A 265,724-nucleotide genomic window follows, 5' to 3' on the forward strand; every position below is an offset into this window, starting at 1 on the left:
GATCCTCCTCCATCACCCCACCAGCGAGCGCCAGCCCACCCTGCCCGTCCCCGGGGACTCATTCCTCGGGCATCCCCGGCGCCCGCCGTGCCGGGGGCTATGGGGGCTATTTCGGGGTGAGAGCCGGTCCCAGGAGAGCACCGGGCCCTGGCACAGGGGCGGGGGGAGCGAGGTCCCAGGCTTCGCCCCCGTCTGTTAGCAACTGGAAACAATAGTCCTTCTGCAAACAGAAGCTGCGTCGTGATAACCCGGCAGGTCTGAGGCATCCGGAGAGGCAGGAAGGAGCCCAGCAGAAGGAAATATTAAATAGAGCAATATAAACACGGCGGCGGGAGCGAGCTCCGCCCTGGCGCGGCCCCGTTGAAAGGGGTTGCCGCGGGGTGGGGTGCGCAGAGTATCGGCGGGATGGAGAAGAGCAGCTACGCCATGGCCAAGTTTGGTCTGGAAGCCAAGGAGGCGATACCCAAGCGGGACTGCGGTTTTTACGTGAAGTATATCTTCCTCTTCACCTCCCTCATCCAATTCCTCATCATCCTGGGGCTGGTGCTGTTCATGGTGTACGGCAACGCGCAGGCGGGCACCGACACGCACCTCCGGCTGCTGGAGGAGCAGCTGCAGGATCGTTACAACAAGATCATCACCCTCAGCGGGAGGAACATGAACCTGACGCGCACCCTCAACGCCACCCTCAAGGAGAAGCAAGGGCTGCAGGTCCTCGCCCAGAAGGTGCAACGGGACCTGGATAAGTGCAACAGCACCCAGGCCCCCAACCCCATCCCCAAGGTGAGCCCCCCCCGCCGCTGCCTCCCCGGGTGCTGCTGCAAGGAGCCGGGACCTCGCTTCAGCCCCGCAAGCTTCAGCGGGGACGGACAAGAGGGTGCGGGGGGGGGCAGAGCCCACCGGTGATGCCGACGTGCCCCCCGCAGCCCCGGGGGGGGAGTTTCTCCTCTCAGCCCTGGCAGCCCCCGGCCGAGGGGGTTCCAATCTCGCAGCCCCCCCCATCCTCCCCAGCCCCGGCACTCTCACCACCACCCGGGAGGGGGCGAGGCGATGGTGGGGGGGTCCTTGCGAGACGCTCTGATCCCCCTCTTCTTCCTCCCTCCCCCTCAGCTGCAGGAGATGATGAAGATCATCTTCTACCAGAAGACGAAGCTGGACGAGTGCCACATGACCATCAGCCTCATCAACGCCAGCTGCAGTGGTAAGGGACCCCCCCAGCTGCACCCCCTCCCCGGGCACCCCCCTCCCAGCCCCCTGGGGACCCCCAGCACCCCTCGGGGACCCACCACAGCCTGTGCTGGGGGTCTGCCCCATCCCCGGGCCAGGCAGGGGTGTCACCCCGAGATGCAGGGTGGGAGCTGGGGGAGGGGGGGGGGGGAACCACGCACCCCAACTCTGCGTTGTACCCCCCCGCCCCGTGCAGCCGAGAAGGCGCTGCTGCGGAGCAAGCTGGACCAGACAGCCCTGGCCAAGAAGGAGCTGGAGGACAACTGCCACAAATCGGGCGCCATGCTGACCAAAGCCACGCAGGAGCAGGAGAGCTGCCAGCGGGACCTGCTCACCACCAAGACCGTCTGCGAGTCCACCAAAACCAACCTGGAGCTGCTGAAGCACGAGTGCAGTACCTTGAGGTCCGACATGAGCTACTCCTTCCAGCGCATCAAGGACATGCTGAGCCCGTACAGCTGCAGCACCGTCCACGAGCAGCTCAACCGGTTGACGCAGCGGACGGAGGGGCTTTTCCTCTGGCAGCAGGATCGGGAGACCAAGTACGTGGGGAAAAGCGTCTGCGACATGAACGTGCTCCAGTGCCGCATCAACTGCTCCAGGGAGAAGCAGGACTTGGAGAAACGGCTGCAGGATATCGAGAAACAGGTCAAGAGCGGCCAGGAGGAGAAGAAGAAGCTGTCGGCGGAGAAGGAGCAGCTTGGCAAGGAGTTGGAGGAGAAGAGCAAAGCGGCTGCGCAGGCTGGGTACTTCAAGGACCAGCTCAACATCTGCATGGGCACCAAGGTGAGGGAGCTGCTGGGGCAGGGGCACGTCCCCGGGCATCCTCCGTGGCCGTGCTGGGAGCACACGAGGCTGAGCACGTCCATCTTTTGCACGTGCAACGTTGCACGTACGTCTTTCTTTTGCACACGCACTTCTGCAAAACCACCTTCGCGCATTTCCTTTTGCACGCGCGCTTCTGCCCACGCATCTCTTGCACACGCGCTTCTGCACGGCCGCGGGTGCACCCCGGGCAGGGACAAGCCGCCGCAGCACCCTCGGGCCCCCTTCGCCCAGGGGTGCCGTGTCACGCGGGGCAGCAGCGCCAGCGCTGACCTCCACCACCCGCTCCCCTCCGCAGATGGACACCTTCTTCGACATCACGGGTTCGCGGGTGCTGGCGAGCGGCGGGCGGCCGGGACCCTTCGCCAGCACGGGCTCCTACGCGGATGCTCTGAGGAACCAGGGCATCTTCGGGAATATGGGTGAGTCCTGGGCAGGGGGGGAGGCTTGTTTTGGGAACACCCCCACACACCCTGTCACTGTGGGGGCCACCATCCCACCCGGCTCATGCCCCGCTGCTCCGTCCCACCAGGCAAAATCAACACGGAGGAGATCCAGCGCTCGGTGCAGAAGATCATGGAGCAGTACACGTCCACCCTGAAGAACCCCAGGTGAGGGGGGCCGGTGCGGGACCCCGCTGGGCTGGGACGGGGTGGGGGGGGCAGAAGGGGCCAGGGGCGAGCGGTGCTGGGTGCGGGGGCCTGATCCTGCTCTCTCCACAGCGGCTAGCGGCCAAGCGGCGCACGGAAAACGGCGGCGAGGGGCTCAAGGACAAGCCCAGGAGGTGCTTCCCGCGGCACGGATGGCAAACCCCAACGGCAGCGAGTGGCCGGCACCTCCTCGGGGTGGGGGGGGGGGTGGGGGGCCACCGGCGCGGTGGGGGCCAGAGCCACCCTCCCCTGTCCCCTTCCCCGAGCCCCCGCGCTCGTCCCCTCCCGCATGCTTGCCTTCCCCCAACATGTACCCGAACGCTTGGAGACGGGGCGGTTGGCAGCTGTAAATACAGTCGGCCCTGAGCACCAACACAGCTCGCTGCACGTGTGCCTGGATGTCTGGGGGGGGGGGGGTGGCACAGAGGTCACGGACGGGATGGGGAGCGGGAACAGCACATCCTGGCTTCATGTGTCCCTTTGGGGGGGGCTGCAATCGCCCCCCCACCAGGAAACCCAGCCCCGGCTGCGCAGGGTAAACTCCGGCCCTCGGCTCTCCCCGCTCACTAGTGGGAAGCGCGCGAGGCCGAGCGAGCGGGAAGCCCTTGGCCACCGAGCCCCGGCAGCTCCGTCCCGTCACCGAGCCCCATCCTGCCACCGAGCCCCCTCGGCACGCCGGGGCGTGGGGCCGGGGCGCAGCGGCAGGCACAGGACAGGCCGAACGCGGTGATTAATCGCTGGCTGCCGCTCGTTGATTTATGGCCACGCTTCCCACTCCTTCCTGTTGAAACAGCCTTTCCTGCCTGCCGGGCTGCCTGCACGCCATCCCCAGCCAGCGCCGCGCCAGCAGCACGCAGAGTTCCCAGCACGTCCCCATCCCCATCCCCAGATCCCGTTTGGGTCCCCTCAGGCGCATCCCTCCCGGGATACAGGCAGCCATGTGCTCCCCCCCGCCACCGCCTCCGCTGCCTGCGGATGGGGATGGGGACGGTGCCGGGTGCCCCTGTCCCTGCCCAGCCCCAGGGTGGGATCAGGGTGACGGAGGGGCTCCTCCAGCTGGGGAGCCGGGGGGATTTCCTGGAGCTCCACTATAAAGAGTCTCGGAGCACCAGGCGCTTCCGGAGCCTGGGAGCCCCGGCCGGGGGGGTGGGAGAGCAGGGGAGCCCCCCGGGGAGCCCCCCCCTTTGGGGGTGCAGAGCCCAAAGCTGCCAGGTGGGTGCAAGAGCCAGGGGGGCAGATCCTGTGGCTCTCCAGGCTGGCGCTGTGCCCCGGGGGTCCCCAAGACCCCCACGCTGTGTCCCTGGGACCGGGGTCTGCACTCAGGGCACGGGGCTGGGCCCCGCGGGGACGCTGAGCCCCGCATCGCCCGCGCCATGGCGCGGAGGGGGCTGCCCCAGGGGGGAAGCCCTGGGGTGGCTTTTCCCTTCCAGCCGCTCCAGCTCCATGTTTGTCCTCCCGGCCAGGAAACAGGGCCTCTCCGGTGGGTTTTTCCATGCGGGGGCTCGGGACACGCTCACACCAGCCAGGAAAACACCGCGGCCCGGCACAGGGATGCCGAGCCCCGCGGCACCGGGGAGGGGGAAGGACGCCAGAGCCACCGAAGGCACCATGGTTTAATACCGGCACAGAGCCAGGAGCTCCCCTCCCCACGGTCCTCGACGCCGGTGGCACTGCTGTACGGCTCCGATAACGAGCGAACGTCACAAACACCCGTCTGGCCGCGGGCAGGGACGGGCTGATACCGAGGGAGGGTCGGTGGCCCAGGGACACAATCTGCGGAGGCAGGATGGCATCTCGTGAGCCCACTCGTTCCCGAACCGTGCAAACCCAAACCCTCCGGCTCCTGCGTGCGCGTGTGCCCGCGAAACGTCATCACTGGGGCGACCCCGAGGCGGGGGGGGGGACACACGGGACAGTGAGACCCCCAAGACCCCCCCCCCCCAACCCACCGACTCATTTCTGAACGTTGCTGAGCACGTCCTGCGCCTGCTCAGGGATGAGCGACCCCCGCCTACGGGGAGGGGCACATTGGGTGATAAAAAGGGGAAACACGAGTTTTCGGTGCGCGCCCGCCACCCGAGGACTACAACTACAAGCAGAGAACGTCGCTGGATCCAAGGGTGGGGACATCTTTCTTCCTTTTCTCTCTTTTTCTCTTTCTCTCCGCCACTCTCTCTGTTTCTAACTTCATTTTCGGCACGTTGGGGTAATGCCGTCACAAGTTTTGCTAAGCCGTTACCTTCTGTAGTTCCGCTAAGTTTTAAGTATCATTATAACTTTTGCCAAGCCTCCATCTTTTGTAGTTCCGCTGAGTTTTAAGTAAATTTGTGATTTGTTTGAACCTCTGGAGTAATTCTCGTTACTCCCGATGACCGCACAGAGAATTATAAGGTTAACCTCGCTCACCGAGTGGGACGGGACAACCGCAGCCGGGAGACTCTCCCCGTCGCTCCCCTCACTTGCCAACGCAGAAGTCCCTGAAGATGATGTCGAGGACATCCTCGGCGCCCACGTGGCCGGTGATCCGACCCAGGTGCCGCCGTGCCAACCGCAGCCGCTCGGCCGCCAGCCCCAGGTCCCGCCGGCGCTCCCGGTCGTAGCGTGCCAGCGCCGCCACGCAGTCACCAAGGTGGAGGCTGTGCCGGCTCTGCGTCAGGCTGGGCGAACCTGCCAGGGGGTCTCCACACCTGGGGAAAGGGGGGGGTGGGTGGAGAAAGCAGTCTGGAGCACACCCCCACACGCCCCCCAAGCCGGGATGGGGTGGCCGGTGTCCCCCCCCCCGCCGCCGTGCCTCCCCCACTCACAGCTGCGCCAGCTGCCGCGCCAGCAGCTCCAGGAGGTGGTCGAGCCCCTCGCCCGTCCGGCAGGAGAGGAGGGTGGCGGGGGGCAGGGGGTCCCCCCGGGCGCAGGCGTCGCGCAGGGTCCCCCCGCCCCCCTGCAGCAGGTCAGCCTTGTTGAGCACCAGGATGCAGGGGGGGGCAGCGGGGGGCAGCAGGGACCCCAGGGCAGCCCCCAGCCCGGCCGGCTCGGCGGGCACCGCCGCGGCATCCAGCACGGCCAGCACCAGGTCCGCTTGCCGCAGCCTGGGGCGGGGGGAGGCGGGAGGATAGGACAAGGGGCCACATCCTGCCACCTCCCAGCTCTTCCAGCCCCCGCGGTGGGGGGTACCCCCAGCCCGGCCCCCCCCCCCAGCCTCACCGGTCCCGTGCACGGCTGACCCCCTCCTGCTCGACAGGGTCGGTGGCATCGCGGAGCCCGGCCGTGTCGCTCAGCACCAGGGGGTAACCGCCGATGTTCAGGGCCACCTCCACCACGTCCCGCGTCGTCCCCGCCACCGGTGACACGATGGCTGCCGGACGCTGGCCTGGGGGGGGGTGTGACACGACACAGGGGATGATGCCAGGGACCCCCCTGCGCTCATGGCATCGGGGACAACGGCTGCTGTCCCTGGGGAGGGGGAACCTCATCTGGGCTGCAAGCAGCCCCCCCCCGCACCCCACTCACACAGCAGGTTGAGCAGGCTGCTCTTGCCCACGTTGGGGGGGCCAGCGATGACGGCGCGGACCCCCCCACGGAGCAGCTCCCCACGGCGCCCGTCCTGCAGGTGGGAACCGATCTCCTGCTCCAGCGCCCGCACGGTGGCATCCACTGCGGGGAGAGAGCAGGGGCGTGGGAGGGGGGGCAGCAGGGATGGGGTGTCCCAGCCCCCCCCCCCCGCCACCCTGCCAGCCCTCACCTTGGGACAAGACCTCTTCCTCCACGTTGTCATCCTCGCTGAAGTCGATGTAGGCTTCAAGGTGGGCGAGAGCCTAGGGGCCAGGGGGTGTGGGGGGGTGTCAGCAGGGACAGCCCACCCGCGTGTCCCCGAGCCACCACGCACCGGCGGAGGAACGCAGGCGGCCGGACCCGAGCCCGCGCCCCGACACCCCTAACCTGGGTGAGGGTGTCGCTCCAGCGCTGGTAGAGCCGGCCCAGCTCGCCCTCCATCTGCCGCAGCGCCTGCCGCCGCTGGGCCTCTGTCTCCGCCCGGATCAGGTCCCCCAGCCCCTCGGCCGCCGTCAGGTCCAGCTTCCCGCGGCGGAAGGCTCGGCGCGTGAACTCCCCGGGCTCGGCGGGACGCAGCCCGGGCAGCCCCCCTGCCGGCCCCGGGGTGAGGTCCCTCCCCGAGCTGGGGGCACCCTCCGGCAGCACCCCAGGGGGCAAGACCCGAAGGAAGGGGGGCAGGAGGGACGGGGGGAGCCTCACCCAGCGCCCGCAGCACCCCGCTCACCACCGCGGGCCCGCCGTGCAGGTGCAGCTCGGCGCAGTCCTCCCCGGTGAAGCTGTGGGGACCTGTAGAGCCGGGGCACGGTTTGGATGGGCACCGGCCGAGCCCACCGCCGCGAGCTCCCCCTCGCTCAGCCGGATCCGGCGCACCCCATCCCTTCCCCTCCCGTGGCAGCGTGCGCGGCTCCGACCCCCGGGGGCTTTTGGGGGGCTTAGGAGAGACCCCCCACTAGCAGCTGTGCCGCAGTCGTATAGGATCGGTGCAAAGGGGCCAGCGTTGAGCCAGCACCGTGCCCGCTGGCATCCACGCTCAGCCGGCTTCGTGGTGCCGGCGAAGCCGAGAGGGGCTCGGCGCTGCCTGTGCCGGGGGCACCCAGACCCGATGCCGACCCCACCTGGGAACCAGACGACGAGGCCGCGGTCCAGGGGCTCGGCAGTGGTGGGGTCGCGGATGCGCCGCAGGGCCAGGACGCGGGGTGGGGGCAGCTCGGGGCGCCCGGTGAGGCTCCGCAGGGCCCCGCGGCTGCCCGGCCCGCTGGTGCGGATGACGGCCACCCCGCACCGCCCGTGTCCCGAGGAGACGGCGAAGATGGTGTCCCCCCGCGCCACGGAGCACAGGCGCTGCGCCCACCTGCGATGGGGCAGGCAGCCCGGAGAGGGGGTGTGCGGGGGGGGGGGGTGTCCCCTATCCACACCCTCCCCCCAGATGGGGCACAGAGGGTTTAGGGATGTGCAACCCCCCATTCACCCCCCCGGGACCCCTCCCCACGCACCCCACACACCCAAGGGGGCTCCCACCGGGCCCCGGGGTGCAGACCCCTCCCTGAGCCCCCCCAAAAGCCGGGGTGCAGCCCTTCTTTCTGCACTCCCCCACCCCCGGTTGCACCCCTCCCCGCGCACCGGGGCAGCAGGCAGCGTGCAGGGGTGCACCCCCTCTCCCCCCCGCAGCCCCCCCATCCCAGAGGTGCAGCCCTCGCCGTGCACACCCCCTCCCCATGCCCACCCCTCGGCTTTGGGGTGCATCCCTACCCCGCACACCCCCAAAGGCTCCAGGGTGCACCCCCCCATGAGGTGCTCCCCCTCCCCACGCACCACCGCTACACCAGGGTACCTCCACCCCCAAGCGCACCCGCTCCCGTGCACCCCCTCCCCAGGGTCCCCCCTACCCCGGGGCTCCCCCACCCCGGGGGAACCCCCACCCCGAGGTGCCCCCACCTGCGGCCCGCCGCGCTCAGCGCCCGCCGCAGCGCCATGTCTGCCCGGCGCACACCTCCCGCCTGCCCGCACCCCGCGGCGCCCTCAGTTCAGCCACCTCTCCCCGCCCACCCGCGCGCGTCGATTGGCCAACAAGCCGACGAGGGGCGGGCTTCATGCCTGAGATCTCATTTTTGATTGGCCAACAGCCCAGGCATGACTCCGCGCCGCCTGAGGCTGTACAGGAGCCGATTGCTTCCGCCCGGCGCGGGGCACGGCGCTGCCCGGGGGTCCCTGCCCGTTCCCGCGGAGGTCCCTGCCCGTCACCTCCCGCCCCCCCCCCCCGCTCCCTGCCCGTCCCCGCCGGCTAGGCAGGACTGCTGAGCTGCAGCCCCCCCACCCCGATCGCCCTGAGGCACTGCACCCCCGCTCGTCCCCCGGGTTCTGCCCCCGCGGGGTGCAGGGTGTGGGGTGCAGCGGGGCCCCCCCGGGGGTCCCCCAGGTATTGCGGTGCAGCTCTGCGGGTGCGGGACCGGGCGGCAGCCAGACACCCGCGACCCCCGGCTGCACCCTAAAAATAACCCCCAGCACCACAGGACCCTGAGCTGGGGGGTCCCCATGTCCGGAGCGTGGGGGGGCAGCACCCGTGTCCCCCCATGACAGAGCCCACCCCTACCAGCCCCTCTGCACCCACTGGTGTCCCCGTCCCTCGGGGGTGGGGGTTCCCTTGGCCCCCACCCTGACACAGGCTGTCCAGCAGCGCTTGGGCTTTTCAGGGACCCCTGCTCACCCTGGGGGGGTCCCCGCGCTGGGCACCCCCACGTCCCGAGACAGCTGAGCCCCGGCTCTGCACCCAGCCACCATGGAGCTGCTCTTCCCCCAGGGAACCCCCCCATGTCCCGGGGGTCTCACCCCCCCAGCGGGGGCTGGGGCTGACCTCCGGGCTGTGGGGTGGGGGTTCCCACAAGCCGCCCCCACCGTGTGCGCCGGGAGGGACCCGCAGCCGCCCGCGGCCCCGCCGCTCCGTGAACCATAGAAATTTTCCCCGAGCAGCATCACGGCGCGGTACCCGCTCCCCGTCCCGCTCCCCGACCCTGCGCGGGGCTGGGGGACCCCGTCCCCCTCCCCAACCCATCCCCTCCTGCCCAGGGCCCAAGGCTTTGGGGGGACACACACACGCACAACCAGACGGTGCACAGAGACTGGGGTGCAGGCAGGACGGACGATGTGGTCCCCCCTGCTCTGGGGGTCTCCCCCTTTGTGGTCCCCGAATTCTCAGCTCAGTTTGCAGCGGGTTTGGCTCGGCCGGGGCCTGGGGAGGGCTGTGGGCCGCTGCGGTGGCGGGGGGGGGGACAGGGGGGACAGCCATGCAGACAAAGGCGCTGGAGCAGGGAGGAGCGAGCAGCAGCATGGCCGGGATGCTGGCCAGGATGCTGGCAGGGATGCAGGCAGGGATGCTGGCAGGGATGCAGGCAGGGATGCAGGCAGGGATGCTGGAATCCCCACGATGCTGGAGACCCGTCGATGTCACCTCCTGTGCTAAATCCCCGCAGACACCCCCAAACCCCCCGCCGTGCCCCCTCCCCCGCCATGCTCTGTGGCCAGGGCCGAGGGACGGGAACCCGGAGCAGACGCAGCAGAACGTCGCTCTGGGGCTGAGGGGGGGGGGGTGTCCTCCCCGGGGGGCTTCAGGGTCACCGCGCGCGCAGCCCTGCACCCCCCTGCGATGGCCCGGGGCAGACCCCAGGTGACCCGGCCAGCCCGGCCCCCTCCCCACCCTGGGGTGCAGGAGCCTCTCTTTGTGCCCCCCCCTCGCCTCCCAGCTCCGAGTGGCTCAGCCCCCCCCGGCATCCGGACACACGGGGGGTCCCAGGAGGATCCAGCGGGGGTTTGGGCTCTGCCAGACCCCCTGGGCGGGGGGGGGGGGGGGGGGCACCCCGTGCCTGGCCAAGATGGGGCCTGTGGCCAGGCCTGGCCTGGGAGATGTGCCAGCCGGTGCCCCCCCCTCCAGCTGCCGGGACAGAGCTGCCGGAGGAGGGGACGGCTCCTTGTGGCACCGTTCAGCAGCGCTGGCACCCGGCCCCTGCCCCAAAATAGCCGCCGGGTGCGCGGGGGGGGGGGGGGGGGGGGGCGAGGGGGACTTGGCACAGGGGTGCCCCCCCACCCCCACGCCTGTGCTGCCGGGGGGGGCTCACGGGGTGCCCTGGCCGGGCTGTGCTGGGCCCCAGGACCCTCCGGCCCTGGGGGGGGGGTAGGTGGGGGTCCCCCCGAGGGAGCAGGGCTGAGTTATGGGGTGGGGGGCAGAGGAGGGCTCCCGAAAGGTCAGGGAGGCAGCGTGCGGCCCCGGTCGGGTTACCGGGCTGCCCCCCCCCCCCGCCCGCCCCGGGCGCTCCAGGGAACAGCCTGACCCGCGGGGCTGGGCACCGGGCCGGGGGGGCCGGGGGGGGCCGGGGGGGCCCGGAGAGCCGAGGGGGATGGGGGGGTGCGGCGTAGCCCCGGGGCAGGGGGTGTCTGGGGACGTGGGGCAGCCCCGGGGGGGTCTCGGGGGCAGCTCTGGGGGCGGGCAGGGCAGGGGGGGTTTGGAGGTGCGGGGGGGGGGGGGGGGATGATGCCGGGGCAAGGCCGGCAGCCGGGATGCTCCGTACCCCCGGGCGGGGGGGGGGGGGGGGAACCGCCGCCCCGCTCCCCGCAGGACCACCCCACGGGGCGCGGCCGGACACGCGTGGCCGGTGCGGCCGGCGCTGGGGAGACGGCGGCCAACCAGACAATTAAAGGGGCCGGGAGCGCCGCGCTCCGCTCCGCCGCCTTTGTCCCTCCTCCCGCCCGGCGGCGGCGGCGGCGGCGGCTCGGGAGGCACCGGCGGCCCCGAGCCCGGAGCCACGGCTGTCCCCATGCACCGGCCCCCGCCGCCGAGCCGCCGCCGAGCCCCGCACCATGCCCGAGCCGCCGGTGGCAGCGCAGGACGGCGACCGGCCCCGGCGGGCCCCGGGCGGCGAGGAGCGAGCGGAACCGGCGGCCCCGACCGGCGTCCTGGGTAAGGTGGCACCGGGCGGGAGCGGAGCGGCCCCCGCCGCCGGGGTCAGGGCTGCGGGCGGCGGCTGCGGGGCGGGGGGGGGGGGACACACGGACGGACCGGGGGGGGGGGGGAACGGGCAGCTCCCTGCGGCTCGCTGCGGATGTCGGCGGGGCTCGGCCGGGATGCGGCTCCCCGGGGACGGGGGGGGGGTGTCGGTGCCCCCGGTAGGGCTCTGAGCACCCTCCGGGAGAGTCTGGGCCCCCCCCCAGGACAGCTCCGTGCCCCGCCCCACACCCCCCCGGGGGTCCCGTTCCTGCACCCCCCGGGGGTCTGTGGTCCTCCAGAGATTGGGGCTATGCGTGTGTGTCCCCCCTCCCCCCGGGACTCGTCCGTGCCCCCCCCCCCGGCTGGGGCCCACGCACAGGTCTGTGTCCCCGAGGATGTACCAGGGACCTACCCGGCACCGGGCCCGCCCCCCCCCCGTGTCACCTCTGGCCACGCAGCCCCCCAGGAGGGTCTGTTTGCCCCCCCAGGACAGGCCCCTGACCCCCCCCAGACCGGCCCTGTGCCCCCCAGGACAGAGCTGGGCAGCGGGTGCAAGATGGGAGCTTTGAGTTGGGGTCCCCCAGCTGGGGTTGGGGGGGGTCCCCCCCCTCCCCGTAGCCCCGGGAGCAGGTGACATCCCCACGGCCGTGACCGTGGCCGGGTTGGGGTCCCCAGGGCGAGGCAGCGCGGGCAGGGCCTGCTGCCCCACCGTGCCACGCCTGCCCCCCTGCCATGCAGGCAGGACTCCTGCCTGCGAGAGGGTGACCCACTTTATGTCCCCCCCCGGGACGCGGCCGCCCGTGGCAGGCGGCATCGCCGCTCCCCCAAACGCCTCCTTCCCCGGCGGCCGCGGGCTCCGCTCGGCGGTGGGGCAGTGGCGTGCCCGTCCCCGGCACGCTGCAGCTCCCGTGACCTTATCCCGGAGAGCCAAGGTGAGCGGCACGGCCCCGGCACGCCGGGGGAGCTGGTGGCCGTGGGGACGCAGGTCTCGGGCGTGGGCTGGGATGGCGTGGGGCTGCATCCCCGCGTTCTGCCGGTGGACCCCTCGTCTCGGTTTGGTGATGGCACCGGGGGCCGGGAGGGGGCTGGGGGCCGCTCTCACTGGCAGCGGGGCGAGAAGGACCCCATGGCCGGAGCGGGGTGAAGGCAGGGTCCGGCCCCCCATGCCCAGCCAGGCTGGGGGGGGGAAGGCGGCGCTGGGGACCCCTCTGCGGCTCGGCCACGTCTTTTCCCGTGACCTTGGGCAGGAAAAACCCTCCTGCACCCGGAGCCGAGGACTCGGGGTGGGCACCCACACCACATACCCCCCCCGGCATCGCCCCGGTTTGCACGCTGGCGCACACGCGTGTGCAGGCTTCGCCGGCTGCCTCTGCCGCTGCCCGGCCGTGCCCGTCGGCTGGGCCCCCCCCGCTGTGCCCCCACCCTGGTGCCCACGCCGCCGGCTGGGTTACACCGCTCCTGACAGGGCGTAAATAATTCAGGGTGGGTGAGCTCACCCTGCCGGCGTCGGCGAACTGCCCGGCGAGCGCGGCCGAGCCACCGCTGCCGGCACCACGCACCCACCCCGGCACCCCAGTAGCGCTGGGCCCGAGATGCAGGATGTGTCCCAGCTGCAGGATCGGCCCCGCTCCGGGGGTTACTGGCTGGCAGCCTGGCGCCGTCCCCGGCTTTCGCCCACGGTGCCAGGACAGGGCGGCCTTTCAGAGCCCGGCGCAGCGGCCCCTTCCTGACGGCGACTCGGGCAATGAGTTTGTCAGGTCTCAGCCCGGCTGGTGGGGGGGGGGCCTGCTCTGCTCCCCCAGCCCAGGGGGGGTCCAGGTGTGCCCGGAGCTGGGGTGCATCCCCTGGGATGAGCTGCCGGGCCAGGTCTGGCATTTCCTGTTTTTCGGGGCCAGCAGGTCCCCAGTGGGAGCAGCATTTCCGGAGCCCCAGGACCTTCCCAGCCCTGGGGCAGGCAGAGAGGCTGTGACGTCCGTCCCCTGGGCATCGGTCCACCCACCCCATCCTGGTCCTGCCGCCCTGGCTTAGGAGGGGAAACCGAGGCAGGGAGGTAGCTGGGCACGCTGCCGGCGTGGGGCAGGGAGAAATGGGGTCCCGTGGGGGGACCCCTCAGCACAATGAGGGACCCTTGTCCTGCCCGTCCTGCCAGCTCTGGGCAGCGTTTTGGGATGTGCCCGGTCCCCATCCACCCCGAGAGGCGCGATGGGGACGCTGGGCACAGGGACTGCGCGTTCCCACGGCGTGGGCACCCCGCAGCAGGACAGGGGCCGTGTCCCCGCGCGGGACCCCGCCGGGTGGTGACAAGGGGACCCTGGGGACCGTCCCCATCCCGCCTCCCCGCAGCGGCGCGGGGCCTCCCCGGGTTTCCATGGATACCGGCTGCTTTTTCGCTCTCCCCATTTTTCCTGCGGTTTCCCATCTCCCGGAGCCACAGCCCTGCCGGATCCCCCGCCGAGGGGCTGCGGGCAGAGGTGAGCGGCTGGGGGGGGGGGGTGCTGCAGGGGGGGACCCCGCGGCATCCCACAGCATCCCGCAGCAGCCGGCACCCCAGGATTGCCAGGACGTACCGCCGGCTCCTCCCCGGCAGCTGTCGGGGCCTTTTTGGGCACCCTGAGCTGCCGGAGGAGAAACCCGAGCCAGGGCCAGCGTCACCACGAGCGAGCAGGGCCGTGACCTGCCGCCATGGCCGCTGCTGGGGACGGCCACCACCGGGGACGTGCCGGGGGTCCCCGCACCCATCCCACGCATCGGCGGCTGAGTCGGGGCTGCTTCGGGGTCTGGTTCCCAGGGCTGTGGAGATTCCCCGCGGGGTCCCGTGGCTGCTCACCCCCTCCCTCCCTCCCTCCCTCTGGCAGATAAGCTCTTTGGGAAGCGGCTGCTCCAGGCCGGGCGCTACATCATGTCCCACAAGGCCTGGATGAAGACGGTGCCCACGGAGAACTGCGACGTGCTCATGACCTTCCCGGGTAGGGAGATGCCCCGGGGTACCCAGGGCGGGGGCCGGGGCCGATGGTGCCGGTGCGGAGCACCGGGACGGCGGCACGGAGCTGCAGCGGGGATGGGGGATGTGGGGAGGGATGGGGGAGCGGGGTGGGCCGTGCGGGGAGACGGGGACACCCTGATCCCTGCCGCGGTGCTGACCGGTGCCGTGCAGACACCACCGACGACCACACGCTGCTCTGGCTCCTGAACCACATCCGCCTCGGCATCCCCGAGCTCATTGTCCAGGTCCGGCACCACAAGCACACCCGCGTCTACGCCTTCTTCGTCACCGCCACCTATGAGAGGTAGGGTCCCGGCCGCATCCCCAGCCCCCGCCGTGTCCCCCGCCACGTCCCCAGCCGCGTCGCCTCTCCCTGCAGTTTGCTGCGTGGGGCTGATGAGATCGGGCTGCGGAAGCCGGTGAAAGCCGAATTTGGCGGAGGCATGCGGAGCTTCTCCTGCGAGGAGGATTACATCTACGAGAACATCGAGAACGAGCTTTACTTCTTCACCTCTCAGGTGGGATGCGGAGGGATGCGGGGACCTGGGGCAGGGAAGGCAGGCCCTCTCCCCCTCCCCAGGGGAAGAAGGGGATCAGGGACCCCAGACCAGCTGGGGACTGATCCAGCCATCCCCCAAGCTGGGGACAAGGCAGGTCCAGGGAGGGGACAGGACAGGGACAAGGGCTGGGGAGGTGGTTGTGGCAGGAGAGGGGCTGGGGACCGTCACCCCGGGCTCAACCCTGCTGCGGTGCCGCAGGAACGGCAAAACATCATCAGGTACTGGCTGGAGAACCTGCGTGCCAAGCAGGGCGAGTCGCTGCACAACATCCACTTCCTCGAGGGACAGCCCATCAGTGAGTACGGCACGGCGCGGCACGGCGCGGCACAGCACCACCACCCCACTGCCCCGCTCCCTCTGCCCAGCCCGTGCCCAAGCCCGTGCCGTGGTGGCCCTGGAGGACACAAGCCCGGCCAGGGTCCCCCGTCACCGCGTGTCCCCATCCCCAGGGCCGTGTACCGGACGGGGCGGTGGGCGCGCCGTGCTGCGGCTGGGCAGTGCCGGGGGTGGGCGCAGAGCCCTGACATGCCACGGTCACCCCAAACCCGTTCTTCCCACCATCCCTGCCCCAAACCCCGCCGTGCCAGGGCTGTCTGTGGGGACACGCGTGGGGACGCTGGGACGGGCCGGCAGTGTCCCCGCAGCCCGTCCCTCACCCCGTGTCCCGCGGCGCAGTCCCGGAGCTGGCGGCCCGCGGCGTCATCCAGCAGGTCTTCCCGCTGCACGAGCAGAGGATCCTCAAGCGGCTCATGAAGTCCTGGGTGCAGGCGGTCTGCGAGGCTCAGCCGCTCGGTAAGGTGCTGGGATGGGGGGGGGGGTGCATGAGAGGGGGGGGTCTGGGGGTCCCAGCCCTGCTCACGCCCTCCCCCCTCGGCCCCCGCAGATGAGATCTGCGACTACTTTGGGGTGAAAATCGCCATGTACTTCGCCTGGCTGGGTTTCTACACCTCCGCCATGGTGTACCCCGCCGTCTTTGGCTCCATCCTCTACACCTTCACCGAGAGCGACCAGGTGAGAGGGGCCGGGAAATGGGGTAAACCCCCACGTGGGGGGGCCGTGGAGGGGGGGGGGGTCCCGTCCCTCCTTGCTCCGGGTTTTTAATGCTGTCATCGCTGCGGGGCTGGGAGGCTCCCAAGCCCACGGTGGTGGGGCCAGGGCAGCGCCGCGCGGCTCCCCAGGGCCGGGAGGGGGGTGTCGGGGATGGGAGGGGACCGACCCCGGTGCAGTTGGTGCCGTCCGTCCCGCAGACCAGCCAGGACATCTGCTGCGTGGTCTTCGCCATCTTCAACGTCATCTGGGCCACCCTCTTCCTCGAGGAGTGGAAGCGCCGCGGGGCCGAGTTCGCCTACAAGTGGGGGACGTTGGATACCCCGGCTGAATCCATCGAGGAACCCCGGCCCCAGTTCAGGGTGAGCCCTGGGGGGGAGCAGTTCCCATGCCTGGAGGGGGTCCCTGGGACTGGGTCCGACTGAGCACCAGCCCTGCCCCGACCCCGAGGAGCCACCCAGGCTCAGTGCAGAGAACCGGCGCCTTCGTGACACCCCTGCACCCCGAGGGGGTCCACGCTGGGTCCCACCAGCACTGGGGTCACAGTGGGATCCCGTGGGGCTCCCCACTGCGGGGAGGGTCACACGCTGCTGCTCCCCCCTTCCCCCCCCCCCCCCCCCAGGGCATTAAGAGAATCAGCCCCGTGACCAGCGCGGAGGAGTTTTACTACCCGCCATGGAAACGCCTGCTCTTCCAGTGCCTGGTCAGCCTCCCCGTCTGCCTCGCCTGCCTCTCCTTCGTCTTCCTCCTCATGCTGGGCTGCTTCCAGCTCCAGGTGGGTCCTCACGCCCCCCCCGCCGGGCTGCCAGCCCCCCCCCCCCGCCCACGCTGGCCCTGTCCCCATCCCTGTCCCTGTCCCCGCAGGAGTTTGTGCTGAGCATCCAGGAGCTGCCCCGCATCATCCGTTTCCTCCCCAAAATCGTCCTGGCCGTCATCGTCACCGCCTGCGACGAGGTTTACAAGAAGATCGCGTACTGGCTGAATGACATGGGTGCGTGGGGGTGGCACCCGGGGGTGCTCCTGGCAGGGCTGGGTGCTGGGCCCCCCCGCCGAGCCCCCCCTGAACCCCCCTCCTCTGCTTTGCAGAGAACTATCGCCTGCAGAGTGCCTACGAGAAACACCTCATCATCAAAATCGTCCTGGTGAGGGGGGACGGGCAGCCCTGGGGGGACACGGAGGGGCTTGGGGGGGGTCCCAGCGGCCGCCCTGTGCTCACTGCTCCCCCCCCCCCCCCCCCCCCAGTTTCAGTTTGTAAATTCATACCTGAGTCTTTTCTACATCGGTTTCTACCTCAAAGACATGGAGCGGCTGAAGGAGGTAAGGGGCTGTGCCCGGGGGCGGCGGGGCTGGCCTGAGCCCCCCCCCGGTGCCGCCCAGACGGACGGACGGACGGATGTCCTGCCATCATCCCCCCCCTGACCCCGCACCCTCCCGGGGGGGCCGGTGTCCCCACATGCCCCCGCCGCAGTCCCTGGCTGCTGCGCTCCTGGCCGGAGGCTGCGCCGGGTGCCCAGCTCCCGCTCACGGTGTCTCTCTGTCTGTCTGTCCGTCTGTCTGTTCTTCTGTCCCTTCCACAGCTCCTGCTCATCTTCTCTCTCTCCCAAAGCCTCGTGCGTCAGCTCAAAGAGGCTCTCCTTCCCTTCATCCTCCTCCACCTCCATCTCTCTCTCATCTTCCTTAAGGGCCTCCTGGGCTTTTGCTGGAGACTGGGAGTATCCAAAGTAGGAGGGGAGGGGACACACGACACCGGGCATCCCCCTGCACCCCACCCCGGGACCCCCACTACCCCCAGGAGGGAGACGGGTGTCCCCAGCCCTGGCTCTGCCCCGGCTGGTGGTGGCACATGCGACCCCAGCACCGCTGAGGTCCCATCCCAGCAGCTGTCACCGATGGGGGGGTCACGGGATGGAGGGGGGGACACGGGGCTTGGGTGTCCCGCTCTGCCAGCACGGCCACGGGCAGGCGATGGGGATGCAGGGACACAGACACACACCCCCACCAGGTGATGTCATCTGCGTCCCCCCCGGTGACAGCGCGTGGTCCGTGTCCCCGTGCAGATGCTGGCCACGCTGCTCATCACCCGCCAGTTCCTGCAGAACGTCAGGGAGGTGTCGCAGCCCCACCTGTACCGGCGGCTGCGCCGGGGGGACCTCAGCCTCCAGAGCCTCCGCCAGCTCGCCCACGCCATCCTCCGCCTGCTCGCCCCCCGCCGCCACCCCCCGGCCCCCCCCGAGGGGTTGCGGGGGGAGAAGAAGTGTCTGAATGGGGGCTGCGGGGTGCCGGAGGAAGAGGAGGAGGAGGAAGAGCGGCACGAGTCGGACTCGGAGGAGGAGAGCGCCCTGGATTGTGGGTTGAAGCTGAAGAAGGTGAGCTTCATCGAGAAGGCGGAGCGGCGCGGCGGGGAGCCCGGCGGCCCCGAGGATGAGAGCTTCCTTGAGGAGGGCAGCCCCACCATGGTGGAGAAGGGCATGGACCCCGCGTCCGTCTTTGAGCTGTGCGAGGATGAGGAGGAGGCCGAAGGTCCCCCCGGCAGCCCGATCAAGGCGGCGGAGCCAGCAGTGGTCCCGCGGGCCGGCCGGAGGAGGCGGGCGGCTGAGAGCCGGGAGGAGGAGGATGGTGAGGAGGAAGGGCGGAAGCGCAACCGATCATCGTGGATCGACCCACCGGAGGAGGACTACTCCACACAGCTAACGCAGGCGGAGGTGGAGAGCTGCATGAAGAAGTACGAGGTGAGCGGCCCCGGAGGGAGCGCGGGGCTGGTGGCGTGCGGTGTACCCCCCCCCAGCCCCACTGCAATACACTCCTCTTCCTCCCCTTCCTCCCCAGGACACCTTCCAGGACTACCAGGAGATGTTCATCCAGTTCGGCTACGTGGTGCTCTTCTCCTCCGCCTTCCCTCTGGCTGCCATGTGCGCCCTGGTGAACAACGTCATCGAGATCCGGAGCGACGCCTTCAAGCTGTGCACGGGGCTCCAGCGTCCCTTCGGCCAGCGCGTCGAGAGCATCGGGCAGTGGCAGGTGGGTTGGGGACGGTGGGGGATCCGGCGGGGGGCCCGGCTGGCCGGGGGCTCATCCCCGGCACCGTCGCTCTTGCAGAAGGTGATGGAGGCCATGGGCGTCCTGGCCATCGTGGTCAACTGCTACCTGATCGCGCAGTGCGGGCAGCTCCAGCGCCTCTTCCCCTGGCTCAGCCCCGAGGGAGCCATCATCTCCGTGGTGGTGCTGGAGGTACGCTGCTCGTGCCCAGGGCTTGCACCCGCTGCCCGCTCCGCGACTGTCTGTTATTGTAGGGTCTCCCGGTGCGTGACAAGGTGTCGTCTTGGCTCAGCCAGCCAAGGGCTCCCGCAGACCTTCCCCTCCAGGGACGGGGGCCCAGCCCCAAACCTCCTGCTGCCACCCCAGGCAGCTCCTTTCAGGCAGCGGGTGCTGCCAGGCGATGCCACGGGGCCCAGGGTCCCCCAGGCCGTTATCGTAGGGTCTCTCTGACCCTCCCCCATCCCTTGCGGGGTGCGTTTTGGGAGGGGAAGGCGGTGCCCACGGGGATACCCATCCGGACCCACGTTCCCCCCGCAGCACTTCGCCCTGTTCCTGAAGTACGTCATCCAAGTGGCCATCCCCGACATCCCCGCCTGGGTGGCCGAGGAGATGGCCAAGCTGGAGTACCAGCGCCGCGAGGCCTTCAAGGTAGGCGATGCCGCGGTGGGACCCTCCTCGGGGCTGAGCACGGAGCCGCGACGCCCCGTCCGTGGGGCCGGTGGGCTCCCCAGAGCGTCCCGGGGCTGACGTGCTTCCCCGTCGACAGAAGCACGAGCGGCAGGCGCAGCACCACTTCCAGCAGCAGCAGCGGCGCAAGCGGGAGGAGGAGGAGCGGCAGCGGCACGCCGAGTACCAGGCCCGCAAGGAGCGCGAGTCCAGCCGTGACGAGGCCAAGCCCGAGGCTGCCGGGCAGGACCCAGCTCACGAGAAGAGCCAGAGCAAAGGGAAGGGCTCCGGGGGTTCCTCGCACGGCTCCGACAAGCCCAAGCGACCCAGCTCGCTCCTGGCCACCAACAACGTGATGAAGCTGAAGCAGATCATCCCTTTGCAGGGCAAGTTCCTCTCCGGGGGGGCTGGGGCTGGCAGCACGGCCGCCGCCAGGTCCCCCCAGTCGCCCACTGGCAGCGAGAACAAGTTCCCCGGCTTCCTCAGCTTCAAGTTCCTGAAATCCCCCGAGACTAAGCGGGACGTGGGGACCGAGAAGGTCCAGTCGCCCACCAAGCCATTCAATCCCGGCAAGCTCTTCAACTTCGGCAAGTCCGAAGGGGCTGGGGGCAACGGTGCCGCAGCCACTGCCTCTCCCCAGCCCCGTCCTGGCCCCTCGGCGGACACGGGCGAGCGGCCAGTCTCCAGCAAGTCCCATCTCAACGGGGTGCCAGAGGAGGGAGGCCGAGAAGAGCCGGAGAGCCGGGCAGAGGAGGAGAGCGGGGGCTATAAACTCTAACCAGACCTTTTGGGGGAGCAGGAGCGAGCGAGGCTGCCCGCTCCCCTCTTCAGGCAGCCGTGGACATCGTCACCCTCTCGTCACCCCTTGCTGTCCCCCGCTGCAGGGAGCGCAGGGCTGAGCCCACCGGCTGCCGGCGCCTCGCGCTGCACCGTCCCCCTCTGCCGTGTCCCCTCGTGTCCCTCCAGCCCCTCCGTCGGGGTCCTGGGCCCAGCTCGGGTCTGGCCGCATCCTGCACCAGGGCCACTGGAGCAAAGCGCCGTTGGTGCGAGCAGCAGCGGGGTCTGGCCACGGCTTCGGCTGGAGCATCCCGACAGGTTTCCCTCCTGTGCCCCTCCACGCGCTCGCGGGTGGGAGATGCCCTGGTGTGGCTCCGTGCCGGGAGCCTGGGGGTCCCGGCCGCCAACGCCGCACCCACCGCTCCAGCTTGAGGAGACACGGGAGCTCGGTGCTGCCAGATCCACCAGGACCGGCCCGCCGGGCTTGGCACCACATCTCTGATCACGGAGGGACAAGACTGCGGCACCCGCAGGAGCGGTGGCGAGAGGAGCCCGATTCACCCGTGCCTACAGCCTCTGCCGTACAGCCATCGCCCGGGGTCCCGCCGACACCGGGGCCGTGCCCTGCTCCGTCCCGCTCCTGGCAGCCTCCGTGTGGATTCCTTCCCAGCACCGGGCCGTTTTCCTGCCCAAAACCCGGATGGCCGGGAGGGAGGGGGGTGAGCGTCAAGCAACAGCCACCTGGATTCCCATGCATGGGCAGCATTTCTTGCACTAAAACCGAAACAAAACCCAACGCAAGTGACTCTTTCTCCCCTTCTTCATCTGACGGCTCGAGGCGGCGGAGGCGAGAGCTGGCACCGGTGCTGCCGTCAGCAGAGCCCGGCCGGGTGTGGGCAGCGGCCCCAGCGACTGCAATGTGAGCCGGGACAGTCCCTTCCCCTCTCCGCTTTCTTATTTTGTGGAATTATTTCGCAATAAGGGCACACAGGGAGCCCGGGAGAAGGACCGGGGCTTGGGGTGGGGGGGTGTTAAAACACGAGCTCTCTGCAAAGGGCAGGGTGGGGGGGGTGGGAGCAGCTTCGCTTCTGCCGGAGCGATGGTTTTGCCGTCGCTGGGTCTAGTCTTAGTGCTTTAAGAGCCGCCATCCTCGCTCCGGCTGTGCGGGGAAGGGGCTGTGATACAGCTGCTCCTCGCTTTTCAACGGCTCTGCTCGGTGCTGCTTCGCTTTAGGGGCCAAGATGGGGCGGTGACACCCCACTGCGGTGCCCTGGCTGGGGCCATCCAGCCTCACCGGCTCCCTCCTGCCCCTCGCCACCAGCTCTGCTCTCCGCCCGCCAGTCACCGACCGTTTCCAAAGCGAGCAGGGGAGAGGCGGGGGGCTGCCGGGAGGACGCCCCGTCACTGTGCCTGGCCCAGGCCCGGGTGGTCAGGCGGGGGCTGCACACCCCTCTCTCCCCAAGGCCTGGGCTGTAGAAAACGTCAGGTTGTTTTGGGTTTTTTTTCGCCCCCCACCCTGTCTCTGTCCATACATCATGTAATTATTTTTTTTTTTTAGTCTTTGAATCAAGCCATTTTATACAGCAATAAGGGCAGGAGAGGGCAAAGGCTCTATCTGCTGCTCCGCTCACCCGCGCCGCCTGCGTGGGAGCCGACGGTCCGGGCGCAGGCAGGGAGATGCTCTCTGGGGCCAAGGGCACCGTCCTCCCCTGCCAGGGTGGGACAAGATCCCCGTGTCAGCTGGGGACAGCCGAGCTTTGCCATCCCCAGGACCAGGGCTGGCTCCCCGCAGACAGCCAGGGAGCTCGGGCAGAGCCCTCTCCGCACGGCGCAGGGGGCTGCTGGTCCCCCCTCGCCCTCGCACACCAGCCCTGCCCTCTCCTGGGTGCGAGCAGCAGAGGATGGAGGAGAGATTTCTAGGGCGAAGCCAGGGAAAAGGGAGCGCTGGGAAACCGGGGCACACAGGCCCTCAGAAACCCAGTGAGCCCAGCACCGCCACGGCCGTGCCCCGGAGCAGCAGCGCGTTAAATAATGGCAGGAGGAAAGACCCCAGTCCGGCTGGGGGGTACCAGGTAACCCAAAACACCCACCCCTGCCTTGGCTCGGCACCCTGCCGCACCGCTGCCTGCGGAGCCCGAAGCTCAGCGCACGCCTGGCTGCTCTGCCTGCACGCACCCCCAGATCGGGCAGGAATGCGGGCAGGGGCGCAGAGCGCTCTCCCTTTCTCCATTTCATTTAGTTTCTCTGCTTGGGTTTGGCTGGTTGGGGCCAGCTCTCGTCTCTGCCGCTCCTGAACACACGCCGGTCTTAAAAGGAGTTTGTTTTATCCCATTTCCCTCCTGAGAGTAACAGTCCTGGGAACATCTACCCCTGCACAACTTGCCGGAGGAGAGGGCAGGGTCCCGCTGCTGCCAGGACCCCACAGTCTGGGGCATTTTTAAACATTTCTCTATACAAAGTATTTCTACAAGCAGCCGCCTGTCTGGTATCTCACTCTTCCAGGCAGTTACTGGACAAAGGAGGGAAGATTTAGGTTGTTTTCATTTCATTTTGTTTTGTTTTTTCCCTTGCTGTGTTTTATTTCTTTGGAAATTAAAGGAAATGAAGGGGGTTATTTATTTCTTTTTAATTTATTTTGTCATATTTTTGTAAAACCTGCAGAAATGCAATAAAAAAAAATATATTTCAACAAGCCTGAGGCATGGGCTAAATTATTGCCCGCAGTGGCTTCCATGGCGCATCTGCTCAGGGGAGAAGTCTCGGGTCTCCTGTCCCCGGGGAAGGGGACGTTAGGGACGCTGTCACCCACCCTTCATGGTCCTCGAACCCAGGGCAAAGACACCAGGACAAGCCCCACCGGCACGGTTCGATGCCAAATGCTCTCCAGCAGCCGCACCGCAGCTCTCGCACGTATCGTCAGGTAGAGGAAGAATGAAGAAAGTTAGAATCCTCTAAATTCTGCAAATTTATTATACACAGTATCAAACACGGAACAGTTTAAAAATAAATGCCAAAAAAAAAAAAAAATCCAATGGCCATGACATCACTCCATGAGGGCAGCCCTTCTGCCAACACGCAGCTTTCAAGGAAAAAACCACCTTCTCCCAGCCCCACAAGACAGTATTTTTGCAAAAGAGGAAAATTCAAGTTGCGGAGACAGGTTGGAAGTTAACACAGACTCACAAGCTCGACGCTGCATTGCAAAAACCAGCCTGGGATCGCGCGTGCTGAACGCACCGGAGGAGTTAAAAGCAGCTGCAGACGACAGAAAGTGCTGAGCCGCTCTCGGACACTCAGCCGCGACGTGCGGCTGGCCAAGGATAGGGCGGTTTAACTAAAAATACCCGATAAAGCCCATTAATGGCACACTGTGCGCTGATTAATGAGAAATGAATGCATTTGGAAATCAGCACAACTGTAGCACAGACAACACGGTGACTCAGCTCTGACCATCCATTCGGATTTCGTGCTATTTCTTACAGTAAGTGATTAGTCACCCTGCGTCCCTCCATCCCCAAGAGCCATCATCGCTCCCCAGCCCTCACATGCCGCTTACCAAGCCGGGGAGAGTATTTGACCTGTTTGATATCCTGCATCTCAAAAAAAAAAAACCAAACCAAACCAAACCCCCACAGCACCATTCCAAGGATCACCACGCTGCGATTCACCGAAGAGCGAACAGGGACGAGTCGTTCCAGAGATGTTTATGGAGCTGGCAGCAATAAGGCAAAGTGAAATATTACTGCTGGTCGCTAGCTAAATAAAGTTTGCTTCGGTGACGAAGGCAAGGAAATTAGAAGCAGAGTTATAGGAAAAGCAGCACTAATTGCCGTCCTCGTTGTGCACAAAGCATGAGAGCGGCCGGCGACCTGTGGAAAACCTCGTCCCCAACCGCAGTGCGTGGAGCGGCAAATGCCAAAACACGGGCGCCGCTCACCCTGCCTCACCCAACTGATTCAGCCAGACACCTCCCATACGAAAATAAAAAATAAACCCTGATTTGAAATCGGGTCAAGTTTTAACAGTGCTGCCCTTCGATCTCGCCAGCCGAATACTTACTTCCAGGTTTACATCAGCAAAGCTTGGAACTCTACCACAAAGGTTAAACCACCCAGACTCCTCAAAAAACATTAAGACTGCCAATAAGACGTTTTTAATTCCTAGAACAACCCAATTCTAAAATGGCACATGTAGGGAGCCTTAGGTCTTCGTATTTGGGGACACGCTAGGAAAGTTTTGCCTTTAAAAACAGAATCTCAGTGTTAAAGAGAATTTGAAAAGCTGGCATTTCATTCCCTTGTTTCAGTTACCGAGATGTTCTTCCCCACAGGCCAGGTTCAGCCTTTTCAGTATCTAGAAGATGGGGTTTTCCCCCCATAGTTAAATAAAGATGAGGTTCTAGAAGTCCCGTCTCCTCCCTGACATTACACTCTCCAGACGACAGACATCTTTTACGTAAAAATACAACGCAGCTGCCAGTGCCATGTGTTTGAGGACGAGCTCTGCAAGCCGATGCTGTGACAGCAAGTCACTTCGTGTAGGCTGGACACAACCCCTGGACCCGTAAGTAAGGGCACAGCCAGTCCACCTGGATATCCTGCTGACTCAGCCTTTTTGGGTGATTACTAACAGCAACCGTCCCAAATCAGCCGGCAGACGAGACCTCGGGGCTGCACCCTCCGCTGTCAGGGCCCAGTTGTTGTGAACCAGCAGCAGAGAAACCCGAAAGCGCAGTCAGCACAACACGAAGGTCAGGCTGGGCTTAACCGAAGCCATGACGCAATACCCGCTTCTGGGCACTGCTCCCAAAAAATACCCTTAGCTGCTCCCAGGTAAATGCAAACCTCCCCGTCTTCAAAGAAAAGGGATTTCCCACTCTCGGTTACACATTTTAAAAAAAAAAAAAAAACCAAAAAAACCCACAAAAGCTGACACGGAGAGGGATCAGCTGGAACCCCTCCGGTCACGATCAGCGTGCTGCACAAGTCCTCTGCTGCCAGACTGATGTCATTAATCCAGGAAAACAAATTTGTTTTCTTATTATAGATACACAGGTCTTTTTAAAAATCTGTAAAACAAAAAAATGAAGCTAGTGGTATACAAACAAGCTGGAAAACAGTAAGTGGTAACACAGCTGATAGCTGCAGGCTTAGAAAAAATCCAAGACTCCTGCTTAGGCTTTGCCCTCAAGGCCAGTGTCAAGGAGCTCACCAAAAAAAAATAAAGCTCTAAAGTTACACCAGTTATAATTGCCTAGCATAGAGTGAAAATTTTAAGACTAATGTCCAGCATGTTCAAAATTTGCCTCAAAAGGAAACAGTCCAAACACCGACAACCGCACTGCTGCATAAGGCACGCACTGGAGAGGGAAGGAAACCCGTTTTCCAGCCGATCCTACTCCAACCTTCGCAGCCTTCCCCGCACGGGGACATCGGGACAGCCCCAAACAACTGCGCGCACGGGGAGTTCACCAGCAGCTCGGCACGTTCACCAGGAGGGCAGGGAACAGCGGTCGGGTTCAGCACGTCCTTTGGATCTGTCACAACCCGGCTCCCGACAGGCACGGGGACGTGCATCCCAGGCATCCACACCAGGAAACCAGTACGCTGCCGGTGCTTCGTGTCTTGCTAAGAAAACAAGTCTTTTTTTTTTAAAAAAATCACATCTAACATATCTAAATGATTCTAAAAACCTGTCATCTTACAGTGACATGCATCCAAATGCATCATCTAAATGAAATACACCATAAAACTTCTGCCCACCTTCAATACCCCCCGGTAAAGGCTGCCGCAGCCTCAGGCAGCTGGGGAGCCCAGCAGCTCCCTCCCTCCCCTCCTGGTTTGGATCTCCATCCTGCAGCTCGCTGTTCTTTGTAGCAAAATGCTGTTTCAGAGTTTGTCAAAAAACTTCAGCACATGCTTGCAAACTCCCTAAGTTTTGCTAACGGTCCTCCGCAGCTTGCCAGCCTCGTACAAAACCAAACCTTCCAGCTGTGGGTTCTGCTGCATTTTGCACTTCCCTGGGTTTATCGCCTGGAAGGGATCCCAGGTCACCTCCACCTTCCTGCTCAAAGCACAGGCGATACCGAATGCAGAGCGGGTTGCTCAGGGCATCATTCACTACAGTCTCGAAAAAAAAAACTTCCAAGGACAGAAACAGGAAACACCTTGAAAGCTGAACATGCCAATATTACCTGACTGAACATACTCTGACCCGGCAAGCCCCAGGAACCAACCGTCAACGCAAACACACACAGATGTCGCTGCTCAGACGCAGTTACCCGTCCCCCCCAGCTGTGAATTCACAGAACATGTTAAGGTATCTTTTCTTTCAACATTTTCCCACCCCTAACTCTTATGTGAGTAGTTTTTTTGACTATTTGTCCCCTAAAAAAAAAAAAGTGATCATACAGTATCAAGAACTAACCTAAACAAAACTTTAGTTTCCCTGCACATCAGTCACTAGTGTATTTTTATGTTAGAAAAAGGCAGTGCCTAACTTTTTCATATTCTAAACGTACCCAGCATACATCTAATTGCTCGCGTGGGGCACAAGCTCCAGCACTGTTTAATACAGGACAGACGCCCGCAAACAGGACAGGCTGCTCCTAGACGGACTCATCATTCCCCAATAGCAAGAAAGATGTTTCTGCTGCTTTGACTTTTGAGAAAAGATGCACTATTCAACTAAAAAACCCAAAATTCTGATCTCTGACAAGTATCTCAAGTTTTCATTAAAAAACCTAAACCTTTAGTATAGATCGGCAACAGAAACAATAAAAATATCACTATGCAGACACGTACAAAAACCCCTGAGGGTCACTAAATCTCAGTCACGTCGTAACAAGAGTTGCAAGTCAGAGGAACTAGGTATGGTACAAACAGCACGGTCAGCAAAACCCCAGGGTTTGGTTTTTTAAAACCTTTTGTTGTTGTTGTTTTCAATGCACTAAGGCACCAGGAAATCACAGTTAGGCAAATAGGATCTTCCGTGCAACGTTAAACCCGCTACACTTACCACGTATTACACAGGCGTGAATTTAGGATCGAAGTTGCAACAGCTTGAGGAGAGCGCTCTTGAGCCAGCAGTGGCACGGGAAACGAGCTGGAGAAGGAAGGAGGACAGGAGCTCTCGCCTCAGATCGGACGGGATGCATCAGAAATCCATTGCGCTCATACGCAACCATCAACAACAAATAAAAATCCACCAACCAGTGACACAAAGCCACGTCCCTTTGAAGACTCGTTTCTCCATCACTTCAGAACTACTTAAAAAAAGGCAACTTTAACCTCCTAAAAATAGCGGAAATATTTCAAAGGCTCCCAAAATCAAGAAGATAATTTTTAAAATACACGGAGGGAACAAAGACGGGGGTTTACAACAGGAAGGAACTGCCAACTCTCTTTAATAGTACATCACTCTGTCTAGCAGAGAAGTCAGCAAAGCTCAAACCTTGCCATATCAATCAAGAATTATACAGCATTTTACAACTTTAAAGCACTGTACAAACATTACTGCAAGGCTGCAGCTCTCAAGCTTTGCTAAACACACAAATTGGTCACACTTTACCACCAGCTGCACGTCCGTTTCCTCTTTTGGTATCTCTCAGCTCTTCAAAGGATTCTTCAGTTTCAGATAATCCCTGCGAGGCCGGATGCTACCACAGCATCTGCAGTCAACGCCTTGCGCTTTGCACAAAAGCACTTTTTGACAGCGTAACTCTGGGAGGAGTCCCCTTGCAATCGCCAGGAAATCACATGGAAACCCAAGTATATTTTATCTTCACCAACACAGTTGGCATTTTCAATGACATTCCAGTAATTTGGAGGTTACTGCCATAGCAAAAAGGTAACGGGTTTGGTTTTTTGTTTGTTTTTGAGGCAGATACAAAGTTCTAAACTACTCGGTATGAAGTTAAATTCACTCACTGCATCAGAAACTCGGTGCCTAAGGTACATTTAAAAACGCAACGTGAGCTGCGCCCTGCTCTTCCTAAGGTTCTGCCTTACAACATACGGTCGTCAGCAACAGTTTTCTCTCCCTTCGCCCCCAAACCTGAACGTTTGACGTCCCCCGGTCAGACAGGGACACCACGGAAGGGGACAGCAGAAACCCTCAAAGCTGGCGGCCACCGCAGCTACTCAGAACCAAGGCTTATCCAGGATCTCTAGAAAAACATTCATGCGATTTCTTGAATTGGTGTTTAGGATTTGTGAACGAGGAAAAAACACAGCTATAAATGCAACGATTTAAACTAACACAGTGTGAAGTCAGCTTCTTACGTTAAAGCAGACAAGACATCATTACTAAGCTACACCTTTCCTGTCCCCTTCAGGTGACGATGCTCATTTCCTTTTAGTCTCTGCACTTCTGAATCCACCTAGACGACTTACAGGTCTCCATTTTGGCTCCTAGTGAAGAGTCAGCGAAGGGTTACAGGCAACAGGCACTGAACTGTCACAGTCCAAAAGAGATCGGTCTTCATCAGAGACCATGGAAGCTCACATTTTGATCAACTCCGAGTCCTGGGCTCCATTCCAGACACGCCGATATTGCAGGAAAATACAACGTACCATTATTCAGAGCCGGCAGCTGAGACAAAGAACTAGATCTAGTTGCTGAGGTGCTTCCAGACTCATCCAGCCAGGCGCTGCCCGCAGGGTGCCTACCCAACTCCATTCCGTCAGCTGTTGCTTAAATACACTGTTGATCAAATACTCAGAAGACTATCCTTTTATTCCGACGGAGAAGTTGCACATATCAGTCCATTCAAGACCAAGAGACGGTTAGAATTTAAGGACAACAAAAGCAACACACCTTTCACTTGAATTCTCCATGACCACTGATGCATGAGATAATGTACGCTGCCAAATGACCGTGGTCCTTACAGGACAGACCAAAAGAATACAACTGATATATCAAGTTGACAACACGGTTGCTAAGATCAACATAACCCTAAATGACACCCATGATTTATGATTTTTTTTTTTTTTTTTTTTTTTAGTGCAGTGCCAGTTTCAGAATATTTGAGAAAAATAGCAAGGCCCCACACTTATGGCTGGACTGGGCACGTCCAAAGAAGAGTTAGCCACTTGTACTACGTCAACGGGTACATGAATCGGAAAGCCTATAACCACTGAAGGGTTCTGTAATAACCCATGTCTTCTACCCAGGCTCCCGTAGCTAGATTGGGTTGATTTAGGTAACAGATTCAACAAAACCTGTGAAAGTGACAGTGTATATTTTTAGAAAGGAGGAACTAAGGTTATACTACATCATTTACTGAATTGTTCCACCATCGCTCTGTAGGTTTTACGGCATAAATAAAAAATGGAGAGGGGGGGAAAAAAAAAATAAATACATTGGCTCCTATGAAGTCAGAAGTGGTTTGGGCTGCATAGTGGAGGGGTGAGAGATGGGGGCAAAATTTACACACTTTGAGACAAAACAGGAAGCGCCTGCAAAGTAGTAGAGGAGAAAGGCAAGAGTTTAAGTGTCCTCGTTCATATCCTGGCTGTCTGTCCGAGCGATTTTCCGTGGTGGTGCCGAATTCTCACCTTCTATTTCCACTTGCTCTTGATCTCTCTTCTTTGCTGCATTCTGTTGGGACAGAGAAAGTCAGAGTGAATCTCTCCAAAGCCTTAGATTCTGGCAGGAGCTAGCGTCGGCAGAACAAGATTTCATTTGTAAAAGTTTTGAGATGGCATGTAGTGCTGCGATCACCTGACACACAGAACAGACACCGAAGAGGGTTTTGGCCAAAGCTGAAAGGTGCTCCTTCTAGATCGTTCCTCAAATTTGAGGGTGGGACTAAACCACCAATCATTGATCTCAGCACTTCTTATTTATAGATCTCAAATACTGCATAAACATGAGTAAGATGCTCTTTCCCACTGCTCTGAGTCAGTCCCTGAACTTACCAAAATCTCCCAAAGCCTTCTGTCACATACAAATAGTGCCTCTTCAGCTTCAGTTCTTTACAATTCTACCTCTCCACGTTCTCCCGCAACCTCTGCTCTGCCCACTCGCTGCTTCGACATCTCCGCTCCTAAGTCATCACCTTGTTCTGAGTACTCCCAGCCCAGGTATCCCAGCTTCCACGCCTCAAACGCTAGCTAGAGTATACCAATTTGGGCGTTCCTCATACAAGAGCTCAGATGTTGTACCCAAAGTACTCACACAGCCTCATTAGCACATTCCTGTTCTGCACAAGCACATCCGTCTTCCCCCTAACAGTTCTGGGAGGTAAGAGCAGCTTTGCCCTGGCTGTAAAGTAGACACTGAGGCACAGGGAGACCAATTTCCCAAGGTCACAAAGGAAAACCACAGTCAGTGGGAGATGTAACTGCAGTCTCCCAAGTTCTAGAATAAACACTGAGTTAGTGTCCCTTAAATTGAAAGGGAAGAAAAAGTTGGTGGTTGTTCTGTCAGTTGGGGGCGTTTTTGGTGGTTTTGGTGTTTGTTCTTTTTTTTAAAGTCTTGTGCAGAGACAGAGGTTCCTTACATTATCTTTTGCTGAAGTGCAGTTCGCACTTTCTTTTAATTAAATCTTCAATATTTTGATTGCGATCAATATTCAGCTCAATTAACCCGAGTCAGCAAATCAAGACAAAATGTTAATATTAAGAAAACAAAACCATACCTTTTTGTCCCACTGCTGATGTAAATAACGCAAAAGTATATTTGTCTTTTCTGTTACTATGACTGCCAAAAAAAACAAAACAAAACAAAAAAACCATACTGAGATCATTTTAAAGATGACTTTTAAAATGCTGCAGTAATCACCACATTACTTCACATACTAAGCATGGTCCTTTTTAATAAAAGAGCAGTATGTAGGAACAGCGATCACTTAATAAGGATAGAGGAAAAGCACAAAAACTAGACATACACTGCTAATCACCGTGGTGACAGTTCAATCACATCACCCGATCTGAACTTTAAAATAACAGAGATTATGTATACGCCAGATTTTTAATATTAGAACAGAATAAAGTTATAAAAACACAAAACTTCAGCAGGGCAGACTTACTCTGTTCAGAAGGATATTCTCTCGTGGGAAGATATACCGACGGTCTTCTATTCTATAGAAGAATTAGAACAGTTACAGAAGGAAGACAGTAAAAAGGTGATTTTTAACCCGAGCACAGCTAAACCAACCAAAAGGCTCTCATTAATGCAGGCTACAAATGCACTGTGATATTCTGCCTTGTTACGTGACACTGTGCGGCTACAGCTTTTAAAAACACACATATAAAGAAGGAAGTCCATTTTTCCATGTTTTTCAGGGCATAAGACTACTATTAAAGAATGTGTATATATAAAGAAAGCACCACAGATGTGGTTTGGCCGATGAGAGGACACATTCCTCACCAAAGCAAGCAGGAAGCTTTCCTCGCCAATCTCAGCTCATGAACTACCAGCTGTGATCATATGTGTTTTTTAAGAAACAAAATACTCATTTCAAGTTTATTTCACTCTAGCATCCTTTGAGCCACGCCAAAAACCCCCACCTTCCCCCAGAGCACTAGGATGTGGCAATACTTACTGATGCTTTACATACAGAGTCCGCATGGAATCTGCTGAAGTTGCTTTTGTTGTAGACTGGTAATCCTTTCAAAAAATCTGCCTAAAAAGACACAGAATACAAAGAAAGAAGTAGGTGAGGAATGAAAGAGTGATATTCTGGTTGCTGTTTGCTTTGTGGTGATTCTTGAAGGAGTCGCTCAGGTCATTAAGACAAACAACTGCAGGAATTGAAGGACGCTGCCAGGTCCCAGATAGCGAGATGGTTGTTGGATACTGAAACCACCACGGATATAGCAGACCAGAATCCACAGCGATTTACCAGCACAAATCACGACATCACACGAGAAACTTTGCCACAGCTACGCTGATGTCTGAAGTCCTTGAATATGACACCGTATCGAACCAGTTGCTCTTTTGTTGTCCCAATTAACATTCTTTGTCACAGACCAAGGCTGGTTCCACAGAGCAATAGAAGCCTCAAAAAGCTCATTCTTTATCACACATTTATCAGCCTGGTCCAACTTTTTTTTTTTTTTTTTTTTGTTGAAGGATCACACCCCTACATGCATCAAGGCTATTGGTACATCAAAAAAAAAAAAAAAAAATCCCAAGTTTTGATGGAAGTGGTTAGATCACCACTCACAACAAAACAGGCCAGCAAAGCTATTTGCTAAACAGCCGCAGGAACCCCACAGAGCCCCCTCAGTTTAATTAAGTCATAGCAGCATGAAACAGGAATTTCCTTTCTCCAAAGCAAAAAAGGAGGGCGGGAGGAGAACATTATGGGGTCAGGAGAAAACCGAGCTTGAGTGTGTTGGAGCCTCTCTACAGAAGCTCTCACAGCAGAGACAAAGGAAGATGCCCAGCAATGTCTTTAAATAAAGAGAAAATGGGTAATAAATGTCAGATGTACCTGTGCGATAAGCAGAGGAGAGAGAGGCCCCAAGACGATCCCTTCTAAGTCGTTAGACCAGCTACCTGTATCATAATGATACTTCCTTAAAGACTCAAAGTCTGTTATACTGAACACTAAAGGATTCTACTCCGGGACATACATCACCTTGTTTATAAGCAATTTGAAAAGGACAGTGAAGCAGCAGATGAGAAGACATGTAATTTCAGTGTTAGAAGCAACAAATAAATGGACACTACTGCTACAAAACTGCTAGATCGGAAGGCATTGTTTTCATTTAAATAGAAGCCATTATTTTTATTAACGCTGCATCTTTAATTCAAAACAAAGAGCTATAATTAGCCAAACCAGAAAATATTATTCATACTTTTGTTCTTAAAAAGAACTCTACTGACATTCTAGTTTCCACATTCAAGCCTTCCCATACGCCCGTTTTACAAATAATCTTGTTAAAATACCGGACTTGGGTTCAAACAGCAAATTTCAAATTTCTCTTGCCTGTTTTAACCCCCACAGGACCCACGCTGTTTCCCTGTGCCTTCACTGCCCTCGGTCGCGAGTTCTCCAGGACAGAGTCCATCGCTCGCTCGCCTGTGTAATGTCCACACCACGGCTGAGCTCAGGAATTAAGGCAGGATCTTCCGGCTCTGCTATAACAGAAGTCCTGGGTTTTGGACTGTGTCCTGCTCTCAGCTCACCACTTCCCACGCCTGCCCCAATGGATTTCTCTGTTCATCTGTTCTCACCGACATCCACAGTCAGTACCTTGTATGCTACCCGAGGACTCCCAGGCTGAAAAGGATGGGGAACCCTTTAACAACTTTAACTGACACAGCCAGACAGAGTTTTCTCCACATAGCCCAGATTTAAGAATTACTAATTATATTACTCTGTTTAGAAGGACTGAGGAGCTTTAAAAATATCCCATTACATTTCAAAGCATCTCACCTTCCCATTGCATTAAATTTGCAGGTTTTTTATGACAAAGTAACCTGCTCTGCTACACCAGCCTAATCCAGAGAGAGACAGACGTGTCCTTGATTTCTTTTATGGCAGGAAAAGCCTGACAACTACTTGGTTTTATTACCACTTATAAGAATGGAAAATAACTGCTCTTATTTAGGCGCAGACAACTTCAAGTATCTCTTCAATAAGCTGCAGCTCACCCCAAGTTCCTCACGCTAGGCTATTCCCTCCTTTCCAGCCAGGGATTTGCTCTGCCAGAGCCCACGTTTCCCTGGAAAGGGGCTGGATAAGCAGCATCACAGCTCTCACCAGGGATTCTGCAGTCTTTTAAAGGACTTTTACAGCAGAGTGAGTTATGCCCAGTAAGCTACAAAAATACTGTTAAAATTATCAGTCAAAATGCAATTTAAATGGTCAATGTGGGGTTCCCCCCCCCTTCTACAATATAAAGCACTAAAGCAGGATATATACCAGCTAAGCGCAGATTTAGCAAGCAGGAAGGTTACTAAACTCACACAACACCTGGAGACCTCAGCTCTAACAGCCACGAGCGTCCCTGGCCCTCGGCCACCCCTTTCCTTCCCTCAGGCCAGCAGTCGCTGGGCAGACCAGCTCCAGCACCGCCGGCAGCGCCCACTGCCCGGCCGTAACTTAGAGCAGAACAGGGACACTAAACTGACTGAGAAGGCGAGAAGGACGTTTCTCCAACCTAAGCTCCAGGCAGCACGTTGAGGACTCATCACCAGTTCAATTGAAAAGTCTGGTTGTCAGTGACACACATTATCCCTCCGATCATGATAATCCTGCTACATACACGCACATTTCAGCAGCTCTGTGCTGATACGATCTCAGAGATCACCGAAAAGGCCCCCTCGAGGGAGTTGCCTGGAGTCGTATTCCTGGATATTCAGAATTAGACAATACTCCAAGTGCAATGATCCTTATCTGCTCCAAGGGCACCAGGGAAATAAGCCCTAGTAGGTCGCTGCCGTGTTTACACACCTATGGCACAAGGTGCACCGAGTCATACCTCCCGTGTGATGCCACATGAGGAAACATTCCCCCTGCGTGCCTTCTGCCACTCTTTAACCAAGGAAAGCGCGCCCCGGCCAAGCGAGCGAAGCTGATGCAGCGTCCTGTGTGGAAGTGAAAAACCAGCCCCTGAACCGAGCAGATGCCTCATTTCCTTGGGGAAAGGCAAACTCAAAAAAAACCCAAACAAACAAAAAAAAAAACCCCAAAAACCCAAACCCAACAAAACAAATGTGATTAAGCAACCTCAGAAGACAACACTGGTTCCTTCTATGATTTGGGAAGTGAGGTAGAGATAAGACGCATCTACTTTTCCTGTGTCAACAAGGGGGCTCAGCTTCCTAGGAAGATGATAGTCCTCATCTAAAAGCAGAAAGGTGAAAAAAAAATAATATATATATATACACACACGTGCCCCATTCTCGGCCTTTGAAAGGAACTGCAGTAGCAACTGTCAGCTACACGAGGCCCAGCACAGACACGCTGAAAGCGGGGCTCTGTCCTAGCACGGTGCACGCACATGTGGACGTGGGTTAGAGGAAAACCACTAACACAGGCTTGGGAACAGCCACCTAAGCCCTCAGCCATGGTACGCCTGTACACGGAGACCGCAGGGACACCACTCTTTTTCCTTTAGTTATAGAGCTTGTGGAGGGGCAGAAAGAAAACCCTCTTTCTCCAAAAATTGTTGTGTCGCTACAAAGGGAGGGAGGGAGACTGGAAGCCTCTTGGTTTTGACAGCCGCTGCTGAACGCTCAGGCACCAGACCGAGTGCCTGTTGCTGCGCAGGGGACACAGAAAGGACTGAAGAACCTCCGCAGCCCCCAGCCCCCTTAGTGCACCCCCAGCCCTTGGGGACAGGGGAGCTCCCCGCACCTCGGAGGTGGTCCAACTTCCCCCTTCTGCTCCTCAGCCTGGGGGGCGGAGGAAACACCCCGCACCCTGGCAGTGCCCCGGCTGCTCTCAGTCCCCCATCCCTGAGGGTGGGGAAAACCGCACACCCCGGGGGAGCCCCTGCCCTCCTTTGAGCCTTTCAGCCGTGGCGGGGAATAGCCCATACCCTGAAGTACCACAGCCCTCCCGCCCCCAGTCACTGGAAGGGGGGGAACCCCCCCAAGCCTCAGGTGCCCCAGCCCCCCTCACCCTCCCCACCCCAAGAGACGGGGTGCATCCCCAGCTGAGGGTGTCCCTACGCTCCTTCTCCGCCCAGCCCTGGGGGTGGGGAGCCCCGCCATCTTGGGGTGCCACAGCCCTCCGCCTCTCGGGGCGTGGGACACCCCCGGCTCGGGGCGTAGCAACCCCCGCACCCCCCCGTCGCTAGGGACGCGCAACACCCCCGGCCTGGGGCGCCCCGGCCCCCCCCCCCCCGCACGCCCCCGTCCCAGAGGGCGGAGGCACTCCCCACCTCAGGGTGCGCAGCCCTCGGCCGGGGCCCCCGCAGCCGCGCCGCCCTCCCACCTCCGCCGAGGCCCCGGGCGGGGACGCCGGAGGGTGCGGGCTCTGCAGGGCCGGAGGCGGCCGCGGGCCTCTTTCCTCCCCGGGCTGGGTGGGGCGGCGGGGCGCGGCCGGCGGGGCAGGAGCGGCGGGACCCCGCTCCCCTCACCGGGCCGGGGCGGGGGGGGGGGCCGCCATTTCGGGGGGGGGGGGGCGCGAGGCACCTACCATCTTCACCGCCGCCAGCCGTGAGGAGCCGCCCCTCCCCCGCCACCGCGCCTCAACCCACCCACTACCGCCACCGCCCGCCCCGCGCCTTCCTATTGGCCCGCGCCGCGCTACTCTCGCTTTCTATTGGACGCTAAGCCCGCCACTCAACGCGGCGCCGAGGAGCGTAGGGTTAGGTTGAGGCAGGAAATGCCCGCTCGGAAGGCCCGCGGAGGGGTGTATGTGTGAGAGCGCAGGGCAGAAAGACCCGGATGTGGCGGCGGCCGCGGGGCACGCTGGGAGATGTAGTCCGTGCCCCGTTCCCCTCGGCCCTCGTTAATGAAGGCGCTGTTAATTACACGGCAGGAACAAAGCAGTGAATTAGCAGCGCCGGGGGAACAGCGGCCAGGAGAAGTCAATTCCTCCAGCCCGGGGCTGCAGCTGAAAAGCAGGACCCCGTTCCTGAAGCACCTCAGGGGGACGGCGCAGCGGAATGGGCAGAGATGCCGCTGACAGGGCCGGCGTAAATTAAACATTTAGTTCCCCCCACCCTCAGCCCTAATTCGCACTCGTGCCACCCTTCCAAGGACGCCCTAGCAGCCGTGACCCCGCAAACAAGCCAGCTTTCCTCCCCACCTCCCCGTTAATTTCGCATTAACAATTAGCGCAGGAAGTTCAAGGCGAGTTGCCGGGGTTTAATCACAGCTCGTGTTTTCACAAGTTTATCTTTGCATGGCACATACGAAGTAGCAATACTTTTACAATTTAAAAAGCCATTAAACAAAGCCCTCGGAGGCCGCCCTCAAGCCTGCGCGATTCCTCGCACGCTCCCGACACGAGAGGGACGGTCTCCCTCAGCACAGACGCTCAGGCCGGGTCGCTCCAAAGCCGCGGCAGCTCCAGGGCTCCATTTTGGCTCTCCCCGCACCAGATCCACCTCCCGGGCAGAGCCCTCAGTGCGTCAGAGACTTCCTGCCCTTCAGCATACGCCGGAGGATAACCTCGATGCCGGCCGGCGTGCTGATGCGCTTGATCCAGCCGTGGGTCCGTTTGCGCTTGCGGTTGTTCGGTTGATATTCGTTCCCACGTGCTTTTGTACGGATCTGTTGGTGGTTCCAGGAAGACACCACGCTGGGGCAGACGGCTGCGGGCTTGAAGGAGAGATGGCTTCTGAGAGGCAGCTCCAGGGAACCCGAGAGGACCGAGGCTGCTCGGAGCTGGAAAGGATGGGCTGCAGCTTGCTGGAATAAAAGCAATCTTTGGGGAAAAAAAAAATAAAAATAGATAAGCAAAAAGTGAAAGGCCGGTGCCGCCGCTGACAGGAAAATAAAGAGCTTCTTTGCAGCACTGAGGGACAGGGCTGACCTTGTCACGTCCCTCCCCTGCTGTCCACCCTGGGGGGTGACCTGACCACGCCACGCCACGCCACGCCACGCCACGCCACGCCACGCCACGCCCTGCCCTGCCCGCCCCGGGAGCCGGCGGCCGCCGTTACCTGCCGCCAAGAGCCCGCGGCCAGAGCCGGCCCAGCCCCGCCATGGCCCTCAGCCCGTCCTGACCACACCGCCCTCCCAACAACGCCGCTTCCTATTGGCTCCCTCCGCCCGGCCAATCGCGGGTGGCGGGGGACACGCATGCGCAATGGACGGGGAGTACGAACGCCGCCACTGGCCGCAAGGGCCGATGGGGTTTGTAGTCCTGGGAGGGGCGAGCCGCCGCGCTGTTACCATGGCAACGGCCGCGGAGTGCGGCCTGGGCCCCCCAGGTTTGGGAAGCGCCAAGGCCTCCTGCGGCGGGGGAGGGGGGGGCCTCGTCCCTGTCACAAGCCACTAACAGAGCAAAAGCCACCTCTAAAGACTGATTTATTCCTCACCAGGATGGTTCTGCTAGTGCCAGCCCCGGTGTTTGGGGACCCAGAACCAAGGCCAGGCCCAAGGCCCTGCCACCACAGCCGGCCCGCGCCGCCACCTTCCCTGCCCGGCCTCCTCGCCCATGAGGGGTGTGCACCGATTGCCCCCAAAACTGTCACCACTGCCCCCAAAACTGTCACGACAAGCAGTGTGGTGCTTCCATTTTTGGAAGCCTTGCTGGGCACCATGATGGGCCAGGCAGAGGGTCCACTGGTGCTGGGACCAGCACTGGACTCCCTGATTGCCTTTGACCTCTAACGTATATGCACGTAGATAGAGCAGCAGCACGTAGGATGTGCCAAGGTACCTACAGAGAGGTTCAGCCTCTGCCTGTTCCTAAGTGAATGTGATTATCTGTGTTTCACAGAGCAGGAAAATGAGGTGCAGGAGGGGGAGGAGGAGGAGAAGAAGAGCCAGCTGGGAGGTCAGAGGGTGAGTCACTGGTAACTCCAGCATCCTAGCTGTCTGCTCTGATCGTCAAACAGATCCTTCAGATTGCTTTGCTGGAGCCAAGCCCGGCCATATCGCCAAGAACAGGCACCAGCTCTGGGGTTTTTCTGCACTGGTTTGGTGTGTTCCCACCAGATCAGCCCATCGGGGTGAGGGGAAGCGATTCCAGCCCTCCCAAACTCACAGCTGTGAAAATAAACCCAGGAGACGTTCGTGATGGTACGTTTGTCCTCCCATCCCAGCCCCTGGGGTCTGCATGTTCACGCTTTGGATGCATGGTCACCCGTGCTGAGCTCCCACACGCTCGTGGCACTGACACACTTGCGGCCTCTGGGAAGCCACAAATACCAGAATGGTGAGAAAAAGCTAAAAAGTGGGGGGAAAAAAAAAAAAAGGAATTCGGTAACACATCCCATTGGAAGGGGCAAAAAAACCCCAGGGTGAGTCCCCCCCAGCTCCCCCAGCTCCTGGCAGGCTCCCCATGGGCGGGCAGCGGGGCTGCGCTGGGTCTTGCTTTGACTGGCAAGTCTCCTTGTCTGTCACACCGAGAGCCCTCCTCTTTAGGAGGGATTTAAGGGGCTTTCTATGGCTATAGACTACAAGGACAAATAGCACCCCCAAACCCCAGAGCTCAGTTATGAAGCTGCTCATGGGGAAAAGATGGAAGGAAAGATTTCGGTCTAAAGCAAGATGAGCTGAGCTGAAGGTATTGCTCCATCTTTCCCACCAAACAGGCAAAAAAAATGTAATCGGAGGAGCTGAAAAGCTGAGCAGCCTGCCAGCGCTGGCACCCTGCATCCTGCACAGGCTCCCGCCGCCTCGGGCATCTCTTCCTCTCCCCCTTTGCCTCCTGCAAGATTAAGCCTTTCATTTGCAATCTCGACTCCTGACAACCCTTGTCAATAAATGAGGTGAGCATCCTCTTCTGTCTCTCTCTCTCTCTCTTTGTGCGGAGGACTCGGAGCACAAGCTGTGATCTAGGGCAGGAAGGTGCTGTGCACGGGGAGCAAAATGGCCAAAGGATGTGGGTTTTGGGTTGGTTTTTTTTTTCAAAGCTGACGACGGGAAGGGATTTGACAGGAGTTAGATGGGACTGCGGGGACAGAAGGGGAGACGGTAGCCTCGCAGCGGCACGGCATTGCTTCTGCTTAAATAGCCCTGTTATATCGAGCATGCTTTGAGCGCGGGGTTAGAAAAAGCTGCCCAGCAATAAAACTTAAGGGACAGCTTCTGTTGTGATGCAATTGCAGTAAATGATTGCTGGCTCTGACCGAAGACCTGCTGTTGCTATGTGCGTGTCAAATCTGCTTGGATTTTCGGTTGGAGATCGAGGGGGCACCTGCACGCATCGCTGCCCAGCGGAGGGGGCAGGGTTTTCTTCTTCTCCTGCCTCCTTGCAATGGTTTCTTCCAGCCTGCTGCTGGAGGAATCCAACTGGCTTTTCTGCGGCTATGCAGTGGGAGCAGGGGCAGATTTTCCCCTTGGAAATCCAGGAGGTTTGGGAATCAGAGGAGGTTAAGCGGGATTTCGGTCACGGAGGTCAGGCACAGGTTACTCCGCTGTGCATTGCATAATCTTTTGTTTCTCAAGGTCTTCTTCCTTCCTAAAGAGAGACGTGTGGCAGGCAGCCAGCCACGGCTCCGGGCTGCCGTATGTCTTGCAGACACTCAGCTTTCCCTGCCGTGCCGTTTCTTGACCGAACGCGATTTGTCTGTGTCCTGCGGGGCCCTCGGCGAAGTCCTGCTGCCCGCCGATGGGGACCGGTCCATCCCTGCATCCCTGCCTGTGCTGAGGATTCAGGGCTGCCTCCTCGGTTTTCTATTTGTACGACTGATAAAGCCTTCCTGACTATTTACTGTCCTGATAAAGCTGCTGTAATTACATCAGGATGGGGAAGCCAGGCGTAACAGAATAAATCCAGGTGCTTGCCACCAGCTGAAGTGGCTTTTTCACATTCCCCCAGAGGGAACTTTACTTTGCGGGACCACGACTATGCGGCATAAACATTTTCTTGCGTGTATCTGAGATCGGTGCTTAAACAGTCGTTCTCTTTATGTGTTTCTCAACGCTGCAGTTTCTCCACGTTGCAGAGAGTGAATGACTGAGGGAGGCTGGGAAGAGCATAATAATATTTGCCCATTCCTCAGGAGTGTCGTGTGTCATCATTAATACTCGTGAGCCCCGGAGGGAAGGGATTAGAGCTGAACAAATTATTATGGCAGGTCGGATTCTGGTTGCAGCACTTCTCACGCTCCTCTCTGGCACCTCTCCTCTGAGGATTTGCAAGGAATTAGCAGATATCAAGTCCCTGCTACTCCCCGTGAGGGTCCGGCACTCTGTGCTGGAGGGGGACGGAGGTGCTGAGCGGTGATGGGAGTTGCAGGGTTATGGGGAGGCTCATGGCCGTGGGCTCCAGCGCTGACTCCCGCTCGTGCTGCTCCTGTGATAAACGATGCTCTCGGCTCGCTTTTTGGGATAAAATGTTTACCAGGACTTCTCTCGGCGGGGACGGGCTCACGGCTGCCCTGGGGGCTGTCACGGAGAAATGCACTCTCCTTTCTCCTGCCCATAATCCAAGGTCTCCGCAGCAGGGACAAGACAGGAGGGGGATATTTTTGTCATTCCCAGCACTCTGGACATTTGGGACATCAGCTGTCCCCAGCAAGCCAGAGGGGATGGGACCCCCGGGGGGAGGCAGGACCAGGAGGCTGTTGGGGGCAGGGGACACGCTCTTCTCTGCAGGGATGGCAAGGGAAGAGCCAGCGTGGCTAGCCCATCCCAGCGCGGCCGTTAAGCGTGCACACGCTGTGCTGTCGTGCCCCTGGGGCAGATGTGGTGTGAGTGCTGCCCTGATACACCACCCCATGGGCTGTACGTCAGCGCCATGGGCTATTTGTCAGCCCCACGGGCTCTGTGTCAGCCCCGTGTGGCTGCCTGTCACGTTATCCCATCAGGCTTTCTGCCCTCCACCCTGCCACATCACATCTCGTCCCATTTTTCTCCAGCTGTGACATGGTGCCGTCAAGTTGTATAAAATCTGAGGCGCTGCAGCCCAAAGTAGGTCAGTAAGTTGTTTTTCCCCCAGCCAGGCTGTTCGTTGCAGTGGTGAAGCCAGGGGACTCTCCATGGGTGCTCTGGGATGAGGTCTGGACCTGGGCAATAAATCCTCCTCCCAGGATTAATCCCCAGCATCCTTGAGCATCCCCTCTCTGCTGGGAGCAGTTTCCTGGGGGCAGCTGTGATTTGGGGGGGGGGGGGGGGGGCAGGACGTGGGTATCAACTCGGGGCGATGCCGTCCATCTTCCCAAGCCCGCACCCCGTCCTCGGCTTCGTGGGACACGGGGGGGGGGGGACGGCGGCAGGTTCACGCCGCGCCTGACTCATTGTTGTGCCTGGCCTTATGTAACCGGTGCCGAAATCTCGCTCTCTGCCGGGGGCGGCGATGGAAGGTAGCCGGGATGGAGGATGGAGGGGGAGAAGAAGCTCATCGCCATGGTTACCAGCATCTTTGCAAAGTTCTTTGCATCCATCTGGTTTCATTTTCAGCCCTTTTCATCTCACGGAGGGAACATCCCTTGATGTTTCTGGCTGCATCAGCCGCGGCAGACGGCGTGGTGGGTTAGAGGAGGCGCGTGGGAGGTGGGAGACGGGCGCGCTTTGCCTCCCAGCCCCTGAGACGAAGCCTGACATCGAGTTGAGTCGCTTAACCTCCTGTCCCCCCCATTTCCCACTTGGCCACTGAACGGCTCGGCTGGGATGTGCTTTCTGATGAGATTTGGGTGGCGTTTTCCGGGTCTGATACCCAGCAGGTATCAGGACCATGAGCTCCAGCCTGGGCGTATCCAAGCGGAGGCATCTGCCCTCCGAACAGTCCCTCTCTCTGCAGCGGGATCCAGGCTCGTACCCAGAGCTGATGAGGCTGGAGGGTGGCTGCGTGGCCCGAGCCTGGGCTCCTGGATCCGCCTGCAGCGCTCCCGACTGCCAGAGCCTTCCAGCAAATCAATTCTGGAAATGAACAGGATGGACTGATTGAGTTAATCCTGAGAAGTTAATCAATGTCAAGGCGGTTTGGCCAGAAGTCCTGTTTATAATCCATACAGAGATCATTACTACCTTGTGAAATGGAGGCGCAGCGTAAAGCCAGGCTTTATGGAAATCAGAGGCAGAAGCGTGTCCAGCTCCCACAGGCTGAGCCTGGGGGAACCGTACCCGGTGCAAGTGCAGGATGGGGCCTGCCAGCTGCGGGCAGCGCTTGCGGAGAGCTCGCAGTCGTACTCGTGGGGACCAAGAGGCTCGGGGTCCGCCTGGTTTCCCCTCTGCCCCCGGGTTTTCCGCCTGCCCCATCTCTGTTCAGCGTGAGCAGCTCAGAGCTGCTCGGGGATCGAGAGCAGCCCAAGTGGTGGCATGTCCGTCCCAGTGCGAAGGCAGCTGGGCATCTTCCAGCCAGGGCTCCGGCCAGTCTGGTGCCCAGCTCCTCGGGCTCATCACTGATCTGGAAGCATGGCTCAGCAGAGCAGACCAGTCCCCTTGCCAGTGAGGTCTGGATTTGGCATCTCCTTCCCAGGGCTCTGAGACCTCCTGTTCTTGCTGATCAGCTTTGGATGGGTCCCTTCCCAGAGGAGCGAAGGGAGCCCGGCGGGTGACGCAGCTGTTCGACGTGTGCTCGGCCAGCCTGCGGGGAGCAGGAGGATGCTGGAAAACTCTCGGTGCAGCTGGATCCTGCATGGATGATGTACGCGTGTCCAGAAAAGAGATCGCCAATGAGAGCCCAGGCACCAAACCACGGAGAGCTGGGACTGCCGTGTCCTGCGTTGGGGGAGCCCCCGCGGAGCTCCCCAGCCTGCCGCGAGGAGAACGAGCACCGGGGACCGGCTTTGCTGCATTTCCAGTCCCTACAATTTAGCACCCAGAGACTTACATGGCATTTGAGTGGGCGTCAGGCCACTGTCCCCGGCAGAGCTGGGCAAGAATCAAACGCTGGCTGCCGTCCCGAGAGCTGGCAATGCTCCCCGGATAAGCCACTCCAGCTTTGCCAAGGGAACCGTTACCCGGATCGCCTGCTTGGAGCAAACAGGCTGGTTTTTCCTGGGGAAACCCACGAGCGGTGTGTTGGGCTGGGACCGGAGCCCCTTTGCTCCTTGCCGGCCGGCAGCTCTCGGCAGAGCCTGTCCGGTCCCCGGGAGCTCACAGGGGCCAGGCTGGGCATGTTGGCGTCTGTGGGGGTCTCTGCCGAGCACACAGTGTTGGCTTCCCTAAATGTAGTGAACGATAAAAGCTGCAGCGAAGGAGGCCTGCGCTCCCAGCCTGCCTCCATCCCTTGCTTTGTTTTGCACGCTCTGCCAGCAAAGCGCCCGTAATCCTGCCGGGTGCACTTGAAGGGGTTGTTCAGGGAGCTTGGGGGGCTGCTCCTGACAGCGTCGCTGGGATTTAGATGTATAATTCTGCTCCGGAACGTGCTTTTCCTTCCCCTCCGCAGGGGTCACGGTCGGTACCCGCAGCCGCCGCTCGGGGGGCTCCTCCTGCAGGGACAGCCCCTCTGCGCAGCGCCCGCTCCGGCTCTCTTTGCCCATCGGCATCAATAATTCACCGTGTTTGGCTTCATCAATAATAAATGCGCATCAGGCTGCCAGCCAGGGGAGGCAGGGACCTCCCCAGCCCCCTCCGCCCCACCGGGACGGCGTCGGGCTCCGGTGCCAGCACCGATGCCCCCGGTGCCTTTCCCACCTCGCATCCTCCTTTGCTTGGGTCTGGCTTCGCTCTTGGCCAGGCTCGGTGGTCCCCACATTCGCAGCCCCCTCCCAAAGCCACCCGAGTGCATCTGGAAGAGGAAATGTCAAGGAATGAGCCTTGGGGAGAACAAGGACAGTGCCGTGTCCGTCCCCCCCCAGCCCTCGTGGTGCCAGGTGGGGATATGGGGAGGGGGTTTCCCGCCCCCCCCAGTGGATGCTGGGCCACTGCATACCTCCCCGGTTCTCCTGCCGTATTGTGTTCACCCTTGGTTTGCGGAGGGACTGTAATTAAAACCTTCATCTCCAGTCCCGGTAATTTCCATCTCTCACCGTTTGTATCAGTGGTTTAGACTGGAGATAAATATATATTTAATTGGTATAAATAATGCATTTTCATAGCTGAATCTTTCCTTAGCCCCGTATTTGGTGCAAGAAATAGCATTTTCATTTCAAAGAGGCTTTTCTTTGCATGTACCTTCCCTCGGCCAGAGCAGATCCCCTCTCGGAGGCCCGCGGCCGCGTGCCGGGGACCGCGTGGGTTTGCAGCCGCTCCAGTTCACCTCTGCCAGGCCGGCGTACGTCGCGCTGGCTTGGCGACGTGGCCCAGACAAAGCTGGACGGGGAATGCTGGGTCTGTCTTTGAAACAGAAGCCCGTTTGCAGCTGACCGGGGAGGGCCGTGCGTTTGGGGAGCACCACGTTCACCCCCCGATGCATCCCCGGAGGCACGTTCTACCCTGTGGGGGCTGGCAGCAAAGCAGGGGGGGACAGGGCTGTCCCCGGTCCCCTGTGCCGCAGCCAGGACCCCCGGCAGGTCTCTGCTGGGTGCTGGAGCTCGTGACTAACCTCCCTTTTCCTGCCCCCCACCCCCCCTTGCCTTCATTGCAGGGAGCATAATGCTGAACAGCATCACCGAGGGGCTCCTCTGCTGCCTGATGGGCAAGACGACGAACGCCGTGGGGCCGCTGGACAGCGTTGACTCCAGCAACGGCTACAGCTTCATGGAGGTGAAGCCGGGGAGGATCCTGCGGGTCAGGCACAGCATGCCCAACCGTCCGGCACCGGAGGGGCCCGAGGAGACCCAGCCCGGGGGGCCGGAGCGCGGCACGGTGCACTGCAAGCGCAAGATCACCGTCTACCGCAACGGGCAGCTGGTGATCGAGAACCTGGGGGATGCCGTCCGCTCCGACATCCTGCATTGCCAGAACAACTCGGGGGAACCCAACAGCACCGTGGAGCTGGAGCTCTCCGACCTGGCTGGCCAAACTCCCGCCCAGGGTCCTGCCGGCACGCCGGGATGCGGCACGCCGGGATGCGGCACGCGGGAGGCGGCCGCTGCCCCCGGCAAGCGTCGGAAGCGTAAACCCAAGAAAGTCGTCAACATCGACTGCAAGAAGCAGATCACGAGCTGCAAAGGGACGCACAGCGACGTGGTCCTCTTCTTCATCCACGGCGTGGGCGGCTCGCTGGACATCTGGAAGGAGCAGCTGGACTTCTTTACCAAGCTGGGCTACGAAGTGGTGGCTCCTGACCTGGCCGGCCACGGCTGCAGCTCAGCTCCCCAAATCGCTGCTGCGTACACCTTCTACGCGCTGGCGGAGGACATGAGGGCCGTCTTCAAGCGCTACGCGAAGAAGAGGAATATCTTAATAGGACACTCGTACGGGTAAGGGACTGGGGGGGTCCCAGGAGGGAAGGGATGGATTCACACACACCCCCATCCTCTCCTTGGCAGCAAACGCCCAACAAATCCTGCTCTTCGGGGGCTGAGAAGCAGAGGAGGGGTGTGGGGTTTCCCGTTTTGGGTTTATCCCTCAGCTCTGATCTCCTACATCCTCTTGGTGTGCGTCCCTGGCTCCAGCTAATCCCAGAGCCCGTCCTCCAGCGGGGAAGCTGGCAGAGCACGCCCTATAAATAGAGTAAGCCTGAGAAAGTCAATTAGATGGAGACTAAGCAGTGCAGAGAGCGGCCCTGGGAGGAGAGGGAGCCGGAGCCGGGCTCCGCGCTGGGCAGGATTAGATGAGAAGGACGAGGCTGGTCCAGGCTGGCGGGCACCCAGGCAGGTCCCAGCACCCTGCTTTGGTCTGCGCAGGAGTGAAACCCCGAGCTCAGCCCCTCTGCCCGGGCTCTGTGGAGCTGTGGGGTTTGACTGGGGTTCCCCTGCCCCAGAAAGGGGGAGCACGGGTCAAACGAAGGGGGGGTAGCCTGGGGTCCAGCCATGGATCCTTGGGGTGCAGCATCCGCCGGTGCCCCGGGATCACGCGTGGCCCCCGTGCCCACCGTCTCTCTCTCCCCGCAGGGTGTCCTTCTGCACCTTCCTCGCCCACGAGTACCCAGACCTAGTCCATAAAGTGATCATGATCAATGGAGGGGGCCCGACAGCGCTGGAGCCCAGCCTCTGCTCCATCTTCAACATGCCCACCTGCGTGCTGCACTGCCTCTCCCCGTGCCTGGCATGGAGCTTCCTCAAGTGAGTGGCCGTCCCGGCACCGCGACACTGGGGAGGGGTGTCCCCGGCCACCGCGGGGACCCCCAGCGCAGTCAGGGACACCCCCGAGGCACCACGCTGGGCTAACCCGCTGCCTGTGCCGGCTCCCTCCCGCAGGGCTGGCTTCGCTCGCCAGGGTGCCAAAGAAAAGCAGCTGCTGAAGGAAGGCAACGCCTTCAACGTGTCCTCCTTCGTGCTGCGCGCCATGATGAGCGGGCAGTACTGGCCGGAGGGTGACGAGGTTTACCACGCGGAGCTGGCTGTGCCCGTCCTCCTGGTCCACGGCATGCACGACAAGTTCGTCCCGGTGGAGGAGGATCAGCGAATGGCCGAGGTAGGGGGGTGCACGGGGCTGGGGGGTGGGCGAGGGCTGGGGTCTGCCTGCCCAGCACATGGCGATGCGAGCAGGGGGCTCGTCCCGGCGCTGACGCCTGTTGCTGCCACCATCTCCCTCCAGATCCTGCTGATCGCCTTCCTGAAGGTGATCGACGAGGGCAGCCACATGGTGATGATGGAGTGTCCCGAGACGGTGAACACGCTGCTCCACGAGTTCGTCCTGTGGGAGCCCGAGACGCCAGCTGGGGACGGGCAAGGGGAGAAGAAATAAGGCGGCAGGACGCGGTGACCGGGCTGCTCCGATGGGAGAGATGTTTTGGAGCGGAGAGGGGTTTGCGAGAGCGGAGGGGTGCGGTGAAGGCTGCCCTCGCCGGGAGCTCAGCCCATTTTCTTTCCCGGCCGCATCGGAGGCTGGTGGCGGAGCACGGAGGCTCCCCCGGGCAGGGGCGCGCGGGGCCGGCAGTGGGAACGTGGCAGAGCCGGTCCCCGTCCCCTCGGGGATGGCACGGCAGTCGTTGGAACGTCTTCATCCTGTTTCTTTGTAGTATTATTTTCTTCACACAGTGACCTCCCCGGGGACAGAAAGGAGGCGGCTGCGGGGAGACTGGTCCTACCTGCAGCAAAACAGGAAGAACTCGGAGGGGTTCCACAGGGAGAGCGCGTCGGCTCCGGCACCTTCCCGGCCAGGGCTGGAGGAGCTGAGCTGGGATTGCTCTAAGGCGAAGCCAAAGGCTCCTCGGCCTCAGCAGCAGGATTTGCCTCTCTGAGCCTCGCAGCGCCTCGCTCGCAGGGTCGGGAGCACAGGACCCCCGTTATTGCCAGCAGCCGTGCACGCAGCGTCCAGCAGCTCCTGCCTGGCGCTGACGAGGGTCTGCCTGCACGGCTCGTCTCTGCCTGCACGGCTCGTCTCTGCCCGCACGGCTTGTCTCTGCCAAGCCAGGAGATGAGGATGAAGATGAGGAGATGGCCTGCTCCTGTGGGCACGGCCAGAAGGACCGTCAGCTCCCCTCTCCGTGGTGGGACTGGCATGGCTACCGTGGGGAGGACAATGCCAAACCTGAGCTCTCCTGTGGTCCCCGGTGCCACCATCCGTGCAGTCACGTCCCCAACCACCATCACTTTAGGTACCGCAGCACTGGCTTCTGCAGAGCCCTCTGCTTCCCTCCTGCTGCCGCGTCCTCCAGACGCTCGGAGCCATCGCCGCCACGCAGCGACTCCCGCAGCGTCCAACCCGCTCACCCTTCCTGGCTTCCAGCTCCTCCACAACTCCTGGCCCCACCGCCCGCTCCCGCCCCACATCCCCGCCAGGATCGCACCCGTCCCTCGTGCTCCGGGGGACCACCAATACGCCATCCCATCGCCACCGTGTCCATCCTTGCCGACAGCTCCTGTACGGATCCGGGGGGGTCTCAGAGCAACGTGGGAGCGACGAAGCAAACCACGACCATGCGATCGCAACGGACAACAGCTCGTTACCTGCCGACGCCGTTCTGTACGTAACCCACCGGTCCCATCACCTCCTCCCCTCTGCGCTTCACATCCCGCTGCCAGGAGCCAGGCAGGACCAAGAAGGTACACGAGAAGCGTCAAACGGGGACCTGGGTGCCGTCGCGAGGTCTGGGGGCTCCCGGCCGCACCGGGACGGGTGGGAGCCCGAGCGAACCGGGAGGACGCTGCGCTCATCACGGCTGCTCTCCGGCCCTGTACCCGCACGCTGGGGATGGCCCCAGCTCCCCCGCAACCCCAAAGAGCGGAGCTGCTCCCTGCTTTGTTTCCCTCTTATTTCCCCCCATCTAAACCAAAGAACCAACCAGTCCCACGGAAACCTCACCCTTGGCCCATGTCCCACCGAACCCCCACTTTGCCCCGACCGGGGCTGGCGCCGCACCGAGGCACCCCAGTTTGGCTGGAGGGGCTCCTGGCCGGGCAGGGCTGCTCCCACCGGAGCTGGCACCCCCCTGCAACACGCTTTCCCCAAGGCTGTGCCCATCTTTCTCCCCAAACCAAGCGATGCAGAGGAGGAAGGGCCCTTTGGAGCCGGCCCTGGGGTGACCATGGGGACCCCAGCGTGACAGCGGGGACCCCATGTGATGAGTGTCCCCAAGCGGGTCCCCTCCACCCCAGCACCGGGGCAGAGCTGCCCCTCTGCCAGCGCCTGCCCCTGCCCACTGCTGCCGCGACCTGTCTCATAATGAGAATTTTAACGACCCTGGACTCAGCTGGTTTCCACGAGCCTTCCCCCGCGACACCCCTCCCACCCCATCCTGGTCAGAGGACACCCCGCAGCACGGCCGGGCTCTGCGACGAGGGGACCCAGAAATACAGCTGTACCCCAAAAACGCGGCTCTGCCCCCCCGCCCCGCCACAACCCCCCCCTCGCCCCCCGCAGCCAGCTCCAGGCGACTGTCGGTGCCTGGCTGCGGGCCACGGCTTTTCAACCTCTGTTTGCCATGGAGTCTGTGCCGCTCGTATCCACATCGCTTGCGCTAAGGCCAAGGCAAACCGCGCACCGTAACCCCGCCGCTGAGCCACGCGCCGTGTTAGTGCCATTTCATACAGTAAAGCCGTGTTATATTCTCAGTCGCGTCCGACTCGATGATGGAGAGGGATGCGCCGGGCACGGGGCGGGGGGCTGGCCTAGGAACACGGCAGAGCGGGGAAGGGAAGCCAGAAATCACACGCAGCTTGGATTTCTTAGCAACAACAACAACAACAAAAAAAAGGAAAAAAAAGAAAAAGGAAAAAATAAAGGAGACCTGCAATGATTTATTTATCACCCTTTAGGAAAATAGAAAAATAGAAAAATTTTCGCCAGTGATCACGACATAAAACCCGCGCCCAGAGCGCAGCCACCTCCAGGGACAGGGCAGAGGGAAGGTGCAGGCACGGGGTGCGCCCCAGCACCCCAGGGTGCTCAGCGCCCGCCCTGGATGTCCGCCGGCCGGAGCTGCCGCTCACCCTCGGCCAGGAAGATGCGCATGGCCCTGTGCAGCATATGGACGCCCAGGCTCCGGCGCCGCTCTGCCGGCCAGCTCGCCGCCACGCCGTAGCAGTTCCCCTTCCTCTGGTTGGTGATGGTCTGCAGCCCTGCGGGGATGGGGTCAGCACCCACCGCCTGCCCCCCACCAGCACCCACAGCCCTGCGGGGACGGGGGCAGCACCCACTGCCTGCCCCCCACCAGCACCCACAGCCCTGCGGGGATGGGGTCAGCACCCACCGCCTGCCCCCCACCAGCACCCACAGCCCTACGGGGATGGGGTCAGCACCCACTGCCTGCCCCCCACCAGCACCCACAGCCCTGCGGGGACGGGGGCAGCACCCACTGCCTGCCGCCCACCAGCACCCACAGCCCTGCGGGGACGGGGGCAGCCCCGTGTCCCCCACCAGCACCCGCTCCCAGGCAGCTTCTCCTGCAGGAGATGGGGGTTTGGGGGATCGTGTCCAGACCCTGCGCTAGCAACCGGGGACCCCAAAGTCCCCGTGTGCCCCAGGATGGGCTGCACCCCCTCTCTGTGTGTGCGTCCCCCGCCCCGAGTCCTGCACAGGGTGGGAGAGAGGGATGCGGGGAGTCGAAACGGCAGCAGAACCGATGCCGGGAGCAGGGGCAGGGGACCAGGGCAGCGCCACGTCCCCTCCGCGGCCCCGCTCACCCAGAGCCTCCACGAGGCAGCCCTCCCGCGTGTACGCCTCTGCCGGGACGGTGCTCTGGAAGCAGTGCACGGAGATCACGCCCTGCCCGCTCGCCCAGATCTCCAGGATGCGCCGCACCTTGGGGCAGCCCTGCGGGACAGCAGGTACCGTCACCGTGGCCTCGAGCCCCCCCGCCCCGGCGCAGCCCCCCACGCCCATCCCACCTTCTGCGTCCCGGCGCGGTGCTGGCTCAGTGCCTCGGCGAGGTGGCAGTACGGCCGGGCACGCGTCCCCTTGCCCACGTAGAAGATGGCTTTGACGAAGGTCCTGAAGCACTTGGCCGGGCTCAGGCGGTGGGAGCGAAGCGGCAGGTTCTGGGTGGTCCTGGGGGTGCAAACCCCCAGTTTTGGGGCTCGATGCCTCCCGGGGGGTCCCTGCTCAGACCCCCCCTGGCCCAGGGGACACGCAGGGCAGTGGCGCAGCCCTACCTGGGGTCGAGGAGGAGGTAGTTGAAGCTGGACTTGACCAGCCCCTCTCGCCAACGCCGGCTCCGGTTGGGGCGGTCAAACTGCCCGGCCAGCGCCAGCTCGTCCTGGGCACAGTCGGGGACGTGGCCGGTCCGCAGCGCAGCCGCCAGCTCGGGGCTGTGCCCTGGGGCGACCGCGTCGGCATCGGGGAGCTCCGTCAGCCCCACGCCGGCACCGCGGGGACTGGCCAGCCGGGTGGGGGGGATCCCCGGGACTCACCTGCCGGCCTCCTCCGGGGTCCCCTCACCAGCTCCTCCAGCCGCCGCAGGTAGAGCCGCCTGGTGAGCTCCGTGACGGGCCCCGGGTCATCCCCCAACGCCCGCAGCCGCCGGCGCAGAGCTTCATCCGAGAGGGGCCACGGCGGCGTGGTGCACGCTCGCCCATCCTGGACCGCGGCATCCTCAGGGCTGGTGGTGGCCTCCGTGCCGGGGCCGTGCCGCTCGGCGGGTGCCCGACCCCGCTCCTCCTCCTCCAGGTGCTCCCCAGCGTGGCGGTGGGTGCTGCGGCCGGCAGGCGAGAGCGGCACAGCCGGGCTCCCCGGCTCCACCATGGCGCTGCCCAGCTGCCGTGGGACCGGGGGGCGGCTGAAACTCCCGTGGGGCCACGGGGGCTGGCGCGTCCCCAAGGGCGAGGGGTCCTGCCACCCAGAGCAACCCTCCGGCACCCTGGGGTCGGGGCTGCTGGCGGCACGGGGGGAACCCCAAGCGTCTGAGGGGGAGTCCTGGGGGTGGCCGTGGTCCCCAGGGACCAGCAGGACTGTGGGGCTGGAGCCAGGGGAGCTGCTGGTCCCCAGGGGGGAGCCGGGCTGGCTGGGGGCTCTGGGGAAGATCTCGGTGTCATCCAAAGAGGCCGTCCCCACTCTGTCCCCACCGGACACATCCTCGCCCCCCGGGGTGACGCAGTGCCCCGAGGTGGTGGCAGGGTCCCTGGGGACACCCCGGGGTGCTCTGAGCCTGGGGGGCCTCCGGGGCGTCTCCGGCATCTCGTCAAAGAGGGAGGAGGAAGAGGAGGCGCCGAGCCGTGCCGCAGAGGCCTGGAGGCGGCTTTTGGTCCTGGGGGTGACGTGGTGGTACCTGGGGGGCTCCTGGCCCTGGGGGGTGACACCCCCCGCAGCGAGACTGGCTGGGCAGCAAAGGGGTCCTGGGGTGCAGGGGGGGGAGCCCTGGAGGCTGCACCCCTGGAGCCGGGAAAGCAGCTCCCCTCCGTCGCCCACATCTGAGCCGTCCTCACAGCAAGGGGCTGCCCTGGAGCCCCCCCAGGAATCCTCACCCTGCCCCGTATTTGGGGGGCTGGCGGGGGGCAGCTCCCAGGCAGCGGCTCCAGCTGGGGAGGGGGCTTTGCCCGGCCCCCCGGCTGCCCTGGGCTGGGGGGAGCGGCGGTGCTGAGCCCCCGGGCACCCCCCGACCTCGCTGGGCTCCAGGGTCTCCACGGCACTGACGAAGCGCTCGCTGGCACCGCTGCTGTCCCCAAGGCTGCTGCGGTCACAGCCCCCGGCCCCCACCTCGAGTACCGTCGTCCCCAGGTTGGGGACGTCACCCCCCAGCCCTGCCCGGCCCACTGGTGGTCCCTGGGGGACACCGGGACGGTGCTGAGCCGCAGCGCCCGGGATGTCGCCGTCCCCAGGGCTCCAGCACGCTACGGAGCAGTTGCTCAGGTCACCGCAGAGCAGGGGAGCCCTTGGGGACACCCCGCGTGCCCCCGGGACCCTGCTGTAGCACCGGGGCTGGGGGGAGCTCGGGGACCCCCCAGGACCAAACTCCTGCTGTGGAGAGGGGCCGGGGCTGTCCCCAGCGCTGGGCTCGGGGAGACCCCCGGGGGGACCCCCCGTCCTTCCCCTCGCGGGCTGGGGTCCCTCCCCGAGCTCATCCCCGGCCGAGAGCAGCGTGCTGGAGGCGAGGGGCTGCGGGGGGAGAGCTGAGCCCCCGGGGTCTGCGGGGGGCCATGGGGCGAGGGAGGGCATGGAGAGGGACGGAGGCTCTGGGGGACAGCCCCACCAGCGCAGGGGCTCCCCTGAACCGCAGCCGCCCCCCAGCTCCGGCCCCTCCAACAGGGACCTGCGGGTGCTGCTCAGGGGTCCCCCCTCAGCGCCGTCCCCGGGGGAGACGCTGCCCTGGGTGCCGTCCTCGGTCAGGAAGGACGGGGAGCGCCTGGGCCCCCCCGGATCTGCAGGCAGAGGCAGGAGTCAGTGTTCGGCCCAAAGTGGGGGGGGCTGGATCAGCCCCCCGACACCCATCCGGGCTGAGGGGGCACCCCGGACACCTCACCCTTCGCAGGGGGCCAGCCCCAGGCGTGCCCCAAGTCCCGCAGGACCGGCACTCGGCCGCCGTTACCCAGCACCGGGTCGCCGTCTCGTTTCCCGCGCTGCAGGGAAGGGACACCGCTGTCACCGGTGCCACGGGGTGCCACGGCCCCGCCAGGGCCAGGACCCCCCAGCGCAGGCAGCATCCCCAAGGTGCTGTCCCCGTCCCCAAAGCTGTCCCCGCTAACCTGGTCTCGGGGTTCCGGGGCTCCCCTTTTCTCCGGCAGGAGCTCGAGGCACCTGCGGCACCCCCGGGACGCGGCGACGCGCCGCGACGCCTCCTCGGCGTACCTGGAGCGGGGCGCGGGGAGCGGGTCGGGGTGACACCGGTGCCACCGGCCCCGCAGCTGGGTGCTCTGGCATCACGGGGGGGTCACGCTGCGTGGCTCCGGCCGATACCCGACGTTGGGGTCCCCGCCGTGGCCCAGCGGCGGCCCCGGGCAGCGCCCAGCGCCCACCCGCTCTCTGCCGGCGGCCGGATGGATGGGGGTGACCCCCTCCGGGAGCAGCAGGTTGGGGACACCCCCCCCGCTCCAGCAGGACCCGCACCCCCCCGGCTCAGCCCCGGTGCTGGGCTGTGTCCCACCCCCCCGGGTCGGGGCCACACGCTGGGGCACCCAAAGCGGGACCCCGCCAGCACGAGGCCTCCCCTGTGCCACCGCCCCCCCCCCCCCCCCCGGTCCCTGCAGGACCCCCCACGCGTGCTGCACCCCCCCACAGCCCCGCTGCAGCGCCAGGGCCCCCCCCGGGGCACCGCACACCGGTACCGGTACCCCCAGCACGCCCCGACCCCCCGCCCGGTCCAACGCCCGTGCAAAGCCCCCCCCGGCCGGTGCCGGTGCCAGCACCCCCCCCCCGGGGCACCGTGACCCCCCCCCCTCCCCTCCCCTCCCCTCCCCTCCCCCCCCCCCCCCATGTCCCCTTACGGCTCGCGCCGCCCCGCGCCGCTCATACCGCCCCGCGCACGCGCACTGCGCCCCGCCCGTTCGAACCCCCGCGCACGGCCACACCGCCGCTCATTGGCTGGCGAGGCGGCCAATAGGAGCTGGCCGTAGGCATCCACGCCCACCCCCCCCCGCGCGCCAGATGTGCTCACAGCTGGAGGGGCGGGGCTGCCCCGCCCATTGCCCCGCCCCGGCATTGCCCAGTGCTCCCAGTGCTCCCAGTAACCGGCACCAGTGCTCCCAGTGCCACCCAGTAACCGGCACCAGTGCTCCCAGTAACCGGCACCAGTGCTCCCAGCAACCGGCATTGCCCAGTGCTCCCAGTAACCGGCACCAGTGCTCCCAGCAACCGGCATTGCCCAGTGCTCCCAGCAACCGGCATTGCCCAGTGCTCCCAGCAACCGGCACCAGTGCTCCCAGTAACCGGCATTGCCCAGTGCTCCCAGTAACCGGCACCAGTGCTCCCAGTAACCGGCATTGCCCAGTGCTCCCAGTAACCGGCACCAGTGCTCCCAGTAACCGGCATTGCCCAGTGCTCCCAGTAACCGGCACCAGTGCTCCCAGTAACCGGCATTGCCCAGTGCTCCCAGTAACCGGCACCAGTGCTCCCAGTAACCGGCATTGCCCAGTGCTCCCAGTAACCAGCACCAGTGCTCCCAGTAACCAGCACCAGTGCTCCCAGTAACCGGCATTGCCCAGTGCTCCCAGTAACTGGCACCAGTGCTCCCAGTAACCGGCACCAGTGCTCCCAGTAACCGGCATTGCCCAGTGCTCCCAGTAACCGGCACCAGTGCTCCCAGTGCCACCCAGCACCTCCCATCAGGGCTCCCAGTGCCCTGCACCAGCATCACCCAGTGCCTCCCAGTAACTGGCACCAGTGCTCCCAGTGCCACCCAGTAACCAGCACCAGTGCTCCCAGTAACTGGCATTGCCCAGTGCTCCCAGTAACTGGCACCAGTGCTCCCAGTGCCACCCAGTAACCGGCACCAGTGCTCCCAGTAACCGGCACCAGTGCTCCCAGTAACCGGCATTGCCCAGTGCTCTCAGTAACCGGCACCAGTGCTCCCAGTGCCACCCAGCACCTCCCATCAGGGCTCCCAGTGCCCTGCACCAGCATCACCCAGTGCCTCCCAGTAACTGGCACCAGTGCTCCCAGTGCCACCCAGTAACCGGCACCAGTGCTCCCAGTAACCGGCATTGCCCAGTGCTCCCAGTAACCGGCACCAGTGCTCCCAGTGCCACCCAGCACCTCCCATCAGGGCTCCCAGTGCCCTGCACCAGCATCACCCAGTGCCTCCCAGTAACCGGCACCAGTGCTCCCAGTGCCACCCAGTAACCGGCACCAGTGCTCCCAGTAACCGGCATTGCCCAGTGCTCCCAGTGCTCCCAGTAACCGGCACCAGTGCTCCCAGTGCCACCCAGCACCTCCCATCAGGGCTCCCAGTGCCCTGCACCAGCATCACCCAGTGCCTCCCAGTAACCGGCACCAGCACCTCCCCTCACCCCGCCCCCCAGGCACCCAGCCGCCCCTCGGGGTCCCCAGCCAGCACCACGGGGCACAGGACCCCCCATGGCCGGGGGCGGGGGAGAAGCAGGGGGCCGGGGGGGGACCACGCCACCCCCCCTCCCCACCCCCCCAGGTTCCCGATCCCGCCGCAGGAGCCGCAGCACCAGCACGACGCGCGCTCAGGAAACCGCGTCTCTCTTTCCGCCATCGCAGGTACCACCGCACGGCCGCCCTCCGCCGATCCCCCCCCTCCATCCGCCATCGGTGGCTCTCGGCCAGCCACCCCCCCCCGCCCCGGCTCAGACGGTGGCCTCGATCTCGGGGGGCTCGTCCTCCTCCAGCAGGCTGTACGCCGCGTGGGTCTGGAAGGGTCGCTGCAGCGGGTGCGCCAGCAGCTTGGCCATGCAGTTGTGCAGCTCCACGGCCGGCCCCGTCAGCGACACCTCGTACTTGTAGTTGGTGCCTTTGGTGTCCAGGCTGCTGAAGAAGGCGTACATCTCCTGGGGGGACGGGCAGGGTGGGTGACGCAGCCCCCAGTCACGGCGGTTGGAGTTGGGGGGGGGGGAATGACACCCCGTCCCGCGTTTACCTTCCAACTCGTCTCGTCGTCCTTCTCCTCCGCCCCGTTGTGGATGTACACCACGTCGAAGAAGAAGTAGGGGCACTGCAGCATCTTCTGCAGGACGAGAAGCCAGAAACGGTACCGGGAGGCTCTTCCACACGCCGGGATGGACCCGGCGCCACCGAGCTCGCCCGGGGACGGGCACGGGGAGGGGGACGACACACACACCCCCCCATCCCCACCTTCATGTGCTCCGACATGGAGAACTGGGGCTGGCAGCCCGGGCGGCCAAACACCAGGATAGTCCGGACCACGTAGGGCGGTGGGATGGTCTGCACGTTCTCCGTCACCGGCAGCTCGATCTTCTGCTGGCTGCGCCGGGAGGACGGAAGGGGCTCAGGGATCCCCGGGGAGGGGGCTCCCCCCCTCCTCGTTAAAACTTACCGACAGTCTGACAGCTCCGGGCTGGCGCTGGGAAAGCAGCACCCGCCCCGGGAGCTGCGCGGGTTAAAGGCTCGCAGCGTTTTTACAGCGAAGAAGAAAATTCGTAGCCAGGTGGGAACCCCCCGACGCCCCCCCCCCCCCTCCGTACCCCCCCCCGGCCGTACTCACATCAGGTTGAAGAGCCCTTCCAGATCTGCAGCCCCAGGTAAGGACGGATCCTGGCACACAGCGCCCTGCCCGCCCCGGCGACATCCCACACCCAGAGCCGAGGGATGGGCCGGGATGGGGAGAAAACGCCCAACCCCGGGTGTTTGGTGGGTCTGGAGGGGGTGGCGTTAAAGCCTGCCTCGGGGGGTTCAGGGGCCCGGTCCGACCCTCCAGCCTCAAACGCCGACACCGCTCTGTGCCGCGGCCGGCTCGGCTGTGCCAGGGATGCCAGCAAGGCTGTGGATCTGCTGCCATCTGCAGGCAACGGGCCCGGAGGGTCCCCGCTTACGTTTGAGGGACCTGGTTTGCACCCAAGGGACCCCATTTGCACCCAAGGGACCCCGCGGGGTCCTGCCCCCCCCCCCCATCCCAGCCCCACAGGCGGCGGGATACTGAACGACTTGCAGACGACGGTCTCCAGGTCGTAGAGGCAGCTGCAGACCTCGCGGGGGTCCGAGGTGAACCCTGAGAGCTGAGAGGAGCCGGGGTGAGGGGGGCGCGGAGCCGTCCCCGTCCCCGTCCCTGTGCCCACGGCCCCGCTCACCCACGTGGCGTCGTTGTTCACCACCACCAGCGCGAACTCGTGGCACTTGTCGATCTTGTGCTTCGTCCTCACGAACATCTCGATCATCTTCTGGGAGATGTTCAGCGCGTTGGTCTTGGACCTGCCACGGGGACCGGCGCTCAGCGGGGACCAGCGTTTCCCCGGTCCCTGTGCTGGGTGGGGACCGCAGAGCCGGGGTCCCCGGGGGTCCTGGGGCCAGCCGGGAGCAGCCCCCAACTCTCACCCATTAAAGGACTCCAGTTTGGGCAGAGCCATCTCCTCCGCCAGGTCCAGGCAAATGATCTGCCGGAGACAACCACGGCTGAGCCGCCCGCAGCCCCTCACCCCGGCGTCGGGGCTGCGCCGCCCTCCCTGCGGACACTCACCACCTTCTCGGGGCAGTTCACCCGCGGCGTCTTGACCTGGACCTCGGTGGGGGGCGCGGGGCCGGGCCAGGCGGTGCCGTCGGGCGCAGCCGTACCCTGTGGGCTGTCGTCGGCGCTGGCCGCCTCGCCCTCCCCCTCGCTGCGGTTGCCCACGCTGGCCTGGGCGCTCAGCGCCCGGTCCTCAGCCCCCTCGGGGTTGGAGCGGGTCCTGGGCCGCGGCTCTGTCGCCTTCTCCTCCTCCTCCTCGGCGGCGCTGCCCGGCTCTGACGTGTCCATCACGCAGCCACGCTCCATGGCAGCTCCGGCGGTGCTGGGGGCCGATGCCAGCTGCAATGGGGTGTCGGCGCTGCTGCAGCCCTGCGCCCCATGGACCCCCCACTCCGGGCACCCCTTGCTCCTGTGCCCCCTGCCCCATGCACCCCCCTCTCCGGGCACCCCCCTCTCCCGTAGCCCCTAGCCCGATGCACCCCCCACTCCGGGCACCCCTTGCTCCCGTACCCCCTGCCCCATGCACCCCCTCTCCGCGCACCCCCCTCTCCCGTACCCCCTGCCCCATGCACCCCCTCTCCGGGCACCCCCCTCTCCCGTACCCCCTGCCCCATGCACCCCCTCTCCGGGCACCCCCCTCTCCCGTACCCCCTGCCCCATGCACCCCCTCTCCGGGCACCCCCCTCTCCCGTACCCCCTGCCCCACGCCCCCCCCCCCCCCGCTTCCTTCCTCCCACCCCCCTGCACCGCTGACCCCAGCCCGGGCCCCCCCTGCCCCACGCACCCCCTCACCCCGCGCCCCCCGCCCCATACCCCCCCGCACCCCCCGCACCGTGCCCCCGCTGCCCACGCACCCCCGGCCCACGCACCCCCACGCACCCCCGGCCCTGCCACCCTCTCCCCACCCCCCCCGGCGCGCGCTCACCCAGTCCCGGCCGCACGAGCCCCGCCCGGTCCCGCGCGGAAGCGGCGTCGCGCGGGGGCTGCTGGGATTTGTAGTTCCCCGCGGCCCCGCCGGGCACGTGCGGGCAGGATGGCCACCCCGACACCCCGAATGCCCCTGCACGGCACCCCAAACACCCGCCCACCGCCCCCGGCACCCTAAGCACCCATATACACCCTCCCGCACCCGCGCGCCGCCCCCCGCCCCCCAAACGTCCACCCACACCCCCTGCGCCCGTGCGGCGCCCCCCGCCCCCCAAACATCCGTGCGCACCCCGCCGCACCCCGGAACCGCCTCCTTCACCCTGAGCACCCACCCACACCCTGCTGCACCCACGCACCGTCCCTCCGCGCCCCAAACACCCACGCTCTGTCCCAGCCCCCCGAACACCCAGGCGGCACCCCGCAGCACCCACGCACTGCCCCCCCCCCCCCCGCACCCTCGATACCTCTGCAGCACCCCTTTGCACCCCAAACACCACCCTCCAGCACCTAAACGCCCGACACCCTGCCCACAGCACCCCCGGGCCGGCTGCCTCCTGGCCCCGCGCGCCCCAGCGCCCCGCGCAATGTCCCCCAGCGCCCCAAACGCTCGTGCGCACCCCTGCACCCCTCCGCGGTCCGGGTGCTCCCTCCCTTCCCCAAGCTCGGGGCGATGCTCCAGGGTGCAAACCCTGGGTGCGTCCTCCCAGCCGGGTGCGAGGGAGCCCCGGGCACGCGGGGAGGGCGCGGCGTGGGGTCGGGGTGCCGTGGGGCAGAGCGGGCAGGGACGGCGCAGCGTAACGGTTAAGCGCGGGAGGCCGCGCCGGGGCTGCCGAGGAAGAGGAAATCTCGGCAGGAACCAGGACTGGGGAAGGCCCAGGGCAGGGGCCGGCGGCGCAGCCGGGACGCGGCCGGGACGCGGCTGGAGTCCCGACCGTGGAACCGGGCCGAGCCGCAGGACGGGCGCTGGCTGGCGCAGGGCGGCGCGGGCGAGAGGCGGCCGGGATGGAGAAGGCAAGTGGGGCGTCCCGTGGGATGGGCGCTGCCGGGGCCGGTCCCGCGTGGCCAGGGGCCTCCTCGTGCCCCCCGCGGGCGTCCCCCGGCTGCGGGCGTCCCCGGTCCCGGTGCCAGGCTCTGGTACGCGATGGTGCGGCAGCGCCAGGTCCGGCCCGGCTCCGGAGAGAGGGGCGAGGCGCTGGGGCCGGTGGCCAAACCTCGTCCCCAGCCTGGCAAACCCCGGCGGGTGTCACCCCTCTGCCCCTGGTGCCGGGCTGGGCAGACACCCCCGGTCCCCGCAGCTCCCACCGGGCGAGCGGGAGGACGAGGATGAGAAGAAGGATGAGGAAGAGGACGAGGACGATGATGAGGACATGGCGGGGGACGCCGAGGGCATCCTGCGCTTCGAGGAGTGCGTTGCCGAGCTGCTGGCGACAGAGTCCCGGCTGCGCCAGAGAGCCGAGCAGCTGCAGCACCGCACGGGCAGGTACCGGCAGGCGGCGGCCGCAGGGCACCGGGGGCTGCCACCACCCGCGTCCCTCCATCTCTGGCCTTCGCTGCCCCGCAGGGAGGATGAGGAGGGCTGGAAGGGCACCACCAGCCTCCCCGCTGCCAGCCCGCAGTCCCGGCGCTTCGACGGCACGCTGGAAGGTGGGTGCACTGTGCCGTGCCGCGCCGTGCCGCGCTGTGTCGCGCCGTGCCGGCAGCTCGCTGCCTGCTGCAGGGACCTGACCCCGGCCGTCTCCCTCTCCCCAGCCCACGGCCCCGACCTCTTTGCGGACCTGCAGCACGCCGTGAGCTCGCTGGAACGCACCGTCTTCTCCCGGCACCGGCAGGCACCGGCGCAGCCCGTGCCCAGCGAGGAGTGGGCACGGGCGGCCAAGGTGAGCCACGCCGGCGTGGGCAGCCCAGACGCCGAGGGGATGGGCACCGGCTGACCGTTCCCGTATCCCCAGAGCCTGGAGGAGCTGGACCAGACCCCAGGCTGGGCTGGGAGGGCGACGTGCCGGGGCCCAGAGGAGGGAGCGGGCGAGGGGCTGCCGGCAGAAGAGGCGGCGGTGGCGGCGGCGGCGGCAAGGAACGCGGCGTTGCGTGCGGCCCTGGGGCGCCGGGACGAGGAGCTGAGCAGGGCCACAGCCTCGCTGCGGGCGCTGTGGGGGGAGCGCGACCGGCTGCAGTGGAAGGTGGGTGCGGGGGGGGCACAGCAAGGGGGGGTGGGGGGGGGCACTGCTCTGGTGCACCCACCCCCCAGAGTGCCACCGGAGCGGCCCCCGGGTCTCAGCCCGGTGCTCGGCACAGGTCCAGGACCTGCGGGATGCTCTGTCCAGGCTGGAGGAGCCGGGGGGCTCTGGCAGCGACACCCCTGGGCTCGGCAGCCCCCCGGGGCAGGGGGAGCCCCGACTGCCCCAGGTGAGTGTGTGGCGGGGGCTGCGGCACGGAGGGGCTCAGCGGGTGGGATCCTGCCCCGGCACCGGGCTCCGCCTGTCCCCTCTGCAGGACCTGCCCCAGTGCGGCGATGGCGCTCAGCCCCACGGCGCTCAGCCCCACGGCCCCGTCTCCCCCCCACCCTCCGAGGGTGCCGCCCAGCAGCAGGAGCAGCGGGTGCAGCAGCTGCAGGGGTGAGTCGTGTCCCACCCCCCCCCCCCCGTCCCAGCCCCAGGGGCTGCGGAGCCCTCGCTGGCGGGGAAACTGAGGCAGGCACGGCGCCGGGCCCCGGCTGTGCGGTTAACGGCGGTTGCCGGCGGTGCCCAGGCGCCTGGGGAGGCTGCAGGAGGTGAACCGGGAGCTGGCGGCCGCGCTGCAGGAGTGCAAGAGCGATGCGGAGCGGCTCAGCATGGTGCTGGGCCAGCACGAGTCCCGCAGCACCGCCCTGCGCCTGGCCCTGCGCTGCAGGTGGGGACGGGGACGGGGACAGGCACGGGGGGGTCGGGGGGGGGGACACAGCCTGCGCTGCCACGCTGAGCCCCTCTCCCTGCAGCGAGCGCTGCGGGGGGGCCTACGCCGCCCTCCTCGACCTGATGCGGGCGAAGCTGGGCAGGGAGGAGGATGGTGCCCGTGGCGGTGAGTGCCAGGCCGGGGGGGGGGGCCGCAGGCGGTGGGGGTGCTGGGGGGATGCTGGGGGGGATGCGGGAGGGATGCGGGAGGGATGCTGGCGGGGTATCAGGGGGATGCTGGGGAGATGCAGGAGGGATGCGGGAGGGATGCAGCGGGACGCGGGAGGGATGCTGGCGGGGTATCAGGAGGGTGCTGGGGGGATGCAGGGAGGATGCAGGCAGGTATCAAGGGGGTGCAGGGAAGGCGCTGGGAGGGCGCTGGGCAGATGCTTACGGCTATCAGGGGGATGCAGGAAGGACGTTGGGGATCCCTGGTCCCCAGCACAGCCCCCGTGGGCACACACGGGACAAGGACCCTGCCCGAATGCTGCCTGCCCCGTGCCTAGAAGCCGCAGGGGAGCAGAGCCCAGGGCGTGGATGGGGGTCCAGCCCCACGCCGACGGAGGGGCCGCAGCTCCTGGGCCGAGCAGAGCCGGACGGCCAGGAGGAGAGCGGGGACAGCGGCTCCCCCAGGCTGCAGAGGTACCGGGGCGTTGGGGGGTGCGATGCTGAGCCGTCCCCGGGACGGCACCGTGCCTCCCGTGCGCAGCCCATCCGCATCCCCGTCCCCGCAGCATCCCGGCACCCCACGGGATGGAGGAGGGGGCCCTGCGCGAGCACATTCGCCGGCTGCGTGCGGAGCAGGCGGCCGTGGAGGCGTCCCTGCACGACGCCCCGGCACCCACCAGCACCTACCGCAGCGAGGATGCCCGAGCCCGGGCTGAGCGGGTGCTGCGGGAGGCCAGGGCTCTCCTGCCCGGCTGGAGGCGGCCGGAGAAAGCAGAGCTGCTGCAGGACTTGGCGATGCTCAAGGTGAGATGTGGGGGGAGACGCCCGGGTCCCTCCCCAGCTCTCCGCAGGCTCCAGGCTTTGAGCAGAGCAGCTGGGAGAGGTGCAGGGGGGGATGCACGGCAGGAAGAACCAGGGGACTGGGGCCGTGCCTCAGTTTCCCCCAGCCGGCGGTGACACCGCTGCCCTGCCAGGAGGCCATGGCCGACCTGAAGACGCGGCTGCAGCTGGCGGAGAGGGAGAAGCGGGGCCTGGAGGTGCTGGCGGCCGGGCAGGGGCCACGGGAGGCTGCGCTGCGCCTGGTGCTCCAGCATCTGGAGCGGGAGCGGAACGGGGGGCCCGGCTGCTCCCCCAGCCCCCCCGGCAGCTCCAGCAGCAGCGAGGAGGTAAGGACCGCTCTCACCTCCCCACGGGGACCCTCCCCAGGGCTGGGGGTCTCCCCGGGGCCGGGGGACCCACACCCAGCCTCTGTAGGATGCCCAAACCAGCCGGGTGGGAGCAGCGGTTCCCCGGCACCCTCCGGACCCAGAGAGGATGGGGGAAGAGCTGCTACGTGCCCTGGCCCGGTAAGAGACCTCCCCGGCGTGCCGCAGCCCTGCCCCGGGCAGCCGTGCCGGCGCTGGGCGGTGCGCGAGGCTGGCTGCCATGCGGGTGTCCCCAGGGTGGAGGAGCTGCGCGCCCAGGCGCGGGCCCTGGTGCTGTCCCTGGAGCAGAGCGGTGCCGCCAGCCGCGCGCAGCAGGCGCAGTGCGTCGCCGTCACCGCAGACTTCTTCCACGCTCACAGGTGGGCAGGAGGTGCCCGCTTCCCCGCTGGGTGGGCGGTGGGTGCCACGTCCCCCCGCACGCCCCGAAAACACGGTGCCTTCCTGCGTGTCCTGCACGCACATCCCCCCCGCATGCCCCTGACGCACGGTCCCTCCCTGCACACCCCAAAACCACGGTCCCTTCCTTCCTACCCCAACCTGCGGTCCCTTCCTGCACCCCCCAAAAGCACAGTCCCTTCTTGCACACCCCACAACCACGGTCCCATCTCGCACACCCTCGGCGCGCGGTCTCTTCCTGCACATCCCAAACCCACTCTCCCTCCCCACCCCGGTGCACAGTCCCTCCTGCCCGCACGGTCCCCTCGGTCCCTTCGGTGCCGCGTCCCGGCTGGGATGCTGAGCGCGGTGGTGCCCGCAGCGCGCTGGCCCTGGCGTACCGCGGTGCCCGGCGGAAGCAGGCAGCCCAGCTGCGGCGGCTGGAGGTGCAGGCAGGAGCCCTGCGCAGGCAGCATGCCCGGCAGGCGCAGGCGCTGGCCCGCAGGCTGCGGACCCTGGAGCAGGGGACGGCTGGCAGCGAGACCAGTATCTAGGGACCCCCCCCCAACACCCCCAAGACCGCTCCGTGCCGGGAGGTGCCTGCTGTATCCCCAGGGAGAATAAACCACTGATGCTCGTGGCTCAGCCAGCCCCACCGTGGTTTGGGTTTGGGGGGGGCTTTGGGCTCGGGGAGGGGGGGGGGGGCTCAGGCAGCCGGACCCCCAGCTCGGCTCATCCCAGCGGGGCCGGGAACAAAGGCCATCCCCTCCCCGCCACCCCCGCTATCTCCCGGCGCAGATGAAGCCATTTTGTTATCCCTGACGTGGGATCAAAGGTGACGGCGGTGGCCGTGGCGGCCGGGGCCCATGCATATTCAGGAGGGAAGAGGAGCAGTGACCCCGCGCCGGGGGCATCCTCACCGGCGCGGGGGGGGCCGGCAGCGGGGCTCTGCCGGGGGGGGGCTTCTGCAGGGAGCGGGGGGCTCAATCCGGCAGCCCAAACGCTGGTGTGATGGGGCACCGGGCTGAGCGTGGGTCTCCGTGGGAGGATGTGCAGGGCTGTGGGGCGGCTCCGACACAGTGTAGGGTGGAAGGGAAACTGAGGCACGGAGTTATATATAGGCTAAAATGAGGCCTGCATGTCCCCGGAGAGATCCTGCAGCAGAGTTCAAGGCTCAGTGGATCAATATCCAGAGCTGCGGTGATGGAGAGGGCAGAGAGGGATGGAGGCTGCAGGGCAGGGCTGTGGGGCTGTGGGGCTGTGGGGCTGCGGGATGTGGGGCTGTGGGGCTGTGGGGCTGTGGGGCTGCGGGATGTGGGGCTGCGGGGCTGCAGGATGTGGGGCTGCGGGGCTGTGGGGCTGTGGGATGTGGGGCTGTGGGGCTGTGGGGCTGCGGGATGTGGGGCTGCGGGGCTGCAGGATGTGGGGCTGCGGGGCTGTGGGGCTGTGGGATGTGGGGCTGTGGGGCTGTGGGGCTGCGGGATGTGGGGCTGTGGGGCTGCAGGATGTGGGGCTGTGGGGCTGTGGGGCTGCGGGGATGTGGGGTTGCGGGGATGTGGGGCTGTGGGGCTGCGGGATGTGGGGCTGTGGGGCTGTGGGGCTGTGGGGCTGCGGGATGTGGGGCTGTGGGGCTGCGGGATGTGGGGCTGTGGGGCTGTGGGGCTGTGGGGCTGCGGGGATGTGGGGCTGTGGGATGTGGGGCTGCGGGATGTGGGGCTGTGGGGCTGCGGGATGTGGGGCTGTGGGATGTGGGGCTGCGGGATGTGGGGCTGTGGGGCTGCGGGGATGCAGGTTGCCCCCCCCGAGCTGCCTGTGCCCTCCACCCCCGTCACCTCACTGCCCGCCGGGAGCCCTCCAAACTGGGGCAGCCCCGAGCCGCGGCGGTGGCGGGGACGGATCGAAGGAGAACTTCCCCGGCCCCGGGGAGCCCCCCCGCCATGACACAGGAGCAGCAGTGCCACGGAGCCGCGTGCCCGCCATGGAGGGGCGAGTCCCCGCACCCAGATAGCGGAGGGGGGGCTGCCTGCGCTGCCTGCTCCCAGCCCCTCTCCCTGCCTGCACCCCTCGTTCCTGGCTCCGGCGGGGACCGTGGCTCGGCTCGGTCCAGCCCGGGTCGTGGGGGGGTCCCGGGGGCCGGTGGCGGTGGCGTGGAGGGGCTGACCCGCAGGTTGAAGGTCAGGGCTCTGCGCTCAGACCCCTTTTCAGATTCAAATGGGCTCCTGGGGGCTTTGTGCGGGGTCAGGCTCCACCGAGAGCCGCGTGAAAGGGCCGGGGCGGCCGGGAAGGCTCCAACCCAGGTGGGACCCACCGCCACCCCCACCCCGGCCGGAGGCATCCCCCCCACTGCGCCCTGCTGACCCCAAGGCCGGACCGGGTCCCCCCAGGGGCACTGGCGGAGACGGGCTGCCCGAGGCTGCGGCATCCCCACCATGCCGGCGGCTGCGGGGACTCGGGGCAGGCTGAGGTGGCCTCGGCTCCCCGTTCCTGCCACCACGCCGGGCCCAGGCGCGGTGCTCACCTTGGCACACGCCGAGCCGCTGCCAAGGACAGAGCGTGCCATGAGCTAGGAGCGGAGCCCAGGAGCTGGGCTGCTGGCACGGCACGGCACGGCACGGCACGGTGCAGCATGGCCCAGCGTTACATGGTGCAGCCCGGCACGGTGCAGCTCAGCACAGCATGGCACGGCACAGCATGGCACGGCATGGCACGGCGCAGCACGGCAGCTGAGGGTGGCAGGACCCCCCTGCTTTGCCCACAGCTCACCCCCAGATGCCCCCAGAAACCTGCAGCTCCCCAGGGAGGGCTCCACGTGCCAGTTCATGATTTGCGAGATGCCGCCATTCTGGCCCGCTCCCTGCCTCAGTTTCCCCTCTGTGGAGCAGCGTGGGCTGCTGCGAAGCCGCGGGACCGCAGCAAACCCCCCCCGCACCGTTGGCTAGCGGGGCTCAGTGTGGGACCGCACCCCGTTCCCTGGGAGAGCGGGTGCCGGGGGGCTGCGAAACACCATCCGGGGGGGGGACGGGGGGGACAGGCTGCGCTGGGGGGGGGCACAGGGAGAACCCGGGAGCAACGGGAGCAGGGAGGGCACGTGGTTCATGGCCCCCCCTGGGGACGGAGCGTCCGGCCGTGCCTGGGTGGGGGCCGCAGCCGGGATCTGATATCCCGGGAATGCAGGGCAGGGAGCGGCCCTTCCCGGCGGGAAGGGGGGAGCCGGGGGGCGATGGGCAGCGGGTCTCCCTCAGCCTCTCTGCAGGGCTGGGGGCAAAACCGCGGCATCGGGGGCAAAACCGCCGCTCCGCAGGCTGGCCGGGGGGGAGTGAGAGCCCGTGCGTGTGCAGTGACCCCCTCCGCCATTTGCACACGCGTGTGCGCCCCCATATGTGGGGCCGTGTGTCCCATGCACACGCGTGTGCGCTCAACGGAGGCACGTTTTGCTGCACGGGCGCGTGATGGGTCCTCCCTGTGCCGTGCTGGCGCGTGTGCCCTAGGGCGGCAGTGGGGCACAGGGCCGCGCCGTGGGGCAGCCGTGGGGCGCAGGAGTGCGGCGCAACCCTGCCCAGGGAGCCGAGGGGCCGTGCACGGCACAGGCGGCCCCGGCCTCCCTTTGTCCTTCGCCTGCCGCGGCACGGCCACGGTTCAGCCCGGCAAGGTCACGCGCTCCCGCGGCTGCTGCCGGAGGGTCAGGACCCCCCCCCGGGCCGTGAGGGCCCCTTTGCCCCCCCACGGCTCCGGAGCAGCCCGCGCCTGCCCTCGCCGCCCACGGCACGCACACACATGCCCACACGCCCACGGGCAGGATCCGGCCTCAGGAATGCAGCGACGAGGAGCCCGGTCGGGGCTCGGTGCCTTCGGCCTCGTGGCAAACCGGGGCCGGAGGCTCCGCAAGCTGCTGCGGTGCAGAGCGGGGCCAGATCCTGCCCGACGGCTGAAACTTGGGGGATTGACCTAAACTGCCCCTATTGGGCCCATGCGGGGCCGTGCGGGGGGGGACAGGCGGACAGATGGACGGGCTGGTGTGTCAGCCCCCAGGAAGCTGCCGGCAGCTCCCACGAGGGTGGGGAGAGGGCACGGCTGCCCTGCCGCCCGGCGGGGGGCTAACCGGGATGCCGGTAATCGGGTCAGGGCTGGTGGCACCGGCACCCGGCTCTCCGGCGGCGCAGCCACCCGGCCCTGCCCCTGCGCGTTTTGGCAAGGGTTGCTCAATCCCCCTCCAGCCCAACGGCTGCGGGCGAGCGGGTGGACGCCGCTGCCACCCATCCCATCCCCGCACTGGATCCGGGTCCGACACCGAGCCCAGAAACCTCCCTGAGCCCGGCAGGCGCCTCTGCCATGCCAGACCCTTCCCGGGGGCGTCGGGGCGGCACGAAACGCGCCGGCAGCTCCCGGCTCCCGGGGGCCCTTTTGTGCGGCAGAGTCAGCGGAGCAGCGAGAGGAAGGAGGAATTCCTCCGGAGATCAAACGCCTTTGCCAACTGGACACCGACGTCAAAACAAACCCAGCTCCCACCGCGGGGCTGGGAGCCGCGCGGGGGAGAAGATCCAATTTCCTCCTTTGTTCCTGGATTATTATTTTTTGCAGGGGGCGAGGAGGCGGGGGAGCGGCAGGGAAAGGGCCATAAATCACGGCCTGACAGAAGAGAAAGGAGGAGCGGGGCCGGCTGCAGGTGGGGGTGACTCCCCCTGCCCGGACCGGGACCCCCCCCCCGAGCCCAGCCCCTTCCCAGCCGGCTCTGCCGGGTGTTGCTCCCTCACCGCGGCAGCCCTGCGGCATCGGCCCCTCGCCGGGCACCTCGGCCTGGCCGCGTTAGCAGGTACCCGGTGAGCAGAGATCCCTCCAGACAGGAGGAAATGGAGGTTTTATTTATGGCCAGAGCCGTAATCCATCCACCTCTGCTGCGCCCCGGCTCCGGGCTTGGGGCTTGGCTGGTTTGGTTTTTTTTTATATCCAACCCGCTTTGCTTCGCCTTTGCCTTAGCCCTGCTGCAGACGCCGGCCCCGGTGCGTGGGTTGGGAACGCCGAGGACGGTGGCACGAGGCGCCGCGAAGGTCCCGGCGGCGCTTGGTCCAAGCCCGGCCCTGCGGCGTGGGCATCGCCGGCCGCTCCGCTCGGCAGCAGCATCCTCGCCTGGCCCAAGCTGGGACCGCGACGTGGGACCCCCCGTGGGTGCAGCCCTGCCCCGAGGGCACCCCGGGGGGGGGTGGGGGGCACGGGGGCGCATGGGGGGCACCCAGCCCCCGCCTGCATCCCGAATCCACACCCCGCCCGCCGGACTTTGCCCCCGAAGTCAAGGTGAAAGGCACGCTGCTGGGTGACACCGGGGCCGCGGTGGCATGGCCGGGAGGAGAGTTTGGCCCCTGGGTGAAAGGCGAAGGCAGGGCTCTATCGCAGGGCTGCTCCCAGGTCAAGCACCTTTCCGCACAGTTTATTTCTTCGTTAATGATTAACGGGGAGGCAGCAGGCGGGTGGTGCGCACCCGCAGCCCGCACCCCAGCCCACCCCTTCTCGCAGGGCCGGCCGATGAGCTCGTACGGGTCCGACTCGATTAACCGCATTACAAACGGATTTTACGGGGCTGCAGGCAGCCGGTCCCCGGGTCACGTCCAGCCCTTCGGCCCCGACCCGGGGGCTGCGCAGAGCGACGGCACCCAGGGGACCCCGCGCGCCCCCCTGGGACGCGGCCCCGGCCCTCGTGCTCCGCACGAGACGGGGAGCCGTGGCCTCGTGCCGCTTGCCGTAATTAAAGGTCCCGCTGGGGCTGTCGGCGAGAGGAGGGGATTGCCAACGCCGGCGCCTTGGCCATGGGCCAGGCGTGGGGAATCGCTTCCCATCCTCCCGCCGCGGCCCCCGCAGCTCCGAACGGCGCGGCACGGCACCGCAACCCGGTGGTGCGGCTGGCTGGACCCGGTCCCCGTCCCCGAGGGGACTCCGGTGCTCGCCGGTGAAGCCGCCCGTCGCCGCGCCCCGCAGCTTTTGAGGTCGCTTGCTGGGAGCGTGACGAGGACCGTGGCCGGAACCGCGGCCATGGCGGCGCGTGGCCCTGCGCACCGGGCTCCCGGTGCGGCCCCGGGCGGTGCGGAGCGCCGAACGCTCCCGGTGCCGGCGAAAGGCCCCGGTGCCCAAAGGGCATCGGCCGGGCCACCTCCAGCCGCCTCCGCTGGCCAAACCGCCTGCTCCATCGCGGCTGCCGGGCCGTGCCATCGCCCTGCCCGCGCCCTGCCCGCACCGGGGCCGTGCCCGGCTCCGCCACAACCGGCACCACCGGCCCACGGAGCCGCCCGGCCCCTCGCCGTGCCCAGCCTCGGCCACCCTGCCCTGCCCGGTGCGGTGGGGCCGCCTGCCCCGCTCCCCCCCCCGGTCCCCCCCACCCCACCCCCGGCTCGGCTCGGCCCGGCCCGGCCCGGCCCGGGCGGGGGGCGGCGGGGGGCGGCCCGGTGCGGCGGCGGGGGCCGGGGCCGGGGCAGGACCCGGCGGCGAGCGGAAGGGGAGGAGGACGGGGAGGAGCATCCAGGGCGGCCACCGCGGCAGCGGCTGAACTTTGCTCTTTCGCGGGAGGCGGGGAGAGCCCCGGGGCTCGGCGGAGCGGGTCCCGCCGGACCCGGACCCGGACCGGGCTGCATGCAGCGGCGGCGGCGGCGGGGCCCGTAGGGGCGAGGGCGGGCCGGGGCAGCGCCGCCGCCTCCTCCTCCTCCTCCTCCTCCTCCTCCTTCCTTGCCGGTGCCGCGGAGCGGAGGAGCCACCGGGGGCGGGCAGCGGCGGCCCCCGCATGCGGCCGAGCCCCGGGGCGGCCGCCGCGCCCGGAGCCTCCGCGCCCCGCGGGGGGATGCGCCCCGCCGCGCCCCGCTCCCGCCGCCGCAAAGTTTCCGCGGGGCCCCCCCGTTAACGGGGGGGAGGGGGAGGAGGGGGAGAGCGCTGGGATTGGGGGGGGGGGAGGGAGGGAGGGAACAAAAAAAAAAAAAAAAAATCCCAACCAAAAAAAAAAAACCCAACATAAAAATCCCAAAGCGGCTGCCACCCCCCAAAAAACTTGCTTAACTCGTTCCGGGAGGCGCCGGGCGCCGCGTACCGGGCGCCGCTCCATGCCGCGGCGGGGCCGGTGCTGAGCCCCGGGGCCGCGGAGCCATGGCCATGGTGGCCGGCGGCTGGGGCGAGCCCAACGGCGGCGGCGGCGGCGGTGGCGGGGAGGAGGCGGCGGAGTCCCCGGCGGGCGGTGGCAGCGACGCGGAGCACGGCGAGGAGGAGCGGGCCGGGGCGCCGGTGGACTGCGTGGTGTGCGGGGACAAGTCCAGCGGGAAGCACTACGGGGTCTTCACCTGCGAGGGCTGCAAGAGCTTCTTCAAGCGCAGCATCCGCAGGAACCTCTGCTACACCTGCAGGTAGGGGCTGGGGGACCGGCGGGGGGGGGGGGGGGGGGCTCGGCGGGGGCCCCCGGGGGTGGCAGAGCCCTGGCACGCTTGCGGCTCCCCGGCGGCGCCCGGTGCAGGGTCCCCAGCGTGGCTTCGCGCCGGCCCCGCCGCAGCGCTAACGGGGGGCCCCTCGTGCAGCCGCACGGGATCCCCCCATCCCCCCCCTTTGCTCTGTACCCCACATAAGCAGCCCCTCCGCCCGGGGCGTCCCGAGCTCCCGGAGGGATGGATGCCCCGGCTGCCTCGTCCCCTGGGCCATGGGGCACAGCCGGTGTCCGGGTCCTCGTCATCGCCCGGCTCCGCTCCGGCATTAATTGCCGTTCCAGGCTGATGCCTGCAAACGCACCGTGGCCGTGAGTCACTTCGGTCACGGCCGCTCTACCCAGAGAACGCACCAGTGCGGCAGCGAGTATAATTTTAACCGGAGGTGTCAACGGCCCGGCGTGCTGCGGGCGCCGATCCGGTGAGATGCCGGGGAGAGGGGCCACAGCCCCTGCTGACCCCCGCGCTCGGGCCGGCGCTGCCGCGGATCTGGGCCCGGCGGTGGGACCGGGATACGACCCCTGCGAAGTTTGGAGCTGCAAATAACTCTGGAGTTTCTGTTGGGCTCGAAAGGAGCGTCGGGCGGGCTGGCTCGTATGGGGAACCCCTGGGCCCGGGCTGTTCCCGGGGGGGGTAAATCCGTGTGTAGGGGCTCGCTCGCAGGTCTGGATCCACGTGCAAGTGCTTCCGGCGGCGTTTGCTAAACCAGAGAGGGTGCTGCGAGGATGGCACCCACATCCCAGCCATGGGCACCGCGCAGCCGGGCTGGGAGCGGGGCACCCCACCTCTGCACCCCGCTTTCTCCCTGCCCGAGGGGGGCCGGCTGCTTCGAGCTTCATCTTGTGGTGCTGAGACACCGCGGGAAGGGAAGGGAAGGGAAGGGGCAGCGCTGCTCCTGCGGCGGGAGCTGTCTCCAAGCCGCCTTGCTCTCGTTTGGGCGGCCTAGATTCGTCCTCCCCCGTGCACAGCATCTCCTCTCCCGGCAGCTCCCGGCACCGGCGCTGCCGGGTCCCGGCTGACGTCAGCTGAGCCGCTCGTGGCCGCGGAGCTGCGGGCGCGGGGCAGGGTTCGGTTCCCGTTACCCCGGTCCTGCAGCATCCTCCCCGTTGCCTGCCGGGGGATGCAGCGTGTGCGGATGCAGCGTGCGCATCGCCCCCCGGCCCTGCCTCAGTTTCCCCATCTGATCAGCAGACTCAGCCGAGCGGCTGCTCAGGATTAATGATTTGAAGATGGGGAGTAAATATGGCTTGTGAGAAATTCCGGTTTCCTGGAACAAAGGAAAGGCCAAATCAGGGCTCCCCGGGAGAGGGACGGACTCTGCGTCCCAGATGCCGCTTAGGTGCGGGAGTGATGGAGGGGCCGCTCCTGGCCTACGAGCATCCGAGCTTTTATCCTGCGCTTGTCACTGGTATCTGGGCACCTACTTCAGGTGTTTTGGGGAGGTTTTCCCCCCTCCTTGCCCTGGGAAGCGATTCGGTGCAATAGGAAAATGTTGGTTTTCCAAGTAGGGAGTAAGTGTTGGAGGGGCCGGGAACAATGCTCCCCCGGCAGCCCTGGCATCTGCTTTGTTCAAGGAGTCAAAAGCAGCATCAAGCCAGGATTGCTCTAATTTGAATATTAAAAGTGAGTTGGATTCAGTTTAGTTCTTGCACTAAATAATTACATGTTCTAATTACATAATTAGCACAGTATACGCCTTTTGTATTCTCACGGTTTCCCAGGTCGCTGCAGCCTATCAGTTGGGAAACTCGCTCTGAGCCGCTGGCGGGAGCCGAGATGATTTTTGGGTTTTCCTGGTGCTGGGGACGGTGCCCCGAGGCCGCGGTGAGGGTCAGCCGGGCCCTCGCCGGGAGGTTCGGCCGCGGGGCTGGGAGCTTTGCCCCCGCCGTGGCGCAGGCAGCTGATGAAGATGTAATCTGACATTTTGATTAGCTATCACTTCTCCGCTGGAATAACTTTTTATCAGCAACACGTTTTAAAATGTGCTAAGCGCAGTGGTGATGTTCGGGGTGAATTAATTCCGGTTTGAGCGCGGCGGGAATCCCTGCCTGTCTCGCCTCTGGAGTCGTGTAGGGATGAGGAGATTCATGTCAGGATTCCCAGGCAGAGCCGAGCTGCTGCCGGACGCCGCCGTGCCCCGGCCCTGCCTGTACTTTCCTGGCTGCTGCTTTATATACCTTCATTTATCGCCGTTTTGCTGATAACCCCCTTTCCTCCCCGTTTGCCGCGACAGCCTTTGGGTGGGACGCCAGCGCCCGCGTCGCTCGGCCGCGCGGGGACCCGAGAGCAGGAGCGCCCCACGGGAATCGGGGCTGGGGGGGGGAGTTTGGACGCTAACGATGCCGTTCGGGAACGTCTTCCCCCAGTCTGTCCAGTGTGTCGCTCCCCGCAGAGAGCGGAGGTCGGCGGCTGGCTTTGGCGATGGCCGGTGCCCGGCCGCGGGATGCGGGACCCATGTGCCGGGGCAGGGTGGGGGGGGTACGACCCCCTTGCAGGCTCCGAGGTTGCTCGGGATGGAAGTGGGGTGGGGCGGGGGGAGCATCCCTGCGGCCGGGGCTGGGGGCACGCGCGTCGCATCGGGGTTTTGCTTTGCCGCGCTCGCAGGGTCCGGTCGAGGCCAGAGCGGAGCACGGAGGATGCGGGGCCGTGCCACCGCCATGGGGGACGCCTGCAAGCGCTCGATGCCCGAGGGGCCGCGGGGGCAGCCCCGGCCTGGTAGGAAATAGTTGAAATTCCACGCGCGTCTCGGAGGGGGGGAGGCCGGGGGCTGCTTCGCCGCTTCCCTCCCCGCGTGCCGCGCCACGGGGTATCGCTCCCCGGCACCCATCCTTACGTGTCCCCGAGGACGGGAGCCCTGGGGGTCTCTCCAGGTTTCCTACAGCCCCGGGCATGGCTGGCAAGACGAACTGGCAGCCCCTGCCGTAGGAAATCGCGGTTTCCATAGCATCTCAGTGCCGCCTGGGAGCGCCTGTGTCTGCACGCCGGGGGCCGGCGTGGCATGGCCGCGGCCGGCGCGGTGAGGGCCGCGCTCGGAGGCGAAGGGCTTTGCCTGGGGGCGGCGGGGAGGTGGGTGACGGAGCAGCTCGACAGGGCGTGGGGACCCCCCGGTGCCCGGCGGCGTTACGACGTTCCTCCCCAGCACCTCATCTGCCCGGTCCTGCCCGCAGGTCCAACCGCGACTGCCAGATCGACCAGCACCACCGCAACCAATGCCAGTACTGCCGCCTGAAGAAGTGCTTCCGCGTGGGGATGAGGAAGGAAGGTAACGCCAACGCCGCGGGGACGGGGATGGTTCCCGAGGGGTCCCGACGAATCCCACCGCTGCAACGTGCGGCTGCTGCAGCGCCGGCCGAGGGCTCCTGGTGCTGCCGGGTGCTCTCCCACCTCTCCGGGAACCCTGTTTGCATCAAAACCCCCCAGTTTCCCCCTCCCCCCCCCCTTTTTTTTTTTCTTCCCCACCTTGAATTGCCCTCGGTGCGGCAGCGCAGGTGGTGTTTGTTTGGAAAAGCTGGAGCCTTGGGCTGATAAGGTGACACACCTGGAGCCGGGACAGCCCCGGTGCCCCAGGCACGGTGGAGGTCAGCTGGGACGTGTTCCCGGTGCAGCCAGAGCCGTGCAAATCCCCGGGCTGCTTTCCGCTTGCTCCCCATCGCCGCGGGGCTGCGAACCCCAAATGCTTCCCAGGCTGCTGCACACGGGACGAGGGGTTCAGCCCAAAGGAAGAGCCGGGATCTCGAATCTCCGCGGCAGGATGGGGTCGCGTCAAGGCGCGTGCGGGGACGGAGACGCCGGGGCTCGGCACGGGCTCTGCCGTGGTGCCGGGGCTGCTCAGCGGCAGGTGGCATTAATGCGAGGAGCAAGGGGGAAGGATACTGGAAGCAGGACAGTAATTCCCTCCTTTCCAGAGGAGTCGAGATGGCATTATTGCCACTTAGCATGATTTAGAGCGCTCATTTAAGTGGCTCATGAACAGCCCATAAATTAATTACTAGGGACTGAGCAAATAGTGGGCGCTAATGGGAGAGGGGGGGAGCTGAAAAATGGCTTTCCCTGAATGCAATTAGGAGGGGGAGTGCCCCAGGGTTAACGACGCTTCCAAGATGGACGTTTTATTTGCAAATAAATGATTGCTGCCATGCGATGACCTTGGGTAGCAATCGCCCTGCTCCGCTGCAGCCAGCGCAGGGGGGCCGCGGTGCCGGCGGGGCACCCAGTCTGCCACGGCACGGCCGGAGCCGCAGCCGCTCCTGCGCCGGGTCCTTGCAGAGGAGGAGGTGGCACGGACGTTGTCCCAGCCCGGCTGCTGGTCGGAGGCCGTGGCGAGCTGCGGCGCCGGTAGCCTGGGAGCTGCTGGTGAATCACTGGGATGCTAAATAGATTAGTGTAGCTCTCGCAGGCGGCTCGCCGGCGGGCGCAGCGGGTGGCACGCACCACCTCCCTCTCCCCGAGCGCCTGAAAGCCGCCCATTGTTCCTTGGGGTGGCAGGATCCGTCCCTGCCGGGGATGCCGGGCGGGGAGGGGGACCATCCCCATCTTTCCTCACCCTGCACGGGGCAGAGGGAACCCCGCGTACCCCCCGGGAGCGGGATGGGGGATGCAGCAGGGTGCAGAAGCAAGCAGACACCTCCTCTCCTTCCCCCCCCCCCGCAGCCGTGCAGCGGGGCCGGATCCCCCCCACCCACTCCAGCACCAGCCCCAACACCATGCCCAGCGGGGAATACTTCAACGGGCAGCCGGTGTCGGAGCTCATCTCGCAGCTGCTGCGGGCTGAGCCCTACCCCGCCGCCCGCTACGGCTCGCAGTACGCGCAGCAGGGCAGCATCATGGGCATCGACAACATCTGCGAGCTGGCCGCCCGCCTCCTCTTCAGCACGGTGGAATGGGCCCGGAACATCCCCTTCTTCCCCGAGCTGCCCGTCTCTGACCAAGTAGCCCTGCTACGGCTCAGCTGGAGCGAGCTCTTCGTCCTCAACGCGGCGCAGTCGGCGTTGCCGCTGCACATGGCCCCGCTGCTGGCCGCTGCCGGCTTCCACGCCTCCCCCATGTCGGCCGACCGTGTCGTCTCCTTCATGGACCAGATCCGCATCTTCCAGGATCAGGTGGAGAAGCTCAACCGGCTCCAGGTGGACTCAGCTGAGTACAGCTGCCTCAAAGCCATCGCGCTCTTCACGCCGGGTAGGTCGGTGCTGCGACCGGGCTCTGTCCCCATCCCTGCCCCGTGGAGCTGCGAGCCCCTGGGGAGTATCTGCGCCCCCCGTTTCCTTTGGGGTTTGGGGTGCAGAGAGCATCCTGTGGCTCTCGGGGGGGTGGCAGAGGGTCCTCGTGATCCTTGCAGCATCCCAGCTCGTCCATCTGGGCGCAGGGCTGAGCTTCCCCGGGGTGACAGCAATGACACCTGCAGTGACACAGCTACCCCCCGTGCACGGGAGGGGTTTGGGGAGCCCTTTCCCTCGGTCCATCCGTGCTCCTCTCGTGCTGCAGAGGCGCCTGCTCCTTGCAGGCAGGGACGAGCCCGCAGCAGCGCTTTGCAGCCGGAGCGATCCACGCCGGGGTCTGGCACTGCTGCGGCCGGCTGCATCCCTGATCCGGGCGGGAGCGTGGCCACAGCAGCTGGTGGGGGAGAGGGGCTGGGGGGCTCGCTGGGGTTATCGGGGGGCTCCAACCGCTGACCCTTCTCCATCCCATCCCTCTGGCAGATGCCTGCGGGCTCTCGGACCCGGCGCACGTGGAGAGCTTGCAGGAGAAGGCGCAGGTGGCCCTGACCGAGTACGTGCGCTCGCAGTACCCCTCGCAGCCCCAGCGCTTTGGCCGGCTCCTGCTACGGCTGCCGGCTCTCCGGGCCGTGCCGGCCGCCCTCATCTCCCAGCTCTTCTTCATGAGGCTGGTGGGGAAGACGCCCATCGAAACACTAATCAGGGACATGCTGCTGTCCGGGAGCACCTTCAACTGGCCCTACGGGACGGGGCAGTAGGGGACGGAGCCTCTCCCCCCCACCCCGCTGCCGGGGATGCCCCGGGGAACCCCAGCAGCCGGACCCAGATTCCCTCCAGCGCCCTGAGTCGGTGCCGTCCCTGGGGGGCCCCCGAACTGCGCCGGCCCCCAGCCCCGCAGCTGTCTCGTAGCTCCTCCGTCTGCCGCAGCTCCCCCCGAAAGCAGCGGGGTCACGGCGTTGTCCTCCTAAACCCAAAGGTACTGGCTGTGCCGCCGCTGTCGGACACCGAACTCTTCTGTACCCCTGTGAAACGGAGCTCCCTGGGCCCCCCCCGGAGCGTCCCCGGGGCTGGTCCCTCGCTCTGCCCGTGTCGCAGCCAGGCCGGAGCCCGGGGAGGGGGACGTCGTCCTCTGGCTGCCCCTCCGAATCTGAATTTCAGATGACAGGAGGCGATGGGAGGTGGGACTGGCCGGGCTGGGGTGCAAGGGGGCTGCTGGGTGTGCAGAGCCATCGTCTGGGGGGGGTCGTGCTGCAGGGGTCCCCTGCCTCTGCCCCCCCCCCCCCCCACTCCTGGCAATCCTGGAAAAAGGGTCCGTCTAAAGCCCCTCTGTGCCCTGCCCGGGGGCTGCCCCTGCCCGGCTGGGCCGTATCCAGCCTCGAGGACTGGTGTGCTGAGCTTGGAGCAGCCCCTTTTTTTGGGGACCGGGCTTGTCCGTGCCCCATCCCAGCCCCCTCCCTGCACTTTCCACTGAAGCATCTCCACTATTGGGGCACGGGGGGGGGGGTACAGGGGAGGGGATGGGGGGGTACCCATGCACCATGCAGGGTGCAAACCAAACAGTCCTTTTTGGGTGCTGCACAGCACCCAGCCCTTCTCCCCTGGGTTCATTCCCTGCTGCCTTGCTCGGTGCTTTGCCCCCCCTGCCCCGGGCCGGATCCAGCACCCACCCCATCCCCACACTGCGGGGGAGATGGGTGCCAGCACCCCCCTCCCCACGCTCGCTATGTTCCTGTGCCTCATTAATTTTTTTTTTTTTTTAAGCCAGGTTTGGGGAAGAAAAATCTGGCTGGAAAGGGGTGATGCTGCTGGGGGGGGGGGGGGTGGTAGTGTGGGGGGGGTGTTTGTCCTTGTCCCCAGGGCTGACGCGTGCTGGAGGAAGGGACATGTGGCGGGGCAGAGCCACTTTGGAGGGATGGGGGATCCCCCCCCCCGCCCCCAGGCTCTGCTTCTCAGGGGTATCCACCGTGCAAACAGACGGAGGCAGGATTAGCCGGGGATTTGTCATTTAGATTGATTCACTGAAAATATAATCCTTGTTCAATGATACTAAACAAATTAACTGAAGTCAATAAAAGATGTTTCTTACAACGCCGGGGATCTACTGTGAGAGGGAGAAAGGGACTTATCCTGCAGCAAAGCCGAACCCCCCCCCAGGGTGAGGGGGAGATGTAGCAGAGTGGGGGAACAGCATCCCAAAAATTAAGCCCCCCCCCCCCAAGACACCTAAAATTGGCTGGGTTTTGGGGATCGGGGGGCGGGGGGGGCTCTGTGTGATGTTCTTCCATGCCGGAGGCCCTCGGGAATCACTCCTGCTGCCCGCGCTGCTGGGGAGGAACTGGCTCAGCGGCACGGAGGGGAGCGGGAGCCAGCACAGAGGTTTGTATCTGCTCTTTGGGGAGAAAAGGGGGGGCTTCAGGGTTCCCCCCCCGGGGTGGGGGGTGTTGGGGGGGGGGGTGTCCTCCCATCATGAAGGGGCTGGGAGTGGGGTGCTGTGTTTGCCCTGTATGGCTGGGATGCTGGTGTGGCTGGGCAGCACCAGTGGCTGGACCAGTCTTGGGGGGCAGGGGGGGTGTCCGGGCAGTGTGGGGGCTGCTGCAGCCTGGGGGGGGCTGCCCGGGGGCCACAGCTGCTCCCTACGCAGGGGTGGGGGTGCAGGATCCATGCAGCACCCATCGCACTCAGGCAATGCTGGGGCCGTGCCGGGACAGCCCCGTGTCCAGCCTGGGCCCCCCCCCCCAAGGTACCGCTCCCGCGCACGGCCCCGCTGCAGCCCCTTCGCTGATTTAAAATCAATAGATACAGTTTATTTAAAAAAAAAAAAAAAATATACACAGTTTCAGCCAGTTCCTTAGAAATATCACACCTGCCCAGGGCTGCTCACCCAGGGGCTCGGGGGGGGGGGGTGCAGGGCTCTGCCCCCCCACATGCCCGGCCGAGGGGTGCTGTGTCCCATCCAGCCCGGGCAGCGCATCCCTGCTGGCAAAGGGCTGCGGGCACGCTTTGGTACCCCGACGCTGGCAGAGGAAGCGGGGGGCTGCAGCCCCTCCCCAAACACATTTACAGCAGCGGGAGGGGACGCGCAGCCCCCGCTGTGCAGGACAGGAAGGCACGGGGGGGCATGGGGGGGGGCCTCGCTCCAGCAGCCCCCTCCAGCCCCACGCCCTTGGCACCAACAGCGCAGGGTGGTTTTGAATCTTGGGGTTGGGGTTTTTATACAACCAAAGGTACAAAATGCACCAAAGTCTCTGAGGGGATGGGTGGGGAGCAGGGACCCCCCCCCCAGTGCCCAATCCTGGGCGGGGGGGGGGAATGGGACAGGCTACCCCCGCACCTTGTCGTAGTCGCTCACCATCCTCTTGATGTGGAAGAGTTTGTTGCGCAGGGTTTTGGTTTCCAGCTTCTTCGTCTGGTAGTCGGGGCTCTGAAAGGCAGCGCAGGACCGGCCTCAGCTGCGCCGGCTGTGCGGAGGGGCTGCAGCCGGGGGCGGGGGGGCACGGCTTCCACCTCCCCCCTCAGCTGCACCGCACCAGCCCTGCTTCAGCTGGAAACCGAGACCGGCCGCGCTCCGCACACTCACCCGCTTTAGGTCCTTCAGCCTGTTGTACTCCTCTGCGACATCCTGCAGAGGGAACGGGCGGGGGGGGGAGTGTCACAACCAGCGGGCACCACGGCTGGGGGCCACGAGGGTGGGGGCCACATGGGGACGCGCAGTGACCTGCACCCCACGGCATCCCTGCTGTCCTATAGCATCCCTGACACCCCACAGCATCCTGAGGCCCCGCAGCCTCCATCCCTGACACCCCACAGCATCCTGATGCCCCGCAGCCTCCATCCCCGACACCCCACAGCATCCTGATGCCCCGCAGCCTCCATCCCTGACACCCCACAGCATCCTGAGGCCCCGCAGCCTCCATCCCTGACACCCCACAGCATCCTGAGGCCCCGCAGCCTCCATCCCTGACACCCGACAGCATCCTGAGGCCCCGCAGCCTCCATCCCTGACACCCCACAGCATCCTGAGGCCCCGCAGCCTCCATCCCTGACACCCCACAGCATCCTGAGGCCCCGCAGCCTCCATCCCCGAGGCCCCACCACGTCCCAGTGGCATCCCTGCGGACCCCGGAGAGCCCTGACCTGGTACTGCGGACTGTCCTCAGAGATGCTGTCGAGCTGTTTATTGAGCTGGTTGAGGCGATCGTTGACGCCGTCCATCTCGGCGCAGAGCTGCTTGTAGCGCTTCAGGTCCGTGTCGAACTCCTGCTTGTACTTCTGGCGGGTGCTGTCGGAGGTGATGGGGGGGTACAGGCTGCGGGAGAGGGGCAGGGTCAGGCTCTGCGGGGGCAGCTCTGGGTGCGGGAGGGGGGGTCCCGGGATCCCCCCCCCGCCCCTCACCTGGCCCACTGGTCCTGGTCCCGCTCGTCGCCGGACTCCACGGCCGTGGTGTAGTCGGTCTCGTACTGCGACTCGTCCAGCTCTGGGTTGCGCCGGCGCCGGCGTCCACGGCGGGTGGGGGGCTTGGTGGGCTGCTCCCGCACCTTCTCCTCCGCAGGGCTGGGGCTGACCACCCGGTCCGGCTGGTCACTACGAGGGATGTGGGGACATCAGCCAGCTCGGGATGGGTGTCCCAGTCCCCCCCCCCCGAGCCCTTCCGTCCCCTGCCCAGCCACTCACCCCCGGCTGCTGTAGGTCCCGGAGGGGTAGTACCCGTTCTGGGGGGTGTAGCTGTAGGAGGGTGGGCTGTAGGGTGGCGCGGCGATGGGGCTCGTCGGCTTCTCCGAGTAGGCGAGCGTGGCCGTCTCGTCCTGCACGCTGGCCCCGTCCGCCACGTTCTTCACCTGGAGCGGGGAGAGGCGCTCAGCCGTGTGCCGGGACGGCGCGGGTGCGTGCCACGGGATGGTGGGGACACTCGGCTGCCCTCGAGTGGGTCCCCGGGCACACGGGGACACACTGGTCTGCGTCCCCCGGGGCTGGAGAAACCCTGGAGCAGCCGCGGCAATCCTGCCTGGGGTGCCGGCAGGGGACAGGCAGGGGGACGAGCCCTGGCAGAGCTGCCCTGGGGCGTCCCGCACGGCTATGGACAGCGGGGGTGGGGGGCAAGGGATGGGGGAGCCCCCGCAGAGCAGCGTTTGGGGAGGGGGGAAGGCTGCAGGACGTGCCCCCGAGAACGGCCCGCGGACCCCAGCGCCGCAGCCGGTGATGTCACCCTGCGCGGAGCCACCATTGGCGGGGGGGTCCCATCGGGAGACTGGCACAGAGGGACGTACAGCTGGGGGGGGGGCGGTCCTGGCACCCCGCTCTGCACCCCCAGGGTGATACCCCCAGGCTTTGCAGGGGCTGCACGCTCGCCCCCCCCAGACCCTCACTGCTCAGCAGGGCCAGGGCTCCTCGAGGAGGACGTGGGGCGTCCGTCTGTCCCTCCCCCCCTTCCTTCCTGGCCTTTGTGGGTTGTTTGTGCCGGAAGCCGGTCCCTGCCGGGATGGCGGCCCTGGGGACGTCAGCTGCGAGCTCCGGCCCGGTGAAGCCGCTTCCTCCAGCGTTTCCCCCCCCCCCGCTAATGAAGACGCCGTTAATTGGGGGTCGCTCCCGGCCCTGCTCTGCCTGACCAGGGCCACCATGTGAGACAGCCACCGGTGGCCACCAGCGCGGGGACAGCCACGTCGCCGTGCCACGCCAGGACGGAGGCAGCGGCACCCGGTGTCTCACGCCCACTCGAAGGTCACCCGTTTATCTCGATCACAACCATAAACAGGGAACGAGACGTCCTGGGAGGGTTTCACACTCCAGTACCTCCCCACCGAGCGGGGACATGTCACCAGTGGGGACGGTGGCACCCGGCAGAGCGGGGATCCCCCCCAAGGGGCAGGCGAGGGGCAGCCTGGGTGCACGGGGTTCTGCCCCCCAGGCGGCCCGACACCCAGCGAGCCAGGAAATGCTTTGCAAGGGAGGGACGTTGAACAAAAATAAATAAACCAGAACAAAGGTATTTCTGCAAAATGCAAATAAATATGAGACCCAGGCACAGAGCAAGGCGTGGGGACACAGGCACAGAGCGGAGCCGAGCCTTCCGGGGCTTGGGAGCAACTGTTGTGCTCCACTCTGGGTTTGCATCGAAGGTTTGGGCTAAACGTGATAAACGTCCCCGCTCCGGGTGCTGGGGGGGGAGCCCAGCGCCTGAGACCCCCTGGGCTGCCCTGCTCTCACAGGGATGGGGATAAGGACGGGATGGGGACGGTGACAGGGGTGCAGCCCCTGCCCACACAGCCCCTCCTTGGCTGGGGCACGGCAGCACCCCAAGAGCCGGGCGGATTTCAAAGGCTCCTGCAGACTTCCCGCACCCTCCCCAGACACCGGCTCCCACGGAGACACCGGCTCCGAGAGCTGCAGAGCGAGGACAGGACGGGGCACGTCCCGGCACGCAGCGGGGCCAGGCTGGGACCGGCATCTCCCCGGGGCCACAGCGGGGGGCTCGCCAGCATCCCCCACCCAAGGGACACAGGCTCATTCGAAGCCCAAACGGTGACGGTTTGGTTGCTGCAAAGCCCCCGGCTCCCTTTGCGGCAGCGCCGTGGGGTGGCACGGCCCCACGGAGCCGAGTTAATCATTGCCGAGACCGAAACCAAATGGCGTTGACGAGCAGCGTCCCATGGCCGGCGTGCCGGAGCGCAGGGCAAGCAAAGGGGAGAGGACCCGGAGCCTCGGCGCTCCTGGCGCCCGGCCCATCTGATCCCACCCTGTTTGTCTTTCAGGGAGTTTAAGCCCAGCTCACCCAGCCCAGCACCCTGTGCAAAGCCGCACGGTGCCAGGGAACGGTACCGGCTGGGAAAAAACACAGCACCCAAACGGGGTGACAGGGAGGGACCCGGCAAGCACCGGGCACAGCGTCGCACCGGTGGCGATAACACCGCGCCCCGGGAGCTGCCTGCTGCGGTGTACAAACACCCCGGGACCGGGCACCACAAGCTGCAGAGAAAGAGGGGTCTGGCACAAAGCCCTGGCTGGATTTGGCCCAGCCCCAGCGCCGGGAGCAGCGCCGGGGTCCCCACGCAGCCCCCCTGCTCGCCCCGGCACATCCGGACCCAGCGCTGCCTCGGGCACGTTCAGCCCCTCTGATAAAGGACAGGCAGGGAGGATGCTCGGGGGTGGGGGGGAGGCGGGGAAGACACCCCCCCCCCCAGCCCAGGTACCCACCAGCACCCCCAGCCCACCCTCAGACTCACCCACTCCTCCACGTTGGGACCCTCCTGGACCACCGGCACCTTGTCCCAGTAGATGTTCGGTTTCCCGTACTTCCAGATCTTGCTCCGCGTCTTGTGAGCGAAGAAGCAGATGAGGCAGAGCAGAATGACGATGAGGAACCCGCAGACGATCGCCACGGCCTGGAGGGGCAGAGGGAGGGGGGGGGTGTCTCAGGGTGGGGGTCCCACAGGGCTACAAGGACCTCATCCCGGGGGCCCTGCACCTCCCTGGGGCTGCGCAGCAATTGCTCCCCTCACCCCAAAGGCTCCTGATGTTGGACCCCCCACCACGGCGGGAGCAGCGGGGCAGGGCCCCCCCCCCGTGCCCGGGCAGCCGGGATGGAGCCCGTCAGGGGTTCGAGAGCTTTTGGGGCCAGCTCGAGCAATGGGGGGGGACGGATTTTCCCATGGGGACAGCACAAATTTGAGACTCGGGGAGCAGCAGGGAGCTGGCACCCTCCAGCATCTCCATGCAGCACCCCGACCCCGCTGCCGGCTCTGCCACGGGCCAGCTCCCGCACCGCGACGCTGGGTCCCTGCAGCTGCACTGAAATCGGGGCCGGGCGAGGACGGATTAGGCCACGCTCGGCCTTTGCATGGAGCAAGAGCAGCACGGGCGCCGCGGCTCCCCCCCGCCCCGCTCAGGGCGCAGGAATGCGGCACGGCCAGCCTGGCCGGATGGGAACCGGCAGCGCCAGTCCCAGCCCATGTGCCACGCAGGATCCCCGCCGGCCCCAGCCGAAACCGGGGCTGATGGACTTTGTTTTGAAGGTTCTCGCTGCTCCACTGACCCGCCGGGTTCCCGAGCTGGGCCAGCAGCATCGTGGGTGCTTGGGGAGAGCTGGCACCCAGCTGGCACCCTGGCCCTGCACCCATCCTGGCACGTGCAGCCGGCCCCCGCCCCAACCTTCTTCATATACTTTTACGACCAGGGAGACCAAAGTACCAGATACTGGGGCTGTGCCGGGACGACAGCCCGTCCCCTCCCCGAAACTCCTCGGCGCAGGCAGCCGGCTCGTCCCGGTTCCTCCCGCAGCCCCGGCTCACCCCGGCAAACAGCCAGGCTGGGATCCGGCACCCAGAGCCACCCCCTGCCCTCCGCGGCCCCAAAACGGTGACCGATACCACCAGAAACATTAAAGACGAAGGGGAAAACCCCGGCTGGCCGGGGACCCATCCCAAGGGCAGGGACGCGCGGTCACTGATGCTGTCCCTCCCGCGCTGCCCTTGCTCAGCACCACGCTTGCAGCGGAGCCAGGGGCGTGCGTTGCCGGTTTGGCTCAAAGGGGGGGGGGTCTGGCCAGAGCTGGGGTGCACCCTCACCTCCTGGGGGTCCACGGTGCAGTAGTGGTAGAGGTACTGGTTCAGGTAGGTGTTGCTGCACATGGTCAGCAAGGGGTTGTAGTAGTAGCTGCCGGTCATCTGCGCCTGGGGGTTGACCCCCATGATGTAGACGATGGAGGCGATGAGCATGACGAAGGCCAGCACGGCGCAGACCACGATGACCACCAGGTAGAAGCGACGGGAGCGGGAGCCGCTCGATTTGCTGACGCTGGCGACGAAGAACCCCAGCTGGGCCAGGAAGCAGAGCACGGCCATGGCGATCATGAAGCCGTTGGCCGCCCGCGGGTTGGTGACCCCGCCATAGTAGCCCCCGTAACCGTAACCGTAGTTCAACCCACTGCCGTAGTAGCCGGAGCCGTAGAAGCTCCCCAGCCCGTTGCCGTACATCCCCCCGAAGCCGTAGGTGTACTCCCAGGCCAGGGTGGAGGCCACGCAGGCGAAGATGGCGATGCAGAGCAGGATGATCACGGCCTCCAGGATCCGCACCACGCCGGGTGGCGAGGTCCACTTGTAGAAGTGCTGCGGCACGTCCTCGATGTAGTAGGAGCCCGGCGGGGGCGAGCGGGCGCCGTAGTTGTAGCCGTAATCGCCTGTTGGTGGGCCGTAACCAGTGGGGGGGCCGTAACCAGTGGGGGGGCCGTAGCCCGTGGGGGGGCCGTAGCCCGTGGGGGGGCCGTCGTAGGACTTCTTGCTGAACATGGTGGCGGTGGGGTCCGGCACGGGCGGGCGGCAATGGGGAGCCTGGCAGGGAGATGGACGGAGCCGTCGGAGCTGGTCCCGCACCGGGAGGTGCCGGCACCGGTGCTGCGGCTGTGCGAGGCGGCACTGCCGGGTTCCTACGTCTCCGCATGCCTGGCGAGGACTTTGGTCACCAGCTCGATGGAACCACCAACAGCCGCCCACCCGTGCCCAACACCGCGCCAAGCAGAGTCACCGCCACTCATGGGGAAACTGAGGCACGGGGAAGAGAAGTGACTCACCGAGCATCTCCCAGCAAAAGCTGCCAGGTCACACCACAGCCCTGCCCCACGCACGAGCCCCCGCCACGCCGGCCCCGGCCCCCCCCCGACCGCGGCCGCCAGACACCACCTGAATGAATTGGATTGTTTAAATTCTAATTAAACCAGAAAACCTCTTACCCAAGGCTAGCGCTAACCCCGAGGGTTCCTCCGTAAGCAGATCTGGCTGGATTAAAAAAAAAAAAAATAATAATAGAGGGCACATTAGGAACCCCAGTGAAAAGTGGCAAATGGGTTTTCAAGAGTTTGGGTTTTTTTCAAACTCGATGCAGAGACCCCCCAGGCCCAGAGATCCCCCCCAGTGTGAAGACCCCCCCCCCCCCCCCCGGCCGCAGCGGGGAGCGACACGGGGGAAACCTGAACCCTGGTGGGAAACCCAACGCGGCCGCCTGCTCCCGGGGTGCTGGGGCTCAGCGGGCAGGATCAGGCCCCTTGGGTGTGTTGGGGGGGGGCTGGCACCCCTCGACCCGCAGCAGCGGTGGGCACGGGGGTGCTGGGGTGCAGCCGCCATCCAGGAGGTGCCCCCGGGGGTCAGGGCCAGCACTTCCCCGGGGTGTCCCGACGCCCCCGCAAACCCCCAAACCCCCCGATCCCAACCGGATTAACCCCCGGGGCCGCGGTCTGACACCCCCCCCCCCCCCCACCGGGGACCCCCCGTCGGGGCACGGCAGCGGCGGGGACCCCTCTCGGGGGGAGGTCCGGAGCCGTAACCGGGGCGCGGAGATCCGGAGCAGCCCGGGGCCGGCGGGAACGACGCGGGACCGGGGGGCTCCGGGGGTCCCTTCCCCGCCGGGGGTGGGCACCGGGCGGGCAGAGCGGCCCCCGGCCCCGCTCCCCCGGGAGAAGCCACCGCCTCTCGCCTTCCACCTGCCGGGGCTGCGGCCCCGGGAACCCCGCGGCCGGGGGGGACCCCGGTACCGGTGGGGACCCCGGTGCGCGCAGGGGCGGCGGGGAAGGACGGACCCCCCCCCCGTGCGCGACGGGGACCCCGGTGCACCCTCCCGTACCGGGAGCTCCCTCGCCCCCCGGTGCCGGTGCCGGTGCCGGGGGGGTCCGGTCCGGCCGCGGAGCCACTCACCTGCCCGCGCCTCCGCCTCTTTGTTCACCTTAAAATGGCAGCCGGGATCGGCGGCACGGCGGCGGCCGGGCGCTGCTGGAGACCGGCCCCGGCCCGGCCCCGGTTTCCGCCTCCGGGGAGGGGTGGGATGGCCGGGAGGGGCGGGGGGGAAGCCCCGGGAGCCGCCCCCGCTCCCGCCGCCGGGTCTCAGCGCCGCAGCCCGGGCGGCTCCGTCCCGGCGGTTCCGGGGGGAGTTGGTTACATTGGCCGGGGTGACAGAAGGGGGAGCCCGGAGCGGGGGGAGCACCCCCGGCTGGGGCCGCGCAGCCCCCGGGGTCCCTCAGGGCTTTGGGGTCCCTCAGGGCCTTGTCCTGAGCACGGGAGGGTCCCACGGGCGCTGGGGACACACACACGCGTTGGCCAGCTGCCCCCAGCCCCTCTGGGTGCCCCAGGATGCGCTTTGAGACCCCCCAAACATCACCGTGTTTTATTAAAACCAGTTCTGGCCGCTCCTGCAGCTGCACCCGCTGTCTGGGGGGGGTGGGGTGGGGGGGGGTGCTCTCCCCAACTGACACGGGGTGAGGTGGGGGCACAGCCAGGACCCGGCTCCCACGCAGGGACAGGCAGCACCCACCCGGGGCAGCTCCGGGGGGAGCCGGGGGCCACGAGGCTCCCTGGGGTACGGAGCACCCAGAGGACCCCAAAACCAGCAGCACGAGGAGCCTGTGGGTTTGCCCACCGTACCCGCGTGGGTGCAATGGCTGGGTGGGCACCGGGTGCCTCCCTGCAGCATCAGCACCCCCTCCCCAGCACCCAGCCCCCGGGGTCCCCCCTGGGGTCATCATCCCACGGCATCGGTGCCGGCCGGTGCGCGGGCTCAGAAGTAGACGGCGCTGTCGTGGGCGTCGCGGTCGTACTCCTGGATCCGCGCCTTGATGTGCGTCAGCTTCTTCTTCAGGTATTCGCAGCGCTGCTGCTTCTCCACGAGAGCCAAATCCTGCCGGCCGGACCGTGCTCAGCTGGGAGGAACCCGGCACCGGGGTCCTGTGGTGCCCTGGGGACCCCCCCAAGCATTGGGGAAGGGGGAGAGGCACCACGCGGAGGCCGTGGGCCAGCAGCCCCCCAGCTCGGGGAGCAGATCCTGACCCCTTCCCTTTCTCACCCTCTTCTTCCTCACGTACTTGTGCCAGACATGGGCCACCCTGCTCCCACCCTGTGGGGCTGAAAGACACATCCCGGAGCCCCCGGGGGCTCAGCCTGGCCCTGACGAGGCAGCGGGAGCTAACGAGCCTGGGGGGCTCGAGGGCAGCCAGCCTTCCTCCAGCGCTGCACGGCGAAAACCTCGCCCAGGGCGTAGCCGAGAAATGCTGCTGCTCATTAATTTCCCAGCCGCTGGCGGGTGCCTTTGAGTACGACTCGCACCTCTCAGCTGCAGGAACGCGGGTGTCCGCACGTCCCCTCCAGTCCCCCCCCTCCGCCTGCTGCAGCCCCCCAGGCTCATCCCGAGTCCCCGCAGAGACCAGCCAACTCATCACACCCAACACCGCTCGCAAGCCGTACGGCATCTGCCGAGGGACCCACCGTCCTGCTCCCGGCGTGCCGGGGCAGCCGGCCCATCGCTGCCTCCAGCTCCCCGAGCCTCCGCCGCGCGCCGCGGACCTCCCCGAGCAGCTCCGTGTATTCCGCCAGCTGGTCCTGGAAGACGCCCTTGTAGCCCTCCCGCTGCCGGGGACTCCGGATCGCCGGGAACTTTCTGCACCGCCACGAGGCCACGAGGCTCAGGGTGCGGGAGACAGAGCCCGGGCGCTGCCTGCGGTGCTGCCCGCACATCCCAGGCAGGCAGGACCCTCTCGGTTTGGGTGTTGTGGGTCCCCAGGGCTCCGTGACACCCCATCCCGTGGCCGTCCCCCATCCCCGCGGGAGTCACTTACACCACGTAGTCCGGGACAGCGCGTGGCCGGGGTGCCAGCCCGGGGGGGACGGACCTGGCCCCCACCTTCTCCCCATCTGCGGCAGGGGGGACCCTCCCCGGGGGTCTCCCCCGTGACATCACCTCATCCTCGAAGACGACGTGTCTGGCTCGGGCTGGTGAAGCCTTCAGGACACAAGGGAGGGGCATGATGCTGCACGGCCAGCGTACCGGGGGGCACGGGGGGGGACCACCCGGGGATGTCCCTGCTCCCGGTGCTGGTGGAACTCCCGGGGACCTCCCGGTGCTTCTGGGCCACCTCGTGCCTCCACGTCTGGAGGGGCAGGAGGCTGCCAGCCAGGCAGAGCAGCGCCGTGAGGAAGAGGAAGATGAGAGCAGGCTGCCTGCCCCGCGGCCAGGCGGCAGATGCCGGCGAGGAGGGGGCCATGGCACAGCCCCAGGAGGATGGTGGTGAGCTGCCAGGCCAGGCCGGCCACCCCCGGCCCCCCCCCAGCAGCCCCCGGCCAGGACTTCATGGAGGCGAAGTGGGGCCGAACACCTCCAGCCCAGCCTGGGGGCTCAGCACCCCTGCACCCAGCTCCGTACCCGGCAGCCCTGGCTCGCTGGTGGGGCGGGTGGGCTCGGCCATCGGCTCCCTCCGGCTTGGGGGTGATGGGGGTCCCTTGGGCGCATCCGGCAGCTGCTCCGCTTCTCCGCCTCCGGGCTGAGCCCCGCTGGAGGAGAAGCCCCGAGATGCGTGGGAACAGGAGCAAACCCCACGGCATGACGACACGGATCGCAGTGCGACCAGCCCTCCTCGCGTGCCTCAGTTTCCCCCGTGGGGCACGCTCGCAGCCCGGCCCCGAGCCGCCCTCCCTCCCCATCGCTCGCCGGGGATTTACGAGTGGCCACTGACACGGGGACCCACCAGCGAGCTCCCACCGTGCCCCGGGGATGTCACCTCCCCTGCTGCGAGCTCCTCTGGTGCGGGTCCCAGGGCTGCCGCCCCGGCCCGGCCCGTGGGCGAGTGGCGAAGCACCCACTGGTGCTCCCAGCACCCTGGCTGGGCAGGAGCAGGGAACCGCCGCAGCCCCTCCAGGCAGGAGGAGGGGAAGGGTCCCCGCCACATCGCTGCCAGCCGTCCCCACCGCTGCCACGGACCCACGGATGCTGCCGGACGCGTGTCAAGCAGACCAGCCCCGCCGTGTCACCCCCGGGCTCTGCGTCCCCCCCTGCTCCCCACGCCAGCCCCGGCAGGACAGCACCCAGGCGCCGAGCCCCCGTCGTTACCTGCCCGTCTCATGGCGGGACGCGGTCCTGGGGCTCACCGCGATGTCCCCCGGCCTCTGCCCGCCGCCGCCGCTGCTGCCCGCAACAGGCACCAGCAGTTAAACATTAACCGCACCGCGCCACCCCGAAGCACGACACAGGGCCCTGCGTGGGCAGGATCCGGCCCCTGCCCACTCCAGCCTCCCCTGGGCCCCCCCCCAGCCTTCGCCCCACGCAAACAGCCCCCACCCGCTGCTACGAGCCGCCCCCCCCCCCAAACCTGCCCCAGAGCCAGCAAGTGGGGGGCTGCAAGCTCCCAGCCCTCTCGGTGCACCCCCCGGGGGGTTCGGGGCCCCCACGTCAGGCCCATCCACCCCCTGCAAGGTTCCCAGGATGGGGGGGGGGGGAGCCTCCGCAACGAGGGGAGCTGCAAAGATCCCCCCCGAGCATCCCCCCCCCCTCGCTCCCCCCTCCGGGACCCCGTCCCACCCCCCCGCACCGTGCGGGGTCCCGCTGCCGCGAGCAGAGAGCGACGCGTCCAGTTCAGGCTCCTTTAATGTGCACCTCAGCTCCCCCCCCCCCGGCCCCCCCTTCACACCGAGGGTCGTAGCTGGGGAGCAGGACCAGCCCCGGGGGGGGGGCCGGGGCTGCGGGGGTCCCGGCAGAGGGTCCTTGCCCACCCCACTGGCAGGGGGCTGGGCTGAATATTGCATCCAGGAATCTCACAGCACTTTACAATGGTCGGTACCGTTGCCCGCCCCCCCCCCCCCCCCAATCCCTCCCTCCCCACCCCCCCACCCCCATTTTACAGATGGGGGAAACTGAGGCACAGAGAGGTGACGGGACTTCGCCAAGGTCACTTCGTGGCAGAGCCAGGAACAGAGCCCCCCCCCCCTCCCCGCTCCCCCCAGGAATCCTCAGCCCTGCTCTCACCACGGGGGGCTGCCCCCCCCTCCCCGCTCCGCACCCTCCAGGCAAGACCCCAGGCGCCCCCCCACCCTGTCCCCAACCTCCGCCCCCCCCCACACGCGGAAGGTGGCAGCCCCCAGCCCCCCCATAACGCTCAGGGCTCCTGGCTTCTCCCCCCTCTCTTCCCACCCCCCCCCCCAGCTCCTGCCCCCCAGGGCTGCTCCATCCCCCCCCCCAGGGCTGCTCCATCCCCCCCCCAGGGCTGCTCCATCCCCCCCCCCGGGCTGCTCCATCCTCCCTGGCACAGCAGCTGCTGCACCCCCCAACCCCCCCCCCCCCCCCCCCCCCAAAAAAAAAGCCCTCCTGGAGGCTGGGGCTCACCTCCCACCTGGCCGGGGTGGGGGGGCACAGGACGGCTCGGGGCAGGGGGGGGCTCCAGCCTCACGCCAGCACAGTGAACGCAGGAAATTTATACAGGGCTTTACAGAACAAAGCTACTGAAATCAGCCACACGATGGCCAGACATAAGAGGGACCCCGGCCCCCCCAAACCCCCCCCCCCCCCATATCACCCGCTGTCCGAGGAGGTGGGGGGGGCGGTGGAAGGGGACCTGGGGGGTCGGGTGGGGGTGCAAGGGGCCGTGGCGGAGCAGAGACGGGGGGTCCAGCTCCCCAGGAGCTCGCGCTGCTGCTGCCCCAGGGCTTGGCTGACCAGCCCCGGCAGCGCCAGCAGGCTCAGCCCCAGCGCCTCCATCTTGCTCTCCAGGGCGCCCAGCCGCTTCTCCAGGTCCTCGTTACGCTCCTGCAGCTCCGAGACCATGTCGTACATGATGTTCTGGGTCTGACGGGAGTTTAGGGGTCACGCCGGGGCAGGGGGGGGTGGGTGGGGGGGTGTGTGTCTCAGCACCGGGAGCCCCTGCAGCGGGGGTTCCCGGCCCCCCCCCCACCCCGGCGTCGCTCACCTTTGCCAGGTCCACCAGCGTGTTGGCCTGATCGTTGAGCTTCCGCTGCTCCATCTTCACGCTCCTCAACCTGCAGAGACATGGGGGAGCGGGGTCGAGGTCAGCGACACCCCTACGCAGCCCCCCCCCCCAGCACCTCGGCATGCAGCCCCCCCACCCCGCAAGCACAGCCTCTGCCCCTCCATCCTTGCCCCAGACAGCCCTGGGGGGGGGGGGCTGTGCCGTGTGTCCCCCCCATTTTGCAGCAACGAGCCCATGCAAACGGGAGCAGACGGAGGAGAGGAGCAGCCCCGCGGGGTGACTTACTTCTGAGCTCTGCAGGGACGGGGCAGAACAGAGACAAAACACAACAGGAGGTTTAATACCACCACGAAGAGCGCAGGGAGACGACAGCAGCCGCAGCACGGCCCCCCCCCACCTCCTCCGTGTCCCCCCCTCTAAGCCGGGCGCCCCTCCGTTCCCCCCCACAAAGCAGGAGGCACCCGGGAGCTCGCAGCCCCCAGCCCCGCTCCCCGGTGCGGGTGAAGCCGGACGGCAGACGCGGTCACATCAAGCCTCATCGGTCGGGTACCCCTGGGGTCACCCCAGCGTCGTCGGGGTCCCCACCCGCCCGAAAGAGGGACAGGGACCACCTGGCTCCCAACCCGGGGGTCCGGGCAGCACGGGCACAGAAGGGGAGGAAGCGCCCGGCTCTCCTCCCGGAGCCACGACAGGGAAAAACCTCCTCGTAGGAAGCAGGTAAAGGTTTGGCACTTACTGATGGATGGCTTGGAGGAACTTACGCTGGTGTTTCCGAACTTTGGCATGGTCGATCTTCTTCACCAGCTTGGTGTGTTTGTAGATGAGCCACGTTTCCCTGAGTACGTTGGCAGCAGCATTTTTCACCTGGAGGCACCAAGAGCACCGGGGTGAGGGATGGAGACGGCCGGTCCCGCGCCCAGCGCTGCCGTGTCCGATGGCTCCCGGGGCGGCGGGGGGTGTCTTACCCGCTTCGTTAGCTGCGTATCCATCATGAAGTTGTGCACGTGTTTCTCCGCTTTGGTGAGCTCTAGCTTTCTGGCAACGACGGCGACAACCAGAGCAGTGCAACCGGCGCCCTGCAAGCAGAGAGCCCCACGGTGAGGGCAGCGGCAGGAGCGGGGTCGGGGGGCACAGAAGTCGTCATTCCCCTCCCCGCCCCGCCGCCTGCCCCCCTCCCTGGCGCTCACCATGATGCCGGTGAGCAGACACACGCCCTTCCCGCAGTAGGTGTGCGGCACCATGTCCCCGTAGCCGATGGAGAGGAAGGTGATGGAGATCAGCCACATCGCCCCCAAAAAGTTGCTGGTCACCTCCTGCTTGTCGTGGTACCTGCCCGGGGCCGAGCGCAGCCGCCGTCACCGCGCGGTCCCGATCCCGCCACGTGCCCCCCGTGGCGCCGCCGGCTTTGCCACACGGTTTTTAACCGCTTTCCCATCGGGCGGCCGCAGCCAGGAGAGTCCCCAAGCTCCCGACCGCGCCGCTGGCACGTGGGACCCCAAAGCAGCTGGGGACACCCTGGGGACACTTTGGGGACACCAGGTACAGCCACTCCGGACACAGGCGCCAGGGAGGAGGAAAGCCCCGGGGTGGCTGCGGTCCCTGGGAGCGGGGCTGGTTTTGGGGAGGGGGGTGCTGCTGGAGATGAGGAGTGGGGAGCAGCCGCCCCCACACACGGACGGCAGCAACCTCCGGCCTCCTGAAGGTCCCCCAGAGATCTCAAAGCACAGGACACGGGTGTCACCATCAGACCGGACCCCCCTGGGGAGGGGACACCCCACCTCTGCAAAATGGGGGACGGTTGCACAGACACGGCCGGAGCAGAGCACCCCTCACCCCCACGAGCTCCTGGGTGGCCACCCCGGCAAGCTGCCCCCCCACCCCCAAGCAAGCCCAGGGCTACAAAGGGCCCCGAGGCCACCGTGGGCGTCACTGCGGGGGGAGCAGGGGACACTGTGCTTTGAGATTTCGTGGCCAGCACTGATGCCACGAGTGCAGACGGCTGTGCCCCCCCGCCCCCTCCCCGAGGGACCCCCGGACACGGCCCCCGCCGCTGGCAGGGACGAGCCCGGCTGGGGGGACACGGAGCAGTGGGGCCGGGCGCTGGGTGCGGCCAAGCCGGGCAGCGGGACGGGGGGGCATGCGGGGAGCAGCGGAGAGCTGGGAAAACCGGGTGCCGGGGGTGAGGAAAGGGAAGGGGGGAGACGGGAGCGAGCCGGGGTGAACTCAAGCGTGCGGCAAGGAATTTAGGATTGCTGCGTCCCTCTGCCCGGGCACGGCCGCGCGGTTTGGGCTTGGAACCTCAGGCGGCACCCAGGGATGCGGCAGGGCGATGCTGGGGGGCACCGCGTGGCCGGGGGGGACCCGCACCCCGGGGTGGGCTGGCATTGGGGTGCATAGGGGCTGAGCCGGCCCCACTCCCTACTTGGGGCTGAGTCGGTCCCCAAAGGGCCAGCGGCACCGGGATGTCACCCCGTGGTGACGCTCCCTGGGACACGGGGGGCTGCAGTACCCCCCGCTCCCCCCATCCTCCCGAGGGGCACCCGGCACTCCTTCACCGCACCCGAACCGGGCACGTTCAGGAGGGGAAATGCCGAGCGACAGCGACCGCCGGAGCCGAGCAAAAGCCCTGCGGAGCCTCAGCCTCAGCCTCCAGCTCGAAACAAGGAGGATCCAGCGGCTCCTTCCCGGCTGCTCCGGCGCGGCTCCGCTCTTTGCCGGGGTTTTTCTCCCTTCGGGGCCGTGCCGGGACCCCCAGTGATTCCTGCAGCAAGCCCACCCCTCTGAGAGCACCCCGAGAGCCGGGGCAGAAGGACCACGCTCTGCACCCCCCCGCCCCGCGCACACTGCGACGGGACCCCCGGCTCGTGCCCGCGGCCAGGCCGGGCACCGCGGCCGCCCCGGCTGGGGGGGCACAGGGGGGGCGGAAAGCAGCTGCTGAGGTTCCAAGCAGAAAAGGGCTCCAGCCCCTTTCCGTGTCCACGGCCTCTTCGCCCCCTCTCCCCGGCCCCCCAACCCTGACCGCCCCCCATCCCGCCGGCTGCAGCTAATCCTAAATTCGGGGTAGCACAAGGCTGGGGCGGGGGGGGCCGTCCCGTGCAGGACGCGCTGTCGGGCCCTGGGGTGACTCACAGTTTGTCCCTGCGAGCAGCAGAGCGGGCAGGGAGGGAAAACAAGAGCAGTTAACGCGTGTCCAAGGGAGCGGCCGAAAAGGGGCGAGCACGGGCAGGGCACCGGCGCGGGCATCCCGGCCCCGGCAGCTCTGCGGGAGCAGCTGAGGAGCACGGGCCACATCCTGCGCAAGGGCTCGGTCCCCTCAGTGAGAGACCCCTCCCGCCCCAGCTCCTCAGGGTTCCTGCCACATCCCGGGGGGCACGAAGGGGCTCGGGAGAGGTCAGGGGACAGCCTGGGGGTCCGGCCGCCCCCATCTCGCCTCGGCAAGTGGGTTTCGTTTGGCAAAACCGTCGTGGCCACCACACGAGGGTCCCGCCGAGGAGGTTCTGCCCGGAGAGCGGGGGCCTCTTCTCCAAGGGGCCTCTTCTCTCCCCCCAGCCCCGCCGGGGTCTGCACCGTGTGTCCTCAGCTGCACCCCAGCCCCGCGCGCCCCCCCCCCCCCCCGCCCCCCCAAAAGCCCCGCTGGGGACCATCCCCCGTACCTCTCGCAGACACGGACTGTCCAGGCAGCGATGATCCAGGAGGAGATGCTGAAGACCAGGAGGACGGTGCCGGGGCAGATGGTCATGAGGGTCTTCATGACGAAGCGGGTGTTGAAGTTGATCTTGTTGAGGGCACCGATGCTGCGGGAGGAGGCGTCGGTGAAGAGCTTGCTGTGCAGCAGCATGACGCGCCCGATCAGGTACAGCCGCAGGAACATGGGGATGGAGAGGATGATGTCCACGTCGGCATCGGCCACCGAGGCGGCGTAGGTGAAGGCCAACCGCGCCGTCCAGGTGAAGAGGTACTGGCCGGGGATGGGGTGGATGGCACAGACGATCAGCTCCAGGGCGATGAAGAAGATGCGCTCGTAGGTCATGGCGATGCGCCAGTCATCGGCGCCGTTATCCACCATGAAGAGCTGTGGGGGGAGAAGGGGGCGGTGGGCGGCGGGACCCCCGGGGCGTCGCGGTCCCGGCGAGCGCCCACGGGTGGGTGCCCCTCACCTGGATCTCCCTGGCGTGGTACATGACGATGAGCCCCAGGAGGATGACGGTCGAGAGGCTGATAAGGCATTTCAGTGCAAACGAATACGATGACTCCTGCGAGGGGAGCGGGCGGCGTGAGCCCGGCCGGACCCCCCCCAGCCCCCTGCCCGCCCGCCCACCCGCCACGACCTCCACCTTGGTGTAGACACCCCAGGACAGCTCTGTCTCCGTGACCATGACCACGATGCCGAACATCCCGAAGATGAGGGCGTAATCGCTGAGGCGCTTCCGTTTCTCGAAGAGGGCTCGCCGGTGCCCCAGCTTGTACCCGATGTTCTGGTTCCTCCGGGGTCCTCGTCCCCGTTCCTCGGCCGCATCCTGTCCCGGGGCCGCCGTCAAGCCGGGGTCCGGACCCCCGGGCTGCTCTGGCCGCGAGACCACCACCTCAAGGCCGGGGGGACGGCGGGGCCGCAGCGGCTGGGTCTCCCCCTCCAGTGGGTGCAGGGTGCGGGCGGAGGCGCTCAGGGGGCCCCGGGGCCGTGCCACCCCCCCATTGTACCGGCAGCTGCTCATGGCTCTGGCGGGGAGGGGGCCGGGCGATCCCGCATGGCTCAGCGGCACAGGGGCGACCTGCGGGAGAGGGGACGGTGTCGGGTGGGGGGGTGCGTGGGTGGGGGGTGCGTGGGTGGGTGTCCCCGGGATCAGCATCCTCACCCCCCCCCCCCGGCATCGGGTAACGGCTGACGGGGCACATGGTGCCCATGTGCCAGCCTCGACCGCGGCGGGGCCGTGCCCTGCCCACGGGGATCGCGCCCTGCCCACGGGGATCGCGCCCTGCCCACGGGGGCCGTGCCCTGCCCACGGGGGACGCGCCCCCCGCCCAGGGGTCGGTGCCGCTGCAGCCCGGCCGCCCCCTCTGCCGCCTCCGGGGGGGGAGGGAGGGGGAGCAGCGAGGGCACGAGGGGTCCGGCCTCACGGTGCCCCCGGTGCCCGGTGCTGGCCCCGGGACGGCTCCGGTAACGGGCTCCAGCTGCGCGCCCCCGCGGCTCCCGGTGCCGGGGCTCCCGGTGGGCTCGGCTCAACCTCAACCTCAGCCCCACCCCCGGCTCTGCCCTGCCCGCTGCCCGCTGCCCGCTGCCCGCTACCTGCCGCCGGGCCGGGCCGGGGTCGCGCCGCCACCGCTGCAGCCCGGCTCGGTCCCGGGGACGCGCGGCGGGACCGGAGCGCTCAGGGGCGGGGCGGAGGCGGGGCGCGGCCCCTCATTGGCGGAGACAGTCTACGCCCCCCGTGACGTACAACACGCCACGCCCTTCCCCACGCCCCCGAGCGCTGGCCCCGCCTCCCCCGGGCACACCCCCCCCCCCCCCCCTCCCCGGGCACCCCCCGCACCCCCAGACCCCGCCGCTGCCCCGCACCCACCCACAGCAGCACGTGCGTCCCCCGGCCCCCACAGCCCCCCCCAGCACTCACACCCCCGGCACCCCCCCGCCCCCCCGCCAAATACCCCCAGGCACCCCCAAACCCCCCCAGGCACCCCCAAACACCCCCCATGCACCCCCAACCCCCCCCAGGCACCCCCAAACACCCCCGGGCAGCCCCTCCCCGCCAGCCCCCCTGTGCACACCCTTCGGCCCCCCAATGACACCCCCCCCATGGACGCCCCTGCCACCCCCCCCCCCACCCTGCAGCCTCGCGGCGCTGGTCCCCTGCACCCCAAACCCCATCACCCCCCATGCGCCCCCCCCCCCCCCAGCGCACCCCTCCAGCCTCCCCAGCGAGCCCCCAGTAATCCCCTCCACCACTCCCAGCGCACCCCCCCAACACCCCAACGCCCCCCCCCAGCGCCCCAACACCCCCCCGTGACCCCCCTGACACCGCAGCAGCCCCCTGCACCCCCAGCCCCTCCGCACCCCCTTACCTGCTCGGGCTCCCCGGGGCCGGCCGGGGGGGGCCTCGGGGCGTCAGGGGCTGCGGGGCCGGGGCTTGGCGCGGGGGGGGTCCGGGGGGCCGGGTGCCATGGGCTTCCCTCCACGCCTGGCCGGAGAGGAGACGTGGCGTTAGCGGGGTCCCCGAACCCCCTCGCCCGCGGTGCCGTGGACCCCCAGAGCCACCGCACACGGCCGAGGGTCCCGCCCTGGCACGGCCACCCGGGATGGGGGGGGGGGGGGGTGTCACCCCATCCGTGGGCCGCAGCGGGGCCGTGGGCAGGGGGGCTGCCGGTGCCGCACCGAGACCCCCGCCAGCAACCGGGGCGTTGGAGCGGGGACTCGGCGAGCGGAGCCGCGTTCTTCGGCTCTGGGGCAAGGGGAGGGCAGGGCCGGAGGGGCACCGGGGGGGACGCGGGCAGAGCCCCTGGCCCTGCGCCCTCCTGCAGCCCCCCAGCACCAACAGCCCCCCCCCCCCCGCACGACGGGCACCGAAATCCCCCTGCGGAGCCCTCGGTGCAGATGGCACCGGCAGCGCCGTCCCGGTTGGAGGGCCAGGCCGGGGCAGGTTGCTGCAGGGCTCCTCGCACGGGGAAGCTGGGGGGTCCCCGCAGCCTCTCCCCTGGCCCCCCAGCGGGGCCGTACCCCCGGGGTGGGGTGGGGGGGGGGGCAGCTCCCCGGATTTCAGGCCTCCGAGCGCCCGAGTCCTGCTGCAGCCCGTCCCGGCTACAACAACCGGCACCGGCACCCCCCCTGCAAATGCCGCCGCTGCGCCGACATCCCTCCCGGTGCAGGGACGGCCGGGAAGGGGCTGCTGCCACCGGCATCCCCCCATCCGTGGCGGGGGGCAGCAGGGCTTCGAGAGCCCCTTCCCCGTCCCCCTCAGGGGGATGCACCGGAGCCGGGGCCGATGGTTTCCTGCTACCTACGGGAGCAAAGGCTGCGTGGCCGGGCTCCAGCGCCCAGCTGCTCCCTGGTGTGTATCCGGGGCGGCTGGCTCCCCTCCAGAGCCAGATCATTTTCGCTCCGTTCTGCCAAATTTATTGCAGGAAAATGGGCTCCGATTTCTTTTTAATACTCGGTTGGGGAGAAAAATACGCAGCGGGCAAGGCGGAGGGGGAAGCGGTCTCCCGCGGCTGCCGGCCCCGGGCTCCCTTCGCCACGGAGGTGTCGGAGATGCCAGAGCCGTGCCGGGGCCTGGCAAAGTTTTTGGCACCTCGAATGGGGCTGGCGAAGCCGCCCCCAGAGCCCTCCCAGACGGATGACAGTAAATATTTTATTAACCATCACTCCGCGGTCGTTTCACTAATAGCTTCTATCAATGGCAACATAAATGGGCCTTATTAAATCTTCCCCCTGTCAGGACATCGATGGGGACATCTCCGGCAGGACTCAGCGCCCGGAGGGTTGATTAAAACTGCGAAGCCCCGAGGGGTCCCTGTCCCCACGGGGACGTCACGGCCGGTGGCCGCATCCCCGGGGATGCTCGGGTGGGACGCGCAGCGCGGGGGCACCGAGCGCTGCTCCCCCGCGGCCCCATCGCGGGGACGGGGACGTGGCGGGTCGTGTGTGTGTCCCCCCCCCCCCTCGGCCGGGGCCTGCTGTCCGCGGCCGCTGCGTGTCCTTGAGCAACGGCCCCGAGCGTCCCGGCTCTCGGCAGCTCCCGCACCGGGAGGTTGGCGGCGATGCGGCAGCAGGACACCCACCGCCGCAGCCCGGGCGTCTCTGCACGGCCGCAGGGTGCTCCCGCTGCCTCCGCCGCAGCGCTCGGGGATGGGACACGGGGACCCACGAGGTCTCGTCTCCCCGGGGGGGGGGTGTAGGGGTCCCTGGGGAGAGGGGTGTGGGGGGGGCTGCCCTGGGTGGGCACGGGATGTCACGGGCTTTAAAGAGGAGCTGGCTGGGGAAAGACCCTCGGCTGGGGAGGGATGGGGGTCCTAAGGGGGCCCCGGCCGGGGCAGCACCTCCTCGTCCTGCACGGAGCAGGGACACGGGCGGGGGGGGATGGGATTTAACCCCCCCACATGGCCGGGCCGCAGCAGGCCCCGGTGCCCTGGGGGTGGCTGTGGGGTGGCGGTGGGACCCCCCCGCTCCCCACGGGCCCCGGAGCAGCGTTGCTGCCTGGGAGCAACTGCAGAGGAGGAGGGTGCAGCTAAAAATAGAAGCGGGCAGCCGAAGGCTCCTGGCTGGTGATTTATTTATTACCCGCTCGCTAATTCCTGCCTGGGAATCGCGGTCCTGGGGAGGGCAGGGCAGGAATTTGGGGGAGCTGCGGTCACGGCCGGGCCATGCCTGCGGGTCCCACGCCAGCAGCCGGGCGGCACGGCCACGGTCCCGCTACCGTACGGGGGGGAAGGAGCTGGGGAACCAGGGAACCCCCCCTCGCCGTGGTGCGAGGGACGGGGTGCTCGGGGCGGTGGGACCCGTGCCGTGCCCCTCGCCTGGGGCCGCAGGGGCTTCCCGCCAGCTGGCGTGGGGGCTCGGGGCTTGCCGGGTGCACGAAGCGCGTCAGACGCCTCACAGCCCCCCCCCCCCCCCAGCCTCCCAAATTCCCCACGGTGGCCCCGGTTCCTCGGGCGGCCGCGGCTCCCGCCGCTGCCAAGCCCCGGCCATATGTCCCAGGCTGGAGAGCATCTGTCGGTGCCGGCAGGAGCCCCCAGCCCCCACAAACACCGCTGCCCACCCGCCGGCACAAAGCTGGACGGGGGGGTGTGCCACCGCCGCTGCCCCCCGAGGGAAGGGCAGGGGGGCTGAGCCTGGTTTGGGGGTGCACGGGACCGTCTGAGGTCCCTGGGGCTGGTGGAAGCGCCGGGATGAGGTCACCGGGATGAGGTCACCGGGCTCCCCAAAGAGCACCGGGATGGCCGAGCCAAGCCCTGCCACCGAGGCAGCCCTGGGGATGCCAGCAGCCGGGCCCCCGTACCCCGGGCACCCCGTGTCTGCCCCAGCACGTCGGGGCCAGCGCAAAGGGGCAGAGCCCGGCACCGGGGTGATTCGCCCCACGCAGGATCTGGCCCATCCCCACCCGTGGGGCTGTGGGGGTGTCCGAAGGTCCCATGGCGCAGGGGGAGGCACACGGGCTGGCACACGCGTGGGGACGCGCGAGGACACGCGGGGACACCCGAACCTCCTCGGCCCCGCTGCGACGCAGGGGAATCCCCGGCTTGTCCCGGGGTCTCCCCGAGAAAAACCCTCCCCTGAGCCCCACCGAGACGCCCTGGGGCTGGATCAGGCCCCGGAGGAATGGCGGGGGCAGCACCGGTGGCCCCGGGGCCGGTGGGGGTAGCCGGGGTCCCCCAGGCACCCCCTACCCAAGGGGGACCCCAACCCCAGCCCTCCCACCTCAGGAGGGGACACGCAGACGGGGACACCCTACCTGCGCCGAGCCCGGCGGGTGCCTGGGGCTGGGGTGGGGGGTGCTGCAGGGTTTGGGGGGGGGGTTTGGGCTCCCCACGCCCCCCCTCCGCCGCCACCGCGTCGCGGTCCCCAGACAAAGCCGCTGCGCCGGGTTCGCCCGCCGCCTCCCCCACGCAGCTCGGCTCAGCCGAAGGACAAAGCCGCTCCGCCTGGCTGCCCCCGCCGGGTCACCACAGACCCCCTGCCCGGGGCCAGCTGGGGGGGACACGGGTGTCCCCGCTGCCCCTGGGACTGCCACAAGCCCCTGGACGAGGGGGGGGTCCCCCAAATCTCACAAGCACCTTTGGAGAGCCCCGTCCCTGCGCTGCGGGGCGGTGGTCCCCGCCGCCGTGGCAGTGTCACCGCAGCCACCGCGGTCCCTAGTCCTGCACGGGGTCCCCAGGGGCGGCCCAAGGTCACGGGGAAGGTCGGGAGGGGCGGGGAGGCCCCAGCGCCCACGGCTTCGACGGCTGCACCGCGGCACACCGGGCACTCCCTGGCACGTCGAAGCCACGAGCGCCGCGCGGTGCCAGAACCTGGCGGGAGCCCCGAGCACCAGCCCTGGACTTTGCACCAGCAAACACCACGCGCAGCCCTGGCACCGCGCACGGCCCGAGGTCCCGTCAGCCCCGGCGTCTCACCGGCTGCGCCGCCCCGGCATGGCCGGCTCCCGGCATCACAGCCAGATCGACCGAGGCTGTTCGCGGCATGGGGTGTCCCCGGTTTTGGTGGGTGCTGTGATGGGTGCAGCGCGGGGCTGGATCCCCTGGCCAGAGCCGTCCCGGGGCCGTGTCCCCCACCAGGGCTGTGCCGGCAGCCGGACCCCGCTGCCGGGGAGCACCGAGGGCCCCCCCGGACCCGCTCAGCCATGCTCCCCTTTGCAGCCTCGCGGCTTTGGTCCCCGCGGCCACACCAACCCCGAGCCCAGAGACCCACCGTGCTCCCCTGACTCCGGCAGCTGGGGATTGCCCAGAGCAGCCGACGCACCGCAGGCAGGGCGTCCCCGGTGTCCCCCCACCCAGGCACCCAGCCACAGCCGGGGGAAACCATCCCTGGGGGTCCCCGCTGCTGCCACCCCCGCGCCCGCTCACCTGCCACGGCGCTATGGGGAGCGTCGGGACGAGCCGGGGTGCGCGGGGGGTGGCAGGGGCATGGGCCGGGGCGCAGGGGCTGCAGCCGCTGGCAGCTCTCTGCGCGGCAGAGCGGCGGTGGCGACGGCAGCCGTGCCCGGGCGCGTGTGGGAGCCGCGGTGCGGGGGGGGCCGGGGGCTTCCCCGCCCCACGCCCCCGCATCCCCCCCCCCCCCCCAGCCCCGCCACGGCGGGCAGTGACCTTGAGGCCGCGGCGCTGGCGGAGGATGGGGGAGGAGGATATTTTTAGTCGGACAGAGTCACTCCCATCGCGTCCTCATTGTCACCGCCGTGGCTGCCTCCAGCGCCCCGCTGCCCCAATCCAGCCCCCGCCCCCCCCCGGCTCCCCGACACGCCGGGGGCTGTGGGGTGCGCTGCGGGTGGGAGCAGGGGCAGCCAAACGGGCCCTGCCTGCCCCGGACCCCCCAGAGCCTCGGGGTGTCCCCGGGTCAGCCCCCCACGGCATCCCCTTCCCCTTCCCAAAGAGCCGTGCTGCCCCCGGGCACCCCCCCGCTGCCCCGCTCCATCCCCGCTGCGCTGGGGGTCCCCACAAGCTGGGGGGTTCCCCAGGAGCCAGGGGATCCCCAGGAGCCAGGGGAATCCCCAGGAGCCAGGGGGTTCCCCAGCAGCAGCAGGTCCCCCGGAGCTGGAGGGGGGGGGTCCCCAGGAACCAGAGGGGGTCCCCAGCCCACCCACCCCCCCGGTGCACCCACCTGCAGGCAGACCCCAGCCTCCGCTCCCCTCGAACGCTGCCACCGGTGACCATGGCCTGGCGTCGGCACGTGCCGGCGCGGCGGTGAGCCCGGGCTGCCGGGAGGTTCTGCCGGTACGGCCGGACGAGCTGGGGGCCGGGGGCGGGCGGGCGCCTCGGCTCCGGCCCCACGGTCCCACCTGGCCCCACGCTGCCGCTCCGTGCCTCGGTTTCCCCAGCGCGCAGGCGGAGGGCGCGAGGCAGCGATGCGGCGGCGTTGCTATTCCGCTCACACGCGCAGCCGCGCACACCCGCTCCCGGTTCCTCCCCGCCGCCCCGGCCACCGCAGCTATTGTCTGCAGCTAAATTTAGCCGCCTGCCGGCTCCCCCACTTTAATTGTCACATCTGCGGGGACGTGGGCGATCGCCCGCCCCGCAGCTCCCCGAGCACCCGCGCCACCGCCGTGCTTCGCCCTCCCCGGTGCCCGGCACCGTTCCAGCCGGGGCACCCTGGGACCGCGCTGGCTCTGACCCGGCCGCAGCGCCCTCGGTAGCCCCCCGCTTGCACCGAAAGCAGCCGCGCGGCTGGCTTGGCACGCGCGCGTGAGCAGGACCCAGCGCCCGGGGTGGCACGGGGACCGCGGACCCCCACGGCCGGTGTGCGGCTCCTGGGGATGCGATTGCCGCCGGTGGGGAACCAGGACCCCCCAGAGCCGGGTGGCGGTGGGGGGCGGATCAGGGTGGCATCTCTGAGCAGACCCCCAGACGTGGCGTGCATCGCACCCACGCTCGGCAGGCTGCGGTGGGCGTGCGAGCAGCGGGGGGTGGGCAGGGTGGGGGGGGCTGGGGGTGCTGCCCACCTGCCTGCAGCCTCCCCCCTGCTCCCTCTGTCAAGTCAGAGAACTGTGGGCAGCAGCGGGGCCTCCCTGGGGCAGCGGGGCACACGCGCGTGCAAGCACCCTGTGCTGGGGAGGGCGTGCGAGCGTGCGCGCGTGCCCTTGCACAGGGGCTGCGCGTGAGGAGGGCACGGGGGCTGCGGTCGCGCGTTGAACAAAGCGCGGCGGGGTGCGCACGGCGGGGTGCGGGGACGGGGAGCGTGCGCAGGGGCGTGGGAGGCGCAGGGCCGGGTGTGCACGCGCAGGGCCGTGCGCAGGGCCGCGTGTGTACGGTGCCGGGCTATAGGGGTTGCAGCGTGAAGGCGTGCGCGTGCACAGCGTGCTTTGTGTTGTGTGCAGGGGGTAAATACGTGGGTGCGAGTGTGCGTGCAAGGGGTTGCGTGCACGGCTTTGCGCGCACGCGCGTGTGTGTGAGCGTGCAGGGAGGGGCGCGGCGTGCACAGAGGGGCGCAGGGGGTGCACGCATAGCTCCGTGCAGGGGGTGTGCTGTGCGCACGGTGCTGCAGCGTGTGTGCAGGGGGGTGCAGGGGGGTGCGTGCTGCGGGGGGGGGGGGGGCAGGCACGGCGCTGCCCGGAGGGTTGCATGGGGCGGGGGCGGGGGGGTGCATGAAGGGAGGGGGGGGGCTGCGTGGTGCAGGGGGTGTGCAGAGAGCTGGGGATGGGGGGGGCATGGTGCAGAGCGTGCAATCTGCAGAGGGGGTGCACGGGGGGGGGATGCCCGGTGCACGGGGGGGATGCCCGGTGCACGGGGGGGATGCCCGGTGCAGGGGGGGGGGGATGCCCGGTGCAGGGGGGGCCGCGGGGGGGGGATGCCCGGTGCAGGGGGGGGATGCCCGGTGCAGGGGGGGCCGCGGGGGGGGGATGCCCGGTGCAGGGGGGGGATGCCCGGTGCAGGGGGGGCCGCGGGGGGGGGATGCCCGGTGCAGGGGGGGGATGCCCGGTGCAGGGGGGGCCGCGGGGGGGGGATGCCCGGTGTAAGCCCTGCGCGGCTGCGCGGGCGTTGCGAGGATCCCGGGCCCGCGTGACCGGCCCCCCCCCCCCCCCCGCGGGTTCCCCCGCCCCCGCAGCGGAGCAGCCCGTTGCCATGGTAACACCGCCCCCCGGGCTGCGCACGGCGCGAGCGCGGCCCCCCCCCCCGCACAGTGTGGGGGGAGGGGGGGGGGACCGGAGAGGGAGGGGGAATCCCGGGGGGGCGGGGCGGGGAATCCCTCCCCTCTCCGCCGCGCCCCGGCCCCCCCCCCCCCGGTGCCGGGCCCCGCCCCCCCCCCCCCCGCGGCGGGCACGGACCCCCCGGCAGCCACTTCGCTGAGGGGGGAAACCGCGCCCCCCCCCCCCTGCAGCGGGGGGGTGTTCCCCCGTTAACCCCTCCGGTGCCCCGGGGATCCCTTCCTGCACCGCGGGATTCCCCCGCACCCGCCTCTGCAATGGGGGGGGGGGGTGTCCCCCATTAACCCCGCACTTGCACTGGGGGGGCTGGGGGGGCCCGTGTCCCCCCCCCCGAGGGATTCCCCCCATTGATCCCCTCTCTACAACTGGGGAACCCCCACCCTGCACTGGAGGGGTTCCCCCAATAACCCCTCCCTTGCACCGGGGGATCCCTTCCCTGAATTGGGGGGGGGCCCTTCCACCCACCCCCCCCCCCAGCCCCCCCCGTGCCAGAATAGCCCACGCGGCCCCCCCGGGGGGGCACCACGGCACTGCCGCAGTGCGAGGAGGAGGAGGAGGAGGAGGAGGAGGAGGAGGAGGAGGGTGGGCTCTGCTGCACAAAGCCAGGGCTGTGCAGGAGCCGGAGGCCTCTGCGCCATGGCGGGGGGGACACACAGGCCCCCGGGGGGGGGACGGGGACACAGCCCTGCAGCCTGGGGGACACAGGGATGGGGGGGCTCAGCCCAGGGACGCGGGTTGGGGAACACTCACGTGGGCTCCTTATTTCAGCATCGAGGAGGGGCGGGCAGGGCGCAGGCAGGGCGCAGGCAGGGCAGGCAGTGGGCTTCGCCCGCGTCAGTCACAGGCAAGGGCAGGGCAGCTGCCTGCAGCCTCCTCCAGGGCCGCAGCGGAGCCACGCACACCCCCAACCTGCTGGGGGGAGGCACGAAGGGGGTCCCCCCCCCCCGGAGTTCCCCAACGCAGGAACCACGACACAAACCGCAGCGGGATTTTTAGCCGCCCTTTACACGGCAAACACAGCCCCCCCCGAGCAAACCAGGAAATCACAGCCCTCCCCACCCCCCCCCAGCCTTTATTCCTTCAACAAATTAACAGGATTTGGGGTTGTTTTTTTAATTTTTAATTGGGTTCAAACACAACAAACTTCTCACAGAAAGGGGAGACACGGGGTGCATTCCTCCCTGGCTTTACCGGCTGGGCACGGGGGAGTGTGTGTGCGGGGGGGGGGACACAGTGGCAGGGGCTGACCCAGCTCCTTCAACCTGCAAGCAGGGTGGGGAGAACCCCAAAACAGCATCGCCTCCTCAACCCCCCCCCCCCTCACCCCCAAAGTGCAAACGCCCCTGCTACCCTCCCTGCCTGCTCGCAGGCACACGCTGCCCGTCACCCTCTTTGTTTAGTGCCATCAGATGAAACCCCGGCGGGATGCCAAACCAGCCGCGAGCTGCTCTGGGTTTGGCAGCCCCGGTTACACGCACAGGTAAGCACCGACGGTGACGGAGCTGCTGCCCGGTCAAGGGTTTAGACCTTAGGAAGGAATTTCACTCCCAAAGGAGAGAAGAGATGGGAAGGGGAAAGGGAAGAGAGGAAAACCCGGTGGCTGCTCAAAGCGAGGGGCAGGACTCTGCCATGGCTGCGGGGCGAAGCCTCTCCAGCCCTCCCAAGGGAGCTCACCGATTTCTTCTGGCCTGGGCCAGCGGACAGACCGTGGGGCTGCGGCCGAGGGGAGCAGAGGCGGCACAGCCAGGCCAGTGCCTTCGGTCCAGCGGCGGGGGAAGCTGCTGAGCCCGACAGTCTCGTGTCCCCTTCCACGGGCCCACAGGGCACCTTCTTGCCTAAGCCCAGGAGCAGGCGGGGAAAGAAGCAATGGGAGAGGCAGCAGCTCCCCTTCCTGGGGCGGTTGTTGGGTAGCGTGGGGTTGCAGCCCCTCCAGGAACCCTCCTGTCCCACCAGCAGTGTGTAAGGCTCTGGGCAAGGCCACCAGGAAAGTCACACAGAGAAGTCCGGCACCAGTGTCCTGCGCAGACAAGGCAGGAACCACGCTGCGCTGTTATTTCTTGTATTGAAGACGGAAGTTTATTTTCTCTCTTCCCCACAACAGAGCTTCTGCTCCCATTGGGGTTCCTCCTCCCTGTCTAATGCACCGTTGAGATCAGGAGGCGAGAGGTGGCCGGCAGCAGGCAGGGCCAACAGCGATCCCAGTCTGGAATCTCTCTGGGGACATCCCAGCACCGAGGACGACACGAGGGCAGGCGCCTTCCTCGTGACAGATGCAAAAATTCACCCTGCGGAGCACGAGGGTGCGGCACAGCCACAGTAGAGACAGGGATGAACGCAGGTCCGGGCTGTGAGGGGGTTAATGCACGGTGCTAGCCAGCATCCCCCATCTCAGCAGGCAGCTCTGACATCACACCTCACAAACTGCTGCCCGTGCTGAAGGTCTGGAAGCGAGTTAGTAGCTTTTTTGTAAGGTAACAACTGAATTTGGAAGCATGAAGGTAGTGTTAGTCTGTCTGGGTTGCTCTGTACCAGCTGCCTGCAGAGGGGTGAGCACATCGGGAGGGACAGGCCATCTTCACCTCGTGCTTATCTTAAATCCAAGAACAGAGAAAGACAGAAAGTGGGGACAGGGAAAGGAAACAAAAGGAGAGGAGGTTTCTTGTGTCTCTTATTTTCATCCAAGCAGAGCCCTGTGGCTCCAGCCCACTGTCCGTGGGGGACGATCAGCTCTAAGTTCTACTTTTGGCTGTTGTAAGCTTTGTGCCTCTGGTTCATGGGGTTTTCTGGCGACTTCATCCACTCCTTCTTGAGGAGCTGCTTGAGCTGGGACAGGCGCATGTTGGGGTTCTCTTGCTTCAGGCGTGGCAGATTGACCTCTTCAAAAGCCGTGAAGGCAGCTTTCATCCGGCGCTCGGGGTGCCGGTCCAGATCATTGGCAACACTGCCGGGAGGGAATTCGGAGAGAGACACGTATCAGAGACACCTCCCTGCAGGCACCAGCCGCTCTGATCCCCTGTCAGCGCAACCAAGTGCGCACGGAATAACTTGGGTGATAAAGCAGAAAAACCCCGTGATACTTCCCCTACCCACTTGAAATACTCTCCACAGAACAACAGGGCAGGGGACGTGCCCTGTTCTTGCTGTCAAGACAGAAAGTCGTAGCCAAAGCGCAGAAAGAAGCCAGTTCTGGGGAAGGGAGTGCCTGCAAGAACCTCTCATAAAGAAGGTGACACCTTCAAAGGAGAGCACTGCTATGATATGGCCACGTACCTGAGGACAGCAATGGCATCTTCAATCGTCCTGGCCTCCACCGATCCTTCCTCCAGTACCCTTCTGTTGATGTTCTCTTCCAAGGGAACCTCCAAGTGAGTCTTCTCCTTCTCCACTGCACAGGGAGGGGGGCGAAAGGGAGCACCGTTAACATCAAATCTGTCCTGTGCAGAACCCTCAGAAGAGGCACAGTCTTTTCCAAAGCACTCTGAAGAAAGTGCTGAGAAAACTCAGGCAGAGTTCAGTCCCAGTCCTGGAAGGTAAGAGTGCCTGCTCCGCAGCTCTGTTTCTCCACCTCAAGGTGATGGGAGGTTTCTTTTTTTCCCCCCATTTGGCTGTTAGACACAGCCACGGCAAAGCACGCAGCACACAATAGCTGCAGGCAGCTCTTGCTTTCCAAACGCCTTGTCCTTTAGCGATAGTAGGTGAAGAAGGAACAGCCCCCCTTCCCGCTCCCCAGCCCCCCATGGCTCCCTGGGCCTTTCTACGGCACCACCAAACCTGTATCTGCATTCTCCTTCTGCTGCTGCTCTTTTCTGATCGTCTCCTCGATCTGGGCCCTGGTGACTTTGCCCGGAGTGACTTGCTTGGGTGACTTCCCTTTCAGCTTGGAGTCTTCCTCCTCCAGCAGGCGCTGCAGCTCCTTCTTGCGCTCCAGCTGCTCCAGCCGCCGCTTCTCCCTCTCTTCCTGCAAGGGAGAAAGGACCAGGTCACCTCTACCCTTATCCTCCGCAGCAGCAGAGGCAGAGGGATCAAACTCTCCCTTACGGGAGCAGGGAACCCCACTTGGGCAGGAACAGGCACCTCACTTCTGTAGCTAACGCAGCGCTGACCTCACCGTATCAGAAGAGACATTGACTGGTTCCCCCGGCCTGACCTCCAGCCAGACAGCGATAACCTGGCCCATCCTTTCAGAATAATAATTTCCCCCGTCTCTGCCGCGTCTGCAACCATGTGCTGGCTTCCCGTGATGTCAGCACTGCGAAACGCAACCCCGTTGTCGAGAAGGAGTGGGAGGTACCAGCCAGGACCTGCTGACAATCAGATTAAGTTTTCCACTTTAATTTTAATAAGTGGTTGGAGGTTGAAAGTTCAGCAGTTGTTCGAGACAAGCCAGTCAAGAGGCTGAATTTGTCCTCAGGTTTGGCTCACGGTCTTCCTAAGAGCCAGGGCAGGCGGTGAGACCCAATCCAACAAGCAATGCAGCTCTTGTAGTAACTATAAAGTGCTCCAGAAGGAGTTTAAGAGCCACTTTGCCCTCCAAAGCCCAGGGAAGAGGGTGACAAGACCAGGCAACAGGCCCTGAGGGGCTTTCAGCACTTGGACTTCGAGTTTATTTTTTTTCCCCTCCCCAAACCTGTAAGGTCTGGCAAAAAGAAAGAACCAACAAGGAAACATCTCTGTCTGGGGCAGCGTCACATGCTGCAAAGCAGTTTGTATTTAGGTTAGTTACACGGACACTTAATTGCGGCTCTCATCCATTATTCACAGCGATGGCACAAGGAACTGATCGAGCATTAACGGAACGGGTTTACTTGAAGGCAGTTGTGCAGCAAAACCACCTCAGCAGTAACGCAACCTGCCGGCTTCAGCGGTGTTTAAGGAGTAGGAGCAGAATTACATACGTTGGGGTAGGGCCCACTCCGAAGACGGTAAGCAAGGCTGGGCTATGAAACAAAACAACAACAAAACCCCAAAAAACCCAACCCCAAAACATTAAGTCGCTCCACGGCTCAAGAGTTTAAAGAAAAACCCATCAAAACACAGAATCAAAGCCCACAAATGCTGAATCAAAACACGCCCTCAGGCTGCTGCCGCTTCTGTCAAGCGCGGCCAGGACCAGGCCTTTCAACCCGGCTGGGAAGGGAAGGGAAGGGAAGGGAAGGGAAGGGAAGGGAAGGGAAGGGAAGGGAAGGGAAGGGAAGGGAAGGGAAGGGAAGGGAAGGGAAGGGAAGGGAAGGGAAGGGAAGGGAAGCCTCGCCTAGCTCCACTCCAAGCAGCTGGGGCCAAGGATGGGAAAAAACCCATTAGAGGGATGAAGCCTTTATTACAACTGGCAGTCTTCAAATTCTTGGTCATTAAGCGCTTAGTGCCAGTGCCTTGAGACACAATGCCCCGGCAACCGGACTGTGCATGATTTCAAAGTGCAAACTCATTTATTTAAGACGTCGGCTTTCCCTGCCCGCTGCTTTCCTGTCAGGCCTCTCCTTCTTCTAGTAAAGGTTGAGTAAACAAATGTACTCAGTCTCCCAGATTAGGAGGGATTTTGGCCACTGCTGCAACAGGAAGGCTGTTACGAGAGGAAGGGGAAGACTGTCTTTCCTCCCCTAAAAAATTTATACACAGGGCTATACCTGAGCAACTGTGGTGCTTTGCCCACCCTCAGCACAGCTCCGGGTGGGATCTCTGGCTCAGTCACCAGACTCTGCTTGAGCATCAGGTGGTTTTAAGGAAGAATGCAGGAGAAATCCCCGAACTGGAGAGATTAATGTGCCAAAACAGGAGGGCCACAGAAATCACTGGAGGTCCAGCAGTCAGAGAGAGTAAGCCATTTAATTAGATGCAAAGCATGTGCAAGAGAAGCAGCGTGCCTAGAACGTGGGCTGGTGCAAAGAAAGGGTCCCCACACGGCTCGTCCCATCCCTGGAGCTCGGGGGTGACTGGACAAGGTAACCCCGAGAGGGTGCTGGCACGGCGAGCACCTCAGCAAGGCTGCAGGCACAGCTGTGGCCTGAATAATTCAGGAGACAGATAACAAGGGATACACAAGTACTAATGACCTAAGGGAAGGGAGCAAGATATTTTGGAACAGAAATGTTATTTATAGTTAGAGAAGATTATCTTTTACCCCTGCTTATTACAGAAAGGGAACTGTCCTACAAGGCAGCTAGCTCAGCAGCCTCACACCACGCAGCCCCAGCTGGGCCGACGACAGTCCGACAGAGCAGAAATCCAAGGATAACGCTCTGCTGCCGTTAGCCCCTTTCCAACAAAACTCCAAAGAGGACACACCCACTTAGCAAAGGGGAAACAGAGGCACAAGCAGGGTGCAGGGCCTTCCTCCTGCACCACGTGCTGCAGGGGACCTCCAGTTACTCCTCTCCCCCAGCTGCCGGGGTAAGCTACTCCCTGCTCTCTGGCATTTACAATTGAGTTTCTATTTGTGGAAAGTAAATAAGCCGGCACTGTTACTAATTTGTCACAAGACCCGCAAGATCTACACGCTCAGGTTTCCCCAGCGGCCTGTCACGTTCGGGTCTGCTCTGCACCTTCTGCAGGGTTCAAAAGCAGCAGCTCCGAGCCGCCTGCTTGCTGATCCCAAAGCCCGAGGGGCCTGAAGCTGTCATTTTTGAAGACTTTTCTCAGGTTGGGCCAAAAGAAACTAATCCTTTATGAATCAGCTTAAATGTCCTGATGAAAGAGAGGCTTGGATTTGTCTAAGTGAAGCGTACTGCAAAGCTATTAGAAAACTGGAAAGGAAATGAATAATCTTCTCCCTCGACATTGCTGCACTCTGCAGGGCGCTAGGAGGAGCAGGGGGTGAGATTTCTTTAGCTGGACCCTTCCGTTGCCAAGGATTTGTGTGTTAAAACCCAAGTTTCCAGCTTTGCGGAGAACTACCTGAGCAAGGAACAATTCATTAGCTTTCAGAACAGCTTCCTCTTAGCGTGACGCCCCGAGGAAGGTGGGAGAACGTGTTGCCAGCCTGGCGAAGCACGCCGCTTCTTGGATGGCGGAAGGGCAAAGGAATGCAAAAAAAAAAAAAAAATGACGCAGTCAAGAAAGTGAGTGGGGCAAAACCAACCTGGAGTACGTCTAAGTGCTCACTGGGCTCTCTGAGGTACACAGAGCTTTGAGATGGGATCAAACGGGCTCCTTGCGTTGCGGAGCAACGCAAGGAGCCCGTTTGATCCCGTCTCAAAGCATGTCAAAGCAAGCATGGAAGGGATACCGGAGCCTGAGGAAGTTGGTTCTGGGGTCTAAACCCCGTGCCGGCATCGTCAGGTCTCTCTCCATTACACCTCCGCTCGTTCGAGCCATCAGATTTCAGTATCACATACCCGGTACCATGCAGACGTTCTCCAAAGAGGGAAGAACAGTCATTTGACCTGTCTTGCGTTTTATCTGAGTAAGAGCTGGTGCTCACAGCTGAGTAATTCTGCACTGAATCAGAGGAGAGGAGGAAGAGAAAGTCACCACTTGCCTGCCTACAATACCACTGCAGCTGGGACCTGTTGGTACACGAACCTGCCGGCCCGCACCCCGTGATCGAGGCTAACGGGAACAAGAAAGGCATAAAACTCGCACCGAAAAAAGTCATTGCTCCCTCGTGCGCTATCTCTGCTCTTCTAGCACAAGCACTTGCCCTGCATTTAACTTGAATCTTTCCCCAGACCCTTCGCGTACAAGTATAAAGTGTCTCCTCGCTCCCAGACCATCTGCGCGCCCTCCCATTGCCGCCGAGCGAAGCCACGGGAGAGAACTCCGCAGGACGGTGCTGCCGATGCCAGGAGACACCGGGCAGAGAGAAGGGTGCCAAGGGGCTTTGAGCCGCTGCTGAACGAGGAGGAACTGCTTTCCTGGCACACAGGCACTCACGGAGTCCAGGCAAAACACAGCCTGAACGGGGAAAAGGGCTTGTCCTCCCTCAGCCAGACAGCCCCAGAAGGACTTTTTGAAGGAGACTGAGAATTCGTCTGCGTCCTTCCAGCGGACATCTCAGCTCCAGCAGCGGTCCCAGCCAGCGAGATCTTCCTGCACGTACCTGCAAGGCACAAAGCGGCTAAACCCAAGGTCACCAGAGAAAAGAAGGTCTGACTCTGGCTGCGAGACCTCTGCCCTTGACAGATGCTCCGCTGGTCCCTTCTTCCCGTAACACTCCAGCCGATTTAATGGTTTGTCACCCTTCCAAGCCTGCCCGCAGCTTCCCCCAGGATGCACACACGTCCGCGGCTGTTTTACCACCAGACACACTTTAGCTAATTGCATGGAGAAAACCACACTGTGATCAGGCTGGTGAGGAGGGCCGCGCTCTGAGCTGCGGCATAACTTCGCATGGGAAGGGACAGAAAGGATGAAAACACCCAAATGTTAAAAGAAAAATGGTTACCTAGGTAAAACTCTGAGTCTTCCAGCAAGAAGGATGTAGATTTTGTGCTCTCCAGGGGAAGGTAACAAGCTATGACTTGTGCTGAAGTGCCAGAGGAGGAACACACACACTGCAGGCTGGTGATATTAGCTCAGATGTTCCTTTATGCATCACGGAGCCACCAAATGAGTGTCATCCTCTGTCAGCAGAGATCAGCTCCGAAGGTCGCTCTCAGAGCGGGGGCGGCGTTTAAAGAAACCCCAAAACGCAGCAAAAGCAAACAACAGGACAGTCGTCTGGTGACAGCGAATCTCACGACAGCAGGCACCGCATTTTGAACATTAAGCTTCCCTACGCCCAAATATTAATGCTGACGTGCGTTGCTGCCCCGTCAGCGAGATCCCCAGATCACCAGGCAGAGCCACCAAACCCCGGAACACAGAGCTCTGCGCTCTCATTTATTTCACCGCGGTTCCGGTGATCATCTACGGGCAAAAAAAAGGGATTAAAAGGGGTGTGCAGGGTTCGGTCTCAGCACGTCCTGAAGGCTTTCAGCCACTCCTGCCTGCTGGCGGTGCAGGAATTCAGAGGTGCTGCGCGGGTGCGCTGCAACGCCATTAACGTGTTACTGCCATCGCCCGGAAAGCCGGGGAAGAGCTGGGAAGAGCCGTTCAGCGCTGACTGCGAGGTGCTGAGAACATCCTCCTACACGCACCGCCATCCCCTCCTCCGGGTGCTGTAGCTGAGAGCGACACGAGTCCCTCCTGCAGCATATGGCCGTGGACAGCAGCGCTATTTCCACACCAGCACCACCCGCGAAACAGCTACTTCTCTGGGGAAGTTTGGTTTCTGTCCTCTCTAGGATGGGAAGTCATTTACAATCTTAGTCACACATCCCTTCCCTGCCGGGAGGTGACAAGGCACAGGCAGCTTCTTCCATTCTCCGTGGGGATATTCCCGCACTGGAGAAGCGGCTAAGGAAGGTTTCGCTGATTTATTTTCCCCCAGCAACCCACTCGCCCCTATCTGCTGGCCACTTGCTCACCTACACAAAACCCCAGCCTTTGCGTAGGTTGTGGCAGCGCCTGCGCGAGGGTCCAGCAGCAGAAAGAGCCCCTGCGTGGGTACAGATACGACTCGGAGTCCTTCTGGCAGGACAGCTCCCTGTCTGAGCGGAGATTTTTTTTGCTGCTGTGAGCTGCAAGATCCCCAGGGGAGCTTGTGGGAAGCAAATGCACTGCAAAACCCACAGCATCCAGGTGAAATTCAGACCTAGAGACTACGGGAAAGGGGCTGGCTGAGGTGCCGAGTGGAAACCGCCTCACTGGTTTCTCTAAAACCCGGTCTGAGGCTCTGGGATAGAGTAACTGGTTTTCCAGTTTGCAATTCCAGACTCCCAGGTTCCTTCCCTGCAGGAGCCTGTTTTGGAAGCCCAGTCAAATAGGTCACTGTTGGCCAAGTCTTAAGTAGAGCAATAATAAGTCCTTGTTCCAGGAAGTAATTAGGCAGCATTACAGGATCGTGAGGGTGAACAGCACACAGGACTCCAAATTCCAAACGTCAAGACACATATTAGGGGTGAACTCACGCAGACGTACACAGCACACGGCAGCCAAGGTCACAGGGACACGCTGGCGTCCTGCCTGCCCGGCCAGTGTGCTCAAGTAGCGCCACACAAAGTTCAGTAAGCGCCGAACTCAGAGAGCAGCACAAACCCAGTAACCCCACAAATCCCATTTATGTCGTCAACAGAAGCCCTGTCTGGTTAGCGTGAGGGTAAAGAAATAATTTCAGAAGAGGCAGCTAAGTTATCACCAGCAATCCTTTCTAGAAAAATCCACACCAGCAGAACATAGATTTGTCTAACGCTGATGTAGGACAACGTCAAAAATCAAATAACCCAGAAATGAGCAGTAAAGTGCTCTGTTTATTGAGCAACGAGGCAAATGCACACCCAGGGCAGAGCAAGCTGGTAAGAGCAAACCAGAGAGAATCTTCTGAGAGACACACGTCCTGATGTGTGGCACACCAAGTTAGGGAGGACAAAAAAAGGCTTTGTAACCCTTAATCCTGCTCATTTCTTTTTCCTTATATAAAAAAAAAGAAAAAAAAAATCGAAGAAAAGTTAAGAAAGAAAAAGGAAGGAAAAAAAGGTAAAGAACTGCTTGGTCAAAAATCAAGCCCTACAGCCGAGTCCCTGATCTTTCACTTAATTCAATTTTAAATGATTCCAGCAATAAAGCTTTTACTGCCTCCCTCGGGAAGCCAGCTCTAAGATCCACCAGATTTCTCAATTACACATCAAAACTTACGCTGACTCCTACACTAGGTTTCTTTTAGCTTCCAGAGAAGCCACTAGTTCCAGCTCTTCTGCCCGTAACTAAGCACAGGACAATGTGTGGAGAGACAACGGGGGGGGGGCAGAGGAGGAGAAGTGACGCTTTCTGAGCAACCCTGGATCTCACAGGCTCAGCAAAGGACCGGCTAGAAGATACCCTTCTACCTGACTAGCCATTCACCTTCCTTTGTTCCTTCCTCATCACGTGTTTGTCTTCATCCTTCCAGTAGGCATCTTCCAGCTCCTGCTGACGTTTGGCATCGGCTGCTGCCTTTGCCTCAGCTTTCCTTGCGCGGGCAGCAGCCGACTTGGTATTTTCACCTTGGAACTTCTTGGGCATCACTCAAGGTGCTCTGAGGAGAAGAAAAGAGGTTCAGATCCTTGCCCTGGACGGGATCTTGGGTTCACCATCACCCCAGGAAGCAGGAACAGCTGGAGCTCACACCACAAAAACCCCCTTTTCTCATTGCCTCATACTATTTCGAGATCCTGGGCAGACAAAGAACGAGCAATCTCTCAGCTCACCCAGGAGGAACTCTGCTCACTCCACCCCAGGACAGTCCCTCCCATGCCGCAACGACACGACAAATCGGGCTGTTGGGTTCCTGGTACCGAGTCAAAATCACCATGGCCCTGCAAACCAAAACGCTCTCTGCTGCTGAGTCAAAATGAAGCTGGGTGCTGTCGTTCTGCGCCGGCAGGCTCCGAGGGGAATTCACTGCTGCCAGCAGAACAGGATGAAGCAGCACAAACGCTGTATCACACCCCCTGACTGTACAGAAACGCAGCCCCGTGGCCCTGTGGAACTTGGATAAACGACCGCACAGACGTGCCGTATCAATTCGCCCTACACCGTCATGGCAGGAAAAGTCCTAAAAGCCAGGCGCAACAGAAGCCTCAGAATTAACTAGGCAGGAAGAAAGGGCCTTCTCCTCAGCACGCTGCCCAGGCAGACACCACATTCTGGGTCTTAAACCTTCACTTTTAGGGGCAAACAACTATTTGCTAAACAAACCAAGAAACAAGAGAGGGGGGCTGATGCTCAGGGCCGGCTGCTTGAGTCCCAAGCTTTTCAAAGCCTGGGCTGGATTAAATCCCTTCTCCTCCCCGATACGTGCTCTGACCCTTCTTGAGGAGCTCGACCTGGGCCGGGCCGCGGGACAGCACCACGCCGGGTGGGAGGGGCAGGGATCGCCCACCCCAGGGGCAGCTCCCACGGCCGTCAGGGCCCAGCCCCGCTCCGGGTCCCGCACCCAGAGCCAGCCCCTGCCCCGAGCTGCCCACCCAGGGGCCGGCTGTCACCTGCCCGGGCCGAACCCCTCCCCTGGGCAGGGTAAGCAGAGCCCTGCTCCGGGCCGGCATCCCCAGCCCCGAACCTCGCCTTGGGGCCCTGCACAGCTCCCCCCCCGCCCGGCACCCCCAGCCCTCCCCTCCCACAACGGGGCCCCCCCGGCTGTTCCCCCCGTTTGCTCAGGGAAAAGACAGCTCCGCTCCCCCCCCCCGCACCCCTCCAGCCCCGCACCCCTCCGCCCCCCGCCCTCCCCCAGGGCCCAGGCCTGCCCCCCCCTTCCCCCTTCCCTCCCCCCCAGGCCTCGCCGCCCCGTCCTTCCCAGCCCTTCCCCTCCCTCCGGGTTCCCTCCGCACCCCCGTCCCGCCCCCTCAGGCCGGCCCCGAGGCCTGGACCCGCCGCCCGGGCCCGCTCCTACCCGGTCCCCGCCGCTCCGGCCGTCGCGCCCCTTGCGCGTCACCGGTGCGCGCGGTCGCTCCCGCGGGAGGGGCGGGGCGGGGAGGGGCGAGGGACTCCGGCGGTTCGTCAGGGGTCGCATCCCGCGGCCGCCATCTTTGCTGAGGGCACGGCCTGCTCTCGCCGGAGAGCGGCGGGCCGGACGGCAGCCCCCGCCCACGGCAGCGCCCACGGCGAGGCGAGCAGGTCGGGGGAGAAGCCACAACTCTGCCCGCCTGCCCTGCCCTGCCCTGCCCGGCACAAAGATGGCGGCGCGGCCGAGCGGCTCCTGCGGGCGGGGCCCGTTGTTACCCGGGTGGGCGTGCTTCAGCGGGGCCTGGCCCGTTGTTATACGGCTGGGGCGGGGCCCATTGTCACCTGGGGGGGCGGCGCTTACCAGGGCAGGGCCCACCGCCATGGGCGCAGCAGGACCCCCCCATCCCCATGTGTCCCCCCCCCCCCCCGTTTGACGCCCCCTGCACCCCGCCCCATCTCCGCAGGGCCCCCCCAAGCACAGGCTGCTCCAGGGGATCGGCTCCTCCTTTATTGGGGACCCCGGGACGGGGACGTGCACCCCCCACCCCACGGCCCACCCATTCCCCCCCCCCCGGCGCCCTACACGTGGGTCTCCTGCAGCAGCAGGTCCGTGGCGGTGCCGGGCTCGGGGGGGGCCCGGGGGGGGCCGCCCTCCCCGTCCGGCCTCCCCGGCAGCGCCCAGGGGGCTTCGGCCTTGCCCGGGGGCTCTTCCCTGGGGGTCTTGGCGCCCGGGGGACGCACCAAGGCCGTCGTCTGCTTGGCGATGTCCCACCACAGCACGCCCGGCGGCAGCCGCGTCCGCCTGGTCAGCCCTGCCGGAAAGGGGGGGCCGTGGGGAGGGGCTGGGGGGGCGTGGGGGAGACCCCGGCACTGGGTCACGTCCCCCCGCCCGGCCCCCAGCCTCACCTGGCAGGGAGCTGAGCAGAACCCCCCCCACCACGGTGGTGAGGGTCCCCAGCGCCCCGTAGTACAGGTAGGAGATGGCGTAGAAGTCACCCACGATGGCCGGCCTGCGAGGGAGGGGTCAGGGACCACAGAGACAGCGGTGTGACATCACAGTGAGCGAGGGAAGCAGCGCGACGTCACAGGGAACGAGGGAAGCGGCGTGACGCCGCAAGGAACAGGGAACGTGGTGTGATGTCTCAAGGAACGGGGAAAGCGATGTGATGTCACAGTGAACAGGGAAAGTGCTATGACATCACAAGGAACAAGGAAAGTAGTGTGACATCACAGTGAACAGGGAAAGTGCTATGACATCACAAGGAACAAGGAAAGTAGTGTGACATCACAGTGAACAAGGGAAGCAGTGTGAAGTCACAAGGAACAAGGAAAGTGCTATGACATCACAAGGAACAGGGAAAGTGGTGTGACATCACAAGAAAAAAGGAAAGCAGTGTGACATCACAGTGAATAAGGAAAGTGGTGTGACATCACAAGGAACAAGGAAAGTGGTGTGACGTCACAGTGAACAAGGGAAAGCAGTGTGACGTCACAAGGCACAAGGAAAGTGCTATGACATCACAGCGAACAAGGAAAGCGATATGTGACATCACAAGGCACAAGGAAAGTGCTATGACATCGCAGTGAGCAGGGAAACTGGTGTGACATCACACAAGGACAGCAGTGTGACCTCAGAGGAAGCCACCTGCGCCTCCAGGACCGCCCCCCCAGCCGCCCCCCTCACCGGGCCGGGGCCGGGGGCTCCTCGCGGGGGGGCAGGGGTCCCAGGAGCACGGTGCGGTTGGCGCCAGCGGTGCGGTTGTAGAGCGGGCAGAGGGCCCCGGCGGCGGGCAGCACCCCCATGGCGGCGGCGCTGGGCGGGTAGAGGGTGCCCCCCACGGCCACCCAGCAGGAGAGGGCGAGGCCGGCGGCCAGGCCCCCCAGCACGCCCTGCGGCGGAGGAGAGGGGTCTGCCCGGCCCTGGAGCGGGCTGCAGCGGGACCCCCGCAGCCCCCCCCCGCGCCCCCCCGGACTCACGGCCGTGCTGCACATCGGCAGGAACATGCCCAGGACGAAGGCCCCCAGCAGCGGGCCGCTGATCACCCCCATGACGGTGAAGGAGCCCTGGAAGGGGGACGGAGAGCTCGGCCCCACCGCCCCGGCACGGGGGCTGCGGGGGGCTCAGAGGAGGAGGAGGAGGAGGGTGCCTGGCTCGGCCCCAGACCCCCCGGCCGGCTCGAGGGCTCTCCGGCAGCCGGCGGTGCATGGCCGGGTCCCGCTCGGCCGGGCAGAGCCAGTGGGCAAGTAGGGGGGGAGGCAGTGGGGTGACCGGTTCTCCGAGGCACCGGATCCGGCTGTGCAGCGCGGGGCTGACCTGCAGCACGCCGCCGCCCAGCAGCGAGGCCAGAGCTGCCACCGTGATGCACGAGGTGCCGTAGATGAGCGCTGCGGGGCAGACGGGAAAGGCTCAGCAGCACGGCAGGGCACGGCGTGGCACGGCACAGGGTAGAGGCGGCGTGGCACGGCACGGCGTGGCACCATGCAGCGCACCGTGGCGTGGCACAAAACAGTGCAGTGCGGGATGGGGGAGCGTGGCACGGCACGGCACGGCACGGCACAGCCGTGTCCCCACTCACACAGCCCCTTGGAGACGAGGGTCAGCCGCCGCGGTGACAGCGTGGGCAGCCTGGGCTTGACGAGGTCCTCGACGGTGACAGCCGCCATGGCGTTGATGCTGGTGGAGGCCGTGCTGGGGCGCGAGCATGTGGCAGCGCTCAGCCCCGACGCCGGCAGCCTGCAGGGGGGTGCGGGGAGGGGAAGCCCCCTTCCACGGGGAGGTTTGGGGTCCCCTTGGAGCCAGGGGTACCCCATCCTCACCTGAGCGTCCCACTGTAGGCACAAGCCAGGAACAGCCCCGGCACCCCCGGGGACGTCTCGAAGATGTCGAGGACCAGATAGGGCATGTACTGCGGGGGAGGCGGCTGCATCGGGGGGGGGGGCAGGACCCTGGGGGACCCCAACCCCCTGCACTGGGGCTGAGCCGGGGCCCCGGGGGTGGGTCCGGCCCCTCCGACCCTCTCGCCCTTCCACCTCGCTGCCTTCAATTTGGCACTCAAGAGGGCAGAGCCGGCGGGGGCCAGTACCTGGTCGGGGGCCGAGATGTAGCCGGCGAGGAGGGGATCGCAGTCCTTGTACAGCGCAAACATCACAAGGCCACAGGCCACCGCGCTGGAGACGATGCAGAAGAGCCCCACTTGATTCACCAGCAGCGCCCTGCGAGCACAGAGCGGGAGCACACCCGGCTGAGCAAGGGGGCAGGGGCCGTGCAAGGGGGCAAGATCCGTGCAAGGATGCAGGGGCCGTGCAAGGGTCTGTGCAGGGGTGCAAGGTCCGTGCGAGAGTGCACAGACCGTGCAGGAGTGCAGTGCCCGTGCAAGGGTGCAAGGTCCGTGCAGCCGTGTAGAGTCTGTGCAAGGATGCAGGGGTCATGAAGGGACCGTGCAGGGTCCATGCAAGGGGCCAAGGGTCTGTGCAGGGTCCGTGCATGGGTGCAGGGTCCGTGGATGGGTGCAGGGTCCGTGCAAGGGTGCAGGGTTCCTGCAGGGTCCGTGCATGGTCCGTACAGGGATGCCAGGTTCATGCCGGGGTGCAGGGTTCACGCAGGGGTGCAGGTGACAGGCTGGCGTGCAGCCATCCCCCCACCCAGAGCAGCCCCTCGCCCCCGGTGCGCCGTCCCATGCAGAGCGGGATCCAGGCGATGCCCGCGGCCCCGTGGACTCACATCCTGGCCTCCCTCTCGGTCCTGCAGGCCACGTAGCGCTGGACCTGGGCCTGGTTGACGCCGTACATGGAGAGCCAGACCAGCGTGCCGCCCAGCAGGAAGGTCCAGACCGTGTACCGGCTCCGTGGGTCTGGGTTGAAGCTGAGCACAGCGGCACGCCGTCGGGGTGGGGGGGCTGAGCCGGGGCCAGCACCGGCCCCCCAGCACCCCGGGGCGGGGGGGAGCAGGGGTCAGCACACGGCGGGGTGGGGGCACTCACTCGCCAAGGTTCACCCTGGAGCCGTTGGTGGCAATGGCCAGCACCCTGGCGGGACCCCCCACCAGCAGCAACCCCCGGATGATGATGGCGATGAAGCCGGAGAGCATCACAACGACCTGGAAGACGTCTGTCCAGATGACAGCCTTCATCCCGCCCTGTGCCAGAGTGAGCCATGGGTGAGCTCCGGGGACCCCCGGGGACCCCCGGGACCCCCCGCTCCCACACTGACTATGGTGGTGTAGAAGGTGCAGATGACTCCGGTGGAGAGCAGGGACGCCCAGATGTCCAGACCGGTCACTGAAGGAGAAGGAAGGTGCTGAGCAGAGCCCCAGACGACGTCTGGGGTGGGACAGGACTGAGGTGTCCCCAGTGCAGTGACAGGGACGCGACGGGGAGCAGCTCCCACGTCCCCACTGCACCTTGGTTGAGGATCAGGGCGGGGGCGTAGATGACGATCCCCGTGTACAGCATCTGCGGGAAGAAGGGGGGGTCAGCGCCCCGGCCCCCCCCCACCCCACAGGCGTGGGGCAGGTGACGGCTGCACCGGCGGGGACGGGGACGCAGGGGGCCGGTGCGGCCCGAGCTCAGCGCTGGGAAAACACTGGGGTTTTCATTCAAAACAGGGCTCCCGCCGGGCGTTGTTTGCTTTGAGTCACGGAAAACACAAGCACGGGAACAAGGGCTCTTCCCGGGGGTTCAGGGCAGCGCCGGCACGGCCGGATCCGAGCCCCCCCCCCCCGCCGGGTGCCGCGGCCCCACCGTCCCCATCCCACCCGTGCACCGCGGACACTCACCGTGGCCACCACATACTGCACGGTCCCGCACAGCCGGACGCTCCTGCTGAACCGACGCTCCAGGTACTGGGGACAAGGACGAGGGAGCGTGTCGGGGCTGTGCGGGGCACCCCGGGGGCTGCTGCTCCGGGGCAGGATGTGTCCCCCTGCCCCCACCACCCCATGCCCACCTCGTAGGTGCTGGTGAGCCCCAGGCGGTAGAAGACGGGGAGGAAGAGCTGGGCGGTGAGCAGCGTGTTGAGCAGCTGCCCCAAGCACATCCAGAGGAATTTGGCTCCGTAGCGGTACGCCTCCGCCGGCACCCCCAGCACCTGGATGGCCGACATGAAGCTGGCCGACAGCGAGAGCCCCACGGGTAGCGCCGACATCCGTCGTCCCCCAGTGAAAAAATCCTCCGAGGTTTTCTGGCCGCCTTTAGCGAGGCCGTGGAAGAGCCCGATGCCGGTGGAGACGAGCAGCATCAGCCCGAAGACGCCGTAGTCCCAGAGGCTGAAGGTGAGCCGCTCCGGCACCCACACCTCCAGGCTCCCCGTGGGGGCCAGCGTGGTGGCTGCAGCGAGGGGGGAACCCCCGGCCGGTGACCTGCGAGTGGATGGGGACACGGCACGGGGACACGGCACGCACGGCTGGGCCAGGGCACGGTGGCACCGGCGCATCCAAGAGCAGCGAGAGTGGAAGGGGAGAAAACTCGGTGCTATTATCAACCGATGTTCGACGTGCGGCTAAAAAAAAGGACCAAGCACGGAGTGGGGAGCGTGGCTGCCGCCCCGTCCCATCCCATCCCGTTCCATCCCGTCCCGTCCCATCCCGTCCCCGTCCCCGGGAAGGTCCGTGCCGAGCAGCCAGGCGGGTGTTTGGCTGCACAGGGCGAAATCCCAAGGTGCAGAAGGGGACTGCCCGAGCTCAGCAAGGGAATCGTCCCGAATACCTCCCGGATCGGTGCACGCAGGGAGCGGAGAGCGGCAGCGCCTGGTCCAGCTGCTCCGGAGGACACCGGGCACCGGCTCCGTGGCTCCAGGGAAGTGTTGGCACCTGAAGGATGCGGCCGGGATGGAGCGATCCCCCCACCCTGCCAGCACAAACAGGGAGGGGCAGAGCTGCTGCCGGAGCCAAATTTATCTCCAGCCGAGGGGACAAAACAAACCAAAGCTAAACCTTTACCCAGAAAAAAAAATGCAGCTTGTTTGCAGGCAGCTGCCTGCAGGTCGGCAAGGACCCGGTGCTGAGGCCGGGAGGAGGAGAGCGGGGGGCTGCCCGGTGGTCCCTGGGGACGCGGGGAGCTCGGCAGGTCGGAGGAGGCTGCTGCGACGTCCTCGACGGGCGTTGAGGCGGCGGCGGGAGGAGCGGGGCCGTGGCGAGGGGCCTCCCGTGCCTCCAGCTCCTCCAGCCCGCGGGAGGCAGGTTCAGGCCGGCGGGGAGGGACCCTCGGCGGGGCGGACGGAGCCGTCGGGAGCCTCATCCATAACCCCTTCCCTCCCGCATGCCCCGGCACCGGCTAACCCCGGGCCACCCTGCAGCACGGCACCCTCTGCCTCGCCGGGAGCCGGCCGCTCATCCCGGGGAGCGCGGGGCCGGCGGGATGGCTCTGGCCGTTGGGATACGTGGCACCCGGTGCACGGGGCTGGACGGCTTCCTCATTCCTCGGCACAAACGCTGCTTTGTCTCTCCCGGCCCCCGGCCAGGTTTGTCCCATGGGGATTCCCCCCGTCCCGTCCCGAACCCCGACGACGAGCCTGGGGTTGGGACCGGGGAAGAGCCCTGACATGGGGACAGAGCCGCCACAGGGGCACCGTCCCCGTCGAGGCATCACCGTGGGGCAAACGAGGGTCCCTGGTCCCCGGGGTCTGGCTCCAGCCCTGGTGGCCTTGTCCCCAACGCCCGTCCCCGGGGCAGGGCAGGACAGGAGCCCTCCTTCTCCACCTTCGCCTCTTTGCCGAGCCGGTTAGAGCGGCAGAAATGGGAAAAAACAACGAAAGGCAGCTGCTGGGCCCGGCCACATCCGTCGGCGGGTGTGTGCCACGCCACACGGCACCAGGCCCGGGCACACGCCCAGCCCTGCGGCAGCCCCGAAGGCCCCGGCGGCACCCTGGGGCTGGGCTGGCCGGGGTGGGAGTGGGGCGAAGGGGCTGAGCCCGTCCCGGCGGGGCTGTGAGTGGGGCAGGGAGGGTCCCAGCAACGGGGTGCAGGGGAGGGCAGGGGTGTGCGAGCAGCACCCAGCCCCGTGCCCCGTGGGGACAGGACGGGGACTGGGATGCCCCTGGCAGAGCATCGCCCATCCCTGCGGTACCCACGGCACCTAGAGGCGGCAGGATCAGCAAGGTGCCCAATGGGGTGCCCAGCCCCAAGTGGGGTGCCCGGGGCTCCCTGCCCCTTCACTACCCGGCTGGTCCCTGCACCCTGGGGTGGCTCCTTTCTGCCCTCACCCCGTACCCCCTCCCTCACCAGGAAGCCACCCGCCGCGGAGGCTGCGGGCAGGAAGGAAGTCACCAAGGGGACTTTTTGACTCTCTCCTTCGCTTGCAGCCTCCGAGCAGCCGCCTACGCAGGACAGGAACCCCGACCCGGTGGCACAGCCCTGCCCGGGACCCGCTCCCTGGGGCTGGAGCACACGAGCGCTGGCGAGGCCGCTGGCACGGCAGCAGGTACCGCACCGGCACCGGGGGCTTGGCGGGGTCTGGCCAGCCCAGGCGGGCACGGGGATGGGGCCGAATCCTCCCTGCCCACGCCTGGGAGCGATGCAGGGCATGGGCCGGCTGGCGAGGAGGAGAGGCGGTGCGACGGGCTGGGGAGGGTGGGAGAAAGGGCTGTGTGCCTCAGTTTCCCCTTCATCCTTCTCAGGACGGGCTCACCCTGGTCCTGGAGATGCTGCAGGCTTGGCCGCGGGGTTTTACCCTGGGAGGGGGGAGGATGATGAGGAAGATGCGTGGGGAAGGGCACGCACGGGGCAAGGTCCTGCCCCACACAGGGGGGGGACGGTGCAGCCACTGGGGACCGTGCCACCAGCTGAGCCCCCTCATCCTTGCAGCGCCCGCCATGGCCTCGCTGGCCGAGGACACCCCACTGATCAGGAAGCGCTCCTGCAGCCTCTCCTCCACCGAGACCGGCACCCTCCAGGTGTACCTGTACCACCAGGCATCCACCCTGCACACCCCCCCCGGCACCACCGCCGGCATCCTCACCTTCACCTTTGGCGAGTACACGGCCGAGGAGCTGTGCGTCCGTGCCGCCAAAGCCTGCGGTGAGCATCATCCCCCAGCGCCGGTGGGCTCAGGGCAGCGGCCGTGGGCTCGGGGTACCAGCCGTACCCGTCCTTGGCCGGGGGGTCACAGCGCTGCTCCGTCCCCAGGCGTGCTGCCCGTCTGCCACCCGCTCTTTGCCCTGGCCACCGAGGATCTCAGCTGCTGGTTCCCCCCCAACCACCTCTTCACCGTCGATGACTCCCACAGCCAGGTCGTGGTGTACAGGATCAGGTACAGCCTGCGGGGACGCGGCCGGCCCAGCCCCAGCCCGGCTCCCTGGGGAGTCTCTGATGGCTGATATGGGCTGTACGCTGTGCGGGATGCGGCGCTGAGCCCCGCTCCGTTCTCCCATTCAGGTTCTTTTTCCCCAACTGGTGTGGGCTGGGACAGTCCCACCGCTTCCAGCTGCTGAATGACCGGGTCAGCCCCATCCTGGACTACCCTGTCATCGATTACCTTTTTGCCCAGGTGAGCCCCTCCAGGCTGATGTCCCTGTCCCCAACACCTGGGGCCGCAGGGCAAGGTCCCATGTGGCTCCTCAGACGTGTGGGATATGTGAAGCTCGGTGTAGTGATGCCCGTTGCCGCCCTGGGCCGTGCCGCCCTCCTCCTCCTCCTCCAGCACCCATCGGCCCCTAGCCATGATGCCTGCGGGACGTGGGTCCTCCCACCCAGCTTGGCTTGGAGCTGCTTGTGGGCATCCCACACTGGGCACGGGGCACCCCAGTTTGCTGAGGTGGGGGTCACTGTGTCCCCCGGGTGATGCACGCCCCAGGGACCGAGCCAGCTCCGCTGCCCCCCGGGGCAGCAGCAAGAAACCAGAGCCCGGGGCGGGACGTGACTCACGTGGGCAGCGGGGCACAGGGCTGGAGTCACCCCACCACCCCACAGCCAGCCCAGCAGAACGGGGGGGGGGGTCAGCAGGGGCCACCCTGGCAGCTCCCGTTAGCTGAGGGGGGGACGATACCTGCCACGGCCTCGTGCGCGGAGGGGTCTTGGGGCTCATCGGGTGTCCTGGCTGCAGCACCCCTGGGCAGGAGATGGACCCGGTGTGGGGAGCGGGGTGTTGGCACGGAGAGCCCCCCACCCATCCCCTCCACCCCCCCCAGTCCCGCAGTGATTTCATCGGGGGACGCGTGGCCGTGGCGCTGAGCCTGCCCACGCAGGAGGAGTGCCTGAGCCTGGCCGTGCTGGACATGCTGCGCATCGCCAAGGAGAAGCGACAGAGCCCCGACGAGGTCTTCAGCCATGTCAGGTGAGCCAGGGGGCTGCGGGGACAGCCTGGCACCCGTCGGGACAGCCCGGTGTCCCTGGGGACAGCCTGGTACCCACCACTACCTCACCTCCCTGTCCCTGTCAGCTACAAGTCCTGCATCCCCGAGCCGCTGCGGTGCCAGATCCAGCAGCACAGCTTCCTCACCCGCAAGCGCATCCGCCGCCACTTCAGCAAATCCCTGCGGAAGATCGGGGGCTGCCAGACGGACGGGTGTTACCTGAAGCTCAAGTACCTGCTGGACCTGGAGCGGCTGCAGCGGCGCTGGGCGGAGGAGAGTTTCGTCGTGCGCTCGCCCGGCTCCGCCGCGGACATCGCCATCCACGTGGCTGGCGATAGCGGCATCTCCTGGAGCTGCTGCGGCTCCGAGGTGCGGGCGGGTGGCCGCGCCGGCGGGGGGGTGTCCAGTGGCGGGATGGATGTGGGGGGGCATAGAGACCATGCCCGGTTGTGTCCCCCCACAGAGCCGCCAGCACTTCTGCGACTTCCCCGACATCGTCGACATCAGCATCAAGCAGGCGAGCCGGGAGGGCGGCCCCGTGGAGAACCGTGTCGTCACCCTCACCAAGACGGACAACCGGGTGTTGGTGAGCCGGGGGGGGGGTGTGGGGGGAGCCTCGGTGGGGTGGGGGGGTCAGTGTGGGGCTGACCCCCCCGTCCCGTCTCACCCAGGAGGTGGAGTTCCCCACGCTGCGGGAAGCCCGCTCCTTCGTGGCTCTCATCGACGGCTACTACCGCCTGACCGCGGACACCCACCACTACTTCTGCAAGGAGGTGGCCCCCCCCCGGCTCCTGGAGGACATGGAGAACCAGTGCCACGGGCCCATCAGGTGGGTGCCGGGGACACCCCCCTCACCACCCCCAACCCACGGGCGATGGGGGAAGAAATCACTTGGGTTGGAGCCGCAAGAGCGGTGAGCACCGGTCCCCATCCTGCTCGCTGGGCTGGTGATGCTCAGGCCACCCTGTTGCCTGCTGGGTTTTGGGAGACCGTGGTGGAGGGGTGAGCAGTGGGGGTCGCCAGGGTGTCCCCGAGGGGGACCACACCGTGCCCAACCCAGCCCTGCTGTTCGCAGCTCTGAGTTTGCGGTGAACAAGCTGAAGGTGGCCGGGAGCCACCCGGGGCTGTACCTGCTGCGCCGGAGCCCACAGGACTTCGACAGCTACCTGCTGACCGTCTGCGCCGAGGTGAGACCGGCACCGGCACCGGCACCGGCTGGGGACTGGGGTGCCGGCACCGTGCAGCATTGCGCGGGGTCCCGTGCCGGGTGCTGCGGGTGTCGCCGGGAGCAGGGAGGGAAACGCCGGGCTGGACCCGGTGCTCGCAGGGCCGGTGCCATCGGCGCCGCTGCCCACGCTGCGGGCACCCCGGGGCAGGAGGCGCTCGGGGCGGAGGGGGGGCTCCTGGGGGGGACCCCGCGCCGCTGAGCCCCGCTCTCGCCCCGCAGACCGGCTCTGGCCAGGACTACAAGCGCTGCCTGATCCGCAGGGACGAGGATGGGAACTTCTGGCTCTCGGGGGTGCCCCGGCGGTTCTGCAGCCTGCGGGAGCTGCTGGACACCTACGGGTGCTGCGGGCTGCAGGCAGAGGGTGTCCGCATGCGCCTGGCTGCCTGCTGCCCGCCCCTGCCTAAAGGTGACGCCGCCGCGCCGGGGCGGGGACGGGGCAGGGCTCGCGGCAGTGTGACGTCACAGAGCAGGCTGCGTGACGTCAGAGAGCAGGTTGTGTCATCATAGAGCTGGCTGGGTGACATCATAAAGCAGGCTGTGTCATCACGGAGCGGGCTGTGTGAGGTCACAGAGCCGGCCGTGTGACATCACAAAGCAGGCCGTGTGGCATCACAGAGCAAGCTGTATCACCATAGAGTGGGCTGCATGACATCACAGAGCAGACTGTGACGTCATGGGGCTGGCTGTGTGACGTCGCAGCGTGGGCACAGCCTGTCCCAGCTGCCCCTCACGGCCGTGTGTGTGTGTGTGTGTGTGTGTGTGTGTGCCCCCCCCAGAGAAGTCCAACCTGCTGATCGTGCGGAGCGGCTGCCCCCGGGCCCCCAGCTCCCCCACCGCCCCCCGCCGCGGCCTCAGCCAGATGATGTTCCACAAGATCGACGCCCAGAGCCTCACGCGGGTACCTGGGGGGGGGGGGCCGGGGCACTGGTGGGATGGGGTGGGTGGGCTGGGACCCCCCCCTGCCATGGGCTGGGACCCCCCCCACAGCGTTCCCGTCTCGTGGCAGGGCGAGAGCCTGGGCCAGGGCTCCTTCACCCAGATCTACAAGGGCATCAAGCGGGACCAGGAGGAGGACGGGTACTACCAGACCGAGGTGGTGCTCAAGGTCATGGACGGCAGCCACCGCAACTGCTCTGAGGTGAGGCGGGAGCAGCCCCCCAACCTGGCACCGGGGGGATCCCCGCAGCTCCCCCCCCTGAGCCAGCCTCTCCCCGCTCCCAGTCCTTCCTGGAGGCAGCCAGCATCATGAGCCAGCTCTCCCACAAGCACCTGGTCCTGCTGCACGGCGTCAGCCTCGGGAAGGACAGTGAGTGCCCGTCCCCCTCGCCGTGCACCGCCGTGCCACGGCCGCGCTGCCGGGAGGAGACATGCCAGGCCCGCCCGTGCCGTATCCCCGCAGGTATCATGGTGCAGGAGTACGTCAGGTACGGGCCCCTGGACCTCTACCTGAAGAAGAACCAAGGCGAGGGCAAGGTGACGACGAGCTGGAAGCTGCAGGTGGCCAAGCAGCTGGCGTACGCCCTCAACTACCTGGTGAGCCGGTTGCTGGCACAGCACCGAGCATCAGTGTCCCGCGGTCCACGTGTCCTGCAGCTCCTGCGTGTCAGCGTCCCACAGCTCTCCCACGTCCTCATCCCACGGCTCCCACGCATCTGTGTCCGGCAGCTCCAATGCGTCCGCGTTCTGTGGCTCCTGCGTCTCTGCGTCCCTCAGCACCTCTGAATCCGTGTCCACGGCTCCCACATAGCCATGTCCCACAGCCCCCACGTATCCATGTCCCATGACTCCCGTGTATCCATGTCCCACAGTCCCCACGTATCCATGTCCCACAGCCCCCATGTATCCGTGTCCCACAGCTCCCACCTATCCGTGTCCCACAGCCCCCACCTATCCGTGTCCCACGACTCCCATGCATCCCTGTCAGCTCACCCCGGCTGGCACCGGCTCTGCCCCACACATGGGGCTGCCCCACGGGCCCGGGCTGTGCTGACGGTCCTGGTCCCTCTCCAGGAGGACAAGAGAATCACCCACGGCAACGTCTCGGCTAAGAAGGTGCTGCTGACCCGGGAGGGGGACCCGAGCAGCCCCCCCTTCATCAAGCTCAACGACCCCGGCGTCAGCGTCACCATCCTGGCTAAGGAGAGTAAGTGCCTGGGCTGGCCCAGCGTGCCGGGCAGGGGGGATGGCGGGGGGCGGTGGCAGGGCCCCCCCGGCGGTGCTGAGCAGGGCTGTCCCCCTCTTCCCAGTGCTGGTGGAGCGCATCCCCTGGGTGGCCCCCGAGTGCCTCAGTGACCCCAAGAGCCTGGCGCTGCCGGCTGACAAGTGGAGCTTCGGGGTGACCCTCTGGGAGATCTTCAGTGGTGGCAACATGCCGCTGAGCCTGCTGGAGCCCCAGAAGGTGAGGCTGCCCCGTCCCGCTGCACCCTGATCCCCCCCGCCCCATCCTGCTGCACCCCGACCCCCCTGCCCTGTCCTGCTGCACCCCGACCCCCCTGCCCCGTCCTGCTGCACCCCGAACCCTCTGCCCCATCCTGCTGCACCCTGACCCCCCTGCCCCATCCTGCCCCTTCCTGCTGCACCCCGAATCCCTGGCCCCATCCTGCTGCACCCCAAACCCTCTGCCCCATCCTGCCACACCCCAAACCTCCTGCCCCATCCTGCTGCACCCCGACCCCCCTGCCCCATCCTGCTGCACGTGCTGCCCATCTCCCCCCCGATTTCTCTGCCGGCCAGAGGCTCTGGTGACGCAGGTCACACTGGAAAAGGGGCATCGCTGGGGGGACATGGGCACCCTGGGGTTTGCAGGGCTCCAGAGCACCCCCCCGGTGTACAGCAGAGGTGGCCGTGGGGCCCCGTGCTGCGGGGATGGGCAGTAACCAACCTCCCCCAGCCTAAAATCCCGCAGCCTTTGGGTGATGCTCAGGGCAAGGGGGTTGCAAAGCTTGGTGTGGAGCGTGGGGGCTGTTCGGGGTCTGCCTGGGGGGGGGCATGGGGCCGGGCACCCCGCAGCCAGCCTGAGCACCCTCTCCTGCCCCCACAGAAGCTGGATTTCTACCAGAACAGCCTCCAGCTCCCCGCACCGAAGTGGACAGAGCTGGCCACGCTCATCGCGCAGTGCATGGACTACCAGCCCTGCCGCCGGCCCTGCTTCCGCGCCCTCATCCGGGACCTCAACAGCCTCATCACCTCCGGTGGGCCCCAGGACTGGGGGGGGACGACGGGCTCTGCACCCCCCCGGTGCCCTCACCGCCTGCCTCCCCCCAGATTACGAGCTGCTCTCGGACCTGTCGTCCACCAACGTGACACTCCGGGACAGCTTCTGGGGGTACGAGCCCCTCGCCATGGGCCAGGACCCCACGCACTTCGAGGAGCGGCACCTCAAGTACATCTCGCTGCTGGGCAAGGTGAGGGGGGGGGCAGAGGGGGCTCCGTCCCACACACGTGTGCAAGGCTCAGTGCACGAGCGTCCTGCAACCCCGCCCTCATACCCGCATCTGGGACACGAAACGTCCCCTGCTCACCGGGGGGATGCTTTGCCCTGCAAAGCTGAGGAACGCTTGGTTTGTGCCCCGTGCGTGGGATCTGGGGGGGGCACCAGGCCCTGGGAACACGGTGAGGATCTCTGGGTCCCCCCCAAGGCACCCCAGCATCCCACATCCCCTCCCGGCTCTCCCCGGCCAGGGCAACTTTGGGAGCGTGGAGCTGTGCCGCTACGACCCGCTGGGCGACAGCACGGGCGAGCTGGTGGCGGTGAAGAAGCTGCAGCAGGATTCAGCCAAGGAGCTGCAGGATTTCGAGAGGGAGATCCAGATCCTGCACTCGCTGCAGCACGACTTCATTGTCCAGTACCGGGGCGTGTGCTACAGCCGGGGTGAGCACGGCGTGGGGCAGGGAGCGGGCAGGGAGCGGGCAGGGAACGGGCAGGGCTCCCGGCAGTGATGCTGCCTGCACCCGGCTCTGCCCGCATCCCGGCCGGCAGGTGATGGATCTGCGCGCAGGGCGGCGCGGGCTGCGGCTGGTGATGGAGTACCTGCCCAACGGCTGCCTGCGGGACTACCTGCAGAAGAACCAGCCCCGCCTGGACCACAGGACCCTGCTCCTTTACGCCTGGCAGATCTGCAAGGTGGGACCCCGGGGGCCGGTGGCCAAGGGGGTCCTGCTCTCCTGCGGGGGGGGACGGATGGGGACGGAGCAATGCCGCAGCTCAGCCAGGGGTCTCGGTCCGGCTGGGATGAGCCCCTGGGGATGCTGCCGGGTCCCGGCCCCAGCGAGCGGCTGCATCTCGCACAGGGTATGGAGTACCTGGGGGTGCAGCGCTGCGTGCACCGGGACCTGGCCAGCAGGAACATCCTGGTGGAGAGCGAGACCCACGTCAAGATCGGGGATTTCGGGCTGGCCAAGCTGCTGCCGCAGGACAAGGACTATTACGTGGTGCGGGAGCCTGGCCAGAGCCCCGTCTTCTGGTGAGGGTGGCACTGGGGTTGGGGGGGACGACACGGGGCTGCCGTCCCAGCCGGATCCGGTGCTCAGCACCATCCCGCTGGCAGGTACGCACCCGAGTCCCTGGCAGACAACATCTTCTCACGGGCATCTGACATTTGGAGCTTCGGGGTGCTCCTCTACGAGCTCTTCACCTACAGCAACAAGAGCAAGAGCCCCTCGGAGGTGAGACCCCCCCCTCCCCAGGGCTGGGGTCCCTCTGCCCACACCTTTGGGACGAGCCCCCCCTCCACGCTGACGGTACCCCCATGCCTGCAGGAGTTCCTCCGCATGATGGGCACCGAGAAGATGGCACAGATCATCTGCCATTTGCTGGAGCTCCTGAAGGACAACCGGCGTCTCCCGGTGCCGGCCGGTTGCCCGGTGGAGGTAAGAGCCCTGCCCAGGCTGGTGGGGGGGCTCCTGGGGGCCACCCAGCTTCCCCTGACGGCCCCGTCCCTCGTCCCCAGGTCTACACGCTGATGCTGAGCTGCTGGGCCTTCACCCCCAGTGCCAGACCCACCTTCGGGGAGCTGGCCCCCAAGATCGAGGCGCTGCGGGATGGACGGAGCAAAGCCCACGGGTAGCCCCCCCCCCCCCCCCAACCCCAGCCGCCCTCCCAAGCTGGGACCCCAGGGTTGCTGCTGCAGCCCCCAGCCACCCACCTCCCTCCCCATCCCCAGGCGGTGACAGACAGACGGACACACGGACACGGTGATGCTTCGACAGCGGCGGGGCCAGTGGAGGGGCGGACGCGGCCCCCATCACTTCCCACCATGCAATGTCCCCCCGCATCCCCCCGGACACGGGCACCGCGCACCTCCCTGCCTGCAGCGGGCAGGACCCACCCCCCCGCCCCGATGCCACTTGTCTCTTACCCCACGTCTGCCTGTCGCTGCCCCCACCACGGTGGGATTCGGCCGTTTTCTAGTAAAGTTTGGTAAATTTGGCAGCTGGGGGGAAGCAAGAGGGGATTCACAGGGGACACCGGGGAGAGGGGACACCGGGGACCGGTCACTGCAGAGCTGCTGGGGAAGGGGGGCTGGGAGGGGTGAGGGTGCCCACGGGACATCCCGGTGCGGGGGTCCCCAGCTCAGCACTCACCGCAGGCTTTCCCGGGGGGGGGTGACGCCAGTGGGTGCCCCCGCACGAGGACACGAGGGTGCGGATGAACTCGCGTGCCTGTCGTCCCCCCCAGCCCGCTCGTGGGGCCCTCGCTGGGGGCAAACACCCACCCCAGCGGGGTGAGGGGTTCCCCTTGCTCCCCCCAAGCCAGCCCTGGCCTCCCTGCACCCCAGTCCCCCAGGGAGGCTGCAGACCCCGCGCGCCCTCATTAACAACACAGGTTCGTTTATTCTCCCTCTGGTGCCTCACTACTCCTCTGGCCCCCGGAAAGCAGATTTGGGGTAAAACCAGGCAGAAACAGGCCGGGGGCAGGATGGGGTGCGTGGTAGCCCACCCAGCCCAGGGTGGAAGCCGGGACTCGGCCTCACAGTCACCGTTCTGCCCTCCCGGCAGGACCGTGGTGGAGGGGGGGGTATCAGCCCCGGGGTCCTCGGGGACCCTCCCTGGCAGCACCGAGCAGCAGCTACGGGGGGGGCGGGGCGAGCTGCAGCCCGAGCAGCCCTCGGGTTGTACCGGTGTTTCACCCCGGCTTCTTGGTCCTCCTTGGCCACCCTAGAAGACGCTCACCCTCTTGCTGCAGAGCAGCTGGGGCTCGTGGATGGCCTGCCACATCACCGCCGTCTCGTAGGGCATGAAGCGGTGCACCAGCAGCAGCTCCCGGTAGTAGCAGGGGTCGAAGGGGTCGGTGTTGGCCGGCACCCCCACGCCCATGGTCCGGATGCCGACGTGGGAAGCGGGCGGCAGCCCTGCCTTCTCCAAGCACATACCCAGGTAGACGTCGTCGATGGGGAAAAGCTCGATGTCCCGTGATTCCCGGGAGATGACGTGGGCGGTGAAGCCGGACATGAGCATCCCACCGCCGCCGCAGTAGGGCGGGTAATGCTTGGAGGCCAGGAGCTGCGTGGGCACGAAGTACTTGCTCTGCTGGATGCGGACGGGGCTGTTGTTGATGAAGAGCTGCCCCACCATGAGATGCCGCTCCTCGACACCCTGGGTGGCCATTGCAAAGTGGATGACGTTGTCCGTGTTGACGAAGACGTCGTCGTCCCCGTTGAAGATGAAGTGGACGCCGGGGCAGTGCTCCTCCAGCCAGGTGTGGAAGAGCACCTGCTTCAGCGTCAGGTTGAAGAAGGTGTCCTTGAAGTCCCACTGCAGCACGTCCCCGTACTCCCGCTGCTCCAGCCGCAGCAGCCAGTTGAGTTTCTTTGCGTCCTGGGCGCTGGGCGCCACCCCCACGAGGAAGACCCGGCGGATGGGGGCTCCTTCAAAGGTCCTCTCCTGCCCCCAGGTCTTGCGGATCACCTCCCGCCGCTCGTAGTTCACCGGCGATGACTTGATGGCCAAGAGGAGGAAGATGTTGGAGGACCCCTCGGCCCCCCCGCATTTGCTGGGGACGTCGAGCAGCGCTGGGAAGGACCGGCAGTGCCGGTACCACATGAAGTCCTGCACGTGGCCGGGCAGTTTGGCGAAGCCGGTGACGTTGTGCACCGAGGCGTTGGCCACGCACGGAGCGGGGGTGGGCAGAACGCGGGGCGGGGGGAGCCTGGGGGCTGCCCGGGGGCTGGGGGGGGGGCTGCGCCGGGGGGCCGCGCCAGGCCACAGCCCATCAGCGTGGTAGAGCAGGTAGCAGAGCCCCAGGACCCCCAAGACAAGCAGAACCCACAGCTCCAGCCTGTAGCGCCGCAGGGACGTGCTCTGCAAGAGACAGGGAGGGGGATTCGGCACCGGTCACCCCCGCAGCCCCTGGCCGGCTGCACCCGGAGAGACGACCGGGGCCGGGGCACAGCACCCTGCCCTGCGGAGCGGACCACGGAGCTCCCTCCCGGTATGCGGAGGGGAGGGGGGGGGGATTTCCCGACACGGGCCGGTCACACCGTGCTGCAGGTAACCCGTGAGCTGGCTGCTGCCCAGCTGGGCACGGCAACGTTGGCACAGGGCAGAGTCCGACCGCTCCGGCTTCACCGGGAAAAGTGCAGCAGACCCAAAGGCAGCAATAAACTGCCAGTTCCAGGATGGGGCTGTTCTCCTTTGGGAGAGCAAACACAGGGTGCGGCACCGAAACCCAGGGATGTCCAGGAAGGGTGCGCAGCCCCTGGGACCCGCTGGCATGGGGGGTACCCAAGGAGTTACCACCGGCTCAAGGCGTAGGGAGGAGGCGGTGGGGTGGTCCCGGGTGCGAGGAGCCCACCCGGGTTTGCTGCGAGCAGCCCTTGCCCTCAGAGACGAAGCGCCGGGACAGGGGGCCCCCGGGGAAGCCCACGGCGACCCCGGCGAGAGCCCGGCTGCCGCTCGCCCGCCGGCACCGCACAGAGCCCGGCCAGCCGGAGACGGACCCAGCCAGCCCTTGACCAAGGTAGGGACCCCGTCCCAGTGCCCAGGAGCGCCGCTTTGGACCCCACTGCATTGCAAAGAGCCACAATCCCCCCCCACGGCGAGACTCCCCGGACCCCCCGAGGCCCCCGGTACCTTGTCGCAGAGCCAGTTTGGGGCCATTCTCGCACCGCACCTCTCCCCGTGCCGGGAGTGATGTGGCCCCAGCGGCACAGGTATCTCCTGCAGGGATCCTCCCCCGTCCGCCCGTCCGTCCCCCCCACCCCTCTGCCCGTCCACCTGCCGCAGGTGGGGCGGCAGCACCCACGGGCGCAGGGAAGGGGATCGGCAAAGCGCTGCCGTCTCCCTGCCTCGGTTTCCCCCGGCCCCGCAGCGGCGGAGCCCCCCGGGGAGCCGCGGCGTATCAGCTGAGTCCCGTTTCCAAGGAGGAGCCCGGAGGCCCCGGGGATGGGCGTCGCGGCAGGAGGTAGGCAGGAGCCGGTGGGGGGGTTCTTAGAAAATAAAGTGTTTAATAAAAGAGCAGCTCCTGCTCCCTTCACAGCACACGGGAGGGCGGAGGGGACCCACCGCCGGGCAGCAGGAGACGACGCGGTGACAGCCACGGAGTGGGGGGCCGGAGGGAGAAGGGGAGGAGGAGGAGATTGGGGGGGGGCTCCCACCCGGCGGCACCCCCTCCCCAGCCGGCCTCCATCCAGTGTTTCAAGTTCACACAACCAAGGGGGAAGCCCAGGGGGGTACGGTGAGAGGCAGCTCAGGACCCCGCCAGGTAGATCCCTGCGGAGGAAAGGTGGTGAGGGGGGGCTGTGAGGATGGGGGGCTGCGAGGATGGGGGGCAGGTGCCCGGCACGAGGACGGTCATCGCCGAGTGGCCAGGACTCGACGCCAGCCCCGAACTGGGCTACCTGCACCCTCCCCGGGCTGGGCATCGCCCAGTGAGGGCAGAACGGGTGTTGGGGTGGTGGGGAGGGGACCCCACGCACGCCAGGGCCATGGGGAGCAGGGAGGGGACCCCCGTGCGTCCCAAGGAGCAGAGAAGGGACCCCGTCCACCTTGGGAAAGGGACCGCGTGCATCCCAGGGAAGGGACCTCATGCACCCTGGAGAGCTGGGAAGGGACCCCGTGCCCCCCAGAGAAGGGACCCCGTGCCCCCCAGGGCCGCGGGGGATGGGGACAGGACCTCGCACCGCCCAGGGTGGTGGGGAAGGGCCCCCGCACCCCCCCAGGGCCCCGCCAACCGCACCTGTAGCAAACCTCTTCTTGACCAGCGACATGCGGTACCCGGCGCTCGCCAGCTCCACCTCGACGCCCGACAGCGTGCTGCCCTCGCTGCTGAACTGGGCTGCCACGGGGCTGGGCTTGCTGGGCCCGCAGAGGGGCTCCCAGCTGGCCGAGAGCTGGCCGCAGCCTGGGGGGGTGGGGGGAGAGCAGAGGGGTTGGGGGAGCTGCAGGGGCCGAGCCTGGACCCTGCTCCCCTGCCCCGTGCCCTCCGAGCAGGGCAGGCGCAGCCTCACCTCCCTGCCCCGGGGCACCCGGGACATCCAGCAGCCTCCAGAGCAGCCTCTTCTCCTCCAGGTTCCTGCCGGGACACGGGCACGTCCCCAAGCCCCCAGCCCCCCCAAACCCCCCCTCTCCACTCCATCCCCCTTGCTCCCCACCTCCCTCTCCCCATCAACAGCCCATTGCCCAGCCCGGGGTCCCCGCTCTCCCACCCTTGGGTGGGGGGGGGGCAGGTTTGGGACCCCCGGTGCCCCCAACCCTTACCAGCTGGCCGCCGGCTGGAGCCGCAGGTTGGCGACGGGCTCGTCCACGGGCAGCAGGACGTGGACGTTGGCGAGGGGCACGGGCAGGGCCAGGGCGCCGGCGTTGTAACCGTACTCGACGCTGACCCGCGTGGCGCCCGGCGAGCAGTCCCAGCGCACACGCAGTCGCAGCGGCGCCGAGCCGGGGCCCAGCCGTGAGAACTGGGGGGGGTCGGGGAGGGTTCAGGGGGGTGCCGAGACCCTCCCACCCCCCAGGAGCTGGGTGGGGGACCCGAGGGGGTCCCAGCTGTCCCCCCCTGGGGCTCACCTGGTACTTGAGCAGAGCCACGTTGTAGTAGGAGGCGGCCGGACTCTGCTCTGCTTGTTTCTGCAGGTGCCCGGTCAGCGCCGCCATGTTCAGCCAGAAGTCCTTGGTGCTGGGGTCGCTCTGGGACGGGTCACTGCCGGGACGGGGTCAGAGAGACGAGGGTGCCTGGGCACCCCAGGACACCCAGCACCCCGACACCCAGCTCCCCGTTGCCGCACCCACCGGCTCCTGAGGATGCTCAGGCCCCATGGGAACTCCAGGAACCCCCCCACGCACCCCGGCACCCAGCTCCCCGTTGCTGCATCTACCAGCTCCCAGGATGTCCCGGCATCCCCAGGTACCCCCTGTACCCCAAGAGCAGCTCCCCATCACTGCACCCACCACCTCCCAAGATGCCTGTGCCCCCCCCAGCACCCCCTGTACCCTAACACCAGCTCCCTAATACTGCACCCACCACCTCCCGGGGTGCCCATACCCCTCCTGTACCCCAACACCAGCTCCCCATCGCTGCACCCACCACCTCCCACGATCCCTGCATCACCCCAGGCACCCCGTGTACCCCGACACCAGCTCCCCACCGCCGCATCCCCCGGCCGCCAGCCTGCCCAGGCACCCCCGTGCAGCCGGTACCGCGGTGCCACCGCGTCCCCGCACCTGTAGAGCAGCTCGGCGTTGGGCAGGAACTGCTCGATGGCGCCGGCGTTGAGCAGGCGGAAGCTGAGCACGGGGGGGGCCATGCTCCCGCTGAAGACGCGGACGATGCCGGCAGGGAAGGACATGGTGAGCTCCCCCGTCACCTTCACCAGGCAGCTGCTGGGGACAGGCCGGGGGTCAGTGGATGCCCCAGGCGGGACATAGCGGCTGCGGGGGGGGAGCCCTGGCCCCCCCCTCCCCGCCCCGGGACCCCCGTACCTGTCGGCGTCGCGCCCCTTGAAGTACGCGTGGACGTACTCGGTGAAGGCGGTGGCCACGGGGAGTGCATCCTGCGAGCCCAGCACCACGGGGCTGGGACCCCGCGACAGCCCTGGGGAGGCAGATGGGGTCAGAGCCCGGATGGGACCCCCACCCTGCGACCCCCCAAGCCCCCCCCGGGACCCACCGAGCGCCGGCTGGGAGACGGCGAAGAAGCCCCGCTCGCCCAGGCTGGCGGGTGCTGAGTGCGAGGGGCCGCAGCTCCAGGAGGGCGAGGGGCTCAGCGAGCGCGACTGGAAGGCAAGGCGGCATCGGGGAGGGGGTCCGGGTCTGGCCCCCACCGTGGGGGTCCCGCAGCCCGGTCCCCGTCCCCCCGCCCCGGCTACGCACCAGGTCAGTGTTGCTGCCTGCAGCCGGGCCGGCCACCGGCCTCTTTGTGCGGGAGCGGCGAGGGGGGGCCATGAGCGGGACCTCCCGGGGGGCTGCGCTGGGCCGGGCGGGGAGAGCATCTGGGGTGGGGGCACAGACAGGGCGTGAGGAGAGAGACCCGCTGTGGCAGGGTGTCGTCCCCCCCCGGCGGGGGATTCCAGCAGGGTCTCACTAGTGCCATGAGTTTGGCAGGTCTCAGCCCCATTCCCAGCTGAGCCCTGTGCCCAGCTTGGGGGGGGGGGGGGGCAGAGTTAAGGGTAACGGGGGCAACTCCTGCACCCCTGCCACTCACCCGGCTCAGCCTGCGGTGGGGGAGCCGCCGGCGTGCCGCCCTCGGTCAGCCTCGTCCCGGACCCTTGGCAGCTCCACGGAGAGGGGCTGGAGGACTCCCCCCCGCTGGGGGGGGCCGGGGAGGAGGAGGAGGACGAGGCCGAGTTGGAGGAAGGACAGGGCAGAGGGGGACGGTCCCCGCCGGGGCTGCGGGGTCTGACCCACGGCGGGGGCTCCCCGAAAGGGTCGGGCGAGGGGGCTTCACGGGGGGCCGGGCCGCTGGGGCAGCGGCTGCGTCCCCGGGGCGCCGTCTCCGCATCCTCCCAGAGCCCCTCGGCCCCGGGGCCGCTGAAGACGGCGAAGCCGGGGGGCTCAGGGAGGCGGCCGGCGGGGCTGCGGGGCCGCGGCACCCAGGCGCCGGGATCTCGGGTGGCGGGGGGCGGCAGCGGAGGCGGCGGGGGGTCTGAGGGGCCACCCCGCTTGGGGAGGGGGCTCTGCGGCGTCCCCGGCTGCGGGGTCCAGGGTCTTGAGTCCGGGGAGGGTCCGGGCGCAGGGTGTGAGGGCGAGTCCAAACCCGAGTCCTCCACGTTCTCCGGGGAGGAGGAGGAGAAAGGGGAGGACGAGGAGGTGAGGACGTAGGCGCGGGGGGCTGCAGGGAGAAGCCCGCGTCAGAGCGCTGGGGGGAAGCTGGCCATGGCACCCTGGATGCCGTGGTCCCCCCCACTCTCTCCATTCTCCCTGACCCCCCCCCCCCTCCAAATCCTCACCTGGGAAATCCTCTGCTTCGAAAGCCGACTCCAGCGGGGGCCCGAAGAGAGCGTCGGGGGGCACCATGTCCGGAGGGGCTTTCCCGGGGCCGCTGCACCGGAGGGAGATGGAGGGCGCAGCTCAGTGCCCACCCGGGACCCCCCGGGAGGAGGCTCGGGGTGGGGGGGGTGCACCGCCGCACGGCACCCTGCTCCCTCCCTGCCCCATACCTGTTTGCCTGCGCTGCCAGGCGCCCCCTCCCTGCACTGTCACCTGCGGGGAGAGGGGACACGCTGGGGGGGTTGCAGAGCCGCTGTCCCCCACACCCCCAGGACCTCACCCCCGCATCCCCGGGACCCCCCCGGTACGGTCTCACCTGCCGCCAGCGTCCCCTCGGGGTCCGTGTCACTTGGGGCTGGGGTCAGAGACGCCACGTGCCCTGGGGACAGACGGGGACAGGCAGCGTTAGGGGACACGGAGCCCGGGGGACCCCCGAGTCACGCCAAGCCCCCGGGGTGGCACTTACGGGACGACTGTCGCTTGACGGTGCCCTGCAAGAGATTGGGGACAGTGGGTCAGTTCGCCCTGGCACGGTCCCTGGGGACCCCGCAGCCCCCCCTCCAAGGCTCACCCCGATGCTGGGGGGCAGGATGAGGTTCCCCACGGTGGCCTTGAGCTGCTCCACGGTGGCCTCGGCGCTGCCACCCGCCTCCCGGGGCTGCACCGGCTTGATGTGGACGTAAAACTTGCGGGGCTCATCCTCGTCGTAGTCGGAGTCGCTGGAGGAGCAGACGTGGTTCTCTGCCTCGGCTGAGCCCCCGTCAAGGCAAAACCCCCATGCTCGGACCCCCCCAAAAATCACAGACACCCACCCCCCCCCACCTTCAGCACAAGGATACTGCGGGTGACATCGGGGCGCACGGTGAACCCGTCCTCATCCACCTCCGGGCAGCCCTGCGGGGAGATGCTCGGAGAGGTGCTCGCTCCCCCAGTCCTCCCAGTACGGAAAAAACCCCCAACCCCAGGGCTGGCACTGGGATACTCACCACCTCGGCATCCGGGGATTCCCTGGGGAATGAGAGAGGCAGCGTTAGATCCCGAAGCAGGGAAGGGACGACGGGACGCGGGGACGACGGGACGCAGGGACGATGGGACGCGGGGACGACGGGACGCGATCTTACACAGCGTCACGATCCCTCTCCTTACGGCTCAACCCAGGGATACGGAAAGCTTTACTCCGACTCCTCTTGGGTCCTGGAAAGGGGGTACAAAGTGGTAAGCAGCCCCCTCCGCACCCCAAAAATCCCCGGCGTGGGGCTGCTGGATGCAGACGTACTTGCCTTCCTGCGCTGGGGCCAGCCGGTACTCGTCGAAATCCAACGCTCCTGCCACCGAGAAGGGGATCAGCCCAGCACCGCGGCTCCATCTTTGCACGAGGGCGATGCTCCCCCTCCTCGCACGAGGGCTTTTGCCCTCGTGCGAGGAGGGGGAGCATCGCCCTCGTGCAAATGCGGGGGAGCCCACCGGGATGCTGCCCACAACCTCACCTGGTCGCTCTCGCCCCGTGCCTTTGCTCTCGGCAAACCTCCGTAACAGCATTTCGGTGCCGATGTTCTCCACGTTTTGCTTGAATTCCTCATGGACCTGGGGGGGGGGGGGGAATAAAAAAAAAAAAGAAAAAAAAAAGAGGGGGGGGGAAAAGATCATACTCAGAGTCAAGGGGGACACAGCTCAGGGTTGTCACCCCTCCCTGGGGACTCACCTGCCCAATCTGGACATGGGTGTCCTCCACGGAGTGCGAGTAGGAGCCGATGAGACCCTTCATGTGGCGTAGGTGGGCTTCTTCCACCTCCTGGAAGCGCTGGTGGGGCAGATGGGGGGGGGGGGTGTGTTCGGGCAGGTCCCCAAGGGCTCAGTGTGCACACAGGGCGGGGGGGGGGGGGGCTCAGGAAGGGTGGCACGTCCCCAGGGGTGACACATCCCCAAGGGACGGCATCTCCAGGGAAAGGGCGCTCAACCAGGGCGGCAAGTCACCACGGGCCGCCGTTACCACGGGAGGGGTGCTCAGCCAGGCTGGCAGGTCCCCAAGGACCAGCGTGTCCCACGCCACCATTACACCGCGCAGCCAGCGCCGGGAACCCCGCTCCTTCCCCCCCCCGCCTTGCCCGCCGCCCCCCACCCCCCCGGCGCTGCCCACCATGGCCGAATCCAGCATCCTCTGCTCGAAGTCGGCGCGGGCAGCGTTGTATTTCTCCACCGCCCGCCGCAGCGCCTCGCCCGCCTTCTTGGACTTGAGCTCTGCCTACGGGACCGAGCAGCGGGGATGACCCCGGAGCGGCGGGGAGGGGGAAGAGACGGGACGACAGGGACCATCGAGGCGGGGAGGGGGGACGGGACGTGTGTTGGGTCTCACCTTGTCAATCTCCTTCTGGCTGGTGCCCTCCTTGCGCAGCCGCTCGTACTCCTGGCACTTGCTGTGGTAGCTCTCCTTGGACTTGGGCAGCAGCTGGGCCACCCCGTGCAGGAGCTGGACGGCCTCCAGCGTTCCCGAGACCTCCTCCTTGGACTGGAGGGGGGGACACGGACACGACGGGGAGGCGGTGGGCAGGGGGGGTTTGGGGTGCGGTGAGGGAGGGCGGGAGGAGGGGACGCGGTACCTTCTTGTGCACCCGGCCTTGCTCCTCGCCGTAGCGCGAGATCTCCTTGATGAGGTCGTGCAGCTTCTTCATCAGCTCCAGGTGGCACAGGGCCAGCTTGTCCGAGGAGATGCGGAAAACCTCCCAGAGCGGCGCAAAGGTCCTGGCGGGGGGGGGGGGGGCATAGGGAGGGATGAACGGGGTGCCTACCCCAGCTCGGGGTGCTCCGGACCCCCCCCCAGACCCCTGCTTACCCCAGCTGGGTCCCATTGGTGGCCATCTTAGACAGCTTCACCATGGCCTTGGCGTAGTTCTCCTCGATGGCAGCCCTGGGGACAGCAGGGAGAGGGCGCTGGGGACGGAGCCCGGCCGTGCCGGGGTCCCCCCTGCCCGTCCCCCCCACCCCGGTACCTCTCTCGGACGAAGTCGGCCAGCTCCTTGGTAGAGATCTGCCCGTGCTTCATGTTGTGGTAGAGCACGTCGAAGCCGTGGTTCTTCTCGCCCTGGCACGGGACCACCCTCAGCTCCCCAAACCCCCCCAGCACCCCCCAGCACGAGCATCCGGGGACACCCCCAGGTCCCACACCCCCGGGCTCCCCCCCCCTCCCCGATGGTGCCACCAGCTGGCGTGGCAGGAAGCACCATTTGCCGTGGAAACACCCCAAACGGGGCATGGTGGCCCAGACCCCCCCCCCTCGGGTGCACAAGGGGGTGCAGAGCCCCCCAGCCCTGCCAGGGAGCCAGCTGGGGGGTTCGGGGTGGGGGGTGGCCCCGGACGTCTGGGTTCCCTGGGGTGAGCAGGGCAGGAAGGGGTGGGCTGAGCCCTGACGCCGGGTGCTATTTTGGGTGCTGCCTGCTCCCCCGCAGCAGGCGGGGGTGCCTTCCCCCCAGCCCCCGGCAGCACGGCCAGGCTGGGGGTGTCAGGGTGCCGGTGACCCCAGCTGGGGAAACTGAGGCAGGGGGAAGAGGAAGGCGCAGGCAGCTGCGAGTCCCCGGCAGAGACGAACCAGGAAGCACCGGCCGCGCTTCGTGCCCCCGCGGCGCTGCCAACTTCCCCCCGCGGTGCCGGGACGGGGATCCCCATGGGGACGGGGACAGCACCGCGGCCGGGGGACGCGCAGGCACCCACACCCATCACTCCACCCTCCCCTCAGCAATCAATTTGCAGCGTTAACGGAGGTGTCGGGCCTTGCAATATTACCGGCGGCGATAAACCGGCCCCCCCCCCCAGGAGGGTGGGGTGCACCCATGGGTGGGGGTCCAGGCTTACCCAGAAGTGCTCGGTGAAGTAGGACATCTTGGAGGGGGGGGGTCAGCAGCGCGGGGACCCGCAGCTCAGCTCCCGGCGCCCTGGGGACACACCTGGCCCTTAGCGGGGGTGGAGGGGGGGGCTCAGCGGGGACCCCCCCCCCCCCGCACCACGCCAGCACCTGCCGGTATTTATCGGTTTTGCCGGGAAAACGCAGCCCCGTGGCCATGGAAACCGCAGGCTCCCCCGTGCCCGCCACCGCCGGGGCCCCCTCCCCACGGTGTGTGTGTAGCACCCCCGGGGGGGGGGGGGGGGGCTGGGGGTCCGGGGGGGCCGCCGGGGCCGCGCTTGGGCCCGACACCAGATACGCAGCTAAATAATAAATGAGCGGCTGCTGCGCAGCGGCGGCTGCTGCTCCCGCGCCCGGCCGTGCCGGTGGCCCCCAGCCCCCCAAAACCAGCCCCCCCCCCCCAGACCAGCCCCCCTCCCCGCCTGGGGGAGCCCCTTCCACCCACAAACAGGGACCCAGGAGACCGTGCTCCCCCCCCCCCCCCCCATCCTGCCTGAACCCCAAATGCCCCCAGCCATGCTGGGGGGGTCACCCACCGGAGCAGCCCCCCGGCACTTGGCAGAGGGGACCCCCCGGTTGTGCCCCCCCGGGGCTGTGCCCCCCCCCCCCCCCCCAGCCCTGCTCCCCATCACGCGCCGGAGAAAAACAGGAAACCAAAAAAATCGTGCGTGGCGGGGGGTTGGCATAACGGGGGGGGCCCCCACTCACCCTGGGCTGCTGGGGGGCTGGGGGGCCCCCCCCGATCATCCTCGGCACGCCGGGGGTCTGGAGGGGAGGGGGGGGTTAGGGCACGCTGCACCCCCCCACGCCCACTGCCGCCCCCCCACCCGGCGGTCCCTCCGCGCTGGCCGAGCCACCTGTGTCACAAGCGGGACGGGCTCAGCGCGGCCTCCCCAGCCGGGCTGGAGGGGAAGCGGGGCGGGGGGGGGGGGGGGGGGAAGCACCGGGGGGGGCTCCGGGCCCGGCCGGACCCCGACCTGCCGCCGGTCACGAGCGGGCGCAGACGCCGCGAACCCGCCGCCCCATCGCCACCGGCCAAAGTCCCCGGAGGTGGCAGCGGCCACCGAGTCCCCGACCGGCCGGGGGGTGCGGGGGGGTGGGTGGGTGGGTGGGGGTGTGTGTGGGGGGTGCAGCATCCCGCCGGGCTGCGGCAGGGACACCCCGGGACACCCCCCCCGCGCCCCCCAGCCGGGCGGCCCCGGCCACCCGCAGCGGTGACCTTCACCGGCGGTGGGGTGCAGGGGACGCGGGCGGCCCCCCGAGGGGTGCGGGGGGGGGGGGGGGGCTCCGGGGTGGGGGGGCCGGATCGCGCCCGGGCTGCACCTGCCCGGGCCGGGGGGTGCTCAATGGGGGGGGGGGGGGAGCTGTGCACCCCCACCCAGGGCTGCGGGGCTGTCGGAGGGAGCGGCACCGCGGGGGGGTCGGGGCGCGCACGGGGGTGCAGATGCTTCCCCCCCCCCCCCAAAAAAAAAATAAAAAAAAAAAAAAAGGAGGGAAAGCGCCGAGTCCTGCACCTGCAGCGGGGGGGTCGCGGGGGCGCTGCCCGCAGCACCGGGAGCGGCGTTTTGGAGAAGGGGGGCTGCACCCGTGCATGGGGGGGGGGGGAGTTTATTGAGGGGGGCACCGGGGGGCTGCCCGGGCAGCCGGGGCGGGGTGCGCTGCAGCGGGGAGCCATGCACGGCGCGGGGGAGGGGGGGGGGGGGGCTCCGGCCGAGGGGGGCGCGGGGCTGCACCCCAGCCCCGGGGAGGGGGATGCTGCAGCCGAGGGGCTGTGCCCACGCACCGCGCGGGAGCGGCGGGGGCTGCACGGCCGAGGCGGAGGGGGGTTGAGGGGGGGGGTGTGTGTGTGTGTGTGTGTGCTGCACCCCGCTCCGGTACGCGGGACTGGGGGTCGTTCCCTGCTCCCCGGGCCCGGCGGGGCCGCACTCACCTGCGGGGCCGCCCCCGCCCCGCTCCGCTCCGCCGCCGCCCCGCGCCCGCTCCGGGCCGCGCGCTCCGAGCCGGGACCGCGCCGAGGGCGGGGGAGGCACAAACCACGCCCCCTCCCACCGCGCCGTCTCGCTATTGGTCACCACGCCCGGCAGCGGTTACCGCAGCCAGCGGGCCGCCGCTTCTCATTGGTCGGGAAGCAGCCGCGCCGCGCGCGGGGAGGGGGTGATTTGCATTTTTAAAGCGGCCGCCGCCCCCCCCCCCCCCAGCGGGAGGGGATGCGGGGGGGGATGCGGGGCGGGGGGGGGGGGGCGGAGGGGGAGAGAGCCGCCCGCACCGACACCCCGGCCCGGGGGCTCCCACCATCCGCAGGGCTCCCACCCCCCGGGGCTCCCGTTCTCCCAGTGCCGCTGTGCCCAGCGCTAAGGGTGCAACCGCACCCCCCCACACCCCCCCCCCCCGCCGTGACCCCCCGCACCCGACCCCGACGGCTGCAACCGGGCCGGTCCCCGCCGCAGCCCCCCGCCGCCCCCGCCGGTGCCACCCGGTGCCTCGCGCCCCGCTGAGCTCATGCCCCGGCTCCGGCTGACACCGGGGCGGCCGCGGCGCAGCTGCGGGGCGGGGAGCGGGAGCGGGCACGGGTGGGCGGCGGGGGCTGCTCCGGCGGGTGGGGACCCGGGGACTGGGGGGGGCCTTTTCCCTGGGAGCCGAAGCACAACCGTCCTCCTCGAGATGGGGACGCGGCCCCACGCCGGCCCGGGGTGCCACGGCCACGGTTGGCGGAGCTGGGACGGTGCGTCAGGCGGAGGCTTCGGTTCCCGGCCCTTTCGTGCCGTCGACGCCTGCCAGGCCGTGCCAGGCTGAGCCAGCCGCCGCCACCGCAACGGCCCCGGAGGGGGCACGGTGCCGGGACGGAGGGGCCGGGGGGTCAGGCAGCCCTTCCCGGCCCCGTGCGGGGCTCAGGCCAGGCTCAGGCCGCTGCCGGTGCTGCCGCCGCTCTCGCGGGCACCTCCGTGACCCCGCAGCACCCCCAGGCACGTCGGCAGCGGCCAACGGGGCAGCGATGGCGGAGAAGCCCCCGGCGAGGCGCTGCCACCCACGGCCACGGGCCCCCTCGGCTCACGCAGCCCAAGGCCGACCGGGACCGTTCACCGCGCCGGCAAAAAGCCTCGTCCTGCGGTGCCGGGGGCTCGGTGGGACAGTGACTGCCGCGGCACCGGGAACAGCCCCGGCCCCCCCAGGCCTGGCCCTGGAGGTGACCCCCCCGCAGCACCCGAGGAGCCCCCCTCCCCACGATGCTGCCACGGCCCCACCGCCAGAGCAAAGGGCCTGGCGAGCTCCTGGGGACGGGGAGGTTTTAGGGTGGGGGGGGATGTGGGGGCGTTTCAGCTCCCCGGTCCTGCCAGGCTCGGGCTGACCACGCAGGGTGGGGGCTCAGCCCCACAGCTGGGGCCCAGGGGGACGGGACCCCCCTCCCCAGCACTGAGGCGGCTCCAACCCCCTCAGGACCCCCCCCACCCCGTGCCGAGCGTGCGGGGGCAGAGCGGAGCGGCCGCGGCCCCCTCCTCTGCGGGCCGGGGGCGGTGGGGATGGGGATGCAGTTGTCATGGCAACCCCGCATCCATCCTCCGCCGCGCTGGCGCACCAGCCCCGCTCACTCTCCAACCCCCCCCCCCAGGGCGATGCCTCGGACCCCCCCCCCCCCCAGCCCCACAACCCCTCACCCAGCGCAGGATGCGGCCCCACAGCACACCCTCCCCGCTCCAGAGCTGAGCCCAACCCACCCTTCACCCCCAAACCCATCCCCAGCACCCCCAAACCGCCCGGCACCATCCCAGGACCCCACGGTGGCACCCGGCCCCCCCCCCAACCCCCTGCCCCAAGGACCGAGGGACCCCCGCAAACACAAGAGGCAGGGAGCAGCCCGGAGCTATCCTCTCTTTAATGCTCATTTTCAACACATTTGCCAAACGGGAACGTGGCGTGCAAGACGGGGAGCGTGCCGGCGTCCGTGGGCAAGGGCCTGGGGGGGGGGGGGGGGTGTGTCACGGCCCCCCCTCACCCCCCCCAACCTCCAAACCAGGTCCCAGCTAAGAAAAAAATATATAAAGCACTAAAGGTGAAACATTCAGTCCCCCCTCCCCGAACACGTAGGACGATACAATCGAAGGTAAAAGCCCCCGCGGCTGCCAGGCGGTGCTGGGGCCGGGGGGGCCGCAGATAAATAAACCTCCGGCCGAACCGGGTTTGGTTTGTTCAGTTCACACCTTTTTTTTTTTTTTTTTTTTCCTCCTTTTTTCTTAAAAAGTCATTACAAAAAGAGCCAGCGAGGAGCCTCCTACAAAATGGGTTAGTGTTTGCCCCAGCCAGGGGCTGGGGGGGGGGGAGTGGGGGGCCAGATCCTGCCCCCCCTTCCTGGCCCAGCCCCCCCCCCCCCGCTCTCTGCTCACAAAACCCCTTAAAAATTGCACGTGACATTTGGTTTCTTAACAGCCTTCCAGCAACTCAAGGGCTTGGGGGGGGGGATGAGGGGGGAGCAGCCTTCCTCAGCCCCCCCCCACCCAGCTGGGGTGCAGGATCAGGCCCCACAGCCCCTGCTGTCAGGGAGGGAAAGAGCCATCAGTGCAGCGAGCTGCCAGGTCTCAGCCCATGGGAGAGGACAGACCCCCCCTGCCCCTCAGCTGCTGCACGTGAAGGGGGGGGGGTGACACGGGGACACACAGCCGCTCTTGGCGGCCACGGGGTCCGACTGGGGCTGGGGACGAAACCCGTGGCTGTAGTGCCAGAGGAGCAGCTGCCGCAGCCCCCCCCGAGCCCCGGTGCTGCTCCCCCAGGGATGGAAACCCCCCCCTGGGGATGGGTGACGTCGTTCCCAGCCCAGAGCCCCCCGGAAGGGGACCTGTCCGTGTCCCCCCCCCCCGCCAGGGGCTGGGGCTGCGGGTCCCGGGGGGGTTGGCAGTAGTGGCTTGTCCAGGGAGGGGGTAGGAACAGCAAACAATAAAATTTACCCTGTAAAGTCGAGCACGGCTGGGGCTCGCTGCCCGCCGGGAAACAGCTCAGTACCGCTGCTGGATGCAGGGGGGGGACGACACGGATCCTGCCCCCCGCAAAGGCAGAGTCACCCCATCCCCGACTGGTCCCTCACCCACCCCGGGGCAGCAGCGGGTGCAGAGCGAGGAGTGTACGGCTCGGTGCGGGCATGCGGGAACCACGCGGTGTGTGACGGTGCGGTGCGTGTGGGTGCCGTGGGCTCGGGGTCCCCTGGGAGCCCCCGCTAGTCTTGGGGCGGGGGGTGGGGGGTAACGACCACATCTCCCCCCAGCAGCCCCCCCTCTCCCTCCCCTACAAGCCACAGCGGCCGGGGGCTGCACCAGCCCCCGAGTCACCGGGTGCGGAGGGGGGGGGGGGGGGAGCTCATGGAGGCGGGTGGGGGTGAAGCCCACACCGTGGGGCCCCCCCCGCCGCCTCAGAACTCCACCTTACAGGCGGGGAAGGTCTCATCCTGCATGGCCACGGTGCTGTTGCTGCCCAGCACCGTGATGCCCAGCTCCTGCTGCCGGTCGTGAGTCTCCTGGTACCACTCGTGCATCACCAGCGAGTCGAAGGTGGGGATCAAGGTCACCTGCGGAGACACCCACCGCGCTGCGTCACACCCAGACCCCCCCGCCCCGGCACCGGGAGGGGGCTGAGCCCACCACTCTGGCGGGGGGGGCTCACCTGGATGTCGGTGCCCCACTGGTGCTTGGCGGCGAGCAGGGCGTCGAGGAGGGAGCGCAGGACGCCTTCCTTGAGGTGGTCGTCGCCGCTGACCACGTAGCAGAGGGAACGGACGCGCCGGAAAAACTCCTCGTCCACCGTCCGGGCGCTCCAGGAGCCGGGCAGGTAAGCCAGGTCCACATAGACGGGGGGGCCCGGGGGGGCTGCAGCCCGTGCGCCTGCCAGGATGGGGGGGTACGAGAGCTGTGAGCCGCAGCCCCCGCACCCCCCAAACCCACTGCACGGCACCAGCGGAGCCTCCGAGCTGCTCTGGGAGCCGGGAGCACCCACGTGTGTCCCCCCCCAGCCCCGTACCTGCTGGTGACGCCCTGCCGGTTCCCACTGGCGGCCGGGCTCCAGTGCCGCGGGTGGTCCCTGGGGTGCGGGTGTCCCCGCCGGAGGGACCCTTCTTGTCCCCGAGGGGCAGCCTGGCCTTGTCCCCGGCGTCACGGGCTGAGCTGGCGGGACCCCTGGCCTTGGGAGCCAGGGCAGGGTGCCGGGGGGGCTCGGCTCTTGGGGCGGCGGGCGCCGAGCCCACGCGGGACGGGGTCCTCTTCACTTTGCCGGGGGTCTCCTTCTTCCCGGCACGGGGCTGCTCGGTCGGCAGCGCCTCGGGGTCCACCATGCAGATACCGGGCTGGGCGGGGAGGGGGCAGGGGTCCTTCATGGGGGCCGGCAGCGGGTCGCGCGCCCTGGCCATGCCGTGGCTGGGATGCTCCGAGTCCTCATCTGACTCCATCCCGTCGGCCAGGATGGAGGGGCAGTCCTCGGTGGCCGGCGGGATGTCAGAGTCGGAGAGGGTGGGCAGCGACTCGCTGACGGAGGTGGGGGGCGTCTCGCCCGCCGGCTGGCGGGGGCGGCCGCGGCGCTGCACCAGCTCCTGCGACGGGTCACTGTCCGACAGCTCCCGGGGGCTGGCGGCGGCCGAGGGCGACTGCTCTGATTTGGGATGCTCGAACTCGCAGGGTGACACCAAACAGAGGTCCACGTCATGGGGAGAGTCGGAACGGCGGCCGGGCCGTGGCACCGCGTCGCCGTCAGCCCGCGGCGGGTGGTGGCACGGCCGCAGCGGCAGCGACAACCCGCCCTTGGTGGCCTCCGGCTCCGGTGTCCCCCCGGTCCCCCGAGACCGCCTGCCCTCCTCCGGTGGGGACTCGCTGACGGGTGGCAGCACCTGCTCGAAGGAAACCGAGAGCGACTCGTCCACCTCGGTGGAGTGCGGGGAGCCCACCTCAGCCGGCAGCGAGGGGGTGGTGATGGTGGGGGACACGTCGGGGACGTCGTCCTTGAAGGGGCTGAGGGAGAGACAGCCGGCCTGCTTCTCCTGCGAGGAGCCAGAGCCATCCTGTGAGGCTTTGCCCCCGGCCGGTGGCCAAGGGTTTGGCTGACGGTTGGAGCCGGTGCCCGGCTCCTCCGTGCCATCGTCCACCGGAGACTGGTGGAAGGGAGTGTGCCCAGCACTGGCCGGCCCCGAGCTGGCCGGAGACATCATCTCCAGGGTCTTCTCCTCGGAGCTGCCGCAGGCGTCCTCGCCGCCCTCGGGGCCATGATTGAGCATCCCGGTGGGCGTCAGGTCAAAGTTGACGCTGCGGTCGCTCTTGGGGGTCTTGGCGAGGGGCGAGGGTGGGCAGACGGCTCTCAAAGGGCTGCTCTCCAGGTAACGGAAGCGCTGGGGGCTGTCGGGGTCCTCCAGGCCGTTCTCCAGGCAGGATGAGTCCCCCTGCCCCCCAGCTGCCCCGTTCTCCAGCGGCGAGGGCTCCAGCTCACTCTCAGCCGTGGTGATGCCCTCGTCCGTCGATTCCTCCTTCTTCCTCCTGCCGCTGGTCCCCGGCGAGGCAGCCCCCCGGCCCCGCTCGGCCTCCAGCACCATGTCCTCGGGGGAGGAGGACTTGGAGCCGTCCGATGCCCCTGGCTCCTTCCTGCCGCCTGCCTCCCGGGGGGCTTTGGCCTTGGGCTTCTCCGGCTCCTTCTTGAGGGGGGGTTTCTTGATGCTGCCGGCCTTGGCCAGGGGTTTGCGGGTCTCTGGGACCGGCGTTTTCCGGGCCAGGGTCTTGGCAGGAGCCTTGCCCTCTGCCTTGCTCTCCTTCGCATCCTTCCGCAGCGTCTCAGCCTTCACCTCTTTCTTCACCACCTTCGCCTCCTTCTTGGCCTCCCCCTTCGCCTCGGGCCCCTCGTCCTTCTTTGGCGGCTTCTTCTCCTCTTTCCGGGGAACGGGCTCCTTCTTGGGCGCCACTTTCTCCTTGCTCGGCTTCGGCTTTGCGTCCACCTTCAGCTTCTCCATCGAAGACTCCAGCTTGGCCCGAGCATCCTTGGCTTTCTCCTCTTCTGATCCCGCTCGGGCCGTCTCCCCCAGGGATTTTGGCTTCTCCTTGGTCCCTGCCTTCACCTCCTTTCTCTCCACCTTTGATGGAGCCTTCTCCTTCGGCGCCGGTGCCCCAGCGTCCACCAAGCTGAGCTTGGAAGCCGATTTCAGGCTCTCCTTGCTCTCCGCCCTCCTCTGCTTAAGCAGCTTCTCAGGTTGGGGCACTGACGGTCCCTTCAAGTCATTCTTGGTGACCACGGGGTGCTTGAGGAACTCCAGGTGCTTCACCTTCTCCAACCCCTCCAGGATGCGGCCCTGGGGGGTGCAACCGGGGAAGAGGACCCGGATGATCTTCTCGGAGGGGCTGACGGGGTGCCAGACGAGCAGGGCGCAGACGGAGGTCAGGCACTGCAGGGGCAAGTCCTGCTCCTTGGGGTAGCTGTTGCCCGACCATTGCTGCAGGAGAAACTCCAGCTCCTTGGTGCCCTTCACGGGGTTCAGGATGTACATGTCCAACCGGCCCACTCCCATCTTCTGGAAGAGGACGGTGGGCTCTGCGCGGGGTCCACTGTCCCGGGCCAGCGGGTTGGGACGGATACCCAGCTTCTCCAGGTAGTGCAGGGTCAGGGCAGCCTCATCGCAGCTCTTCAGCACCCGCGAGTTACCCTCGATGTCCTTCAGCTTCTCGGAGGCGTTGAGGAAGACGACACCCAGCTCCGGAGAGATGAGGTTCTTCGCCCAGTCCCCGTTGCCCTGCGACGGATCCTCCTCCAGCTCGGCCAGCTTCCTCTGCAGCAGGCTGTTAACGCCGGGCAGGCTGTCCGTGCCCGCGTGCGTCACCAGGATGGAGTCGATGCGGTCCAGGTGCCGGACCAGCTTCCAGAAGGATGACTTAGGGTTGGAGCCTCCGTTCACCAGGACGTTGAAGCCATTGACGGCAAAGAAAGCCGAGTCCCCTCTCCCACCCGGGAAGATATAGCAGCAGGGCTTGGAGAGCTTGAGGAAGCCGACCGTGGTGGGGGGCTCGAGGAGGTCAAAGGGGGACTGGGGCTCCAGCGACTCCGAGAGGTACTCCATGAACTCCTCCAGCCCCTCCATCTCTGGCAGGATGCAGCCCGGGTTGTAGCGCAGCTCAATGAAGTCCTGGAGGTTGTGATGGTCCAAGCCAGAGTCCCTCCACTCCCCAAAGTCGGGGCAGCTGATGGTCAGCCTGGCCTTGACCGAGGGGTCTGCGGAGCTCAGGATCTCCCCTACCTGTGAGGGGATGAGGACAGCCAGAGCTTCAGGCGGGATGGGGCACCCAGGGCCAGGGATGGGGCACCCAGGGGGTGCCCTGCCTCAGCCCCCCCTCCCTCGGGAGGCACAGGGCACCCCTTCCCTGGGGGCTCATACCCTTCCCGCTCCCCATACCCGCTGCTGGCACAATGCCCGAGGAGGGGGGCCGGTCCCCCATTTGCACCCACCCCCAGCTGCGGCTCAGGGCCAGGATGTGGCCGACCCCCCTGCCAGCCCCACTGCCCCTTCCCCAGCCCGGCAGCGGGAGGGACGTGGCTGCCTGTGGCTGGACCAGCCTCCTGCTCGTGCCGCTGCCGTGCCCGGCTCCCCCCGCCGAGATGCCAGAGAACGTGAGCAGACAGTCACTCCAGCAGCACTGGCCCACGGCCCCCTCCACGCACCGGAGCTGGGGGAGGCGGAGAGCAGTCAGCTCCTCCCCGGGGGTCCCCCAGCTAAGCTCCCCTCCCCGGCACCGCACCTCCTTGTCTGTGAAGATCTGGATGAAATCCCGCAGGGAGAAGCAGCCCGTCTGCAGCATCAGCTCCCCCGTCTCCTCCACGCAGGGCCCGGCGAACACCAGCAGCTTGTGCTGCGACACGTCCGTGATGAGGTTTCGCAGCTGGGGACGGCGGGGACACGAGGAAAGAAGGGGACATGATGATGCCACCAGGCTCCGTCCCACGGCACCCCCCTGCTCTGAAGGGATCTCAGCTGCATCCTCCGTCCCCCCGACTTACCTCGTCGCACAGGGACTTGTCGGAAGGGTTGAGCAGCACGAGGGTCTCCAGCACATCTCCCCGGTGGTGGAGGGTCCGCTGACCTGTGGGGAGCGAGGGCTGATACCCACCTTGCCCAAAACAATGGGGCTGCACCCCAGTTTGGCCTCATCCCAAGGGGGTTGGGTGGGGGAAATGGTTTGGGGGGACACGACGGCAGGGCCAACCCCTGCACACTTCCCCTATGGAAGAGGGACAGCCACTGTCCCACTCCCGGACACGGCGGGGGCCAACGGATCCGCTTAGCCGAAGGACACGTTTCCCGCATCCTTCCTGCAGCAGGGAGGGGAGGAAAGAGGTGGGAGACAGGCTGGGGGAGCCCCTCCTGTCCCCCCTGAGCACCGTGGCAAGCCCTGGGTGCTCCCAGGGGGATCTCGGGGCTGCAACCCCCCCCTGGAGACCCTACCACCTCCCATGGGCCCTCCCCCAGCCAGGGAGTGACCCACCGGCATGACAAGGGGACACAGTGGGGACAGAGGTACCAGAGCGGCACCGGCATTCCCAGCTCAATCATCTCTTTTCCCTACTTTCTGCAGGGAAATCGCATCCCGCCCCGGGGTGAGGGAAGGAAGCGGTTTCTCACGTGGTGGTGGGGGAGGATCACGGGGCTTGGATGTGAGGGGGTCACAAAGCCAAAGTCCGTTCCCACAATGGCCGGGGGGGGGGTGGCAGGGAGGGGGGGCCGGTGGGGAGGGACTCGCACATCCGTGCGAGTCCCTCCCCACCGGCCCCCCCTCCCTGCCACCCCCCCCCCCCCGGCTGGATTTGTGTGTGTGGGGGCGGTTTCCCCATTTTTACCTTTCACGATACTGGAAAAAGTGGCCGAGTGCCGGGACACGAAAAGCTTCAGCTGCTCGTCCAGGTTGCAGGAGGAGAGATCGATATCCCAAGAGCGGATTCCTTTTTTTTTTTTTTTTTTGGGGGGGGGAGGGGATGACAAAAATAAGAAGGAGGGAGGGGCTCAGCCCCGTTAGCACCCACTGGCACCTCGTCCCCACACCGCAGCACCCAAACGCCACCGGTTTAGCCAAGAAGCAGCACAATGAAGATTGTCCCCCCCCAACTCCTACCTCACCCTAAGACACAACCGTGCCAGCCCGGTGGCTTTGGGGACACCCCAGTGGGTCCCAAAATCCAGTCGGACCCCAGCACGAGGCCGACGCACCGCCCGGCCGCCCGGCAAGCGAGCACCTTGCGCGGTGACTCACGGCAGCACCAGGTTTGCCAACCCAAAACCTCAGCCCCCGGGGCGACGGGCGCACCTTACCGGCACCTCTTCAAAGGCGGCGATTAGAGGAATTAACGGTGCCGGAGGATTTGGCGCACACGGTGCTACCGCCGGTGCAGGTGTTCCCAGAGCGGGGTTGGGAACCCCGAGGTGTAGCCCCAAAACACCCAGAACCCCTTCGGGACCCCACAGAGGGATTCACGGGGAGCTGCCAGCCCCCCACCGCGGTGGCCGACCACCGTGGCCGCAACCGTGGCCGCAACCGCTCCCCGCTAACGGCCCCGGCAAACCGGCGGGCGATGGCGTAAGACGGCCGGGCCTCGGCGCAGGGCGGCCGCGGGGGGTTGCACAAATTTTGCACAAGGCGCTGGGCGAGGGTTGGGGCTGGTTTGGGGGCAGTTTCGCTGCACGGGGCCGGCGAGGCGCGGTCCTGCCCTCACAGGGGGTCCCACGAAGGAGGGGGACAACGGGGCAGTCCTGGTGACACGTCTGCGCGTCCCCTGCCGTGATTTGGGGGATCTGCCCCAGTGCAGGGGTGCTCTGATGCCACGGCCTGAGACCCCCCCCCAGCTCCGGGAAGGCCGAGGGGGAGAGATGGGCGAAGGGGGTGAAGGGGGTCCCCCAGCGCGGCCCCCCCCCAGCCCCCACGGGGCAGGGGACAAAGGAGGGGACCCCACCCCCCCGGGTGACAAAGGGAGGGGACGGGTCCACCCGCCGCCCCAGAGCCCGGGGACAGAGCCCGGGGGAGGGGGCAGGTCCTGAGGGTCCGCCGCAGGAGAGGGGGCAGATGCTGGGGGTCCGGACCCTGGAGACCCGGGGCAGGAGAGGGCAGACCGGGAGGGCCCGGGGGGGGGGGGCGGGTCAGGCCCCGGGGGGTGCGGGGCAGGAGCGGTCGGACCCCGGGGACCGGGAGGGCTCAGAGCCGGGGGGGGGGGGGCGGGAGGAGGGGGCACAGCCCGGGGCATCACGCGCGAGGGAGGGCCGGGCCCGCACCGGGGCTGCGCCGGGACCACCGCGGCCACCGCCCCCGCCCCGGGAGCCGCGGGCTCACCTCGCTCCAGCTGCTGCAGCGCGGCGGCCAGCAGGCCGGGCCGGTGGCAGCCACCGCCCACGATGGCCAGCAGCGAGTAGCGGCGCGGTCCCGCGGCGGGGCCGGGAGGAGGAGGAGGAGGAGGAACCGGAACCGCCGCCGCCGCCGCCGCCACCCGGCCCGCGCCCTCCGCAGCCCCCGCGGCCCGCGCCGCCGCCGCCGCCATCTTCGGCGCCCCCCGCCCGCCGCGCCGCGCCGCGCTGGGCCCCGCCCCCGCTGCGTCACCGCCGCCAAGTCCCGCCCACTGATGTCACCGATGGCCAATGGGAGATCGCTGCACGGAGAGGGACGGGAGGGAGCGGAGGCGGGCGGAGAGGTCTTAAAGGGGCAATGGCGGGGTGGGGCCGCCGGGGGTGGGGTCCGGTTGCCCGCGCAGTGCAGTGCAGTGCAGTGCAGTGCAGTGCAGTGCAGTGCAGTGCAGTGCAGTGCAGTGCAGTGCAGTGCAGTGCAAGGGATGCGCAGGCCAGCGCGGAGCTGGGGGTGGGCGTTGCAGGGTGATGCAGTGATGGGAGGCAGCGTGGGGCTGGGACCGTGCAGTGCGGAGCTGGGGGGGTGCGGTGCAGTGCAGTGCAGTGCGGTGCGGTGCGGTGCAGTGCGGTGCAGTGCCGGGATGGGGGGCTGCGTGGCACGGTGCAGTGCAAGGGACAGGCAGTGCAAGGGCGGGGCTGTGCGGTGTAACTCTGTGTCGCACACGGGTTGTGCGGTGCAGCGGGGTGCGGTGCAGGGTGATGCGGGACGGGGCAGGATGGGGCCGGGCCGGGCAGTGCAGCCCCCGCGCGTCCCCCCGCCCACGGCCTCGCTGCCCAAACTGCTTCCAGCGGATCAGGACTGAACGGTACCGGGACTACGAGACCCCCCCCCCGGGCCCAGCCCTTGGCCCCCAGCCCACCCCAGCAGCACCCACCCTCCCGCTGTCCCACCACACATCCCACCCCAGCCTCAGGTGCCCCACGTGGACCCGCAGCAGGATGGGACCCGGCCCTGCCCACCCTGCCTGGCCCCCCAGGACCCATGCCCAGCCCGGAGCCAGCGGCAGAGGGGTGCTGACCCCCCAGAGCCCCCAAAGAGCAGGCAGCAGGTATGGATCCAAGTTGTTTAACGTGGCCCTGGATGCCCACGGCTCAGGGCACCCAAGGGTGCCAGGGTGCTGTGCAGGCACGTCCAGGGGTGTCCCGGTGCGGGGCGGGGGCTGAGGGTCCACGGCTCCCCCTCCACCGCACAGGGCACCGCCTGGGCCAGCAGCATCCTGGTGGGTGGCAGCATCCCGGGCGTCCCCGATGTCCCCGGTCCCTCACTTGAGGATGAACAAGTTGCGGGTGGTGCCACGGGGGCAGCTGCAGAGCTTCCCGATGCGTGCCCCCTTCCGCACCGTGCACGGCTCCCCGGCCTCACACTGCGGGACGGCACCCCTCAGTCCCGGGGCTGGACCCCTGCGACTGGCACCCGAAGGGTCCAGCCCCGGTGCTGGCTGCAGGGTTTGGTGTGCCCCCTCCCTGAGTACTGAGGGCTGAGCACCCACTGCCCCCCTGCCCAGCTGTACCGAGGGCACCCAGCTCAGCCTCTTCTCCACCACTGGCAGCTCCCTGCTCCCCAGCTTCTCCAGCACCTCCTGCGGCACCTCGACCTGCTGCAGACGGCACCACGTCACCCCAAGTCCCCCAGGATGCTTGGGGGGCTCCAGACCCACGTCACCCCAAGCCCCCCAGGACACCGGTGCCAGATGCTGTCCCACCCACGAGCAGCACCCACCCCCACAGGCTGCACCCTGAGGTGTAACCACCACTCTGGACCCCCCGCATCCGTCTGGGGGTCGGTCCCAGCTGGAGGAGAATCAGGGCTGTGGTAGGATCAGGGGGGCTCGGGGTGCATCCCGCCCCCCGGGTGCAGCTCCGCGTCCCTTCCCCGGCACCCACTGCCGCCTGGCGCAGTGTCTCCCCCCACAGCACCCAAGCCAGGGCATGACAGGAGAGAAACCCAGGAAAAAGCTGCAAATTCCCACGTGCTGGACATCCTGGTGCGCCCAGGGGATCTGCCGCGAGGAACCCCCCGGCAGCTGAGAGCAGCGGCAGGCGAAGTCTCGGTCTCCCCCTCCCCAGCACCCCGGGGACACCCTGGCACAGCCAGAACCAGCCCAAAATCAGCGTCCAGCCTCCAAACTGGAAACGTCCAGCCCCTGCTCCCAGGCCAAAGGTGCCAGCCCTAAAACGCGTGCCTGGCCTCAAACCTCCCTCAGCGGCCCTCGCACAGCCCCACTCGCATTGGGGCTGCGGGCTCGCCTAGCCGAGCAAGGCCTCAACGTATCACCTCACGTCACTCGCGACCATAATTTGCGTCCATCCTCCAAACTGGAAACGTCGAGCCCCTGCTCCCAGGCCAAAGGTGCCAGCCCCTAAAACGCGTGCCTGGCCTCAAACCTCCCTCAGCGGCCCTCGCACAGCCACACTCACATTGGGGCTGCGGGCACGTCTAGACCCCGAAAGGGGCCGAACAGCAGCTTATATCCATAGTGGAAATTGCTCCTCACCAGGAACCCACGGCATTGGTGAAGCCACCACTTCTCGTTACTGCTCTAATATTCCGCTAGACCCCTTTTCCCATCCTTTTAAACAACCAGGCTGTTATGAAGCTAGTTACTCTAGAAGTCATTCTCCCTTGGTGTAGACAACTTCCTAATCGCGTGGGGACTGAGAAAAGGGACTCACTTCATGTGCAGCGGACTTTGCGGAGGCACCAATTTGTATTAGGAAATATAACTTGGCAAGTCCACGTGTTGTCGAATTGGACCATATATACTTTCGGAGCACTAAATTTGCAGGTTCAACACGTATCAAAGATGACATTACAAAAACCATTTAGCTCTTGATATGTCGTTACTAAAGGAGCAAAGTGTGCGTGGCACGTTGAATTGAACCGATGGAGAATGTCGCGTAACTATACGCAACGCTACTACCTCAATAGAACAAGCCTGTGCTAAAATGAACAAAGTCGCTGATCAAATCGCCAAACTGTTCCAATCGCTCCAGCCCAAAGACTGGTTTGACAGACTCTCTCCTAACTCGTGGTTTACCTCCCTCCTGAAGTCATTGGGACCCACGGGGTGGGGAAAGGGGTTGATCCGGGTTGGGCTTATCTTACTGGTTGAATTTTTGTTGTTAATGATCAGAATAGGTGTTGTTAAATGCAGGATAAATCGCTTGTTCTCCTCTGCTGCTTCTCTCTTTTCTCCTTCTGTCCGCTATGTTTGTATCACCACCTTAGAAGATGAAATTCAAGGGACCTTATGATTTTGGACAAATTAAAGTTGTTCAGGACCTCAGTGGAGAGCATATGGGTGCTGCTTGGGCAATGAAATTCTCTCGCTGTGGCCAATTACTTGCACCTGCAGGAAGAGTATTCGAGATGGAGTCTTCCACAGAGATCCAGACGATCCCTCTTCCAGTGATGGTGCAGGGGTGCCGTCTCCAAGACCAGTGAAGTTTGAAGCAGAGCCACGGGGTGGTGTCAGAGACTGCTGAAAGGCCGCAAATACCCTGTTTTGTCTCAGGGGGTGGTGTCAGACACTGCTGAGGAGCCATACGTACCCTGTGTTGTCTCAAACAACTCCTGGTCGCTGTGGGTGCTGTGGAGGTGGGGTGGTGGGCTGCCTCCTTCCACCTCTGGTAACTCTCCAGCAGCTGCTTTGGGCATGAGCCGGACACCTGGGACCCTGGAGGGCACGTTACCCCCCCGAGGGTGGGCCCTGAGGGCAGAACAGGATAAAGGCACCATGTGGCCACGCTGCTGTCAACCCACCACCTGCGGACCAAGACCTGTGTACCAAGACCAAGACCTGCAGACCAAGACCAAGACCTGCGGACCAAGACCTGCGGACCAAGACCAAGACCTGCAGACCAAGACCTGTGGACCAAGACCAAGACCAAGACCCGCAGACCAAGACCTGCGGACGAAGATGCTGTTCCTGTGACGACATCGTGGGATCCAAGGGTGGTGGTACCTGTTCCATCCTCTCCTCTCCTTCTCTTTCTTCTGTCCCTCTTCTCGTTTCCTCTTAAGAAACTCATGCCTTACAAAACCGGTTGTTGCCTTTGCCAGATCAGTTTGCCCAGTTGTCGGTTGTACCAGTTGTTTGTGGCCAGTGTTTTACCCAGTATCCGCACAGATGCCAGTTGTTGATGCTTAGCCCATAGATTGATAATAAAACTCTGTTACATTGTTCCTCTGGGTCATTACTGTGGCTCATTTAATTAGCGGCTCCGCTGGGCAGGACTCGCACCTTTGGGGGATACAAAGATTCACCTCCCTGCAACGCACGAGTGAGACGAGACCCCTCCCTCGGCGGCCCTCGCACAGCCCCGCTGACATAACTATTTTGGACTTTTTGTCCTCTCTCCTTTTCATTCCCAGAATAATATGCGGTTACTAGAAAGTATCTCAGTTACGTTCTGCCTTGAATTCTGTAGCGTACGCACGCTAGGTGTAGGGTCATCGAACCATTTAGGTTGCAAAAGACCTTTAAGATCATCAAGTCCAACCGTAAACCTAACACTACCAAGTAAATTCCAGGAATAATACGCTCTGCTACTATCAGTCCTAGCTTAAATATAGTTAGACATAGATGTATAGATTTGACATATAGATACGCATTCACAATTCTCTTTGAAAAATCTTCCCCCTTTGTTATAAAAGCTTACAATTTCCCTAGAGCATTCTCTGAAATAATTAACACAGGGTGCATCCTACCTGTCGCGCATACGTTGAAATAAAATGGTAAGACTATGAATATATTTTGTATAAAATATTGCACAGAGCAATGTTTCCAAGTCATTTTGTTGCCTTGAGACTACTTCTCCAAACGAGAGATTGCTTCAGGCTCCTCGCAGCTCTGCTACCTCTGCAAGCAAATTCCAAACGTTATGGAAGTAACTCAGGTAATGTAAGCATGTCGGTCTGTTAGCAGAGCGGCTGGCGCACCTCGAAGTCCTGCTTAGTTTAAGAAGCTGTTGTTATCAAGATGACTGTGGACCCAATGCGTTGATTTATAGTTACAAAAATGCGGTTATGTTTGTACATCCCTTTATATCTGTCATCAGGACCCGTATCGCCTAGCTTTGTATGCAAAAATGGATTTGTGGCAACATTAATGAAAAAGCATTTGGATTAAAAAAAGAAAAAAAAAAAAAGAAATAGTGGGTTAATTGGGTTGAAGTTTATTTATCAAGTTGGGACCAAGGGAGGTCTCCAAAAGCAACGTCACCTTTATTGACCATGAGAAAACGTGTCGATGACACATAACTGCCTAGACTGTGGAAGGGCAGGCAGGCAGTCACTCGGGGGGTCCCTGACCCCCCAACTCTTCTACAGGGTGGAGAGGATTTGGGTTTGCAGGAGCAATTCCTCACACCACCTTTTGCTTGAATAAAGGAAAAAACAGCTAAATAAAAAAATCCCTCCTCCGTGGTTTTGCGATTATCAAATCAACCATCAACGGTGCCCAGCCTGTGGGTTTAAGGTCCACTAACCACGTACCTTAAACCCGATCAAGTCCCTGCTGTGCTAATTAGGCTGCTGCTTTCCAAAGGCAACTTTCTTAGATGAAATAAAATTATGATCTGGAAAACACTGCGTGTTTGTTTCCAGGATGAAAAGTGTATCTCATAAGTTGTTGTTAATATATTTCCATGTTTGACACGGGGAAGGAGTTGTTGTCTGGAGATCGTTGAGTAACGGTCCGGTCTGTTTTCTGCGCGAGGCCGGCCTTTGCCTCCGCGTCCTCATCGCGTGCGCGCCCTGCCGAGTCAAACCAAACGGCCTCTCTCCTTGCACGTCGCGTGGGCCGCTAGAGGCCATCCTACCCCTCCTAAAATACAGCGTGTAGGAATAAAGGACAACAGGAAGGAATTGGGAAAGATTAATTAAAGTCTAGGTATTTTTAAAGCAAACCAAGCAGTTTGTTTTGGGAGGGGTTGTTCTTTGCTCGCACCCGTATGACCTCGGTGTGTTTTTTTTCCTGAAGTATTTGCTACTGGTGGAGTGAAGGTGCTGCGCTGCACCAGATTGTGCTCCCATTAGTAAATGCAACGGTCTTTTAGTTACACCTGCTATGGTTGCAGTTTCATAGGAGAGTATGTAAAGCCTTTCCTGTCTGACCACGCCATTCTGTCTTTCTGTTTAACTACAGATTAAACTGTATTGAATCTATTCCTTCTTCTAGAGGCTGCCAAAGGGTAAAGACTGACGTCACGCAGAGCACCTTGGGGCATGACGGAGGCAAAGGAAAAGCTAACAAGGTACGGTCCTTCCATGTCTTCCCTCCTAGCAACATGTAGAACACAAAAGCCTTTGTGGTAGGAGTGGAGGGAGAGGTCAGCCCTCGCCACCACGCAGCAATAAAACACGAGGTAATTGTGCTTTGTTGGAGGAATTCCCAACGAAAGGGGCAAATGTTGACCGTAAGGAAAATGCAACAAGGAACCTAAGCTCAATTGACTGGTATGACCTCAATGAGGTCGTCTGGTAGCATTTTACACCCGGTTTTTATAGGCTTAACCTAAAATTCAAGGGACCTTGCAAACCCCATGTTTCCTTTTGAAATCAGAGTTCTGTGCCAAAGCCCAGTCTGGAGCATGTCAGTATTTTATTTCAGTGAGTCTTCAATAGATACCTCATTAAACCTCTAAACATCTTTCAAGCACTCTACTAAAGGCATCCATTTAAAGTTAGGATCCTACTGGTCATTTTATAATTAATAACACCAAGTAAAAGTGAGAAACTTAGAGAAGAGACAATTCGTAGGGTGAGGGGGTTCCCCTCAGTGTATTTAAGGTGGTGATTCCTTAGCTCATGGCAAAACAGACAGTCAGATTTGATAGCAAAAAATGTCTTCGTTATACTCAATGGACAAGTCCCATAGTACGGAGATGGTGGGATGAATTATCGTTTTAAATATCAACCTGTGCCTGGCTCTTGCGCACAGCGCCTAAAAGGCAGAGCGCCAAGGTACAGATTGGGTGACACGCACGCTGGCGTTGAACGGGCTGATTTTCACACCACCCCCTGCAATAAGCTTCATGTTTGAAGGGTTTTTTTTTTCCAAGCTTTTTGTGGTATCAATGTAGGTCTTGGTGAATTTGTTTGGAGAAAACACAATGCGGAAGAGCAAAGGTTTGTTGACTTGAAAAACCTCAATGTAAAATACAGCCTTATTATCCTACAAGTGGGGGAGGTTGGGTTTTTGTAGGTGCCTTCTTCAATTCTTACAGTTTTAATTATTTTTATTCATTTAATATGAAAACTTCAGTCATATGGAGGTTTTTTTCTGCTAGCAGTTTTTCTCCCGATTGAATCATTAACCTTGACATCTTTTGTATAGAATATATTTTTTTTTTTTTTTTGCCATCATCTGGAATAATTAATGTAAGAACACTTTGTCTAATGAGTTATAACAGCAAGGTTCAAAATGCAGTCTTTCATTTGTGGCATCATCGTATTAGCTGGATCCTCCACTCCGTTCCAATGAAATACAAAATACCAGGTTGCAAGAGCTGGTGCCGTAGCGATTCCGGGATTAGTCTATACACCTGACAAGGACACAATAGAAAATTCAGTTCTCTTCTGCAGTACAGTTGAAAAGAAGGCTGGGATGCTCCAAGTTGATAGGGGAATCCGAGAGCCGGCGGCTTTGTACCATAATGCTGTCGTTAGGAACAGGTCTACGCGTAGCCCAGTCTCCTCCGAGTTAGGCTTTTCGCCTCTCGAGGGACTTGCTGGAAGTGCGTTCTTGTCTATTTTCCTGTACAAATAGGCTTAGATTAAAATGTTGATTTCTATATGTCTCATTCATCTACAGCTTTGGCAAAGGAAATAATGGAAATCAGCCCTAAAAGGTAACAGCAGAATTTGTAAAGAGTACCTAAGGAGTAATACACTCGGAAGAGGACTGCTTTATGGCTACAGAGGCGAGAGTTCCCTGCCTGAACATCCTTCCATATTGGTCTTTAGCAGAATTGCATTAATAAACATATTTTTCAGGACAACTGTCCAGCTCATAAAGATAATTTATTGCAACATCTATTTATTTTTGTCTTCTCCCATGGAAGTCCGGTTCTTACTGGGTCATGAATAACAACGATATTGTTTCCAGAAGGCACAGCCCCTGCAGAGCCGGGTTCTCTCTGGAATGGGAATGCTCAGCACCACCTCGTTGTCTTGCCGTGATGGCAGAGGTGGTCTGTTCTGGCCGTAGGCATCACTGGTGTGTTCAGCTCAGCAATGGCTGTGTTCGTAAAGGAAGTGTCTGCTCTCCAGCGTGGGAGTTAACCAAGGGATTGTTGCTTCAGTCCTGAGAGTTTAATTGCAGAGGGAGCTGTGTCACGGCCGAAGGAGAGAATCTGTCCTCCTTTGTTTCATATCCCTGCACTTGTCAGTAGATGGATGTGTTTCTCCTCATCCTTGAGTATTGGGTAATGTTTCTTAGCTGAGTTTTCACTTGCTTTCCCGTACTGACAACACTAACTGAGTTCTGCATGTATTTTCTGTGCCCTGATTCCCTGCTGTCTTGGCTTTGTTCCATTTGATATCTTTAATTGTTAATCCAAAGAACAGCATTTCTTTGAGAAGCTTAAAACTGGCATTATTTTAGACAGCCGATATTCTTTACTAAAGCTGGTTGTGAACTTGACCTATTATTTTAGGCTTCTACCTCTTTCATTACCTCTCATCCGAAAAAAAAAGAGGGGAGATCTTTTAATCCGAATGTTCCTAGTCTCAGAGGGCAAACAGCTTGAACTTCCCCGCACCGTTCTTCCTGGGAGCCTTCTCTCGTCAGACAATATTGAAGAAATTCTACTAGCTATGCCTGTTTTGAAATTACTGTATGGGCTTATATTTCTTGCCTCCTGCAGTTCTTACAACAGACAATAATTCAGCAATTAGAGGCTTTAAAAGTATAAGAAAAGCAATTAGTCAATATATCTGGTTTGTATTGTTTTCATCTCCCATTTTACATTTTCAAATTGATTTTTTTTTTACCTCATTAAATGAAATATAAATTCAATTCAAAGAAGAGTGTTCCTAATGTGGGAATGATCCAAGAAAAAAGCAGGAAATGTATTAAAGGCTTCTCTGGAGTTTCTTAGCATCATTTACTTCAGGGATAAAAGCAATATCAAGGGATGTTTGTTCCTCTCTGGTTGAACAGCAATCTGGCTTATATCACATTACTCTTAGACTTCTGCTCATAAAAACAAAAATTAGTCCAAGAAAATCTCTTCCCCCAGAGTCACCGACTACATTTCTTCTGTTTCAGATCACAAGCTTGAAAAACATTGGAGATAAACCCTTCGGGTTCTGTATTGCCCTTTGTTTTGGCTCGTTATACGTTTACTTTGAAATTAGTCATGGCAAGGCCAGAACACAATGCTGTATGTTCGTCAGGCTGAGTGAAAAAGAACAAAACACAAACTGAAAGGAAGACAATCCCCCCGTTAGATGCTTTGACTTAAACACACCTTCAATATCTAGAAGTTTTTTTCTTTATATCTGGAATGGAAGTACAGGATTTACTCTTTTTTCTTTTTTTTTTTTTTTTAGTTTTAAGGAAATTTGTGCATGTATTGATTGCACAGCTGTTAATATAAGTGCCATCTGAAAACAGTTGTTCAGTTATGAAAATAAAACATCTCTGTAAGGAAAAGTTCATGTTGGTCCAGTCTTTCCCTTCAGGGGAAAAAAATAACAATCACGAAACTGCAATATTATAAATTCAAATATTTGTCTCGCATTAAGCTTCCATCGAATCTTGCCATTACATCTTTGTTCTGGCTAAGATCTAAGGATTGTGAGGCCCCGGGAAAGAAGCTGCTTCTACAAATTTTAAAATAGATGAAGAAATAATCCATCCTCCGTGCTGCTGTTAACAAACGGAGACTTTTCTTCCCCTCGCCAAGGGCCAGCTCAGCAGAGACCCACCAATTGTGCCGTGCAACGCAGGTGGACAAAAGAGATGCACAGCCATTTCCAACCACATAACGCCTTGAGGTCAGCAGAGAAAGAATCCAAAATTGCAATGAATTTTGGTGGTGTCATCAGCTAAGCAATGCAGCTAAATAATGGTATTTTACCAGAGCACGTTTAGACCCAATTAAGGACCAATTTAACTGGAGGCAAAGACTGTTCCTTGAACTCCTTTGGTCGATGGCTTTGCACACATAGATGTACTTCCCAGTGTACGTGCTTCTGACTGTGCTAATTTCCCTTTCCCAGTACATTTAGTGCTCTGCAGTGAAAAGAAGTATTTAAAAACACAGTACTGTGTGAAATTCTTACATAAATATAGAATTATTGCAAACGGAGCTAACGTGAATGGTCGTTACAGCAGTCGTGCAGATATAAGTCGTGCATCTGCCGCTCTTCTCTCTTGGGAGAAGATCCAAGTACTCTTACAGAGTTTGAGAGACTTCGGAGAGGAGCAAACCAGCTTTGATTCTTCTCAAGTGGATGAACCCACGTCTCTCAGTTTTGGGGTAAACGCTCTGAGTATTGGGCTGTAGTCGAAGGGGAGGGTAATAAATGCGGCGGAGGCCAGGATTTCAGTATCCAAACCCTGTGCAAGTTCAGTTTTCAGAGCCTGTGCCGGGGAGGCAGCCACGTTTGCAGTGCAGCCCATGAGAAGGGTTGTCTTCGCCTCTCTCAGGTGTGGAGGATTTAGCACAGTCCCAAGAGTGAGATTTTTTTTCCCCTTAATGCTCCAGCGACCATCCCGAGGTCAGGGGAGTTATGCGATCGATTCACCGACCAATTACTAAGACATTTAATACCAAAGGAGACTACAGAAGGATTAGGAATCTTTTGTTATCTGGCTTCCTTATTCGGCTCTGGTTCTGTGGCCGTTTCTGGGCTCAGGTGAACTCATTTCAGGGTGGAACAACTCTGGGAAAAGCAAGGCAGAGGTTAGTAGGCTTGTGCTAGCTGGGAATAATCTTTTCTCCTTGTCGGCAGATGATTTCTTTTGCCTGGAGGGATAGACTAATTTAAGAAAGACTTTGAGAATCCCTTTGGTTTCCTTTCTAACCTAATATCTCCAACTAGAACATCTCAGTTCCCCCAGCGTTAGACCTTTGTGGAGAAAACATCCCTAATTTCAATTTATGATTCCCCTGTGCATCACGACTTTGACAGCGTAACTCCACAAAGCCATCGGGCTTGGCATCTGGAAGATATTCCTTCCAGCATCCGAGGAGTGAGGATACATCAGAGGGACTTTCTTGGAAACGTGACTGAAGGCAATGGACCTTCAAGGCTCCTTTAGTTCTGTTCCGGGTCCCAGAAATGCTGCCAAGGACTTCCCAGCAGCATGGCTCTAGGGACCTCTCTGGGTCTACGTCCATGCCGTACCGTAGGAGACCGATGAAAAGTCCTTTCGGCGCGGTGTCTCAAACAGCAAAGGCTGCGGTGAGACCTGGGGGCTGAGAGTGGCTCAGGTTTCTGCGTTCTTTTCACCAGAAAAAAATTATTGTCAGAGTTGTTGTTTTGCTCATGGACAGTCATTTTGACATAGAGTAATGAAATAACTCCATTATTGAGATTCTCCTACCTTCCAAACATCTCTGAAAATTATACTAAAGCTTCCCCAAAAGCGTATTTCCATGTCTGTAGACAATGCACTGGAAGGGCTGGAGTTTTAAGGCAGAAGGCTGATTGATTCTTTTTCTCTTTGAGAAGCTTATTTTTACAGGTAAAGAACAGTAAGACAACAGTGAGACAATGCTCTTACAGTACAAAGACAATGGTAATGTCATGTGTCGATGCATTACCTCGGTTCCGATATGTAAAATATATTTTCTTTAAGAGTCTTCACAGCTTTTATTTCAGATTTAATTACATTACAACAATAATAATTTTAATAATCTAGTACTCTACAAGATGCTGATGGCAACCTTGAAATTGCCATTGGTAACACTGACTTTAAATAGTGATTTGAAAAAAAAAAATCTGCTTCTAGATATTTCCATGAAATTTTTTAACTAACATGTCTGATCAAAATTTAAAGATTTATTTAGTCATGCCCCTCAGTGTCTATGCAAACATGACATTCAAATGCTAAATTTTCAAAAGTTTACTACTAAGTACTTACAATGAATTACAGATGGGAATAATGTTCAAGGTTGAAAGGTTTTAGAAGTAAATTTTTCCTTGATTAAAATATTTAAATGCTCCTTCTTGCTTTTTTTGTTAACCATAAGCATTTATTTGTACATGGATCAGCCCATCACAAAAACCTGAAGCCTTTCCCACAGCGTTGTATTGCAATGTTACTATTTTCTGGCCACTTAATAGCTGATTGCCAAACAGTGGGATTTTGTTGATGATTCTTTCGTACACTAATTTTGTAATTATTTTAAACTCCTCTATCAGAAAAGAAGCTACAGCGCAACTGTGAGCAAAGTTGCTTTCATTACCTGCCAGCACTATGGGGATTGTTTGCAGGTAACATATATTTAGAAATTAAATTCTTGATTATTTTTTTTTTAATGCATGTAGACAAATACTTTAAGAAAATTATTATGCAGGAAAGTTTTGGTAAAAGAAAAATAATTTGATTGTAAATTGCCAGCCTGACTAGTTAATGGATTAAAGGAAATTATTGAGATAAATCCAGCTTACCTGCTGTTTGAAACTTGATTCGAGTTAGCAGCACCAACAGCCACAAATGGCTCCTGAGATCTTGTTGGGTAGCAATGATATTGCTGCTGAACATGGGAGGTCACAAAAGTCTCTGGTAGGCTTGATTCCACGGTACCTACCCCGTAACACAAAAGGATATCAAATTTGCATTTGTAGAGCAAAGATAATCACATAGAGTCCATTGCACTGCAGCTCGAAAGGGCGACGCTGTGGTGTGATCTGTCTAGAGGCTCCTCGAGACATATTCAATGAATCGAGGACGTGAATATCTAGGATGCAGAATAAATATTTTATTCTCAATTGATCTTTGAAAAAGAGAAATTAGGATATTGACAAGAGTTTTCTCTTCCCCTCAGGGGTTTGCTGTGGAGCAAGAGCTGCACTGGAGGCCAGTTGATGTGGTGTCTTGCTGTGAGATGGTATTGCGTGCCTGGCAGTGTGGGACAGTGTCAGCTGGGAACGGACTGGGAGACCATGGGTCAGCTGCCCCACGCTGCGAATGGGGAGCCCTAACCCCAGCGCTGCACCGGGTCTCTGCAGGGGCTTCACGGGGCAAACTACCTCCATCTGCCTTGGGACGACGCAGGGGGGTGAATCACGGGGCAGGGGAGATGCTCCCAGTGTCACTGGTCACAGCTCCATCTCTTTTTATCGTAGTCATTGCTTGGTGGAAGAGTTACTTGATTTGAAGGTGAGGCGCAAGAACGTGTTTCCGTCACTCGTGCCCACCTTTCCCTTACAAGAAATTTTGTGTAAACTTTGCAGAAACCCCGAGAACCATTTCATCGTGGTATTAATTTGCTCAGTTCAGCATCTGAGTCGCTGGCTATCAAAGGTAGGTGTGCTGGGGTGTCCTGCCTCTGCAGAAGGAGATTTCGGAAAGGCTGGCGCTGACGCAGTTCAGTCAGCGTGAGGAGGGGCTCTGCATTGTCTCGCGAGGACCTGCTGGGTGGTTCTTTTTCCTCCTTTCAGTTTGTAAATAACACCACTAAATCCTATGAAGAGTCCAGGGGACTTTTGTGAAAGAAAACTGTACAAAGTCAGTCTTGAAGTCAGACCCTGAGCTTTCCCTGAAAACTGTTGACTCATAACCCCAGCTAGTGTCCCCTCTTTCTGTGATGGATCACGCTGAAACCCACACCTAGACACCTCTGTATTTTACAAATACTGAAATTCAAGGCCTGGTCTGGATTTGGCCATGGTGCTTTACACTCCTCAGCAATCAAATGGTTCGGAGGGGAATAATGAAGGGAGACGGTTGGGGAGACAAACGGCGACATGAGGAAAGAGCGGACGGAGAGGCATTCTGGTTCGTGGCACAGAGGAGAGAGCGGCCCCTGCGGCATGAGGTTGCAGTGGGTGCCCGTACCTTGGGGTGCGGTGAGAGGCATCAACGTGAAGGTCAGGAGTCAAGGGTATGTGTGGATCCTGCATACCTGCATTTCCAGCATTGCATTATTTAGAAAGGCTTCTCTTTTTTTGATAACAAACATCTGGTTTTGGTTTTTCTGCAGTCAGGTACGTGTTTGTTCTTCTCATTGCGGGAGCCTGAGGGATTCCCTTGTCAGAACCTCCTTTAAAGGAGCACAGAGACATTAGCAGATCTTTACCGACAGTGTAAGCGTGCTAGCAGGTCCTGCCGCTTTGCAGAGGGTTTGCAGGTGCCTTGCTTATCCGTAAGGTATCGCACGCAGGGTGGCTGTGGCTGCGGCTGCCTGAAATGCAGGTGCAGTCACCCTGGCTCAGCTTAAAAAAAAAAAAAAAAAAAGGCAGAGCAGATTCCCCTTCCTGCACCCAGCTCTTACCCACCACCGCAGGGGATATTCCCTGCAGGGAGAGGAAAATCTGTCATCCCTTTTGCTCTCCATCAGCAGGAAAGGCTCCAGATTTCACTGGAGGTGCTCCAAGCAGCAGGGAGACAACAGTACTAACGTCACTGCCCTCGTAGTTTATGGTCTGTGCAGTTTATGGCCTGGGTTTCAGGCTCTTGCATCTCCTTGCAGACATCCCTGGAGCAGCCTGGTCACTGCGGTGCGCTACCTCCCATCTTTCTCTCTCCAGCTCAGAAATTCCTGCCTAAAACGACATTTTATGTGATGTAATGTTCACATAAACTCTCTTCAACCCAAATTCCCTTCTTGGTTGAACAGCAGAGAGCGTGACCTGCAGAACAACGACAGCCCTGTGGCATGGTCCTGTGTTGAGCTGCCCGTTTTGGGTGGGCGGGATGGCTCTTGGCCCTGGTGAGGCCATCCTCGTCTGGTGCTCCTCATACTCATTTTCCCAGTTCTTCATCTCTGTGGAATCGCTAAAGAGGTAGGTAAACCACTGCCAGCAGAGCCTTGCCAACCCCTGTGTGCTCCCTCCATTCAACTGCCTTGGGGGGTATCTGAGGGCTTGGAGGTGGCCCACCACGTGATAGAGTTTGGGGGGTGTGCAGCAACACCTGTAGCACGTCCGAGCTGCGTTACACCTGGCACGCATGAGGAAGGACGAAGCTCAGTAACCCCAGCACAGCACTGAGCCCTTGCCTAGGCCAAATCACACTTGGCGTGGAGCAAAAGATGAGGACTGACGGACCGACCTTGTGAGGAGTGACAGAGAATGGCGAATGTCCTTGGAGAAGCAATAACAGCAGGGTTCATCAGACTGCGAGGCATGAGAGACAGTGTGTGCGTTTCCTAGTGTGCTTTCGAGAACAACATCATTGTTAGTGATCCAAAGTTTCATAACATTCAGTCTTTGTAAAATCTTTTGCCACTTTAAATGAATTAATCAACACAAAAGGCTGGAAAAGTTAACTTTTTTTATTTTTCCAGATATAAAGGGGGAAAAAAAATCTTTTTCAGGTTAGGCATGGCAGGACGACACAGGTGGCAGAAGCGTGCGATGGAGGGGGAGCTTTGGAGTTCCCAACCTCATGTAGCATCTGCTGGTTACCTCTTACTTCCCTGGCTGAAAAGATCATGAGTGAGTTGATTACCTTCCTCTTCACCAAACTTGTCATCTGGGCCATGATTTTCTTCCCCCGCAAGGAGCTGCACCCAGAAGAGCAGTGGTCCCGCTCCTGCCGATAGATGCTTTGGTGCTGGGAGACCTCGTCTGGAGAGGACTCGAGTCGTTCTCCTTTCCTGTGGCCTGCTCGTTTAGCAGTGGTGCAGCAGTAGCAGAAGGCATCCTTTGGGGGTTTGGAGCGGGCAGATGTTTGTGGGAATGAAGTTCTCAAAAGGATTTAGCAAACTCATGCCAGGTTCAGAGCCTGCAAAGTCAAGATACGCAGTTTATACAGAAGTAAGCTGTGTGGCTGGCTTCCCACCGTGATGCAAACACGTGTACGTCTCAGTACAGTCCAGTGAAGCTGTAAAGCAGGAACAGCGAGAGCACCTTTCATTCCTGAAGTAAGATAAACATGTTAGTAATTCTAAGGATCTTCTCGGTCTGCACATCTATTTTCCGCCTCTTTAATTAGGATAGCATGGGTTGTTGCTCTTAAAAAAAGAGAGCTTGGACTACAGCAAGCTTAAGAATGAGCTTTCTGTCACACCTGAGATGTCTAAATAAAAAAGCAACAGTTGGTAGTGGAAATGTATAATATTAAAGTGGTCTTTTTAGATTTTCTCCTAGCAAGGATTCATCCAAGTACAAGCCAGCCCTAACATGAGCAGATTTAAATCCTCCACGTTGCTCCCCAGGGCATCTCAAACTCTCCAGCTAAGCATAAGAAATGTTTCATTCCCCAGGTCTATCCAGCTCAAAGCTTCTCTGAGGCGGTCAAAACCTTGTGACCTTCACTGGTGATTACCAAGTATAAGTAAGATTTGAGGTGAACCTCACCTACCGCGCTCTAAGGAGTGCTTGTCCACCTTGTACCTTCACTGAAGTGACATCAAGGCTAAGGCAAAGGGTTGCAGGAGCGACCAAGAGGGATCAGACTGAGGAGGAGTCAGTGTGGAGTCATGCTGTAGCTGGGCATCGTTCTCATACATTTTCCTCTTAGAAAACGACGCTTTATTGAAATCTAAGCTTTCACCAGAATTGTGTTGGATTTTGCCCATTATATTCTGAACGCAAAGTCAAGCATGCAAATAGGGCTGAAGCGTTCCATTTTAAAATGACAAGAACTTCACATTTCCATTTTTCCTTTCAAAATAATTTTTGCTATGAAAATTATTACTTGATGTAATAAATTACAATAAGAATATAAGAGAAGCCTGTCAAAATGACAACAGAGCGTTTCAAGTAACTTAAAACCCCACTTTTTAAACATCTCATTTTGTGCTGAATTTCTAAATATGACATTTCACTCCACGCCGGAATGAAAATTGAGTTTGAAATTACAGAATTTCCAAGGAAACAGACATTTCAGTTTCCACGTAGGTGTAGCCTTAATGCACTAAATGTTTCAAACCCCAAACTTTGATTGGGTAGTGCCAAGTAATCAAAAACAATTTCTGAAATCTGTAAAATATAATGGATAGAGTATAAGATAGAGGTATTTTGCCAGTGGTGCTTTTAAAACTTTGAAAACTTTATGCATTAAGAGGCATGTGATTTGGCGGCAGAAGCATTCCAAGTCCCGAGCAGAAGTCCCCGCCGACGCTCCTCGGTCGAGATTGTTGGTTCCCCTTCCCTCGCTCCCTGCAGATCTGACGGTGAAACTCAGTTTCAAGTAGGCTTGCCTACAAAAACCATATTTTAATTTGCGTTTTTCTCCTTCATGATAATTTCTCTTTATATTAATAACAGAAGATGGCTTCTTCACTACATATGTGAAAATGTATGGAAATAGTTAAAATATTGCAGCGTGAAAAGTCTGTAAGTGTTTCTAAATGCACAGTTTGTTTTACCAGCTCTAGGAACGGTTTGTTGGGGGCTCGAAGCTGGATGAGACACGAGATTTCTTCTCCACAGCCACGTTGCAGATGTAAGGTCCGGAATCCTGCAGGCACTCAGGACATCCCATGGTGAGCTTTTCTGAGATGATCTTCCTTGTTTTAAACCAAAATACTGAAATTGCATCGTTGAGGTGCGTGTTCAGCGTCTTGAAAATGAGTGGGTATCCTGCAAACAGAGAAACAAAACCCACAAAAAACCCCCACAAAAAACCTTACTCATCAGAAGGGCTTGGGAGTGCTCTCTGGGATGGAGCGTGTCTTTTGTAGCCATTAGATTGGCAGGGAGGACAACTGAGTTTGAAATGAGTTTGAAAAGTGTAGCTTTTTGGTCCTGCGAGGTGTGGATTTCTCTTTGAGAATTAAAATCTCTAGTTTAAGGGTTGTCTAGGAACAACATGGGGAAACTTGCAAAAAAGACGACTCTTTTAAGGGTTTACGAGTTTTGGTCCAAATCGTAACGCTTGAGACTTTCTTGTGTAATCCCCACTGTCCCTGTCACAGCCTTTACCCATCACTTGGGAGCTCCGGAGCAATCCCACCTACAAGGAGAGAAGAGGACTTTTCGTCGTTGTTTATGCTTTACCTGGCTGGTTTTGGGAACACCCGAGTTTCAGAGCTCTCCTGGGATCCATCTCCAGGCCACGTGGCTCTGGAAGGGAAGCTGAACTTCAACCACCTGTGGATTTCTTCTGCCTTCACAATAGGGGAGGAATAAAATTTCCAGGTAGCCCTTGGGGCTATCTTGTGTGTTGTCTGCAGCTTAGTCGTGCCTGCGTTGGCCGAGTGGGCTCCCAGCACCCCTGGTACGAGCTGGAGCACCCTTTAAATGCAGGGCATCCTTGCAGTAGAATACTAATTTGCCCTGAATCTGGCCCTAAGCTCACTCCTAAGAATCAGCGTCTAGACTTGAGGGTGAATTTGACCTTGAGACTGGCTTTGAGGCCACTTGCAAGGTAGTGAAGGTGTCAAGGTAGTGAAGGTATCAAGGCAGTGAAGGTGTCAAGGTAATGAAGGTGTCAAGGTAGTGAAGGTGTCAAGGTAGTGAAGGTGTCAAGGTAATGAAGGTGTCAAGGTAGTGAAGGTATCAAGGCAGTGAAGGTGTCAAGGTAATGAAGGTGTCAAGGTAGTGAAGGTGTCAAGGTAGTGAAGGTGTCAAGGTAATGAAGGTGTCAAGGTAGTGAAGGTGTCAAGGCAGTGAAGGTGTCAAGGTAGTGAAGGTATCAAGGCAGTGAAGGTGTCAAGGTGGTGAAGGTGTCAAGGTAATGAAGGTGTCAAGGTAGTGAAGGTGTCAAGGCGGTGAAGGTGTCAAGGTGGTGAAGGTGTCCTCTGCAGAACTTGGGCTTCCCGCAGAGTGCTTTTCAGGGTTCCCAGGCACGTGGCTGGCAGGGTTGCGTCTGGAGTTGGAGTGTGATGGATTTTTTTTCTTGAGGTTTTAAAACCAGTAGTTGGAGGTCAGGGAATTAACTGAAAAGGCTTGAAATAAGGATGTGCGCGTGAATTGAATTTTACACGCCTTAGTTGTTACATTGGTAGCTAAACCGACAGGTGGATAACAGCAGCCTAGATTTACTAGGTTTGATATTACAGAAGCATTTCGGGATGTTTCCCAGAGAAGATGCGCTGTCAAGCGAGTCCCAGTTTCAGTGGTGTATTAGGAGTCTGAGCTCTGGCTCAAGAAAGAGTCTTGGAGTCTCCCAGAGGACCGAGAATTTAACAAGAATTTGTGACAATTGGCATTGTCTGTGTGCAAGTGTCTATGGGAAGAGGAGGTAACTCTTTTTGGAGTCTTGCTAAATTCTTGGGCACAAATTATTGTATTGTACTAACAAATTTCCAGATCAAAAGTACTTCATCTGAGTTTTAATGGTGCTTGACATAAAAAGGTTATTTGAATTTATATCAGTGCCGCTTCCTTATTCTGGCAGCAGTAAAACACAGAGTATTTTGGAAGATCATTTTTTTTCTTTTCCCATACCATTCATTAGTGAATGAAATTCAGTTTTTCCCATTACTAATTTCTTATGTAAACTTGGAATAGTCCAAGCAGTATCTTTTCGTATGGAAGTCTTCCAAGTCTTTAGCATTTCTTCTTGCACTCTTTCAACTTGATTTATATTTTCCAAATGAGGGGAACAGAACCGGATCGAACACACTGTTTAAGATGAGGAGGTATCATCGCTAATGTAATATATGGCACTATAATATTTTCATCATTACATAAAACCTATATTTAAATATCCTAATGTCTTACTGCTTTTCTGGTCAGAACGCTTTGCTGAGCAGATGCTTCTTAAACAGCTCTTTACAGTGACACCGAGGCCTTTGAGTTGATTTACAATGCATGAAGACCAGGAATAGCGTAAACTATTTCTTCCCATATGGATCACATTGCACTGACTTTAATCTGCCATCCTATTGCCCAGATGATCTTTTTTTTCCATCCTACCAAAGTTCCTCAGAAGCCTCTCACAGCTGGGACTATCCAAAATACTCTCACACCTAAATAATTTTCTGTAAGCCATAATTTTCTGACATCCACTGTTCGCTGTCTTTTCTAGATCGTCACTAAATATATGCAGTAATCGTGTCTCTTGCACAAATTGTTAGGATATAGAGCTGCTAATCTCTTTCCATGCTGAAATTTTGCCTCTTATTCCTACATTTTGGGTTTTATCTCTTGACTAATTTCTCATCAACGAGAAAACTTTTCACTGCGGAACTATTTAACCACAGAACTTGGACTACATCGCTCTTACCTGAGCAGCTTTGAGCCTCCAACTCCTCGTCAGAGCTCCCTGGAATACAACAGGGGTAGCAAAAATGCCCACGTGGTGGTGTGGATCCGTGCGGACAGAGCGCGTTTACATCCCTGTAAGGAGGACTCGGCTTCTCGCCCTGTTCTTCAGCGTTCCTTCAGCAGCTTGCAATTTATTCGGTGTGCTGGAGCGAGAGGCTTTTGGAAATCTCCGAGAGAAAGTGAGCAAACAGGAGCGTGAGCGGTGCCCCCGCCCGCTGGCTCTCGGATGCTCCCTCCTCCTCCTCCTCAGACCCGGCCATCGCTGCTGCTAGCTGGGACTTGCCCGAGAGCAACAGCCGAGCGCAGCGCGAGCGGTGTGCTCATAGCTCTGTTTGATCAAGGCTAAACTCTCCGTATCTTTGAGGCGGCTTCAGGGGTGAGGCTTGAGCCTGAAAGGCTCGTCTGTAAACCCTTCATCCACTTGTTCCAATGGGTTTGGTTTTTTTTTTTTTCCGGGAGGATGTATTAACCGCAGGGCAGCTTCAAAAGGGATAGTAGCGACACATTGCTCGGTGTAAGAGCATTTTGTCTCTAGAAACCAAGCGCCGGTAAGAGTCTGGGTGTTAGCACAGCACCTTAACCGCAAAGCGACGTATGTGATTGACGGGAGACCCAGTACGTGGTGTAGGCTGAGGAGGGAATGAGATGCAGCAGGGCTGGGAGAAAAGGGTGAGCTGAAGGTCTTTCGCAGAGCAGGGGAAGAGTGAGAGGAGGATGTGTGTGCACAGCTGATCTCCCAGTGACCCCAGTGAAAGTCCTGCCAGACCAGAAAATGGTGGGAAACGCTGTCATCTTGTGTTTGGGTTTGTGGGGGACATGCGAAAGGGCAGCAGCAGATTGCAGTGAGGACGGAGGAGCTTACAATGAGCAAGAACAGCAGGAAAAGGGCATCACCCCCTCCAAATCTCGTGATGCCAAGCTGAAGTGGACAAAGGGGCCTCTGCCAAAACACACCTCTGAGGCAGGCAGGCAGAGTGCACAGCTTCTGTGACCAGCCCCAACATTAAAGGTGGCTGGTTCCACCTGCAGGAACCTCAGCCCACGCTGCAGACTAGTCTGTGGTGTCCAGGATACTTTTTTTTTTTTTTTCTTCTGGTTAATATCAGACTTAGAGGATTTTCTTATGCAAAAAGACCCACTATTTAAGGGGAAAATCAAGAATAAAGTCTGAATGAATCTCTTCCTTGGAGGAGTGGATTGCTACAGGACTGGCACGGCAGAAGGCTTCCAGGCTAGGTAACAGGGAAGATTTTAGCGTGCCGTAGTCTGAATAATTGAACTGACATGATTAGATCATCTTCTTGATGGTCTAATTGAATTATGTGAATTTCTAAAAGCTTTTCTCAGTACAGCTGATTAATTTTATGTTTGTATTGAGCCAAGCAGATGAGGGTGCAGATAAAGACAACGCTGCGTATTTTCTGTGTGATTTCTGTAAGGAATCTGATCATAACAAGAGGTCGACACGGACTTTTTACACCAATTATCAAAGCTTCATCTCAGTTTCTCCCCTACTGGCAACTTGCTCAGAGTCTGGTCCCGGTAGGTTTCCATGCAACTTCGCAGCTGATATGAGATATTATTTATCAGCTTCTTTCCTGGGCAGCCTGAGTAGCTAACAGAGGGAAGCTGCCTCTGGCCTTTGTGGGACCCGAGCTGGTTTCCGTTATCCCGAGGGGTGAGCTCCTAAGCCCACGTACGTAGTGAGCTGAGCATCAGCCCTACAACGACAGACCCCTTTTCACTCACTTTCCCGACCTTTTCCTGATCTTGAGCACACGGTGGAGTACATGCAAGAGCAAGGCTGGCAGGCAGAAGGTGGGTGTAAATAATGAGCTTATTCCATCAGTGAGAGTCTCTTGGTTTGCAGAAAGGACAAGGTGCCAGGTTCAGCCACCTCCACCTGAACTTCATCCCCAGGCAGAAACGAAAGCATCGAAATGATTGCAGCAGACGAGAAGGTTGTTTAGCCTGGGGTATCATAGCACGGAGCGGAAAGCTTGGGAAATCCTGCGGTAACCTGTGTTTGTACTTGGATGAACTTTGTGTCACCAATTGCTTTTGAAAGCAGATTTACAGCCACGGGAACCCGGTGCATGTGCAAGCAGGCTCAGAAGTTTCTCCTCCACCTTGTGCACCACTCTGTACATCCTGACAGACACCGTCCCTCTGGGCCACCCAAATCTCTGCTGGTAGATGCTGTAAGCCATAGGTAGCTTCAGGGGTGGGAAAAGAGCAGCTGCCGCTTCTTCCCTTGTTACGATTGCTCGGTGATGTGCACGAGCCTGTTTTCAGCTGCCCTGCTCTCATCAGAACTGCACGTTTGTCTGCTGCAAACTAAGCCAGACTGCAGCCTGGCCAGAATGTGAAAACTGCTATAATCAAAGCAAACCATCTGGAAATTTCACTGCTGCCAGTCCTTTCCCTTCTTGTGCTTTCTCAGTTGTAGCATCCTGCAGTCTGGCATCTGGAGCCAGCCAAGACAAGAACCAGGCCTGCAAAGTTCATTAAAATGTCTGATAAATTCCTTGAAGATGTGGTGCATCGAGGGGGAGTAGCCCTCTCCTGCACCTGCAAAGAGCTGTGTTGCCTTCGGAGCATGAGAATTTTTAAAATGTCTCTACTTCTTATTTATACCAACAACGTAATCACGAAAGGATGCATTTCCTAACGTGTTCCTACAACGCAGAGCCAAGGAGTTTTCTTTCTAGGAACAAAGTTAATCTTTGGAACACTCAATTTAGGCACAAAAAGTCCAGATGGATTTTGACGTCGGCCTTGATAGCTGTTGCAGTTTGTAATGGTTATAATCTCCAGACCAGAATTTGATAGTAGATCAGTGTGGAGTTTAAGGGCGTAGCAAATGGCTTCTATCAGAAATCGTGTGGCCAGCAGGACCGGGGCAGTGACCGTCCCCCTGTGCTCGGCACCGCTGAGGCTGCACCTCGAGTTCTGCGTTCAGTTTAATGGTTGGACTTGATGATCTTCAAGGTCTTTTCTAACCTAGACAATTCTATGGTTCTATGAAATGACAAAACCCATCTTCAGAAAACAACACTGTAAATAGAAAATACACAGTAAATGTAGTCATTTTCTTTCAGAAAAAAGCCCGGACAGGCAAGGTGAACCTTATCGACTTATGTAAAAGAAATCACAAAATTCGCGTTAAATTTCTGTTAAAATTATACTGTGGTATCAGACTAGCAAAGACATGTCATTCCCAGGCACTCCGTAACGATTAGCAACTTGATGGTAAGAAGCCAGTGTGATTCTTGAGACTTGAAGATCGGTACCTTGAATAAATAAAAGCAGATAAATTTATGTTCTCTGAAAATAATATGCTCCTTGTTTTACATCCACTTGCTCTCATGTGTGCAGAGGACATTCTGTCTTTACAAGTCAGTTCAGGTTTTTGCAGATTAACTGGTCCAGGGGCTCGGATGACTGAAAGGGCATCTCTGTGTACCTAGGGGGATGGTCTTGGTGCGACCTCCCATCACAGGCTGGGCCAGGGAAACACGCCAAAACTTCTTTGTTCCCATCTAGAACAGGAGATGGGTGTAAGTGCAGCAGGCTTAGTCTTTTATCTTCTGACAGTCCTTGGTCTGAACTGGAGTGCCAGCGTGCCCAGAGTTTCATAACCATGGTCCCAGACCACTGATGAGCAGACGCTCTCCTAACTGCTTTTACCTAAAAATGATGATGCCTGCGTTCCTGTCCTTTCTCACCCCTCAGGATCCCTCCAGACTGGCTTTTATTCACCGTTTCACTGAGACTAAACTTTCCAAAAGCTTTTCCATGTCAAGCCTCTCCCGTGTTCATCCTCCTGTACACCCTGCTGCTCCTGACCCCAAAGTTCAGGCTCTTTCTTTAACGCCCGGCTCTCCCTACTGACATGACTTCCTCCTCTCTCATTCCTTTCAACGTCTCTGCTCCCCCAGGGACACTGCAGCTCATTCCTGCTCCTAGGCTCTGCCTTTTGTCTCCTCCTTTTCCCTCCGGACCCACTCTCGTCGTCAGGAACATTGCAGCAAACAGCCAGTCACCTCCAGGCCACGTCTATGATTTGGAAGTCGCCTCCGCATGCAGCACGTTTCATCTCTCAAAGACTTGTGTCCTTGAAAAAAAGGCTGAGTGGAGATGTTGGCACAAACGGGAACAGAGCATCCCCTTTTCATTTGCTGACTTGTCTCTTGCCTGGCCTTCCCCTGGGCTCTTTGAGCTTTCAGTTAGGGATGCAGCATGACAAAGGTGACAATGCGGGCAGCATGCAGGCACGGTCCTGCCGCAGTCAGCACTTTTATCAGCGGAGGTCACCTCTGCTCCAGGCTCTTGAAGTCAGATGTCGTTGGTTCCGCGTCCTTGGAAAGACCTGCGATAAGGCTAGCGGCCTCGGATACCTGGACACGGAGGGCTAGGACGGGGGTCTGCTGCACAGCTGATCTGTGCTCACAAGGCACTGAGCCCCGTGTTGCCAGGACACGGCATTTGACCCCTTCGTGCTGTTCTCCGCAGCCTGCCTGGGTTGGAGCAGTTTCTGCAGTTGTTCCCATGCCGGGTCCCACAGCTTTGGACATCTCTACACAGGACAAGCTCATTTCACCCTGCCACGATCGCACAGCTGTTGTGGTGGTGACCCAGCACAGTAGCCTCTGTCCAGATACACGCGGGTGATTCTTGCGTCTCCTCGCCGTTTGGTCGCTGCTTCACTGCCCAGCTAGCGTTGGGCTGCCTGTCCTGCTGAGATGCCGCAGGGGACACAACCCTCCGGGCTGTGCAGCACCGGTCAGCACGCTCACGGGTAGGAGCCAAGCAGCAGCCCCAGGCAGACCTTGAGCCCTGTTCATCGCTGCCCTGCAATTTGTGCGGCCACTGCTGTCACCGGAAAGGCTGGGTACCACAACCATTCATTAGTGCAGGACTTTGGTCCTCTTCACGGTCACCAGGTGACACCAGGTCGTTGATGCTCAGCGTGTTGATGAACAGAAGACCCCTGGTTAGTGGGGCAGGTGTCCTCCAGCCCAAGGGACTGTAGTGTCCTGCTGGAACGGACTGTCCTTGCTCCGCCGTTGTGTAGTCGGTAGCCCCGGGTCCTGATGAAGTCTTGTCCTTCCCAAGTATTAACGATGGTGTTCAGTTGAGCTGCCTCACTTCTGAGATCACATACAGGGCAACAGTCAGGCTTTTTTCATCTTCATATGCCATCTGCTCTTCCATCATGTAATTTGTAAAGGAGAGGCCCTTTTACATTCAGGAAAATAATTTGATAAATAAACATACAGTTTTCCTGTGATACCTTTTATTGGGATGTTAACTGCTCTAACTGCGAAAGATAAATAGGTTTAATTAGTGTTAAGACATTTGGTTTTTAACATTTACAAGAGTCTAATTACTATTCCCCTTGCATAGGCGGACTCAGACCTTAAAGCACAGCGCAGACTGATCTCCTGTGTGGCACGCGCTGTCAGGAGCGTCCAATGAATAATGTAACACCACGTTGTCATATTGAACTCAAAGAAAATACCGAAATTTTGCTCTCACTTTCCGAACTCCTGTCCATGAAGGATCGATTGTATTCCCGCAGGAGCTGGCTCTGCTGGGAGCTGCGTGGCCGAGAGTGGAAGCTGTCCGTTTTCCATCACCGCAGAAAGCTTTTACAAGTCCCAGGAGGAGCAGGTTCAGCTGAAATAGGGCAGAGCACTGCGTGTGCTGACAAAGTGACGTACGCCTTGTCGTACAGAGTCCGCACCTCCAACAGTCCCAAAGCGGCTCCTGTTCAGAGCCCAGCATCCTGCCCAGTTCTTTTGAGGCAGAAACCGAATATTTATTTACAAAGTACCGAGGACCGACAAACTCTCTCCAGGTCATTTAGCTGTCACAGGGTTTGTTTTCTGGCCTCGCCGTGGGAACACGAAGTATTTGATGGCCGTACGAACAGGACTGTCTGTTCTGGCTCCCTGCATTCCCGCAATGAACCAACCAAAAAGTATTGAAAACTACAAGCAAATTTAGAGACGTGTTAAAAAAAATTTGGAAACAAGGTCCCAAAGAAACCCGGGTCCTGCCTCTTGCGATGGGCAGCAGCAAGTGGCTACAGGAGATGGGACAGAGGTGCCATCGCGAGTGACCGTAGGAAATCCTGCTCTTTGGGAAATTTCTTCGTAAGCCATATTAATTAGAAATCAATCTCGTTCATAAGAGGGAACATCCCACCCTAGAGAAGTGTGAGGTTTCTGCTGATTGTCTCCCCGACACCAGAAATGCTGATGGAGCTAAATGCAAACTCACGTTCATTGCTTGTTGTGGAGTCGGGGAGAGCGCTGACGTTCCTGAGAACAGCGCTCGGCTTCCTCCAGCACCAGGGCTCAGCACTGGGCAGAATGGATCCCCTTCACTCAGGAATAGCTCACGATCTTCTGTGCTTCTCTGCAAATGTGATGATATCTGTTAGGGAGTATCTGACAGGGAGATTGGGGCCTTACTGCTGCTCCCAGGCAGCACCCGTAGGAGAGGTGTTAGGAGTTGTTTCTTAAAAAAAACCCTGATCTTAGCCTTAGCTAAATGAGGATGGGTTTAAACCAAGACATGGAGGGGAAAGGAGAAGAAGAAAGGTAAGCTAATGTTAAAAGAAGAAATTAAATGTACTAAGAAAAAAATTTGGAGGAGAGAAATGTAGGAGAACCTGGAGAGGGGCTCTCAAAAGTCCTGAACTGTCCATAAAGATGAAAACCCCACAGACATTCAAAATGCAGGGCAAGGATCAACTTTCCCCTCTTGCCTCCTTTGAAAACCCGTGAACGCTGGGCAGTAGCTGCAGCAGCTTGGCACCGAGCGTGAACAGTGCAGCAGAGAGTCAGGGGAGGGCACCAGATGCTGCAGAGCAGCCACCGATGTTCTGCCACATCCCCAGCCAGCCCAGCGAGCGGGATGGTAGGTGTTGGAGGCAGCTCAGCACCCTGAGCTCACACCCAACCCGTGGCCGCTGTACGGTGTTCCATTGCTCAGGGGGACATTGCCCTTGCGGTCTCTCTGCCTCCGTGTCCAGCTGTCCTGGCCGGGGCAAGGCGAGCCGCATTGCACGTGTCTGTGTAGCTGGGAGGATGGATGCCCGCTGTTATACGGGCAACCTGAATTCAGGGTTGTGCTCAAAGCACATAGGCAGGAGGAGATTTTTGCGTATGCGGACTGGCTCCTGCCTGGGCATTAAGGTACCGGGGGATGCAAGCTGGGGAGATCACATCTGCACACCCTGTGAAGGCAGGACCCTAGAGACAGCACTGATCCTATAGGAACAGGGCTAATGGTCCCTTTCAGTGGGGCGGGTGAGCTGTGTGGGTACACAGGTTTTATTTCTAGGCCCACCAGTCCATCCCTAAACGTTGCTGGCAGGGTATCCAAAGTGCAGCTCAGAAATCAGCAGTTCCACCCGGCTACCCAGAAAACCAAGCTGTCAGCTTCCGTGGCCCTGGGCTCACGGGGACCATTACCTCTGGATTTGTTCCCTGTATATTAATCATACTGTTCCCTCCTGGGCACTCTGCCTAAAATAATAGCAATAAAACCCCCAACATAATCTCAGGACTAGCGCTAGCGAAAGGACTGGATTCCTGCACTGACTGTAGCTAGGTGTAACATTTGAGGGCCAGATCCTGTGAGATGCTGCATCCTCTGGCCGTGATCCAGTTGATAAACGAGCTAGTGTTTCATCTCAAGCCAGTGAATCACCCCCATTAAAATCAATAGGACTAATCTCATTAATTTGGTAGATGTAGTACCTACCTCTGCATTCTCGTCGCTGTCCTTCTATAATCAAAAGCTTGACCGAACCATTTCTAAATAATATGTCAACCCCAAAAGTATAAGCAAAATTGGCTAAAAGCATCTTTTTTTCCCACCTATCATCTCACTTATTGGCTGCAAATTCCCGCAGAAGAGGAGAGCAAGAGGAGCTCTCCTGCAGAGTGCAATCCTCAAAGAAAATTGTGACTTTATTCGCCTCCAGTGGTTTCTCACCGTGCTGTCAGGTTTAGACGCTCCTCTGGGACCGCAGGGAAGTGCCTCTCTGAAAGGTTACGTGCGGTGGAACGGAGCTGGAAGGTGACAGAGCAAAGAAAGGAAAGAAGGGAGAAAGAGGAGGAGGAGAAAGGAGATCTCCCTGACAGCTCTATCCTTAAAAACATTCACTTCTACTGAACGTGGAGATCTAAAGCATCCCCCTTGTTTCTCCCTCCTCCGTGGCCAAGCACAGACTTTCTTCCCCGAGCCGGTCTGTGGAACAGCAACGTGGCAGCAGCCCCTTGCTCCTTTTTGGGTGAGCCCCCTGCACGGGAGCCATCGTCCCGAGGGGCCTCCGTGTCCATCAGCCCTTTCGCAGCCCAGGGGCTGAGGTACATGCCGAGAGGAGGGGAAATATCAATAATATCAACGGACCTGGGAGGTGTGCCATGTGTGTGCGGGGAAAGGGGGGGCTTGCAGGGCGGAGGTGACCCCGGATGGGCTGAACAGCCTTCACATGGAGACTAAAACAGTTGGTATGATGACAGGAGACATCTCTGGACAGGGCAAAAACTTACTGTGAAGCATCCAGTGGTTAGGAACATGCTGAGCTTTGGAGGGAGCAAAGAGTCACTGGTTTTTGGAAGGAATGGAAAAGCAGGGAGTGGACGTGATGCTTTGTTATTGTAGGGTGGCTACAAATGGCAGTGTAAACACACACCCGTGTTCGGTGCAGGGTCACGCCACCGGGCTGTTTCCCCTGTTGTCATTGCACACTCATCCCGGTGTTCAGTCGCAGAGACACGGAGCAGCTTGGAGCTGCGCAGCCCCCAGACGGTTGTTACGGAACAGCTCTCCTGCAGCGCGATAGATTGGGGGGGCTTTTGTGGTCTTACAGGTTTGCTCAGGACCCCAGCGTTCCCCTCACCCCTCTGCATACCCCAGTCCATCTTCGTACCCCCGGATCGCAGCTGGGCCATGGGTTAGGGCATCCTTCCCACGTGCCAGCGTGGCTCGGCTCAGTGGGGCAGCCTCGCCCTCGAAAGACCCATGTGCAGCCAGAAATGAAAGCACAACGCGGATTTATCTTTCCGAAACAAACCCGCATTTTAGTAGTTTGCAGTCTTCACATCAGGATGTCCCATCTCACCAGACACTTCCCAAGCCAGCTGCCAGGGAGATCGGTGAAGATAAACTGAATCAGGTCGCTGTTCCAGTAGCTCCGTAGTTGCCACCCAAACTCCCCACGGCAGCACGTGCTCCTTCCACCCCAAGATCTGCATCCGGCTTCACTCACCCATTGATGACAACTGTTGCTTTTGACATTTCCTTTTGTGCTGGTCACATAAATCACGTCGCATAATTTCTCCTCCCTGGGCTCCTCCTTGTCATGGCTTCAAACCCATCAAGTATTTCTGACATAGCACTTGTGCAACCGTGTTCCCACGGGTCTTTGCCAAGAGCTCCCACTCAGCAGATTCATGTCTTTTGCCATTTCTCGCGGAGGGCTGTGTGTCGGCCGGCTCTGCAGAGCTCAGCCCATCCTCACACTCCTTTGTTCTGCTTTTCAGAAGCAGAAAAAAATGCCTTTCCAGTGCTTCGCCTTTTTCTCCTCTCCCCAGCACTTGCCTTGCAGAGCGGAACAATCGTGGGGCCATAAATACCCAGATATTATTACCTTATCGTGACTTTTTTTCTGGAGCACAGAGTGATTAAGTCTCCATCAGCCCAGTTGGTCTTGCTGAAACGCATTTCCCAGAATAGAGTCGTATCAGGAAATCGGAGCCTCCCGCGATGAAGGAGCGGTACGGCAGCGCAGGGCAGGCGTGCGGCCACGTGGGCAGCCCCAGGCCGCCGCAGCGAGAGTGGCAGAGGGGCAAGGGGGAGATGCCGAGCGAAGGAGAACGATGAATTTCCATGGGAGACTTGAGCGACAAGGCGAGAAGAAAAGAGGAACCTCGCCTCTGCCAGGAATTTCACAGCGAGACAGGTGCCCCGTGCCCTGCTCACCCGGGCTTTTCTCCTGCACGGCGGCTCTGTGTTTCGGTGTCCCTCCTCTTCTGCCTCAAAGCCTGGTGAGACCCCTCGGCTGCAAAACCTCCCCTGCTCCCACGGGCAACGAGCCCGGCACGGACGGACACATTCTGCTAAGCGCCAGCGAGGAACGGCCGCTTTCTCGCTCCTGCAAACGAGGGTCTGCTCGGGCAGCTGCCCCGTGGCAAATCCAGCAGCTTCTCTCTTCTCCTTTATCCCCCAATGAAAATCATCTCCTAGCTAAATTAAATTCGCCCTCACGGTACACCCAGCCCTGAGGGCAATTAAAGAAACACAATGAATCCTGCTTCTTTTTTTTTTTTTTTTTTTTTTTAAGCAATTAGCTTGAAGCGGATACAAAGGTGAACCTTGTAGCTTTTAAAACTTACGTGACTCATGGCTTTTGGTGGGGAAAGCAATATTGGTTTATAAGCCTCTAGTAGTGCTTTGACGTGCCGTTGCCCATGTGAAGAAGGGGTTGAGGTAGAAGATGAGAACATGGCATCGAGGGGAGCATAATTCAGCCTTTCTGATGAAGAGGTTTGCAGTGGTCGTGTTTGCTGATCATCTAAATTTACTTGCTGGCTGCTGTCACACGAAGACGTGCCAAGGGCTTGAAGTGCTGTTGAGAGCAGGGGCCAAAGGGCAGCGGTTTGGCACAGGGGTTTGGTTCACGCGGAGAAGGAGGAGACCGCAGCTGTGGAGAGCATCGGCCGAGGGCCACTGAACCAGGAGGTTGGAGATAACTCGGAGAAAGGCCCTGCAAAACAGGAGCCTAAAATTTTTCATCCTCCAGACTGGGGTTTATGATGAGGAAGGACGTGGTGCCTTGTTCTCCCTTCTTCCTCCAGCTGGGCCTGCTCTGCAGGCACTATTACCCAGCGGTTACTGGAGGCCAAATGGTTTCATAACTGGATAGAGGTTCAGCCACGCGGGATGCTGATTGCAGCGAAGTTCAGGCTGTCTCTGCGTTTTTACAGCACCGGACGCAGAGGGGCTCCAGTGTCTGTGTAGCAACCGTGGCTCTGCTGCTTGCGTTTGCACTGAAGTCCCTGGCATAAATAACAAAGCTGCTTTGTAGATTTATCTGTTCACCGAGACAACTGGCTCACTCTGTTTCCATTCTCACTCGTGCCATCGCGTACCAGCTGCGCAGAGCTCATCTCCTTTCTCTGCTCCAGGTTTGCTCTGACTTTCCTCGCTGCCGCTCTGCTCCCGGCAGGTACCTCGCTCCCCAAGGGAGCCCTGCGTGCCCTGGAGGGGGCCACGGCCCCGCCACCCTCCGGCTGATCTCTGCGGCCAAGCCGGGCTGGGATCCCTGCGGCTCCGCTAACCAGGATGAAGCAATCAGCCTCCCTTTCCTTTGGCGTTTCAAGCTCCTGCTGAGTATGAACATGAAAGGAAGGAAGGCAAGTACCAATTTTATTTTCAGCCACAGCTTATTGATCCATCGGGCACAAGAAAACCAGCAGCTGACACCGAGCGATGCACATCTCCCTCGGTCCCTCTGTCCGTGGGCTGTGGCATTGGTTGTGAAGCCGGTCCCACCTCGGGCTGCCCAGCCGGCGCTGGCAGAACGACACGTGGCTTCCCAGGGCTGGGTGCTCCTGCACGACTTGTCAGCCTAACACAAGGAGAGGTTTTTCCAGCACAGCTGAGCCTGGCCTGAGCCTGGAAGGGTTTCCGTGCTGTGTAAGAAACAACCCCAACCTGGGAAAACTATTTCTTGCGAATGCTGGTTTTCCCAAGGATGGGCACAGCAATAGGCTTTGGCGTGTGCATCTGCCGTGTCTAGACAAGCTTATGGGAAGAGGCACCAGGAGGAAGTAGAATACCCACAAATGAACAAAGCAGCTCCCTGTTCCTCAGTAAGGTCAAATCCTGGGAGGTGTGAAGGCAGCGTATGGAAGAAAATTATTTTGGTTTCCAACTTTAACAGCTTGTTTCATCTACATGGATAATTAGCAGAAACAAGACGAAAATATAGCTCCCTGGCTTTGCCCTGTGCTGACAACTGGAGCTATCCCTGCAGATGCCTTCCGTGTGTTTCCTCTAATCGAGCTGGCACTCTCGTTTGGGCCGACTCCAGCCCGCGGCAGAGGGAGCAGCTTTGTTACAGCTCGGACCGAGTCCTGCCAGCGGGACTTCACCGCGTCTTCACGGGTGGGTGGGAAAGCAGCCCCGGTGAGGGACCTCACCGCCGACCGCGCTCTCTGCCGTGCTGTCGTAACGAAGCCCGCGTAGCACGGAGAACCCAAGAAGGCAAAGCAGCCAAAACCGCTGGGTTTGAGACAAGTCCTGCTTTGAGTGTCACAACTGAGGTCACTTCCTGCAGAGCCGTGCTGTCACAGAGGCGCCTTCGCAATGCGCTGCCATCAGCGACAGCATCGCCTGCGCCTCTCGGGCCATTTCTCATGGCTGAAGACCCTCTGGCCTCCCAGGAAGCCCTGAGCCAGAGATCCCTAGGACTGCCGCTTCCAGCGGGAAATCATCTCCAGGTTCACCACCCCCTGTCCTGCCGCTCTCCAGAGGCGCAGCTTTGGAGGACTGCTGAAGGAGAGAGCCATTTAGCACAGCCACTGGGTCTGCCTCTCGCTGAGCTTCTCACTGCCTTGCTTACCGTGTTCCCACTGCTGGCACTACAGAGGAGGCTGAGCCAAGGATCTGTGGCGCGTGGCCTAAAAGCTGCACTAAACCATGGGGGGGAGCGATATTATCCGGGAGCGAGTGCGAGCAAACCCCGCTCAGACAAGCTGCGGGTGGCAAAGAATAATGGGCAACTCCTTACCAACACCCGCGTGGCTTTCCTGCCCGTCGGTCTTGCTGTCGCAGCTCTCCAGCTCCCCTTCGGCTCCCGGGGCTGTAACCACAGCAAGTGAAAATCTCCACCTCGGGAAATTTGGCATCTCCTTGAGCAGGAACCAGAAATCACAGGCCTGGGGTTCAGCGCAGATGCCCTGGGGGGATCCCCCCGATGCCGCACCCCAGCTGGGCTTCAGCAGCGCTATGACTGCAGCATCTCTCACGGCAGGTCATGTTCTGTCTCTGTTGCTCTGTCTCAGCAAAACCATCCCTGCCCTGGCAGGTGCCATCAGCACGGGAAGAAGTGACAGCAAACGATGGGAAGGTGCAGGAGCAGGAGGATGCTTGAGGTGCACCACCACTGGTCCTGGTCCTCCTGGGCTTGCTGAAGGTGGTCCTCAGTGCCTGGGTGAGGGGCAGGGCCATGCTGTACGTGTGCAGAGGAGCCCCGGGCGCAGCCGTGGGGCTGCAGCATCGCCGTGCTCTGCCCCTCGCCTTCGTGGGCAGTGGGGGGTACCCCGCAGCCCCTGCAGCCTGGGAACAGCCCTCACATCACGGGGGCTGGAAGCGAAGCCGTGCGGCCGCCCCCGCTCCTCCTTGCTTTGCCAAGGCCACCGCACTGGGAAAACGACCTGCCCGTTTCTCCAGGGCGGCTGTGGGAGGACTTACACGGCCACAGGTAGAAATTCATGGGGAACGTCGCTCCCTGCAGTGAATTCTCCTGCCCATCCCTGTGCCCGCTCACAGGCACACCTACACGCTGGGTGCCAGCCCACCTCTTCCCCGCGTGATGCTGCCGGTCCTGTCCCGCCAGGCGGGTTCAGGTCCGCAGCAGCCTGGCTTGCTCCGTTACCGTGCCTGGCTCTATCGCTAGCTGAGCTTTTCCCTGTCCCGGCAGCTCCTGCTTTCTGATCACCGCGTCCCAGCTGCTACGTCGGGATGGGCTCCACCAGGAACTTTCCTCCTTGTTTTCACAGCACAGAAGCTGCTTTGCCTTTGCTTCTCCATTAAGCTGGGCTCCAGCAACAGAGCAGAGATGTCCAGCGATAACATCGCATCCCCCGTGCGCCGGCTGCTCCTGCACACCCTCACAGTTGCGCACTATAAACCCTGTCTCTAGAGATATTTTAATACATTCAAAGCAAGAGGAGCTGCTTGAAAATCAGATAGGACTCTCAGCTCTTCATGAAGAGCAACAGATGATCATGCTGGGGTTCAAAGCAAACCCCGAGGAGGGGAACGCTGCTAGTATTTCTCCTCCTCGGGAGTGGGTCAATCCCACCACGACTGGCTCTCCGGGAGCATCTGAAGGGAAAAGCAAGGACGTGGATGCACGCACACAGCTGTGCCTCTGCAGACCGCGGCTGGGGACAGAGGTCCTGCTGCTGAGCCAGGGCGGGTGGAAAATTGGTTTCTCGGTGCAAACGCAGCTGAGCAGAGAGCAGCTGCTGCCGTGTGCCTTGCAGAGGCTCGCGTGGCTCTGCCCGGCAGGATGCTCAGCCTTTTTCCCCGTGCCGCGCGCAGCTAACGAGCACAGCTTGGCTGTCAGATGTTTGCGGTAATGGAAACAAGCAAACAAACCCATTCACGGACCAAATGAGAATAACAGTTAAATCAGAGGCGGTCGCTATCTGGCCACAAGCAGGCTGCCAGCTGGGGAGGTGCAATCTAACCCACTGGAGAAGCTGCTGTTCTCGTAGCATCCAGGCACCGGTGAAGCCCGCAGACCAGGCAGGTGCCTGTGGCGTGGGGCAGGGCGGCAAGAGCACGCATGCCGCTGGGCAGCCGAGGGGGTTACCGGAGGGGTCAGGAGAGCCGGGCTCCGTCTGGGCAGGGACACGCACACGGTTCCCCTCGCTTGGGAAACCAGGTGGGAAACTGCATCCGCAACTCCACCGGAGTCAGTGGAAGAACATCCCGGTCTCCGACGCCGCGTGCCTCCCTGCTTCCCAAGCCGGGACTGCTGACTGCGGCAGACTGTCTCATAGCCAGAGCTTGACCTTTCCAGCACCAATTAGCTGGGAGAGGAGCCGTGCAGCTAATGAGCACATGAAGGGGTTTATCTCACCCGGCAGGCGTGGGCAGCGACTATAAAATTCTTGGCAAAGACAGCAGCTCGGTATTGATCTTGGAAAGGCCAGGTGCTCCGTCGCATAAAAATCACGTAGAGAAATGTTCGTTGCTCCCATCTGACTCCCGCTGCTGCTTAGGGGCCGGCGTCCGTGAGACCGACACCTATCCATGCCCAGCGTGGCGAAGGGCCCTTGTCATGCAATAGGTGACATTTCTGGCACCCGATGCTGTCGACAGCGAGAGAGATTGGCATCCCCTTGGCGGGGGTGGGGGGTGTCTCTGCTCTGCCCCCGCCAGAGGGTACCCGGCTGCAGTGCCGATGTGACCGGTGACCGCAGCCTGGCCAGGGAGAAGCTGGGCTTGTTTGACAAGAAAAGGGATGTATCCTGATTTCCATAGGTTGCAGGGGAAATGCTGGAGAACAGGGGAGATAACACCATCAGAGACACCCTGAGAGATAAACGAGATAAAAGGGAAGGTCCGTTTATTTTTCTTGATACAGAGTTTGCAGGAATGAGGCATTGGGAAATGCTCTCGGTATCTGCCCAGTTTGGCTGGTTTTCTTTCAAATAAACCAGCATCTGGAGCATCTGGCCTTTCAGAATGGGCAGCGCAGAGCGAAAAGGGATCCCAGTATCACAGGAGAGAGTCCCAGCAAGGGACGGGGCTGGGGGAGGCCATGGCGTGGTGGGACTGGCTCTCCGGCTGCGGCAGGGGAGACCCGCGGGATGGTGCCCGGGAAGCTGCCGGCTGCAGAGGATTTAGAGCTCTGTCCCCGATCCGGCCCCTTGTGCTCAGGAGATTTGAACCGGTTACTTTTCTGATTCCACCCACTTACAGCCAAGTGTGGTTAGTGCTGCTAAAACCGCTGTACGTGGGATTAGGAGTGGATAATTAGCCCCGAGCTTTGCTGCTGTCTGTACCTGCAGGAGGCTGGAACAAAATTCTGAGTCAGACAAAAACAGCATTTAGAAAATGTACCAGGCCCGGGCAGAATAATCAGTCGCTGGTAATGACTATTTATCTTGCCACATCAGTGATGTCGCCCGTTGGAACGTCCTCACTGCCTGGCGCGGGGTTTGCAGGGAAAGGGCATCCCGTAAATCTCAGAGGCGTGTTGCTCCAGTGGGAGATATTGTCCTTCTCACTTCACAGGCTGGAGAGGTGCTTTGAGCTGTAACCTGGCAGCCAGCAGAAATATGGCAGAGGCACAGTTTCACCGCAGAGCACCTTTGCTGTGCTGCAGGGAATTGATGTTTCCTTCCTAGTTTAGCCCCGGCTTCACGCCTGCCATGTAGCAATCCCCACCGCAACCATTTTAAACAAACCTTTAATTTATATTTCTGTCCAAGCTGATAATCCCCATGCTGGCGCATCCAGAAGAAATGAGTCTTGTACCACGGCAGGCTGTAATAACATATTATAATATTTTTTCCCTTGGGAAATCCTGCCGAGGGTACCAGGGATGTCTTGTGAGCAAGGATGAATGAAGCCCTGCCATCCATCTGTGAAGCAGGGCAGACTGCTTCCTGTTTTGTAGACAAGGTAAGGGGCACAAAAAGGTTCCCGGGAGCTCAGGAAGGGAATAAACCCCAGGAGTCCTAGCTCCCAGTTTCCAGGGTTAGTTGCTAAATACAGCAGGCTTGCCATTTCCGTCACCTGCCATCGAGGATTTGTCCCCATGCTTTCCTTGGAAGATGATGAGACAGTTAAACAGAGCCACTACCATGTAGTAGCTTAAGCATCAAAAGAAAAAGGAGAGAGGTTTACAGGAGCATGGCTTAATCCACATTTGCCTGTCAGCTTGGAGCATGCACGTGTTCAGATATCACAACTCAAGTAACTGATAACCGCTCATTTATTAATCTCTGTAACGCAATCTGCCCTCTCAGCCCTAAGTGCCGAGCAGAGACGTTGCCCTCAGGAGCTGGAGATCAATTTAAATTTTCAGCAGCCTTAGCCCGTGACTCGCTCCATAGTGCCAGCACTCCTTATAATAACTGTTGAGCAGATTTTCTGTCACATAACTGACCCCGGCTCCCTCTCTAGCAGCCCTGGCTGCCACATTCTCCTGTGCTGGAGAAAGAGCCGTTAATATCCCTGCCATGAGCCACGCAGGAGGGCACGTATACACCTGGAGAAGTCTGGGATTTGCACTATGAAAAGCTCCCACCCTCCTTTCGCACCAACGCTGAAGTCCTTTGGGTACCGGTGCTTTCGTGCAGCAGCATCTGGGGAGAGCAGGGACTCTGGGGTGCTGTGTCTGGCTTCTTGCTCGTCCTTGTTGCTGGGTGGTGCTCAGACACGCTGGGAAAAGCTCCCTGGTAAGTGGCAGTTCCAGCAAAGGGCTTGTAGTCCAACCAGGCTGAAGAGATGGGGGAACCAAGCCACCGAGTTAGAGCAGGATGAGGCCCAGGTCAGGCAGCCTGGCAGGGGTGGGAATCAAACCGAGTTAATAAACTCCCTGTTTAATGGCCCTGCTCCAAAACCTGATTGCTGTGGGCTCCGTGCGGTCTCATTGCGGGGACCTCAGCTGACTCCCAGTACCCCCAGTTGGCTGCACACCAGCTGCCCGCCTGGACTGGGACCAGCACTCCCAGTTCCACCTCTCAGGGATCCTCACTGAGAATTAATAGCCCTGAAGGTGAACCTGGCAGCGTCCCAGCGCTGCTGACCCAGGAGGCTCTGCTTCATTAGCCCCAAAACATTGCTGACCATGAACGCTTTCAGTTTGGCATTGCAGGTTGTGCTTCTCAATAAAAGCAAAAAGCAATTTATGAGAGCGTAGCAAATAATGTGAAACTCGCTTTATCACAGCTGGTTAAGAGCGGTTGGCAACTGTACCCCATGGACTGGTGTGGAGTAACTATTTCAGGAAAGCTGCCGTGTTCTGAAAGCAGAGGTCCCATCTGCAATGGACAGGCTGGGAGAGGGACCCCGACACGTGCGAACGTCCCACCCCACAGCCCCAAAGCTGGAAATCAGCCATAAAGTGAATGTGATCACTCTTGTCACCCAGCCTTCTGCAGCTCATGTCTTGGGGGGGCTCGGATAGTCTCCTGCTCTGCATTTCAGCACTTTCAGCCCATCAAGAACCTGCTCTCACCTGGAGACAAACAGCAGGAGCTGCTGAGGCTGGGGGTGCAATAGGAGGGAGTGCTGGGGTGCACCAAGATCTCCTCTTGATACCTAACTGTGGCACAGGCAAGAAAAAAGGAGAGGTGCACTGCTCAGTTGAAATGATTTCACTTTTATTCAGACACCGTACGGTTACAAACCTGCACCCCGCTCTGCTCCCCGGCCCGCCTCGCACAGCTCCACCACCGCTGCTGCTGCCCTTCCTGCCCCGCAGCCGGCGAAGCCCCCGGCCCTGCTGCAGAGACTTCTGATGCCCCGGCCGGGGCAAGGCCATTTCCATGCTTGTCCTCCAGGTAAGGTGATGCATCTGACGCCCTCACGTTTGGGGGCTGCCTGCCTGGAAATCTGAGGCATTTGCAAAAGTGTCTCTTTCGCAAGTCTTTAGGGAACCTCTGTTTCTCAGAGCTGTTTTGCAAGATCAGTGGAGAGTGAGATTCGTAGGCTTGAGCTGCCGAGCGTGGGCAAGGTGCCTCCTGAGGATCCTCTGGAGCAAGTTCTTCCTGGGCGTCTCAGCAGGGAGCTCCAGGCTGGAGCAGCTTCTCTGATAGCCCACCCCCAGGAGCCTCCTCGCTCTCTTCTCTGCCTCTTTGCTTTCCAGAACATCTGTTATTTGGATGTCTCTGAGCGGGCTGGCACATCTCCTGGGCAGGAGAAGCCCTGCTGGAGTCCTGCAGGCCTGGCTGCCTCCACCGTCCTTGTGACCGGAGGCACGGGGACTCGGCTCCTTGTGGTCCCATGGGCCTCCACCGGTCCGGGAGGAGCCGCCTGCCCCAGCAACAGGCATCCCGGGGTGTTTGCAGCATCCTGGCTCCTCCTGCCAACTGGGACGTATCTCAGCAGCAGGACCTCGAGGGTACCCTGAGCCGGAGTGAAAAAACAACGCCTCGTCACTGGTGACCTGTGGGCTCTGCCCCAGGGTGACAAAGCCGTATGGGGTGGTGACCTTGGGGAGATGGCGCAGGGACAGAGCTGCCGGAGCAGTGGGGTCCGGGATAGCCTGCGCCGTGGCAGCGAGCCCAGCATTAGAGCAGGACGAGCTGGAGCCGGGCACGTCGCGCTCATCCTCCACTGCTGGGTCCAAGCTGCTCCTCCAAGCGGTCACCGCCGGCTGCCCCTTCCCCTCGCCTGAGCACCCGTGCTTTCTCTGGATGTCCAGAGAGGGGATAGTAAACTGCGGGATGCGGTCAGGCGTCACCACGTGGAGGAAGATGTCCCTTGAGCTCTTGCCCTGGTGCGCGTGTGGACAGAGCATCCCCTCTCAGAGTGACGTGGTGGGACCGACGGGGCTCCCTGGAGCAGCGCTGTGTATTTATGCTCTGCAGCCAGCCCTGATTGCTCTCTGTGCGGTGACGCACGGTGACGACGGCTGCCAGGTCCCTGCACCTGCTCCCTCCGGTCCGGCAGCAATTTGTCACCCGCCTGGGCACAAGGGAGACAGAAAGGGCGAGAAGACACTCGTCCCCCAACCTCTACTCCTGCCCTCCTGCTCACGTGCAGGGCCACCCATGGGGCAGGACTGGGGGAGGCCCCCACGAGAAGAAGAGCTGGATGAGTGGGGTGAGCCGGGGCTGCAGCGCCGGGGGTGGGAAGGAGCCGCACACCGGGAGCGAGTGCAGCGAGCGGTGGCCTGTGCAGCATGAGTCACCGTCCGTGGGCATCAGGTGGAGCTGAGCGGAAGGGGCAGCCGGAGCTGAAGCCGGGAGACAAACACTTCAGCTCTGCCTAGCAAAATTCCCGTCAGGAAAATCTCCGCCTTGGCCCACGCAATTACCCAGAGAAATCAGCAGCTTCAATCACTGGGGCCCCCAGGTCCCTCCTCCCATCTCTGCTGTCGCTAGGGCTGTGTGCTGGCTTGTTCCTGGCAGCATCCCTGTGCTCCCATCCCCGCTGGGAGTGGGACTGCGGGGCTGGGGGGATAACGGTCCCGGCAGCCCCCAGGTGTGAGGCCACGGTGAGGAGAGGCATTGTGCATCCTCCAGGTAGGAGCACGAAACTGCCGTCCCAGCAGAGCCTCAGCCAAAGGCTGCGTTGCCTTTTCCCCCCTCGGCAGCCGGGCAGGGGCAGAGCTGCAGAGCCATTGCCCCGCCACCCTCCTCGTGGCTAAGGAAGCCTCCTCCGCTGGCAGGCGGATAACGGCTGCTTTCTGGTGGTTCCTGCTCTGCGAACGATGCAGAGAGAAAAAGCAGCTCTGTTTCTGTGCGGTGCAGGGTCCGTCCCTGCAGCAATGCAGCTGGCCTGTTGTAACGTGCCGTGGTTTCGTTCTGTCCCGCGCTGGGAACCCAAGAGGCTCTGCCGTGGGTTTCAGCAGGAGCAGGAGCAAGGCCAGGCTTGTTTGGACACAAACAGGGGTTGGGAGCCTGGACAAGCCCAGGAAACCATCTCAGAGCATCGTGAACAGCCACGTCCCAGCTCTGCTGAGGGGAGCTCACATCTGTCCCCCAGATGTGTGACCAGTGGCAGGGCTACAAGCCACATCTGCAGATGCTGGATATGGGTCCCCATCTGTGCGGGGTCACCTCTGCCACAACACCCTGGTCATCTGGATGGAGCGGGGAGCCGGGTGCCCCGTTATCCCGACACTGCGCCCTTCACCCCCGGGGCAATGCGCACACACTGTGCCCGCTCCCTGGGTCTCGTTGGTGTTTTCGGCAGGGTGTGTTACCTCGCAACAGGATAAAATGACACTCAAACAGTAAATGTCTTTCCCTGCTCCAAACCCAACCTGCTTGGTAGAAATAACAGCTGAAAATCCCTCCTAATAGCTGTGAGGCCTGAACTGGGCAGAGACACGACCCCAGCCCATCTGCACATCGCGGTGCCTGGCTTGGCCAAGCACGGAACTGGAGGAGGATCGACGCTGAGCTGCACGCGGGGGTCAGCACGTCCATGCTCTCCGTGGTGCCCAGCACGGCTTTTGGATGTACGGTCTGCACGAAGTTAGAACCTCAGAGAATGCTCAGAGCAGGGGCTGAGAGGATCTGCTGCAAAGCAGCTTCTGGAAGGTGCTTCTAGGGTCTCAGCTAAGCCCCTTCTACGAAGGGGAGAGTGCGTACTTGTGTGTTCACGTGCACACGGAACTGCTGGCTAATTGAATCAGGCTGCGGTTTCAAAGATCCAGGCTTACTCCCTTCCTTTCATCTTTATGGATTAACACAAATCCCAGCCCCAGCTTCCCCCCAGTGTGGGAGCAAGGGGAGGGCACGGACCAGGAGGGATGCTGAGGGGCCTCCCCTCACCTGGCATCCAGCTTCTCCCATCACTGCGGGGGTTCAGCAGGGCAGGTTTTCTGCCATTTCATCATCCTCTGCCTTCAGCTGTTTGCATCAGCACAGAGTGAGGGGAGATATCCCAAATCAGAGGCTTGGCAAGCTACAACCCCCAGGAGAAGATGGACACCCCAAATTAAGAGAAAATAACCCCCTAATTGAGAGCCATCAGCCCTTAAGCAAGGCACTGGGACCAGTGCTTGTACCAGGGGAAGCCCCACGGGGCGGGGGGGGGCATTGGGCTGCCCCACTGATCAGTGAGGCCGGCAGCTCGTCAGTGTGATGAGGGGCAGCTGGACCAGGAGCTACAAGTAGCTTGGGGGCTGCAGGCTGGGCTAAGCCAGGCTTCTGTCTAGTCTGGGCTCCATGGAGCAGCAACTAAGGACATGTACCAGCCCAGAGCAGGTGGAGATCCTCCAGGTGCTGAAGGGGTTGTTTTTCTGCTGGGGGCACTGTCAGAGCTGGTATGGGGGATGTCTGACCTTTCTCTCTCTGTCTAGGGGAGACCAGTTACCTGCAGTGAGCCCTGCTCCTTCTCTGGCAGGTTCCTGCACCAGATCCTCCAACTGAGTTTTGTCACCTACCTGGTAGGTGATGTTCCTGCTGCTGGAGGAGTATGAGGCCAAGGGGATGGGGTGACAGAACCTCGAGACTGGCAGTTCCTTTGGTTTCTTGGCTGGATCATCCTCTCTACTCCTTCAGTCTCTGCCCTGTTCTCATGTGTGCTTGTCCTCTGCTCTTCTCCCTATCCCAGCTTTTGCCTTCTGCCTGGTTTGGTCCTGCCTTGCTCCCCTTCTGCTAATGGTTGTTGTGGCATTCATGTTTCTCCTTCTCTGGGCCAGGAGAGATGGGAGGTTGTTGGGGGGCAAGGTGGACTCTGACTGGTCCTGTTTTACCTGTCTGAAGTTGGTCCCAATCTCAGCACCGTGCTGGAACAGAGCAGGGTTTAAGGGTTTCACTGGGGAATTTAAATAGCTGGAAGGTCTCACAGGACCCAACGTAGCTCTCTTGTTTGCAGCTGAAGATCCTTCAGAAAGCAGCAGTCTGGATTGGATTTGTGGTCCCTGTGGAGACCATTATCAGCAAAGTCTACCCTACCCAGTCTCCCACCAGGCCTGGACGACTTGCCAAGAAGCGCTGGGGGAGACTAACGCGCCTCCTCCTCCCCGCTGTCCCCACCAGGATTCAGAACATCCTGGGCTACCTGCCAGCAGACTGGGGCAAGAGCAACATGCCCAAGGGTAAGAGCTGTGGCCTCCTGGAACACCTGAAGGCTTTTCAGCTAAGAAGCACATAGTATGACATCTAAAGACATTAGGTCTGGAGCTCCTGTGCTGGGTAGAAAGCTGGAAAACACACAGATGTATGTGTTCATTCTGTACGTGTAGCAATTGTGCCTCCTGTGAATCCCTACAGAGATCCGAGAAGCTCTGATCAACCCATCTAACAAAGCAAACAAGAGGAAGAGGGATGATGTATCTCTGGAGGAGCAGGAGTCCTGGTTAGTGATACTGGAGAAGGACCTGCCAGAAGATGACTCTGAGGACCTCACATATGAGGTATGACACTCTGGCTGTTGAGCAGGTTTGTTCCTCAGGGGCCGGGGAATTCAGAGATGGTTGTGTCTGGCCTCTGTGTGCTCCTGGTAGACTGGGAGTGTCACTGCACAGGTCTGCAGAGGAGCTGTAAAGAGCTTTCCTTTATTGTACCCCTTTTGAGGGCTGCTGGCTGTCCAAAGAGCACTTAAACATCACACCATCAGCGTCTGAAAGATGTGGGGGCCCCACTTGTCCTGTTACACTCAAGTTTCCCTTTGGTTGATGTCCCTGTAAAGTAGCATCTCCGTCACTCTTGGCTGTTTGGCTGCAGCTCCCAGTGCTGTTGGGGATAGGGCTGAGGTGTCCCTCCTCAAACTACCTCTTTCCTTCCCAGCCCTCGGATGTGGAAACAGATAGTGAGGAGTACAAGTCCCAGAATGACACTGAGGCAGACCTGGAGCTTGACGAGCAGGATGGGACCATCATGCTGAAGGAGTCATCGGATCTCCAGGTGAGTATGCCTGCCTCATGCTGGCTGTAGACTTGGTTGGGGCTACACTTGCAAATATTGGGCTGGAAGGATTTGCTTCAGTCCTTGTTCCCTTGGCTACAGAAGGAGAGGTGTCTGGGCTTGACTAATCTGAATTTCATGAGATCGCTCACGGGTGTGGTGCTGCCCTTCCACAGAGCTACAATCTGACCATGCCCCTGTCTCTGCAGGAGGAGGACACACAACCCACTGGGGTTAGCAATACCCCAGCACTGCTGGCTGCATGCACGGAGCTGGGACCAGAGGATCCAGCTGGTTCCACCAGTGGGGAAGATGCTCCAGATGTTGATAGTGGTGATGCCCAGAAGCCACAAGCTGATGTGAGCAGTGGGGATGGCAGTGAGCAGGATGCTGATGCGGATTGTGATGACAGCAGCAGTTTGTCACAGTGTGGGGTAAGGACTCCTCTATGCTGAGCCACAATCCCACCCACCCTCTTTTAGTGTGGAGCAGGGGAGGCCCCACAAGCTCAGAGGTGTGTTAGCCTGGGCGGGTGTCCCCAGGCTCAGAGCCTGTGACACAGCTCTCCATTGGCGTTGCTGCCAAGTGAGCTAGGAAATGGTTGTGGGGGCTCTAGCTCTTCTCCCTGCAAAGAGACAACCTCAGTCCCCTTATGTCGTGGAGGTGATGCTGGGTGTGCGCAGTACCACGGGCATTGTCACCTCTGTGTGACAGCTCTGCCAAATGCCAGTTGAGCATTTTGTGCTGGTACCCAGGGCAGCCACCTCTGAGCCAGAGCCGCTACCAGCAGCTCACCATGAGCCCTTCATGACTTGCTGGCCCAGATATCTTCTGCTTTAAAACAGGGAGGAGTTGCAGGAGGGTCTTCATTGCTAGCAACTTCACATGGGGTCCTTCAGTGCTCTAGACCCACCTGTGGCTGAAGCACTGGTGGATACCCTCCCAGCTCCCCTGAGGCTGGTGCTCAGCCACCCGGCTTGCAGGGAAATGGAGGATGAGGGGAGGTGCAGGGTGGGTTGGTCTGTACTCAGCAGCTCCCCCCCCACACACACAGTGTCAGCGCTGACTGGCCAGTGTTTGGGTAAAATCCGTATGTTTTCTAGGATAAGCAGGAACCCTAACCCATGGACCTGGACCTCTGCTGTGGCTGCGAAGTGCCTGGTTCTCTGGGGCGGCTGTGTCCTTGAGTAAGCTGTCTGTTTAAATGCTACGTTGATATTTTTTGAACTTTATAATAAAATTACCCTATTTTTTCATGTGACTTGGGATATGACTGGCTTTCAGTACCTGAAACTAGCAGGTTCTGCCTGTGCACCAGCTAGCATGGACATACTGTTGCTGCTGAGACCCCAGGGTATGGGGCTGCCAGCAAGACCTTTCGCTCTGATCCCTCCTGTGGAGAGGCTCTTCGTGGCTCCTAGGAGGGTGATGACTTTGGGAATGCTGAAATGTGGGATGCAAAGGGGATGGGTGGAGGGAGTGGAGCTACAGGCTCAGGCGGAGTGGAGCAGGGTTTCCATGCAGCAGCACCTGAGCATGGCCATACTGACCAGTCCCTGGGCTGGCTGGCTGCGGAGGTGCAGGATGGGTGCCTCAGCAGAATCTCCCTCCACATGCGTGACCTCTCCAGAAATACAGGAGGTAGTGAGTCTCTGCTCTTGGGATAAAACAACCAGCTTCACGTGGAGCTCACGTTGCTCAGTGAGCACTTGTAGGTCTTCAATCTGCTTTCTGGCCTCTTTATACCTGGGAATATCTGCACAGAGCATTCTCCCTCCGTGCAGATGCTGCAGAACGTGTTGGTGCAGTACAAGAGTTGAGCAAAGGCTGATTCAGTGTCTGGAAAGGCAGCTTGGGGTTGGAAAGTGCCTGAATGCAACCCAGAGCTCTGGAGTGACTTGAGATTGGGCAACGCTGGGTCTGTTGTTTGGAACAAGTCACAGTTTCTGAAACTGCAAAGAGCAGCACATCCTCCAAATGTGAGTCTAAAAATGGGAACAGCTCAGGGTGTCTGGCTCTCTTGCTCAGGGCCTGCCTGGAGGCTGTGTCTGATGGCACGACTGCCTTGAGCTTTGTGTGTATCAACTTGGACTAACGATGCTCCAACTGTTAAAAATAACTGCGGCATCCTGCAGCAGGGATGTTCTGCCGAGCTTTTGGGCAGGTCTAACCTGGATGAGCCAGGCCAGCTCTGCTCAGAGTGTGGCAGCTGACAGCCACTTCTGCCTACCAGCTTAGTAATGTCTGTGCTTAACCCCTGCCCTAGGCAAAGCCTCTGAAGAAGTATAAACCTTTCCCAGCTCTGAAGGGAGGGAGGTGTTGAGATGCCCCAAGGTTTTGTTCTCGGGTGTCCCATTTCATATGGGCTGCAAGAAAGAGTGGGAGTTAAAAATCCCAGGGAGTTCAAGAGCAGGGTGGTAACGAGGATGGAGGTGTCCTTGCTCTCAGACACTGCTGTGATCAGGAATGCTAATGTCTTTCTAATTAAAGATGGTTTCTTCTGTCAAAAGCAGCTCTGGGTCATCTTGTGCTCCGTGCAGCTTTTCCTGTTGGGTTACAGTGATTGTGCAAAGGGCTGCTCTGGCCAGCAGTGAAGCTTTTAAAGGAAGAAATGCTCGCACTTCAAGGTAGCGGCTGGGTCAGCACACCTCTCCTCGAGCTGCAGCCCTTGGATCCCTCCCTGGTGCTCTGAAGCTGGCTTTCTCTGTACAGATCTGGCCAGGGACCTGGCACTGCCTCCTCGTACCTCTGCTTCAGTGGGCCACATCTCGGACTGGGCAGAGCCATTATCTCCCAGGTTAGAGCAGTTATTTGCGCACCACCAATGTGCAGAATGGTCCAAGTCACGAAGCTCGAGTAGTTTATAAAGCTGCTCAACATCCTTCCCTGTGGCAGTGTCTCTTTAAATGCAGGTGTGCCTCTTACCTGGCACTATCTGCAGCTGCAATAGCACTGGTTTCATTACTGCTGAATAACAGTGAGGCTTTTCTTTAGATTGATAAAGGAGCTGATATTGCAACTCCTGGTTATTGTGTTGGGCTCTGCATTAATTCAGTTGCTCCTCGTTTGTGTTTGATAGCTCTCCCATTCTCTGCAGCCAGAGTTTTCAAAGCAGATTTATTAATAAAACATCCTTTAGTGGCACGTAGCTAGGTAAGGAGTTTTTCTGAAGTCTGTGCAGGCTTTTCCTGCTTGCTCCTGAGCTTCAGTAGCGCTGGCTATGGAGATAGAGGAGGCTTTCTTCATTGTCTGGGTGCCAGGCTGCAGAGCAATTATGCCTTAAAATGTATGAGGAGGCAATTAGCACTAAATCTGGCTCTGAGCTCACCTGCAAATTAATTCTGTGCACACCTGTCTGCTAGAGGGGCATGCCCAAAGCTTCTCAGAGTCTTAAGCCCTGGTTTAAGGGACCCTCTCAGATGAGCACAGAGGAAGTGAATGGCTTGGAGGACTTGAGAACTAGCTGCAGAGCTGCTTTATCCCAAGGTCATCACTTTAAATCCTGCCCGAGTAGGTAGGTGGTGCATGTTTGTGTTGTTGGCGAGGCAAGGTGAAAAGGAGGGAGCTGATGGTCGTGTCGCTGCCAGTGTGCGAAGGCTCAGTCTGGAGAGAGGTGGCTGATTGCCTGGGAGGTGTTTGCACACAGCAGTGGCTGCTGGTGGCCTGATGGGCATCCCCACTGTCGGGGAGGTGGTGGGTTCAGCAGGGAAGTGAATGAGCTGCCCTAAGTACCTGCTTGCACATGGGCTCCATCTGGTTGTAGGAGGGTAAGGCTGCTACAGGAGAAATACGTGGTGCACCAGAAATACACATTGGTGGCTAAAAGGCTGTTTGGGAGGGTCCGTGCTGCAGCCAGCTGGTTTGCGGGGATGTGATATTACAGGACCTGATGCTTTTTGAGGACTTGGCCCCTCTTTACAGCTGGGTGGAGCAGGGGGATTGAAAGCAGAGCACAGGAAGGGTGGGAGAGTCTGTCCTTCTGCCAAAAAGAATCTGCTAAGCACCTTTGAGTGTCTCTTTCCTTCCTCTCCATTGTCCCTATTCTTCCCTGTCCTGGTGGGTGGCTTTTTTTGTCCGTTTTTCCCCCTGGGGTGGGGAGGTGAAGCGCAGGGACGTACCCCAGGCCACGCAGGGTGTGCGCAGCCTGGCTCGCTGTGGGGCTGGGCAAGATGAGGAGCAGCCTGATGGAGCAGGTTGAGCTCCGGTCAGACCCAGTTGCTCTGAGTTCTTGGTGTCCTCTGTTCTGGGAAAAGGCCCAAGAGGGAGATGTGGGATGTGCCCGGCTGAGTCTCCGCTGCACTTGGGCACAGCGCTGTGCATCATCCCAGCCCAGCTCTTGTCTGGTCCCCCCCGGCTCTTCCCCTCAGTGCCAGGAGCTGGGCAGAGAGGGTGGCCATGGTGAGAAGCGGGGCGCTGGGGCTGTAGTGGAGGGTTGTGTTGAGGAGCAGGCTTCCCTCCCTCCGCCCTTACACACCCCAGAAATCTCTAGTAACTGCTTTTTCAGGCCACGTTTCCCTGTCCCCTCCTGCAGACCGGAGGGATGGGGATGGTGGGAACCATGTGGGCCCTGGTGCTGAGATCTGCACGTTCCCCAGCCCCAGGGTCCATTTAATCTTGGTGGCTTGTGTGGGGGACATCAGGACCAGTCCCACCTCCTCGGCAGGGGCCACCGGAGAGCGAGCCAGGTGCTGTGAGAGAGAAGAGGATGGAAGGAGGAGGAATGGGGTGGGGGGAAGGAGAGAAATTGAGGGGTTAATGCAGTGCTGGGGGATGAAGAGACAAGCAATGGCCCCTGCGGGAGCCTGAAGGGGTGAGTGAAGGTGACCCCAGCAGTTGGGGTCCCCAGGGGACGCGCGGACCAAGCAGCCTGCAAAAGGCTCTGTGCTAGACCTATGACAAGGGAGTTGCGTGGGAAACAAATGGCTTAATTGAGGCAAAAATGACTGTAATTCCCATGAGCAAATCCAATTAGGAGCCACGGGCAGGTTACTTTGGGCCTGTCAGTGGGAGTGTGGGGGGCTGCAGTGGGGCAGGAGCAGCCCCACGGCTGGGACAGGCAGGGAAAGGGGAGGGGGGTGTGTGTGCGCTCCCCCCGGGGCTGGTGCTCGTTAGCATCCTCTCCTCCTCGGGCTGCTGGCTCTGTGCCCTGGACAGAGCCTAATTAGGATGGAGAAATGGATTTGCCAGGCTGCGCTCGGTGGAGGGGTGAGCTGTTGGTAACGGGGCTGATGGGCAGAGGGAGAATCGCCTCCCGCAGAGCAGCTTCATAACAAACGCCGTCGCTGGCGGCTGTTCAAAGCTGGTAATCGAGGGAGTCAGAGCCCTATTCCAACCTTGCTCTGGGGCTGAAAGAAGCATTTTGCTCATTCCTACAAAAAGCAGTGAAAAATTGTTCCTGTTTGTCCTTTAGGGGCCACCACCGGGTTCCTCACGCACCCGGGGGGCTGTGGAGGGGAGACGTGCTCAGCTGCGGTGCCTCTGCCCTGGCCTGCTGGAAATGATGAGATTAAATGTTAAGTGTAACTTTTAAAATTACAGGAGGCATTCCTTTCCTATCACATGCATACAGGGATGCAAGATATTAATTTCCAGCAAAATCATCTTTATGGGTCATAATTCTTGTTAGACAATTTTTCTTCTGTTTTGGGAAAATGTGAAACCACAACATTTCTCTTCTCATCGGGCTTCTCTTTCCTGTTCAGTCTCCTGGTCCCCCCAGAACTGATTGTTCACACAACTCCACGCTGAGCACCACCTGAACCCCATCCCCTGCCTTTTCCAGCCCAGCAACAACTTCTGCGCACGCCCGCTCTCTAAGGGACCCTGTTGCATGAAAAGCAAAGCGTGAGCTTGTGAACCCCAGGAGATGCTCGGCTGCGGTGCTGTGCCTGGTGCGGTTCCCAGCTCTGCCACAGCAAAACCGGTATCCCTGCTGGTGGGAGAAGTACGCAGCTGGTACTGCCGTTCCTGAAAACCTCAGGAGCCCTCCTGGCCTGGGACCCCCCTTCCTCAGAGACAGAGGGGTAACTCACGTGTTCCCTCTGCTTGCGCTCCTGTCCATCCCGCTCAGCATCCCGCCGCCTCGGCAGGAGATGCACGCCCTCGGCAGTGCAGGCAGATGCCTGCTTGGTGCCGTCATCCACGCGAGACTCCTGCCTGCGACTCCTGGCAGCTCACGGCGATAATCCCGGCTTTATCTTCGCGCTGCGACAGCGGCAGGAACGAGGGAGGCTTTGCTGCGTCCCTGGGGCGCTCGGTACAAGCTTCAGGCGGTGCCAAGGGCCTGCGTCGAGGATCTGGCTCTCCTCCGTGCCGCAGGCAGCCAGCGCTGAAGCTGCCCTAAAGCCGGCAGGTTTTTACAGCTGATGTTGCGTGGTCAGGAGACAAACAGCTGTCCCTGCAGCCGCTCGTCTCACAAAGCTCTGGGCAGCGGCATTGCAGGACAAGGCGCTTGGTCCTGGGTGACTGGGGAGTTGATTCGTGCCTTTTCTGGTCCCAGCCACGCGCGGTGGTTTGGAGGCAGGTCTGGTAGCGAGCTCCGCTTCACTCAGGGATGTGCATGGTGAAACCCAGCCGGGCTGCCCCGAGTTGCCCTTCGGGGGGGTTTTACAGTTGCCAGTGAGGGCTTTTCGCCAGGGTTGGCCACCGCTCCTGGATCTGAGGGTCCAAGGATGCCTTGGACCAACCAAGCAGTGTTTTAGCCCTGAACTGGGCACGCAGCCCCCTGCTTGCTAGGAGGGCTGCAGCCAGGAGTGTAACTGGGGGCAGATGATCGCACCAGCAACAGAGCGCTCCTGGCCTTCACCGATGCTGCTGGAAATGGAGCCATCACCTAGGAGGTGCACAGTTTCCAGGCCAGATATTTTTGGCTTGTGTGTACTCTGAATGTTGAAGTTTTCCAAAGGCCTTGAGCCAATATTTGTGCTGCTGCGCTTGTTGTAGTCTCCTGAACTGGAGCCAGGCTGTTGGTCACAGTTGGGTGGCATGGCGAAACCTGTGCTATACTGGATGCCATGACTGGGCTGATGTCCAGCTGGGAGATGGAGAGCTGAAGCCCAGAGACTTATTGCTTGTCATACTGCGAGCAAAGTGATGGGAAAGTTGTGAGATCCGGTGGGCCGGACCCCCCCATGCTAATAGCCACGTTCAGCTGAGCTGGGAAATGAGCTGTGCCTCTCCCGCGGTGGCTATGGTGTGTGTCTTTCTAGCTAAACCCCCGGTGAAAGCTCTTGAAAACAAAGATGGGAAGGAGAGCGTGCTGCAAGCATTAATATGCACATACATTAGGTGTGTGACTCACACAAGAAAGGAGAGTAATTTTCAGGTCCGATTAGCTTCATCCATGCACTCTCCAAAACTCGCTGTATTTATTCGTATTTAATTTAAGATGCTGCAAGATATTAGCTTAGAAAAACCGGAGCTGACAGGGAAGGCTGAGAGCCAAGGACAGCTCCCACCCCAACCCCACAGAGGTAAGGAAGGATGAGGTCCTTGCCAGGGAGCCGATCTGCTGGCACTGTCGCATGATCTCCCGGTGCCTGTGGCTCCTGGTACGAGGTGCAGAGGAGCCTGAAGGGGCCGAGGATTGCACCGAGTTTCTTGGCCGGAGCGTCCTGGATCTGTCCGCGTGGGACGAGGCACCTGCATCTTCAGTTCAGGGCACCAGCAGGGTTGGGGCATAGATCACCACCCATCTTCTCCTCGCTCTGACACCCCCTTCTCCTCAGGGACCTCGTCAGTAGCCATGGGTGCTGCTCCACCCAGCACTCTGCCCACAGCGGGTGACTCGTCCTCCTGACGTGTCCCCACATCTCAGCCCCCACCCTGGGAGGGATGATCTGGGCATGGTGCCTGCGAGTCTGCAACACGAAGGAGCAGGCGAGGCTGCAGGTATGTGATGGGTCCCCAGAGGACCTTCTGCTCTACTTGTCTCATCCCAGCTGGCTGTGTCCTTCCTGCTGCAGTTGGTGCTTCCAGGCACCTGCCCCAGTCTGCTGGGACCTCAATGACTCTTCCAGCCTTCTTAGCAGCTCTTGGCTTTATCACCAAAAATGTTTTCTCAGGAGGAGCCTACAGCCAAGGAAACTTCATGCCCGGAACAGCTCTGTGCAACCAAGGAACCGCCCAGGACTGCACCTACTGCACATTCTAGCCAGTTCTCTCATCAGCTCCAGGGTCTCTAAGAGAGAGGGAATATAAAGACCACCTACTTTATCACCAGCAAAGAGTAGGTCCTCCCACCTTGTTTTAAGTTTTTAATGCAGCTCACATCAGAGGCAGGAGCATGATCTGCTGACATGAAACCCAGCCCTCCTGCACCTCTGGGGAAGTAGGTGGCTTCTCTTTTGCTGCTTTGGCTCATGAGCTAGTTTTGTCCTTGACTGTAGCTCACTTGCAGATCAGAAGCCAGGAGCTTTGCACAAAGGATCAAAACCTCTGGTTCCTGAGGCGTCGCAAGGATGGGGATTTCATCCCAGGGTTGAATAGCCTGAGGTGCACGCGAGGGATGGGGACGGTGAGGGAACAGCAAGCGCTGAAGGTAGGCACCATGCATTTCTCTTAAATGCAAGCAGCCAGGAGGCAAATGTCCTCCCAACAGCCATGCATCATTCATGCAAGAGTGCTCCCTATCTGATAAATCATATTAGAGAGACAAGACACAATGGGGCTTTTAATTATAGAAACAATTACCAAGGATTAATGACAGCAGCAGTGTGATGGATTATTGTTACTCCTAAAGTTTAAAAAAGCTTTGGTAGTTTTTGTCAGATGTGGCAAGCAATGAGATAACGCTTCCATGGTTGTTTGCTTAAGCTGTAACCCACCTCTGCTCCTGCTTCATGCCGCTCTCTTCCTCTCATTTGCATTGATGAGATGTTTGGGGGCTTCCAGCAAATGCAGGGGCTTGACCAGATGAAGCTTCTGTGAGATTTATTGTGAGAAGGGACAGGGCACAGGGCTGAGCGAGGCGGTGTTGCCCACTGGGAGCTGCTGAGGTGGAGCAGAACCTGGAGGTGGGATGGGCCCTGCGAGGTGGGGCAGGGACAGCTTGGCTCAGCACCACCGGCCATTAGCCAACATTGACGTGTTCCTCAGGCTTGCGTGATCTGAGCGGAGATGCTGCTCCCCAAAAAGCACAGCACTTCATGGCCTCTGGGTGGGTGTGGTGGCCCCCGATACGCAGCTCCAGCATCAGCATCTTTGCACCTGAGTCTTTCCGAGTAAAGGATCAGGTCCTTACTGATCATAGAATCATCAAATGGTTTGGGTTGGAAGGGACCTTTAAAGGTCATCTAGTTCCAATTCCCCTGCCATGAGCAGGGACATCTTCAGGTTGCTCTGAACGTGGTCCAACCTGACCTTGAATGTTTCCAGGGATGGGACCTCTACCACCCTTGTCTCTGGACAACCTGTTTCACATCCTCATCGTAAAAAAAAAATTCTTCCTGCTCCCTAGACTCAGAGAAACCCCCCAGCCTCCTTTTCTGCCTCCCAGCAGCCTGGTGAGCTGGGCACGGGACGGGACTGCCCTGCCTGGGATCCAAGTTTAATTTGCTTAGAAGACGCTAACAGAGCCGACGGCTTGGGAAAACACAAAAGTCGGTGATAGCTTCCCTTTGCCTGCAGCCCTAATTATCCCCCGGTTAGAGGCTGGCTCGGCAGCGTGGGCAGGGTGGCTGGCGCTGACGGCAGCTGCCAGCGAACAGCCCACCGGCAGCGGGGACGCAAACGTGGAGCGACAGGAGGGCGAGAACCGTGCGGGGGGCACGGGGGCGGCTGGAGCTGTCACTGGAGAGGTGAGGTGGAGCAAGCCGTGCCAGCCTGCAACCTCCAGCCGACCTTCCTCTGCGGGATGCTTGAGTGCTTTGGGGTGGAAAATGCGGGTGAGGCTGGGTGCTAGCATGGTTTGGCACGGGGGGTTTGGCTGTCGACGCTGCAGGGAGAGGAGAGCATTGCCCTGTGGGAACTGAGCCGGTCTCTGCCCTGCTGAAACCCCCCGGCAGCCCCAGCACTGGTACCTGCCCCACACAACTGCCCTTGTGCTTGGGAACTGGGCTCGGAGCCCACGTGCTCTGTGCAACGGCCCCGGGCACTGCAGCGTGCTCCCCGAGCAGCACCGAGCACCCACCACCCCTGGGAATACCCCCTCCTCCCACGGCACCCCTGCCCTGCGCTCGGGTCTTTCTCAGGAGCCCCAGCACTTGGCAGGAGGACCCCAAGGTTTGGTCCCAGATTCACCCCTGAGTAAGGGGGTCAGAGTAACCCTGAAATCCCCGCGATTCAGCGGTGGAGCAGGGGACGGGACGCGGGCTGCGGGCAGACGGGACCGTGCTCAGCCTGGGTCACTCGGTCTCCGGCCAGTTCCCCCAGCAGGGCTTGGACAACCCGGCCCCAGTGTCCCTGTGTACTGGGGGACAGCCAGGGATGGCTAGTGGGAATGATTTAACACTCCAACCTGCCTAATGCTGGATTAATAATTCATCGTGCAAGGCAGGGTGCAGCGATCTTCGCCCCCTCTCGCATATTAAGTGCTGCAAGGTGCAGAGAGCTGTCGCTGACGTGACGAGCAGGGAAGAGGGACAGGATGGTGGGGATGGTCACGGAGGGACTGTGGTCCCTTGGGCACAGCTGCCTCTCTCCTGCCGATGCCGCGGGGAGCTGGGTGCTGCTGGGCGAGATGCCTTCGGGCAGGGAGGCGTGGGGTGACGAACGTCTCTGGATCTGCGTGCCAGGTAGAGGTCTTGTTTCCAAACAGTTTTTCCTTCCATCGAGGATGTGGGTGGATTTGTTGCCTGCGAAAATGAGACACTAATAACGCTGGCCAGGTGCCAGGTGCAGCGCCAGTTCTTAGCCAGCACCGATACTCCTCAAAATGCTCCTGCGGCCCCGCTCTGCGCCGCTCCCCCACCCCGCAGCCCCCCACCCCCCCAGGAGCCTCAGCGGGTGCATGAGAGCACAGACCCCAGCGCTGGGTTCTCAATAGCCTGAGGAAAGTCTTTCTTCTCCAGCCTCCGAGGCAATGGTGTCTGGAGGAGGCTGCCAGTGGTGCTGTGATTACCTGCCCGGCTGCAGGCAGCCTTTGGCGACGAAGCCAATGCCTACAGCGGCGACACGGAGAAGTCGCTTCAAGCCCCGGAGCTGTGTTCAGCCCCAAAGCAAGGCTGGGCATCAGGGCAGCCAGAGCACCCCAGCACCCACTCCTGGTCCCTGCGGCGGGCAGGAGGGATGAGGGTTGTTTTGGTAGGTGAAACACGGCCGGCGCTGCGGAGCTCCGTGCTTGGGCCAGAAGAGACTCTCAACACCTGGAAACAGCTGGATTCCCCTGGGGAGAAACGGTCATCTTTAAACTGGTGTTGGCCAATGCCCCCGCGTGGATGGGGGATGATGCTCCTGGCCAATTTTAAGCCATTTCCTATTAAAATATTCCCACTTTAACACCTATTTCCTAACCGTGACAGCCTGTCGGTCCTGCAGAAACCCAGCGCTTGGATGAGCAGAGCAACAGCGTTAAGCTAGCAGGTAATCATGTGCTTGTCAAAGAAAAGTTAGTTTCCCAAGTCTTCCTGGTTACTAAAGAAGTCGTCAGCTATCTTCCATCCCAAATTAGACCTTGTAGACCTGCCTGGCTTATGAATCAGCTCTGCCATCGCTGCACACCAGAATAATTTGTCTTGTCTTTCAACGTAACAGCTCCCATCCCACTCAGAGGAAAAGTAGGCAGCCAAAAAAAGCAGGACCCTGCGTGCTGGACTCAGCAGAGCAGTAAAAGACGGGGACAAGGGAGTTTCTTCCCACATTGTTTAAGTTCATACCCTGGATGTGGTACATTTGGGAACAGGGAACATGGAGAAAATTGCTGGGGGTTGGCACCTCGTCACGGTGGTGCTGGAAACGTGTCCGTGAGCGATTTACACCAACGTGCAGCTTTTCTCCCAAGCCAGTGTCTTGCAGAGTGACCGGTGGGTCAGAAATGCTGCCTAATTGAGAGCGAGCCGTTAGAAATGGGCGAGGAAGACATCTCCTGGCTGATGGCCCCAGCAGCACCCTGGGGTGCCAGCCGGGGCAGTGAGCCCCCTCCTGCCCGCGCTGCCAGCACCTGAGTTCAGCGAGCACGCTGCCCGCCTGTAGCATCCCTGCGTGGGAACCTGGCGAGGGCCAGCCCGCAGCGGAGATGGGCACGACCGTTGGGGTTTTATTGCCGCTGTGTTCTGTGCTCCGCTGATGCAATTCCGTTCAGACTGGCTGGGGACAAGACTGCCGTGACTCGTCTGCAACGGCCCCATCTCCAACCAGGAACCAGCAGCTCCCAGACCTGCGAGCAGACGTGGCCATGGCTTGAGCTGATGAATTAAGGAGAGGAGAATCTGGTCTACCTGCATGAAGCGTGAAGACAGACTCTGGGGTCACAAGGGCACGGGGCAGAGAAGACACCGCGGACGGTTTCCGACTAGCGGGTGCAAATGGTGTGTTTGCCGTCCGCGGCACCGCAGTGCCTGGAATCCTAATCATCTGCACAGCAGCTCTAATGATATTTGAAAATGAGCTTGGAGCTGCCGGGAGGGATTCGATGCCACGCTCAGATAAAGGCAGGACGCGCGTGCGGAGGGAGGGTAACGGAGACGGGGGCGGGGAGCATGTTTCACACGATGCAGAAATGTGGGCTGAATTTCATCAGGAGCAATTTCCTAGTGAGGAGGGAGCGAGCAGGCAGCAGGGTGGCCGCCCCCAGCTCTCTGACAGCAGGGAGCGCTGGGATCCCTCTGGGCACGGCTCTGGCATGAACCCCTGTACTTGTCCAGGGATGGAGAGCCGACCCTGGACCCTTCCAGCAGCCAGCAGCGCCTCTGCCATGAAGAGAGGAGGTGAAACAGGCGGCGTCTTGCAAAAAACCTGCTGTGCCGACACTGCTTATTGCCCCTTCTCCATGGGGTCTGCCCGCAACGGTGCCCAAGCACACCCCAGCCCACGTCTCGGCCAGTTCTACCGGCAGCGATCACACCGGTGCTGCCAGGTTCCCTCCACCCTGTCCCGCGCCTGCCCTCGCCCCACAGCCCAGCCACCAGCTCCCCAAACGCCCTGAGCTACAGGCAGCCCCGGGGATGCGCTGCCGCTGCGGCCAGCTGCGCTCACAGCTGGATTTTGAGCCCCAAACGTCCTGCTCCCCGCTGCTTTTGGGTCAGGTGGGGATCCCAGCTCAAGGCAGTTCCCTGGCTTCCCCAGCCCAGGGACACCCCAAGCCCGCAGTGTCACTGCGCCGTTCCCACCACGCCGGGCTGGTCCCAGCGCTGCCAGCGGCCGGGGGCCCTGGGGACGCAGGTGGCTAGGCAATCCTCCCGGGCTGGGCAGCAGCAGAAAAACCACTCTGGAGCTGAGGATCACAGTAGGAAGGAGGAACCGGGTCACGTCCGCCGGCAGCGATTCCTCTATTAATGTATCCTGTACCTGGAGCACCTTCCTGGATTAGCAGGGCAAACAGAAACCCTTCAGCTGCCAGGATGAGAGAATGAGCTGGGCAGCGCCAGCCCCACTTGCCGAGGAGAATAAATCATCAGCCCTGGGCTCTGCGGCCAGCTGCGGCGGGGCTGAGCACCAAGTACTGGGGGTGAGCAGCCCCGGAAGGTGAGCGCACAGCATCCCGAGCACGTGTGCTTCCACGCCGGGCAGCGATGAGCTCCGTGAGCACAGGCAGATGCTGGGACCTGGGTGCTGTGCAAGCTCTCCTGCCCTCCCAGCAAAGCGGCTGCGGAAGCGATGGCATTGCAAAGGGGACCTGGGGCGGGCTGAGCCCCCGCCGTGAGCAGCGTGCCGGGTGGCAAGGGGAGAAATGCAGCCTGTGCTGGGGAACTGGAGATAATTTGCTTTGTCCTTCTTTGGACAGGGAAAGAGGTGTGCTGGCTTTGGTGGGCGTTGAATGTGCAGAGCTCCTGCTGAAGCCAGTTGGCACTGGTGTTCGGTGGCTCTGCAAAACTGGGCCGTGGAGCTTGAAAAAGGGATCGGGGGAAGTCCTTCTTCTGTGGGAGTTTGTCACCTTGGGCTGACTTCACTGCCAGAAGGGACATCTCGACCCAGACATGGCAAAAGGGCTCACTTAGGGGTTGCTAAAGGCAGCCGGGAGCAAGGGCGGGTGCGGAGCCGAGCGCCGGCTCTCACCATCTCCTCTCCACTGTCCCTCCAAGCCCTGGCAGTCGGAGAGGGGAAAGGTCCCTTTCCTGCCGGCTCGGATTAAAACCTTTCGCCTGACGGTGTTTCTGCCGGGGACAGCTCAGAACAGCAGGTGCTTGGCCAAAGAAACTTTCATTGTAGTTACCAAATATTTATTAAAAGTAACTAGGATTAGTCATCGGCTGGGGCTGGGTTTGCAGAGCAGGTACACATGTCCGGTGCTTTGTCGGTAAATACAAGGGTGAGATGTCTTCCCTCAGGGGTTCATGCTCCACAGCAGATCAAAACCGCAGACGCAGAAACATCGGGGTCAGGGCAGAGCGAGCTGGTGAAAACGGGCTTTGTAGGGGGAACAGCGCCAGCTCCATGCGGAGCAGGTCACGTACGCCGCTCGCGGTGCGGCAGCGACCCTGTCCTGAGGTCCCCAAACCCCAGGAGCGGGGGCAGCAGGCCATGCCCCTCCAGCCCCGTCTGCAGGCTGGCGTTGTGCCTGAGTAATACGGGTGGGGGGAGGCTGCATTTTGGGGTGCCAATGGGGGACCTGGCCAGAGCGAGCCCATGGGACCTCGCAGGCGGGCAGCGTGGGGTCAGGTCCCCGGGAGAGGGTGGCTCCAGGCTGGGAACCTGCGGGTGGAGAGCGGGGCTCCTCCTGCCCTTCCAGCTGGAGGAGAGGACAACATGGGGTGGTGTCCCCGGGGCACCCAGGGCCTTGCTGCCTCCGGCCATGCGGTGTCACTCTCCACTCGTATTTGGGTCCCTGCAAAGCCTCCGCATCTACTGGGGGGAATAACCCCCCTCCGTGTGCCCCAGGACCCATCGGGCACCCAGGAAAGAGGCACCGTGGCACGTCCCAGGGCAGGGCTCAGCTCCGGCAGCATCTTACCCAGGGACGAGTCCTGGGGACGGCGCGGTCTCCAGTGCCCGTGATTTGGCTGGCTCTGTGTCGGCGCTGCCCTCCAGCCGTGCCCTGGGGGTGGTACCCCACCAAGCAAGAACTGGCTCTCTGACAGCATCCGTCCAGTGCCAAAGGGGCACTTGGAGCGCCCCAGCCACCCGATTTCTGCAGGGTCAAACGCTGTGTGGGTCGTGAGCCATCCGACTGGCTCCTTCTAGGAGTTAATCGAGGTTTCCATTAGTGAAAATTAATGGCCACCAAGAGTCTGTAGTCATCACATGGCTCCCACTGCTGCATCCTTGCGGGGGGTGCGGTGGGAAATCACTGGCTGTCACCAGACCTGGCAGTGCTGGAGTGCTGCATTTGAGCTGGCAGGGGACCAGCGCGCCCGGCGGCGCTGGGGGCTGAGCTGACCCGGGCCCCCCCGCGGGCAGGGAGAGGCCTTGGCCCCTGTGTTCAGCGGGGAAAGCTCCCGCGCTCCACCGTGGGAGGGCAAACTGGGGGCAAAAGGGGGTTTACCTCCCTGTTTATTGGATTATTTTTTTTCCCCCTGGCACGTTTCAGCCAAAAACTCTTTGGGATTTTGAGTGTGTGCCAGAGCAGCTGCGATTTTTTTATTTCTCTCTCACTTTTTTTTTTTTCTAAAATCATTTTGCTGAGTCTGTGTGAAAATGCCCCAGAAAGCAGTAAAACTTGTCAAGATGCTTCCAGCGCTGGCTCGCTTAGAACAGCACCTCCAAAGGCAGAGACGCTCCCCGAAGCATTGCCTGCCGACAGCCCCAGGGACCCGCCCCAGGGAGCCCACCCCCCCCCCCACGCCGGGGACGGGGACACCTCGACGGGAGGAGGTGACGTTCGTGTTCCCCTCCGTTGACGGGGGACGGCTGTGACCCAGGTGGCCCCGCTGCGTCCCCAGTCCCGATGCTGAGGAAGAGGCAGAGTTTGGAGGGATGTGTTTTATGGATCTCCATCCTCATTTCAGGGGCAACTATTTTGCGCAGGGCCGGGGTCTCAGGACAGGACTGATAGGTGGGGATAAAGTTCAGGGCACCTAAGGAGGGGACCGGGTCTGTCTCAGCACCCCAAATGCCACAGCAGGGAGCAGGTTCTGGGTGCGCAGAGGACAGGGGGCCCCTGGCTCAGCCTGTCCCCCGTCTTCTGCCATAAGGTCCTTTTTGATTAATGCTCGCATTGAAGCCAATTTGAATTAATTGGAGAGCAAGACCTAGGGACACGGCCCCGTGGGCTTCTCTGACGTCCAGCGCAGGGCTGCGGGGCTCCGGCTCGGGGAAGCAGAGCTGTTAACCTCAGCCTGGCACCTTTTCTCCGCATCTTTGTCCTGTTCTTTCCTTAAAGCCCAAAGTGATGCTAAAGGGGCACCAAAGGTAACGGGAGGAGGTGGCAACCGGGTGCACGCAGAGGGGGAGTGGGGCTGAGCTAAAACCCACGTCACGGGCTTTAGTCACAACCTGCCTTTTCCCTTATCCTGGGCAAATCACTTGCCTGTGCCTTGGTTTCCCCCAAAGTACAATAATGGTACAAAGGGGACATGGTGAGACATAAATAACTTGTCTTTCCAGCGGAGGGTTGGGGAGGGGACAAGGACGAGGTGGCCCCTGCCAGCCTGGGCTCCCCCAGCTCCCCCACTGCCTTGCCGGCACTCTGCCCCCCTAAAATCAACTCCGACCCTGACCAGCAGGCAGGAAAACATCTTCCATCAGACAAAAATCAGATCGGCACTTGGCTCCCAGTGACAGGAGCGCGAGCTGTACGGATCAAGCAATTCCCCCTCTCCCCTGATTAATAACAAAGCAGGCCTGCGGAGCGAGGGCGGGGGGGATGCTGTTTAATTGACTCTGTGTTTTTGAAACAGCGGTTTAATGACTAGGTTCAAATTAGCCAGAATCACCTTTTCATCCTGGGGAACCGAAATGAAACGTGAATTGCTCTGGCACGCCCCCCCCCCCAGCTCTTAAAAATACATCTCCAACTAAACCAGTTGTATTTCTCTTGCTTGGATTTTTCATCTTTTATTAAGCAGATAAATTGTTATTGTTTAAAGCAGCAATGAAATTCCTTCACACCCATGTAAATCTGGTTTTAACTGCAGATCCAGGGATGAGGCTGGGGACAAAACTCAGATGGGAAAGCCTGAGATGCTTGTGCTGGTAATGAAATTATAAATCCACATCCCGGAGCAAACGAGCAGTAGGAGGCAGCCAGAAATCTCCATCAGCAGAAGCGCTGGGCTGCAGCAAGGGATGGAAGTCGCAAGTGGAACCGCTAAGGCACACGAGCCAGGAGAGCTGTTGGCATTTCTCCTGGCAACATCCTGCACAAATGGAGCCAATTCAGGCAAGAACATCTAATAGGGGAGCCCATGGCATTAAATCAGCCTGGGATGCAGCGCTGTGCCCGGCTCCTTAGCCCTGATTTCTTCCCTCAGTTTCCCCATCTGTAAAATGGAGGACATGGTGCCAAACCCTGCTTGAAAACCGCTGTCAGATGCAGAAAATGTAACTGAATTGCTCGGGTGATGCTTGTCGGCTGTCACGCAACAGATCAAGGGCACAGGACACTCTGCTTCAGCGGCCCGTGGCCCCCGAGCCCCGTGACCAGCGAGGCTAACGCCAGCCTGGACCGAGCAGCGATGAACAGACAAGAGCACCAATTCTGCCCTAACGAATGAATTGGCCTCTCTCATCCTCAAAGCCTAATTAACCAAATCATCTGCGTTTGTGGGAGGCCTTAGTGGAAGCGGAGGGGGGCAAGAAGAGAGCTCCAAAGAGGAATGGCTAACGGTGAGCAGCGTCTCCCTGGGGGATGTGGGTGCTGGTGGGGTGCACCGTGTCATTGCCCTGGGAGCTTGGCATCTTCCTGGCCCTGCTGCGGCTGCCCGTGAGCTCGGCACTGCTGCGAGGGACAACGGAGCCCGCTGTGGGGGCACGAGCGCGTGGTTGGGGGCTGTGCTCGTTCCTGGTGTTGGGGTGCTGGTTGTGCCCCGCTTGTCCCGGTTTCCCTGGTGGATAGGGGGGGAAATGGCTGTGCTGGCCCATAATCACCTCCATGGGGGAAACCTCCCGTGCGGAGAGGGGAGCTCCCAGCGAGGGGGGCACCCGGACCCTGTCGCAGGGCGGCACGGGGTGAGGGGGGTGCAAGCAGGCAGGCCCGGGGCTGGGGGAGCCCCGGCAGGGCGCTGTGCGGGTACCCGGGCACGCTGGCAGGGGGTCGGGAGCCCGAGGCAGGGTACCCGGGGCTGGGGGAACCCAGGCTGTCCGGCCGGTGGGGACGGGGGGACGGACACCCCTCCCCGCTTTGCAGTGCCCAAAGGGGAGGGGACCCCCGTGCCCTTCCCCGCATTTCGCCGCGGGCTCTGCCCATTCCCCCGCCCCAGCGCAGCCCGGGGCCGCGCATCGCCCCTCTCCCCGTCCCTCCCCCGCGCTCCCGGGGCGGCGCGGCCCGGCGGGGGGTTCGGGAGGCGGCTCCCACCCCCGTTCCGCCGGCGCACGGCGGGCAGCGGGGAGAGGCGCCGCCCCCGGGGACGCGCCGGGGCCGGGCCGGGGTCCGTCCGGAGCCACCGCCGCGCCGCCCCCGGGGCTGCGGCTCTGCCCGTACCGCCGCCGCGCCATGGGCTGCCCGGGAGCCGGAGCCGAGCGGTGAGTGCGGGGTCCCGGGAAGGGGGGGGGGAGCGCCGCCGGGTCGTGCCGTGCCGTGCCGTGGCGGACCGGACCGGGCCGGACCGGACCCAGCCGGGCCGGGGGAGGCAGAGCCCGGCAGGGCGCACACGTGGGTGCGGGGGGCGGCCGCGGAGCCCCCGTCGCCTGTGGGGCCACCCTTCCCCGGCACCCCGAAACCGGCTCGCCGGGGGTCTGCCCGGCCGGTGCCCACCGCCCGGGGCTGCAAGGCCCCTCCGCTCCCCGCAGCCTCCGGCTGGTGCCCAGGAGAGGGGGCTCAGCCCCGGCTGGGGGGGGGGGGGGGCTTGGCGGACCGGCCTGTTTCCCCCCCGGGCCGGGCTGGCACCGGGGGTTTAAATGGTCTCGGGCGGGTGGAGAGCTGCACCGGGAGCTGCACCGGGAGCTCCAGCCTGAACCGGCCCGGCTCCATCCTCCCCCGCTCGGCCCCGGCGCTCCGGGGGGTCTGGTACCCGCAGTCTCCCCGCTGGCAGGGCTGGGGCCGCCGCTCGGAGCTCCGCGGAGCCTTTCCCTGGCAGCCCCGGGTGGGTCTGAACCTCGCCAGGCAGAAGGGGCTTCTCCCATCTCGTATCGCTCCTGTTCCCCCCCCCCCCCCAGCCAGTCCTGCAGGGTCTCGCTCCTCGCCACCCCAGGGCCCTGCCTGCCCCCTTCTCTCAGCATCCTTGATTTTAGGGCTAGGCGGATTCTCCTGTCAAAAATCCCAGGGCTGATTTAAATGCAAATGTTACCGGGGTTGTGTTTCTCAGGGAAATGGAGCAGGCAGCAATCGCAGCATATGCGGCTCCTATCACCGTTCTGGAATAACAGCCTGCCTCTGCCTACTCCAGATCCAGAGTACTTTTGTGCCACTTTCTTAATCCACTTGCAAAGCGGATTGAGCTAAAACCTGACAAAAGGTGCTCTAATTCCCACGACGTTCGCGCAAGGGAGCGATTGCAGAAGAGCAGCTGCTCTTGAAATTTGTGCCCAGCCTTACCCTGAGATGAGGTTTTGGGAAGGAGAGAAGAGCAAACAGGAGGGGAGAGGATAACAGAAGCGAGGCAGAGTGCCTGCAGAATAGATTGAGAGCTGATCGGTGCGTGGATCCGCAGCCTGCAGCGCCCAGAGCTCGCCCCTTCGGAGCAAAGAGCATCCGCTGCGCCAGCCGCAGAGGCTGGGCACCGGGGACGGGACAGGGTTGGGGATGCTCGGTGGCCGGGTGAGGACCAGCCCGGGCCTTTCAAAGAGCTCTCACTTGCTGCTTAGTTTCGTGGCTTGGTGTCAGCTGCCAACGTGGTGCTGCCCGCTCTCGCCCTGGCTGGGGATGCGCTGCCTGCGGGCGGGAGGCTGTCCTGCCTGGAGCAGACCTCCCCGGCGGGCGCTGGTTTACCCAGATCCAGCCCTGCTGCTGAGGAGACACCATGAGAAAAGCTGCATCCAGAGAGGGAAAGTTCCTACAAACGTCTCTCTCAATCAAATCACAAGGAATTAAAAAAACCAAACAAACCCCGACAAACCAAAACCTGAAAAGGCAGAGTTGCCCAGCAGCTCCCAGCAAGCTGAACGGCTGCTTGGTGTGATATATTCATGTGTGGCTTTAAAGCCAGGGCCAGATTCTGCTGCTGACCTTAAAAATGCAGAAATACAGGTGGGGAATCCTCCGATAACCACTTGGTGAAGGAGGTGGCTTGGGGCTTTGCACCCCAAAGCTCTGCTCTTCGCTGCTGCCTCGTCATCCCTTAGGCTGCAGGATGGAGACTGGGGGATAAGGTCCCTGCTGCCTGCACCCCTCCGCAGCAAGAAACGCGGTGGGCGTCCTTTAAGCAGGAGAATAATTCAAGATGTGTTGGGGAGCTGCCAGTCTGACGGCCTGTGATTGATCCGGTTTAATTTGAGCTAATGTCTTTATCATTGGCCTTTCTGTGGTGCTCGTTAAGGCAGAGAGGAGGGAGCAGAGTTGCTGCCTCTCACTGCTGGAGGACTGGAAATGCTGGGTGAGTTTTGGCCGGAGCAGTTGGGAGAGGTGGCTTCTGATCCCCGCAACCTTTCTCATGGTTTTCAGAGGCTGCAGAAATCCCGCTCGGATGTCTGCGGCCTTTCCCGAAGCCTCTGGTCCTCGGCTGAGCTGAGCTTGGGGCAAGATGGTCTCAAACACGGCCAAACAGCCGGAGAAGCACCCCGACGGCGGGGAGCAAACGCGTTCCCGCTGGCGCGGGGATGCGGGAGGCAAAGCAGCTTCGTGAAAGAGTTTGGGTTTTTGGCTTAAAAATCAGCAGATTATCTTTTATCCTGCCCCGTAGGGAGGAGGGAGCTGGAGGACCAGGGAAACGGGGGCCGGCTTGCATTTCGCCCCTCTTGGGCTGCCCTTCTGAGCTGCCCCGTGGCATCGATGCCCGGGGTGGGAAGCAGCCGCGTCAGGCGGAGCAAGGGGCTGTCTGTGGTCGCAGAGCGCTGGCATCTCCCAGGCACGGCCAGATCCTGCACCACCTCCCGCTGCTGCCAGGCTCAGCCCTTCCCAGGGGATGCACTTGTGCTGATCCCTCGCTGAAGATAGCAGGGCCGGGGGCTTTTTTCCTATTTTTTTATTTTTTTTTAGTTTTGAGCTCAGGAATGTCTGCTTTTATTAGCTGTGTTAATCCTGCATCACAAGATTACGCATCCCTCGCTCCAAGGCCCAAACCTAATCACCGCGTTTTCCCTCCGAGGAACGGCACGGGCCCGAATTAAACATTGAATTTGAAGCCCGATGGTACGGACGACGAGAGCGCCCGGCTGTATTTGCGCTCGGCATTTAAAGGTTTTCAGTTGATGTTGCTGGAATCGACGGAGCCTTTTCAACTTCTGGTTGTCGGCTTGCCGCTGTTTTGCCCCCGAGCATCCTGCCGGGGAGCGGGTGGCCCCTCTCTGCTCAGCAGCGCGGGGAACTGCCGTGAGGCAGAAGGAGCAGGCGGTCACGGAGGAGCCGGGCTGCTCCGGTGGGATACGAGCCACGTCGCTGCTGCGTTCGCGTCGCCGGGATGGGAGCGAGCCGTTGCTGTAGCCCTGGAAAGAACGTCGGGAATGTAAAGCACGCGGATGGATGCGTTTGGCGTGGGCAGCCCAGGTGGGATGCCCGTCGCCAGCAGCGTCTCCCCGGGTGCCAAATCCCGCATCTCAGAGCTGAGGGACACGGGGGCCAAGCGAGGCCGTCCCTGAGCTTATCCCCCGCTGTGCTGAATCACCCGGGGGCTATAAAACACCCATCCCGCGCCTCAGTTTCCCTCTCTGTAAATGGGCGTAGTCTGGAGGCCTGGCTTTGGAGGTTCATACGCTCTCTCAGGCAGCCCAAACCCTGCTGCCTGGCTGTGTCTGCAGCTGTAGAGCGAGGATTGAATTGGCTGAGAAGGGCAGAGGGGACATCGTGCAGTATCTCTCCGGTCCCCGGCGCAGGGGCTGCAGCCTGGGGACAGAAGGTGCTGCCAACGGAGATGCCGCTCGAGCCTGAAGGGCCGTTTTTGTGAGTCCAGGAAAAACACCAGAACGAACAGGCGAGGGCAGAAATGTTCAGAGATTTGAGAGGAGATGAAGGAAAGCAATAAAACCCGCGAGAGCGTTTGGAAAAGATGCCGAGAGCTGCTCTGGCTCGCCGGCCGTGGTAGGGAAATTGATTGGGCTTCGAGTGTTACCGGTTGTCTCTCGTGGGAGGATGTTTTTTATGTTTATGTAGGGTTTACCTTGAAAGACGAAGCAAATGCTTTCCCAAGGGTGGGCTCCAGGGATGTGGGAGCAGTGGGGGCCGGATCGCAGCATCGCTCGGCCGCTGGCAGCGGGCGCTGGGCAGCCGTCGGCAACGACGTGTGCTGGTTTCTCCTTCTTTTGATCCCTTCGCTTTAAGTCGTGATGCTTTGGGGCTGTGGCTGGACCCCTGTGCTGGCCCGGGGGGGGCCCATGGCCCCAGGGTGTCGGAGGTGGGGGCTGAGGTCGGGCAGGACGTGGGGCCAGGGCTGCCGCGGGTGACAGAGCAGGGAAATGGCGCTTGTCGTCGGAGAGCAGAGCCCTCCCCGGGTCCCCCCCAGCCCCAAGCTGGGGCTGCCCTTCCCTCCCCTTCAAAGGAAGTGGGCAAACTGAGAACAGGAGCAAACTCACCCCAGCACGGTCAAATAGCAGGGCCTTGGGTGGATAATTTGGAGAAACTGTGAGGAACAGCTTCTCTGTGGATGAGTTTAAAAAAAAAAAAAAATCTAACCATGAAGGGTCCGGGCTGTGATCCCCAGGCTGCTGCGGTGCCTTGGCATCCACGCAGGCACTCAGCGGCCGGGATCCTGGGTACCAGGCTGGGGAGCAGAGGCAGCATCCATCTCTCCAAGCAGCTCAGACCCGAGCAGCTCAGACCCTGCAGCCCCGGGCCGTGGCACCGTCTGGCTCAGCCCAGCTCTTTCCTTGCTTTCCTGCCTTCCTCCCCCTGAATTTTTCATGCCACCGTGAGCTTCGCTGCAGTTTGCAGCCCCATCCATCATATGGGTTTGGTTTTTAAAGCTGCATCCCAGCTCTTAACGGCTCAGACCTGGAGTGCTGGGGCTTCTTGTTCGGCTCCCGATGTGCCAGCCAAAATAGCAGCGGCCACATACCCTAGTGGAGAGGAACAAGTGTCGCCGAGAATTAAAATGACACATCCCGGCATCAAGGTCTCCGAGGGTTTGTGCTTTATTAAGCAACAGTGAGTTCATGGGAAAGGACTTTCACCCGGAGCATCGGTTGTGTCTACAAGAAAAGAGAATCGGGGACTATATTTAGGTCCAGCCGTGTGATGGGGAGGCAGGGCCAGACGCTGCGGGAGGTGAGCTGGGCATCCTCGGCCCTGCGAGGGCGAGCCCTGGCCCTGCAGAGCCCGGGCGGGATCCGGGGGGGATGCGGGGACCAGGCCATTGGGAATGGCTCGGCTTTGAGATGCCCACGGTGCTGCGCGGCAGGAGAGCTGGAGGGTCATCCTCACCTGTGCGATGGCCCCTTTGGGGTCTCGCGTGCCCAGACCCGCCTCAGCCGTGGCCAAGCACGCGTGGCGCGGCCGGGAAAGCCCCTCCGAGCAGGATTGACCCTGTCCGCAGCTTGCTCGTGCGCAGCACCCGTCCTGGCGCTGGGTTAGGGGAAAGGGGGGGGCTGCGACCCTGAGCGGGAGCTGATGTTCACACCCATCGGTCCCTGCCGGATGCTGCGTGGTCCCTTGTGCGGTTCCCTCTTCCTAAAATGTGGTTTCGTGATGATAAGGTTATTTAATAGATCAATGTTTTATCTCTTTGCCTTAGGGTCTCCCTCTTCCCACTGCCCCCTCCTATTAAAAATTCATTGTTTCTCCCGGATACTGTTGCTAGAGGGAGACGGGGAGAAATAAAGGAGGTTCTTGGAAAGGAGGAGGGAAAATATTTAACAGGAAGGGAATAGAAGAAACATTCGAAACAAATATTCTCCCTCTCGCTGCCCTGGGCATGTTTGATCCCAAGCGTTGCCCCTGTCACGTCGCAGCACCCCGATGTTCCCAGCAGACTCGAGGAGGTTGTGGGGGACCTGGGGACGGTCCTGCTGCTGCCTGGGGCCGAGGAACCCGTCCCCGGGGCGGGGGTGGCAGAACCCTCGCTGGCTTTGGGAGGACGGGGACGTCACGGTTCGAGCAGATGCAGGAGGGAAGAAGCGGTGACAACGCGGGCCTGCAGCGGGGCGGGGGGATGCGCCTGACCCCCGGCTCGTCTCCCGTCCTCAGCGTCACCAGAAGAATCCCCCTGAGGCCTCGCTCATTTTTTCGGCTTGATTCGGATGCTGTTTCGGTCCGGGCAGATGAGAGGGTGCGTTTGCAGGCTGAGATAATTTAGAGGGGTGTCGATGGGCTGCACGCCGTGGGGTCACCAGTCCCGGTGGTGCAGGCAGAGGAGCGAACCGTGAGGGTGGGTCGTGCTTCTGGCCTCTTTTTCCAGAGGGTCACCCGGTCCGACCTTCCCCCTGCTCGGGACAGCTGGGCACCGACTCTTCAATCTTGCCAGAATGAGCTATTTTGTGTTTTTCCATTTAAATCTCATTTGAAGGCAAGTCCATCTGGTTGCCTTCGTGCTGCCAGAGGAAAAAGGCTGCTCTCGGGTCGGCGTGCTACGGGCATCTCCTCACCGGAGACCCAGGCGAGGTGGTGTGGCTGGGACCTCTGTCTCTTCTCCTTTCCATGGCAGGGACAAGGAGGGGTGGAGCAGGGCCCCTGTAACTGAACGCAAATTGGGGATGGAAAACGAGCAGGACCCTGCAATTACAAACCAAAGATGAAGTGACATAAATGAGATCTAAATTGTGACCTTTTTCCATAAGCAGGAGTATTAACCGAGTGTGACAAATGTGTGTGTGGGGGGAAATAACCCTGCCTTCGTTAGTCCTCGTGCCCAGGGCTGACGTGGAGCTGGAGCCTTTGGTCGGGTCCCGGGGAAGCGCAGCCGGTGATGCCGGACATCCCTCCCAGCCGTGCCCGGTGCCGCAGCGGCGTGTTGCTCCAGGAGTTATTTTGGAGGCTGGATGCTTTCCACCATCAGTTCAGGGAGCGGTTTCTCTTCCTGCCTTCGGGGTCTTTTTTTTTTTTTTTTTTGCATCGGGATAGCCCGAGGATGGGGATATCCTTGTGGCAAAGCGGTTTCCAGCTTAGGGAGTGTCCTGGGCTGCGTGAGCACCCACCGCAGCGCACGGTCGTGCCATCGCTGGAGTTCGGCATCGCTGAACCTTGCTCAGCTTCTCACCAACATCTGGCAACCTCTGGAAATTCAGACCCAAGTTGTTCGCTGTGGCAAATGGGGTTGCGATCTGAAGGATCAGTCTCACCCATCACCAGACACGGTCGTGTCCCGGCTGCCAGGGGTTTTTTGGGGTTTTTTTTTCCCATGAATTTGCCCTGAAGTTCTCTGGTGGCGGCTGTTGCTGGCCCGTGAGTTACGGTTCTCACCGGGACACAGGCAGAGCCGTCTCCGGTGCAGGGACCGCTTGATGCTGGGCTGGGCTCCCACTGTACCGCCGGGGTCCGGCTCGGCTGTGGCCACCTCGGTGACTTCCTACTTTCACAAGACTCTTAAGAAACAGGTCTTTTTTCCTTTGTTTCATTTTTTAACAGCTCTGCCCCATCTCTCCGTTTCTCTCCCTGGGGTCATTTCTGGCTGTGCCCCTGCAGAAGCCGGGAGTCACCGTGTCCCTGCTGGGCGGCTGATGTGAACCGCGTGCGGGGGGGCTGAGTTTTTCCTCCTTGCCCGATGGTTTTCCAAATTTTCCCATTTACTTTTGCCGAAAGATGCTCTTTGGGGGCACGTCGCCAAGAGAGATTTCACTGAGGATTTCAAATGAACGGCCTGCGACACCCCCTCTGTGATAACGTGTCATTGTTGTTGTTCGTATTTCGATAACTGAAGGTCAGACGGAAGCCCGGCTGGCTGGGAAGTCTGACGTTAATTACATTAATGAGCAAAAAGCTCTGGCTTACTGCTCCGTGCTTAGCCCTCCTGGATGCTGCGGCAGCACGAGGATGGGTGGCCGGGCCTGGGGCGCTGTTGGGTGTCCTGCGGCAGCGTGAGGGTGTTGAGGGGCTTCGGGAGGTCGGGTCTCTTGTGGTTTGGGGGTGGCTGCAGGTCTGTCCTGGGCTGGGCTGAGCTGCGGGTTCGCTGCCACGCGCGTCTGCTGGAAGAGTTGGTGTGCGCATCCCAAGGGATGGTTCTGCCGGATCAACTCGGAGCATCCGGGTCTGGACCTCTGGAGGTACAAGGGTCTCTGCTGATTTCACGGGACCCCGGGGCCCCGTTTGGCCTTTGGCTTCGCTGCCAAATTTCTTCTTCAAGAGGCTCCTGTGGACAGAACTTGCACCGGAGCCTCTTCGATGGAGAGGCAGATCCTGTGTGGTACTCGGGGAGAGGAGACTCATCCCCCAGCTCCTCCGCCAAGTTGCTGTAGAAAAGAGTTAAAATACACATTTTTAAGTATTTGTGCCTTAAAACACAAGACACAGGGGCTCGACGGTGGCGAGTGCTGTGGTGATACGAACCCACGGAGAGCTGGGGAGTTGTGCTGGCGGGCTGTGGGACCAGAGGAGGTTTTAGGCCACTTCACTCACATTCTGGTGGGTCCCATTTCACGGGGATTAAACTGTATTTACAGCAAAAAAAAAAACTTGAATTAAGCTGAAACGGAGGTTGCTAAGTGATGCAGGAGCTGCCAAAACCAAATGCCAAGACCATCAGCTAAGACCCTAATCGTTCAGAGGGCTGGGAACGACGGGCTGACGTAACAGAGGCCGGGGTTTGGTGAGCCAAGTCCTGGCGCTCTCTAAACGCCGTGTTCGTACGGTGCCGGCGCGGTTGGCTCCGAGCAGATTTTGCTTACTGCAATTTGGTTTCAGCGGGTTTGCAATAAACATCCGGGGATGTCCGGCTTGCTGGAATTTGTATTCAATTTTGCTTTATCCATCCCTGGTAGCCAGAGCCTGGTCTTCAGGAGCAGCAAGCCAAGCTGCTCCGTCACAGTTGCGCTTAACTTTTTGGATGGCGGTGCCTTTGAGCATCGCCCACAGAGCTTCCTCCACCCCTGCTGAAAGGCACGGAGGTGCTGGAGCGTGCGAGGACCCGCACGTATCGCTGCAGTGCAAAATAAATCCACTTCCCTCCCGATTATCACATCGCTTGGGCAGTAGAGGAGCCCCACCTGCTCTGCAGCTGCCAGCACCACGTGCTGAAACAGAGATTTGTGCGTTGACACCGTGGAGGCTGTCATCCCTCGAAGCGCGTACACCGGATTGAGACTCTAGACAACGTCCTCGCTGTGTCGCACCGCGTTGTGGTTCTGGTAGTGCTGCAAACCGTGGGCGCCGCGGGCAGGCTGGGGCGTTTCTGGGTCGGTTTAGCGTAGCGAGGGCTTGGTTTGGGGTCGCTCTCGCCTTTGTTACGAGTGTCGGGTCTGAGTGACTGCCACGTACCTGCGTGCATCGGCCACCCGTGCTGCAGGGTCCCTGGTTGAGGAGATGCGATTGTGCCTGGGATCCGTGCTGGGCTCCTGCTGCCAGCCCCGGAGCGCTCCCTGTCCCTGATGTCCCGGCCCTGCCATGCTGCCGAGGCACGGGGCAGCCCGGAGAGGCTGGCACGTCCCCTGGATCCACCAGCAAACCCCAGGACCGCCATGGTGGGAGATTTCCTTGCTGCAGTTGCTAATGAGGGGGGGGGGTGCGTGGGGGGGATTTTTAGCGTCGCTCCTTCGTGTTGACGTGCATCCCTGCCAGGGCCCTGTGCAAAGCACGAGTTGAATGATGTGTGCGCGGGGGGGAGGATGGGCAAATGGAGTCCCCGTGCAGCGCCTGCACGGCTGAGCCTGAGCCTGCGGGTTTTAGGGGAATCCTTCCGTCATTTGCTTTGGGGTTGTGATGTTTTCCTGGAGGAATTTTAGCTTTTCTGGAGTGCTGTGTGCTATCAGTTCTCTGGGAACCCCAAAAGTGAGGTTTTGCCCATCCGTAAGCGGCACCCGGACGGTGCTGGGGCTTGCAGGAGCAAGCGGGGAGGCTGCAGGGCATGACCCTGCCCGGGCAGGGGACCCCCCCACTGTCCTGGGGCCAGCTCCTGGCTCCCCGTTGTCACCAGGGACGTCCTCCCTGCGCGCTAAGGGGGTGCGAGCGGCGTGCCACCTGGGCCGGCTGCCGCTGCAGAGCCGGCTCCTTGTTTCTCTGCTGTTCTCCAGCAAATCCCTGCAAGGGAAAAGCTCCTTTGGCTCAGGCTCCCCAAGCCCCTCTCAGCAGGAATTAACCTCCCCGGCTGCTGCTCCTGCCCTTGGGCAGCTCATCCAGGCAGGAGCAGGGGGCAGAGACTACCCCGGGGCCCGAGCAGGGTCTCGGGCAGAGGTTGGAGCAGCTGCCGAGCTGTAACAGCAGCATCTCTGCGTGGGTGTAGCTGAACAGGACCCGAGTCAGGGACCATTTGTGGTCTGGTAACGAGGAAGAGCTGGATTTCCCGCAAAAAAGGAGCTATTTAAATTCCTTCTTTCTTTTTTTTTACAGGCAAATTAAACTTGATCCAGAGAGCTTAAAATGCTTTAGCAAAACCGTAGCAAATCGTTTGCTTGCACGGTGGTGTCCTGCATCCCCTGCGCCGGCCGTCAGGGCTGGGTGCGTGTCTCTCGACCCCCCCCCAAAGCGCCCACGGGGAGGGATGCGGCGTGGAGGGTCCAGCCAGCGGCACTTTTACATGCAAGTTTGGGTCAAATCTCCTGAAATGAGAGGACTCCTGGAGAGCTGGCCTCGGGCACCTGCTGCGTGGGTGCCATCTCCTCCTGAAATCCCTGCGCGTGATTGCCGGGGAGCGTTGCTGCATCTCCCTTTGCTCCACCCCAGAGCTGGCCGCAGTGGTGCTGGGCTCAGGCACTCTGCTGTTTGTGAGAGGATCCTTCAGGGTACAAAGCGCTATAGAATTTTGTATATAAATAACCAGGCGAGCTGCAAGGGTCGCGTCAGACGTTGGGCTGGAGCAAGGCTAAGGATGCTTCCCCTCTCTGCGTGGTGCCTGTGTGCCGCGTTCTTGGACTCCGGGGGCATTTATGTGGGATTTCTGTGCTGGCCACTGTGGAAAGGTGATTTACAGTCGTCGTCTTGTGCTGTTTTGTCCAGAGGAGCCGAGGCTGTCTGTGCCAGACACTTTGCCATTTAAACATCCCCGGTCTCGGATGCTACAGCAGACCCAGATGTCGGTGCAGACCCGGACCTGCAGAACGGTGAGTGTTCCCCAGGCTCGAGCAGGGGGACGGGAGGATCAGCCTCATCACTACCCTTGTACCTGGTGGGGTTTGTGCGTTGGGATACTTGAAATCCGGCTCATTTTTAGCTCATGGCCATCCCTGCTTGGTGGCTTTAGCTCCGTCCTCACCCCCACCCTCCTTTTGCGAGCCAGAGGTTTGTCCCACATAACGGCTGAGAAATCTCCTGCCCACTGCCACAACCCCAAAATGAGCAAGAAGTAACTTGCTCGGGAGCGTTAAGCTCTGGTGCTCGCTCTGAGGTTGCTGGCAGAGAGCGGGGACCCCAGCCTTGGCCGCACCGGGATGCACGCGCAGCATCGCTTCCAAGAGCCGCGGTTTTGGGGTTCAGACAGGTTTCATAGAGAGGGGATCCAGGAGTCCACCAGCTCGGTCTCAGCAGAGCTCTGGGGCTCCGGAGGCTTTGCCCTTGCTCTGCTGTCAAGATGCCGGACAGGGAGTTAAGAGATACGGCCCTGCCGTCCGCTTCCCCTCCCGCCACAGAGACTTCTGACTTTCAGGAGCCTCTTTGGGGCTGCGCGTGGGAAGGGAGATGCTCTCCTGGTCCCACAGCCACAGCTGATGCCCCGAAGCTGTAGATCTGGGGACCGACGCCAGCGTGTCTCGCTCCAAATGTCACCGCTCGCTGCAATCTCCAGCCTGGAGGAGATGTGGGGGAGGCGCAGCTGGACCCCCACACCCTCACCCCCCCCCCCAACCAACTGGCCCCCTCCAAAATCTGGGTGGTGAGGCTGGGAGGGATCTGTCTCCAGAGGGCTCCGGCAGGGCTGGGACGGGTCCCGGTCCCCGTCCCCCTCCCCTCTCAGGGGCTGATTACAGCGAGGTGGTTTGGTCTCACTCCTGCCCGACAGAACCAGGTATAGATGGCAATGTCAAGCGTTATTTCACCCCGTAACGGCATTTTTCTTTCTTTGCTCGCTGCTCCCATGATCATAATTGGGATGGCAATAAAATTTCCAATGCAGCAGCTGTAGATGGGTCTTAAAAAATGCATTCAGCCCAGGATTGATGCTGAGCAGAGCTGAAAGGCGGAGGGAAGGCTGTTGCTCTGCCTTTCCCTCGCCTGGGATTCCCGCTCTGAGCAAGGTTTCCAGCAGAGGGGGTCTCCGTACCCGCACCCCTCGGCACCCCCAGAGGTTTGCTCACAGAGCTACAAACTTGTTTTCCTGCAGAAAGCCGAGCAGTCCTGCCGGAACCGGGTTCTTTTCCAGCCGTGGCTGCCTCTCCCTCCCTGTCCTCAGAGCAGACATCTGTCTGTCAGTCTGGTCATCCTGCCCACGAGTCCAGCTGTCCGGTTGAATTAAAGCCTCCCAAACGATGTATTGCCCTCGCGAGGAGCGGTGCCCGCGGGCTGCCAGCAGCCTGCCCCGGGGCTCCGGGCTCCCTCTCCAGGGGGAATTCGAGCTTGCCAGCATGCTGGGGACCCCTGCCCGTGGGGACCCTGAGTCCTCAGGAACAGGTTCCTTTCTGAGGGTCAAGCCTGGAAACGGCTGTCATTTTATCCGTGAGCCTCGGAGAGGTGGCCGGGACTGCCTTAACTTCATTTTGTGCAGCGCCAGGCTGCCGGTGCCTCTGCAACCCGGGTGAGGGATTAAGAGTAGACTTTGCCATCAAAGGTCCGGCGCTGGCAGCTAGAGGCGTCGATCAATGGTGATTTATGTGCCAGCCCCCTGACGGGCTCAGGCCAGCGTCGCTGAGATGCTGAGCTTAATGAACGACCTAATCTAACGAGGGCTGGACCAGGTGGACAAACGAGGTCGTGTGATGGGACAAAGCCTGCCGGGAAGCAGCTGGCGCTCAGGCTGCTGCAAAGTCCTCGGCCGGTGGCACGGGGAGGGCTCTGCCGCTGGCCAGACCCGGGCTGGGGCCGGGCGGGCAGCTGCACGTGTGCCAGCCCGAGCGCTCCACACGCCCCCGAGCAGTGTCATCAGTCAGCTTTCTGAAAGGTGGCTAATTACAGCGTATGCTTTTCTGTTACGATTATTAATCATCCTGCTCCTGTACTTCATTTATTACGGAACTGCCTGGGTTAGAGGAGCGAAGGCACGGGGTCCCTTCATGTGACGGGGTGGCATATTCCGCCTGCTGCTTGGGAGCCCCTTTGGGTGATGTGTCTGCAGGACACGGGTGCTCCCAGCGTGGGGGGACAGCGTCCTCGCCGCCGGCCCCAGCGCAGCCTGTGCTCTGCCTGGGGACGTCCTGCTTGGCCGGGCTCCGGTGAGCTCCCTCTGTTCCCTTCCACGTGGCTCCAGCCACGCACGGCACGCTGGCTTTGGTGCTCTCCTCTGCCGAGGTTTTGCTCCCGGCGTGTTGCTCCCAGGCTGCGTTTCGGGTAAGAAGGTAAGCGATGAGCTTGTAAAGCGGCCGCGCGCCCCGGGAGGCAGGAGGGGGAAGCAGCTGCAGAAGGAGCAAATTCCCCTCGTTCATTTAATGATCTTTATTTGTGTCTCTGTGGGGGCAGGAGCCATTGCCAGGAGCGTAGCCCTGTTTTCTGAGATGCTCTGCTCGTAGCCAGGATACGTGCGTGCCCAACTGTCACGTCTGTGCCGGCTGGGGTTGTTACGGCCTTGTGTTTTGTAAATCTCTCGGCAACGTCGTGGCATGGGCTTTAAAAACCGACAGATGCCAGGAGAACATTTCCCAGGAGCTTAGGTTCCCCATCCCCGCTCTCGGTGCTGGGCCAGGAAGAAACCTGAGCAAGGGCAAACCTTGGGCCCCGGGATGGTTCAGGGGGGGCAGCTTTGGTTCAGATGGGGAGTTCTGCAAAGCCCAGAGCCCCTGGGCTGTATCCTGCCCTTTGGTGGGGCAAGAGGAAGGTGGTTTTCCAGAGGGACTCTCCTAGACCCAGGCTGCCTCTGAGCTCGTTGCTGGGTCCTCTCCCAGCTGGGTGGGCGCTGAGGGACAGGGACACCATGGGGGACGTGGCCAGCAGCTGGTCCTGGTGACAGACAACGATGGCAGGACATCGTGGGGACGTGGGCTGTCAGCCTGCATTTACCTTCCAGACCCTCGTTGTCCTGCCCGTGACGTTAATGGGCTTTTCTGCAAATGAAGAGTTCTCACCGCACAGCAGAAACTTGCTGTGAATCCTCAGGAAATAACCCCCGGTGCCCGTCTGGGACCCACTGCCTAAGGCCAAGTTCAACTGGGGTGTTTCTGATGGGTTCTAGTGGACCAGCTCACTGGCAACAAGGCGTTTTTTGGGGGGGCAACTGGAGACGGGGAGTCAAGCTCAGCCTCGGTTCCCGTGTGGCCCAGCAGGTCCTGAAGCTGCTGAGATCCAGGTCGGGTTTGTTCCCAGCCAACTTTCCCAGTAACAGTTCAGATTCAGATCTGGCTGGAGGAAAAGGTGGTTCGCTCCAACAGCTTGGGTTGAAATAAGAGTATTAGCCCTCACTTGTCCTGCTCCCCCTTCCCTCGTTTTAGAGGAGTTATTCACCTTGGTAGAGAAATAAAGATGCTCGTGGAATATTAAATACGTCCCCAAAGCCCCTGTTGCTGATGAGTGGCTTCTGCACCTCGTTCCCAAGTACACGCAGTGACCTTTTAGAAATGTTGTACATTGTGGTCGTATCTAAATGTCTTCTCTCCTGGGAGCATCTTGTGGAGATAGAGATTCAGACATGATGTCTATCAAGAAGAAAAGCAGATTGCGGCCAATCTGTGGCTGCCTGCGCAGCATTGCCTGGGCCACGTGCTCGAGAATCATAAGGTTGTCTCTAAAAATAAGCGGTGGCTTCTTTTGAGTTGTCTCCTTGGCGTCTTAGCTCATTAGGGAATCCTCGTTTCTGGGTTTTCGCAGCATTTGCGAGGGCTGGGAGTTTCCACGTGGGAGGAAAGTGGAGAGTCCTGTGGTCGCGGCTGTTGAGGACTCGGCTAGGACTCAGGATGGGGTCACAGGGTGGGAAGATGGCTCCACGAAGACATCAGCCATGGCTTTTGCTGGGTAGAAAGGGTAAACCCTGCCTCTGCTGAAAGCTCGCACGGTCTTGCTGCTCCAGCATCGTCTCGTCTGTCCCCGAGACCTGGGGCCGTTGAGCGGGGGGAGACGCGTGAGATGCAGCAGCTGCCAGGCACCAAAATAACTCCCTTCTCTAGAAGGTTTTCATAGTTTTCAAGCAGCCTTTAAGTCATGCTTTGGGTCATTTTCTGCAGCGACCCAGCAGGAGCCTGTCTCCTCGCACAGACATCTCTCCTTTCACGCTTTCTCTCCTCGTTTCTGCGAGTTGGCAGGAAATTCTGCTCCCGTTTGAGCAGGCTCCAGAGGGTGACTCCAGGCACCCAAGGGTGACTATCGGGAGCACGGCCACCACGGGGCCCAGGCTGCTGGGCTTTGCCGTAGCTGTCGGGTACGGTCATTCGGCTGCCTGGTGCAGGACGTGCAGGCAGGAGCCACCGCGGCACGGGGGCACCCACGGTACGGAGCCTGCCGGGTGCCCTCCTGTCCCGCTGCCCACCCAGCTGCTCGGTTCTCCCCTCCGCTCCTCCGGCTCTGCCCTCCTGCCTGCCCCAGCCCGGCTTTACTGGGACAGGAACTGACCCAGAAAAACGTGTTCTGGGTGCGCCAAGAGCAGCAGAGCCGCGAGAATTTGTTTTCCGGCCCGACTCCGATGGGATTAGGAATAACTCTCTGCTAGATAATTCTCCATGAGGTCTGATGATTGATTTCCTTCCTTCCTAGGATTTCTCCTCCTTTCCCTGTTTCAGCTGGATTATTCTCATGCTTGGTTTGCTAATTGCCTGATCACCAAAGCCTCGTCAGAGCGAGGCGCAGGGACGTCGCCGGCCTCTTCTGACCCTCCGAGTTTTCTGCCTCTTTGTTTATGCCTCAGCTCTGATTTAATCTCCTCCACTCCCCAGCGTAAGCTGGGTTGTTTCTGCTGCCCTGATCACCGGGAGCAACCTGCCGGTGTCACCCCTGGAGCCAGGGAAGGTCCTGGGGATGCCCCTCAGCTCCTCCCCATCACCTCCATCCTCCTAGTGACCCCTCGTCTTTTCTGGGGCTCAGTGTGGCCACAAACCTGCTGGTTTTGCAGACTTGAGGCAATGGATAAAATAAAGTCGCAAGAGCCACAGGTTTATTTTTGGGTGGTGACATGAGAAACCCTGGAGACACTGAGCAGCACAGGACACCTTCACTCCTCATTTCGGTGCCCCCAGAAAATGTCCCCGGTACCTATGCTCTGCTGTGAGCTGAGCCACCCGCAGTGGCGGCGGGGGAAAAAAACTCTTCAAATCCCTCACTTCACACTCGGGCATGGAAGTTTGCTCTGCTAGCTCTGAAAAATGCCTAAAAGTTCCCCCCCCCAGGGCCCACATCAGCCCACGGGTGCCGCAGGTCGACGGCGGCGGCGTCACCAGCCTCTCTGCGCTGCGTCTGCCAGAGGATGAAGCAGATTTCCCCGGGACGGAGGGTTTGTCCCTTTGCAGCCCAAAAGCCACGTGAGGAGGGGCTTCGGTTTTGGTGGTTGTTGCATGGCATAGCCGAGGGCTCGGGGCTTTCCAGCGGGGAGGGAAGGAGCTGACGTCGGGACGGGCTTTGGCACAGGGCTGGGGAGCTGGGCTCATCTTCTGGTCCCACGGCAGCTTTGTCCCGCGGCAGCTCTGGCTCCCGGCTTCCCCTGAGAGCTGGGCCAAGGCTCCCGGCCCAGGGGTAGAGCTCGGGGCCAGGGCTCAGCCCGGCACCCACGTGTGGGAGTTGTTGGCGTCTGCGTTCAGGGCACCCAAGCCCGTACCGGCAGCTCCCAGTGGTTCGAGGTCCAGGCGATCCATCGAGCATGCTTGATGCAGCCGTGTTCCCATTCCTGGTGATCAAGATCTCGTCTAGTTGATACCCCGGGACCGGGGAGCGCGCAGAGCTCGTGGTGACGGAGAGTCCAGCGCTCTCCCCTGAGCAATCCTGCAAGCTGGAAATGCCAGGGAAAATAATCACTCCACTTCAGCAGGGGATGCTCGGCCCCTCCGTCTCCCTTCCAAATCCAGCCCAAGCCCCGGCGCCGGGGCTGAGCTGGGCAACGGTGGCTGCGAGGATGCTGGCACGACCCCGGCGAGCACGGAGGTGCCGCCGTCTGCGCGGCAGAGCCATGGTTGGCGCTGCCTTCTCTGCAGAGCCGTTGGGGAGAGCAGGCAGGGAGCGAGAGCAGCCGCGGGCAGGGAGCGAGAGCAGCCGCGGGCAGGCAGCCGGGACGCTTTCCTGCCAGTGCAGGGCTGGCTGCCGGCTCTCAGCCAGGCAGAGGCGAACGGGCATCGCTCGGGGTGTTTCCAGCAGCGTTTGGCTGCTGGTGGAGGTGAATGTTTGCAGGAGCCCGCTCCTGCCTCGTGCCGAGTTTGGGACGTGCTGGTGCTGGCACGAGTCGCTGGTGCTGCCACCTCCCTGTCACTTCTGTATCAGGGGGCTGATGTTATCCCCCCCGTCGATGTTTTGAGGACGCATGGGGATGCAGGAATCACTTTCTGCCCCGTCTGCTCCCTCCCTACCCGGGGGTCTCCACCCTCCCCTGGGCTCCCCTGGAGAGGTGGAGCAGCATCCCGTATCCTGAGCACGGAACCTCCCCTGGGTACCGGGGGTTTGCCTCGAGCAGCAGTGGGGGCGTTCTTGAAGGAGAAGGTCTCAGCAGGACCATTTTGCATCCTGCAAGCCAACGGAGGAATACAACAAGACATTTTGACTGAAGTATTTGTACTTGCACGATGTCAAAACAGGGGAATGTAGAAGTGTCAACCTTGGCTTATTTTCCGGTCTTTATTCAGAAAAAGGGAGAAATGGCAGCTGAGGAACAATTGCTCTCAGAGGAGCTGAGTGTGCCAAGCGTGTGCCACTGAAGCAGGAGTCATTTGAAGGGGGTCGAAGAGCCCTTGCCGCCGCCTCTTCTCTAAGAAGTGATGGTGCGAGGGAGCAAAAACCCACGTGCGAGCCAGGTCAGCCAGCGGCTGAGGGCCAGGCAGTCGGAGAGCTCCGCTTCCTCCACGTTCCGACCTCTGCCCGGCGGGAGGCACCCGGTGGCTAGGACAAAACGGGCTTGGTGGCCGCATGTCCTGGTGGGGAGGTAGGGAAGGCGGGGGCTGCTCCCGGGGGCTCGGAAGTGACCAAAGGTGGTCTGCTCTGCTTCCCCCCGCCGTGCCGCAGCCCCTCAGCCTTGGGCTTTCCCGGCTTTCTTCCCCAGCCCTGCGTGCAGCAGGCGCGTTATTTTTAAAAATAAATTAAATGCGAAGAAGAACCTCTATCTAGGCCTTCACGTAGAGTCTTAATTGGCCTCGCTCTCCAGAGCCCCGGAGGACGCTGCGCTATCGGAGTAATGAGCTATTAATAAACGGCGCGGCTCGGCTCTGGGCTCGGCTCTGGGCTGGGCTGGGCTTGGCTCTGCCCGGCCCAGACGGGGACCGTGGGGCCCTGGTTGTCACTGCGGGGTCCTGGGGTCTCTGGGGCTGGGGCAGCTCCTGCGGGGTGTCCTGGAGCCGGCGGGGCAGAGCCAGCCCCAGCCACCTCAGCTCCTTGCTCCAGAGCTCGTGTCCGCCTGGATCTGCTGGCCGGGGGCTCGTCCGCCGCCCGTTAATCCTCGCCATGGGGTTTACTGAGGGTGTCGGGGCTGTGCCCGGCTCCTCTGCGTCACCCATGGGTGGGGGCTGCGGGGCAGCGGGGGCGGGCGATGCTCTGCTCTGGCTGGGGGGGGGGAAGAAGAGCCTGGGGCTGCGGCTCCCGCTCCCCGGCTGCCGGGTAAAACAACGCCGGTGGGTTTGTACCTTTGCTTAGAGGATCAGGTGGCCAAAGTAGTAACCAAAAGTGGAGTACAGTTACCCTGGGCTCATTCATAATGAACGCGGCGGAGAGCCGGCGTGCTCGCAGGCTGCCTCTGGCACAACAGCGGCCGTGGGCAGGGACGGGGAAGGGGCCGTGTCCCCCCCAGCCCCTGGGACGGCAGGTGATGGTGGGCACAGGATACGGCCGAGCGTGGGAGATCATTAGCCTGGCAGCGGTGCCTGGGTGTATTTATTTAGCGTAGAGACGCTGAATAAAATGTCACAACAAATTGGGAGGGTTTTTTCCTGCAGGGTTTGCAGGTCATGCCTGGGTGCATCCTTCCCGTCCGGCCCCACGGCAGAGCAGGAGCGGAGTCTTCTGAACCGGGGGGACCAAGCAAAGCCCCCCCCCATCACCCTAGAGCTGGCTCGGGTTCCTGAGGCCGCCAGCCAGGCGAAGCAGATCGCAAAATGGCTCTTGGCGCGGCCGTGAGCAGCTTCCTCGAGGCAGAGGCTGCCAAGCAGCTCCAGCCGCATCCCCGCTCTGGTACCCGGGTGGCATCTGGGGACCCGTGGTCGCTGGACACGGTGGGGTTGGGACATGGGGGGGGTCAGGTGCACCGGGTGAAGCCCGAATAGCGCTGGAGAGAGGGGCTGTGCGGCTGGCGAGGGGGGAGGAAGGGGCTGGGCCTGTGGCAGGGGCAGCTGTGGGGTCTCTGGTCCCACCACGCTGCCCCCAGCAAGGAAAGGCACTGCTGCATCCCGCTCGGCTGTTAGTCCCCTCCCTGCGGCTGTGTGGAAAATGATAGCGCTTCCCTCTTGGTTTGATTCACTGGAAGAAAAAGGGAAATGTGGCAAAATTAAGACAGGCACTGAAATAAAAGTCCTTAAAAGATAATCTCCTATGGCTGCTAAATTGCACCGAGCAATGGGTTTATTGGCAGAGAATTGCTCAGCTTGGATAACAGGAGCAGGGCAGGAAATGATCCGTGGAGATTGCATCCTTCCCCGCCACATGGGCAGAGAGGGGGTCGGGAGACCCCCAGTCCCCTGAGCCGTTCCCGTGTGCCACCGGTCCCTTGGGGACAGGAGGGAAGGGTGATGCCGGCCTTTGGTGTCCTTTGTCAGCAGGACGGCCGCGCCGTGTGGGAGACGCTGGGCAGAGGCGCTGGGATGGGCGAGCTCCCGCTGTCCCCTCTCTATCAGTGTCACCTCTCCAGGGGGGTCCCGGGTGCCCATCACTCGTCGCAGCTCTGAGCCGAGCGCTCTGAGAGCGTAGAGAAGGACGGGGAAGGGGGTGACGGGGAGCAGGAGCGTGGCAAAACCATCAGGCTCCTTCTGGTGCGTCCCGCTGAGCCCCCCTGCAACCGGAGTGCGACTGCTGCGCGAGGGACGGGGCCAGCCGGGACGGGCTCGGGGCACGGGGCGCAGCCGGGGGAGGCAGGGGGCCGCAGTCCCGCAGGAGCGGGGGTCTGGGGAGGCGAGGGGCTGGCAGGTTTGGGAAGGGGCAACAACTTGATGGGAAGCAGCGGATAGCTCAGCACCTGGGATGGGGACCTGCGTGTCCTGCCCCACCGTCCCCACCGGGTGCTCTCTCCTCCGTGGTCCCCCTGAACAAAGGGGCAGGGATGAGGGATGCGAGGGGACGTGGTGGCTCATCCCCTCCCCACTGCAATCCTGCCCTGGCAGCTCCCACCGTCTCTCCTGGTGACAAGCAGCAGCTCCTCCTTTCGCCCTCCGTCACCCCCTAAACCACGCACCAGCCGCCTTGAGCCCGGCCTTTCTGGAAGCTTTTGGGCAGTGAGAACACGCGGTGGCACCGCAGGGGGCTCAAACCTGCAGCAACGCTGCGACGGGCTGGAGCAGAGACGGACATCGTGTCCTCCCGTCCCCTGTCCCCATGTCCTGCTGGGCTCCAGCGGCCACTTTTAGGGTCCCCAACAGGCCCAGAGGGACAGAAGGGAGTGGGGGGGGGCGGGGGGGGCCTTGGGCGAAAAAAACCCCTGAAGCGGGGTCCAGCGCTCCCCAGAGCCACGGCTCACGTAGTGCACACCAGTTTGTCCCAGTGCTGGGGGGGCGGTGGGACTTGGCCCCCCCACGCTGGAGGGGTCGGTGCCCCTCCGCCCCTTTCAGCCATCGGTCCGGCCGCGCTGGGCTGTTGAAAATTTGGAGAACGGTGAAGGCAGAGGTTGGAGTCTGTGCGAACGGAGACGTCCCACGGACAGGCGGGTTTTGCCGAGAGAAGCAGGGCTGGCGTGGCGAGAGCAGCCGGAGCGCGGATAAATGCTGTCGATAAAGAGCAGATTGGGAGGGGGATGCTCTGCGTCCTGCCTGTGCGGTGCAGCAGCCAGGAGACACCTGGGGAGGCACAAAGCGAATCAATCCTGGCCGCGAGGAGCTGGAGGACTTGGAGGTGGGAGAGGAGGAGGAGGGAAAGGAGAAGGAGGGGGCTGCCGAGACATGAGGAGCATCTCGCTGTGCAGGCAGGTGTGCCGAGTTGCTTTGGTGGGCACCCTGCTGCGGCGCTGGCGGTGATGCTCTGCCCAGGCTCTTGCCCCCGCGCTGCTTCGGGGACGGAGGGGGGTGAGGACCCAACCCCGGGAGGTGCTGGACCACTCCTGGTCACATCAGTCAGCTCGTTTGGGATATTTTCTCTTTGGGCCTTTCAGCCCCAGCGCAGGGCTGAGACCTGCCCTGCTCGCTCCACCTCCGCGGGGGGGGCTGGAGGGACTGGCTCTGAGCTCGGTACCCCCCAAATTGCCCGCGTTCCCTCGCCAGGCCCAGAAACACCCCAACCGAGCAGCTCTGCCGCTTAATTAGGTTAATGACAGTGCTTCATTACAGAAAGGTGGCTGACGAGTTCGCCCGGGCGCTGGGAGGTGCGTTTCCAGGCGTGGTGGCAGCCTGGCAGATTTGGGGCACAGAAGGGCAAGGGGAAGCAGAGAAAAGGGAAAGCGGCAGCGAAGTGCTAATCCCTGGAAAGGAGGGCAGCCGTGCTGCGCAAGGTCGGTGTTAATCCCTCATCTGCGAAGACTGTGCCCGCGGCCGCCTTAATCTCCGCTCCGAGAGGGCGACGCTGGGGACGGGGCTGGGAGAACTGGTCCCTACGTGCGGCTCCGAGCATCCCCCGTCCTGTGGGACCTCGCTGAGCCCGGGGCCTGGGAAGGATTTGTGCCACTGGACGAGACCTCGCCGCAGCCGCGCAGGGAGCAGAGGGGATGTGACGTCCCAACCGGTGTTCGCAAGGTTGCAAGGCCTCTGCCTGCATCTCTTTGCTCCTACGCTGCCCTGTGGGTCCATGTTCCCCATCATCCCAGGGACCTTGTGCTCACGGTGCCCTGCGCCCGGGTGTGCACCATCGGCGGCAGCGGGGCAGAGGCTGGGATGTGGGTCTGCAGCTGTGTCTCCTCTTGCAAATATCTCCCCCTGCCTCAGTTTCCCTGCTCTCCTAACGGTGCGTGCAGGCGGCGAGGCTGGTTTGTCCCAGGTTTGCACAGGGCACAGTCACCAGGTCACTTGTCAGGTGCTGAGGAAGGGGTCCCAAGGGTTTCGGGGGGGCGGGACTGGGACCTTACAGGGCAATGGGCCACGGTTTGGGGAGCGTTTTCCAGTCTCAGCCCGCAGACGGGTGATCTGGGGCTGGGCAGGACTTTGTCAGCCTCCCCTGGGCTCGCTGCTGACTCGGCATCTCTCTCCCTTCCAGGTGCACGGGAGAATGATAGTGAGCCCGTAAGACCATGCTCTACACAATGACATGTTGGCTCCCGGTCCTGGTCCTCCACCTGGTCCTCCTGAGCCCCCCGCGGGCGGCTGCCTGCCCTGCCCGCTGCGAGTGCGCCCCGCAGATCAAGTCTGTGGTGTGTCACCGCAAGCGGCTCACCTCCATCCCCGAGGGCATCCCCACCGAGACCAAGATCCTGGAGCTCAACAAGAACCGCATCCGCTGCCTGAACCCTGGGGACCTCTCCCCATACCCACTGCTGGAGGAGCTGGATTTCAGCGAGAACATCATCTCCAATGTGGAGCCGGGCGCTTTCAGCAACCTGTTCAACCTGCAGACCTTGCGGCTGCGGGGGAACCAGCTCAAGCTCATCCCTCCGGGGGTCTTCACCAAGCTGACCAACCTCACCCTCCTGGACATCAGCGAGAACAAACTCGTCATCCTGCTGGACTACATGTTCCAGGACCTGCGCAACCTGAAGAGCCTGGAGGTGGGCGATAACGACTTGGTGTACATCTCCCAACGGGCCTTCTCGGGGCTGCTCGGCCTGGAGCAGCTGACCATCGAGAAGTGCAACCTGACCTCCATCTCGGCCGAGTCTCTCTCCTACCTCCAGAACCTGGAGGTGCTGCGTCTCCGGCACCTCAGCATCTCCGCGCTGGAGGACCAAAACTTCAAGAAGCTCTACAACCTCCTGCAGCTGGAGATCGACAACTGGCCGCTGCTGGAAGACGTCTCCCCCACCAGCTTCCAGGGCCTGAACCTCACCTCGCTCTCCATCACCTACACCAACATCACAGCTGTGCCCGCCGCTGCCTTGAGGAACCTGGTGTACCTCCGGTACCTGAACCTGTCCTACAACCCCATTAGCACTGTGCTGAAGGGCTCCTTTAAAGACCTCATCCGGCTCCAGGAGCTCCACATCGTGGGTGCTCTCTTGGTGTCCGTGGAGCCGCAGGCTTTCTCTGGCCTGAGACAAATCCGGCTGCTCAACCTCTCCGGCAACTTCCTCTCCACGCTGGAGGAGAGCACCTTCCACTCCGTCAACACGCTGGAGACGCTGCGGGTGGACAGGAACCCTCTGGCCTGCGACTGCCGCCTCCTCTGGATCCTGCAGCGACGGAAGACGCTCAACTTCGACGGGCAGCAGCCCATGTGCTCCTCACCACCTGAAATCCAGGGCAATGCCCTGCGTGACTTCCCGGACTCCGTGCTCTTCGAGTACTTCACCTGCCAGAAGCCCAAGATAAGGGATCGGAAGCTGCAGCACGTGACAGCCCGGGAAGGGCAGTCCGTGTCCTTCCTTTGCCGGGCGGACGGGGAACCAGATCCCTCCATCGCCTGGGTGTCCCCGCAGCACCGCATGATCACCACCCGCAGCACGGGGCGAGCGACCGTGCTGCCTGGGGGCACCCTGGAGATCCGCTTCGCCCAGGTCCAGGACAGTGGCACCTATATCTGCATCGCCAGCAACGCAGGGGGCAACGACACCTACTTCGCCACCCTGACGGTCAAGGGGCACCCAGCTGACAGATCCCACTACGCAAACCGGACTTTGTACCTCAGCGAGTTCAACGACACCTTCCACAATGACACACAGGTCTTCTTGAAGTTTACCTTGGACCTCAAGACCATCCTGGTCTCCACGGCCATGGGCTGCATCACCTTCCTGGGCGTGGTGCTCTTCTGCTTCCTCCTCCTCTTCGTCTGGAGCCGGGGCCGAGGGCAGCACAAGAACAACTTCTCGGTGGAGTACTCCTTCCGCAAGGTGGACGGTCCCACCACCACCACCGGCCAAGGAGGAGCCAGGAAGTTCAACATGAAGATGATCTGAACCTCTCCCAGAGGAGAACAGTTGTCTGCTGCCCGGCCCTGGGCACGGCTGCAGCGGGATGAGGCCAGGGGGGTTGATGTGGGAGCACCGGCAACGTCCCAGGGCTGGCGGCGGGACCTCGCTGCGCTGGGACGCGGCCGGAGACGTGCCGGAGGCCAGAGGGGTCGGCGCCTCGTGGACCTCGGGGTCAGGGAGCGATGACCCTGGCTGTCCCAGCCCCGCGGTGAGTCCTCGGGGCGCAGCGGCTCAGGGGCTGTCCCGGCTCCAGGGGCTCCCAATGTAGCCGACATTTTTGCAACCAACTATGCATTTCTCCAGCCAAGAGATCAGCAGCGTTTGGGCCTGGGAAAAAAAACTGCTTCCTTTTTTTTCCCCCTTTCCCTTTTTTTTTTTAAAAAGACTCTCCAGAAAACTTTCTTGGTGGTTGTTTACAGTTCTTCTCTTTTCTTGTTGTTGGGGTTTGGGGGTTTTTTTGGGTTTTTTTGGTCCAACGATTCCTTTTTAATGAATTTCCAAGAGAAAAGTCTTCCGGGGCAATGCGGGACTGGGGAGCCAGGGGAGGTTGTGCCAAGCTGGGGGGCTCCCCCAGCCCCTCAGCAAAGCCGGACCCCCGGGGGCACGGCCGTGCCTTGAGACCTTCCCATCGGCAGATTTAAGAGGCGGCATCTACAAACACGGGTGCCTGGGGACACTCCTGCACAAGCAATAATCACCCACCCGAGGCTGAGCTCTGAGGAAGTGTCGGCAAGGAAAAAAAAAAAAAAAAGGGAAAAAAAAAAAAAAAGGCAAAATGAGGCCAAGGTCATTAAAATCAGGAGGAGCAGCCCCAGGGCGATGCAAGGCCCCGTCTTTGCATCCACCCAAACCACTGCGGGAGCAGCGGGATTGAAGGGGTGAGGAGTCAGGATTTGTACCGGTCCAAAAGTCACTTTTGGGTCAGTTTTCTTTGGTTTGCAAAGTCAAGTCTGCAGGAGAGCAGGAGCTGGCTGGTCCTGCACAGGGAGGCTGTACAGCCCGGGAGAGAAGAGGAGAGAAAGGCTTGGGACAAGCACCTCGGGAACTGACGGCAAAAGCAAACGCCGGGAGAAGGTGCCTGGCTGGCACCTCCATCGTGTCTGCCCGGATCCTGCACCCTCTGGCGCTGGCGACCGCGGGTCGGTGTCCGCAGGCTCTGCGGACCTTGCGCAGGGCACCGCTGCCTTCGGCGGGGGGCGTAGGGCTTTGGGTGGGAGAAGGAGCAGAGCTGGCACGGATGGAAGGGAAGAGCCTGGATGGGACCTAGCTGGGCCAGGGAGCCCATTGCTTCCTCCTCCTCCTCCTCCTCCTCCCGTGTTCACGCCCAGGGATTGCTGCAGCTCCCACCTCTGTCCCCGTTCCTGCGGGAGCGTCCCCCCACCTGGATGTCCCTTCTCGAGCTGGTCGGGGCACACTCGCTGTGGGAGCAATAGAAGGCAGCTGCCCGTCTCCTGCCAGGTGTCCCGTGCCTTCGGGGAGCAGGCGCTCTGAGGGGTCGGCACTGCGCCCCCCCCCCAATCCCTGTGAGCTTTGCTGCGTGGGGCACAGGTGAGAGCGGCTGCTCGGGTTGTCCCCTGCACCCCGTCCTGCTCTCGCACCCGTGGGCGTTGGGTGCCCTCTGAGCCCCGGGGGGGGGAGAGGGACGGCGGAGCCAGCGGGCTCAGCACCCTGCCCTCCTGCCCAGGGAGCTCCCCGGGCTGCAGCCGGTCACTGCCAGGATGCGACCCCGGCCCGGGGGGTGCGGTGCCCATCTCTCCCCATCCGTCCCCCACCGTGGGTCTGGCCGTCACCCACGGCCCCTTCGCGTGGTGTCCCCTCGCTCCCAGAGCGGTGCATGCCGTGTTGTACCGGGGGTCCCGCCGGCGTCACCCATGCGCCCTTGTTCGGTGTCTGGGGGTTTTTTACCGGGGGGGATGGGGAGCAGGGTGGGCACGGACCCTCGCAGCCGGGAGCAAAGGCGTGTTTGGGCAGCGCAGACCTGGCACGGTTTTATACGTAACGAGCATGTGAAATGTATTTGCGGGGAGAAAGGAAAAAAAAAAAAAAAAAAAGGACTTTTGTGGCTTCTTTGGGGTTGGTTTTTTTTTTTGCCCCTTTCCTTCTCCATGTGCCTCAAGTAAGAAAAGCCAAAATCAGTGGAGAAAGTCTGAGCAGGGCTGAGTGCGAGCGTGGAGCTGGGCAGGACCCAGAACGGGCAGTCGGAGCCGCTTGCGCCGCGTGCGCGATTCACGCCTCGGTGCTTTCCGGACCTGCTCCAGCCCAGTGCAAACCCGAAGGCTGTCCCGGGATTCAGGCAGATGTTAAACCCCCAGAGCTCCGTCCCAGAAAACCCGCAGGAAAACCCAGCGTGGGAGAACTGGGGAGCGCTGGAGGTGGTGGTGAAGCTGGAAGCGCGGCACCCCGGGACATCCCTCCCTGTGGGCAAGGACCCTTTTGATGCCAAAGCGCAGGGTCCGACCAGCAGATTATTGATGTTTGGCCAACCTCGTTTAGAAATTAGAATGATCTGGAAGGAAATCGCCCAGGTTTAAAGCAGCGACGGCTGGAAATTCAGCCAGCCAGCCAGCCCCCGGATGGGCCTGGGGTTTGCAGCCCATCACCACCCTCAGCCCTGCAAACCCCTCAATAAACAATGCTAAACCACCTTTCAGAGGGTACTACAGTCCGTATTAATAACTCCTGAATGATTAATGCGCATGTGTTAACGAACTGCCACTGCCATTAAGCTGTTATTAATTATTAATGGAGTGGTTACAAGGATGCCTTTAAGCTGAGGGGTGCAAAGCCAGCAACTCGCCGCCTGCCCGCAGGGAGACGGGAGGCGAGGAGGGGGAAGCGTTAAAAGGATTCACGTGCACACGGGAGCGCGCGCACACCCACGTGTGTACACACACACACACGCGCGCGCGCGCACACGCACACGGCCAAACTGAAATCTGGGCACTGGGGGGCTGTGCTGCAGCCGTCTGGCTGGGGAAACTGAGGCACAGAGGGCCAAGGGGCAGGAGTTGGTGGCACTGGAGGGGTCCCTCTTGAAGTGACCCTGTCGGTCCCCTTCCCCATGCCATCGGCCGCAGGGGACGCCCTACCCCACGCGATGCCGTCCCTGCCCTTGACCGAGCCGCCGTCACCCACGAGGTGCTCGGCCATCCCGGTGTCCCCTTGCCCAGCTGGCTGGAGACCATCAGTCCTTGTGTCCCCAGCAAAGGGGATGCTACATGCCCCCCCCAAACCCCCCATTTCCCTCCTTCCAGGCTCAGCGCCCGGCCTGTCCCCGCGCCAGCCCGGAGTCCCAGCTTTCCCAGTGTGGGACTGGGATGAGGGCTGGGGACTGGGAGCCCGCGGGGCGATGGAAGCAAAGCAATGCCTCCATCTGCTGGGGAAAAGGGTCCTGGGCCACTGCCCAGCCTGCGCACCCCGAAACTCCGCACCCCGGGGAGGCTCCCGGCACCCGCCTCACCACCGCAAAGGGTGGTGGTGGGGGCCCTGGTTGCAAAATAACCGGGGTGCTGCTGGCACCCTGGGCCTCCTGCAGCCCCCACAGCTGCGGCAAGAGCTCTCGTGGGAGTAAAAGAGGAAATCGGGGGTGGGTTTGGGTTTTTTTTTCCTCTCATTTCCTGCATGAAAAAAATATTGCATGGCACGAGAGCCCCGGGAGGTTAAAGGTCGGGGTTACAGTTCACGCCTGTGCAGAAGGGTCTGGGTGCGCCGTGGCCTCGGGGACACCCGTGGGAGCCAGGGCTGAGCCCACCCGCTCCCTCAGCGCCTTTGGGGGGGATGAAAGTTTGCCGGGATCAAAGATGCTGAGAAACCAGCTCAGGTGCTGCGAGGACGGCCCCAACCCGCCCTGAGCCAGGCACGGAGCAGCTCAGCAGCAGCAGCAGCGATGTAATGAGAATAGTGACACAAGAAACCATCAAAAAATAAAAAGACAATTAGAAAAATGCAATTTTCCAGCGGTTGCGTTTAAAGATTGTATCTCCTGCTGGGAAGAGAAACCAATTTCCTTACAAACAAAAAAGACTCCAGCTAAGTAAAATTTCCCTGGATCAGCTCCTTAAATTCCACCCCTGTACAGCTTGGGGGGGGCAAAGGGCTCCGCACCCCCTGAACCAGAGACTGCAATTGCCATCAGTGTCCTGCAGCCATCGGCTGCTTTATCAGCGTGGGATGGGCAGAGGAACCTACCGATGGATGCAGGGGTGCCCCGTACCTTGAACGAGCATTTGCTCACTCGTCCTGCAGGGCTGAGCAATATAAAATCACGGTCCTTTATAAGGGCGCGGGTTGCTTTTAAGCTTGGCGTTGTCTCCTTTTTATTATAACAGGAGGCACGAGGAAATCTGCAGCTAATATTTCTGCAAAAGGCAATTCCTGCCTGCCCCGCTCGTGTTGCATTAATATATTTATAGTCTTTATTTTTTACAGCATTATAGCCCTAGATGACTCGTTGGGGGAGCAACACCGCCCCAGGTCTCGCTGTTGGGCAGGGGTGGGCTGCAGGGTGCGGGGACGGGCAGCCCCCGGCAGCAAAGCAGGCAGCAGCGTGGGAAGGACCGTGCGGGTCCCAGTGCAGGTTGTCATCTCCCAAAGTCTTGCACATCCTCCCCGAGCTAGTGCCGGATTCAAACATGACTCAGCCCCGACATGTATTTTTATCAGCTCTAACATACGGCCTCGGCACCGCAGAAATGGCCCTTGGCAAGCGCCGCGGGCCAACAGACGCAAACCTGCCGGCTTGCTTGGTGCTGCCAAGGAAATAGGAATTGCAAAATACACGGCGAGGAAACCACCGAGGCGGGTGGTCTCCTGGCTGGAGGCGGCTTCGGGCTCGCAGGCACCCGCTGAGCCCCAAACCGGCCCCCCCAAAGCCCTGGAGAGGTGCCCGGTCCTGTGGGAACTAATTAGTTCAAAGACTGAAAAAAAGGGAGTAGATATTAAAATATTTGGGGGTTTAGAGTGTTAAAAGAGCAACTTTAGCCTAGAGGGGACAGACACCGATGGGGGGGATTCTTTTTTTTATTTCAGCAGCTGAGTCGTGTTGCTTTGTGTTCTCTCAGCGCCTGTAAAGCTCTGGGAGGAAAAAAACCAAAACGTTTTCTAACGACTGAGCTCCTCTTGTGCAACGGTTGCAGGAAATCCCGGAAAGAAAAATATAGAAGAAAACAAAAAAAATTCCACCTCACCAGTCCATCTAGAATAACACAACCTGGAGAGCAAGGAATTAATTACGTGGTTTGGGGGGGGGTTTATGGTGGAAATCCCCCCCCCCCCCAGTACAGCTGCCACCCAGAAAGCAGCCTGGGAGCAGGAGCACGAAGCCCCCACGAGCACCTCGGGGGGGGGGGGGGGGCCCATTGCGACAGGTTGCACCAAAAGCAGCGCAATTCCTGCGGCTGCAGCAGAAACCTCTGCGGGCAGCGCGTGGCCCCAAAGCAGTGCCGGGGACTGCCGGGGCGCAAGGCCAAGCCTCCGGCTTCCTTTAGGTTTGCAAGAAGCAGGTTTTGAAAGAACATCCTCCTGCACGCGGGGTTGCAGCGAGTTGTGCAAGGCGATTCCCAGCGGCGTCATGGCCAGCACCGGGGGAGCCTGGGACGGGGAGCGGGAGCCGCTGTTGAGCCAGGAGCTGGAGCTGGAGCTCCCCAAGCCCCCACCGCTGCCAGGGAAAACTCAGAGGTAACAAATTGCTCTGCAAATGGGACCCAAAAAGGAGCTTCCCGGCAGCATCCCAGAGCGGCTGCTTCAGCCCGGTGCTTTGCACCGCAGCCGGAGGCAGGGCGATAATCCCCGGTTCCCCTGGGGATGGAGGGGGGGTGACAAGGGCCGAGCTGGGCCAAAGAGGGTCAAAGCCTGCCGCTGCACAGCAAGCGATGGCCCCAGCAGAAACCAGAGGTTTTAAAGAAAGCTGCCGTGGGCAGCAGGGTCAGAGCTGCAGGTTTGTGCTGAGCCTGGCCGGGACAGGGAAGCGAAACCCCAGCCGGGGCTGCAGACGGCTCCTTCCTGCTGCGCTCCTCCATATGGGCTCTCTGCTCTTCCCTCCCCGCGCACAGACCCCCTGTCCTGCACCCCCCACCCCCCCCAGACCTGGCCCGGGGGTGTCGAAGGCTTTTCCTGCTCTTGTCCCACACCTCTCCCACCGTCGTGTCCTCCTCGCAGCCACCCAATGGGGACCGCAGGGCAGCCGTGAACCCCTGTGTACACCCCCGCCCTGCACACGTGCACCAGCACACGTGAAGCCCTCAAGGCAGCGGGAGCACCCCAAGGACCCCCCCAGTGCAGGAGCTGGAGTCACTGGGCCACCAAACTCCGTCTTTTGCCCCAAACCCATGCAGCCACGGCTCCCCGGGCCACTGCTTCCCCTTTCTCCTCGCTCTTCCCCTGCATCGGCACCGAAAGGAGCCGGAAACACCCCCGGGGGGGCGGGGGGGCAAGCGCTGACTCCTGGCTCTGTGCAGGGCTGGCCTGCACCTCCGCTGCAGCAGCCTGGACCTGGGTGCCCCCGCACCGCCCGCCCCTATGCTGGACACCCCGGGGGGGCGCCCGCCTCGGCCCCCCGACTCAGCCCTCATCTACAGCAACGTGGGTGAGTGACGTCCCGCACACGCTGCCCTCCTGCCCACCAAGGTGTCAGCTCGGATGGTGGGATCAAACCCCGCTGCTGTCCCTGTCTTCCTCCTGCGGTACCCGGCCGTCATCCCTCCGGCGTCGCTTTGGGGCTGGGAATCTGCAGCGGGGCAAATAACAACGTGCTCGTACTCCCGCCTCGCTCCATCTCCAGCTTTCTCCCCACCACCACCACCCCAGGAAAGTCTCAGCCCTGCCGTTGTCTGTTCCTCCCTTCCCAGGAGAGCTGCGCGCCCACCTCGTCCCCTGCAAGGCTAGCCGAGGGGAAGGAGCCAGGAGAGCCCCCTCTCAGCCCGACCGGGCCCCCCTGCCTCCCCCCTTGCCAAAAAAACAGCTCCAGCGAGCAGAGTCCCTCCCGGAGCAAGGGCCATCCTGGCGCTGTCGGGGTGACCCCACGCCATGGGCCGGCAGCATCCTCTACAGCATCCCACCATCCCATCCGCGGCACGAGGACGGGGCTCCCGGCTCCATCCCCCCAAGGGACGGACCCTCCTGGGGACACAAGAAGCCCCTGACCGAGTCCCAAAGCCTGAGGGAACCGGTGGCCCGGAGCAGCCTGCAAAACGCCCTGTCGCCCAGCCCGGCAGAGCTGACGTTTGGGACGGCGGACGGGGAGCTGGGGCAGCTCCTGCAGCTCCTGGAGAGCCCAGCCGGGGTGTGCGGGGTGGTGCTGGGCTGCCAGGCGGCCGCCCTGGCCCGGCTCTCGGCTCGCATCCAGGAGGAGCTCATGGGGCCGGAGGAGCGGCAGCAGCTGCTGCAGGCAGAGCTGGCAGGGAAGAGATGGGCAGCGCTCAGCATCCTGGACCGGGAGCCGTGCTGCGAAAGCGGGGATGCGTGGTATTACCGGGTGGGCTTCGCTTTTGAGCGAACCCAGCTGGTGTTTGCAGCCAAGGTAAGCAGGGAATTGGGGGGAATGCCCGGAGCGGTGCAGAGGGAGCCGGCTCCTGGAGCGCAGGGGGCTGCGGTGCTGCAGGCGAGTGTGAACCAGGAGTGTTGGCTTTTCCACCGACCCCCGTCACGCAGGCGCTTCCTCGTTTTGCACCTACTTCTGCATTTGCTATAAACGAGACAGCGCTGCCTGCACGGGCCAGGGAGGTGAGGGCAACAGCTGCCCACGAGTCCAAAGGACACGTCAAGGAGAATGGCACCGCTGGAGGACATGCACCCTGGCAAGTGGTCTCAAGGGGCCAGCGGATGCCAAGTGGAGGCTGGAGCAGAGCTGGCTGCTCAGGCAGTGCAGGATGAGACCCCTCAAAGCAGCTTTGCAGCTCACCTGGGGGTTACACCTCCCCTCCTTTCCCATTTCTTGCTCAAAGCCATTCCGGAGGGCGCCAGTGGGTTCAGAGCGGGGAGCCCAGCACCATGCATGGGTTGGACCAGGGCTGGTGGCCTCGAGGTGGTGGCCTGGCCCAGGACAAGGCACCTCGTGGCTCCGTCCTCGTGCAGCTGGCCACGTTGTCTCTCCCCGCAGGTCCCCAAGACGTGCTGTGCCACCCTGGGGGTGCAGAGCTCCCTTGGGGCACACTGCAGCATCCAGCGCCTGATCGGCCACTTCACCGACCACCTCCCTCGGGAGCTGGTGCTCCCGGGAAGTCCTGAGGAGCAGAGTCAGTCCCCTTTCAGAGAAGAGCCAGCCCGTCTTGCCACCCACCCTGTCCTGCAGGTCCTCATTTCTCCTGAGGTTCCCTACCAGACCCTGGCGGACTTTGTGAAGGGATCCCACAGTTTGCACAGGACCAGCCCTGGGCACTACGAACGCCTGGCTTGCCTCCTCCTCCTGCAGGTGTGCATGGGGCTGGAGCATCTCCGGGTGCAGAACGTGGGGCAGGGGGACCTCTGTCCCAAGAACCTGCTGCTGGTGCAGTGCCCATGTCCTCCTTGGAGCCAGCAAGGCAAGGAGGCATCCCTGGGGCTGTCCCTTCCAAGGCTGCTCATCAGCAGCTTCTTCAAGGTTAAAGACAAGCGAAGATCTTGTTCTACCAGCCAAGAGCAGGACTGGACCGAGTGGCTTGCTGCACTACCCTCCCCGGTGGCAGATGAGCCGAATGTGGGCGTGCTGATCTATCAGATCTTGCATGTGGACATCTCTCTGGAGAACGCCTTGGGGTTCAGAAGCGATAGACTTCCTGAAATTCCCTCCCTGTCCATCTATTCCACGGGACTCAAGCGTCTGGCCACGCTGCTTCTCCACAGAGATCCCTGCAAGAGGGTCTCCATCGAGCAGGCAAGGAGCATCCTGCAGGTCTTGCTCTGGGGGCCTCGCCAGGAGCTCTTCGCCAGGAGCAAGAAGACCCTCACCCTGCTCCGGAGCTGGGTGGAGGTGAAGAGGGCTCTGCTGCTCCTGAAGTTTGCGGAGAATTCGGCTGGGGCGGTGGGGAGCCCCGGCCTCGAGGACTGGCTGTGCTGCCAGTACTTCAAGGAGGTCACCGAACACACGCTCTACCAAGTCACCCAGGCTCTCTACACTCCCTAAAGGCAAGCTCAAGTTCAGCCCCCCCAAAAGGTCTCCTCAAAGCCAAGGGCCCACGAGGACCTGGCCAAATCCACCAGCTGACAAGGAACCCCAGCGGGTCCTGGCTGGGAAAACTCTGTTTGCAAACCCGAACCCGCTTCCCCCACAGCACGTGAACGATGAAGCTGGGGCCAAACTCCCACCCATGGCTCCCACAACGCAGGGCATGTTTTTACCCCCGCGACCGATTTTTGTTTGATACTGTGAGTCCAGTTTATCGGAGCATCTCAGGAAAGACAGCTGGATGGAAGCCACAGGATCAAGCACCGATTTAGTGGTTGATTATCCCGAGTAAAGTTTATGGGGCTTAGACTTTGCACAACCCCCCCTCAGACCCCTCCTGCCTCCACAGGGCTTTCACTGTTTTAAATAACACCACAAAGCCACACATGACAGCCCACCTTAATGCACCGTTTGCAAAGGAGAAATACAACACCTCGTACAGCCTGCTCTTTTTAGAAACAATTTGTGGCATAGTCACAAATATAAATGACATTTTAAAGGGGGAAATACAGCAGCCACACAGCTTCAATAAAACCCAGATCTGAGCCTCTTAAATACTGGTCCTTTATGTGCTTCTTTGACAGCGTTCCACACCCCAGTGATGTATCCAGGGAGAAACACAAAGCCAAACTTCACTGCCCGGCGGTGATTAGCCAGAACAGCCTCGATGGCGTCCAGTAAATAACTCGGGTCAGTTTATAGCTGCTGCACCCGGGGACCAGGCCGCAGGGTCGCTCTCTGCACCACGGCAGGGCTGTTGCATCTGCTGCTCGGTATGGAGCGCTCAGCACCGCACAGGATCTGCACCCCAGTCCCCAAAGCCATGCAAATGCCGAGTGAGCATCACAGTGAAGGACCATGCAAGGCCCCGCACAGGTCATTTAAATTATTGTTAAGTAATTATTAATCCACTCGCAGCTATCACCTACCTGACAGCAGCAAGAGCCACCTCCGTGGGCCGTGCACACAGCGGGACGGACTGTCCCTCAGCAGCTGCCGCTGGTGCAGCCCCGGTGTGCCCACGGACGTGGGCAGTGGCACGCCAGGGCCCATGGCGTGGTCCTCCTAGGAGTGCCCGAGCTCAGAACAACCCAAACCCTAATAAACCAGAGCTGTGACACCCACCCCACTCCCCACGATTGAACCCAGCTCCCAGCTCGGTGGGTTTCTGGTGCCTGCTCTGCCCGCTGAGCATGGGTGGGCAGCACCCTCATCATCCGGTCTGCAGCGGGTCCGAAGACCCAGCCGAGGCCGCAGCCCCTGTGTGTGAGGCTCCGTGCGCAGCAGGGGACCCTTCCGTCCCAGAGCAGCACCCAAACCCAGCAGCACAGCCTCAGCAAGGGGGGGACCCAACGAGCTCCCCAGCCAGGCAACCCCTGACGCGGTCACCACCCAAGCACAGCCAGTCCACAGAAACGTCGTTCAAATTTCAGTGTGGGCTTTTGGGCCGAAAGCACGCAGGAGGGGTTGTCCCGGGTGAGCCCCAGCCCTGCTCTCCCCACCACCTCTCCTGTAGTATCTTGCGTGGCTACAAGATGGCAGTAAAGCCCGTGGCATGGCAGCAGCTCGCCCAAAGCCACCTTGGGCATCTGATCCTGCAAAAAGAAAGACAAAACCTGCTTCTGCCAGGCCTGTATGCCCACCCCAGCCCCAGGGCAGCAACTGAGGCACCCCCCTGCACCCCTGTTTCTGGTTTCCACCTTGGGTGACCCCCTCCCCTTCTGCCCGGAGCAGCTTGGAGCACCCAAGGTCAGGGAAACCTCTGCAGGGGACCACAGCCTTGAAGGCAGGAGCACGTCCATCTCCACACTTGCATGTCCCCGCAGAAAGCGGACCACAGCACAGGCACAGCCTCACTGAGGAAAACAATTTATCTTCTAGAGAGTCAGTTTATGAACTTCAGACCTTTGCCTGCCTGTTCAGCAAAAGAGGAACACCCTCTCCCCAGTGACACCCACCTCCTCTTTGCTGGCCTCTGGCACAACAAAACCAGCAAGTTCACAGCTTTCCACAAACATCCCCAAGAAGAGCATGATCGTAGGGTTACAAAAACATTGTCAGAAGACCCACAGGAAGGAGACCCCTCGCATTCACTGGACTGACACGCAGTCCCAGCAGAAGGGACGCTGTGCGGCATGTCGTGCCCCAAGGAGCAGAGCAGCCCAAGCTGGGAGGCCGATATAAATATCTGAAGCCAATTAAACAGACACCTTTCACTGCGTTGCTAATTTAAGAGGCTCTCTGGGAACACAGTGCCATCCTCCTGGGATACACTGCAGGATCTGCTCCCTCTCCAAGAAAGGAATGTCAGGGATTACATTCTGTGCACTCCATGCCAGTCCAGCACCGCTTAGCCCCAAACATCTGCCCAGGGGTGACCTGTGGGGTGACCCTGAGGCCCCACACACAACTTTTCATAACATAATGCTCCTAAAGCCAAGCTCAGGGGATGTCAGGGCCCTGGCAGAGCCCACACTCATGAAGTTCATGTCCTTCTATTTATACTAACTCACAGCGTAACCTTGTGGTAAAACAACCCACCCCAGGGACTCACTGCTCCAAGGTTTGAGAGAGAGGAAAGATTCATCAGCTCAAACGGTGCCAAACAACCCTCCAAAGCTGCAAGTACTGAGACTTCTCTAGTAACTTCAGCACAAATTCGTTACTTCTAGCACCACACAAGCAGCCATTTTCCCTTTTGTTCAGTACCCAAGCACCAACAGGCACTGCCTCACAACCACCCCTTCTCCTTACACTTCAGCCCACAGGGAGGTGTAGCTCATGGCCTGGAGGCCGCCCAGCCTCAGTGACAGCATTCAGCTCTGAAGCACCACACACCTTCCTAGGAACTCATCGAGCCATCCTGCACGTTTAACACACACTGGTGCAAGTGAGACTTCAGGTATCAAGTTGTGTATTTGATACTTGAAGACTCCCAACAGTGAAGGCACCCACAAGCTGTGCTGCTCGGCATTTCACTTGTGACTTCCCAACTAACACATGCCCTGAAGCACCAGATCCTAATTACCAGTGAAACAGACAACCTGCTAATATTCCACTAAAAGTATGCTTTTACAGGATTGCTAGATTATTTCAAGTCCTGGTAGATCACAGCCATGAGTTCCAGCCAAGCAAAGAATGACCAACACCTTTCCATACCTGCAACTTTAATGGTTGGGGCAGTTCCAGAGGCATCTCTTCAGAGTGCAAGTCTTAAACAGCTTAAACCAGCAATAAAAAGTAAAATATAAATTTTTATTTAGAATTAAAGCAAATACTTCAGTATCACAAACACAATATTAAACTTCAAGAAATATACTGCTAATTTGGAGGGAGCATTTATTTGCACAACCACAACATGCGCACAAATCCAGAAAAAGATGTGGAGTCTGAAATTTTCAACATCTCACCACCAGAGCAGTTGGTCACAATGTTTCATACAGAGTTATATATACTGTAATAGATGTTGACAAAATTTCTACAGAATCATCTTTATAGACAACAAGAAAGCTCTAAGAGGCAAACATTGCAATCTATTCTTCTTCTGATGAGTCTCTCTCAAACGTGTAGGCCATGAAGCAAGCATCTGGTCTCTTGGGGACAAGGGGATGCCCTGGTCTCACAATCTCAAAGCCCAAAAAGCTGAAAGTACGGAGCAATGCAGCTAGAAAGAAAAAAAGCAGAAAATAAGTTTCATCCATTTGATACCGTACAATTAAAGCATCCACATCTCTAGAAACAGTGCTATGAGGTAACACCTACCTCTATCATCTCTGTTCTTGTGGAAACAAATGAACACATGATCAACTCGAAGCTGTTCTTCAGCAAACTCTAGAAGAACCGCAAAACTGCAAGGCAAATACAAGGTGTTCAATGCACACGAGCAAGCATTTCCTTCAGAGATAGTCAGCAAGGCCCTGCGAGCCAAGCTCACAGGCGCAAAGGTGGGAGAGGAAAGCCCTGAGCCCTAGGTTTAGCTTGAAGCAGAAATCTAAGTCTTCAGGAACACAGAAAACATGCTTTTGTGTTACGGCAGAAGAATTGCGGTGACAGAACCCGGCTGGGGTTTTCAGTGGATAAAAGCAGCCACCCAGTACCTGGGAGCACAGCTCAAGATCACAGAGCTGGGTGTTCTGCCTGACAACACAGGTAGAAGCAGCCCTCAGACCAGGATCACTTAGTTGCAGCCTCTTACAAGACAGCATCAAGCACCACAATTAGACTTCAACTTCCGGAAAAACAGAAGTGAACATCAATAACAGCAAAGTGTTATTCCACCCTACTGATAGGCCTTCAAGCCAGAGGCAAGTTAAACTGCAGTCAGATTTTATTCTACCCACCTGTCTTTGCTCCCTTCAGGCAGAGCACCACTGGGAATTTCTATATAGAGGTTGTTGTTGTTCAGCACTGCTCTCCAACTAATGTGTTTGGCATCTGTAAGCCTTGACTGGACATTCAGAATTCTTGTCCTGTTATTAGATGTTAGTTCTTCTGTTACATTCAGCCGATTATCCTGTAGCAATAATATATGCAAAGTTATTTTCATTTTAGAGAAGGGATAACTCCCACTAATAGGCCTGAGGCAAGAAATGCCTTCAAGCTTCCCATAGCAAGCCGCTTAGTACTATTCATACTCACCGAATAAAATAAATTAGCTGAAAGATTGTGATCCCTCTGACTATTCCCTCGCCCACCTGGGATCTTCAGGGGTGGGTGAGGGACATCAGGAGCACCACCGAGGCCCCGGACCCAGGTTACTACAGCAATTGAAGGGAACCCTGGAACTAGAAAGGGATCACAGTTAGAGAGACAGGCAGTGCAAGACAAAGGCCGGTGAATTCTAGGTTTTAAATAGTGATCAGATGGCAAGATTTTAAAAAAAAAAACCCCAAACCTAGGCAAAGGGAACTCCTCTCACTGCAACCCAAGGATGCGGGAAGACAAAGGAACCTCCAGACCAGGGACAGGAACACTGCCTCGCACACAGACCCACAAGGGTCAGAAAGCTACTACTGCAGTGTTTTGAGGGGAAGACTAAGTGGGAGATGAAAATACTCCTAGCGTGAAGTGAGCAAGGTATGTTTCTATACCAAGGCAGCAGCGTGCTTGACCTGATCTCAAGAGAAGAATCATTCTGCTATCACATATGCAAGATCCCATTTTCTCCCCCAGCTTGTTCTCCTAAGTTATCAAGACTCTACTGGCCCAGCGAGCTAGGGATATTTTTCCCTCTGATATACGACCCTAATTACTGCAGGCCTTTGCATCAGCACTCTTGGCTTGAGGTCAGAAAATTACATTAAGTCTCACAGATGTCACAACCTCAAATGCTTTCACCACACTCAGACACAAAGCTCACCAGTTTTAACTTCGAGACCACACCTGAATATCTGAAAACCTTTCTCCTGAATTCTTCAGAACAATTTTACACTGCTCTGCTAAGTTCAGTTCTTAACGTTAAGAATTTTATCCTCAAGATACAAAACGTATTTCTTGTTTGAACATAAGTTTTACCCCATCCATACAAGCCTTCTTAAGCGAATAAGCCTTCTAGTGTAGGAAGAGCAAAGGCTGTGCTGAGTGGCCCCTCCCTCTGCACCATCCTTCACCCTGCAGGCTCACTCTTGAGTTGCGTCATCTCAGCAGATGCAGCAATCAAGGCCCTTAGGGAAATTTTCACAATCGTCCTGTCTGTGAGTGCCAGCAGCCATTTGCAAATCAGAATAAACATGTACAAAATAATCCACCATTTTGCACAGTTTGTACGAGTTTGATTCTTTTTTTTTCCTAATGAACTTGAAACTTGTGATGAATAATCCATATTAGAAAGGCACTGAATGGCCAGATAGGTCAAATATTATATGCTGGAAGTCATTAGTAAGCACAGCAACTGCAAAGTTTTATTAAAGAAATAAAATTTATCCTCTCAATTAAATGAGTATCAATCCATTATTTTAGGCTCTTTGAAAGAGAGGCACTTTTCTTTAGTATTAGCACTACTTATTTTATCTCAGAATGATCGTAAAGCTACACATTCCTAATGATGCTTGCAAATAAGCCTTTACGCCCTCCCCCCCCTTCAGAGGTGTGCAGTGGCAATCCTTTACACAATTTCACCTCTTGACCAGTGAAATGCTGTGCATAATTGCCTACACTTTGCAATCAAGTCTATATTTTAGAGTGATGTTTGTGTGCACTTACTCCTCTGGAAAAAAAATAATCTTTAAACAGCAGTCAAGTATAAAAATGGCTTCCTTAAAAAACCCCTGAAACTCCTCTCATGGTCCGCATATGGTTTCCTCGACACAAGGCAGACTGATGTCCTAAGCCTGCCTCACTCTACACCAGTCACCTTGACTCAGGTATTTTCTTCCCAGCATCTGTCGGGATCGTTTAACCTTTTGGTTGAGTTTTAAACAGCTCTCCTAACACGCTCAGCACCCTCGTATCTACGATTGCATAAGGGGATAACAGTTTTCAATCCTTTGAGATCTTTGCCTAATTGGTGGCATTTTCTCCCCCGGTAGGAAGAAGGCACCCACAGGCCCTGCCTCCAGCCCGGCTTTTGTCTCCAGGCACCTTTCAGCCCCGTTAACTTGCTCGGGAGCAGCTTACGGACCAGCCGCCCCCCATCAGGGCCCGGTGTACGTTGTTCAAGGCTTCCTCCCACGGTTATGACAAGTCCGGAGATGCGATGGGAGCTCTCCCCGCAGGCGGACGGCAGCTAACGTGGCACATGGCGGGAGGCAGCCGGGTGTGTGTGAGGCGACTCAGGGGGGTGGCGGCCGCGGGCAGCTCCCCCCGCCCCGGGGGAGGGGGGGACGTGTCGCCCGGCACGGCGGCCAGTCACACCGGGCCGAGGAGTGGGTGCAACCGGCGCCGCCTTGGGCGTTCAAAAAAAAAAACCAAACCAAACCCTTTTTTTTTTTTTCCTCATGTTTTTCCCTTCCCTCCCCCCCTTTTTCTGCCGGGGAGGAGGCCAGGCCGCAGTGCCCAGCGCTGAGGCGGCGGCGCGGGCCGCCCCTCCCCCACCCGCCACGGAGCACCCCTCCCCCCGGTCACGGGGGAGGCGACAGGCGCTTGAGGGACGAGGAGGAGGAGGAGGATCAGGACGGGCCCTGAGGGGAAGGGAGGAGGCGGCGAGCGCCCAGCGGTGCGAAGGCTGAGGGAGGCCCCGGCCCCTCACCTGCTCTGTCCGGTACTGAGGCTCAGCACAGCGGGCATGATGGTGCTTTTATTCCCCTCTTTCTCTCTAGCGAAGCAGTGACTGTTGAGTATCCGCTGCAGGGAGGATTTCACCATCCGGCCGCTCTGGTCCGAACCCCGAAACCCTCCGCCGCCTCCCGCCGGCCGCTCTCCAGGCGCTGCTACACAAAATGGCAGCGGGGCTGCAGTAGGTCCTTATATACCCTCCCCGGGCCACGCCTCCCGCCACGGCAACGCCCCGCGAGGCGGGACACGCCCCCCGACCGGGAAAGGGCTCCCGTCCGGTGAACGGCCCGATTGTCCCTTAGAAAATCTCCCTTCCCATTGGCTGAAGGGAGCGCGGGGGGCGGAACAGAGAGCTCTTGGCTGGCTGCTATTGGCTGGCAGCCTGAGAGGGTTCAGCATTGGTTAGAAGAGCGTCAGGACGGAGAAAGAGAGGGAATAGAGGTCTCTGATTGGCTACGTCCGCTGTGGGTGGGCGGGGTCTGGCGGGGTTCGGCCGGGAGGCTCCGCCGCGGCTCCGCAGCCCTCACTCCCCGTAGAGCCGCCGGTTCGAGTCCCGCGTCCGCGCCCCCGCCTGGCTGAGGTAAACTGCGGAGGAGGGGAGGGGCCAGCCCTGGCCTGGCGCATGCGCCGGTGAGGGGAAGAGCGGGGCGGTGGCGGTGGCCGTGGCCGGGGGGGGTGGCTGCGGCTGGGCACGGAGAATCGGGTCACCGTCCGGCCTCGGCACGGTCCGGCTTTACAGTCCCCGGGGCTGCCTCCCGGCAGCGGGACATCCTGTGGGGAACAGCCGGCCCCGGGCCGGGGGGGCATCGCCACCCTCCGATCTGTCACGCGAAGCGTTTTTCGACTCAATGCTGAGAGAAACTTTAATTAAAAAAATGATTTAAAACTCCCCCAAGTACTGGAGGGGGTCCCTGAAAGGACGGGCTGAAGTTGTGACACGGTTTTGGGGTCCCGGTTCCCCTCGGCCTGTGCCTTGTGCTGGCCAGCGGCAGTAATTTATAGCTCGGGTTGTCTGGGGGATGGTTGGTGGTAATCTTTTTAAATGGAAAAAAGGCTTCGTGCTGCGCCTTCGTGAGGAAGTGAATAAATCCTGGTTATTTACAGAGCAGAAGTTGGGCTGCGTCCCCACCCCCATAACAAACAGCCCGTAACGCTCCCCTGACTTTTCGTCTGCTCTGCTTTTCATCTCCTCTCCAAGGATTTTGGAAATCCGAGGCTTGGGAACACGGTTGGGTCTTTCTGCGGCCCCGTGGGAAGAACAAGGTCTGGAGGGAAGGATGTGCATTTGAAAATCAGACACCCCTCTTCTCTTTTGGACAATATTGATGAAAACACAGATTCATCCCTTGGGGGTGGGGGGTCAATCTTCAAAATTCATCTTAAAAGCAGCAAACGCATACAAAAGGTAAATAGGTTATGATTTCCATGACAGGAGATCTTTGACTTGGCCGTTTCTGACCATTTCAGCCTGAAAACCGAGTCAGAAGCACATCACAGAAGTCAGGGCATGTCTTAAGCAGTGGATCTTATCCTGTATGGAAAGAAAGCTCAAAACAATGGTTTAAATGATGCTGAATTGAGTTTCCATTCAGGTATGCCTCGTAAATTAAGTGGAAAAGGTCTTTATAGAGTCAAAGAAAACTACTAAAAATATGTGATAATGATTTTCAAAATCATGGTTTTCTAAAAAAAAAAAAAAAAAGAAAAAATTGTAGATGGCTGTATTTCTTTTTTGTTCATTCAGGTACCATAGCTGCATTTGGGCTGCCTTTTTTTTTTTTTTTTTTACTATATTGCTTATTTTTATTTGCTTTAAAATATTCCCATCCAGGAGCTCTGGGCGCATGGATAGTCCATTGAGTGGTTCCACTTTGCACAAGGATAAGTGTTTAAATCCCCACCCACCTTCTGTGTCCTGAAACTTCTCTGATTGACTATGATGGAACAAAGCGTATTTGCCAAAAGAAAACGCTGTCTGTTCTCCTGCAGCTTAGATGAGAAGCCTAGCCTGGTCAGCAGCCAGTGACTAGTCTGGGAATCATGGTAAGTAAGAGGTACAAGAGAAAAAAACCTTTTCCTGCTGCAGGTATCTGCGCTTAACTTGCAGAACACAACATAGCTGAGACATTAGTGCTTGCTTTCACCTCGCTCTCTAGATTTGCTGTTGATTTATGGAGGGGAAGCTGACTGCCACTTAATGCATTACCCAGAGACTAACTTGAAACAATAGGATAGCTGCAATTCAGGAACATCCGGACCAAATGAAGCACAATGGAGAAGATTTAGCAATTCATGCTTTGTGTGTTGGATTAGAAAGGTTTTCCTGATGTGGGGATGGATCTGCCTTAGCATTTTGTGATAGGTTTCATTATTTTGAACAATGGCATTTATTATTTATGCAGTAATCTGACTGTAATTCCTTATAATGGTGCTGTGTCAGAAGACATCATCTTTGCAGCTGCTTTCCTCTTCACTGTGGCACTGGAAACAGCTTTGCCCTTTGGATACCTGTCATCTCAATGGGCCATCATTCTGTTTTACAGCCGAGCGACCTGGATAACGCTGCAGCTCTGTAGTCTGCACAAAGCCCAATCAACCTGGTCTGGGTTTGTGCATTAAATATCATGAGGGATTAGTTCCAGCTGCAGTTTTGCTGAGATAGCCTGACTTCCAGTTTAGCAGTGACAGCGATTCATAAATCCTCACAGAGAAGCCTCTGACTCACAATTCAGGATTACCAGCTGAAGCAGTTTGAGATGTTGCTGTCTCCAGCTGGTTTTTTACCACTGGTTTGCTGTGATTACCCTGCCCATGGCAGCAGAGGAGGCAGAAGTAACCGTGTGTCGGTGTCTCAGTTACTCCAGCTGCATTTCTGTTTTGGCATCATCATCCAAACCCAATCTCAGTCCCTGCTGTTCTCTAATACGCTGGGCAGTGAAGCCTAACAGCTGATGTGCGGGCATCCTTTCCTGCTTGCCCGCGTCTGCTGTGGCACAGCAGCTTTCAACACAGAGACAAGATGGACAAGTGCAAATAGAGAATTTCATCCATCGAAGTCCTGAGGCTCTAGTTCATCCCAAGTCCTATGCTGGTGTCCACAAATACCCTATCAAAGGCCCCCTCATTCTGCTGACTCCCAACTACCATCTCCAAAAAATACGTGTTTCAAAGGACTGGCATAGTCCCCAGAGCAGGAGATGCAGCGGGAGCTTACATCAATTCTCTCCTGAACTGCTCACTGCACTCCTCTGAGGAGAGAGCATGCAACGAGTCCCAGTTGTTCTGTGTTCTTACAGAAGCAGGTCGTAGCAATTAGACTGTGTGAAACGACCTGGGAAAATATCTTGTACAGTCTGAGTTACTCAGTAACTAGACCTGTTAACAGAGAAAGTACAAAAGAAGCACTAACTAACTCCACGTTAGGAATCTAAGTTGAAATTGTTTCAGTTGAGGAAACCCAAGGAGTTTCATTTTCTAGACCTTCATTTTCCTTTTTTTAGCTTGTTTCAGCATGCTTTTCAGCCTCTTCTAACAAAAGAGGTCTCAAACATTAGTGAAAATTGCCAGTTAATGATTCTTTGTCAAGCTTTTATAGACATGAAACTAGTGCTCGGAAAGATGCACAGGACCTGAAACACTTATAAGACTTGCCAGTTCTGAAATCCTGCTCTTGATACTGTAGTTGTATTGCATCTTGTATTTAGAGAAGGAAAGAGAAACTTCTGTTGTTTGTGATTAAAACATAACTGAATAACACGGCTGCCAACATTAGTGCTTTTGTGTGGTTTTCTGCCGCTGAGGAGGCTATCAGAGGGTGGGCTGCTGCAGCCTTCGTTGAAGCATCCATGTTCTAGAGTAGTAACAAAGCTCCAGTGAAGGTGAATGGAAAAAACCTGATATTTGACATGTAGCAGAAACCCCCATATATTTTCTGCTTAGCTTCATCAAGCCGGCGTAGCTCTTCTTGAATGTGGGAATAGATGTTTATGACATTTAGCAGTATCATGGGAATTAATCTAACTCTGATTTGCTGACTAGGGAAGTACAACAGAAAAAAACCCACAAGCTCTCTTTTAAAGCATGTGCAGTCCTTACATAGCATTACACACTTAGTAACTCCCCAGAAATGGTTTAAAACAAACAAACAAAAAAAAAATTAATTGAGCCAGACTATAAAATCAAGTTGTTCTGATTGCCTTTTCTCTCTATTTCCACTCCAGGAAGACTCTACTTGTTCTCACAGTTTTAAGAGTTATCTAGAGATGTAGCCAAGCACCAGAACAGGACAGAGTCTGAGGCAGTGATGTCCATCGTGGTGTGTTTTCACAGAAATCATTGCGTGTGATGACTTCTCCACCCTGTAATTTAGCTGGTTTTAGACCCAGAATAATTTAAATATCCATCTTGGTCAGCTCTGTCTGGAGACAAAGCGCAGCACAAGCTTGTGAGGTCTTTCTCAAAACACTGGGCAGTGTTATTTCTAACCTTTATAAGACCTGTAGTTCATAAATACTATAAAGCAAGGCTCTTAAATCTACCTGTCTCCTTCCTTAGGACTTCTGGTTTGTTTCCTTACAGGTAACAGTTAACTACCAGTTAGCTAATTTTAAATACCCCCACACTAAAAAAACACTGTTTGGTGTGTTAGAATCTATTCTGATCTTTGTGGGACATGTAATTAGAACACTTTTTCTAGCTGGAAAACTCTCCTCATTTTCATTGTCATCCGTGCGAGAATGATTTGATTTGAAGGTCAGGTTTTCTGCAGACCCACTTGTGCTGGAAGGAGATTCTGCATGCCACTGCGAAGTTAAGCCGGAATTCTTAGATGTTTACCAGCACAGGGAAGAATTTATTTTCCAAGATCTTTGTGAGATATTGAACAAGAAGAAAGCAGTCACTAGTTCGTCGGGCCAACAAATGTCTGTACTTCTTACCAAAGAAACTTTGGATCTCTGCTTTCTCACTTAAAAACAGCTGGTATGAAGAGGACTATATATTGAATGCAGATGAGGTAACAGATGCTTAAAAATGCTTTAGTCTCGTTATCTGATTTAGGGGAGTAATCTGACATAGTGCCAGTCACCTGATAAGTGCTGAGTTGTTTTCTTTAAGTTTGCAGGATCAAATTTACCAGGCATTGCAGTTCAGTTTCCATGTAAAAATAATGTGGGGGTGAGGGGAAAAGTTTGAAGGAGAAGAGGAAATACAGGCAGCTAGAGAGCAGGTTAGCCACAGGACGAGACACAAGATGGGGTCAGAGGATGGCACCTTGACATTTCTGGGGAAAGAAGTGTGCTTGAGCAATTTGTCGTTATGGTTCTGTAATTTAAGAATAATGTTCCACAAGCTTGATTTTTTGTATTGATTTTTCTCTGGGTGTTGCTGCCAGTTATGAACAAATGGTCATGAGGAATTCGGAGGTAGTTACAAAAGAATAAAGTGGAAGACATTGCAACATCCTCCCTTCCACAATCCATTTTCTGTTTCATTTACGTTGGGCCAGATGCAGCTCACATCTCCATCCCCTCCTCTCCCTC

The 265,724-nt window shown here is 61.7% G+C and overlaps 22 protein-coding genes and 1 long non-coding RNA gene across 53 annotated transcripts; 9 read left to right on the plus strand and 14 right to left on the minus strand.

The window, feature by feature from the left end:
• Window positions 1–355: 355 nt before the first annotated feature.
• On the plus strand, window positions 356–3,077 carry PLVAP (plasmalemma vesicle associated protein). The gene is made up of 6 exons (XM_075776500.1): window positions 356–783; window positions 1,111–1,201; window positions 1,424–2,013; window positions 2,351–2,474; window positions 2,585–2,663; window positions 2,775–3,077. The coding sequence occupies exons 1-6, from the start codon at window positions 406–408 to the stop codon at window positions 2,779–2,781; spliced, it is 1,269 nt and encodes a 422-aa protein (XP_075632615.1). The 5' UTR covers window positions 356–405; the 3' UTR covers window positions 2,782–3,077.
• Window positions 3,078–3,818: 741 nt separating this feature from the next.
• Window positions 3,819–8,287, minus strand: GTPBP3 (GTP binding protein 3, mitochondrial). 2 transcript variants are annotated; one of them, XM_075776498.1, is made up of 9 exons: window positions 8,184–8,287; window positions 7,364–7,599; window positions 6,973–7,034; window positions 6,636–6,770; window positions 6,439–6,511; window positions 6,207–6,350; window positions 5,901–6,066; window positions 5,507–5,785; window positions 3,819–5,389 (listed from the first exon to the last, which is right to left on the minus strand). In XM_075776498.1, the coding sequence occupies exons 1-9, from the start codon at window positions 8,219–8,221 to the stop codon at window positions 5,158–5,160; spliced, it is 1,365 nt and encodes a 454-aa protein (XP_075632613.1). In that variant the 5' UTR covers window positions 8,222–8,287; the 3' UTR covers window positions 3,819–5,157. The 2 variants fall into 2 exon arrangements, with proteins under 2 accessions (XP_075632613.1, XP_075632612.1); XM_075776497.1 differs by having other exon boundaries at window positions 6,636–6,838; window positions 6,948–7,034.
• A 2,674-nt stretch (window positions 8,288–10,961) lies between these two features.
• ANO8 (anoctamin 8) lies at window positions 10,962–22,985 on the plus strand. Of its 7 annotated transcripts, none has more exons than XM_075736345.1 (18): window positions 10,962–11,196; window positions 14,079–14,189; window positions 14,378–14,510; window positions 14,586–14,724; window positions 14,965–15,061; window positions 15,442–15,558; window positions 15,650–15,777; window positions 16,014–16,175; window positions 16,436–16,588; window positions 16,678–16,804; window positions 16,900–16,955; window positions 17,056–17,130; window positions 17,391–17,534; window positions 17,871–18,542; window positions 18,640–18,831; window positions 18,910–19,041; window positions 19,387–19,497; window positions 19,616–22,985. In XM_075736345.1, the coding sequence occupies exons 1-18, from the start codon at window positions 11,097–11,099 to the stop codon at window positions 20,291–20,293; spliced, it is 3,327 nt and encodes a 1,108-aa protein (XP_075592460.1). In that variant the 5' UTR covers window positions 10,962–11,096; the 3' UTR covers window positions 20,294–22,985. The 7 variants fall into 7 exon arrangements, with proteins under 7 accessions (XP_075592460.1, XP_075592459.1, XP_075592461.1 ...); XM_075736344.1 differs by having other exon boundaries at window positions 15,993–16,175; window positions 19,616–20,438; XM_075736339.1 differs by lacking the exon at window positions 10,962–11,196 and adding an exon at window positions 13,218–13,694.
• A 4,695-nt stretch (window positions 22,986–27,680) lies between these two features.
• Window positions 27,681–36,454, minus strand: DDA1 (DET1 and DDB1 associated 1). Its single transcript, XM_075736347.1, has 5 exons — window positions 36,395–36,454; window positions 31,841–31,921; window positions 31,325–31,376; window positions 30,935–30,996; window positions 27,681–29,892 (listed from the first exon to the last, which is right to left on the minus strand). Exons 1-5 carry the CDS (start codon window positions 36,395–36,397, stop codon window positions 29,782–29,784), a joined length of 309 nt encoding a protein of 102 aa, XP_075592462.1. The 5' UTR covers window positions 36,398–36,454; the 3' UTR covers window positions 27,681–29,781.
• Window positions 36,455–37,047: 593 nt separating this feature from the next.
• Window positions 37,048–38,010, minus strand: MRPL34 (mitochondrial ribosomal protein L34). Its single transcript, XM_075776635.1, has 2 exons — window positions 37,869–38,010; window positions 37,048–37,630 (listed from the first exon to the last, which is right to left on the minus strand). Exons 1-2 carry the CDS (start codon window positions 37,910–37,912, stop codon window positions 37,327–37,329), a joined length of 348 nt encoding a protein of 115 aa, XP_075632750.1. The 5' UTR covers window positions 37,913–38,010; the 3' UTR covers window positions 37,048–37,326.
• Window positions 38,011–39,252: 1,242 nt separating this feature from the next.
• Window positions 39,253–49,865, plus strand: ABHD8 (abhydrolase domain containing 8). Its single transcript, XM_075776619.1, has 5 exons — window positions 39,253–39,644; window positions 45,350–46,127; window positions 46,761–46,931; window positions 47,067–47,283; window positions 47,407–49,865. Exons 2-5 carry the CDS (start codon window positions 45,358–45,360, stop codon window positions 47,554–47,556), a joined length of 1,308 nt encoding a protein of 435 aa, XP_075632734.1. The 5' UTR covers window positions 39,253–39,644; window positions 45,350–45,357; the 3' UTR covers window positions 47,557–49,865.
• Window positions 49,866–50,036: 171 nt separating this feature from the next.
• ANKLE1 (ankyrin repeat and LEM domain containing 1) lies at window positions 50,037–54,708 on the minus strand. 7 transcript variants are annotated; one of them, XM_075776616.1, is made up of 8 exons: window positions 54,669–54,708; window positions 53,931–54,033; window positions 53,708–53,804; window positions 51,691–53,606; window positions 51,405–51,567; window positions 51,141–51,290; window positions 50,937–51,066; window positions 50,037–50,372 (listed from the first exon to the last, which is right to left on the minus strand). In XM_075776616.1, the coding sequence occupies exons 1-8, from the start codon at window positions 54,692–54,694 to the stop codon at window positions 50,240–50,242; spliced, it is 2,718 nt and encodes a 905-aa protein (XP_075632731.1). In that variant the 5' UTR covers window positions 54,695–54,708; the 3' UTR covers window positions 50,037–50,239. The 7 variants fall into 7 exon arrangements, 4 of the variants coding, with proteins under 4 accessions (XP_075632731.1, XP_075632730.1, XP_075632733.1 ...); XM_075776615.1 differs by having other exon boundaries at window positions 51,141–51,300; window positions 51,663–53,606; XM_075776618.1 differs by lacking the exon at window positions 50,937–51,066.
• Window positions 54,709–56,372: 1,664 nt separating this feature from the next.
• On the minus strand, window positions 56,373–60,685 carry BABAM1 (BRISC and BRCA1 A complex member 1). Of its 3 annotated transcripts, none has more exons than XM_075776607.1 (9): window positions 60,681–60,685; window positions 58,337–58,663; window positions 58,195–58,253; window positions 57,951–58,071; window positions 57,800–57,878; window positions 57,368–57,392; window positions 56,998–57,127; window positions 56,783–56,869; window positions 56,373–56,693 (listed from the first exon to the last, which is right to left on the minus strand). In XM_075776607.1, the coding sequence occupies exons 2-9, from the start codon at window positions 58,628–58,630 to the stop codon at window positions 56,493–56,495; spliced, it is 996 nt and encodes a 331-aa protein (XP_075632722.1). In that variant the 5' UTR covers window positions 58,631–58,663; window positions 60,681–60,685; the 3' UTR covers window positions 56,373–56,492. The 3 variants fall into 3 exon arrangements, with proteins under 3 accessions (XP_075632722.1, XP_075632721.1, XP_075632723.1); XM_075776606.1 differs by lacking the exon at window positions 60,681–60,685 and adding an exon at window positions 59,250–59,381; XM_075776608.1 differs by lacking the exon at window positions 60,681–60,685 and adding an exon at window positions 59,250–59,369 and having other exon boundaries at window positions 58,337–58,646.
• Window positions 59,836–64,562, plus strand: USHBP1 (USH1 protein network component harmonin binding protein 1). Its single transcript, XM_075776262.1, has 14 exons — window positions 59,836–60,731; window positions 60,813–60,895; window positions 61,001–61,128; window positions 61,201–61,428; window positions 61,544–61,654; window positions 61,742–61,863; window positions 61,997–62,137; window positions 62,223–62,305; window positions 62,685–62,820; window positions 62,913–63,150; window positions 63,321–63,512; window positions 63,601–63,692; window positions 63,788–63,910; window positions 64,309–64,562. The coding sequence occupies exons 1-14, from the start codon at window positions 59,836–59,838 to the stop codon at window positions 64,478–64,480; spliced, it is 2,745 nt and encodes a 914-aa protein (XP_075632377.1). The 3' UTR covers window positions 64,481–64,562.
• Window positions 64,563–70,908: 6,346 nt separating this feature from the next.
• Window positions 70,909–78,672, plus strand: NR2F6 (nuclear receptor subfamily 2 group F member 6). Its single transcript, XM_075776504.1, has 4 exons — window positions 70,909–71,299; window positions 74,539–74,633; window positions 76,022–76,546; window positions 77,068–78,672. The coding sequence occupies exons 1-4, from the start codon at window positions 71,046–71,048 to the stop codon at window positions 77,340–77,342; spliced, it is 1,149 nt and encodes a 382-aa protein (XP_075632619.1). The 5' UTR covers window positions 70,909–71,045; the 3' UTR covers window positions 77,343–78,672.
• A 686-nt stretch (window positions 78,673–79,358) lies between these two features.
• On the minus strand, window positions 79,359–87,574 carry OCLN (occludin). 9 transcript variants are annotated; one of them, XM_075776496.1, is made up of 10 exons: window positions 87,261–87,573; window positions 86,144–86,252; window positions 85,790–85,904; window positions 85,143–85,753; window positions 83,802–83,960; window positions 81,256–81,419; window positions 80,977–81,165; window positions 80,719–80,890; window positions 80,162–80,203; window positions 79,359–80,005 (listed from the first exon to the last, which is right to left on the minus strand). In XM_075776496.1, exons 3-10 carry the CDS (start codon window positions 85,860–85,862, stop codon window positions 79,904–79,906), a joined length of 1,512 nt encoding a protein of 503 aa, XP_075632611.1. In that variant the 5' UTR covers window positions 85,863–85,904; window positions 86,144–86,252; window positions 87,261–87,573; the 3' UTR covers window positions 79,359–79,903. The 9 variants fall into 9 exon arrangements, with proteins under 9 accessions (XP_075632611.1, XP_075632608.1, XP_075632609.1 ...); XM_075776493.1 differs by lacking the exon at window positions 86,144–86,252 and adding an exon at window positions 86,303–86,348; XM_075776494.1 differs by lacking the exon at window positions 86,144–86,252 and adding an exon at window positions 86,303–86,348 and having other exon boundaries at window positions 85,790–86,015.
• Window positions 87,575–87,693: 119 nt separating this feature from the next.
• On the minus strand, window positions 87,694–90,509 carry OCEL1 (occludin/ELL domain containing 1). 2 transcript variants are annotated; one of them, XM_075776502.1, is made up of 5 exons: window positions 90,439–90,509; window positions 89,755–89,882; window positions 89,171–89,334; window positions 88,821–88,992; window positions 87,694–88,236 (listed from the first exon to the last, which is right to left on the minus strand). In XM_075776502.1, the coding sequence occupies exons 1-5, from the start codon at window positions 90,449–90,451 to the stop codon at window positions 88,117–88,119; spliced, it is 597 nt and encodes a 198-aa protein (XP_075632617.1). In that variant the 5' UTR covers window positions 90,452–90,509; the 3' UTR covers window positions 87,694–88,116. The 2 variants fall into 2 exon arrangements, with proteins under 2 accessions (XP_075632617.1, XP_075632616.1); XM_075776501.1 differs by having other exon boundaries at window positions 88,821–89,049.
• Window positions 90,510–91,776: 1,267 nt separating this feature from the next.
• Window positions 91,777–98,475, minus strand: KCNN1 (potassium calcium-activated channel subfamily N member 1). Of its 4 annotated transcripts, none has more exons than XM_075776655.1 (9): window positions 98,366–98,475; window positions 96,643–97,077; window positions 96,466–96,561; window positions 95,962–96,380; window positions 93,496–93,637; window positions 93,274–93,384; window positions 93,045–93,172; window positions 92,288–92,357; window positions 91,777–92,166 (listed from the first exon to the last, which is right to left on the minus strand). In XM_075776655.1, exons 2-9 carry the CDS (start codon window positions 97,018–97,020, stop codon window positions 91,894–91,896), a joined length of 1,617 nt encoding a protein of 538 aa, XP_075632770.1. In that variant the 5' UTR covers window positions 97,021–97,077; window positions 98,366–98,475; the 3' UTR covers window positions 91,777–91,893. The 4 variants fall into 4 exon arrangements, 3 of the variants coding, with proteins under 3 accessions (XP_075632770.1, XP_075632768.1, XP_075632769.1); XR_012838995.1 differs by having other exon boundaries at window positions 92,097–92,166; window positions 93,070–93,172; window positions 98,366–98,473; XM_075776653.1 differs by having other exon boundaries at window positions 93,274–93,637; window positions 98,366–98,473.
• Window positions 98,476–108,167: 9,692 nt separating this feature from the next.
• CCDC124 (coiled-coil domain containing 124) lies at window positions 108,168–118,271 on the minus strand. The gene is made up of 5 exons (XM_075776749.1): window positions 118,055–118,271; window positions 116,530–116,701; window positions 109,423–109,609; window positions 108,922–109,036; window positions 108,168–108,592 (listed from the first exon to the last, which is right to left on the minus strand). The coding sequence occupies exons 2-5, from the start codon at window positions 116,686–116,688 to the stop codon at window positions 108,388–108,390; spliced, it is 666 nt and encodes a 221-aa protein (XP_075632864.1). The 5' UTR covers window positions 116,689–116,701; window positions 118,055–118,271; the 3' UTR covers window positions 108,168–108,387.
• Window positions 118,272–118,686: 415 nt separating this feature from the next.
• SLC5A5 (solute carrier family 5 member 5) lies at window positions 118,687–123,527 on the minus strand. Its single transcript, XM_075776748.1, has 14 exons — window positions 123,052–123,527; window positions 122,882–122,947; window positions 122,507–122,558; window positions 122,317–122,384; window positions 122,088–122,242; window positions 121,829–121,969; window positions 121,191–121,320; window positions 120,925–121,013; window positions 120,684–120,796; window positions 120,422–120,492; window positions 120,085–120,171; window positions 119,792–119,997; window positions 119,014–119,117; window positions 118,687–118,919 (listed from the first exon to the last, which is right to left on the minus strand). The coding sequence occupies exons 1-14, from the start codon at window positions 123,340–123,342 to the stop codon at window positions 118,687–118,689; spliced, it is 1,806 nt and encodes a 601-aa protein (XP_075632863.1). The 5' UTR covers window positions 123,343–123,527.
• Window positions 123,528–125,092: 1,565 nt separating this feature from the next.
• On the plus strand, window positions 125,093–133,893 carry JAK3 (Janus kinase 3). The gene is made up of 25 exons (XM_075776744.1): window positions 125,093–125,200; window positions 125,404–125,522; window positions 125,906–126,118; window positions 126,227–126,350; window positions 126,476–126,587; window positions 127,228–127,373; window positions 127,479–127,761; window positions 127,856–127,978; window positions 128,064–128,221; window positions 128,468–128,579; window positions 128,840–129,026; window positions 129,397–129,518; window positions 129,627–129,758; window positions 129,842–129,926; window positions 130,020–130,153; window positions 130,631–130,763; window positions 130,867–131,018; window positions 131,661–131,811; window positions 131,885–132,024; window positions 132,302–132,491; window positions 132,619–132,743; window positions 132,911–133,083; window positions 133,168–133,285; window positions 133,379–133,489; window positions 133,570–133,893. The coding sequence occupies exons 1-25, from the start codon at window positions 125,133–125,135 to the stop codon at window positions 133,684–133,686; spliced, it is 3,528 nt and encodes a 1,175-aa protein (XP_075632859.1). The 5' UTR covers window positions 125,093–125,132; the 3' UTR covers window positions 133,687–133,893.
• An 883-nt stretch (window positions 133,894–134,776) lies between these two features.
• On the minus strand, window positions 134,777–136,717 carry B3GNT3 (UDP-GlcNAc:betaGal beta-1,3-N-acetylglucosaminyltransferase 3). The gene is made up of 3 exons (XM_075776263.1): window positions 136,691–136,717; window positions 136,413–136,622; window positions 134,777–135,919 (listed from the first exon to the last, which is right to left on the minus strand). Exons 1-3 carry the CDS (start codon window positions 136,715–136,717, stop codon window positions 134,777–134,779), a joined length of 1,380 nt encoding a protein of 459 aa, XP_075632378.1.
• Window positions 136,718–137,051: 334 nt separating this feature from the next.
• Window positions 137,052–146,940, minus strand: FCHO1 (FCH and mu domain containing endocytic adaptor 1). Of its 3 annotated transcripts, none has more exons than XM_075776746.1 (29): window positions 146,866–146,940; window positions 145,644–145,700; window positions 144,887–144,966; window positions 144,028–144,110; window positions 143,871–143,945; window positions 143,638–143,779; window positions 143,394–143,546; window positions 143,178–143,282; window positions 142,743–142,841; window positions 142,528–142,624; window positions 142,321–142,365; window positions 142,162–142,234; window positions 142,027–142,048; window positions 141,880–141,934; window positions 141,612–141,790; window positions 141,507–141,531; window positions 141,357–141,419; window positions 141,211–141,253; window positions 141,001–141,092; window positions 140,256–140,882; window positions 139,925–140,043; window positions 139,722–139,827; window positions 139,535–139,646; window positions 139,277–139,432; window positions 138,623–138,755; window positions 138,317–138,516; window positions 138,067–138,131; window positions 137,796–137,960; window positions 137,052–137,329 (listed from the first exon to the last, which is right to left on the minus strand). In XM_075776746.1, the coding sequence occupies exons 3-29, from the start codon at window positions 144,911–144,913 to the stop codon at window positions 137,307–137,309; spliced, it is 3,084 nt and encodes a 1,027-aa protein (XP_075632861.1). In that variant the 5' UTR covers window positions 144,914–144,966; window positions 145,644–145,700; window positions 146,866–146,940; the 3' UTR covers window positions 137,052–137,306. The 3 variants fall into 3 exon arrangements, with proteins under 3 accessions (XP_075632861.1, XP_075632860.1, XP_075632862.1); XM_075776745.1 differs by having other exon boundaries at window positions 144,028–144,119; XM_075776747.1 differs by having other exon boundaries at window positions 137,195–137,329; window positions 139,277–139,366; window positions 144,028–144,119.
• A 1,850-nt stretch (window positions 146,941–148,790) lies between these two features.
• MAP1S (microtubule associated protein 1S) lies at window positions 148,791–157,496 on the minus strand. Its single transcript, XM_075776742.1, has 7 exons — window positions 157,253–157,496; window positions 155,772–155,873; window positions 154,935–155,017; window positions 154,676–154,816; window positions 150,936–154,176; window positions 150,582–150,799; window positions 148,791–150,486 (listed from the first exon to the last, which is right to left on the minus strand). The coding sequence occupies exons 1-7, from the start codon at window positions 157,455–157,457 to the stop codon at window positions 150,331–150,333; spliced, it is 4,146 nt and encodes a 1,381-aa protein (XP_075632857.1). The 5' UTR covers window positions 157,458–157,496; the 3' UTR covers window positions 148,791–150,330.
• Window positions 157,497–219,589: 62,093 nt separating this feature from the next.
• LINGO3 (leucine rich repeat and Ig domain containing 3) lies at window positions 219,590–245,886 on the plus strand. Of its 2 annotated transcripts, XM_075776547.1 has the most exons (3): window positions 219,590–219,735; window positions 230,381–230,484; window positions 241,967–245,886. In XM_075776547.1, the coding sequence occupies exon 3, from the start codon at window positions 242,001–242,003 to the stop codon at window positions 243,816–243,818; it is 1,818 nt and encodes a 605-aa protein (XP_075632662.1). In that variant the 5' UTR covers window positions 219,590–219,735; window positions 230,381–230,484; window positions 241,967–242,000; the 3' UTR covers window positions 243,819–245,886. The 2 variants fall into 2 exon arrangements, with proteins under 2 accessions (XP_075632662.1, XP_075632663.1); XM_075776548.1 differs by lacking the exon at window positions 230,381–230,484.
• A 3,406-nt stretch (window positions 245,887–249,292) lies between these two features.
• On the plus strand, window positions 249,293–253,527 carry PEAK3 (PEAK family member 3). Its single transcript, XM_075776679.1, has 4 exons — window positions 249,293–249,509; window positions 250,289–250,416; window positions 250,679–251,349; window positions 251,929–253,527. Exons 1-4 carry the CDS (start codon window positions 249,403–249,405, stop codon window positions 252,928–252,930), a joined length of 1,908 nt encoding a protein of 635 aa, XP_075632794.1. The 5' UTR covers window positions 249,293–249,402; the 3' UTR covers window positions 252,931–253,527.
• A 2,679-nt stretch (window positions 253,528–256,206) lies between these two features.
• On the minus strand, window positions 256,207–260,363 carry OAZ1 (ornithine decarboxylase antizyme 1). The gene is given in 6 exon segments (XM_075776406.1): window positions 256,207–256,636; window positions 256,735–256,820; window positions 257,313–257,485; window positions 257,611–257,697; window positions 257,699–257,756; window positions 260,159–260,363. Coding segments are annotated over 6 exon segments (651 nt in total). The 5' UTR covers window positions 260,275–260,363; the 3' UTR covers window positions 256,207–256,505.
• A 308-nt stretch (window positions 260,364–260,671) lies between these two features.
• Window positions 260,672–263,950, plus strand: LOC142605279 (uncharacterized). The gene is made up of 4 exons (XR_012838988.1): window positions 260,672–260,764; window positions 261,383–261,589; window positions 262,016–262,227; window positions 262,341–263,950. It is a non-coding gene; the product is annotated as an uncharacterized LOC142605279 (long non-coding RNA).
• Window positions 263,951–265,724: the final 1,774 nt, after the last annotated feature.

Source organism: Balearica regulorum, chromosome 26, assembly GCF_011004875.1.
Source record: "Balearica regulorum gibbericeps isolate bBalReg1 chromosome 26, bBalReg1.pri, whole genome shotgun sequence".
Classification (NCBI taxonomy): domain Eukaryota; kingdom Metazoa; phylum Chordata; class Aves; order Gruiformes; family Gruidae; genus Balearica; species Balearica regulorum.

Coding starts and splice junctions, on each gene's coding strand:
- PLVAP (XM_075776500.1), top strand. CDS start 406: ATGGAGAAGAGCAGCTACGCCATGGCCAAGTTTGGTCTGGAAGCCAAG. Junction 1,202..1,423: donor CATCAACGCCAGCTGCAGTG/GTAAGGGACCCC, acceptor CGCCCCGTGCAG/CCGAGAAGGCGCTGCTGCGG. Junction 2,475..2,584: donor GGGCATCTTCGGGAATATGG/GTGAGTCCTGGG, acceptor CCGTCCCACCAG/GCAAAATCAACACGGAGGAG.
- GTPBP3 (XM_075776497.1), bottom strand. CDS start 8,221: ATGGCGCTGCGGCGGGCGCTGAGCGCGGCGGGCCGCAG. Junction 6,351..6,438: donor GGAAGAGGTCTTGTCCCAAG/GTGAGGGCTGGC, acceptor CTCTCCCCGCAG/TGGATGCCACCGTGCGGGCG. Junction 5,390..5,506: donor GCGCGGCAGCTGGCGCAGCT/GTGAGTGGGGGA, acceptor CCCTTTCCCCAG/GTGTGGAGACCCCCTGGCAG.
- ANO8 (XM_075736339.1), top strand. CDS start 13,310: ATGGGGTCCCGTGGGGGGACCCCTCAGCACAATGAGGGACCCTTGTCC. Junction 17,131..17,390: donor ACATGGAGCGGCTGAAGGAG/GTAAGGGGCTGT, acceptor TCCCTTCCACAG/CTCCTGCTCATCTTCTCTCT. Junction 18,543..18,639: donor GCTGCATGAAGAAGTACGAG/GTGAGCGGCCCC, acceptor CTTCCTCCCCAG/GACACCTTCCAGGACTACCA.
- DDA1 (XM_075736347.1), bottom strand. Junction 31,377..31,840: donor ACTCTGTATGTAAAGCATCA/GTAAGTATTGCC, acceptor ATTCTTCTATAG/AATAGAAGACCGTCGGTATA. Junction 30,997..31,324: donor AGAATATCCTTCTGAACAGA/GTAAGTCTGCCC, acceptor TTTTTTTGGCAG/TCATAGTAACAGAAAAGACA.
- MRPL34 (XM_075776635.1), bottom strand. CDS start 37,912: ATGGCGGGGCTGGGCCGGCTCTGGCCGCGGGCTCTTGGCGGCAG. Junction 37,631..37,868: donor CCGCGGGCTCTTGGCGGCAG/GTAACGGCGGCC, acceptor TTTTCCCCAAAG/ATTGCTTTTATTCCAGCAAG.
- ABHD8 (XM_075776619.1), top strand. CDS start 45,358: ATGCTGAACAGCATCACCGAGGGGCTCCTCTGCTGCCTGATGGGCAAG. Junction 46,128..46,760: donor TTAATAGGACACTCGTACGG/GTAAGGGACTGG, acceptor CTCTCCCCGCAG/GGTGTCCTTCTGCACCTTCC. Junction 46,932..47,066: donor CTGGCATGGAGCTTCCTCAA/GTGAGTGGCCGT, acceptor TCCCTCCCGCAG/GGCTGGCTTCGCTCGCCAGG.
- ANKLE1 (XM_075776614.1), bottom strand. CDS start 54,694: ATGAGCGGCGCGGGGCGGCGCGAGCC. Junction 53,607..53,707: donor GGGCTGGCCCCCTGCGAAGG/GTGAGGTGTCCG, acceptor CTCTGCCTGCAG/ATCCGGGGGGGCCCAGGCGC. Junction 50,373..51,140: donor ACCGCGCCGGGACGCAGAAG/GTGGGATGGGCG, acceptor CCATCCCCGCAG/GGCTGCAGACCATCACCAAC.
- BABAM1 (XM_075776607.1), bottom strand. CDS start 58,630: ATGGAGCGTGGCTGCGTGATGGACACGTCAGAGCCGGGCAGCGCCGCC. Junction 58,254..58,336: donor TGAACTGCCCCGAGAAGGTG/GTGAGTGTCCGC, acceptor TGTCTCCGGCAG/ATCATTTGCCTGGACCTGGC. Junction 56,694..56,782: donor ACGACGAGACGAGTTGGAAG/GTAAACGCGGGA, acceptor CCGTCCCCCCAG/GAGATGTACGCCTTCTTCAG.
- USHBP1 (XM_075776262.1), top strand. CDS start 59,836: ATGTCCCCCAGCGCCCCAAACGCTCGTGCGCACCCCTGCACCCCTCCG. Junction 61,864..61,996: donor CGGGTGCAGCAGCTGCAGGG/GTGAGTCGTGTC, acceptor GGCGGTGCCCAG/GCGCCTGGGGAGGCTGCAGG. Junction 63,693..63,787: donor CTGCTACGTGCCCTGGCCCG/GTAAGAGACCTC, acceptor GGGTGTCCCCAG/GGTGGAGGAGCTGCGCGCCC.
- NR2F6 (XM_075776504.1), top strand. CDS start 71,046: ATGGCCATGGTGGCCGGCGGCTGGGGCGAGCCCAACGGCGGCGGCGGC. Junction 71,300..74,538: donor AACCTCTGCTACACCTGCAG/GTAGGGGCTGGG, acceptor TCCTGCCCGCAG/GTCCAACCGCGACTGCCAGA. Junction 74,634..76,021: donor CGTGGGGATGAGGAAGGAAG/GTAACGCCAACG, acceptor CCCCCCCCGCAG/CCGTGCAGCGGGGCCGGATC.
- OCLN (XM_075776491.1), bottom strand. CDS start 85,862: ATGTTCAGCAAGAAGTCCTACGACGGCCCCCCCACGGGCTACGGCCCC. Junction 80,204..80,718: donor AGGACAGTCCGCAGTACCAG/GTCAGGGCTCTC, acceptor TTCCCTCTGCAG/GATGTCGCAGAGGAGTACAA. Junction 80,006..80,161: donor GGCTGAAGGACCTAAAGCGG/GTGAGTGTGCGG, acceptor GCTGCCTTTCAG/AGCCCCGACTACCAGACGAA.
- OCEL1 (XM_075776501.1), bottom strand. Junction 89,050..89,170: donor GCTGTCCCGGACTACGTGGT/GTAAGTGACTCC, acceptor GCAGCACCGCAG/GCAGCGCCCGGGCTCTGTCT. Junction 88,237..88,820: donor GGCACGCCGGGAGCAGGACG/GTGGGTCCCTCG, acceptor TCCGGCCGGCAG/GATTTGGCTCTCGTGGAGAA.
- KCNN1 (XM_075776653.1), bottom strand. CDS start 97,020: ATGAGCAGCTGCCGGTACAATGGGGGGGTGGCACGGCCCCGGGGCCCC. Junction 96,381..96,465: donor ACCACGCCAGGGAGATCCAG/GTGAGGGGCACC, acceptor CTCCCCCCACAG/CTCTTCATGGTGGATAACGG. Junction 92,358..93,044: donor TTCCTCCAAGCCATCCATCA/GTAAGTGCCAAA, acceptor ATGTCTCTGCAG/GTTGAGGAGCGTGAAGATGG.
- CCDC124 (XM_075776749.1), bottom strand. CDS start 116,688: ATGCCCAAGAAGTTCCAAGGTGAAAATACCAAGTCGGCTGCTGCCCGC. Junction 109,610..116,529: donor TGAGGAAGGAACAAAGGAAG/GTGAATGGCTAG, acceptor TCTCCCTTGCAG/GAAGAGAGGGAGAAGCGGCG. Junction 108,593..108,921: donor GATGCCATTGCTGTCCTCAG/GTACGTGGCCAT, acceptor CCCTCCCGGCAG/TGTTGCCAATGATCTGGACC.
- SLC5A5 (XM_075776748.1), bottom strand. CDS start 123,342: ATGCTGCTCGTCTCCACCGGCATCGGGCTCTTCCACGGCCTCGCTAAA. Junction 122,385..122,506: donor CGCCCTGATCCTCAACCAAG/GTGCAGTGGGGA, acceptor CTTCTCCTTCAG/TGACCGGTCTGGACATCTGG. Junction 120,493..120,683: donor CCTCGTCTCCAAGGGGCTGT/GTGAGTGGGGAC, acceptor TCTGCCCCGCAG/CGCTCATCTACGGCACCTCG.
- JAK3 (XM_075776744.1), top strand. CDS start 125,133: ATGCCCCTGGCAGAGCATCGCCCATCCCTGCGGTACCCACGGCACCTA. Junction 129,027..129,396: donor CTGCCCGCCCCTGCCTAAAG/GTGACGCCGCCG, acceptor TGCCCCCCCCAG/AGAAGTCCAACCTGCTGATC. Junction 129,927..130,019: donor CGTCAGCCTCGGGAAGGACA/GTGAGTGCCCGT, acceptor GTATCCCCGCAG/GTATCATGGTGCAGGAGTAC.
- B3GNT3 (XM_075776263.1), bottom strand. CDS start 136,717: ATGGCCCCAAACTGGCTCTGCGACAAG. Junction 136,623..136,690: donor CAAACTGGCTCTGCGACAAG/GTACCGGGGGCC, acceptor TTTGCAATGCAG/TGGGGTCCAAAGCGGCGCTC. Junction 135,920..136,412: donor GCTGCTCGCAGCAAACCCGG/GTGGGCTCCTCG, acceptor TGTCTCTTGCAG/AGCACGTCCCTGCGGCGCTA.
- FCHO1 (XM_075776745.1), bottom strand. CDS start 144,913: ATGTCCTACTTCACCGAGCACTTCTGG. Junction 143,780..143,870: donor ACCAATGGGACCCAGCTGGG/GTAAGCAGGGGT, acceptor CCCCCCCGCCAG/GACCTTTGCGCCGCTCTGGG. Junction 138,517..138,622: donor TGGCTCTGCTCAAGTACCAG/GTGAGCCCCAGG, acceptor GACCCCCCCCAG/TTCTCACGGCTGGGCCCCGG.
- MAP1S (XM_075776742.1), bottom strand. CDS start 157,457: ATGGCGGCGGCGGCGGCGCGGGCCGCGGGGGCTGCGGAGGGCGCGGGC. Junction 154,817..154,934: donor ACAAGTCCCTGTGCGACGAG/GTAAGTCGGGGG, acceptor CGCCGTCCCCAG/CTGCGAAACCTCATCACGGA. Junction 150,800..150,935: donor CGGCAGGGCGTCACCAGCAG/GTACGGGGCTGG, acceptor CCATCCTGGCAG/GCGCACGGGCTGCAGCCCCC.
- LINGO3 (XM_075776547.1), top strand. CDS start 242,001: ATGCTCTACACAATGACATGTTGGCTCCCGGTCCTGGTCCTCCACCTG.
- PEAK3 (XM_075776679.1), top strand. CDS start 249,403: ATGGCCAGCACCGGGGGAGCCTGGGACGGGGAGCGGGAGCCGCTGTTG. Junction 250,417..250,678: donor CCTCATCTACAGCAACGTGG/GTGAGTGACGTC, acceptor CTCCCTTCCCAG/GAGAGCTGCGCGCCCACCTC. Junction 251,350..251,928: donor AGCTGGTGTTTGCAGCCAAG/GTAAGCAGGGAA, acceptor CTCTCCCCGCAG/GTCCCCAAGACGTGCTGTGC.